The sequence below is a fragment of the Scomber scombrus genome, chromosome 1, assembly GCF_963691925.1.
Source record: "Scomber scombrus chromosome 1, fScoSco1.1, whole genome shotgun sequence".
Classification (NCBI taxonomy): Eukaryota; Metazoa; Chordata; class Actinopteri; order Scombriformes; family Scombridae; genus Scomber; species Scomber scombrus.
In genome coordinates this window covers 7,565,198-7,853,555 of record NC_084970.1, presented here as the reverse complement: position 1 = coordinate 7,853,555, position 288,358 = coordinate 7,565,198, and the positions used below count along the sequence as shown (strand labels likewise).

At 40.0% G+C, this 288,358-nt stretch overlaps 16 protein-coding genes and 1 pseudogene across 26 annotated transcripts in view; 9 read left to right on the top strand and 8 right to left on the bottom strand.

Annotated features, from left to right (window-relative positions):
* The window catches only part of kif13ba (kinesin family member 13Ba), a 40,783-nt gene extending 24,341 nt beyond the window's left edge, over positions 1-16,442 (top strand). Inside the window, exons 11-39 of one of the 3 annotated variants that reach the window (XM_062419848.1) lie at positions 1-91; positions 230-442; positions 529-639; positions 843-977; positions 1,379-1,509; positions 1,609-1,695; positions 1,894-2,084; positions 2,172-2,451; positions 2,581-2,743; positions 2,837-2,992; positions 3,079-3,228; positions 4,186-4,308; positions 4,702-4,875; positions 4,984-5,141; positions 5,285-5,417; positions 5,547-5,702; positions 5,793-5,892; positions 6,099-6,225; positions 6,368-6,423; positions 6,643-6,767; positions 6,856-7,131; positions 7,223-7,375; positions 7,514-7,591; positions 7,687-7,737; positions 7,961-8,117; positions 8,948-9,045; positions 9,238-9,297; positions 9,952-10,543; positions 11,616-16,442. The exon at positions 1-91 is cut by the window's left edge and continues 21 nt beyond it. In XM_062419848.1, coding sequence (XP_062275832.1) covers positions 1-91; positions 230-442; positions 529-639; positions 843-977; positions 1,379-1,509; positions 1,609-1,695; positions 1,894-2,084; positions 2,172-2,451; positions 2,581-2,743; positions 2,837-2,992; positions 3,079-3,228; positions 4,186-4,308; positions 4,702-4,875; positions 4,984-5,141; positions 5,285-5,417; positions 5,547-5,702; positions 5,793-5,892; positions 6,099-6,225; positions 6,368-6,423; positions 6,643-6,767; positions 6,856-7,131; positions 7,223-7,375; positions 7,514-7,591; positions 7,687-7,737; positions 7,961-8,117; positions 8,948-9,045; positions 9,238-9,297; positions 9,952-10,543; positions 11,616-11,821 — 4,531 coding nt within the window. In that variant the 3' untranslated portion in view covers positions 11,822-16,442. Of the gene's footprint in view, positions 92-229; positions 443-528; positions 640-842; positions 978-1,378; positions 1,510-1,608; positions 1,696-1,893; positions 2,085-2,171; positions 2,452-2,580; positions 2,744-2,836; positions 2,993-3,078; positions 3,229-4,185; positions 4,309-4,701; positions 4,876-4,983; positions 5,142-5,284; positions 5,418-5,546; positions 5,703-5,792; positions 5,893-6,098; positions 6,226-6,367; positions 6,424-6,642; positions 6,768-6,855; positions 7,132-7,222; positions 7,376-7,513; positions 7,592-7,686; positions 7,738-7,960; positions 8,118-8,914; positions 9,105-9,237; positions 9,298-9,951; positions 10,544-11,615 lie in introns of those variants that run through there. The other 2 variants (XM_062419840.1, XR_009925196.1) reach the window with 2 other exon arrangements.
* A 1,566-nt stretch (positions 16,443-18,008) lies between these two features.
* On the bottom strand, positions 18,009-34,646 carry LOC133981039 (homeobox-containing protein 1-like). 3 transcript variants are annotated; one of them, XM_062419930.1, is made up of 10 exons: positions 34,493-34,646; positions 28,260-28,763; positions 27,591-27,676; positions 27,350-27,460; positions 26,215-26,371; positions 26,039-26,121; positions 25,474-25,569; positions 24,902-24,996; positions 24,454-24,537; positions 18,009-24,243 (listed from the first exon to the last, which is right to left on the bottom strand). In XM_062419930.1, the coding sequence occupies exons 2-10, from the start codon at positions 28,760-28,762 to the stop codon at positions 23,920-23,922; spliced, it is 1,539 nt and encodes a 512-aa protein (XP_062275914.1). In that variant the 5' UTR covers position 28,763; positions 34,493-34,646; the 3' UTR covers positions 18,009-23,919. The 3 variants fall into 3 exon arrangements, with proteins under 3 accessions (XP_062275914.1, XP_062275920.1, XP_062275927.1); XM_062419936.1 differs by having other exon boundaries at positions 24,902-24,993; XM_062419943.1 differs by having other exon boundaries at positions 24,902-24,990.
* A 2,026-nt stretch (positions 34,647-36,672) lies between these two features.
* On the bottom strand, positions 36,673-44,675 carry tdp1 (tyrosyl-DNA phosphodiesterase 1). 2 transcript variants are annotated; one of them, XM_062419919.1, is made up of 16 exons: positions 44,568-44,675; positions 42,924-43,535; positions 42,536-42,579; positions 42,200-42,255; positions 41,550-41,646; positions 41,333-41,367; positions 40,583-40,675; positions 40,257-40,427; positions 40,097-40,175; positions 39,770-39,946; positions 39,403-39,451; positions 39,103-39,169; positions 38,725-38,832; positions 38,390-38,492; positions 38,013-38,118; positions 36,673-36,904 (listed from the first exon to the last, which is right to left on the bottom strand). In XM_062419919.1, exons 2-16 carry the CDS (start codon positions 43,528-43,530, stop codon positions 36,831-36,833), a joined length of 1,866 nt encoding a protein of 621 aa, XP_062275903.1. In that variant the 5' UTR covers positions 43,531-43,535; positions 44,568-44,675; the 3' UTR covers positions 36,673-36,830. The 2 variants fall into 2 exon arrangements, with proteins under 2 accessions (XP_062275903.1, XP_062275896.1); XM_062419912.1 differs by having other exon boundaries at positions 42,924-43,532; positions 44,568-44,669.
* A 2,063-nt stretch (positions 44,676-46,738) lies between these two features.
* On the top strand, positions 46,739-47,554 carry LOC133981085 (high choriolytic enzyme 1-like). Its single transcript, XM_062419974.1, has one exon. The coding sequence runs from the start codon at positions 46,739-46,741 to the stop codon at positions 47,552-47,554; it is 816 nt and encodes a 271-aa protein (XP_062275958.1).
* Positions 47,555-50,229: 2,675 nt separating this feature from the next.
* LOC133980931 (high choriolytic enzyme 1-like) lies at positions 50,230-51,045 on the top strand (annotated as a pseudogene).
* A 1,573-nt stretch (positions 51,046-52,618) lies between these two features.
* eprs1 (glutamyl-prolyl-tRNA synthetase 1) lies at positions 52,619-73,278 on the top strand. Its single transcript, XM_062419795.1, has 35 exons — positions 52,619-52,770; positions 54,564-54,648; positions 54,777-54,876; positions 54,962-55,118; positions 55,320-55,456; positions 55,769-55,866; positions 56,057-56,183; positions 56,299-56,491; positions 56,591-56,762; positions 56,915-57,148; positions 57,243-57,327; positions 57,633-57,692; positions 61,968-62,078; positions 62,676-62,812; positions 62,907-63,114; positions 63,219-63,331; positions 63,540-63,657; positions 64,049-64,231; positions 64,328-64,495; positions 64,773-65,018; positions 66,151-66,387; positions 66,483-66,713; positions 66,815-67,083; positions 68,588-68,639; positions 69,285-69,494; positions 69,645-69,717; positions 69,894-69,973; positions 70,137-70,238; positions 70,406-70,561; positions 70,769-70,966; positions 71,206-71,379; positions 71,507-71,667; positions 71,775-71,853; positions 71,949-72,013; positions 72,233-73,278. Exons 1-35 carry the CDS (start codon positions 52,728-52,730, stop codon positions 72,381-72,383), a joined length of 5,013 nt encoding a protein of 1,670 aa, XP_062275779.1. The 5' UTR covers positions 52,619-52,727; the 3' UTR covers positions 72,384-73,278.
* A 1,251-nt stretch (positions 73,279-74,529) lies between these two features.
* Positions 74,530-79,769, top strand: LOC133980914 (lactoylglutathione lyase-like). The gene is made up of 6 exons (XM_062419783.1): positions 74,530-74,681; positions 76,891-76,973; positions 77,240-77,380; positions 77,516-77,583; positions 77,778-77,867; positions 78,960-79,769. Exons 1-6 carry the CDS (start codon positions 74,613-74,615, stop codon positions 79,049-79,051), a joined length of 543 nt encoding a protein of 180 aa, XP_062275767.1. The 5' UTR covers positions 74,530-74,612; the 3' UTR covers positions 79,052-79,769.
* A 16,022-nt stretch (positions 79,770-95,791) lies between these two features.
* LOC133979475 (putative gonadotropin-releasing hormone II receptor) lies at positions 95,792-98,886 on the top strand. Its single transcript, XM_062418000.1, has 3 exons — positions 95,792-96,366; positions 97,978-98,182; positions 98,339-98,886. Exons 1-3 carry the CDS (start codon positions 95,818-95,820, stop codon positions 98,884-98,886), a joined length of 1,302 nt encoding a protein of 433 aa, XP_062273984.1. The 5' UTR covers positions 95,792-95,817.
* Positions 98,887-113,294: 14,408 nt separating this feature from the next.
* On the bottom strand, positions 113,295-114,080 carry LOC134001372 (high choriolytic enzyme 1-like). Its single transcript, XM_062440996.1, has one exon. It carries the CDS (start codon positions 114,078-114,080, stop codon positions 113,295-113,297), a length of 786 nt encoding a protein of 261 aa, XP_062296980.1.
* A 3,009-nt stretch (positions 114,081-117,089) lies between these two features.
* On the bottom strand, positions 117,090-117,905 carry LOC134001276 (high choriolytic enzyme 1-like). Its single transcript, XM_062440877.1, has one exon. The coding sequence runs from the start codon at positions 117,903-117,905 to the stop codon at positions 117,090-117,092; it is 816 nt and encodes a 271-aa protein (XP_062296861.1).
* Positions 117,906-120,178: 2,273 nt separating this feature from the next.
* LOC134001174 (high choriolytic enzyme 1-like) lies at positions 120,179-120,994 on the bottom strand. The gene has a single exon (XM_062440773.1). It carries the CDS (start codon positions 120,992-120,994, stop codon positions 120,179-120,181), a length of 816 nt encoding a protein of 271 aa, XP_062296757.1.
* A 4,422-nt stretch (positions 120,995-125,416) lies between these two features.
* On the bottom strand, positions 125,417-126,232 carry LOC134001077 (high choriolytic enzyme 1-like). The gene has a single exon (XM_062440667.1). The coding sequence runs from the start codon at positions 126,230-126,232 to the stop codon at positions 125,417-125,419; it is 816 nt and encodes a 271-aa protein (XP_062296651.1).
* A 4,750-nt stretch (positions 126,233-130,982) lies between these two features.
* Positions 130,983-153,892, top strand: LOC133979636 (solute carrier organic anion transporter family member 3A1-like). Its single transcript, XM_062418199.1, has 10 exons — positions 130,983-131,141; positions 135,489-135,948; positions 148,320-148,418; positions 148,654-148,923; positions 149,118-149,282; positions 150,323-150,521; positions 151,168-151,303; positions 151,629-151,801; positions 153,169-153,233; positions 153,516-153,892. The coding sequence occupies exons 1-10, from the start codon at positions 130,983-130,985 to the stop codon at positions 153,890-153,892; spliced, it is 2,103 nt and encodes a 700-aa protein (XP_062274183.1).
* Positions 153,893-170,715: 16,823 nt separating this feature from the next.
* Positions 170,716-175,874, top strand: LOC134003759 (COUP transcription factor 2-like). 3 transcript variants are annotated; one of them, XM_062443264.1, is made up of 4 exons: positions 170,716-170,888; positions 170,946-171,223; positions 172,468-173,010; positions 175,600-175,874. In XM_062443264.1, exons 1-4 carry the CDS (start codon positions 170,716-170,718, stop codon positions 175,872-175,874), a joined length of 1,269 nt encoding a protein of 422 aa, XP_062299248.1. The 3 variants fall into 3 exon arrangements, with proteins under 3 accessions (XP_062299248.1, XP_062299180.1, XP_062299108.1); XM_062443196.1 differs by having other exon boundaries at positions 170,716-171,223; positions 172,486-173,010; XM_062443124.1 differs by having other exon boundaries at positions 170,716-171,223.
* Positions 175,875-195,280: 19,406 nt separating this feature from the next.
* Positions 195,281-196,096, top strand: LOC134000997 (high choriolytic enzyme 1-like). The gene has a single exon (XM_062440565.1). The coding sequence runs from the start codon at positions 195,281-195,283 to the stop codon at positions 196,094-196,096; it is 816 nt and encodes a 271-aa protein (XP_062296549.1).
* Positions 196,097-200,258: 4,162 nt separating this feature from the next.
* Positions 200,259-238,515, bottom strand: mctp2b (multiple C2 domains, transmembrane 2b). Of its 4 annotated transcripts, XM_062419901.1 has the most exons (22): positions 238,356-238,515; positions 229,710-230,274; positions 223,316-223,433; positions 219,998-220,140; positions 219,342-219,418; positions 218,200-218,314; positions 218,003-218,035; positions 216,528-216,698; positions 215,432-215,562; positions 214,562-214,748; positions 212,244-212,337; positions 212,045-212,147; positions 211,775-211,877; positions 211,483-211,584; positions 211,319-211,393; positions 210,121-210,240; positions 207,052-207,165; positions 205,505-205,546; positions 203,320-203,429; positions 202,917-203,026; positions 202,400-202,497; positions 200,259-201,386 (listed from the first exon to the last, which is right to left on the bottom strand). In XM_062419901.1, exons 2-22 carry the CDS (start codon positions 230,226-230,228, stop codon positions 201,339-201,341), a joined length of 2,613 nt encoding a protein of 870 aa, XP_062275885.1. In that variant the 5' UTR covers positions 230,229-230,274; positions 238,356-238,515; the 3' UTR covers positions 200,259-201,338. The 4 variants fall into 4 exon arrangements, with proteins under 4 accessions (XP_062275885.1, XP_062275865.1, XP_062275870.1 ...); XM_062419881.1 differs by lacking the exon at positions 218,003-218,035; XM_062419886.1 differs by lacking the exons at positions 218,003-218,035; positions 238,356-238,515 and adding an exon at positions 238,233-238,302.
* Positions 238,516-241,672: 3,157 nt separating this feature from the next.
* LOC133981063 (myocyte-specific enhancer factor 2A-like) lies at positions 241,673-268,028 on the bottom strand. The gene is made up of 9 exons (XM_062419954.1): positions 267,975-268,028; positions 261,635-261,838; positions 252,200-252,334; positions 251,483-251,699; positions 250,829-250,882; positions 247,680-247,840; positions 244,348-244,474; positions 243,684-243,786; positions 241,673-242,697 (listed from the first exon to the last, which is right to left on the bottom strand). Exons 1-9 carry the CDS (start codon positions 268,026-268,028, stop codon positions 242,337-242,339), a joined length of 1,416 nt encoding a protein of 471 aa, XP_062275938.1. The 3' UTR covers positions 241,673-242,336.
* Positions 268,029-288,358: the final 20,330 nt, after the last annotated feature.

Sequence of the window (288,358 nt, the reverse complement as noted above, 5' to 3'; positions counted from 1 at the left end):
GGTGATCTCAGCGCTGGCTGAACAGGGAACCGCCAAGAACAAGAACAAGTTTGTTCCTTACAGAGACTCAGTCTTGACATGGCTGCTGAAGGTACACAAGAGACAAATTCATTTCCTCTTACTTAACTGTTCACAGGATGTTCTTTATTTTCTTATAAAAGAATACATTTAAATAAAAAATATATAATTTCGCCCTCCTTCCGCTGCTTGCATGCTTGCCTGGCTGCAGGACTGCCTGGGGGGAAACAGTCGCACGGCGATGGTGGCAACCGTGAGTCCTGCAGCTGATAACTTTGAGGAGACGCTTTCGACGCTGCGCTACGCCGACCGAGCAAAGAGCATCGTCAACCACGCTGTTGTTAATGAAGACCCCAATGCTCGCATCATCAGAGAGCTCCGAGAGGAAGTAGAGAAACTACGTGTGCAACTCACCCAAGCAGAGGTGAGACATGTTCAAAACTTTCCAGATCAGCCTGTAGAAATCTCCTCTGCTTTCTCCCCCTCTCATCTGTTTTTTCCCCCCACCAGTCATTGAAAGCTCCAGAGCTGAAAGATCGTCTGGAAGAGTCGGAGAAGTTGATTCAAGAGATGACCATTACTTGGGAGGATAAGCTTCGTAAAACTGAGGAGGTTGCACAGGTGGGACACACAAGACATATCAGAGTCTTCATCTAATAATTAAACCAACATTTTGGGCTACTGTAGAGTGTCACTTACTCGCCTGAAATTGCAGAATCAGTGAATGGAATTGCCCCTTTTTTTTTTCTTTTTTTTTTTACATCATCTACTGCAGCTATTGGATTATAAGGTGTATAAATAGGATGTTTGTGTTGTTTTTGTAGGAGCGTCAGAAGCAGTTGGAGAGTCTGGGTATTTCTCTCCAGTCTTCAGGGATTAAAGTTGGAGACGATAAGAGCTTTCTGGTCAACCTTAACGCCGACCCTGCTCTCAATGAACTGCTGGTGTACTACCTGAAGGTAAACACACACACACATACTTTTCCATACGTGGCCACCTCAGCATCCTTCCTCCATCCTCCATCATTTACACTTAATGCTGAATAGAATAATGCATAAGGAACTTTATTGTCATTGTAGTTACACAACGAAATTCAGTTTGGCACTCTCTCATAAGCAGCAAGGCCTGATTTTAAAACAATACAAATCAACATAAGACAAAAACTGAATAAAACAACAACAATAATGAATAAAATGATATGTAAAAAAACATAAAAATAAATAAAGGCAGCAGCAGTGTAAAGTGTATTTAAGAGTTCAACTATTGCAAATGATGCACATTTAGTCCTCCTTATCAGTGATTGTCACGTATGTGGGGGAATTATCAAAAGTGTAATTTGCCAGTTGTGTTTGTGTCTCAGGAACACACAAAGGTGGGCTCAGCAGACTCTCAGGACATCCAGCTGTGCGGGATGGGTATCCAGGCAGAGCACTGCTTCATCGACATCACGGCAGATGCTGCTGTCATGCTCAGCCCCTACCTCAACGCTCGGTAAGGAGTGACGGTGAACGTGCAGCTACTACCTTTTTATTAATACTGTTTTTTTAACAGTAAATCTTAATGTACCTACTGTCTTTATTGGTGTTACAGGACATGTGTAAATGGTTCTCCAGTAACCAGCGCTCTGCAGCTTCACCATGGTGACCGAATTCTCTGGGGAAACAACCACTTTTTTAGGTAATTTGAGTCAGACCACCATTCTTTTTAATTATAATTATTCTAACCTTTTTATAACAAACTACTACTGTCATTTTACATATACCAGAAATATACTTTAATGTACTTTGTGTTTATAAAAACCCAGTTGGTCATTTACATGAGTTATTGAAGATATATCAAATGTAACCTCGTCATTACTGACATTTTTTCCCCTAGGATCAACCTGCCTAAGCGACGTTCTCGTGCAGCAGAGGATGAAGATGGCGAGGGTGGCGTAATGAAGAACAGTGGAAGCAGTGAGCAGCTGGATGCAGACGGTGATACTGCCAGCGAAGTGTCCAGTGAAGTCAGCTTTTCCTATGAGTTCGCCCAGACGGAGGTCATGATGAAGGCTCTTGGCAACAACGGTAAGTAGGCTTCAGTAAAATGAAATGCATGTTCTGCATAAACCTAGCATCAGTTAATTTAGTTTAATCTCTGTTGTGTCCCATCAGACCCCATGCAGGCAGTCCTACAGTCTCTTGAGAGGCAACACGAAGAGGAGAAGCGCTCCGCTCTGGAGCGACAAAGGCAGATGTACGAGCAGGAGCTCCAGCAGCTGCGTCGGAAGTTGAACCCGGACCGTCTGTCTACCGGCCAGTCTGGAGCGCCGGTGTCCGGCCAGCAAGGGCCAGGACAGCAGTCTCACTACCGCAGCCTTGAGAGACTCAGTACAGGAGGCATGAGCCATTCGACCAGTGCTCAGAGCAGATTGAAGCAGTGGAATGAGGACAGGTGAGTGTATGTTTGTGTGTGTGACTGTTCCATCTATTATAGGTCAGTTTTGATTAAAATGAAAACTAAAGACTTCCTTGTTATAATCCCTCCTTCTCTCCTATGTCTCCCCTTCTCTGTCCTCTGCAGGGAGGCGGTGTTGGTGAGGAGTTTGCGGAGGTTACGGGAGCAGATAGTGAGAGCAAACCTCTTGGTCCAAGAAGCCTGTTATATCGCAGATGAACTGGAGCGACACACCGAGTACAGGGTCACCCTGCAGATCCCGTCAGACAACCTCAACGCAAACCGCAAGGTCTCAAATAGAAACATGAACACACTCACGCACAGCTCTCCCGTCTTCTGCTTTTAACACAACCCATTATCTAACCTGTTTGTATGTGTGTAGAGGGACGCTGTACTCAGTGAGCCAGCGATTCAGGTTCGACGTCGGTGTCGAGGGAAGCAGATCTGGAGTTTGGAGAAGATGGAGAACCGTCTAGTGGACATGAGGGAGCTGTACCAGGAGTGGCAGGACTACCAACTGCATGACCATGACAACCCTGTGAGTTAACTCAACATACCTGCTATGTGAAGTGAAGGGACCTTGCCATGTAACCATCTATGCATTCTTTTTCCTTCCTTGGTCAGTTGATGCGCTCATATTTCCGTCGAGCAGATCCATTCTTTGACGAGCAGGAAAACCACAGTCTGATTGGAGTTGCCAATGTCTTCCTCTCCTGTCTATTCTACGATGTTAAGCTGCAGTATGCTGTTCCCATCATCAACCAAAAGGGGGAGGTAGGGAGTCGCACACTATTAGAGTATACATATACTGTAAAAAATGATGTATAAGACTCAATCTATTTTGGGGGGTCTCATGCTGGGGATACAGCTGTATATATTTAATACAGTGTGTACCTGTGTGCTTACTCGAGTCCCAAAAACCTATTCATCAGAGCTGTCGCTGTGCTCAAATAGACTACTGCACCCGAGTCGCGCTTTTGCACATGGCGCTTCAACATCAGTTCGGTCTTTAAATACTAAACATCACAGCAACTAGTGTCTGAAATACTTCTGATCAACACACAATCATTTTTCCACACAGCATACAGCATTAACAGGTTATCAATAGTCTATTTTCATTAGCTGCAGACATAGCTGGAGTGTGCAGCGCGTGCTTGACACTGCCGTTTATACTTATAGTTCATAAGTTTGGACGCTCACATCGTTATCTTTACAGTTATAGTTATTGTTCTTAGTGTGGACGGTCTTTTACATACGTATGATCATATCCTCATCCAAACTCTCTCTGTATTTTACTGGTGAATAGGACACACCGGTGTATAAGACGCAGCCCACTTTTAAATGAAAAGATGTTGCGTTAAAGGTGCATCTATACACTGGTTTTAACGGTAATAGAAAACATTAATAATTGAATTTCTATATCCTCATATTTATAGTCCATATTTTCTCCTTCTTTTCCCATCTTCCTGTCAGATAAAGTAATGAATCTGAACTTTTTTCTGAATTTCTCTCTCAAGGTCTTCTCTATGACAATTTTTAGAGTGACTTTTAGATACATAAAGCAAAATGTGACAGAACTGATAAATGACTTAAGGAAAGAAAAAAAAAGGTAGAAAGACATTCCAGTGTGACGTTTATTCTCCACATGCCATGATTCACATACAGACATTTTTTCAGGCACGGTTGGGGTAAAGGCTGTTTTATGTTTCCCCCCCTTCTCCTTGCGATCAGGTGGCAGGGCGTCTTCATGTGGAGGTGGTGAGGGTCGGAGGGGGTTTAGAGGACAACATGGCTGGAGGAGATGAACCTGACAACAGCCAAGATGAAATCCAGGACCGTAAATTAGTCTGCATGGTAAGATGGATAGATAATCAGAGAGAAGTTGAATTTGTTCAGTTTGAAATGATAACTGGATCTTTTTTGTATAATGCTAAAATAACTACGAAGAGGCTGGACTTGACTGGACCAGGAAGAATCAGATTGTATATGCTTGATTTACACATTTCCAGCATTAATTAGAGTCCTGTGTTTAAATGCTACCTAGCAGTTTAACATAAGAACCAAAAAGGTTTTACGAGTACAGACTACACCAGGTCCTATGTCCTCTTCAGCTAAAAATGCAATGTAGTCTGGCAAAAAAATGAGTATTTATATCCAGTTTCTAATCATGTAGTCGTACCCTTTCATATCATGTCACACTTTGGTGTCATAGCGTTGATCTATCATCTCTGACGTGTGTTCCCTCAGATTAAGATCCTGCAAGCTACTGGTCTGCCACAGTACCTGTCCAACTTCGTCTTCTGTCAGTATTCATTCTGGGACCAGACTGAGCCAATCATCGTGGCTCCTGAGGTAGACCCATCGTCCTCATCGCCCAGCACCAAGGACCCACACTGCATGGTGGTGTTTGACAGCTGCAAGGTGAGCCCTTGGATGAAAAAGAGAGGGAACCTATGAATCTTATAAGGGGGGATGTTGTGTACAGTTATGAACTGTCACACTGACACTGGTCTCTCTTGGCTCCTGTAGGAGTTGGCGGTCTCCGTATCAGAGGATTTCATCGAATACTTGACCGAAGGGGCGGTCGCCATTGAGGTGTTTGGACACAGACAGGCTGATGCAGGCAGGAACCCTGCCCTGTGGGACCTCAGCATCATTCAAGCTAAAACACGCACACTACGAGACAGGTACACAGACAAAAACACACTGGACTATTACCTAATTCTTTGAAGTACATGAGCTGTTCAATACATAGCTCTTGTGATGATTAATTGAAGATCTTAAATCTGAGACTAACACTTTAGATGTGTTGATAATGTTCTTCCTGCAGGTGGAGTGAGGTCACACGTCGTCTGGAGCTGTGGATTCAAATCCTGGAGATTAACGAGAACGGAGACTTTGTCCCCGTTGAAGTGGTTCCTGCTAGAGATATCTGCACCGGAGGAATATTCCAACTTCGGCAGGTAGCGATAAACTCATGATCCACACATGTCAGTCCACCACTGGCCCACTGGCAGTCATCCCAGTCACAGCAGGACGAATTCAGCAGCTCTCAGTTGAAATTCCTCAATCCATGCTTTTTCCACCTCCAGGGTCAGTCGAGGCGGATCCAGGTGGACGTGCGTTCAGTTCAGGACTCGGGCACCATGCCTCTGATAGCAGAGATTGTGCTTGCGGTGTCGGTGGGCTGTGTGGAGATCAGGCCCACCGTAACCAACCAGGAGGAAGATGAGATGGACAGTTATCAGGTAGACCAGTCTCATTCAACTACTTTCCTCTCTCAGAAAGTCTTAAGATCAGCTTGAGGACGATGATGAAATGACCGCTTTGTTATACAGGAAGGAGATCTGGATCGATTGCGACGTCAGTGGTTAGTTGCTCTCACCAAGAGACAGGAATACCTTGACCAGCACCTGCAGAACCTGGTCAGCAAAGCAGGTAACACACACACACACACACACACACTCATATACATGCTGACTCTAACCACACCCATATGCAACACGCATCCATAATCTGTGACATTGCTCTCTGTTACTGTAACTCTCTGGGTTTTTGTGATCCTCAGTTTGTAGGCGTCTTCAGTTAAATTCCAGTGGTTTCTAGTGTAGGAGGCTTTCAATGTCTGAATGTTTTGTGCACAGAGAAAACAGAAGATGACATGGAGAGGGAGTCTCAGCTGCTGGAGTGGCGTCTAACTCTGACAGAGGAGAGAAATGCTGTCATGGTGCCCTCTGCTGGCAGCGGCATTCCTGGAGCACCTGCTGAATGGTAAGACATATCACAGAGTGTGTGTTTGTCTTGATGTGTTTTTTTCTTATTTTTCACTCTTTGACTATCTAAACTTTATTATTTAAATGATGCACAAAGCCTTTCGGAAAATACACATGATCATGAAATATGTTTGTTTCAGGGTTCCTCTGCCAGGCATGGAGACTCATATTCCTGTCCTCTTCCTCAACCTCAAACGTATGTCAGATTTTTACAAGAACACATTCAGTCTGATTCATACATCGATTCTAAAGGCTGCAATGTGGCTTAACTAGTCAATTGTGAATTATGTTGTCAAAACACAGCTGAACTTTGCAAGAATAACATTTGCATTAGTTACATGTTCATAATCAGGTGCTTCTCTACATTCAAATTACCTCACAGTTTATGACTTTTTTATATCTGTTGTTTCTCCAGCTGATGACCTCAGCTCTCAAGAACAGTTTGAGGTCCCTGAAGCTGGAGGCTGGGATGCCACCTTGAGTGGAGAGGATGAGGATGAGTTATTTGACCTACAGATCGTCAAACATTACGATGGAGAGGTGAGGATGGACCTTATTTAAGGGGGCGTTTTTTTTGTTGAGGAAACATTTCATTAGCCAGTAGTAGTAACCGTTTGTTGACTCTCAGGTGAAGGCAGAGGCGTCATGGGACTCCACCGTTCATGAGTGTCCGCAGCTCAGTCGTGGGGGAGCTTGGCCGGAGCAGCGGGTATACCTGACAATTCGAGTAGTGGTTCAACTGAGCCACCCCGCCGACATGCAGCTGGTGCTGAGGAAGAGGATCTGCGTCAACGTCAACCCCGGGCGCCAGGGTTTTGCCCAAAACTTACTCAGAAGGATGTCCACCCGCAGCACCATACCCGGCTGTGGGGTCACCTTCGAGGTGGTCTCTAACATCCCCGGGGTAAGGCAACACAAGGATAAATGTCAGACACTCACCGTCTGTTCAGGTTCAATTATTGAACACGAGTCTCTGTGATGTTTTGTCTCAACAGGACGCCCCCGGTTCAGAGGACAGAGAGATGCTGGCCCGACTCGCCGCCAGCGCTCACAACAGCCAGTCAGGCGATGATGAAGCCGCCATCGAGAAATACCTCCGCAGCGTCCTCAGTCTGGAGAACATCCTCACTCTGGATAGACTCAGACAGGTGAAGTATAGGAAATGCATTGATTTACAGGCAGGCATGAAATTGCAGGAGGCTAGAAGATGATTGACGAAGTTATGTCATCATACATTTTCAGTGCTGCCTTATTCAATACTTTGAAAATGTGTGTGTGTTTCTTAGGAGGTGGCAGTGAAGGAGCAACTGGCTTCAAGAGGGAAAAGCAACAGAAGGAGTCTAAGTTCTCCATCTGTCCACCGGGTAAATACCAATATACTGTACTATGAGATCATGTAATATAATTTAATACTATATAATATGATTTGTCTCATGATGCTCTCTCTGACCATCCGTAGCTGTCAGGAAGTAGACAGGACCTGTCCACAACCTGCCTGCTGGATGATAAGGTAACTCATAACTCCATGTTGACTGTTTTTGACAACAGGTGTTCAAGTGATGTGTTCAAATAAATTAAGATAAATTGTGGATCCAGTAGCAAACAAAAAACACCTGCCATTGAGTGTTTAGAGCAGCAAATATGACATATTTATATTAGTTATTAAATGGTGATGTGTTTTTTTTTTAATTTCACCTGATGTCCCGTCTTCTCTGTGCCTGTCTGCTTCTCAGGTTCGATGGGAGAGCCAGCAGGACATCTTCATGCCCTCTCAATATCACCGCACACTCCCCCGACCTGCCTCCTCCCCTTCCACCTACTCCACCTCCCCTTCTTCATCCCCTACTCCCTTCGCCTCGAGCCCACAGCAGAACCAGGAACCAGAGCAAGGTAAACCTCCCTCTACCTTCTCTACCTCTACCTCTACCTCTCCTCTCTACCTCCCCAAATGCCTCTCAAATCTTTCTCTCCTCTTTTTTTTCATCTGCCTCTTACATCCTGATCTAAAGTCTGATCTCACTGTGCTCCACCATTCTGTGTATCAGTTTACATTATAAAGTGCTCTCCGCTCCACTCTGTTTCCTTCTTTCCCAGCAAACATATTTCATTTCTCCTCCTAACTCCTCCTTCTGGAGTTATTTACATCCATTTCAGTAACCTGCTTTGTCTAACACAGTGTGAGCTTCTCTCTTCTCTCTTCTCTCTTCTCATCATCTATATCAAAACCTTTTAGTGTCTGCACCATATTTTCTTTGGTCTCTTTCTTTCTCATATTGATTTCTTTTCAATGATAATCTGAATTCATGCTGCTGTGACATCCTTTAGATTAATTCCGTTCACTGAATGAACAGAATTAATGATTTTTAAAAAAATTATTATTAATATGTGTTTCACAATCCAATGATTAGAGTGCTTTCTTTAATCTTGTAGTAATAGCTAAATCAATCATCTGTGTGTGTTATGGCCGGCTAATGCCTTCTTCTGTCAGTCTATCACTGTGTTTGGGTTTTTTTTTTTTTTTGGCCATTTCCTGGACTCGCTTTCAACTACCTTGTCTTAATCTTTCATACCTCCTCTACCTCCCACACCTCCTCTTGTTTCCTCGGTTCCTTTCCTCTCTTCTGCCTCCTCCTGGTCCTCCCTTCTCCTCTCTTCTCGCCTCGCCCAACCCCACCCTCCCCCCCCAGGTCGTTCAGGACTTGCTACCTCTTATCTTTCAGTTAAGGCGCTGGTTCCTCAGATGCCCAAACTGCTCAAGTCTCTGTTTCCAGCGCGAGACGAGAAGAAGGAGCTGAGACCGTCGCCACACAGCCAGCAGGTCAGCAAAGATGGTGTCGTACAGCTCAGAGCCTCCTCTCTTTATTGAACTCTCATACTGTATGTGCTCATTTTTGTATTGTTTTAAATTATTGCAAATGAATTTCAAGCTCTGGCAGAGAGGCCAGCGCAAGTTTATGCATTTATGTGCTTGTGTTTCCTCGTCATGACCTTGTTTGTTGTTATTTAACAGCACATGCCTCGTATCATGCCGCCATCAGGAGGGGACGACAACAAAGTGAAGTCTGAGACGGTGAGCATGTCCCCCTGTCCCCCCCTTTCTCACACAGTGTTTTTCTCAATGCTCATGTTGCATCATCTCCTGTCACTCTTGACTCAGATTCAGTTTTTATGTTAAGAGTTGGACATCACCAGTCTGGGATTTAGTTTTGACCCAAAACAATCTATGATTTTTGCTTATTTTCCTAAAGGAGCATTGCAGTATTTATAGATTTTATAATAAATAGCCTTATTTAAGCAGCACAACATTGACCCTAGTTTCAGTCTGGAGTGTGATATAAAAAACATTTTTTTGTACTTCTACTTCTACTTCCACTTCTTGATCTAGTTAAAGCTGAAGTTGTGATGCAGTAACATGAATGTATGTGTAGTCTATATGTATATGTGTATTGAAAGACCTTTACTCTTTTGCCCAAAGGGTGATTAAATGAAATGCAGTCAACCAACGTGGCTGTAAATGTCAAGATTAGCAGATGATGCAGCTCCTCTTATTTGTACTATGTATAACATGGTAGACTTTGTAGCACCTAATTGGTTCAAAAGGTGATTATATAATTTGTGGAATGGTGATTATTATTGCTGCTAATTGTGTTGTGTTGTTGTTTTGCCTTATCTGCATGCTCTCGTCTGCCCCTGTGTTCCTGCGGCAACCGTTGGTTTCCCATAGGCTGCTATTCTACGGCCCCCGACCAAAGACAGGCGGCCAGAGTTCCCAGAAGTCCCTCCTCTTCCTGTGCATGACCCGCATGACATCACACCCCTCAGCCCCCTCAGCCAGTCGTCAAGCGGCTACTTCTCCAGTAGCGTTTCTACGGTTACCCTGTCCGACGTCCTCCAGCCCTCCTTCTCGTCCTCCTCCCTCCTGGCTGCTGAGGCTGCATTACCCGCTAACCCCCAGCAGCAGAGCGCTGACAGGAACGATGTAATGACCTCTCCTTCTCAGTGTGGCGCCGAGACGGCCACCGCTCCTCCTCCCGCCACTTCCCACAGCTCAGCCAATCACAACAATGTGACCGCAGAAAACTCTTTCTCCAAACAGAAGCTGCTCAACTCAGGAGGAGGAGGCAGCGAAGGTTTTGAAAGGCTGGAGATCTTTGTGGACGATGAAGAGCGTAGCCATGACGACGAGCTGCCCGAGTGGCTGACAGAAGGCGTGTATGTTACAGTAGGGAGCAATAAGGCGGGGACGGTGCGCTACGTGGGAACAACGCAGTTTGCTGAGGGAGTGTGGGTGGGGGTGGAGCTAGACACTCCTGTAGGTAGGTTGGCCCGTGTGTGTGTGTGTCTGTGTTTGTGTTTGTCTGTGTTTCACCATAAACACAGTAATATAAATTAATATATAACAAACTTTAAAGGTTGGTTCAATGAAATCACAAAAACAAACATTCTCCTAAAATACCCTCACTGAAATCAAGCCATGCAGATAGTTTTGGTCCAGTCTTGTAATGATGGTTGAATTTGTCTAGCTGTTGAGGTTTTGGCCACTAACCCAGTACAATAATGGTGAGTGGAACTGAAAAATTAACAACATTAAAGAAAAAGAAAGAATCCTGGTTACACAGACGTTTGTATTGTATGTCTATTTCTTAGATGTCTATTTGTAGCAGTTAGTTCCAATGAATATTGTTCACAGCAAAATCTGCTGATTATCCAGAAAAGCCACACATTGAGACTACAGCCAGACCAATATATCGGTTAGCCGATATTATGGGCTGATATTGACCTATCACAGATATATCAGTATAGTGAATATGTTGTGTGATATGTGTTGAGATTTTTTTTTTTTGAACTTATATAGGCAGCATTTTATGTAAGTTCAAGTTTAATATATCACAAACTCCATTTTATATCTTTATCACAACCATTTGAAAACCCACTTTTTAAGCCTCACTGCAAGTGTATATTCTGTACCTACATAACACACATTTTTTCGTAATGATCCCACAAATGTGGGTTTTCAAACGCTTGTGACAAAGATATATAATGGAGGTATTATCGGCCAATATATCAATATAAGAATTTTTTCACTCCCTAATATCGGTATCAGCATTGAGACCAAAGACAAAAACCTGAACTGTCTGCATGGTTAAATACAACTAGAGAGCAAGTTAGCTAACAACAGATGCTGGTGACATTATTTAACAACATCTATATAATGCATGTTTTTCTAAGAACCACAAATAAATACCAGATTAAAATTTGAGTTTCTTAGGGATTGAGCCACCTGAACTGTTATTGACTCTCCTGTCACTATATTGATTCTTGTGTATGATATGAGGCTAAATGACTGCTTTTTGGTGGTGGTGACCTTCAGTGTTTCCTCCCTTACAGGCAAGAATGACGGTTCAGTCGCAGGCCATCGCTATTTCCACTGTAAACTGGGTTACGGGGTGCTGGTCCGCCCGGACCGGCTCTCCTGCCGCGATCGCACTAGTCGGAGGACGGGAGAGTTCTCATCTTCAGCCCACGTCCCCATCCTGCGAGGAGAAACCATCGTTTCCCGCCGGGGGGAAAACCGCAAATCCTGGAGCAGTTGAAACAGGGAAAACAAGGAGCTGGTTGGGAGAGATGAACTCCCCAAATTCCTCCTCCTCCTCCTCTCTTCTTCTTCTTCCTCCTCCCAGCTATGCAACTGGCTCACACATCAGAACTGATATACTGCCTACTGTAGTTGGAAACTACACTCACTACATCCGCTTGCGGTTAACGGATGGAAATAAAATCTTTATGATAAAGACAGTAAAGAAACTATATAGAGCGAATGCAAGCAAGTCAGTGACAGACTATGCAGAGTATATAGAAGTCCAGAGAAGGACTATTTATCATAACTACGGTAAGTGGAAAGATGCTAAATGAACAGCAGTCAGTGGGAAGACTGCTGAGAGTGAATGGAAGTCGGTGCAGACGTCATATTGGGAGTGTCGGAGCTCTCCTGGGTTGTGGATCGGATGCCTCAGGGCTGCTTCCTACACACAGGGATGCAAACTATTCCCAGTTTACCCAGACGTGGTTTTTTTCAGCATCTGTGAACCGTCTAAATTTGAAGATTATAATTTAAATGAGGAGGTTTATTATAGAGCAGCATAATAAACACGTTTATCAGCATAAAAAAAAAATCAATTTTTTTCCAATTGGATGCAGGCAGATGCTCTGATTCGTCTCCACATTTTCTTTCATAATGGAGATCATTCATTGTGAGGAACTCTACTAAAAATATCAAGAACAATGAAGCTGTGCTGAAAAAAGCTCCAACCTCAAATCACAGCAGTTAAACTGACTGTGATGTGTTTGCATCCCTGCATACGGGACACCCAATCTGTTCGCCAGATGTCCCAGAATCCCCCTGCCCGCCCCCCCCCCCCGAACTCTGCAGGTCCAGTGTGCGGACCAGCACTTCAGCTCATCTCTTGAGACTCGTCTCTCCCTCCTGGACTCCCCATTTCTTTAAAAAAAACAAAAAAGACGGATCCTCCCAGAATGTGCCTTCACCGCGGCTCGGTTTGCATTCGTTCTCTACATATTTAATTTCTATTAGCTGTGTTTGTGTTTAAGAGAATGCCTTGTGCTAAGTGTGAGGTGATCTCAGGGACTGCAGAGGGGAGGGGGGAAAGGACACGAAGGTGTGCATGTGTATGTGTATGTGTGTGTGTGTGTGTGTGTGTGTATTTGTATATGTTGTACAGTGTTGCCCTGTGTGCACAAATATGGTTTAAGTTGTGTTAATGTTAAAAAACAATGCGGAGCAGGAGAAGCCACTGTGGGAGTGAGTACTTGCTTGTACTGGGAGGCTTTAAAAAGTAAAAATGTTTGCACTGGAGACGTAGGATGAGAAGCTGTCTGTACGTGAACAGTTTGGTGTCGAAGTCAAGATGCAGTGAAAGACGGAGAGGTGTTCATAATGTGTTTACAGATTCCTCGAAACCAGCCTCGGTCATGCGAAGACAGTGCATTCGCTGCCATCTGGACGTTGGCTGATGACATTTGGACACCAGGAGGCGCCGTGAGAGAGCGGATCTGTCAGTGGGAGGAAAAAGGCAGGTGTACTAGTGAGGAGAAGAAAGTGAGACTTGATTTGCTTCTATGCAGTCGATCAGTTGTTCTTTTTAAAGAAGCTAGATTTAATCTTTAATTTCAAAATGATTGACAGGAGTGGGAGAAGGAGACGTATGGAGCCGTGTGTTGGGAAAGTATTAATCATAAAGGCATTTCTGGCTGGTTTATTCCTGTCACGTCTGGTGAGGAAAATGCAAGATGATATGGCAGACTTTGCTTTTTTTCTTTTTTTTAAATTAGATTTTTTTCACATTTCACATTCCAGATGGTCTTAAACATTTTATAGCAATATTATACCATTGTATTTATTCATGGAAAGCACGGACAGTTTCATACTGTATGAATTCTATCAGGCACTCAGTCAGCTTTACATGTACAAGTGAGGTGAGTATCTTCTGTAGCTCAGGAGGGAGAGCAATAAAGTCTAATCTCCCCTGATGATGAGTGGAGAGCTTGATAAACGTGGGCTTTTATCAGGTGGGGTAGGATCTACCAAAAGATGTGATCAAGTTGCATCATGGGAAATGTAGGATCTAGTGTTACCAGTGAGCTGGGCTCATAAGTCAGCCTCTGCTACTTTGATTCAGACTTATTTTTGTATCGGTCTCTCTGTCTATCTGTAAGTGTTGCAGCTGTGAGCTCAGAGGAAGGTGTTAGGAGTCATGCGCCGTTGTCTCACCATGTGAGCAGTAAGCGTGTTCTGATTGGTCGATTTTAATGATGGAAAATGAATATTTCAACATTATTTGGGATGCTTAAATGTTGTATCCTCATATCCTGATGATGACAAACCTGAACGTGCTAGTACACATGTTATCCATGTCGTCTAATGCAGGTCTGTATCTGTAAGCTGTTTCTATGATGACATTTAGTTTATACTGTCTAAAAATGACGACGCATAGAAATACATTATCTGGAATAGAGCGTGCATGTAAAAAGCGCTCAGTATGTCCAAACACTATCATCTTTATCAGATATGTTTTTCCATTCCTTCTTATCAACACGTCCTCTTAATCCGAGAGGCGTGAAGTTAACTATTTATATTTAAACGCTTGTACACATGCCTTTATCGCATGAAAATTGATAATTAAAAAAAAGAAAGAAAGCTTTTTTATATTTTAATAAATGTTGCACAAATGATTCTATGTAAATTGCTGCTATTAGCGCTGTAAATGAACCTGTAAACAGATCAGTCGAATCATGGAATCGTATCTTACTGTATGCTAGATTTGGAATTCAAATAGTTTGGGGGTTTTTTAAATCCCAGAAGGAGAAACTAAACTTTGGTTCGGTGACCAATGTATTTTTTATGAAGCAGTAAAATTCCTTTTTAAAAAAAGAGGCACTTTGTCATGCGAGCCTTGAAGAAGAGATGCTTCCTGCGTTGATTTATAAGGAGGAAACGACGAGAGGAGAGGAACTGATATATCACCATTAGTTTATTATGTGTGTATTTATTATTATCCAGTATCATCATGGCCTTAAAGCCCGGGGACCTTGGAGTTCTTTGATTGGTTGGTTACTGTAGGTTGTCAGTTGGCTGGTTTGTGAAGTGGCTTGTTGGTTATTTTAATATGATATTGTGGTTCATAACAGTTATGTGGTAATAAAGGAAAGGAGTAGTGTTGTTTGTGTGTGTGTTTGGGCGTGTGCATGTGAATGTTGGGTGGACCAGGTTTCGATTCAGTCGTGTCCACGCCTTTGCCAAGATGGGGGAATGACCACCAGCTGCCACGGTTACGAATTTCTAACACACAAACAAGGAGCGACACACCTCCCACACGTCCTGCTGGTGGACTTTCCCATCCTGGCGTTAGCACCCGGGCAAAGTTTCAAGGGGTTTGAGATCACTTCAGGCTTCTGGATGTTCCTTTATGTTGTTGTGCCTCAGAAACCATGTGACCATTGTAATCTCCCCACACACTGTTTTCATATCAATGCTTCACTTCATTTGCACACAAAAAAACTTGTATGTAAGATGGGGAAGGAAGAAAAAAATACAACCTTGATTTTTATAATTCAATGTTCTCAAGTTACCTGTTCTTTGAATTTCACTTAAGTTCATTTTTTTCTCTCTCTAAACATTTCAAAGCAATATTCTTCACCAATAAGCTACCTTTCAAGTTAAAATAAAAACCTGATTGAATTGTGACGTAGCAGAGCTCTCCACACAGTTTCAGCATCATAAACACATTTCTTTATTAGATGAAGTGTGATGCTGACATTAGATGGAAAAAAAAGCTTGCTTGCAAGGCTGTGTGATGCACATGATCCACAGTCATTTTCAATAAGGAACTGTAAAAAGAGGAAAACTATCATTAGTAATATAACGCTCAGAACGGACTGGATATGACCTCATTCAGTGTTTCAATGAGTGTATCAACCATCAGAACCACATTTACTTCTGTTTTTATTGATGTGATTTTGTCCGAGCATTTCCACACTGCATATTAATCTGTACAACTCTTCTGCTCCCCCCAGAATGTTGTTTTTTCTCTCTCTCTCTCTCTCTCTCTCTCTCTCTCTCTCTCTCTCTCTCTCTCTCTCTCTCTCTCTCTCTCTCTCTCTCTCTCTCTCTCTCTCTCTCTCTCTCTCTCTCTCTCTCTCTCTCTGTCTCTCTCTCTGTCTCTCTCCCTCTCTCTCTCTCTCTCTCTCTCTCTCTCTTCTTTACTGTTTTATTTCTGTCACTTTCTTTTATTGTCTTAAATGCTCCTGTTTTGCTCAGATATTTGATCCTGTATCTTTGCTCTGCTGCATTTCCTGCATCTCTGCCAACTTTGGGATCACTCTTCTGGAGCTAAATATCCTACACCACCCCCTCCTCCTCCTCCTCCGCCTGCCTTAATGTGGCCTTCCACCTGGAGCAAAACTGGTTATAGCAGCTCTCTCTAACTAAAACACATTACTGTTAAACAGTGTCGTTGTTTTAAAAAAGGAACATAAAAATAGTTCCATCTTCCAAAATATTTAGTCATGAGTCATTTGGAGCTGTCAGGTTTTATTACTGCCTTTTCAACCGGAGGGAAGGTCACCACATCGCTCCTTGGAGGCTGCTGTCGAATCTCAAGAGAGGAGGGAAAAAAAGGCCAGCTTCCACACAGGGAATTTTATATTTAAAAAAAAAAAAAAAAAAGGAGGCAGAAAATAAGTAACACCCCAGCACTGCCCAACAAGCAGCATGCCTGCCCGCTGCCAGCGAGAAATCTGAGGTGAATTAAAAAAAAAAAAAAAAAAAAGGTGGTTATTGATTCACCACTTGAGGGATGAAATCTACTTTCCTTTCTCAGTAGTGGAGTGTTTCAACCTTTTTTTACTACCTCTTTCTCTCCCTGTCCAGAGCATTTCTGCCAACTTGTTCCCTGAGGCCTTTTTCAGCTGACACCCGCTTGAAGTGGCTGCATCCGCTTCCCTTTTTTATTTTTTTATTTCTATGTTTCTCAAATCTTAAAATAAACCACACAAACAAAGCCATACGCAGCCTTTTCTGCAGTAGCTTTTCAGCGCTGGGGGATCTGCTTTCCAGGAAAAAACGACTCAGCTCCTCCCGTCGGTGCATTTATTTTAAAAAGCATTCAATGGAAGGGGTCGTGTTAAACTTGAGCTGCGTAATGATGGGAGTTTGATTAGAGAGGGGTTTGGTGCTTCGCTCGTCAGGGAGTTTTAGTAGACTTATGATACTCCTCCAGTCCCTGTAACCTATCGTTCAGCTGCAGGGAATCAAGAAACCTTTTTAATAATAAATAACGTTATTCACTACGAGTCCCTGCCTCATCCCGGACAACAGTATTATATCACCATCATGCTAACTAATCGTCGTCAATCATGTTTGTCGGTTCTGTGGAGCGGGGGTTTGTCTTGATGTGTCATTTGTATGTGTGAGTGCACCCTTGGAGTGGTTGTTCTATGTATGTATGTATGTATGTATGTGTATATATGCGCATATTAAGACTTATAAAAAGAAAATTTGAGCACAAGTGTGGGTTTTGATTAATTTAATTGTTTAATGTAATTCTATGCTGCAATCCAAAGAATAAACATGTATTATATAATACTTTTTTTTTCTTTTTTTATCATCTGAACAGTAATCTGGTAAGAAAAAATAAAAAAGAAAGATTAACAGAGTTTTTGTTCATTATTTGTACAGAAGTTAAGTGTCGAGAGTAATGTGCAGAGTTGTGAGACTGTTGCAGCGTTTAGTAAAAACTGATTTAAAAAACCTGATACCTCTGGAGGTAAGTTGTACCTGATAACTGTTTTATTGTTTAGATTGTTGAAATACACAGTTACCTTAAAGAGTTTTATTCAGCATTGAATCAAAAAGTCCAAAAACCCAAGCTAAAGATGTAAAACAGAAAAACATTCTTCACAATTGAGAAGCGTCATTAGTTGATTATCTAAAATGTTGTAGACTCATTTTGTCAACCAGTTAATTAATAGACTTATTATTCAGCTCTAAATTAATACTTATTATTCAGCTCTAAAATAAACCTGTCGTGAAAATCAATTAAATGATGACAAAATGATGTCAACTCACCTGTATGGAAGCAAAGATAATTTAACAATTTTTTTTTACACATGACATTTTTAGTCTGCTCTTCTGGCTGCTTCCCACACAGTTTTTGTGTAGATGTAAAAAGTGGAGACAAAACACTCAGACTCGCCGCATGGACTCTGATCAGCTTTTATTCCCTTGTAAATAGAATATCAATAAAAACACACCTTAAAAATAACAAATAAGGTTTATCCAACAGATGAAAAAGTAACAAAAGGCATATGTAGTTTTTCTACATAGCGATTACAGAACAGTCTACCGTCCAAAAAAGGCACTAAATCTTGAAATAGAAGAACAGGAAGGGATTAAAAATCAATTCAAACTGATACAACAAATATCCTGCTGAGGTTTATTTTTCATTTCATAGAGAATTATTGAAGAGTTTATTGCCAAAATGAAATGCTAACCACCAAAAAACGTTTAAAGAACATTTTGTACCAAATGTTCTTTTTTTTAATTTTTACTTCCAGTCATTGGTCGACTAAAGAACATCAAGACTGGAACATCTACATTTTATGTTGAATGTATGAATGATATATTTTTTTCAACTAAATAAAAACATTATTGGGAATATAACTCTTCAAATGTCATACTGCATTTCATGTGTTCATAATAATGATAAAAGGTAGGAGACAGACAGCAGCAACATTCACATCTGAGGCCTGAACTGACTGAAACCACGATGACACCGGATCTCCTGACGTTCTCTTTGTTCAGACAGCAGATCTCAGATCAGACCGAGCACCTAAGCAGCTAATTCTGTCACATGAACCATCACAGTGCCAGTGGATGCACCTCCAATCCTAACCGTGTTAATATTTAATGTCCGTGTTGAGGGACAGACGTACTGCCAGCAGAGGAGACAGTAGTGGCAGTTGGATTTGGCAGGAGAAAGATAAGCATGATTAAGACACAGTGGATGTGTGGAGGTGCATCCACCGGGTCTGAACTGAAACATCGGCTGCTTTCTTTCTGTGGAGAACCAGCAGAGGAAGCTCATCCTTTCAAATAAAAAACAGTACAACAAGGCAACAGAGGACAGAAGGCCGACAGTAAAACTGCATTTTAACCAATTAAAAAAGACACGACGCGCTGCCTTCAGGTCAGTACTGTCAGGAGCAAAGTGCACATGAGCAGCCTGACAGTGCTGAACACAACTGGAAGAACAAAGGCTTCGTCTGATAACAAGAAAATAGAACAACAGTGGAAAAAGTTGTATAATTGAGTTTCTTATTCATGATAACTTTGAGTTATTACACATTTCAGTTGATAAAACTACATTTGGAGCCAATTTAGAATTAAAGACTGACAGTGCTTTTCATTCTTTGAAAAATGATTAAAAATGACACTAAAAAAATACTTTTCCCACTTCACATCCATTCACTGCTTCAGAAGTCAGAAGTCCAACTTCATGAGGACCATGAAGGCAGCAACTGAACATAATCTCTAAACAGCACGTTGTCTTAAAGGAATCTATTGATTCACTTCAGAAAGGCTTCTGCGTAGCAGATTCAAAAGAACAAAAGCAAAAAATCATTTTCTTCCCTTAATGGGAGACAATATTTGGATATTTTGTTATAAAGAATTTAAACAGATGACAGAAAACTTCACTGACTAGTGACGCCTCAGAGTTTTATAAATGCTTAAAGCAAAGACACCCAGGACAGCTCAGCTGCCGTACAATTAAAGAGACATTCCACCACAAAACTTTAATTCTCAGATATGTAGTCTGAAGCCAACATTGACGAGTTTTATTACTATTCCACCGCAACGAGGAGAGATATTTCATAAAAGGATTTCATGGACTGGTGGAAGCAGGAGCTTATTATAATAATTCTATTTTGAAGTGGAATTTCCCTTTACTTTCTGACTTGATGTTTATTGGGTGAAGTATGAGAAGGAATTTCCCTTTTTAAACCGGACACTGACATGTCTGAAACCACTTTTTACAGTCTCATCACAGTTTACTGTCAGTCTCCTCTGAACAAATCAGCTCCACAGTTATTTTTACTGTCCACAGTTTGAACTGTGATTCACATTGAAGCAGCTGTGTAGGAACCTGCGGGTGTAGCTTATAGCTGAGGGGGGTTAACGTGAGGTATTTGTGTTGAGTTTGGAACTCTGAACTAGTAGCTTAACCTGTAAAGCACCTGGTGATGAACCATGATGATCCGCTCTGAATGAAGCCGCGTTAGTGTCGGCTGCTGCAGAAAATCATGTGTTAATCTTGCATTAGTACTGATACAGTGATGTACAGCCATTGTAGAAGTCACCGATCCTGTTGTTAGTTCACTGAAACAATACATACTAAGGCACTTCAACTTAAAACCATAACAAAACCTGAACAAAATGAAACATTACTAAAGTGGTCCTGGATATTGTAGCTTGAACTTAACATTTACTCTGTAACCAGTGAAAAACGTGTTTGGTGTCACTGTTAAAATGTTCCCTCTATACAGTAAAATCACACAGCTGACACATGAGGTGGAAACTACCATCAGTGTCTCATATGTCTTGAGTAGCAATGATCAGATATTGAACATGAATATTAAGTTAGTATTGTTAAAGCTGCACCCCTCCACTTTTTATATCAAAAATTGATCACAACTCTACAGCTGACTGTAATCACTTCCTATTTAAACTACATTGCATTTACTGTCCAACATTATATTACAGTGTCCAAATTCTGAGTGTGTAAATGTATCAACTGTACGGATCCCAGAAAATAAAAGGAGTGTCATGTAGACCACTCAGACAATTGTCACCACTCTGCACGTCCTCTCAGCTTTTTGCCTCTTCTAGCTCGTGTTGTTTTGAGCTAAACAGCTGGTCATGTAACCAAACTCAACCAGCAGACAAAGTTAGTCAGCTTGTCAATATTGCGTTAACGAGCTCGCTGCCCCCAAGTGGCCAAAAGAATAGTCACATAATACACACGTCTCTAATTTTACCCAAACACTGATATGACCAGAATCTCATATCCAGATATAGGTCATTCATATCCTGATAACCATACCTATCCCAATAAAGCACACTGCATCACGTTGTGGGCTTGTAGATCAGCTGTTTCAGGCGAGCAGCAGTGAATACACTCGAGGCTGTTTTTGATTGTTTTTGCAAAGTAAGGGACACTCGATAACGTCGACTCACTCATCATTATAACAACAATTAAAATGTAATCGTCGCACACTCCTACAAAAATAAGTGATAGAGTAGTTAATTTGTACTTTGTTAAGATATCTGTGGACTTTATAACGTTCTTCCACATTCAAACTAACTTTGGATATTTTGAGACATATTATTCTCACGTCTATCAGATGATGGATAAGTATCCTGTGTCAGAGATGCTAAAAAGGGTCAAACCTTGTGACGATGAAGCAAACAGAAAAGCAGCATCAGATGAACAGAAATGCAGGACTTCTACGATGGCTGTACTGAGACAAATATTTCTGATTTGACTAGTTTGATCAACTTAATGATCACTCGTCGTTATGTTATAGAGGATCCAACCCGCTCACTAAATGTGAACTATCAGCTTACTGAGGAAAACATCAGTTCCCCAAATATGTTTTCTTCTTCTTACTGCCTAAGCCAGTCACTTTTACTTATCAATGAAACGCTGAAACAGCAGGGACTCAAAGCACCATGATATTGATCCAATAAAGTGTCATTTAAAATGAAAATACTATTGAAACATGACAGTAGGCGATGTGTTTAGAACACATGGCATATCGAGCACAAACAGATATACCTAAAAAAGGAAAAAGATGCATTTTGCTTGCAACAATTTGACACATCTGATGTGTCTTTGATTAGCATATCTTTAATACATAGTTCCATTCGTGACTATCGCACACTCAGAAAATACACAAAACTTAAACTTAATACTTTGGCTAATGCTTCACTCACCTTTCACCACCAAATGAAGACTCGTACTGATATTTGTCTCTTTGACTCTCATTTGAAGCTAATATGGTCTACAGTCTATATACTGTATATAGAAATTAATTAGGGTACATATATATACCCTCACAGACTATATAATATACTATATGTATATGTGTGTATGCATACATACACCTGTAGTATATGTATGTATTCACTTTACTCTTATCTGTAGTATCTTGATTACACCATTTAATTCCTCCCAGCTGATTGATCTGTGCTGATTATAGATCACCACACAGATTTTCAGCAGATCAATCAGTGACAGTGATCAGCTGGTCTGGCTGATCACCCATCAGGTAACTGGGTACTGTTGAATAAAGAACAACCTGCGACCTGGACGTCCAAGTTTGTCATTTCTATACAAATCAGCCCACAGTTTTGGCTACCTTTGATAGTTAATGTTTTCAGTAACTTCTCATTGTTTTTTATATGGAGGCAATGAAAGGCTTTAAGTATTTGGATATTTTAGTCATCATTGTAAATGAGGGCCAGCCCTCAATGATTTTAATCTCTTCTGAATACATATTGTTAAACTGAAATATAGCACAGAAATATATCACTTTGAAAAACATGTGTTTAAGAGGTTTAAACTCCTCCCATAAAAGGTTATGTGCTTGTGGTTCGGACCAATGAGCACAGCTATGGGCTTGTTTTAGGTGTGACCACAGCAAAACCTTACTGATCAAATGAAGCGGCGTGTTCAACTCACAGTTTTTTGGGTGTATTGGGTGTCAATCCAAAAAAATCTAAGTAAATATTGAGATGTCAGCACTCACAAATCACTGTACATCATAACTTTAAAGGTGCATAACAGCACAAACAAACAGATGTGTATTAGCCTGAAGCTCTCCTCAGAATTCACTATTTGTTTGTTTTGGCAGCAGACGGTTCATCCAATCACCTGCCACGTTTTTTTTTTTTTTTTTAAACATGTCCGCCCTTTTCCAAGCAGTTTAAGGACTTATCAGATGGTTCAGTGTAACAAACCATCTGACACGTCAGCTTACATTCATCAAACTTGCAAAAATTAGAACAATTCTGTCTGTAGGATTCAGACACCAACATTTAATATGGAAGATTCAAAACATGATTTTATGATTGAATTCAACTTTGGACAAATCTGTTATTGTTATATTTAACATAATTTAATTGATTGATTTATCTACAATATAATACTGAGCCTCAGTCACATCAAGTGATAGTTAGTTTAGTTAATATTATTTTCTTAAAATTTTTAAAAAGACGACTTCAATAATACAAATTCAGATAGATAAAGTAAAAGTCAGTGGTAACATTAAATATTCAGTGATGATTAGATTTCATAATTCGGTATTCAGCTGATTTTCAATTATTATGGCCTTTCTTTGCCTCCATATATTGAGCTTATTTTATCAGGGAAGGGAGGGAGACGTGGATCAGTCTGTTTTTTCTCTATTGTACATTTTTTTTAAATCATGATAAGGTCACAGGTATATTACAGACGTGCTGTGGCCTCAATTTTTTGTTAAAAAAAGAGGAGGAAAAAAAACCTAAGCTTATTCTGCTGTTCTTCTCGCTGGAGCGAATCAACAGCAAAAAATAAAATTTGAAATATAATTGGCTGTGATGAAATGCGCTACATATTCTTTTTGTTTTTTAAACAATCACTTTCTAAATTCATGTATTATCTTTGAGGCTGTTCAGTTGTGTTGTGATCACAGTGCAAGACCCTGAAACTATTTGAACCCCGTGTCAAATACAGTGTTGTCCTGCTGTGTAAATGCAGTTTCTGAGGAAATCTGCACAATGCATCGTGTCCTGTTAAGACAGTCTGCTGGGGAGCACTGGAAACAAATGAAACTATCATCAATATTATTAATAGCATTATTATAATATACTAGTAATGCCTATAAGAGCGTAGCAGAGCAGGTTGGTGGTTGGAGGTAGGGTTGGGAGGTATCTCAGGGTTGGAGTTTACACGACTTTTGGTCTTTTTTTTTTTCTTTTCCACTTGTTACATTCCTATAAAATCTGCTTGCATATTAACACACCTCTGATCCTGTTCATTCATCAATCTGACAACTCCGATATCCACCGCCCTCTTCAGTCATCTTCCAGCGTTTCCGTCTTGATGTCGCTCCCCAAACTGCACCCTGCCTCGTCCACCTGATTGGCTGGGTTGGTGTGACCTTCGGCCGCCTTCTCCAAACTGATTGGATCCTGGGACTCGGACAGCGCGCTGTGAATGGTGGGTTCGTCTTGGAGAGATGGGGACGGGGGAGACCATGACACGCCTGTCAATCTGGAACCTTCAGCCTGAGGACCTGCCACCGACACCAGGGAGCGGCCGATCAGAGAAGCGCCCCGCTGTCCAGACAAGCCTCCTCTGCCCAGGGCGGAGAACCAGCTGGGGAGCAGCGTGGGGACCTGAGCCAGGAGAGGAGAAAAGAGGGGAAAGGTTGGTGGATTTTTGTTGTTTCTGGTGTAAATTTCTCTTCGTGTGTGTATGTGTGTGTATGTGTGTGTGTGTGTGTGTGTGTGTGTGTGTGTGTGTGTGTGTGTGTGTGTGTGTGTGTGTGTGTGTGTGTGTGTGTGTGTGTGTGTGTGTGTGTGTGTGTGTGTGTAATGAGGCTGTACCTGGGTTGGAGAAGACAGATCAGCTCGACTGAAACCAAACTGCCTGGCTGAAGCTCTTTTGTCAAATAAGGACACCTCACAACCCTGTGACAAACCAACAGGCAGGTTATACAACAACCAGGATCTTCTACTCTCACAGGAACATTTTCCAGCTACTGGTTAGTTGTAACGTTAGTGATTCACAAGTTTATGCTTAATCTGATGCTGACCGTATTGAAAGCCTTTCTGAAACAAAAGGGTCAAATAAATGAGCACAAGGTAAATAACACTGCTTACACAAACAGGAAAGAACAGAAAATACACTTTTGTGAGGTCTTGTGCACTTTTTAACTTTAATGACTCCATCTATATTTCTCTTTTTTAATTCTGCAATACATCTGAACACAGTTAAGATTTTGTGGGGTTTTTTCAGCAGGTAACTTTATTGATTCAAGACATCACTGGTTACCTGGTCAGGGAAGTCGTTCCCATCCACTTCGTCACTGTTGGACTGACCGCCTGGACTCTGAACCTCGATACCGTGGCTCTCCAAGATGGCTGCTTCTTCAAAAGACACAAAGCTCATCATAGCATATCGAACTCGAAAAAAGCAGCTCACAGAGTAGACAGTGAAGTGACACACTGTAAAGATGAATGTGGTTTGAAGCTCTTCTGCTGGAGTAAAACAGAATCTTATGACTGGAAGGATTATTCTTCTCATGGACTTAAAGGTAGCAAAGGGAAAGAGTTCGTTAGGTGTCATATACCCCTTTTCCACCAAGGCAGTTTGAGGGGCGGTTCAGAGCTGGCACCTAACCTCGTACCAGTTTTTAGCATTTCGCCAAAGAACCGGACTTATAGCCAGGAAAACTGGTTCCAGAGAGGCACTTTGCTGGTCTAAGAACAAAGAGCCTTTTACATCAGGGTTTAGAACACTCTGCTGTTCTACAAGGATATGTGCTGCAGACTCACCAGCTGGAAGAGCTTCAATAACTTCCACTACTGTACACACACACACACACAAACAGAGGTAGACATTACCGATGTTAGCGCGCCTCTTTATATCTTTGCGGCGGTTGGCAAACCAGTTGTAGACCTTCAGAGATGTGACCCTCTCCAAATCAGACAGCTTCTTTCCTAAAATAACAACAATAAATAATAATAATGGTTTATTTATAGAGCTCAAGAAGAATTTAAGACAGCTGTGTGAGATAAAAGTAGCAAACAATTATTCAAATGATTCAAATTCATAATAAAATGCATAATGCAATAACACACACACACACATTTAATTGGACGGGTAAGTACATAGTAACTTGGGCAAAGCAAAATTCTTATATAGTTTCTAAATGCTTTTGACATACATTAGGATACAACTTAAAAGCATATGACATTTCTAGAAATATCCATATTCTTACATTTGCACCATAATGGAGACTACACTTGTTTAATATAGATTATGTGGCTGTTTGGCTCAAGACATGATCCGATACAGAAGTGTCAGGTTTAATTTCAAAAAAAAAAAACCACACTTATTATTGAACAGCCTACAGTATACGATACATTATCATTTTATTCAGAGTGCTTCTTCCTTGCATTTTCCCACCTGGTTTCTGAATGACGGCGTTGCAGGCGGTGGCAATCTCCTCTCTCTTTGCTTCATCGGGGTATTGGTTATCACTGAAGTAGCTGTGAAACACACACGACACGTTTTAAGATCCGACTAAGCTTAAAAAACGGTATTCCTATATTTCCAGCAGCCGATCAGCGTCTCCTCCTCACCTCTCCATAACAGCCAGACACTCCTTCCTCCAGGTGAATCTGCTACCTCGTCGTAGGCGGAAACCTCCGGGGGCGGGGCCAAATTGGGGCGGGGCTTGGTGCCAGTCCATCACGTCTTCCAGAGCCAATGGGGCGGCTCGCATGGCCAGAGTGGCACCTGGAGTTAAGAACACCAGATAAATGTTTATTTGCATTTCATTATGTCACAGTTTCATAAGAGTTGATATAATTGATGTATTCACTTTATTTGGTGTTTTTCCACTTGTGAATGTTTAAATTATAATGATAATAACATACACACACACACTCTCATTTTTCCTGTTATTATATATATGTTGAAATTATTTGGTTTGTTCTATGTAGTCATATTATCTTGTGTAATTTTAACATTTTTTAGGTGGAGACTTAAATAAGCCCATTTGGGCCTCTCCCTGCTCTGTATATTATCTGTCTTTTTTTCTATGTAATTTTTGTGCAAAATAAACTAAACTAAACTAATAATAATGAATAAAGTGTTTGTATATTAAGTATGTGCCTTTACTGTAGCTACACTTCTGTTGACATCATCATCATGTTGAAAGGACAAAGAGAGAGCAGTTACATCCTATTTCCGAGCATTAAGGCAATGAACCAAACCAGCGTCAAGAGATTCCCATTAAAGCATCAGGCCGTTTCTTCTTTTCTTCAACGAGACTGCACTGATTCTTTCACACAATACATTCCACTATGTTGGTCTCAACTTAGCACAATGTAGTCATTGTCCAAACACAGGATAACTGTTTACTGTCTTTATTTCTGTTACCAGTGACATCTCAAGATGGCCATAAAAATGCAAACACATGCCTTCTTTTCTTTCAATGGACTCTTTGATTCCAACTTACTGTATGTTTTATAACCAAGAGTTTAACAGATAACTAGCTCTTCCTGTCATTATGTTGCTGTAGTGGTCGCCCTCTTTTTAGCGGAGGTCTCAATGGCCTGAGATTTGCAGAGTCCAGGTGTTACTGGAGTCCTTCATGCATTCGGGGTAGTTGACTGGTTATTGAAAAGGTTTGGTTTTTTTAATCACAGATGAAGGATTGAGAGGTAGGTTGCTGTAGTGACATGTGAGCCTGATGGAGGAGGGTGGGGTTACCAGGATTGGTCTTCTCCAGCTGGTACCAACGGAAGAAGGCTCGTTTCTTCTGCTCGCTGAGGTCCGACCCCTGTTGTAGGAGCCAGTGGGAGATCCGACTCTGACTGATCCCTGGAGGAAGAAGGCGAGGAGGAGGAGGAGGAGGAGGAGGAGGAGGAGGAGGAGGAGGAGGAGGGAGATGTTATCGTCTCTCTTTTGATGATGATTTGGTGAAGATGGTGCAGATGTGGCTGACACTCACCTGTTACCTGAGCCACCACAGCCTGGGAGATCCGCCTGTTGGCCAGGAAGGACTTAATCTCCTCTTTGATCACAGCGCTGTCTCTTCTACAGACAGAGAGGAGAGAAACTTATTTTTACCACCAAACACAATAAATGTCTGACATTTCTAACACACTAAGCACAAGACAACGGGCCTTTCACTACACTTAACCCATCTGTAATGTGCGCATCATCGGCAGTAGCTGCTGCATGTGTTCAAGGAGCAGATATCGTGCTGTAATATTCTCGCCTCTCTTGCTGCTTTGATTTTTACCTTCATGCGCCCTCGAATCAATACCGCTCTGATTGCTGCTGTCTGTCTGCAGACTACAAATGAGACGCAACAAAGGGTGTGTGTGTGTGTGTGTGTGTGTGTGTGTGTGTAAGAAGTAATCCCTCACATCATATTCAGATTCAGTGTGAGCTGCATGCAGGATTGTCGACATCGGTCCTTCTGTATTAACCCTTGTTCTCTAGTGCAGCGGTCTATATGCGACTATATGTTTGAGAAGCATGTTTATCATTTTCACGAATAAATTATAATTATTTTAATTAATAGTATTGATTTGTTTTAATTATACTTGATGAATTAGCTAAATTGACTCAATCTGCACTCATTTTGGTCTAGTCAGTTCTCATCTGGCCTTACCTCATCAAGTCCTCCACCTTGTCATCAACATCCATGTCCTCTTCACTGGTCTCAAACCCGTATCCTGGTGCCGCCACGCCACCGCTAACCACGCCGAGAGGAAACCGCGGCGGTGACAGCTTCCCATTGGCGACAGCGACCAGGCCGTTCTGAGCGACCGCTGCCATGGCGACGGGCGAGGCCACCGTGACCGGGAGCAGCGGGGAGGTGGTGTCGAAGGCGTTGCTGGGCGACAGCGTGAGTCGGTTGTTGGGGAAAGTCGTCTGAGTGGCGATGGACATCATGGAGGAAGAGGCGGCGGCGGTGCTGGAAGAAGACAAGGAAGACGTCGGAGGCAGGTAGGAAGGTTTGTGGGTCAGCTTGTGTCCATGTTGGCGGTCCAGGTGGTCCAGGGTGTCCAGGGCGTGGAGGACCTCCGCCTGGGTGATCCCCGTCCTCCTTAGCCTCTGGAGGAGGTCGATCTGCTCGATGGTGAAACGAGGCTCCTCGCACTGCTGGAACATCCTGAAGAGATCGAAACAACTCATGTCAAAAGGAAGAAACTCAAAAACTGCACTGAAGAGAGAGAGTGTACAGATCTGATGACTGATGGGCGTCACTTCACTGGCTGTACAACATCTTGTCAAAGAACTGCAGCTGAAAATGAGCCAAATGGCTAAAACTGGCACCTCTGAAGAAAGAAAGGTTTACTTGTGTGGTTTAAAATAAACTTCAATCCAGTATTGTGATATGTTGAATTCATTTAAGTGGGAAATGTTGTTCTTCTTAAACCATTTCTGTGATTTGATGGCTGTTGATAATAGTAACTTTGCAGGGCGGATTTGTTAGCGCTGATGTATTTAACACAGCTCCTAGATATAGCTGATCTTATGCAACCGTGCTACAGACTAATTCTATACACTTAAAATAAATTTGACAGTCTATAATTTTTACTTTTACACAACTAAAATGTAATTAGTATGTTAAAGTTTATGATTTAGAAGAGAATAGAAGATTTCAGTCCTTGATGAGTTATGGTTACTGGTAGTTATGTCAGGTGAGTTTTAATAATACAAATCTGCACCTTCTGTTGGAAATGATAAGTGAATTGACCACAGCTGAAAGCACAGCATAATGTTTTCATAAAGATGATTCATGATCTACAAAGTCCAATATGTGCATACATTGATGGAAAATATGCAATGGACAGATTAAAGACTACAAAAAGAGGAGAATTTTGAAAGGGGTGCAACTGTTCTTCTAGCAGATGACCTTAACACCTTTTCCTCACTATTTAACATCAACAGCCCCACTCTGCCTATTGCACCAGCACCCCAGCCCGTCCCCTTCCTCAGGATCTAGCATGGGACAGGATGCAGTGTGGCCCGGTATGAGAGCGGCTTCAAGCGGGACCGCAAAGTCCTGCAGAGAGTCGTTAAAGCTGCTCAGCGCATCTCCAGGTCTCAACTGCCGTCCATGCAGGACCGCTATTATCCAGAGGAGCACGAGGAAAGCTGGAGACTCAGAGACAGCTTCAATCTGCAAGCCTTCACACTGCTGAACTGCTGGGAGTATACATCTCTCTCTCTCTCTCTCGCTTCCTGTCCTCCTCTCTTCTAGGTACTATTTATATTATAACAGAAGTATCTCTCATATATTTATCACTTATGAGCAATAAAGCACTTGTACACCAAATATGCAAAATAATGTTCATTTATTCTCTCTTACCTTTTTTTTTATAGTTGTAAATGTTTATTTTGGACTGAATTGGTACTTCAGTACAAAGAAGCCAAATTTCACTGCCTTCAATGTTGCTGCCTGCTGTGTTTCTGTGACTATAAAAACCATTGAATCTTGAATGCCGTGTGTGTGTGTGTGTGTGTGTGTGTGTGTGTGTGTGTGTGTGTGTGTGTGTGTGTGTGTGTGTGTGTGTGTGTGTGTGTGTGTGTGTGTGTGTGTGTGTGTGCAATCTGAACCAGCCACCAGTGAGAATGAAAACTGCTATAAATGGTCGAGAGGCAATTAATGAATAAAAATACATTGAATAGTGACTGCAGAGAATAAGTGGGCCTGCTGTAAGTTGTTAAAAAAGAGGTGTGATATGATGAAAATGTGAGGGATTGTAGCTTTTAAGGATAATTTCTGATCAATCAATACATTTACGCTCATTAATGACCTCACTCTACCCGCTGAGCTTCACCTCCCAAAATAACACCACCAAGCAGACAATCACTGAGCGAAATGAAAATGTACAGTCACGTCTGTTCGCTTCCTGCCTGCAGATTTACAGCGTGCGTACACACACACACACACACACGCTCGACATCCCAGCTCAGCAGCTGCAGCTGCTATCCAGATATGAAGAGCATTCCTCCAGATTCAATAAAGCTTTTATTAAAGTGGATGTTTTTTTACACCCCAATAATAATATAATGTTACCTAAATAACGTTGTGGAGCCAGTTCATTGTGTACTATTGTATAACATGTAGTCAAGCCAAATACACTCACTTCAACATCGCTTTCAATTGTTACTTGTCATCTGTTTCTGTTTGGACACGCTGTGTAGTTTCAAACCATTTTGTGTAAATTCAAAAAAAAAATGTATGAACTGAGAGAGAGAAAGAGAGAGAGAGTAAGACAGGAAGATAAACAGAGAAGAGATAACACATCTGTCTTGATGCTTTGCTTTCTGTTGCTGAGAAGAAAAACAGGCCACAGAATCAAAGTCAGCAGACATGTCAACACTTATATAGAGAAGGCGGGGAGGGTGTATCTTGGTGTGTGTATCTGTGTGTGCGCGCGTGTGTGTGTATGTCTTGGGAACAATGCCAAGAATAATTTACATCTGAGGCAGCCAGGCTCCATACTTTTCTCCCTGTGCTGCAGAGGATGAGTCATGCTCTATAAAGTTAGACTGATACACGGGATCGATACAAAGCCGCTAAAATACAGCACAAACAATCAAACAAACACATATTCTCACTGTTGTGGTATTATACATAAAAATATAAGATGTGTAAGCTTTAGTCAAAGTCAGCGGTTGCTAACATACTAAAACTTAAAGTTAAACTTAATTAAACCCGCCCTCTTCTGCCTCATTAACTAGCTCAGCACCTCCTCTCACCCCTGCTCCAGTTTGGACACACTGTCTGCCTTTATGAAGACAAGTGACGGCTCCAAACCCCCACTTTATAACCATATAATGATTAGGTTTACTGTAGTCCTGGAAAATGTAAATGTTTAGGTCATTGCTAACTGCTGGGCTTTATGGATGGCAGTGTTGGTCTGTCAGTCCGTCATGTTGGTCCGGACTGAAACATTGAAACAACTTCTTGGATAGATTACTTTTTGTTGGGTCACTTTTCCCCCCCAGCTTCACCATGAGGGGCAGCCCTGCAAACCAGCACTCAACCTGCGCCTATTTGAAATTCACGGAAGAGTTGCAAGTGCCTGCTAGAATGGCTTTTATCTTTATGAACGTCCGATCTCAACCCCACTGAACAGATGTGGCAACATTTATAAAAAGGAAAGACATATTTACTACTAAAATGAGGTCTAATTGACAGGCAGTGGATTACCAAAACACTACAATAAATTCACTTGATTTTAAAATTACAAGCCCGTCAGTGAAAATGTATTTATTTTAAAAGAGTCATCTGACCACAAAAAAACTAGACTACCTCTTCATAATTTATGAAACAAAGTTCTGAGAATCTCTTGAGCCTCTGCCTTTATAATTGCAGTTATTTATGTAAGACAGACTGGAGCAGATAGTCCGTGTGATTGCTGCGGTTATAGACAAACACCTGTGAACATGTTAGCATGTGACGCAGCCCACCAGGTCTTAAACTAAAGCCCAGTCCACCTACTACTGAAACTTTAAAGATACAGTGCACAACTTTACACATATATGAGTGTATCATATTACAGTGTGTACGTATAGCTTTTAAATCTGGTGTCTGTGGCAACTAGTGAGGCGTTTGACTGTCGACTGGGGCGGACTGTCCTCATCAATTACAGCAGCCGGTTATAGCTGTAATTGATAGTCAGAGTGTTGGCCACCATCAGAATTGGATATTACCTATAGATAGATTAGATATTATCAATCATCATACTGTAGGAACTGGCTTCAGATCCCCGAAGGGGTGAAGACTGTTAAAAAGATGTGACATGGTCAAACCTTCCAGCTTCCTCAGTGAGAGCAGGGTGGCAGATTTCATTACAACCAGGCAAAATAAAACCTCCCAAGTTAGTCTCAACTAGCCACTTTATCAGGAAACAAACCTTCCTTTTTGTTTTCCAGGATGCACAATGACACTGTGACCAGGAGACAAACCCGACTTTTCCTTCCTGACCTGATAAAACAATCAGACTATTTATTTAACACAGGCTTACAGACCAGAATGCATCTCAACAGCAAACAGTATCAGTGTAGGAAAGCTGCTTTTATGCGCTGTGCCATAAATGTATCTGCAGGCCATAAAATATTATTAGTTTCTAATGGGTGCTGTTGCTACAGAGATCAGGTCAGCAGCTTCTATGGTAGGTAGCTCGCTGCCATCGCTGTGCAAGTGTGTGTGAATGGCTGCCCATTTAACTCAGAGGTCTCTGTTAAGGAGCGCGGCAGGACAAAGTGTTGGTAGAGTGGGCGCACATGATAACACACACACATGCACACACAAAATTTCCAACTAGTGCTTTCACAATTTCTCTCAAAAAGTAACTTCATGAACCCAGGTTAGCAAGTTAGTTTATAAGTTAAAGATTGTGGTGGTTTAACTTATACCATCATTAAGTGTCCTTTACCCCTACCAGCCTTGACAGTGTTGCTCTACCGCTGAACTTGACCTCTGACCTCCCCAATGGAGCACAGAGCTCCCCAGAGGACTCCTTAAAATATGTGTTTTTCAATCCTGATCTTGGAGCAACTCTGCGCTGCATGTTTTACAGCCAATTAAAACGATCAGCTCGTTATCAAGCCCTGCAGAAGCCTGATAAGGACCCGGTCATCTGAACAGGTGTGGTGGAGGAGGGAGACATCTGAAACATGCAGGGCAGGATTGAAAAACTCTACTATACAGGATTACATTGGAATACATCAAGAAACTGTCTCAATGTGTCTTGGTTTGTTCCTTCTGGACGATCACGCATCACGTCAGGTCAGACCACACTCTCCGTCTGTGAGTCGTGTTTTCGTTCGCTGATAATCGGCTGTTTGCTGTACAGCTCAGTTAGTTTTTGTTGAGCTGATTTCTTAGAAACCCTGTTAAAGATAAACTGTGTTACTATTACTGAACCCTGTGACCAGGAGCCTGACAGGACTCCTCACCAGACGTGGCATAAAAAAACTGAACCCTGGCGGCAGACATCAGCACCAGCTGAGCACATAAACAAAAGCCATTTTAATTACAACGAGGGCCAGTGGTTCTCAAACATTTTTCACATCCAAGACCCCCTGAACTGACTCTATTTAAAACACAGACCCCTCATATGATAAGATTGTTTTGCCTGTTAGATGTTTTATTACAGAATGAAACACACGACCACAATAGTCAATCATGCTGTCATTGTGTAACTTATGGAAGGAGTTATGGTGGAAATAAATCATGCTGGGGACCCCTGGGAGCCCCTCGAGGACCCCCACTGTGAGAACCACTGGAGCAGGCAACTTTTAACTGGCCTTTTAACCCCAAATTAAAGAAGTAAAGACCAGCTGGCTCATGACCTGAGACTTCACTATGATAGCCCCTCAATGTCAGGGACTTTCAGGCTGAACCACGTTGAAGAAGCTGTTCATTTTCAATGTGGCTGCAGGAAACACAGACATGTCCGACAGAAGGAGGCTAAACACGTTTTATGAATAATGACTGCCAACTCCTCCATTATCTCATAACCGAAGCCATTATATACACAACAAAACCGCTTCATTACAAGTAGTTCTCTTCGTATTGATCTCCTCACTACTAAAACACAGTGTGCACAGAGGGCACAGCACTGCAGACCAAGTGGAAAAAGTTGACATTGTGTTTGATTAAGTGTGTCATGCTCAACTACACAGACGCCGAATTAGAGGCTGACTCCTAATAATAGAGAAAACACCGTGAATATCAGTTTAAGGAGCGTGTATCTTTCCCGCTTTGTAAAACGCCGCAGCGCTGCCCAAATTTTGAAGGAGTTTTCACTTCTCAGCAGCACACAGAGAAGGAAATGTGTCGAGCCAGCAGCTCCGTTAACACAGCAGCACTTCACTTACCTGAATATTCCAGTCTCAGAGCCTCCACTGAGGTTTATTTTGACATATATCTGTTGCCTCGGGGCGCCGAAACACACGGACGCTGACAGTTTTCCCAAAATGTCTCCTCTGTTTCTAATTGGGTTTCAATCGTTTCTATCCACCGTCAGACAGATTCGCCTTTTGTCCGGCGCCATGTTGACACAATGACGCAAGGAACGACGGGAGTTGGAGTTTACAATCGTGTGTACAAAAGTGTACATTATCTTTTTTTTTTTTTTTTTTTTTTACCGTTATTATGTGTAGCCTTTTCTATATGTTATGTAACATGTAAGCTGTTTTCATTCATACAAAACTGGAAAAATCAGGATTGACTGCACAGTTTAGATCAATAATAAAAAAAATAATAATAATTAAAAAATAATAAGAGTTAAAGTGTGTTGGCCTTTTTTAAGAGTCTGGGGTTTGTGCTGCCCTCAGATGATAAGGAAGGCTGTTTCACAAGCGTGCAGCATAGCAGGCCACCCGCATCTTATCACATTTAATATCAATAAAATAATAAGCATAAAATAATAATAATTAAAAAATAATAAGAGTTAAGGTGTGTTGGCCTTTTTTAAGAGTCTGGGGTTTGTGCTGCCCTCAGATGATAAGGAAGGCTGTTTCACAAGCGTGCAGCATAGCAGGCCACCCGCATCTTATCACATTTAATATCAATGAAATATTGCCAATGTATATACATTTTTTTGTTGACAGTGTGAGATGTGTTGTTTCAACATGTACTATACTGTTAGAATATTTTTTCCACTCCACATTCATCTTACTTAGTTTGTTTATGTTTCAGGCTGGTTATGTTATGCAGCTCCACTAACTATTCAAGCTGTTTTGTTCCAGCCTTTCCTACACACACTCAAAAATATTCCTGTTATTTTATGCACAACGTTTTAATTACAGTGCAAACATTTAGGTTTTCTCTTTTTATCCATAAAAACTGCTCAAGTTAACCTGATCATACTCCAAAACACCTCAAGGTGTTCTCCCTTGTATCCAAACAGAGTAGAACAAGTCCTGAAAGACATGGATAAAGTAGATTTGTGATGTTTTTTCAGTAAAAGCAACCAACATGTCAGATTTCCTCATGTGCATCAGTGTCATAAAACAGCTGGAGTAACTAAAAAATATGCTGACAATCAGTGGTGTGAACGGGCTGTCTGACAGGCAAGAACAAATGAGCATTGGGGCACTTGGAGTCACTTATAGTGCAAAGATGTCTGAACAGGCCCCTCTTAGACATAATGTATACTGGTTAAATACAGGTTTGAAAAGGTATACTTCAGCACTCAGGGAAAAAAAACACAAGGGCAAGGACTGTTACCCTACTTAGATTACTAAGTTTTACTTGTTACTTGACTTCTTAAGTGTAGCCCTACAGGTGCTCATTACACCAAGACCTGCTTGTTTGTTCTAGCTGCTGAATCAGTGACTAATTTAAACCTGGGAGACCATGGGAACTTGGTGAGTAAGAAAAGCTGCTGTGCTGTGGGTACAGATGGACCCTGAAAACCACCACTTTGTGCACTTAGTGGTAACAAACTAATAAAGCATACAACAGGCTATTGTGTGTTATTCCTGCATAATAAATATGGTACTCCGCACATTTCAAACAGTTGTGAATTTAGGCCCAATAGCTGCTGATGAAAACTAACGTCATGCTGATATTAAGGAACAACTCATACTGATGAATCATCATATTCAGAGCAGCATTCAAAACCAATAAACTCTTTTCTCTGCTATGCAGTAATGATGAACTCAAAGAGCTGATGTACACTGAACTGCCACTAAAAAGTAACTTCTCTAAGTAACCTCAGTAAGATACTGTATTTGCTGCATTTAGACAAAATGTAGCCCCGCCTGACCTCTGATATGAGCTTTATCAGTGGGAATTTGAGTAAACTCATTTGCAGTTGTTTTTTTAAGATTGAGAGAAAAAGATAAGTAAAAAAAAAAATACCGCCAAATATTTTATCAAGACAAACTAATGCTCATAGTACTGATCATTTGGTGCCCTAATGTCACTTAAGTGTACTGGTATCCTAATGTGTAATAAAAATAATTCACATACAGTAATGAGGTATTTCACTTGATACTTAAATCTTGTTGGATTATTAAAAGAAGACCAGCAGTAAACGCCGGAAAATGATTAATGTTTTATTTCTTTTCTACAGGACGGTAAAAAAATATAAAAATATGATGTTAAAGACAGCTAACACAATAGAAACAGTACTGACAGTTACAACCACAGCAGTTTTAAAGTAAGACAGAGATCAGTATGTGAGTGTGAGTGTGAGTGTGTGTGCGTTCAGGAGGGAACCCAGATGTTGCCGTGTGTGTCGGGAGCCTGGTTGTACGGGATGTTCCAGATCCAAGGCTGATCTGTCAACATAAGAGAGAAGAGACGTCAGTAAAATTAGATGAATACCTTTATTTACTCTAAGAGAAAAAGACATGGCGTTACATTAAATGGAAAGGCAAAATCGGCTTGGGCTGAGAGTAGAAAAAAACTGTTGGAAACCAAATGTTCAGAGCAGTCTGAAGCCACGGGAATAACTTCTACATACATTTACCTCATTATTTAATACTTTGGCTACATTTAATATAAACATCCAACATTATAACACTATATGATTAAAATAAGGAAAAGTATAATATATATTTCCTTTAATATGAAGTGGTACCTCTTGGATCACATCATTCATTATTAGCATGCATTGATTTTAAATCATGCAAAATTATCTGATTAAAGTTTGAAAAAAAAAAATGTACTAAGGTGTGTCTCAGTGACACTCAACCATCTATTTCTTGACTTGTGTATCAAACTAAAAACAACATGACAGACACAGAAAGTGGCCATGGAATTCTCTCCCCTGACGTAAAGTCCTTCAGTGTGGCTGTATTCCAGTTTCTCTGATAACTAAACTCTGGAGAACTGCAATGAAGTATTACAGGAAAACTACTAACCCATTCAACAACTTTTCCATAATATGTGTATTTGCATGATTATTCAAAGTGAACTAAATATAAATATGGTGACGCCTGGCTTAGCTGAAGGCCAGGAGGGCCACCGCGCCCCCTATGTGTTTATTTTCAAAACAGCACTGACTGACGCTGACAGTTTAGACAGTTTTTTTTTTTTACAACCACTTTAAACTCATCGCATTGCTGATGTAGCCATGATGAGCTTGTTTCTTTGTGTTGTTATGGTCACTTAAATACCACAGGAGGTCCCTGTGACTGCACTATAGTCTTCAAAGGAGGTTTAACTGAAGTTTAAAACAACTATATATCCTGAAAAGACTACACAGATGTATGAAATCTGACATGGGAAAAAAACAGCTTCTATTTTTCTAATTGCTAATAGAAATGAGTACAAACAGCATTATAACACAGATCATGTGGTGCTTTAATCACATATATGACTTTGAAAGGCCCTGCTCTAAACTGCATCTGAGCTAGAGTCAAACACACACACGTAGTCCTGTACCTTTAGAAGAGTAGTGTGTGGGGGGGAGGTCAAAGGGCACAGGAAAACCAGAGGAGGATGAGGAGGCAGGAAATGGATTTTTGTGAACAGGAAAGGTCTTCATGTTCTGTAAGGAGATAACCATCACACTAAATGCACAAGTTCTGCAAAGTCATACACTTCAGTAACATTTAGAAACCATTAAGAACAACTTCCCTTATTTAACACACTAACACACACAGATAGTCCTTTTTCTTGCAGAAGAATATTATATGTACATTGTGTGTGTGTGTGTGTGTGTGTGTGTGTGTGTGTGTGTGTGTGTGTGTGTGTGTGTGTGTGTGTGTGTGTGTGTGTGTGTGTGTGTGTGTGTGTGTGTGTGTGTGTGTGGTTCTTACAAAGGCAGACGGCAGGTAGAGGACTCCCAGCTCATATGATCGAACCATCACCTGAGTGTTGTTCTTTTCTAGTGCACCCCATGCTGCTTTAGACAGGTTGGCACTAAACACACACACACACAGAGAGACAGAGAATGTATAATACTGTAAAACATTGCTATGGATAAGGAAAAGATCACTGTTATCAGGGTGGAGATGGAACCTGAAACACGACAACACTGGTTGGTTTTCACATAAACTTCAATGGTACCATTTCTCAAATCAGTTATCACAGCAATTAATAAAATAATGTTAGATACTGTATAAATGAACAAATATGAAGCTAGCACACACACCTCGTGATGACGATCCAGGCCAGCTGAGTGAAATCTGGCGAAGCCCTAAGGTATGTCTTGATGTGTGGCATTGCATGAGTCCTGCCTGTCGAGTTCGCCTTCCAACGGCTACACACACACACACACACACACACGTTAAGCTTGAAGAATAGAGGTTCAGTAGAATCTTTAATAAGCTAGTCATTTTGTTCATAACTATCAAATATTAGTGGTCTACCTGCAAGACACTGTAGTGGAAAATTAACCAATAACAAAAGTGTTGGTTAATCTGAAGGGACATGCGTGAAAGGATAGTAGGATCAGTTAGCCGACTGCAAATGAAGTACCACCGTACCCTTACAGTAGGGCTGAGTTTGTTATGTGTAGAAGTGGACTTACTGGAAGTAGGAGTGGAGCCAAAGTTGTTTCTGAGCTGTCTGGATGCTGTAGGGAAGAGATCCCCCCGCTGGAGGACAAAAGACGAGGTACATCACAACCAAAGACATCAATTTAAAATCAGTCAGACACTTAAAGTAGAAAATTATGAGGCTAATGGTTAAATGAATATATGATCAAGAAAACAAGCTTCCAAAGTTAACCTGCATTTATTAAAGTGCTGTTCATATATGTAAGTAACAACCAGGATACACAACATTATAACAAGTGAATATTTTAAATGTTTAAAAAAAACATACTCACCAGGATAGCCTTCCAAACTAGTCCTCACATCATCTACTGATGGATATACCTGCAAAACATCATCCCATTGGTTACTTGTTTTAGTAATTCAGAGCACTCTAATCTTATTTTATATGTTATGTTTGTATTTGACAAGAAAGATCATAAAGTGATCAGTCAGCAGAAACTATTAACACATTGTTTTTAGGCAATGAAATGTCCAGTAAAGACAGTGAGAAAGTGTAAAGATTTCTGCCATAAACCGCAGTAGTAGTATTAGAAGTAGTGGAAACCTTTATAGCATTATTTTGTATGTCTTTCCCATAATATCTGAAAGCCGCATCATACTATCAAGGGTCCACATAAGGTTTATGTTGATGGAACGTACCAAGTGAACAGGGGGGTCTGGCCTAAGAGAGTTCTTCCCCAGTGTGGTCAGGGTGCGCTGAAACTCCGCCGCCAACCACTTGGTCTTATCCAGTCCCATGGAGCCGATGCTGGAGAACTGGCCGACCACAGGCCACCGCTCCTCACCGGGAATAGGGTCTGCGTGGTCATACAACAGCTAGGAATAAAATGAGAGGGAGGGGAAAGAGACCCCAGTAAGAGAGTATCCAGATGAAATGTAATGACACATGTAATTATCTAGAATTCATGCTAAATGACAAAGAAGAAGAGGAGATGAGGAGAGCAGGAGAAAACAGGAAGAACCAACCTTCCTCAGCCTCAGGTGTCCCCAGCGCTCCATGTCTGCACCAACGTACCTCCCTGGGGTTGAGCCGACCAAATACACCCTAAAGACAGACACTAATATTAGTCTTATTTCAACAGCAGAAGTCTGTATCACATATGCGCGTATGTGTAACTTTACGTGCCTTGTCTCTGACAGGTCATGCTCTTTGATTCTTTGGATCCACTCTTCTAGCTCTGGTGCGCGGTACGATGCCAGGTATTCCAGCATGTCCCTCTTAAAGAAGGTAGGCGACTCACCCGCAGTCGCGCTGCTGCCCTTTGGTAACCGTGGGAACAGGGGGCTCATCCACATACTGAATTGGGAGGGGAAAAAACCCAACAGATTACCATAACCAGTCTTTACATCAGGTTATCATACAACAAATATCAAACTACTGTTGAACTCTTCTGTTAACACTCAGCACGTTGGAGTTGTAAAACACTTGGTTGGTTATATAAAAATTCTTACCCTTGTGTTTTCTGGTACCAGTCAGCTCTGATGAGGTTGGAGGTGAGAATGATGACTCTGAAGCCTTCCTCATACCACAGCAACATCATCTTCCTGTTCATAGACAGAGGACAATTACCTGCTGTATAGAACAGTAAGAAATAGTACACTACAAGACTTTTAATATCTACTATATAAGACAATCATGCATAATGGTACATTCTGCAGTTAACAAAACCACTGTATCTGCCAGTCAGTAACTCAATGTTTAATTTCATACAGAATGTGCAATGTTGAGTGAGTGTAAAGTCATTAAAAGTTAATACAGAGTGCAACGGTTAGCAATAAACACATTGTGACTCGTTATAGCAGGAAGCACACAGGTGTAATAAGTAACATTAATGACGGCTCAGTTCAGTAATAGGAACTGGCTCATCCACATGTAATGCACTCGTTATTAAGGTTATTAATTATACCTGTGTTTTCAAAATGTCTGCTATGAAAGGGTGATAGTGTGCTGACTAGTTTAGCCCCAATAATGCAGGTATAAAAGACAAAAAGTTTAGTCTGTAAAATGACAGACACTAGAATTATATTAGGGACAGACAACTATGGACACACCCTCTGCTGGAAATAAGGATTTCCATTTTAGACAAGTGTCCCACAAATAATTTCCGACTGAGCTCAACTAGTGTCAAGCCCATTATGTTTCAGCTAGAGACAATATCAGGAAAGCAATACCAGCAGACAGGAAACAAGAGAAACGCTTACGTGTGGTGAGTTCCAAAAGCAATATCCAGCTTGGCCTGTCAGGGAAAGTCAAACTCTTTAGTCCCATTAAAAACCATGATCCAGCATGGGTATCCTACTTTGCACTTCAGAGTTTACAATACATACTATCAGCTGTATAATAAGTAATTCACATTTTAGTGGTGGTGTTTTACAATAAAAAATATAATAAAATAAAATTGCAGTGGTGAGTTTGTACCTGGCAGAATCGAACTTGAGGGTAGGGCTGAGCCTGCTGCACCAGTCGGGCCTTGGCCTCCCTCTTATCCCCATGGACGATCAGAACTGGAAGGTCCCTGAAAACACAACGCAGAACCAAAGGGTCACATGGGGGCATATTTGACCTGATAATCCCCAGTATCATCACCTTCCTTAACTAATATGTGTAGTGTGTCACCTTGATTTAACATCTGGTTATTGTTTTTAATGTCCCATTATTGATGAAAATGTTCTTTGTAGAGCCTTTTCCAATCTGAGAATAAAATCTAAAAATCTGAGGAAACATAACTAAATGTTGGGAATAAAAATGACAAAAATAGAGCTCCATTATTTATATATATATTTATTTATCACCCTTGAACAAAATCATGTTAAAATCTTTTTACCTAGCAATGCAAACACACTCCAAAATATTAACACTGTGATTTTTTTAAATAACTAACTCATGTAAAGCAAGCTCAGGAAATGCTTACTTCAGTAAATAATACACTAGAGGTCACTGTTTACTTCAGTTACATAAAATGTCAAATTTCCTTTTGTGAAATTCTGGACATCAGCAGCATCCTGCTAATCAATATATAATAAAGGTATGTTTGTTATAATGTGATGATAGCAATGAAGAGACCTTACCTAAACTCTGGTGGGTACTGCTGAACCATCCAGGCAATATCAAAGCAGTAGTTGAACTGTGAAGGAAAAGAGTGTGTTAATGGCAGACCAGAGCACATTGATAAAATATGTAAAAAAAACCAGGACATAACAGTGTTTTATAGCAGAGGTGCAGCGCCTCTCCTGAAACCATCTCTGTCAACATCATAAAGAATACTTTAAGAAAAAATGAAATAAACCTTCAAGGAAAAAGAACAGAGGCTATATTTAGATGAATATCCATCAAGATCTGGGTGTCTTGCCACCTCAGTTTAACAATGTCCTGGGAGAGACCCTGCAGTTTGTGTGATTGCTCACCTGAACGGATTCTTTCAAGGTCCCAAATAATGGAGACAAGATGTCTAGAAGAAAACACAAGTCATTGGATTGGATTATTGGATAGAACTGTTTTAAATGACTGATGACAAGAGAGGATTGGTATCTTTTTGGCAGTGGTGGAATCCCCAAATCAGCAGCCAGGCTCAGAAATAAAGGAGGTGAGGTAACTGGGGGATTAAAAGTAGGACCTTCATTTGACTGGAGGGTCTCTAAATAGATCTCTCTGGTGCCCTTTGATAAAAATGAACTAAAAGTAACTCAAGTATTAATAGAAGGCAGTGATCTTTGCCAGTTCATCCTCTTTTTGTCCCTTAAATGTCAAACCAAACTTTCTGCACCAAACCTAATTAAACTGAACTCCTCTCACCTCTGATGTGCAGAGCTCCGCTGTTATGCTTCCTGTCCAGGCCGGTGACCTTGTTGAGGTAGAACCTGTATGTGTCATTCAGGCAAGGAACACTGGATTCAAAGAAGTCCTCGGGCTCATCGATATAGTAGAACCGGCCGTGGGGGCTGGGAGGACGCTCATTCTCCACCTTCGGTTTCTTAGCTTTGGGGCTCGGAGGCTGCCTCTTTGGTACTTTACTGACACTTTTCCCATTGGCTGCATCATCATCATTATCATCATCACTATCAGAGAGGGCCCAGCCTGATCCGTCTGACACATCTTTCTTCCGCTTTCCAGCCAACGAAGGACTGGACTCGTACTTGACTGGATTCAACTGGTTCACTGCGGCTAATTGTCTGGCCTCAGAGCCAATGAGAAGCGAGGATACAGGAGCTGGTTCTGGTTTCACCTCCACACTGGCTGTTGCTGGTTCCAGTTTGGGGGCGGGGTGAGAGTTAGAACAGTGGGAGCTGTCAGATACTCGGTGGGACTTTGACATGGTAGTCCCAGAAGGAGGAAGAACCTCATCATCGTCATCATCACTGCTGGAGATGGTCCACTTGCCGTGTTGACTATCCTGAGACATGCCTGCTAGGAGATACAGCAGGATGGTAGTGGGTTATGTTCCCTAACATGTAAAAGACCACGTACACTACATTTATGACTTTGAATTTACAAGACAAATAAGCTTTGAGCCAACTTATTCTATAGAAACAGGGTGGAAGTTTCTGGAACAGTTCCAGTGCATTCAAACCATGCTGGTGGTGTCTGTGAATACATCTGATTCAATTTGTGGTAATTCTTTTAGGAAAATGAAGAACTGAGAGCTGTCTTTAATAAAGGACCTTAAAGTGGGTAGTGGTGTAAAGTATTTAATGTGGTAGTCTACAAAAACTTGTTATTCTCTCTTTTGGTCTTCCATGGGTCTTCCAGGTGGCTGATGTGAGTTTTTGTGAATATGAAGTAGGACAAATAGGAAAACCCTCTTCAAGTAGTATTCGGAGCTCTTCGGTTGGTTCACATTTCAAATTACTGTAAAAAGATGTATTTTCAAGTTATCTGAGATTACCCGGATGAAGGCGACAAGCCAAAACACGTTGGTCTGTTAATAAAGTTATTTATAGGCTACTACAAATGTTGCTGGAGCTTTGACTTTTCAGCCAACTTATTCTACCAATCTGATGGTGATCTTAGACTGTGTATAACTACATTCCTTAATGAGATTGAAATGGCGCTGGAGGATGTTTGAGGTTGAGGAACTCAAACTGAATAGTGAGAACTTCTGTTTTAGGCATGACTGAAATACACCAATCGAAATAACATCGGGGATTCACTAAGTTTAATTTTTGTTTTTCTTTTGGTTTGTTTGTTTTTATTGGTGGTGTTCAACAGTGTAGCGCAAATGTCGAAATATTACACGTGAAAACCTGTTAACAAAGTATGCATGCAGACGTGCAAAAAACCACAATACGCAATACTAAGGAGAAACACGCGTATTTATAAATGGTCAAAATATGGAACTATGCAGCAGCAGATGCACATTTCCGATAAAAAAAAAATCCAAGTTCTGCAATGAGTAAATGACAAATGACTGATTTCATTAGAGCTTGACGTTTGCTTTACCAGCCAGAGAGGAGAGCAGCAGCAGCAGCAGCGATGATGTGAATGCAAAGTCTCTGATTTGTTTTTAATCCACCGTTCAGCAAACTCCATACAATATTCGCATGTAACAAACCAGAGTGCAGGACGTGCTCATGGTTTATACGTCCGAGTTGAAACTCCCATTTTTTTGTTCCGCCGCGAAGAAGCTACACCAGACGCTGCTCGTATGTATCAAGACAGTAAAAATGACAAACATATTTAATAATGTGATACATCCTATAAGCTCCGAATACATACAAATTATGGGAAGAAGTCTCTTAGCTCTTACGGCTAACATAACTCTCAGCAGTGTGTGTTTACAAAATGCCAGAATACTCAAGATTCAAGATTTGAAATTCAACAAACTGCACCTTTAACTGCTGGACACACGATATATCCTACTTCACTGTTGAGTCATTTTCTCAGTGTTTGTGTACTGCAGGCTTCAACTTTCCACATCACACTGTTTAAATTGCATGCTGGACCAGGATTGGATCCAAACTAGTTGTGATGTCACAAATCCTGCTGGTAGGCTCACTCCTTAAATTTAGATAATCTCCAAGCAAAAAGAAAAGCTTTCCTCCTTCAGCAGATGAAAGTGAAAACATTCTTTTAGTGTCGAACTCTGCACAGTGAAGCACAATCCTCCAAATGAATGAACAAGTACAAAGAAAACATTATTAAGTTTAATGCAACAGTTATTATTACAACACTGAAGTTTAGCCTTCCCTTAGTAATTATTCTTTAATAATATTATGTAAATATTTTGTAAATATATATTGATGAATAGAATTTCATTTAAAAAGTTAATTGTGCTGTCATTAGCCACAAGGTTGATTTTTAAAGGAAATAATGAAGACTCATATCTTCACATAGTATTTTGGCTGTATCATTTGTTTATAGATATATAGTAACAGTTACGTATTCTGATGAAATCAATATGAGACTGATTCATTGATCAAATTGAAAATTTAATTCAGGGTTTAATGTTTCCTCCGGATATTACAGATTTTTCTATATGGAGGCAGTGACCATTATAAAAGGCTTTACTTTAACTTTTATATTTGATGGTATAACTGAATAAAGGTAATACATTTGGTATTTAATTAAATATATAAATAAGTGCCACAGTAATGTAAAGATATACATTATTCAGCTTAAACTGACGACCATATAAAATGTTTAGAAAAACATGTCCCACCCATGTTCATCAATAATGGACAGACATAACAAACCTTGTTTCAGTTTAAGACACTGACACTCATTTCAAATCATTCAACATGTCACATACTGTAGGCCCTATGTGACATCCCCTATGTCATATGAACCCAAAATATGTTTGCTTTAAACCCAAGGTTGAGGATTCACTCAACTTTAACTCTGAAAATGTAATTAAGCATTTCTCTGAAATGAACTGACTCATAAGCATCCCACCAACAGAAATAATGTAATTGAAAATATTTGTCAACTGTTCAGAGCCCCCTCACTGGATATGACACTATAAAATGTAAAAAGTCACACCATAAATGTGAACTGCTCACAGCATGATGATTGTCCTTTCTACAAGTGCTGCTGTGTGCGGTGTCACACACAAATCACATCACAATGTAAAGTCTAGGGGTCGAAGGGAACCAAGACCCCAGGAAGAGCGCCAGGCTTTGAAGCTAATATGACATAGTGGCTAAACTATGTCATTACAACATCACACGATGCTATTGGGTCCAAAAGACTTTTTGCCATGGACTGACATTGTGAAAGAGACGTCTGTAAATCAGCAGATACATTTTTCTGGTAAGAAATAGGGTATTCAATTAAACATACAAATAAATATCGCAACAATGTAAAGATATACATTAGTCAGCTTAAACTGACGACCATATAAAATGTTTAGAAAAACATGTCCCACCCATGTTCATCAATAATGGACAGACATAACAAACCATGTTTAAAAAGTAGGTTTGTCTGTGGAGTCCTCCCTTCAGAGGTTTGTTTAGGACTAACAGTGTGGACCCCAACCCATAATCCTCTGCAGACACACCTGTGGAGGAGAGTATAAAGACCCTGGACTGACCTGAGTCAGACATCAAGCTTCAAGGAGTCTCTCCACAGCAGATCTCCACAGAAGCTCCACAGACACCAGACCCACGTTGAAGATGAATCCCTCTGTCAGCCTGCTGCTGCTGCTGCTGCTCGGCCTCTCTCAGGCAGATCCTATCCAGGAGGAAATCAGTGGAGAAGGTCCTCTCCAGGAGGAAGACATCGAAGATGAGGTGAATGATGACACTGTTGACATCGGCACCAGAATTCTGATTTCCAACAATGCCACCAATGAGATCCTGCTGGAAGGAGACCTGCTGCCCCCCAACACCAGAAACGCCATACGATGCAGGTCCCAGAGCTGCCTGTGGAGGAAGGCCTCTAATGGCCAGGTGGTGGTCCCCTTCACTATCAGCGGTCAGTTCGCCAACTGGGAGAGGCAGAAGATTGAGAGAGCCATGAGTGGCTTCCACAGAAGTACCTGCATCCGCTTCGTCCGCCGTAGTAACCAGCGCGACTTTCTCAGCATCGAGAGCAGAGGCGGATGCTTCTCGGCTCTGGGCAGATCAGGAGGCAGGCAGGTGCTCTCTATCAACAAGCAGGGCTGCCTCTACCACGGCATCATCCAGCACGAGATTATCCACGCTCTGGGCTTCCAGCACGAGCAGACCAGGAGCGACCGTGATGGCTACGTCAGGATCAACTGGCAGAACATGGACCGAGCGATGGCCTACAACTTCCACAAGCAGAACACCAACAACCTGAACACTCCTTACGACTACTCATCCATCATGCACTATGGAAGAACAGCCTTCTCCATCAATGGCAGGGACACCATCACCCCTTTCCCCAACCCCAGAGCCCAGATCGGTCAGAGGCGAGGCATGTCAGGCTGGGACGTCAAAAGGATCAACCTGCTCTACAGATGCTAACAACACTGCTGACCTGCTGACCCCTTCACAGCCAAAGATATTATTTAGGAAAACAAAAGCTATTATGACCTTGCAGTTCCTGTTACCAGATTCTTTCAATATATTCAGATAGTAGAGCGTAAGATGAAGTCTAAAAGTTGTCTAAAATGTCTTTAATAAAATCAGTGAAAAATGTCTAATTACTGTTGTCTCATTTTGTCACACCATATAAATAATTATGTTATTTTACCAATAATTATATAATATAGGAAAAGGATTTCCATGACACTTTCATTTTCCAACCACTAAGCTAAGTACCTTAACCCTTACATACTGTTCATATTGAAACTCATAATTAGTCTCTACACCATTCACATTCATAAATTCCCCATCAGTCATTAATAAATGTTTGATTAATATCAATTTAATTCTTTTTGATTAATCTTGTGGAAAAAAAGACATTCACAATCACTATTTTATAATCCAGGAGATCATTTTATAGAATATGATGAATACAGCAAACATGTTTGAATGCTGATTTTGGATTCTTTTAATAAACACAGATTAAACGACTACATTTGCTTCTATAAAATCAGCTGCTAAAAAAAAAAGCATTTTATTTCCATCTCTGTATACTGTGGGTCACATTAGGAAAAGTCTATCTAAATTAAATTTTAACTGCTCTCATATGGTAAAAAAGAAAAGGAAAAAAGGAGGGGGGGGGGTCAAATTTGACCCTGAACAATATGTAAGGGTTGAATGTAAATATCAATACAGCCACATTTGAATTTGTCACACAGTGCAGGATAACCTGACAAGAAAACACATGACAGGACAAGGTTCAGACTCTGGATAAATTCATCAGATTAAATAATGAAGCATCATGAATTATATTGAGCACTATACTAACATAGTTACTCTCTGACATAAACCTTGTGGTTGATGATTCAAACATTATTAACTACATTTCACATGATATCATGCCAAAGGTGACATTTTGTCAGATTGAGTTTACATTAACTGAACCAAACTGACTTGACTTGAATTGAAAATGTTAAGCATTAAGACTATTTTTACATAAATGCATTCAAGACTCTTTTAAGAGTTGTTTTATTTTAGTTTTACTAATGTCTTTTTAAAGTCTCCCTCAACTCAAAAATGAGTTTTGCTTATTGTTACTTCATATCAGGGCTGTGCAGAGACCTTTAGAGGGGCAGGTGCTCAAGGTTAAAAAGGGGCACATGGAACAAGACTTTAAAACACCATACACTGACATCATTTACAGCATAATTTACAATCTGTTGAATTATAGCAACTTATATTCAAACAGACTGTAACATGAAGTTTTGAAACAAATCGTATCATACTAATTCATTGTCCCCAACCTGGCGAAATGGGAGGGGGACTATGATATTCTCTGTACTGTGCGTGTGTGCCCTGTTGGCAGTAACATGTTCTTTCAGTTAACAAATCCCTTAATATAATCATTTTAGAATCAATTTAAAATCACAGGAGTTTTATTAAGCAGTGCAAAATCACTCAGCTGTCTCATTTCAACTATCATCAAATAGCATCTCAAATGTTTCTGTCTGTGTAACCCCATCATGAAAATGATATTTATAATCACTGCTTGTGTTACGGGTCCCAAAGATAGTACCACAGTAACAAATGATTGTTTTTTTATGCACCTTCAGTTTTTCTGAAAACAAAGATGACGTGTTCAGACACAAACCATGAGTTTCTCTTCCCAATTTTCCTTTTATTTCAAAGTGGTGTGGACATGAAATCATATTCAAAACTCTCCCTAGTGCATAGTGTTTCTTTGTTTCAATATTTGTTGTTTGGTTTACTGTCCTTGTTTTGTTGTAGTCAAGTCCAATAGTGTGGTTTCTCCCTTTTAACTCCCAGTCTGATCCACCACACTCTTTAAACAAAGTGAACATTCATATTTGTTCAAGTACAACTTCATAGCATCTGTGCTGGCTCAATAGCCATTATTACATAGTGGAATTAAATCAGGTTACACCATACATACAGTTTTTAATTATTTGGGCAACATAAATCCACAAACTTTCACTTCAACCTAATTTTAGAAGTTTAAGACACTGACACTCATTTCAAATCATTCAACATGTCACATAGGCCCTATGTGACATCCCCTATGTCATAGGGAACCAAGCCACCAGGAAGAGCGCCAGGCTTTGAAGCTAATATGAAATAGCGGCCGAACTATGTAATTACAACATAACATGATGCTATTGGGTCCAAAAGACTTTTTGCCATGGACTGACATTGTGAAAGAGACGTCTGTAAATCAGCAGATACATTTTTCTGGTAAGAAATAGGGTATTCAATTAAACATACAAATAAATATCGCAACAATGTAAAGATATACATTAGTCAGCTTAAACTGACGACCATATAAAATGTTTAGAAAAACATGTCCCACCCATGTTCATCAATAATGGACAGACATAACAAACCTTGTTTAAGAAGTAGGTTTGTCTGTGGAGTCCTCCCTTCAGAGGTTTGTTTAGGACTAACAGTGTGGACCCTAACCCATAATCCTCTGCAGACACACCTGTGGAGGAGCGTATAAAGACCCTGGACTGACCTGAGTCAGACATCAAGCTTCAAGGAGTCTCTCCACAGCAGATCTCCACAGAAGCTCCACAGACACCAGACCCACGTTGAAGATGAATCCCTCTGTCAGCCTGCTGCTGCTGCTGCTGCTCGGCCTCTCTCAGGCAGATCCTATCCAGGAGGAAATCAGTGGAGAAGGTCTTCTCCAGGAGGAAGACATTGAAGACGAGGTGAATGATGACACTGTTGACATCGGCACCAGAATTCTGATTTCCAACAATGCCACCAATGAGATCCTGCTGGAAGGAGACCTGCTGCCCCCCAACACCAGAAACGCCATACGATGCAGGTCCCAGAGCTGCCTGTAGAGGAAGGCCTCTAATGGCCAGGTGGTGGTCCCCTTCACTATCAGCGGTCAGTTCGCCAACTGGGAGAGGCAGAAGATTGAGAGAGCCATGAGTGGCTTCCACAGAAGTACCTGCATCCGCTTCGTCCGCCGTAGCAACCAGCGCGACTTTCTCAGCATCGAGAGCAGAGGCGGATGCTTCTCGGCTCTGGGCAGATCAGGAGGCAGGCAGGTGCTCTCTATCAACAAGCAGGGCTGCCTCTACCACGGCATCATCCAGCACGAGATTATCCACGCTCTGGGCTTCCAGCACGAGCAGACCAGGAGCGACCGTGATGGCTACGTCAGGATCAACTGGCAGAACATGGACCGAGCGATGGCCTACAACTTCCACAAGCAGAACACCAACAACCTGAACACTCCTTACGACTACTCATCCATCATGCACTATGGAAGAACAGCCTTCTCCATCAATGGCAGGGACACCATCACCCCTTTCCCCAACCCCAGAGCCCAGATCGGTCAGAGGCGAGGCATGTCAGGCTGGGACGTCAAAAGGATCAACCTGCTCTACAGATGCTAACAACACTGCTGACCTGCTGACCCCTTCACAGCCAAAGATATTATTTAGGAAAACAAAAGCTATTATGACCTTGCAGTTCCTGTTACCAGATTCTTTCAATATATTCAGATAGTAGGGCTTAAGATAAAACTAAAACTTGTCTAAAATGTTTAATTAAACTTTAATAAAGTCAGTGCAAAATGATTATTGTTGTGTTATTTCCATCTATGTGTGTATCTACATGTTTTTTACATGTAGTACAAACACTAACAGCCAAGCAGGGATCCACAGACCACAACAACCACACAAACCTTCGTAACAGTCTCTCAGAGTGACATCTGAGAGTGCCAGTCCCTTTTTTTTGTTTAGCTCCACAATGAAACAGGTTTTCACACCCTATAGCCTGGTGGGGGTGTGATATGAGTGGGTGGGTGAACGTGGGGGGCTTCATCTGCTGTTTTAACATGAGAGACGATAAAGCTATTAAGATTTTTTTCATCACAAAATGTTGTTTAGCGTTTTGAAGAAGTGGGGGGATTATTGCTTACTTGAGGTTTTCTTTGGTTTATGCATCTTTAATGAACTGTGGGGTTGTGTATTCGATTTCCCCCCGCCCTTTTACCCCAGTGAGATGCAGTCTTTGCATGTTCATCCCATCAGGTAACCAGGAATTTTTTACCAGGGTTTTATTCCATAGAGGGAGCCGGAGAAACGGGAATCATATCCAAGGAAGACATCAAGCGGGGAAATCACCCACTCCCATCTTGGGGAGGTAGTGATGAAAAAAACAACACAGGACTCTTTCATGGCCCTGTAATTGGTATGCGTAAACTTTAAATCTTTTAACAAAGCTCAACTGGAGGGCAAGTTTGGTGTCAGCGACCGGGGTTATCCCAGTTCCAGTAGGGTATGTTAAAATTGTTGTAGTTAAAAAGACCATGGGCCACCTGCCCCAGAGACAGTGTTAGGTGGGAAGTTTGACGGTAACGCAGGTGTCCTAAGACAAGCTCAAGGAGAACAGAAACCTCCTGTGGAGCAGAAAAAAGCTCACTTGATCTTGATTTTCTTTGTGATTTCTGACTTTGAAAACAGACCTCCCAATTCTTCTGACTTTTTGGGTTTGAAGCAGAAGGTGTCATAAAAGTTAAAACAAGAAAACTGGTCTTTGGCTCTGGAATGAAGTAGTATGGTGTGCCAGGGGTACAAGGTATATGGTGTGACAGAGGCACAAATATGGTGTACCAGGGTCACAAAGTGGTTTATGGTGTGATGCACGAAATTGGGGATTCAAAATATAGGACACACCAACTCAATACAGGGCAGAGATGTCTGCAATGGGATTGTTTCAATCATCAAACACTGTTCTACCAACTAACTAAACACACAGAACTGAACAAAACTTCATCAGATACCAACTATTATGCAAAGCAGAGTATTTTGTATACATCTTGAAAAATGTCTGGATATTTGTTGCCGTCCTCCTGTGTCAGTGCATACTCCTGTACAGCTGGTGGCAGTAGAGCAGTAGCAATAAACTGTTTGTTAGAAGTCAGTAAAGCAGAAGAAGTGATTCTTCTTGTGCACCGTGCCGCTGGTCTGTGCAGGACTGTGGAGACAAGTGTCGGCTGTTGCAGGCTTTTTATCTGGGTCTCTGAGACAGTGACAAGGCTTCACCACCTGTGTTGGAAGAGGGATTTCACAGCATGGCGTTAAACCTCATCATCAACACAAGCAATCCACCTCTAGGTGAGTTATAGCCTGAGATCCCTGAAAGAAACACTGCACTGTTAATTATGTGTCATCCTGACTAATGAGGCAAATTCAAAATGTTCCTTTAATGTTGTTTATAATAAACTATAAATAGCTGTGTGTCTGATAATGAAGAACCAGTCATTGGGTATTTTCTGGATACTGCGGCAGACACCAAGCCAACTGTAAAATGACAACAACAATAATAAAAGTTGGGTTTTTTCTGGCAGTTTTGTTTGATGTAAACCAGCCGAATTGAATAGTGGATGCTTGCAACTCCAAATATGCCAATATCTATGAGGTAGCTATGTGGTTTCTCTCACAAATGAGCAACCTCTGTAACTTGAGCTATATATACATGGAGATTGGTGTGACTGTATGGCCATATAAGAGGAGAGGAGTTCTGCCTCTATTTAGCTAACGTTAGCCGGCTTGTCGTCGTGGCATTCAAACCCACAACATGCGGACAGCTGGTTTAAATGTCCTTTTAATGACACATGCGACCTCATACTTTACACGTTTCACATGGCACTGTTGGTTCCCTATAAGCGTAGCTGCTTCACCTTTAAGCGAAAAGTCTTTGTGAACTTGGAAATGTCACATTACGGATGAGTTGACACGCTGTCATGAGCTAGCTAATAGTGAACCCGGGTTAGCTAGCGGGGCCGTGTGGGTGTTGACATATACAGCGTTGTTGTTAAAGCTAATCCATACCCGAGTTATTTATGACACATGTGTGACAGGGTGTTGCGCGTTTGCTCACCGAAGTCTGGTATAGGCTTTCTCAGGGTTATTGTGGCCATGCTTTGTAGCAAAATAAGCTAATACAATGATTGTGCTGTGACAGAGGACAAACAGCGCCCCCGTGTGTTTGTAGTTTTAACAGTCGGCTGATGCAAGCCTGCTGAAAACTGAGACGTGGATTGTTGGATGATGAGAGCACATTTGTGCACACTGATTTTTTTCATTATTACTCAAACACCTTACTACAGTTGACAGTAAAACTAGATACTGACATACTGGACGACAGGTCTTGTTCAGAGGCTGAAAGGATGTCTCTTCTGGACAGAGATAACCTGCCACCATCTATTTACATCAGACCTTTAAAGATGCAATAGTTAGATGTGAGTCGTGCATATGTGTGACAAAGGGTGAGGTGTACCTGAGAGTATGAGGAAAACAGTTCTGTGATGGTGATATGATGATTAAATGCCAAACATTAGTCAACATAAGTTGAAACTCAGTAATAACAATGGAGAGTCTTAAGTGTGGCTTGTTAACCATATGATCTTTTACTCTACTATTGATTTCAAGTGCATTATAAGAGTATTTATACCAACATTAAAAAATAATGAGTTTAGTATCATGTATGACAAAGAGCAGTTTCAAATTGTCACATTTGAGGAGCTGAAACATGAACATTTTTGTGTTTTCCTTAAAAAAAATATTGATGAAAATATTTGCAGATGGATTTTCTGTCGATCAACTAACCGCTTTATCGACTGATCCTTGCAGCTCTAGACTGAGTGCACAGCTGTTACAGCAGGCTGAGATAATTAAGACTAACATGAAACAGCGCAGTGTGCTTGTTTTGTAAGACAAGTTCAACTGGTTCTTCGACCAAAATTCTTTTAAAGATTCTCAGTTTTCCAGTTTGAGGTTGTTTTGAACTGAAGCAGCCTTTTAGGTCAAATGTGAAACTAGATTTTAGATTGAGGCTCCTCAGTCAATTTTTACAGATTCACAACAACAACAACAAACACTGAATGAATCTCTCCTCTGTTGTGCAGGAGCGCTCCTGGCAGCAGAGTATGTGAAGGGGAGTGTGCAGCTGTCAGTGGAGGAAGGCAAAGACACCCGGCTCCACGTCTCAGAGTCAGTAACACAGTTGATGTTTAACTTCATTGACATTCAGCCAGTTAAATGAACTTAAATAGTGTAACGTTTAAAATGCATGATGTAAAGGATTGATCATAACTCTTTGCTCTCCATTCTCCCCTCAGTGCAGTCCAGTTCAGTGATGCCAGTTCTATCAGTCGCTACCTGGCCCGTGTGGCTCCCGCCCTCGGCCTCTATGGAGCCAACATGATGGAGCAGACTGAGGTGTGTGTGTGTTTGTTTTTATGATATATTGTGTAACATTTTGAGGTTCTTGGTCCTCATTCAGGATGCTGTGTGGTATCTGCAGGTGGACCACTGGTTGGAGTTCAGTGCACGGCGTCTGTGTGGTCAGCCTGGTTTCACTGTGGCACTGGGTGAACTGGATAAAGCCCTTTCCCTGCGCACCTTCCTGGTCGGACATGCCCTCACACTGGCTGATCTGTCCATCTGGGCCGCCCTCAAAGGTCAGTATCATCAAGGATCAAAACTCATCTTAAAAAGTCTCCCAGCTCATGGTTTATCGTTTTTAAAATAACACAAAACTCACATCCGATCACTTTGTCCACTCTGAAGAACCGATGAAGCACTTTTGTGAAATTTCTGTGGAATTCCTGCTGTCAAACGGGTGAAATGTGGCACTACAGGTTGTGTTTGTCTCTCTGCAGGTCACGGCGAATGGCCCAGCCAGGGCAAATCCTTCTCCCACGTCAACCGCTGGTTCTCTTTCTTGAGCTCACAGGTTCCCTTCACTGCTGTGGGTGGCAAGTACGCCTCCAAGAAAGCTCCAGTAAAAAAATCCAGTGTAAGTGTAATGTTAAGCATTAGCAAGTGGATTTAACAAAAAACTGGTGTATTTGTATTTATGTTTATTCCTCTTAGTCACATGAGCAAACCACAGCAATGTTTTGGGCTGTCATAGGAAAATAATTAAATCCTGCAAGAGTTTCATCATGAGAAAAACAATGTTACCTGAAAATCAATCAATGACAATATTATCGTTTATAGCGATTATTTCTGGGACAATATATCGTCCAACGAAAGTAGTTATCGTGACAGACCTAAACAGCACAGTTATTCTGTCATATTTCTGACTGTTTGTGTGTCTTATCGGCAGTCTGAGGAGGAGAAGAAGAAGGATGTTGGCAAGTTTGTGGATTTGCCAGGAGCTGAGATGGGCAAGGTGGTGGTTCGATTCCCTCCCGAAGCCAGCGGGTAAGGCTTGCTCTTGAGTTGAGGAGAGGCTGTCTGAAATGTGTCATGTCAAGCTTCTTTTAAGCTATTTAGGATTCTGATAGTAGAGAGATAACAGGAAATTGACTTGGCAGCTCACAGTCCCCTTGGCCACATTGGTGCTCGATGGTGATTTCTAACTGGAACTATCTAACTCTCTCTGTGTTGCCAGATACCTGCATATCGGCCATGCCAAGGCTGCTCTGCTCAACCAGCACTACCAGGTCACATTTAAAGGCAAGCTCATCATGCGCTTTGATGACACCAACCCTGAGAAGGAAAAGGAGGACTTTGAGAAGGTGAGACAATCCTAGGACTTAGACATCCTGGAACAATAGAATTTTGAAACGTATGAATTAGTAAAATGTCCACTTTTGTGTTCTTATGTCTACATTCATCTGCTCTTCTTCTCAGGTGATCCTGGAAGACGTCTCTATGCTCCAGATCCATCCAGACCAGTTCACCTACACCAGCGACCATTTCCCCATCATCATGAAATTCGCAGAGCAGCTTCTCACAGAGGGCAAGGCCTACATCGACAACACGCCTCCCGAGCAGATGAAGCAGGAGAGGGAGCAGCGCACCGAGTCCAAATGCAGAAATAACAGTACGCCTGCCCAGAGACACGAGCCATTTCTGCTAGCGGCACCCCCATGATTGTTGAAGCTACGATAGAGTTACATCTTCTTTTTTTCCCCCTCTGCAGCCGTGGAACAGAACATGAAGATGTGGTCGGAGATGAAATCCGGGACAGAGTTCGGGCAGACCTGCTGCATGAGAGCCAAGATGGACATGAGCTCCAACAACGGCTGCATGAGAGACCCCACCCTCTACCGTTGCAAGAACACCCCCCACCCTCGCACAGGAAGCACATACAGGTACTTGAATTCAATAAGTTTAGGGAGGGGCAAACATTACTAATCTTTATTATTTGTACTTTAACATCTGGGGTATTTGCATCCAATATGGGCCAAATTTGAGATATTCAAGGAATAGTAATTGTGGATACCGTCCCACTCTTTGCTTTCAGAGTTTACCCAACGTATGACTTCGCCTGCCCCATCGTGGACAGTTTGGAGACTGTGACGCACGCTCTGAGGACCACAGAGTACCACGATCGCGACGAGCAGTTCTACTGGATAATCGACGCCCTTCGCCTCAGGAAGCCTTACATTTGGGAGTACGCCCGCCTCAACCTCAACAACACAGTGCTGTCCAAGAGGAAGCTCACCTGGTTTGTCGACCAAGGATACGTCGAGGGATGGTAGGTTTAGATCAGGCATAAATAAGGAGTTTATTGCCCCCAAATCCACCCTTTTATTTATCCCCGTTTTGATGTTCTTCTTCTCTTCCTCCAGGGACGACCCTCGCTTCCCCACCGTCAGAGGAGTGCTGAGGAGAGGAATGACTGTGGAGGGTCTCAAACAGTTCATAGCTGCTCAGGTGTGTTTGTCAGCCGCTCATAGTTAGAGACGGGCAAGAGATAATACGCTCAACTTTATGCCACGCCATGTTTCTGGTTAAGTCTTGGTGAAATTCTTTAGTTTATCACATTAAAAGAAAGAGTTTTTTCATTTTCAAATAAGCTTAAATTGACTTAGGCAAACCAACATTTACAAATTAAGGAATTGTAGCATCTATTCACAATAATTACATGTGAAATGTGAAGAATATTAAAAAATATTGCAAGATTTGTGTTGCCATTTACCTTTTTTTTTTTTTTTTCCCATTTCTTCCACACCTTCCAGGGTGGATCAAGGTCAGTGGTTAACATGGAGTGGGACAAGATCTGGGCCTTCAACAAGAAGGTACACTTTTTTCCTTTGTCATTGCACATCTTTAGGCCTGATTGTCTGAACCTACAGTTGCTGTAAACTCAAATGATGATTTAAAAGATGATTATAACACTATATTCAGCTCTGTTTTAAGGACTTGTAGGACTGCGGCTCATTGTTAATTAGAATTTAACATACTGAGCTAGTTTTTGCGGGATAAGAATCCTCTGTAAAACTTCAGAGGTTTAGTTTAGATCAACAGTTTATTGGTAAGAGCAGAGACCTTTAATTTATTTACCAATACAAACTCTACAGGGACCAGAATGAATATAATGAATAATTATGCTAATATACTCAGACACTGAAGCCTGTAATTGAGAGAGGTTCAGAGAATTATCTGTGGGTTCACTGCTCGCATGGCTTCTATCTGCACTACACTGTTGTCTTTAAAAAAAAAAAAAAACAACGCTTTCATTTCGTTTCCTGCCTCATTACTCTACCCTCCTTCCTACACACAATAATACTAAAAACCTTAAAATCCAAAAACAGCTGCTTCATTTCATGTCCCACATTTTTATTTTTAAATGTGTTTATTTTTCCCTATTTTCATCTGTCTGGACATCAGTGTTGCTTCCTCTGTGTGGTTTTTCCTCGCTGGCTGCTTCATCCTTAAAGTCAGGTGTAGAAGGTGTGAGGCTACAAATGCACATCAGCAGACAGGAGAAATGGTGTAAAAGTGACCAGAAACCCAGCACACATTCTTTAATATTAGGCAAATAACTAATCTAGATCTGAGTTTCACTTTAAAGGACATTTTAGACTCGTGACAGGCTGGAGTTGCATGACCTTTGAAGGTGTCAGGAACAAGTTATCAACAGCTACTAGAAGAAGTGATGTCAGTTGACTTTAAGTTAACATTTAAGATCATACAGCTGCTTCTGTTTTTTGCAAAGGGCTTCATATGCATGTTTCAACTAACCCACTCCTCCCTGTCCTCTTCAGACAGTTTCATGTCCCCAATTTACCTTCATAACAACTTAACAGGAAAGTGGAAGTGTTGCCATAACGGTAGATTGGGAGAAGTTAATGTAATACATTTGACTAAAAATATCTATAAGCCCAATCAACACAGACCTTGTATATCTATGTCATTAAATCACAGTCATAGTACAGAATACTAGAGCAGCAACAAACCAAGAGAAAATAACACACAGTGTGAATCACTCAGTGGATGCCATATCCTATGTCATCTGTACTTTCCAGCCCTGACTGGACATTATTTATAGTTTTACATGTACACAAACTATACTCCTAACTTTATACTTGTATAAATAGACTACTCTATGTGTAATTGTCAAATGTGCAACCACATGCAATACAAGTCTCTGTTTATGAAAAGTCCTCAACTTTTTTTTTTTTATTGACAGTTTGCTTATTAGTGCTTGTAATTAGTATGTTAAATAAGTATATTATCTGACATTTGTGGCTTAAATTCAAGGGAAAATATTTAAATTAGAATTTTTCACTTGAAACAAGCCTACTAAGTGAAATACAACATATTTTAGCTGTTTTCTTCTGGTTTCTGTGAAGGCGGTGTTACATGCATTCATTCCTTTTTAATATTAAATTATTATTATTTACCTCAGAAGTCTTCCAATGGCAGTGCCAAGCGTCTCTTGTCAGATTTTTCCTAGGTTTCCATTCAATTTTTTTGGACGACAGGCAATAATTACAGTTTTTGTATTTTATATATTCTACTGAGATTTATTCCTTTTGTTTGTAGTTGGAATCGGGAACTTTTAGTCTGTTGGATAATGTTGCTGCTGCTCTCCATCAGTGAAAAGCCAGGGCTTGTCCCGATGTTGAATATGTTAGATGAATAAAAACAGTAAGGTGGTTGATTTGTGCGGAGGATTCAGCAGTGACGCGAAACTCTGTAAACGGTCCATTCTGTGTAAATGTGTCTCTACCTCTTTCCTCTCTCTCTCTCTCTGCCTCCCTCCCTTGTATCTGACATTAAACAGCATCTCACTCTTCTGTCTCCAAGCTGCAAATTAGCTGTCTGAAGGTACTCCTCTCCTCCACCTCCTCCTCATCCTCACTCCCAACCCCTTCCCCCTGCTTTCATCATGTGCTGGTTTATCTGAAATAATCCACTGACAGCCTTTTCACTATTTTACCAGCCAAACAGAGAGCAGGTCCTCCATGTTACATTTGAAACAAATGGCAGTAAAAGGCGAGCGGCAGCGGAGTGGTGTAGCGGTCAGGGTGACGTACAGTAGCGCCTTCTTTAAGTGTTCTTGAAATGGCCTTGAGCAAAACGCTGCGAATAACTACCAGCTGACCTCCAATGACGTTCTTTCCCCTGCTGATTTATTTTTTTTGAGCTGTGCGCTGCTTTCATCGCTCATCATTCTCCTGACACGTGTTCAAACATGATTAATACTTGCTGTGAAGGATGTTGAGGAAAACTGGGTTGTCATTCAAGCTGTTTGGATATTGTGGACTTTTACTGCCCAAAAATCATATATAACAGTAACCTGGTTGTGTTTGTTGTGGGAGGCGTTGGGTAGAAGTATTCAGACAGTATTTGAAGGTGCAGTTTTCTGTCTTGTCTACATGCTGCTGCATATTCTCTTAAAACAACAGAATAAGGAATAATAGAAGAATAATCAGAACATTAAGTTTCAGAAATAGTTACTGTCTCCAAAATATTCTTTCCTAATCTGAACTAGAATAACCATCATTATCTTAATCACAAAGCAAAACATTACAAGATTAGGCCTGTTATGATAACTACATTAGTTGGATGATATATTGTCTCAGGAATAATCGCGATAAACAATATTATTGTCATTTGAAGACCATTTTATACCACTGATATAATGATAATATAATAGCTTAATAATTCAAGGGGGGGCAGGGGGTAGGATTGGAAAGTGGGCGCTACACTTCTGTAAAAACACAGACTGCCATTATGGGCCGGGACAAAGTTATTTACCTTTAATTCTTCTGCAGTCTCCACTCAGGACGTGCACAGTGAGGAATGGAGGACACTACTTGCTTAGCTAATGTGACATGAATAGCCTCTTAGCTGCTAATGTGAAGTGTGGCAATACTGAGGTCAAAAAATTATCAAGTTTATGTCCATGTATCATATGATAAGTCCATATATATATATAGACATGATGGTGTTGATAATGACACAGTGTGACAGACCTAAACAAGATATCATATTTGAACCAAGTCAAATCTAATGTAGTATTCCCTGTAGGAATTATACCATACATTAGTGGTATAAAATGATCTTCAAATGACAATGATATCGTTTATCGCGATTATTTCTGAGACAATATATCGTCCAACAAAAGTAGTTATCGAGACAGGTCTGGTTCCCTTTCTTCTTCATGAGTATTCAGAAATAGACAAAGCGGGTTTAATTTTGTTCTGTAGTTTGATCTTTAAGTTCCAACCAGCCTGTCCCCAAAACCAGAACAAGGACTAGTAATGGACAACAACAAACATACAGTTAAGTCAGTAGAAAACATATCAAGTCAGAGCTCTTGGAGTTCATGTTTTGTAGGCCATTAAAGCTCATAAAGTGTTAACTCCTCCTGTCTTCTTCTTGTCTTCTCCACCTGTCCCCGTCCTCCTCATCATTCAGTCCATTGCAGCTTTTGTAGCATGCTGTTGAGAAATTTTCTTTTCATATACTTGGATAGTATTTAGTATGTCAATTATAAAATAAACACATTTAAAAAAAAATTCCGTCTGAATAGCTACTTACGAGACACATTCGAAGCTTTGGTATAATGTGAGAAATGCTGGATAAATGAGCTGTAGTATTAATCTGACTGTGGCTGCAGACTTGAGGGTCATGAAAAAGCATCTCTTCTTGCTTGGATAATGTTCATGATGAAACACTTGGTTAGCTGATCATCAGGCTGGCTGGTTAAATAGTGAAAGTAGATGATAGAATGAATAAGTGGCCAGTCCCTCTAACCTGCACACAGCCGTGACTCGTGAAATACGTTTTGCTTTTTTTTTTTACACCTGTCTTTCTTTCTTTGTGTGTCTTTTTTATTGTCACTTCCCAAGTCCCGAGTATTTCACTTCAGTTTCTTTTATCTTTTGATTTGAAGAAAACCATCTTTTAATAAGGTTGCATCATTTTCTGCTTCGTCCTTTTTCATTATTCAGTATTTTGTATGTTGATGTTAATGTAATGGTGGTTTGCTGTTTTTTTTTAATGACCTGTAATCATTTTCTGTGTGTATGTTTTTGTCCGTGTTTATGTGTGTGTGTTAGGTTATCGACCCCGTCGCCCCTAGATACACAGCTCTGTCCAGCTCCTATGTGGTTCCTGTTTCTGTCCCAGAGGCTACAGAGGAGATGAAGGAAGTGGTCAAACACCCTAAGGTTAGTGCTGTCTTTCTCTCTCTCTCTCTCTTATACTGTACACACACACACACATACATACACACACATATACAAGCACATATCAGATCATGGTCACTTTGGGAACATTACATATACATACTTTAATTTCCTGGAGAGTTACCCTGACCTTAACCACTGACCCAAAAGTCAGCTTTTTCCAAATTCTTGTTCCCAATTGATCAAGCCATCCCCAATCAGCTGGTCCTAAGTCTTCTTCATGGTGACTTTTAAACTTTTTTTTTTTTTGTTACTGGTTTTAAATAGTAAATGTATGGGGTTTTTAAAACTGGAATCTAGTGAAAAATGTAACTTTGATTCCATTTTTATTTTCCATAAAGAGTTTTGACTGTTAACAGAAAATGTTATCTTTTCCTGTTTTTAACTGGGCACAGGCTCAGCATGTTTGTTCATTTGCTTGATTATTTATCTGTGGAACACTCCCCCTGTCTGTGTCAACATGTGATTTGAACAGGGATTCAGGGTAAAATAACAACGTGTTGGATTAATGGAGTTTTAAGTGCCTGCCACAGTTGTCTCTTTAGTAAAAAGTGCTGAAACTGTTCTGTCTTCATCCAGAACGCAGATGTGGGCATGAAGGAGGTTTGGTATGGACCCCGGGTTCTGGTGGAGGGAGCGGATGCTGAGACGTTCTCAGAGGGAGAGATGGTCACCTTCATCAACTGGGGCAACCTCATCATCACCAAGATAAACAAGTACGTTTGATTGTTGCTCATTTAATCCACACTGTTGTTAAGATCCACTTGGTGCAGCATTAAAATAATGACGTTTTGTTTCCTCACCATTCAGAGGCGCCAACGGTAAGGTTCTGTCCATGGAGGCTCGTCTGAACCTGGACAACAAGGACTTCAAAAAGACCACGAAGATCACTTGGCTTGCCGAAACGAGCACAGCACCCATGCTGCCCACCGTGTGCATCAACTACCAGCCCCTCATCTCTAAAGCCGTCATCACCAAAGACGACGACTTCAAAGACTTCATCAATAAAAACAGCAAGGTCTCTTCTTTGCTCTGTGTGTGTCGGGGGTGTGCGTCTGGTGATTTTTTTGCTGCGATCATTTTTTAAAAATGATCTTCTGTTTGACTGTCTCATTCTCTTAGTTGGAGGAGAAGATGCTTGGAGATCCCTGTCTGAAGACCCTGAAGAAAGGTGACATCATTCAGCTCCAGAGGCGAGGCTTCTACATCTGTGACCAGCCCTATGAGCCAGTCAGGTGAGGGGAAAATACCTCATTTGATCTAGTAGACTCTAAGCTTGAGAGGGTTAAATGCGTAATTACACTTCAAGCCATTTCTGTAAAGAGCCCAGCCTAGAATATACCTCTCTCTTTAAGGAGTATTTTCTCCTTAATGTTGGTACTTTCATGTTTTGGGATTCTTCTCTCCGTTTGAGCTCTCTTGATGGTTTTCCTGCATTTGTAGTCCCAACAGCTGTAAGGAGAGTCCCTGTATTCTGATCTACATTCCTGATGGTCACACTAAGGATATGCCAACTGCCGGATCCAAGGACAAGACCAAGAGCCAGGCCCCCAGCAAGACGGTGAGTGCTTTTAAAGAAAACGCCCCTCATGTTTCTAACTGTTATTTTGTTTGGAAACCGTCTCTTAAATGACCCGACTGCAGCGCTAGCGGCTACAGTGATTTCAGGTTGAAACATGTCCAGCTGTAGCAAAAGCTCTACCTTTCGCCTCAAGTCAACATTTTAATCATTTAGACACCGGTGCTCTCTGAAATGCTCAGTAAGAGCGATTAGTCTGTTTTGAAGCACCAACAGCATTAGCAGAAACATGAGATGGTGATCGCTAACTGGTCTTAACTAGTTGTGCAAATGTTGGCCAGCTGAAAGAGAATAACTATCATATACTCTTATTAAAAGGCAGCAGAAGTCTATTTCTTGCTCTCCTAAATCTGCCTTATACCTTTCGTCTTAGCCTGCCTCCGCTGCCAAAGCTGCCAAAGCTGCCTCAACCTCCGCCCCAGCACCTGCCTCAAACTCAGGCGGTGACGTGTTCTCAAGCATCGTAGCCCAGGGTGAAGCAGTCCGCCAGCTGAAGGTTGCCAAAGCTCCAAAAGACGAAGTGGACAAAGCGGTTCAGCAGCTGCTTTCTCTAAAGGTCCGTCAGTTGTAACTAGAAGCAGTAAAACAGTAAATAAAGAGTTAATTAATTATTCAAATGCTTATAATATCACTGTTTTTTCTCTCTCTGCAGGCTCAGTTTAAGCAGCAGACAGGTATGGACTACAAGCCAGGCATGACTCCTCCCACCTCCGCCCCAGCTCCACCCGCCCCATCATCGGATTCCGCCCCCTGTCCATACACCCGCGTAGCTGAGCAGGGCGAGCTGGTCAGGAAGCTGAAGACAGAGAAAGCACCTAAGGTACGTTTGTCTAATCATTAATCATGTCTACATCTGTTCATGTCCACGTCACCTCTCATGTCGCAAGTCAATTCTCTGTTCGTAAAGTCATTTTGTCTTTTTATCGGGTCGTCATGCATTTGACTACTAAGTCCAAAGTCACACGTCATGTCGTTTGTAGCTCGTGTCCTGAATCTATTTGTCCAGTCATTTCTCGTGTCCCCCCTCATCATCTGCATGCCAGTCAAGTTTATCTTTAACATCCTGCAACTATATCTGATTTTGTTGATGGTACCAGGACCAGATTGATGCAGCGGTGAAGCAGCTTCTCGCTCTCAAGGTGGAGTTTAAAAAGCTGACTGGTCAGGATTACAAACCAGGGATGGCCCCGGCCGCTCCCGCCTCCCCTGCTCCTGCTCCTGCTCCTTCTCCTGCAGCCACCACCACCTCCTCCTCCTCCTCCAACTCTTCTTCATGCCTGTACGAGCGCGTTTCACAGCAGGGAGAGGTTGTGAGGAAACTGAAGTCTGAAAAAGCCCCCAAGGTATTCAGATGCAACATCGTGGACAGTAGAAAGTAGTACCTTTTTAAAGCTCAGTGCAAATTCGTGAATATCAGTGTTATTCTGCAAATGACTCATCAGTTTACTCAGTAAATAGCTCATTAACCACATAGAGACCATTTAAAAATACTAATAAATACAATTCTTGGTACACCACTTAAATTAACAGTGGGCAGTGCAATGGGACAACAGTCTAAGGCTCAGGGTGATGAAATTACTCTACAACTATTTACATAATTGATTAGTCGGATCAGTCATTTTTCAATCAAAAATTGCATTCTTGTTTCCAGCGTCTCTAATGTGAGGATTTGCTGCTTATCCTGTTTTTATATCTATGTAAAGTGAATAATAACACATTTGAAAACGTCATTTTGGGCTGTGGGAAATGTTTATAGTCCAAATAATGTGGTTAGATAAGAGTAATGAGTTCTGGTCTATTCTGCCTACCACTGTGACAGGCAAATAGCAAGACTCCTCTGTGCTAAAACCAAACATTCCCCCTGGTGCTCAGCTCAAAATAACTTCATTATTACTGAATTTAGGATAACAAGTCATTTTATTGTAGCTCCTGCTGGGAAAAAGAAAAAAATCAGTTTCACAGTCAGTGTTATATCTAAGGTAGTCTCTATCAGCTGTAACACCCCACACTGGCCTTAAGCAACATGGAGAGACGTGTACATCTGGAGTCGTTTCTGTTATTGTCCAGATGTTCTCAATTTAATTGAAAAAAACAAATCTTAGTTGAGGATAGGTGACTGGGATAGCCTTGCTGCCAGGATGTTCAATGTTGGAACAGGTGTCTAAAATAACATTAATGCATATTTTATACATTAGAGTACACATTCTAAATGCTAAGATGCTAATATCTACTCTAACATTCATTTAAAAAGAGATTGACACAACAGCAGCCATAATGACAAGCTAAGGCTGTCTGGTAGTGAAAATAGAAGGGCTATGAGCTTAGAGAAAATGTATTCTACTCTATAATGTTACCATTATAACTATATAAGTCTTACATGCTGAAACAAAGCCGCTTTTATAATAAAAATTTGGATGGGATATCAATATTTTCCATCCTTGGTGAGTGACTATATCCTTGTTCTCATCTCTCCAGGACCAGGTTGACGCTGCAGTCAAACAGCTGCTCGCCCTGAAGGCAGAGTACAAACAGGCCACCGGCCAGGATTACAAACCAGGAGCGGCACCAGTTCAGAAAGCCCCTGCTCCAGCTCCTGCCAAGAGCAGCCCCAGCTCTGCCCCCAGCTCTGCCCCCGCTGCCACCAGCCTCTACGAGAAGGTTGCTGAGCAGGGAGAACTGGTCAGGAAGCTGAAGACTGAAAAAGCCCCTAAGGTAAGACTGATAAAACTTCTAACAGCATTGAATAGTCCTTCAGCTGTTATCCACACTGTGACTGAATGGTTCTCTTCTTGCTGGCTGCTCATCAGGATCAGGTAGATGCAGCAGTGAAGCAGTTGTTGGCTCTAAAGGCAGAGTACAAACAGCAGACCGGAAAGGATTACAAACCAGGGTCACAGACACCAGCTAGCCCTGCAAAGACCCAGTCCAGCTCTGCCTCAACCCAGTCTAGCTCTGTCCCTCAAGCCCAGGATCTGTTCTCCCAGGTTTCCCAACAGGGAGATCTGGTGAGAAAGTTAAAGTCTGAGAAAGCTCCCAAGGTAAGTCCATGGGAGTCCATCACAGAGAGGAATAAAATACATTTGATATTAGAGAGTAAAAAAACTCACAGCTGAACAACAACTCTTACCTTCTATTTCAGGACCAGGTGGATGGTGCAGTGAAGACTCTACTGGAACTGAAGAACAAGTACAAGTCGCTCACCGGACAGGAGTACAAACCAGTGGCTGCTGCCGGAGCCGCTGGAGGAGAGGACAAAAACCGCAAGGAGAGGGAGAATAAGTCTGAGAAACAAGGAGGGGGAGGAGGAGGAGGGAAGAAGGGGAAAGGAGACAAGGGCGGCCAGGGCAAGGAGTCTTCTGGTGGAGCAGGAGGAGCAGGAGAGGGTCAAGGACCTAAGAAACAAACACGGTGAGAGACTGAAAACAACTGAGAGGAGAGCTTTTTTTCATACTGGCAAGTTTTCCTTTAGAGCCAAACTTGAAAATTTAAGGTAAAATAATTCATTACTATGATCATCATAATAAGGATACATAGGAACAAAGTGTTATTTTTACTTTTTGCATTTTAAGTCAACTTTTGGACTTTGTTACTGTTCTACTGTTTACTGCAGTCTCTCTCCAAAAGTGCAGATTTAATCTCTCACATTTCAAAAAACAATGACTTGTTCTCACTTTCTTTGTGGTCATTTTAAGACTGGAAGTATTGCTGTGACTCTGCAAGCTGAAGAACAGTATTTATAGGCTGTTATCCAGTATGAATGCTTCCTTTGTAGTTACAAGTTGGTTGTACTGAAAATGATTAGGCGAGATTCGGAATGTCTAAGCCAATAAAAAGTCTTTATACTGAACTACCTTCTCAGAATCCTGTTTTAACAAGCACATTATAGTCACTTAAATGTGATGTTGACTTTAGATGCATAATTTAATACAGAGGTGTTGAATTGAGTACACTGAGTTGGCAGTTGGTGGAAGGTTGTATTCAAAGCACAATCCCACCTGCCGGTTAGTTATTGAGCTTCAGAGCGTTGCCGCAACAGACCCACACACATGGATTTGTTACTCGGACACACTGAAGATGGATCATCTGTAAGCAGGACCTTCTGCTACTGTAACTTAACCACTGAAGAGGGTTGTTATGTATTCAGATTTGGTGAGTTGAAATGGCTGCCGTGGTTCTCCGATCCGTTTTTTTTTTTTTTTTAAGCAGTGCTCGTTGTTTCCTGTCAGCTTCAACGAGGAAATCCGATGCCTTGTTTTACGGTAGTGCTGCACTACTACTAACTGTGTATATATTCATATTTTGGCACAATTGCACACTTGAAATTTTCATTTTGAAGGTCCTCAAAAGGTGAAAGATTTTGATATAAGATGCAAAAAGTCCAGAAAATAACTTTTTGTTCCTCAGATATGGAATCATGATTGTAATATGGTGCCAATAATTGGGGTTTTTCCTTTTTTTTGGCCTGATGGTGCAGCTCTATCTGTGTGTGTTGTCAGTTAGCAGTAGAAGGCTGGTTTGCTGTGTCTTGTGCTGTGAGTTTTGAGTTGCATGGTTGATTAGACTGGAAATGACTGTTAAGAGTTGTTTTATTGCACTCTGGAGTAATGATCATTGTGTCTGCACTTGGATTACCAGCAGAGTAGACTTACTAATCGGGCATGGATTGACATTTAAGTGTTTGTTTTGTGGTATTTCCCGGACTGCTCTGTCAATGTATTTAGGCAGTGTTTGATCACTGCTGCCTTTTAATCAAACTATCAGAGGAGACAGTGCTTTAATACAGTAAAACAGACACTTGGTTCCAAAAGAAATGCTATGAATGCAAATTTGTGCAGACTCTAACATGCATTTACACTTAATATATGTTATCTCAGTTTGCTTCATACTAACTCACTTGTCTTCCTCCTTTCAGGTTGGGACTGGAAGCCAAGAAAGAGGAAAACCTGGCTGACTGGTACTCTCAGGTAAAAATACACTTTTCTTTCACTTGAACTAAAACTCTTGATTTCCAGACAAGCCATGATTAACGTGACACTTTAAAAAACACTTTTGAAAAATGATGAAATTTCTTCATTATTTTCAGTCTTTTATATATAATTTTACAGTGTAAGATGTTCATATTAAACATGTCCATATGTTGTTGTGTCAACCTGTTTTTAGCACAACTAACACAGTTCTGCTAATTTGCAAGGAGCATGTTTCATATCCGGCAAATTCTTTATAATAACTCCTGTTAGTCCTGTTAGGTCATTTAAAAGCTTTTATTATGAAGCAGTAAAACAGGAAATGTTGGGTTTGCATCGGTGGTAACTCAACACAACTCTGATACAGCTGCCACTCCACAGGCTTCCGGAAAGCTGGCCAATCAGAACAGAGTGGGTTAATTGGAAGAGGGGCCTTAAAGAGATAGGAGCTATAGGAGCCTGTTAATAGACAGAGGCTGAACTAAGGGCCTGTATAAGATCAATAAGGAGTTTTTTTCAATTGTGAATCATGCAAAGCTACTCTCCCAGAATAAAGCTATAGTGCTGGAAATGAGCTTAATAAGTCCTTCTTTTTTTTAAAGATTTGGTCTCCCTTTCAACTTTCTGTCGCTCCTTCCCATCCAGGTCATCACTAAAGCTGAGATGATTGAGTACTACGATGTCAGCGGCTGCTACGTGCTGCGGCCCTGGTCCTTCGCTATCTGGGAAGCCATTAAAGACTTCTTCGACCGGGAGATTAAGAAACTGGGAGTGGAGAACTGCTACTTCCCCATGTTCGTCTCTCAGGCCGCTCTGGAGAAGGAAAAGTCCCATATTGAAGATTTTGCTCCAGAGGTAAACATGACCCTTCTACACAGAATCATTCTATGTTTGAACTAAAGGGGACAAAACATGAAAATCAGTGCTAAAGAGGATGATGATATTAATAATAAAAACTAACGCAACAAAATATCTATCATGTAATGGTGCTGCTTTCTTTTTCAGGTTGCCTGGGTGACTCGGTCAGGGAAGACCGAGCTGGCAGAGCCTATTGCAGTCAGACCCACCAGTGAGACAGGTGTGAAGTGCAGCTACACTCTATATATCAGCAGATACATATAGAGCATATACAGTGTTTTGACGAGTTAGTTAGTTACAGTTATAGAATATTTCTTGCTTTAGGGTGAGCTGTCTTGTGTAGTTTACTGCTCTGTGATGTTTGGTATGAACCTGCATGTTTGTGTTCTGCTCCAGTGATGTACCCAGCCTACGCCAAATGGGTGCAGTCCCACAGAGACCTGCCAATCAAACTCAACCAGTGGTGTAACGTTGTGGTCAGTACCAAAAGCCTCTCTGTTTACAGCTCCTGTTCCATACCTCTTACTTATAGGTCTTTTGTTCATGTCTTCTGTTCACCAATTTCCTTCACTGAGCTTGTTACCCTGAAGTATTTTTCTCCCTTCTTACCTCTTTTCTTCCTGCCACTCCTCCCTCTAGAGATGGGAGTTCAAACACCCGCAGCCCTTCCTGAGGACCAGAGAGTTCCTCTGGCAGGAGGGACATACAGCTTTTGCTACGAAAGAGGAAGCAACTGAGGAGGTAACGGACCCGGTGACACCTGTATCCACCATGTTAAAATGAAATACACAAGAACTAAGTGACGCAAACATAACGGAGCAGTACTTTCACTGCTAAAGTTAGCGTTATTGTTTTAACTGATAGTTTTACTAAACAGTTCGTGTGCTTTGCCCATCATGTACATGTAGGTGATTCAGATACTCGACCTGTACGCCAGAGTGTATGAAGAGCTGATGGCCATCCCCGTGGTGAAGGGAAGGAAGACGGAGAAGGAGAAGTTTGCAGGAGGAGATTACACCACCACTGTGGAGGCGTTCATCTCCGCCAGCGGCAGAGCCATTCAGGTACCGAAACACAGTACATACGATTTCTGCACTTTATATTTACATCCTCGCTGGTTTTCTCAGCTGAATAATACTTCACCAGTGATAAACTGTAGAGGAACAGACAAGGATTCATCATAGTTGTCTTCCTCATTTTTTTGAACAAAGTCAGTATTGCAATTTTAGTCACAAAAACAGGAAGTAATCACTTGCTTTGTGCTTCCACAGGGTGCTACATCCCACCATCTGGGTCAGAACTTCTCTAAGATGTTCGAGATTGTGTTTGAGGATCCAAAGAAGCCTGGCGAGAAGCAACTGGCTTACCAGAACTCCTGGGGTATCACAACCAGGACCATCGGTGTCCTCACCATGGTCCACGGAGACAACATGGGACTCGTACTGCCACCCAGAGTAGCCTGCCTGCAGGTAGATATGGAGACACAGTACATATACTTAATGAAAGACTTGTTTAAATATCATTCTACAAAGGACAATCTACAAAAATCCACCATGATCTAAAATACTCCACAAAACTTCTGCTTTTATTCTCTTCTTACATTTTCATATTAACAAAATAATTGTAAATGAACAACCAATATATGATACATTTTTATACATGTAGAAATTTTTTTTCATATAGTTAAATCTTGTTGTTTCTTTCCCAGATTGTCATCATCCCATGTGGGATCACAGCGTCTTTGCCAGAGCAGGACAAGGAGGCACTGATGGCCCAGTGCTCCAAATACCTGAGCAGGCTGCTGGAGGCTGGTGTCAGAGTGAAGACCGACCTCAGAGACAACTACTCCCCAGGATGGAAGTTCAACCACTGGGAACTCAAGGTCGGAAACAATACGATGATCGCAGTAATGATAGTTTTAAGTTGATGCATGATGTTACAATCAGTTTTATGTGAAGCAAGAAAAGATCACCTAAGAACAAACGTTTAAAAGTGGATGTCTCATTCAGGGCGTTCCCATCCGTCTGGAAGTGGGTCCCAAGGATATGCAGCAGCGTCAGTTTGTCGCAGTGAGGAGAGATACTGGTGAGAAGGTGACGATTCCAGAGGCCGAGGCAGAGAAGAGGATGCTCGCCATGTTGGAGGACATCCAGAACAGCATGTTCAATAAGTAAGATACACACTCTCAGCTTTTATTACATGATGTATGTGAATGGTGTGTATATATAAACATACAAGAAGGCTAAATAAAATGTTTTGTGTTTGTGTGTGTCTCAGAGCTTCAAATGACCTGAACACTCACATGGTGGTCGCAGACACTATGGAACAGTTCCAGAAGGATCTGGATCAGGGCAAGGTGAGGAAAATAGCCCAGACTCACTGCTAGACCTTTCATTGTTGGTTCTAACTTGAGTTAAAAATTGATTTCAACAAATTTGTCTTGCTCAATAGATCGTCCAGATCCCGTTCTGTGGAGGAATTGAGTGCGAGGATTGGATCAAGAAAATCACTGCCAAGTATGTTCCATTCACAATGATTTTTACACATTTCTGCAGCTCCATGGAATCAAAATGCCTCTATTCAGAATTTTCAGTCAGGGTCACATGTAGTATAAGTGCATCATTTTTACCATTCACAACAAAGCATTTATTTCTATCCACTTTCTTCTAATTTTGCCTTTGGTGCTTTAATTTCAACCTTTTTAAAGATTGTTTTGCTTGTTTCTATTGTATCAGGGACCAGGACCTGGAGCCTGGAGCGCCATCTATGGGAGCTAAGAGTCTCTGTATCCCCTTCTCACCCCTGAAGACTCTGCAGCCTGGTCAGAAGTGTGTCAGCGGCAAGGAGGACGCACAGTATTACACCCTGTTTGGACGCAGCTACTAAACACCTGCTTCACTGGAGCACAAGGAAGAACATCGCAGTAGAAAAGGGCTTTCCTTCCCTCTCTCATGGTTTTCTTCTTTTCTGATCTCTTGTGGGTGACTGGACTGTGGGATTTAGAATGGGGAATATGGTTATTTTGTTTTGTTTTTTAACATATGTTGTCATTATTATCATGATGCTGACAGGAAGTGGAGTTGAGATAAGATGGTATGTAGCACTGTTTCTTTCCTACATGACTGATACCTCTGTAAAAGCCATGTCAGAGAACACTCACTGTCCAGCTGCGGTTTGTGCTAGGATTGAAATAACTAACGGAAACTAGGCAAATATTAAATCTAGCCATGTCCCACAGTTGCTGACATGTAATGAATCAACTTTTAGTTCATCGAAACGTGACTGGTTAAATTGTTAAAACAGCTGCTGGATTTTGGAAACCACTTTAAGAATTTCTATATTTTTATAATTCCGTACTGACATCTCAGACCAAAAAAAAGTCACATTTTTGTTTTTAGCTTTCGCTCTACATTCATGAAATAAGCGGGTTTTATGACACGTGGGATTTTGAAATTTGGCAAAAACAAGCACTGAAGAGAATATTTACTGAGAAACATACCGTCTGCCAGTGTCTGGGGAACATTACACTCAGCCTGCCAACTGTCTCAGGTTCGCTGCGGGTATTCAGGCTTGTTGCTGTATTCGCACAGCTTTATAGACCCTCCTCCGTCTGTATAACTGGTTATGTGGCTCGTGACTCACAGCCTAATGCAATTCTCTCAGATCCACCACAGCCAAATGATGAGCAGCTGTGATGAACTGGTTGATGTAACCTTCTGTCACCCCTATTCCGTTAAACTACCCTACACCTTGTCTATAATAAAGTTATTTACATGGCAAACTGTGGAGTGTGTTATTGATCATGTGGGCTGACACTATGCACAACAATATGCTTTCACTTTCTTTGCAGATATGAAGCAAATTGGCAGAAGATGACATTTTGGCCGTTGATTACTTGTAAAGAACATTCTGCATTATTGTTTTGGCATTTTCTTGAAAATCATAATTGATTAATCAGTAATATACTTGATATATAAATCAGTAATGGAAACTAGTTAGTTGCAGCATACAGTCAGTGCTCACATATTTAGCAATGTAAGTGAATCCAGTACAACAGCCCTGCAATAAATCCTGTTTATTAGACATATTTTTAGGTCAGGTTAGGTTTTGAGAGTCCATGGAGGTATTTTAGGGGAGTTTTTCTCTGTTCTGTATAATTTACAAGCTTTACTGTATTGGAGTGCATTACTGTCAAATACTGTATCAAATAACAGGGTATAAATATAGTGAAATCTGCAGGGTTATAGAACATAGTGCACTTTGCCGCAGGTCTATTACATAATGCAGAGTCTGGTCCTGCCAACAAATAGAAAAAAACACTTCCTACCTGAATTTTCAAAATAAAAGTATCGACATGTTCGCATAATGTGCTAGAGTTTATTGCATTATCGTGTTTTAGTTCATAAATTGAACCGTCATAATTTACAGTGTGTTTTAGTGGTGCTGGACATGTTAGCTTTGTGACATGCTGCTGACGGTTACACTTTTTTAATGGTGGCAGACTGGATGAGTCCTTGTGTATTTATGTTGTCTGAGGTTTTTAATATTCCCATTTATTTTTTGGACTTATTCTTACCTGCACCTTATTCTTTACCCTTGCAGCAACTGTTAATCTAATTTTCCAAATAGATAATAAATCAATAAGGAATTGAAAGCTATGTCAGTGACATATGATTTGATAGGCCATTATGCATGCTTTGATAGTTAATTTAGAGAGACCTATCAAATGCCTTTTTAAGGTGACAAAGTCCTTGAAAGTGTTTTTTAAGTGCCAAAATAAGTCTAGTTGATTGTTATCAACGTGCTTTTTACTTTGAAAGGTTATACAGGAAAATCTTGTAGTTAAAGTTCCCTCACAGTATAGACCCGCCCTACTCGGCATCTGATTGGCTCTGACCATGATATTCTTACCCTAAACCAACCATCTTAGTCCTCATACCTAAAGCTAACCAATGAAGACAACGAAAACTAGCAAATCAGAGGTAGCGTAGGGCGGTTCTTCACGGAATGCGGGTGGGAAAAGTAAGGCGAGTACCTGCCCCTCTCCTTCCCTGTCAGTGTCTGTCCGCCCCGCAGAGCTGCGGCACAACTTAGCAACGTATTATTTTAGCAAAAATGAGCGACAAAGGTCTGTCAGACGAGGCAGCGGTAGCAGCTTGCAAAGATGGAGACGCCGTAACAAAGGTAAGCTGGTTCATTATCCCCTATGGAAGCTCAAATCTACTTGTACCGGGCACTGTCAAAACCTCAAATCCAGAAATCCAGCCAAACCAGCAACAGGCCAACAGCGGCTGCCAGATAGGCTGGCCAGCTATTTGCATTGCGTCCTTTATCGGACAGGGACAGGTTTCTCCACAAACTGTGAACTGGTCGCCTGCTGACAAGTGACTCGGTTATGTTATACAAGATTACTAATGCTTACCGCGAGTGTGTGTATTAACACACACGTCTGGACTACAAACACTGACGAACCACTAAAGTTACGCTAACTTGCAGCATTAAGTTAAGCTAACTTAGCGATACAGCTCAAGTTTTTGCCGGTGCTCACTCGTGTGGAGACAAATTGTGTCCAAAGTTGGCGGAAAAGTAGAGACGTCATATATCAAAAGCATGCGTTGAAGAAGTCTGTGCTTAACTCAGGAGTTGAACTAGAAAGTATGTTATGTAGGCGCGGTCACCCCCAACAGACTCTATATGCTGTAGTAAAAAGCAGGTGAGACTGGGGGTAGCTGATGATGTGGGCTGAGTTGTGAGCAATAGCTGCTGGATCTAACTTGTTTTCAGCTGGCTAATAAAAACAAGTACAAGTTGAAGATGACATACATTTTATATAGTTCATTTTAATTGTCCTCAAACAAAACTTTCTTAAAAACAGGTCTGGCTGAACATTTCTCTTTACTCTGTGGTCCATTGCTCAAAAAAAGTTGAACTTCTGTTGACCTGTTGACAGTTTCTGTGAATATTTGCTCCAGCCGTCACTCAACTTCAATTGCACTCCATGGCGAAGACTTTGAAGAATGTGGTCACAGTTCATGTGTGAGCTGGATTCTTTCTGCTGCAGCAGACTGGCAGGTCAAAGTTCACATTTTATCTGAGAAAATGAAATGAATAAAATAATATAAAGAAACCACTCAAACAAAACCACAAAGTTGGCAAAACATGACTGTTTGAAAAGTTTGGATGTAGTGGAGAAATGGTTTCACGTTGCAGCGGTGTTTAAGAAATTTGCATGGATACAGTATGTTGATATATTTTGCCACTGTGAAAACGTTGTCGGAGGAAGTGCACAGGAAAGGGGAAGAGTCACAGAGATAACACTCAACTGTGAAACAACACACACACACAGTAAAAGTTAAACGCTTAAGAATAAAAAATAGCACTATCAGGTTAAATTTAAGGGCATCATCATCATCATTAAAAAACAGTATCATGCCTGATCTTAAAGGCTACAGACCACAGGAGAATAAAGACACCATTAAGTTATTGTGAGATGCTGTCAGTGCTCCAAGGCAGAATATGTTGCAAGAGTGACATTTTCAATTTGTCAAAAAACTCAGCTGAGACACAACCTCACATGTGTTATTAATAACTGCAGAGGCTCCACTTGAAAATATGCTATTCACAGCACCGTGTAGATTAGATATTATAAAAGTCTAAACGACATCTTCATTGGGATTGTGCAGGAAATAATTTAGACCATAGAAATTAAAAGAAGAAAAAAGTGGTATGACCTTAATGTCAAAGTCAGAGCTGGCATGGAAAACTTCATGCATGGAAATAAAACAAGTAAGTAAATGTGAACTAATGGGAGCAGGCCTAATCTGTTCAGTATGGTAATATTGACTGAAGCGTAGCTCACACAGATGTGCCGATCATTCGGAGTTAGGTGCGCTCGGTCACACAGAGGTGCAGTTTGGCTGAAAACCTTTTTTCACCCATGAGTGTGAGATAGCCAAACAGACAAATCTTGTGAGGTCGTCTCCGAGCTACCTTACATCTCTAATATTCAGGGGGTTTTGCATTTATTGAACTCAGTGTTGCTGTTTTCTAATGTGGTAGCAAAGGGATATGCACAGGGGAGATATGAACATGGACATGGAATATATTTGGATTTTTGACTGTTGGTCAAACAAAACAAGACATCTTAATAAGCATTTATCTCTATTTTCTGATATTTTATAGACAAAAGCAAGTAATTGAGGAAAATATTTGTTAGTTTCAGCCTCAATTGACACTTACAAACCTTGCTTTTCAGAAGACCTGTTTGAATAATGCAGTGGGGTGGGGAACTTAAATTTTTTATAAAATGTTTGGATAATTATAACGTATTTCTTGTGTTATGTATTTAAAACCTCAGTGACTGTGTTTGTGTGTCTTGTTTTTGCTGCTTTAGGACTTCATGATGCAGCAGACGATGCTGCGGGTTAAAGATCCGGTTAAATCCTTGGATTTCTACACCAGAATCCTCGGCATGACGTAAGTATTTTAGTGTGGGCTTTAGTTAAAGTAATAAAAGAAAAAAAAAAACATGCTTTTGAACTGTTTTTGACAGGTGTGTGTGTGTGTGTGTGTGTGTGTGTGTGTGTGTGTGTGTGTGTGTGTGTGTGTGTGTGTGTGTGTGTGTGTGTGTGTGTGTGTGTGTGTGTGTGTGTGTGTGTGTGTGTGTGTTGTTTCTTACCTACACATTACCTGCCCTTTATGGATGAAGTGACCTTTTCTCTCCCGTGTGCCAAATCTTCCAGGCTCCTGCAAAAGTTCGACTTCCCCTCCATGCGTTTCTCTCTCTTCTTTTTGGGCTACGAGGACAAGAAGGAGATTCCCACAGATGTGAAGGAAAAGACGGCCTGGACCTTCTCCAGAAGAGCCACCATCGAGCTGACACAGTAAGAGGCAACAAAATGACTTCACTGCTCATTTGACCACTTTTAAAGGACACAGTTAGCAAAAATGATTCAGTGCTCATCCACTCTTCTTCTTTTGTATCCGTTTTCCCTCCTCCCATCCCACCTGTCCTTCAGTAACTGGGGCTCTGAGTCTGATGAAAGCCAGTCTTATCATAATGGAAACTCTGATCCACGTGGCTTCGGTAAGTTAGTTTCCCCCGTTTCACAAACTGACTTCTTTTTAGTACATACTTTTGCATTTTACTATCACGTTTCTCTCTGTTGCTATTGTAAGAAACATACATTTATTGGCTCACAGTGGCAGATTGTGGATATGTGCAACCCCAGTGCAGATTTAAAGCAAACAGTCTCTGTCTGTCCCCCTGACTTTTGACAGGACACATTGGAATCGCAGTACCAGACGTCTACGCAGCCTGCAAATTGTTTGAAGAGCAGGGAGTCACATTTGTCAAGAAGCCTGACGATGGTAAGTTGTGAAGTGTCACAGACATGTTAAAACTAATCAATCTTGACAGTCCATTTCAGTATTTTTCTCACCCTTCTCCTTTTTTGTTTGGTTATGTAAAACAAATTAAGAATCAAGGTGTTACTCAAGAAACTGAAGGGGGGGGGGGGGGGGGACGACTATGAAAATTACTGCTAAAATTATAATGAGCTGTTGTTCAACTGACTGCACAAAAAGGTTTATTAAAAAAAAAAGGCATAAGCTTTTACAGGCTGTGAAGGTTAAAGAGAGACAACGTATCAACAGACAACCAGAATGCCTTTTGAAGTCAGGTTGAACCAGGCCTCTGTGTCATCAGGCTTTGCTATATAATACAAATACTGAATGTCAGTCTGACTGTAATGGAAACAAGGAGAAGGGTGCTCTTTAGAAACACACCATTCACCCTCCTCTCTTTAAGCCACTCTGTTTCTCTCTTGCATTTCCGCTTCCTTTACTGCCCTCCAGTGTGCTCACCACACACTCATACTGCTGTCAGGAGCCATGCAGGAGAGGCACTTCATACTGCATTAGCATTTTATTACTCATCACAGGGGTGGAAGTCTGGAAGGCACCTCGTGGAGTTTTCATGAGGCCTAACAAATATGTTGAGTGCCTTTTTTCTTCCTCATAAAATGTTTGCAGAGCAGATTTTTAACAGTTTTTGTATATATTTGCACACCTTCGTGTGTCTGTGTATGTGTACGGTGGCAGAGTTTTGTGTCGTTGGATTATTTCATCTAGTATCATTATTATTAAGTATTTGTTTAAATGATTAACTTTGATGTTTTGTACCTGAGGACCCCCTTGAAAAACCAGATGGTGCATCTCATGGGGTCACCACTGACTGCATGCAGCCTACAGCAGGATGTGAATGGCTCCACTCTCATCTAGGCACAAAACAAACACAAAGGAGACTTATTCATAAAAATATGACATTGTAGGGTGACGAGTGCTCAAAAACAACAGGAAACCTTTTAACTTCTTACATCTTTTTCTACCTGTATATTGTACATCATGTGTATTCATATTTACAGTTATGCTTCTGTCCCCTCTCTTCTTATTTTCCCTCAGGTAAAATGAAAGGCCTGGCCTTCATTCAGGATCCAGATGGTTACTGGATTGAGATCTTGAGTCCCAACAACATGGTGTCCATTACCTCCTAAAGCCTACGATCCAACGCGCTACCTGCTGCAGTGTATACAAGCCAGGCCTGCTGTGGCCTCACTGGGAGAGCAGAACACTGGGGATTAGCGAAGAATTAAGCAACACGTGCTGAAGAGCTGAGGGAAAACGGAGCGGGATCACTTGCACAATGGCAATCAGTGTGCCCTGCGTGGGCTGGACTAACATTGGACAGTTGATAAACAACTAGATTAAATATGGGAGTTATTGCTCTAAATAGCAAATCCTTTGTGTGGCTGTTGGGTTTGTTTACCATCATCAGTTTGTATGTGTCTTCAGATAGTATTGCTAAAATGATGTGGCATTAATGTGTAATAAATGTGAAAGCGACCGTTCAAATAAAATGGATTTGTAATTTCTTCTAGTTTTGAGAGACAAAGCAGAAAGTAACAGCTTTTTTTAGTCATAACACTTAAGTTCAAGGAATAGTCAGCAAACTCAGTCAAAGTGGTAATTATAGCAAGACACAAGAAGGTGACATCATCCCTCTCTCACAGATTCACATAGTTGCTGTACCACTACCATCAAGAAACTCCCACATGTGGTATCATGTTGAAGAGACGAATACAAGCTTTGATGATCATTAAAAAGTAATGATTCTAATACTTCCATTTGAATTTTTTAATGTATTTTTTAAAAGACCTCTCATATATCAGTATGAACATTTTCCCAAAATTTGAATTAAATGGAAAACATTTACTATAAGCTTCCATTTGTTGTCTTACATGAGAAGAAAATGTTTACTTTTATAGTCATACACGTTTGTGTATGGGTAGAAATTGAAATTACTTCAAATATAATTAATAAAATGATTTGATCTTAATTTGAATAGTAATATATGTTAAACTTGAACAAAACAAAAATACGTTAAGTTTAAATGTATAATTATAATTAAGGTTGACATGAATGCAAGCTTCTCATTCAGGCTAAGAAAATGAAACATTCAAAACTATTTGACTGAATTTTAATGTATTTTTAAAAGTTTGCATTTTGAAGAGGTTAGGTCAAATCCCATTTTTGCCTTCAGTGTATTACCATGTCTCACTGTTGTTGCCTCGTATGCAAAGTAAAGGCCTGTATGTGTTCTCAGCATTGTTACCAACACTGAAGTCATGGTTTATCATGTTATTTGATTGATTTGCAAGATGAACTCACACATAAGGTTGCATCTTTCTTCATCTTAAAGTCAAACTGCAGTATTTGCAGATGACACATCATTCCCGATGACCTCCTGAACCCTAGAACCCCAAGGTTCAATGTTAAGAGGTTGTTGGTTTGAGTCCACCCAGCTCTGTGTGTCTCCTGTAAACATACCGGTACTCGTGGTCTTTGCAGCACTGTCTGTTCTCTACCTAAATTCTGCAGACATATTTGCAAATTCACCAAAGCAAGGCTACACTAACAGCTTTTTGAACCTGCACTGTTGCGGTGCTTTAAGCGAAACGCTAAGGTCAGCACACTAACATACAATTCCCTACTAGGTATTGCCCTCTCAGCAACTTAATTTAAATGCGGTACAAAAGTTGTTGTTAGGGAATATTACATATTTAGTGTTGCCTTTACTGTGACCTCGAGGCCCAGCATGGACAACAGCTGTCAAATCAATTAAAGAAGGTAAAACATGAGGAGAACTGTGGCTTAGTCAGTCAAAGCTGCCTGTCTAGTATAGAGAAGAACCTGGGCTCAAATCTTAGTAGTGCCAGGCTGATCTTTACTGCATTTCTTAATAGCAACAAAAAAACATCACATTACACGTCAGGTCAAGTTGTTGCAGCAACCTCTGCAGTAACTGTAGTCATGAATCTTTATGTTGTGTTAGTTCAGTTAATATATTCTTTTAAACAAGTGAAACTACACAATCTGAATGCCTTTGCATTAGAGGTCAGGACTATGACTGCCTCTGTAATTTAAGACCCCACTTTTAGCATGTTAAGCAATTTTCAGCATCTTGTAAAAGAAATATGCTAATCTAGACTTAATGTAAAAGGCAAATCCAACATGGTGCTTATATTTGTTTGTTGATGATGAACTGTGAACACGAGGATGCTCCCTGGTCTCACCCCGCATGCTTTGCATCATCAAATACATTTGACTAGTGAAGATAAAGACAATTAAAGATTTAGTTTGAATGTGTGCTTGTGGGCTGGTGAGCTTCTTTGCATTCAAACCACATCTCAGTGGAATGACTCAGACTGTTGAGATCTTAGGTGTATTTACACACTGCTCTGATTGGTCAGTTTAATATAATGGCTGTCACTGATAATGTATAGGGAACCTGTAACCAAAGATCCCATTTAACAAACAGTCAGCACATCTGTCGGCTTTGTCTTTGTCAGCGCTGTCATTACTGGTGAGTGCCAACATACCTCGAATTACCCCTCGAATTAAGTGTTTTGAATTGAAATGTGGTAACACATTTAGTTATGGTTGAAGTTCCCTTCATAGTCATCATAACTAAACTTTAGCATATTGCAAAAAGTGTTGAAAAAAACTGTAAATGAAGTGTGTAGTTTTATTTTTCAAGTTGTTTAATTTTTGCACTTTAAAATGAAGGCTTGTGTTCCTCAGTCTTTTAAGTGTAAATTAAGATTGTATGAATGAGCTCTGTACCCACATTTTTACTATATGGTGCTATATAACCTGTTTCAAAAATATTAATTTCAATCAATATTCATCTTATCAAATGTTCAAAGCCCTAATTTTTAAATGTTCCATTGTGTGAATACTGAAAACCTCAGTTATTAATAAAATGTGTTGAGAGAGTTCATTCTCAGCTATTGTTAAGCAGAATAAAGATGAAAAACTGACCTGGCACCTCACACTGCCAGTCTGGTATAAAGCTACTATATTATGAGTCACTACATTTTGACTCTGCAGTTATCTTTAAAGTGGTTTTGACTGTGTTTTAGGAAATGGCTCAGTTTGTTTATTGTGATGCTGCTACTGACTGATAGTAGGCCTGTATGAATGAATGAATGGATGGATGGATGAATACATATACGATGTAAATAAAATGTGTGATAAATGCAATGATATACCCCCCCCCCTTATTTGAAAGCTCCTCTGAAGGAATCATGGAGAGAATTTTCCACTGTTTTCTCCTCATCCACCTCTTCTTCTCCGTCATCCCTGAGTGTGCGACAGCTTCAATAGTCATCAGTTCAGTGCCTGTCCATGTCACTTCTAAAGTGGACTGGTGGTTTGCTCTGAAACACTGCAGAACTCACTACAGTGACCTGATCACCATCAGAAATGAAACCGAATCTGAGGAGCTTGGCGGGTATAAAGGCTGGATTGGTTTGCATCGACAGGCTTCAGATGGTGTGTGGAAGTGGTCCGGAGGAGACGAGAATGCGAGCAATATCATTTGGGCTAATGGTGAGCACAGCTGCACTCAAGTCAAGTGTCAGTCTGCACACTAATTGAAGTGATTTAATCATTTAATAACAATATAAATGAACACTCTTTATCTTCAATAAATTCCCCTCTTGATGCAATTTAAATTCATGTATGTGGCTTTTTAGCCACACTGGTTGCATTTGAATGGCAATGTCTTACTGTAGTTGTCAGACTGCTTTAAGACAACAACTCATTAGTGGATTGACGTGAAAACTCTTATTCCCCCAGAGAATGAATCCCACTGACTTTTCCTCTAGTGCTGTTTTAGTGTTCTTTCCCATTCACTTGAATGAGAAATTGTGTTCACACTTTCAACCTGTACTATACTATATAACTACAGCCCCAGACGATGAATCCTTATCATTTTGGTAATCCCTTTGTATCCCTTAACTATCCATTTTCCCATCAACTGTAACTGAACTTTCTATTTAGTTGTAATTTTCAAATGCCTATTGCTTTATTTTTTTTACAGCAACATGATAATTAATGAGTGTTCTCTAGTGCTGCATAGTGGACACAGGAGAAAGTGACTTTTAAAGAACTTTTTGGTTAGAATATATATGAGCATGCAGCACATTTATATGGGTAAGATATATCCCAACATTCAATTTTATTTCATATCAATGTGTTATCGGTCAGCAGTTTACATCTTCCAAGGTATTTTTATGGGTGTTTACTGAAACCAATGTTTAAACCTAGTATGTCTACAAACTGCGACCACTTGTTAAGATACAGAGCTACAAATATGCCCCAATACTCTATTCTTTACCGTACGAGCTGTGTGCTGTGTGAAATAATGGGTTTAAACATTGGTTTTACCTCAGGCTAACATGTTCTCATCCCTGGGCAGACACTGAACACCTACTGGACTGTGCCGTGTGACAAGGTCTGAGAAAAAGACAATAAAAAACAAGACAACCAGATAGAAACAAGACACACACAGTCACAGCAGTCAAAGCTTGTAACAAATACTGTTGGATTAGTATGTTTGATAGAATAAATTAAATGATTATTACGTTTTAGAGTGCTGTCTGTGTAAAGGCCATGTCAATCTCTCCCCTTGTTATTTTAGGTGAACCACACAGTGGTGAGGACTGTGTTTACAAGTCATACATCAGACTGAAAAGTGGTAACTGCTCTCATCTCAAGTACATGCTGTGTACTGAAGAAAACCTGATTCTTGTCCAGGAGATGAAGACATGGGAGGAGGCCTATGAACACTGTGAAGAGCTGAGTGCTGAGGGCTCCATGAGAAAGTATACCCTTCCCAACTCTTTTGCATCACCTGCTTCGAACAGGAAGAAAATAAGAGAGAGTACAACAACTAACGAGGTTTGATGGCTTTCTACAGACTGTGTGTGTGTGTGTGTGTGTGTGTGTGTGTGTGTGTGTGTGTGTGTGTGTGTGTGTGTGTGTGTGTGTGTGTGTGTGTGTGTGTGTGTGTGTGTGTGTGTGTGTGTGTGTGTACGTAATTTCCCCAAAAGTGCCCATGAGCTGAGCATGAGCTACCATAATTCTAGTGTAACCTGCAAGTCTGTGAAAATGGAAGAGGCTGTGTACAAATGACTTAAACAAAAGCATATGCAGATAAACTTTAAACTTAAACTGTGTATATTATACAGGAGCAATTATGACTCTTGTTTCCTTTAGGTGTGGATCGGACTGCGTTTTCTGGCTGACAAGTGGTTTTGGTTGAACGGCAAGCCGGTGAGCATCTCCCACCTTCCTAACTGTCCTCCCCCGATGCAGCACTGCGGTGCCCTGGATACCAATGACAACAAGGTGAAGATAATGGACTGCAGTGAGAAAAGGAACTTCTTGTGCTCCATGAAACCGTGAACACTGGGAGGGGAATCAATGTTTAATTTAGAGCTCTTGAGGAGGAGGTAAAGAGGGAAATATTATGGTTGGGAGGAAATAAAAGACCAACTTTACTGTTTGCTTTTGTTTTGATAAAATTTTACATTGTCCCGTTTGCTTTATCTGAAAAAATATTTAATGTGGATGAAAGTTCTTCCAGGCAATTTTTTATTTTATTTTATATACATTGTAGTTGTAGTTGTTGTTGCTTTGCCTTTAGCATAGAGCCTATGTAGTTCATTCAAAAAAAAGGACTGACAAATGACCCATTTTGCTGTGCTTTTATCATAAATTCTACAATTCAATACTTGATGTAGGCTTAAAATGACAAGTGTAATTTTACTTGCTAAACCAAGCTCCAAACACTGATTTGATACCTTTGTAATCTGATCTCCAGATAAAGCTGTGTGAACCAGTACATTTCTCAGAGACAGGACAATGTGCTTTAATGTTAAACTTTTAAATAATGCCATTTTTTGAGAGAATGTAAAACTTAATAGATGTTAGGAATATTTCATTATTTCATTCATTGTCATTATTTTACATTGACCTCACAGAAACATAAGAACATCACTACCATTCTCCTTGCTTTGCTTGCTTGGTAAAGCAAGACAAAGAGTGTTTCAACTTTATTGGCTTTTTAGAACTAATTTGTTTGATAGAGAGAATTATAAGTTACTATACTTCAACAGTGACTCTCAAGTTATTGGGCTTGTTTGCAGTTTCTCAGATCCATTTCAATTGTATTCCATTTTCAGAGCAACTGATCTAATGCTTAACAGTGTGTCAATATGTTTAAATTAGTATCTATTTGTGCTGCAGATTTTTTCTATTTATGCTATTTTTTGTGGCATACCCATTGACTGTATTCATACAATAATAATATAATAAAGTATAGTAATTTACATGCAAAAATTAATCATCTGATCTTATTGACATAGAACATATTTCTCCCAAATTTTGGTCTGTAGGTGAGAGAAAGTCTCCAAACACTCTCCCTTTCATTACAGTGACTCTAATTGGATTGTTATTATGATCTATGTGTACAATAAATAAGAGACATGTATGCTTCTGTTTTGTATTCAAATATCCCCTGTGTAATTTTGTTTGCCACTAGAGGGTACTGCTAACCAAATCACAGAGGCTACATGCTGTGGTTTAACTGAGGGCCTGCAGTGCCTGAATATTAACTTGACTGATTTGATTATTTTACTCGAATAAACATGTAATCATGGTGAAATAGGCAACAATGGGGTTAGGGTAGAGTTGTGTTATTGTAATCTGAAAACACACCACAGGGAATATACTTTCCAAGAGTCTGTTTTACTCATCTCATTTTCATTTTAGATGATTTTGGATTATAATCTGTAAGTATAAAAACAATCAAATAAAACATTTTCACATCGTTCTCAATTTAAGAGCTTTCTTTGAAGATTTAATGATTTCAAGTACACACTGGAGTTGGCAAAATGGCATTCCTTATAGCTAAGGATACACAGTTGTACAGACATTTTTTTTCCTCTCATATTGCCTCACAGTTCCGTTATAAGATCAACCACCTGCCCAACACTTCTCGTTTAACCCCTGTCAGAAAAACGTCTCATCAGAGAGGCTTCATCAGTTCTGCCAATCAGTTTCTTAGATTAATATCCTCATGTCCTTTTGCAGGCGACTTTACAACAATTCACACTTAAGTTAATGTGACATCATCTCTCATGGAGCAAGATGCAAGATGTTCACAATATACATGTCTGGAATGTCTATACTGGTTGGATGCTGGTATCCAACCAGTATAATGGTATGTGACATCATCTCTCATGGAGAGAGATGCAAGATGTTCACAATATACATGTCTGGAATGTCTATACTGGTTGGATGCTGGTATCCAACCAGTATAGGTTATAAAAATGGTTTGGATAGGTGGTGAAATGTCATCAATTAATCATAAGCTGTGTGAATAAAGACTGAAATAAAAACAAAGACAGACTTACTAATGAAGGAAACTTAATATCATGCCAGACAGTCTTTTAGAGAACTCAAATCAGCTTTCTTTATGCAATCCAGTCCTAAAATAACAAGGAGAAAATGCTGAGTTCTTTGGTAGAATGGAGGAGAATAGCAATTAAGGGACACAGAGCCATTGCAACAGAAAACTTAACACGCTCAATAACTATAAAGACAAACTGGAATCAACATGACACACAGTGAACACAGGGACCCAAAAGAACAAAAACAAAGGGGTTGGATTTTGCCTCGAAATACTACAACACCATGTTTGTGTCCATACTGGTGCCATGGCTCTATAAGGAAATGTTGATATGTTGGTCTGTTGGTTGGTCCACCACTTTGATCCAGACTGAAGTATCTCAACAACTTTTGGATGGATTGCCATTCATGGCAGACAGAGAATGAAGCCTGGTGACCCACTGTCTTTTCAACCAGCACCACCATGATTCTTTTAGTTTTCTGTCCCTACAACTGTTGGATATGAAGTAAATTCACAAAATGTGACATATGAATTTAATAACTTTGTCTGGTCAAAAGATGAATTTGTCCAACACCTTGAATGATGATATTCTTGCCCAAATCCTGCCAGTACTTTGTGTTTGGTGAAAATAAGTTAGCATGCTAAGATGCTAACATGCTTAGCATGCTAAGCATTGTTGACCAATTTTATTTCCTTGCCCAGTATTAGATAGCACATCACTGTTTATGTATTGTAATATTATAATGGTCATAAGAAAACTTTTTTTGTTTGTATTTTTACTACATAAACACAAATGTTCTTAAAATTAATACATCCCCTTAATGATAAAAAGACTACATCATGTTACTTTTCATGTGTTGAAATAATGAGTGAAATAAGCAGTGTTGTCTTGTGACTTCTGAGGATAACACATTTCACCACATTACCTGTAGCTGTGCTCAGGTGAGCAGAACTAAAAGTTAAATGAGAAACCTCCTTTTTTTGGAAACCATTAACCATGCCTGCTGTGTGCCTATATGGGCTCTAGCTTATGGCTTCAGACAGGTGAAAATTGAAGTTAGGTATGATTCATAGAGGCACATAACAAATCTTGCTTGGTAGCTCACAATAATTGCACTTGAGACTAAATTTAACCGACATTATAGTAATAAAAACGGACTTGAATCCAGCGAGAATCCCGAAACAGCCACATCATTATTATTTCAGTCCATCATTCCCCCTCATCTGCCTGATAATTGGATCCTCCTCAACCTAAAACGCCACAACATTTCTCAGTCATGTAAATTGAGGCTAACTTGAACTTAACTTGCATGTTTTACAGTGTGACTAAATGAGTGAGTGACGGAATTGGCCAGTGGTCCACAATAGTGATTTAATTGTCTCTGGACAAGCTAACATCTCATTGAGCTTTTTGTTTTCTGTCTCAGTGAACCTGAGAAGACACAGCCTCTAGTCTGTCTTCTATATTCCCAGAGAGAGAAGACAGCAGCGGACAAGCTTTGGCACTTTAAAGGAAGTGAGATGGAGCTAAAAATATTTTGCCTGGGTTTTCTAATTCATAAACCTCAACCGCCCTTTACTGCTCCGCCTACGGCTGAACCAAAACTGGAGAGGTTCAGGGCTAATTTGTAATTTAAAAAACACATCTATTTACAAGTATAATGACATGTAATTATATAACAGCCAAATACACAGCACATTACAATACATACAATTAGTACATTAAAACAATGTATAATGTATCCTACCAGACCAGCTTTTCAGCTATCATATAATTTATTGCTTACATAAATTATTGTGATGAAATCCCTGAGACTTCCATCTGTCTGCCTCTTTCTTATTCAGTGGCTATTTTAAATAGGGCCTTTTCAACAGTAATATGTTTGCATAATCTCTCGCTAATTCTGTCACAGCCTGGTTCCAGACCTCTGACTGACCCCCCCTAGACTTTCAAATTGAAGGGAAAACAAAATGGTAATTCAATCTGATATGATTACAGCGACAATCTATTATTCTCATCCCACTTTCAAACCTATTAGTTCAACCTATTATTTCATTATACGAGTGATGATTTGGTGGATATAAAAGAAACATCAGTGGTCCAAGGCAGCCCCCTTGTGGAATACCGAGATTGTCCTTACAAGAAAAATGACACAATAGTTTGAAATGTCAGTTTGGTTGTATAATTTGGAACACTTTTTGCGAATTAAATAGGTAAACTGTCATGAATCCTCTGTGACTCCAGCCTTCCTGTTGTGTGAGTGCGTTTTCTCCTCACACCTGCTCTGTATCCTGAGACAACACCTGACTGTCATCAAGCAATCACCACAACTCCATAAGAAGCCAGCACAGACAGCCGGTCACTGCCAGATCATCATAGTAGTAGCTGCCAGTTACGCCGTCAAAGTGCCTTTTCCTTTCTGTTAAATGATCCTGCCTACCAGCCAGCCAGCCAGCCAGCCAGCCAGCCACCCCTTCAAGATAGTCTCCACACCCTGAGTTCTCCTCCTGCCCGTACCTGTGTTCAGCCAAAAATAGTGACACAACCTTTGAGTTCTGCAGGGTTTACTATCATTAATTAATGACTTCAACTACCTGACAGAGTTTGTAGTGAGTTAGTCAACATCTGGGAGCCCAATATTTAACTGATGATCCAAGAGAAACTGAATACGAAATCAATGAATTATTAGTAGTAGTATTATTATTAGTAGTAGTATTATTATTAGTATTATTATTACCCACATGTATAACAAAACCAACAAATATGATTCATTTTAAAAAGATCAGTTTTCAGAGGAATGAAGCAAAGCAAAACAGAATGTACTTTAAATCACATTTAGATGGATATTTGGAAATACATCAATAAATAAATGTGGAAAATAGATTAATATAAAATTGAGTTCAAACAAGGAACAGTACGATGCCCCCCTCCAACGCCTCCTGACCCCAAACAACTATACAGCACATATAAACACATATAAAACACAGAGGGCTGAAAATTAAATAACAATAAAAAAAAATAAAAAAAATCGGAGAATTAAATCTAAGCAGGCATCTAACAAGTCTGAAATTAAATAAAATATTGTTTCCAGTCCACTCTATGTATATGTGAGTTCAGTCATTAGAAGCCATATCATGTTGTGTGTCCCATAATTGGGATTATGAGAGGGGTTTTCCACTCAGAAAAAATCTTACCCCTAGCCCTCAGAAGTGGAGACCAAACAGTTCATCTGTTCCTTTAAGAAAGAATCTCTCTGCACCTGAGGGTGACAATTGGTGGGAAGTCCTTGATCCAATTGTGCAAGATGAACTTTCAAGCAATTAAAAAGATCCCCTCAAGAAGTTTGTAATGTGATGAAATTCCATGGAGGGACACACCAGGGTCCTTTTTAAAAAAAATGTAATATCCCCCTTATTACCCTGGAAATACATGCCCAGAATCTGGAAATGTATCTACACTCAGCAATGGGAATACATCCTCCTATAAATCCCTCAACTGTGAAGGAGGAGTTGGTCCCTACGGTTCTTGGTGAGTGTTTTTTCTTTGTGCCAGGTTGGTGACTCCCTGCTGTTGCCATTTCAGAAAAACCACCTTTCTGTGTGGAAAAGATTAAATTGGCATTGTTGAATAGGGAAATGACCACACTCCCCATGGTTTAATTCCTTATCCTGTGATAGGGTGGAACAAATCATGAGCACTGGAAAAGGTAGAGATGCATTTGAGCCTACAAAACATGTTATGTTATGTTATAGATTGAATATAGCATAACCCCCCAACATGTTTCCTTCATCTTTATATAGTGAAGGATTTAGCTAGAAAATAATAGGGTGACACATATTATACAAACATTGAAAATGAATAAGACAAAAGAGGACACACATGCCTCAGACTACACAAGAATATGAAATACAGTTTGTGTGTATTTACTAGCTTCTGAGTTTTGCCTGTGTGAGTCACTCAGGGTCACTTGCACTATTGTTCTGAGCCGTCTGGATGAGACCAAAATATTTACTGAAGCATGTGCCCATATGACTGTCTGTGAGTAAGACACAGAGTTTGGTAGTAAGCCAAACAGTAAAATGTTGAAGTGCAGTATTGGCCTTTTGAGTACTGACCATTCTGCAATATGTTAGAGCTACAATAACTAAGAAGGTAAGCTAAGGTATACTAGTGACCTACTTTAAACGAGGGTATATCTGGGTAGCGTGCAGTCCATTCACCATGCTCTTTACCCTTCACTGCCCATCAGAGATGACCAACAGCTTAGACTGCTGGCAGGCAGACCTCTTTACCTGTGTTGTCCTATTTAGAAGACCAAGAAATGGAATATACAATAATGCACTGTTAGGACCCTAACCCTAACCCTTACCCAGGATAGACTTTCAAATCACGTGTCAACTTTAAATATTTGTAAGCATACTCTTACAGTGTAATGATACATATTTTATATATCATTCAACTGTAAGTTCATGTCTTTCCTATTTTCTTTGTTTTCATTTGTTTCCCCCTGCTCTTTATTTTACACTACATACATTGAATTGCCAGTTTATTCACACCTACAGTAGTTCTATATCTAATGCCATCAAATGCAACAGCCTCCCTATAAATCCCAATGTTATCAAATTCAGTTCATTTATGTCAGTGGAGCAAGGCAAAATATGAGACACCTTTCATATAAAGCAAACAATTCAACAGCAACACATTATCTTCAAAATGACTGCAGAGTTTTAATAAATATTCAACAAAACTGAACATAATAAACCTCAAACAGTTATCACAGGGCTGTTTTATTAGATTACAGATGTAGAAACTGATGCATTACTGCACTGAGTACTGAGATGATTAGGAGATTCTATTTTTATTATTCATAATTAGTGTTTAGTCTTAATTAACACTCAGGGCCTGTAAATCAACCCCGCTTCCAGCAACTAGTAGTTGTTAAAAGTCACAGGTCACGGCATTGTAACTGATGATAGGGGAAACAAACACTCTGTTGGTAGACTAACACACCTTGGCTTGTCCTGGCCAGTCATCGCTTCACTGTGATTACACTGCAGCCTAAAGCAAGCCCGTTTACACTGAGTACGCTTTCAGTATCTCAGCACATGTCAGCACAGCTTTTAGTTAAGGTTGACTTTGATTCAGTTGACCTTGATTCTGGGACTGCCTGCCCACAGATAATGAACTGCTCAGTCAATGAAATGTTTATTTATTGGATCAGGGCAGGTTTTTTAGCATTTATGAAGGTGAGTGAGCGAGCTCAATTTACTACTGTCAGATTTAGCGGCACCACCAGCTAATATCTATTAGAAGAATTCACAGCACATTACCTCTGGTTGCATATATGGTAGCTGTTCAAATTATTTGATCAGCATACTGAATAATAAAAAGGGGTAACAATTGCAAGATTTAATTTCCTATGCCATTTACTTTTCATTTTTCTCTAATAACTGCAATTAATCAAGGCTCATTCACATGTAATTGTTTAGTGGTTATTCCCCCTCATACATGCATCAAGTTAAGTGACCAAATATTGTAGATGGAGGGAATATTTTTATTGAAATCATGATGTCTGCACACAGAAAATACATATGGCAGATATGCATCTTCACATTAGATCATTTATTTTTTTTAAAACCTTTTTTTACAATCTGTAGTGGGATTTGCTTCTCACGTGATGGTCAGGTTAACACTAGACTCCACACTAATACTCTTACAACTGGACATCGACTGCAATCATCCTGATCCTTCGGCTGTGATACGAGCTGACTTTCTTGTCAGCTCCTTTTAACCTGATAACTTACATCTGATCCACATTGAGGCCATTATTACAGAAGCTTGTTGTGTGTCGTGTATTGTTTAAATCTTTATCTTCTATTTTAGATTGCAAAGTTATCAAACACTGAAAAAAATCATGCTAAAATACAGGACATGTAAATTAAACCATATATAAACTTTTGATTTTGGTGTAATGATGCAGTCATAAAATATGATTCTGTAATGACGTATTTATCTGCCATGTGGTAAAAAAATATGTAATGTAACTTCACAAATTAGCTACTTAATTAGTTACATAGGAAATTATGTTAATTTGACAGGTTTTCAGTCAAAACAACACCTGTGTGTGTATATATATGGTCAACATGTTGATTTTATGAGTCAAGGAAACAAACTGACTGTCTCCGGCTTGTGAATCAGCAGGTGCAGTAGGGTTGGTTTTGGAGTTGGGGGGGATTGTGGTTGAATTACAGTAAAGCAATGAACAATCATAATACTTCGCCTCGATGCAACCACTACAATTACTGTGGATTAACTGGGAAGGTCGTGGCCTGTTTGGATAACAGCCCGGACTATGACATCTGCATGAACCAACAGGCAGTACATATCGGCCTCTCCATCACTTTGAACAGCTGATAATCCACAGATGTAGACTGAATAGATGAGAGAGTGTGCGGCAATGGCAAATGGTAGTCACAGAATTAGTCTGTGTACTCATCAATAGTTATTTTACTGATAAAAAGACACAATTCAGTATCCAAATTAGCACAATAATTAAAATGTAACCTGATTTATCTAATTTATTATGGATTTTGTCCACCCTGTTTCTTGTGATCGTATCAAATAATTGATTTCAACTACATGAAAGATAGCATGACTTATCACATGGAAACCAAAGATGCTGACATGGGTTGACATTGACTTTGACTGATTAGCAATCTGCTTCCTTTTTGAGTTTGAGGAGAAATAAATATATGAATCATATAATTTAGTCAGATCATTTTTAATAAAGGTTGTATGTGCTGTATGGGTGTTTTTCCTCTCTTGTGGGTTGTGAGAATGATGAGGAATATGCTGAATGATTTGAATGAATGAAGTGGTCAAGGTCCTCTTATTAAACCAAAGTGAGTCTCGCATGTATCGTGACCTTATTTGTCTTACTGTTTGAGTGCTTTCATTGGCCGGAGGGAGACAAGCAGGTGCATTTCTCTCTTCTGCTAAAACCCAGTGCTGCATCATGATGATAGCTTAGTAGTCTGTCATGGCTTCCCTGGTTTGAATTCAGATTGTAATCTTCCTAAAAACTGTCTCAGCATAATTTCTGTTGTTTGCCACCAATGTGTGGAGAGGATATAGGCCTATAAAATGATTCATTCATTGAGTTGATGTCATGTTTTTCATTATTGCAGGTTTTTAATTAACTTACTTTAAACAAGGGGGAAAAGGGGCTGTGTGTTTATATTTGGATAAGCTTTTCAGCTTGTGATCAAATGAAAAGTTGTTTTTTTCAGGAATTCTCCTGATGTAAAGTCTTTAACTCCTGACTTGTTTTTATCAGTAATGACTTCCTCTCAGCATGCTGCTGTATTTCTGTAATTTTGCTCTCTCTGTCTATTCTGTACACACATCCATTGCATGTCTCTCCGTCCTGGGAAAGGGATCCCTCCTTTCTTGCTCTTCCTGAGGTGTCTTCCATTTTTTCCACTGTTATATAAGGGTGTTTTTTTTAGGAAGTGTTTCCTGATTTGAATAGAGGATTTAAGGATAGAGGATGATGTATTGTTGCACAGACTGCAGAGCCCCCTGAGGCAAGTTTGTGGTTTATGATATTGGGCCATACAAATAAGAAATTGTCCTGACAGGACTCTTGTACTCAATGTGTGAAAGCACCACTGTATGAGAGTGAGGTCAAAGTCAGGGTGTGCACTCATGATACTGTGGTGTATAGTTCACACAGATTAATAAAAATCAAAGTAATTCTTCATGTTTCGAGCACCACAATGAGATTCCATTTACATCCAAGGGTTAGAAATAAAGTTAAAGCTCCAAAAATAACTGTGGAGAGGTAGGAAAATGTGTATTTATTTATTTATTGTAGGTAAGCATGCATTAATAGGCTTATGGGTAACAAAGGGCTGTTGTTAGTACTTTTAACAACAGGGGAATTTTACAGATGTTTCTTTACACTTTGCCTAAATTAGGCTAGGGAACAGATGCTGGAGGAGGACCCTTTTCTCTGTTTAAGCTCACCGCTGATGTAAGACTGGAGGAGGTAAAAGAGTTGCTCCTGCCTAGACAAGGAAAACAATATTACAAGCCTATATTAGAGAAAATTACTGATTGACTCTGTCAATATTGACTAAATAATACAGATGTGGGCAATATAGGAAATTTTCATAATGAGCTGAATTACTGTCAACAACAACAACAACAAAAAACAGGACCGTATTAGTTTATTTTGTATAGATGTATCCACTAATATATCATTACCAGACATAATTAATAAGTACAGTTAATCCGAGCAGGTTTTGTGTGGTGAATATCATGATGCTAATAGGGGCTGCTTTGTCTTATTATACTTACTCTGGCGGGGTTAAAATTAGAAACTTTGTCAGAGCTTCAGAGTTCATTGGATTGACGCTCCTGGGATGCAGAGGTGCCCGTAGCCGCGCCCACGGAGCGCCTGACGCACAGCGCGGATGGAGAACAAAACGCGTCTGAGAAACTCTCGAAGGGACATTTGAATAGAACTGCGAGAGAAGACTGGAGACTCCCCACTCCAGCCACTGGACTACTCAGAAACTCAGTGTTGCACTCATCTTGAGGGCTGCACCTGGGGGATGGAGCCGCAGCGGGGTCTGGGACTTCCATAAAGGAGGACTGCTTTCTTTTTTCACTAAAAATAGACTTGGACAAACACACAAATGTGAGTTTATTGTTGTTATTTTCTCTATTTATGTATTAATGCGCTTAAAGCCTATTTACACACCGAGCAGCCTTCAGTACAAATACGTAGATTAAACCACATGGCCTTATGTGCAGTGTAGTGTTGTTCTTGTTTATTTTTTATTGTTTGTACTTCCTTGAATTTTAAGCAGAAACACCAAATATATATAGTATAAGATAGTGACATTGACCAATTGATTCAATTTGTTAACTGTTGATTTACATTTTTACACGATTGGGAAAATATTATATGAATTAAAAGCAGCTTTTATTTATTGCATGTTAAACTGGGATTTTTAGTATGATGTTGCTAAATTGAAAACGTTTAAAAAATAGCTAAGATGAGGTGCCCCTCAGGAAAATAAAAACTACTAAAGCACTTGTCAAAACATTTGAGTCATTTCCATATTAACCACATAGTAGAGTCATTGGAATGGCATTAGTCATTAGGGTGTAATTAACTTGATTGGTTGTCAGGTGGTGCTGCAAACCCAGTTGCCTTGAGACCCCCTATGCACATAATGTGCTTTGTTAGAGCGAATAAATGCTGTTTTCCATTTCAGTGAGCATCAGAGAGATGTGTCCTATGCAGCAGACTGCTCCCTCTCTGTCAGCTGCTGTATTACTCCATATTACTGCAAATCCATGCAAATGAATCTTTGCGCCATGTTCATGCATAAGTCTCATGATGTGTATATTTTTGTCCTATCTCCTTTTGGTTTCACCAGCTTTCATGTAGCTGAACAAAATGCTGACTCTTTGGTGAGGGTCAGAAAATGAACGCCTCCTCCTGCTGTGAACCTCCAGTCACTATGTATCAGCAGAACTCGGGATACAACCTCAATGACAGCTGCGATTGGCTGGCTCCTCACTGTAACTGGACGTCAGTGGACAGAGCGCCACAGCTTCCTACCTTTTCCACCGCAGCAAAAGTCAGAGTGATCATCACCTTCATTCTGTGTGGTATATCCACTTTTTGCAACTTAGCTGTGCTGTGGGCAGCCAATGGCCACAAGCGTAAATCCCACGTCCGAGTGCTGATCATCAACTTGACCGCAGCCGATCTCTTGGTTACCTTCATCGTGATGCCAGTGGATGCAGTGTGGAACATCACAGTTCAGTGGCTGGCCGGCGACCTGGCCTGCAGATTCCTGATGTTCCTGAAGCTGCAGGCCATGTACTCCTGTGCCTTTGTCACAGTGGTGATTAGTCTTGACAGACAGTCAGCGATCCTCAACCCTCTGGCTATCAGCATGGCCCGGAAAAGGAACAGGGTCATGCTGATGGTGGCGTGGACTATGAGTGCGTTGTTCTCGATCCCTCAGGTAAGTCCGAGTGAGACTGGTTTGACAAGACAGGTGATTACAGCTTGTTTGGTTCTATTAAACATAGAGACTGATGATGCTGAAGAAAGAGACATGATGGGTTACTAGACAGACTATGAACTGATCACTCTTATATGTGAGGCATTTCTGTGTATGACTGAAACATCTACTCCATAATCTGCACAGTGGACCACTGGATCTGAATACATTATCTCATAGAATTATTAAACTGCAGGCAAACCACACACGCTAAGAAAATCAGGGTTTGTATTTACATTAAAATATTTATTTTACAATGGTTATTATCCTTCTATTTACATATCTGCAGTTGCATATATTGTGGCATTCAGAAGAGGCTTAGGTGCAAGAAAACCTTATGCACGATTTAGGGGCCCAGAATGTCTCAGTGTCAGGGATTAGTGGCTCTATCATTGAGTCCCACATGGACTTGTGAGATAAAAGCACAAGTGTCCAACCTGCACTCTCCAAACAAGATGTGCAAAGTATTCTGTAAAACTTTCATTGTATTACTTTCAATGAAAACTATTTTGATCATCAATTAATAATAAGTTTTTTAAGCAAAAATGCCAAATATTTTATGGTTCCACCATTTCAAATACTCCCTTCTCTTGTCACATATGATAGTAAACTGAAAATCTTTTGCTAAAACAAGCTATGAAAAAAAAGATCAGTTATTTGTGAAAATAACTGATTAAAAAATAACATTTTTATTAGTTTCAGACCTAATCATGATTAAAACACAAATTAGACATTTTGGGAAATTTGCCTATTAATTTTTTCTTGCAGATATATAAGAAGATTGATACCACTCTCATGTTTCTATGCTAAAAGTGAAGTTACAGTCATGAGACAGTTAGCTTAGCTTAGCATAAAGACTGGAAGCAGGGGGAAACAGCCAGCCTGGCTCAGTCCAAAGATAAAACCCCCCCCCCAAAAAACAAGTTGTGGTTCTACAGGGAGTTATGTGCTGGACTACATCTAGGCCAGGCAAAGAGATTTATTGAGGTCTAGCTTGCTTGCCTGCAACTTCATGACAAGAAGTCAAGTAGTCAATCAATAGACAAGGAAGTCAATAGTCAAAACATCACTCCTCATAAAACCAGAAAAAAACTTCACTTTTACACCTTAGTTGTTGTATGATCGAGATTTAAAGTTACTTTTTGAGCTTTACAATTGCTTGGAGGCAAAAAAAAAAAAAAAAAGTAAACCTTTGGACAGAGCCAGGTAAGCTGTTTCCCACTGATTTTAGTATTTATGTAAAGCTAAGCTAACCATCTCCTAGCTGTAGAAACTGAAACTACTTGGTTAAGGTTGGAGAAAAAAAACTGTTAATTGTTAAATATTTAAAGAAGCCAACATGAATTGTTTGTCTGAGATGGGATGCAACCTCAGATCTCAAGCATCAAAGTCAAACGTGTCAAACACCCAACAACCACCTTGACCTCCATTTTTCCATTTCAGATTTTACCATTAAACAAAAAGGACACATTATTAATTGGCATTGAAGATTACCATTGGACATGGGAGGTTTGGTCAAAACATTGGCCAAACCAAAACATTAACATTTTTATTTTATTTTTAAATCCACAGATGTTCATTTTCCATAATGTGACCATCACCTACCCTGCAAACTTCACTCAGTGCACCACTAGGGGGAGCTTCGTCACTCACTGGCAAGAAACAGCTTACAACATGTTCACCTTCTCCTGTCTCTTCCTGCTGCCGCTGGTCATAATGATTGTCTGCTACACTAGGATCTTCATCCAGATCTCCAAGCGGATGACAAAAAAGAGCTGTAAGTTTGAAGATGAGTCTGGTATTAAGGTGTTTGTTCAGAACATAACCAGACATGACTCAGTGTAGAAATAACATACAGTCAATTTGGTGCATTTGTTTTAATCACAAAGGTACCCAGCTGCCCATTAATTCTAGCTCTCTTTCTTCTCTCCAGTGCCCCCCAATGAGCTACATCTACGCTGCTCGAAGAACAACATTCCCAAAGCGCGAATGAGAACTCTCAAAATGAGCATAGTCATAGTGATCTGCTTCATAGTCTGCTGGACCCCATACTATCTGCTGGGTTTGTGGTACTGGTTCTTTCCAGACGACCTGGAAGGGAAAGTATCTCACTCCCTCACTCACATCCTATTCATCTTTGGACTTTTCAATGCCTGCCTGGACCCCATCATCTACGGCCTGTTCACCATACGCTTCCGCAAGGGGCTGAAGAGCTGCTATCACAAAACTGCAGTAATGTCGGACAAGGAAACCAGTAACGTGGTCATAACTGCATCTTTGAAATGTACTGCCACTGCTTCACCTTCTAAAAGAGGGATGACTCCTGGTGCAAAGGACAGCAACTGTGCACAGTCTGAGGCGAAATCCACTGACAGGAGGTCTCTGACTGTGTCAGTGGAGGAGGAGGAGGAGGGCGGTCATGCCATGTCAGCGCTGAGAGCTAAATATGATGAGAAAAATGGAGTAGAACCAGAAATCTAACACTGGTTGAATTATTTCATAACCAGTAACATGCATGTGTAGAATAAGTCTGGACACATAAAACATCCATCTCTATGTAGACCTACCCATGTCTGTCTCTGGATGTGTGTGTGTGTGTGTGTGTGTGTGTGTGTGTGTGTGTGTGTGTGTGTGTGTGTGTGTGTGTGTGGTGTGTGTGTGTGTGTGTGTGTGTGTGTGTGTGTGTGTGTGTGTGTGTGTGTGTAGCTAGGGTTATACAACATCTGTAATCATACGACAACAGCTGTCTGATGGTTTGTGAATTGTGGAACTGGCTCCCACTTTGAGATAAATCTGTTGTATATGGCAGAGTTTCAGCACTAAATGGGAAATAGAGGGTGATTGTCAGGTTACACAACAGTATTTTGGAGACATATGCACTTAGATACAGTTCTAGGAAGGAGTCTTAAATGGCTGCTAAGGTTACTGAGGTTGAGAATTTTCATTTGCAGTGACAACACCACAAGGGTTTTTATAAATGTATTTATTCAGTCCATTCCTTCTGGAAAAAATAATAACCATCATGTCGTTGATCGGTGTGCATTGACCTTAGTATGCTATAAACCATAACATTGTTTGTATAATTCAGACAACTGTTATGCAGAGATAAAAACGATATAATAAAAGGAATTCAATCAGCAGCCCACAAACTTTGTGCATAAAACTATCAAGGTCACAGACATAAACAAAATCCCCAGATTAAATCTAATCCGTTAAACTGTCACTGCAACTTTTTATTATGTGTGGAGTCCTACATGGATAAATACCTGTAATAGATGACAGTTGTGACTACATTCGCACTTCCACATTTAACTGCACTCATGTAAAACTAATTCTGAAAGATGAGGTTGATGGGTTTTTCAGAGTAGTTATATAGAACACTTTTTAAAAGTCATAAACTACAGTTGCATTTACTGTATGTTGTGGATTTGATTGGTTGGATTATGCAAATTAGCTGCTGCAAGTGTTTTGGGTGAAATATGCAGATTGGGTGAAAAAAAATGGGTGTTGTTACAAAAGTACATGCTCATAAATTGTACCAAATAAAGGAGAAGGAATGGAGATTGCGGATATGGTTGGGATTATTTTAATACTATAAACCTCAAGGTTTGACAACTTGGATATTTGATATGTTTATATAATGGATGACAACTCTTCATTTTTCTTTTTTCATGAAAATTCTCAGCATAGTTAAAAACTTAACTATAAGCTGCTGAATTGGATGACTTGAAAGTTATCAGTCAAATTTTGGCTTCTGCTCAGTGTTTGGCTTTTGACATGGCCCTACCAAAACTATCCTGTAAGTAAGGGCAGTTTGTCTTTCCTGTTCACCGCTACCTAATGACGGCAAACACAACTATATCCAGGATAATTTCACCTCTGACTGGGCTCCGATCAAAGTGACTATCAATAATATATACAGTAGCCTTGTATAACGCAATGGATGGAAAAGATCACAGTGCAGCCAACAACCACAGTTTACTGCACTAATCTACATCTACAGTATATCTGGCTGGTTAGTATAAAGCATTATATTATATCAATGATAGGGTGAGTGACCTGCAGAGTACACATCGTAATGGATTACAGCGCTGCTCACTCTTTGCCTGTAGCCATGAGTGTAGTAGAGAGAGCAGTGACTGAAGAACAATGAGATTGCAGATTTTATCTGCCAAAATTAAACGTCTCGGGAAATTTCTGGAGAGTTTAGAAATCCAAGAAAAGCAGAGCCAGTAGAGATGGAACCAGTATCTCAGCACAATGCCATCTGGATGCCTCATTATGGGTGTGCGCTAGATACATTTACATCTCCCAGCTTTCCAGGGAGGGTTTGGAGTTTACCAGGGCAGAGCTGCAGAGGAAGACTAATGGATAGTATGCAACAATATAACCTAATATGTAACTAATCTGTATGTGAGATTAGTACCCACTCGTTATGTAACAAAAAGCCTAAAACAATATATTCGGTTGAGCAACAACGTGGAAGAACATGGATTACAAAACCTAGTATAACCTTCTGGTTTGTCAGTTTGCTTTGAAAACAAATCTGATTATATTTGATGCAGATAATATTTTTTTTCATCTGGTTGTTATAGTCTGGGTCAGATACAAACAATTAGAAAAGGAGTAACACATTAACCACTTCTTCATGTCTGTATGCTAAATGTGGAGCTGGGGATGATTGGCTTAGCTTGACGTAACTTTTGCTAAAGAATGGAAGTAGAGCAAACCAGCTAGTTAAGCTAGTTTAAGTTAAAAACTGTCTACCATCACATCTAAAGTCCAAGTCATTTAACCATTGTATCTAATTCCTTTCAATAAAAGAAACGTAAAAATGACTGTTTGTGGTAAAAGAGTTACACAGTCACAATTTCTTGACAAATAGGCTAGTTTATCCCTCTGTTACATGCTCTCTGCTCCATGTAAAAAGTGAAAAATCTTTGTTTTTAAATTTCTGTTAGTGTACCCATTAAACAAATCATATGCAACATGTTATTTACTGAGGTTCAGAGATGGTAAACAGAGCCAGGCTAGCTGCTTTCTGTTGCTTTCAGACTGCCTAATGGCTCTAGGTTATATACACACACGAGTATTTCCAAGAATGTCATACTAGTCCTTTAAAATAATCCTTTAAATAAGCATTTCTAACCATATTTCATAAATCATGATATACAATAACCCAAAATGTGTGATTATCAACAACTTACAAGAGCTTTTTAAATGTTGTTGTAGTGACACCCCATTTTACATCTTTTGTGAAGACAATGGTAAAGGCGATTCTCTGGGATTTTCTGTCTAGACTGGCTGCTGTCTCAAACATGATGAAATGGATGATCCACGTCACTGTCAGAGTCTCTGAGGAGAATTGTAAAACCCAGATCATTTTATCACAGATGTTGTCATCTCGCAGCCAGTCCCACTGAATCCTCTGGAGCCCCTGAAGCTAGGTTCCTGTTACCAGAGCAGTCAGCACATGTGGTCAAGGGCGATGATATGACTCTGTCCTGACAAACTAAATAACTGAATAGCCATTGGCTTGATGTGAGAGTAAAACATTACACACAGCCATAGGAGCCTGTGACAACAGTGTTGTTTTAATCTTTCTGGGCACCTGTCAGAATCCATATAACTGATAGTGGAGCTGTTTTCAGTCTAATATTATTTTCAGCTGATATTGAAAGGTAGAGCATTCCTGTTGTCTGTTTATTGTTACGGTAGAATAGGTTTTTGCTTATATTGTCTTGAACTTGGCCACATTACCTTCTCTTTTGTTCTCAGCTGGATAATGCCAACTTATTCACTGTTCACTGATCCTTCCCAGGCCTGTCCACTCCTATTACGTGTCTTATAGTGAGAGGAGAGAATATCGTCTGATGGGTGCATCATCACGCAGGCCTCCCTTCAACATTTATTCCAGTCGTACCGCTCACAAAACAGATGTACATACCTGTAGCTCTCTAAAGGACAGCTGCTGAAGACAAGCAAAACATGCTTTGTGTTTTCCTCATTGCAACCGTCATGTCAATGTGCTGATCAGCATGAAACCCGTACAGATGTATTCAACATATACAGTATACAGCCAGTCTTGGACTGTAGAGTCAGTGATAGAAACCAGTTGAGTTTGTTTAAAATTGTGCAGGCTCTAACCGCTGAATCACCCAGCTGCTCAGGTTGTACCTTTCAGTCTCTGGTGGAATCACCACTGCTTATTCACTTCTTCCACATAATGTCAGAAGATGTGACTGACTGAGACATTCTCAGCCTGAATACATTTTCTGGCCTACAGTAGCTAAAATCTTTTAAGGCTCAATGACTCTCTTGGTCAGTAGAGATTGGTCATTAGTCTTGGGAGGTTTGTTTCTCCAAATGGATTCAAATTATGGCTGTCATTGTTACTCTCTCTGAAACAGCGGCATCACATGCACATCTAACTTCTCTTTACTGTCCTCTAGGGTTTGATTCAGGTGAAGACAGCTTTTCACACTGTTCACTGCATGACATTTCTACTCTGTAGTAACTATGGCATGTCAATTGGAGTTTTATTTGAACAGCAGGTAAATATCTAAGCTATCACTATGATTTTCTGTGCAGTTTTTATATGGCTCTGTGGTTCTATTTTAGGGAAAGGCATTGCCTTAAATTACCTTTCAATTGCTTTAAATTCTAAGGAAGGACGCACAAAATGGGATACCTCACTTTGGAGGCAACTCTCAAAGGTCAGTTTCAGGTAATGGTAGATTTGTCAGGTTGAAGACTTGGATGTTCTCACTGCAGCTCATCCACTATTCATACCAGCTAATGCAATTTTCTCTGTCAAACAGTGTAGATAAAGTGCTGAGATAGTCGACAGTCATTAATGGCTCACTTAGCTCAGCCCTGGTTTTCAAGATACAGGAAGCTACAGTCATTGGTAAATGGGTTTGGCATGTCAAAGTGGCATTTAACGTGTTTATAGTGACCTTTTCAAATATGTCAACACACAATCAGAACTTAAACAACGCTGCAACAAAGTAAACCTGGAGACGTTCAGAGCACTCTACACTTAATGTGAATTCACTCTTGTGAATTAAAGTTGATTTAGTCAAGTCAGATTAGCTGTGATTAAATATATTTTTCTTAATTACATTCAGATGTCAGACTTTCCTTAACCCTCCTGTTGTCCTCAGGTCAAGAAAGGACAGGAGGAAAGGAGGAAAGAAGGAAGGAAAGGAGTAAGGAGGGATGGAGGAAAAGAGGAAGGAAGGAAAGAAGGAAAGGAGTAAGGAGGGAGGAAGAGAGAAAGGAAGTAATGAGAGAAGGAATGAAGGAGGGAGCAAAGAAAGAGGGGAGGGGGAGAACGAAGGAAAAATTAAAAGGGAGGAAAGAACAGTCAAAAGATATGGGGTCAATTTGACCCGGGAGGAAAACAGGAGGGTTAAAGTTAAATGCTTCCATTAAATTATTATTAACGTTACTATAAGATTTTGCATAATTTTCATTCACAAGGGTGGAGATTTATTGATGGAGAAAGTTTAACGGAGAGCAGTGGCAGGACCCAATTGGAGCACAGTGAGCAGTTTGAAAAAGTCTTTATTACAGTTCACAAGGTAACTAAAAATGTACAGTATATGCAGAATGTGTAGGGCAACAGGCAGGGCTCAGGGTCACTGATGACACAGAGTAGGCAGCAGGTACGATCATGCCAGTATATATAGGCTTGATTACAGATAGGGTGCAGCTGAGAGTTCAGGTGATTACTGATGAAGCCCAGGTGAACAGAGTTAACTGATGAGGTGGGTGTAGCTGATTAGCAGGAGTAGAGCAGGGGTGTGGTGAATGGAAATTTACCAGCAGCAAGAGAAGAGCAGAACAGACTGTGACAGCAAGACCATCAGAGCATCTTCTTTTAACATTTGACTTCATGCAGCTCATCCTCCCACATAACCCCTTTCGCATTTCCTAAGTATAAAGGAAAGGGAAGAATCAAACCAGCCCACCTACAGAAAAACTAAGATCAAGTGGAGAGTTTTGGTGTGTGCTTCATCTTTACATCCATAGTCAGATACACCTGGGACAGCATCAGCATCAGCTCAGTAGTAACCCTCAACATGAGAGTTATTGCTGGTTGATTACTTCCTGAATGATGATGCATGAACAGACACGTGTGTCCCAGTGATTGCCTTTTCGGTCCAAACCAGGTCAGAGATAAAACATTTGGGGTAAAAGTTAATGAGAAGTTGAATCCACTCTCATGTCTGTACCATAAATATGATGTGACAGTCAGCAGCTGGTTTGCTTAATGTGGCTGTAAAAAAAGAAAAAAGGAGAGAATGTAGACTGGCACTGTAAAAAGATTACAAAATCCACCTGCCAGCATTTTTTAAATCAAAGTGTAGGAATAGCAGGTTGAGGTTTTACTTGGAGTTATGTGCAGGACTGTTTCTTGGCTGGGAGCAGTGACCTCCTGGAGTCTTAACTGACTGTCTGGCAGTCTCACTGTGTAGTGTCTATTTTACCATGTTTCAAATTTCTATAGGCCACTTAGTCTGTAATCTATTTTAGTTTCACTGAATTAAATCCAACTTTCTTGCAAGAAACTCAGATTACCCTACCTGTCCAGGAAGCAGGGAAAAGGATTTTTATCCATTTATATGTCCAAGCCCAGTCCATTAAGCATTTGATGTTTGATTCCTACATGACACAGTACAACACACTTACATCACACATTATCACAGAGTCAAAAGCTTGTTACTATAAAACATTTTGCAGACTTCACAACATCTTAGCACGACATTGTTGCTAAACTTAAAAAAAAAATCATCTGTCATGAATAACATATATGTAGTTCTATTCTAGCACTTTAAAAAAGCATAGCTTTAGTGTAGTCCACCCATATTACACTAAGGGTTTGTCATTTTTGTAAGAATTTAAATAATAATACAACATATAAAACATATGGAAACAATATAAATAATTTACCAGATACAGTTAATGTGCTTGACTGGCTCTTACACACAATGATGACAAGATTCAAGGTATTTACTCCAGGAAGTCTGTCACATAATCCCCTGTAAAACTGCAATTTGTTGTTTTTATATGTCGGGTTTGGCACAGATTAAACAAACAAGATATAACTTTTTAATTACTGCGCAAAAGGGGTTTCATTACCTTTGGTCAGAGACAGACTTGCTGTTTCCCCCAGTTTTCATTCGTTGTGCTAAGCTAACCTACTGTTTGCAGAAGCTTCTTATTTAAACAACACAACACAACATTGGTATGAATTTTCTCATCAAACTCTCAACCAGAAAGCAAATAAATGTTTTTTTTAAATGTCAAACTATTCCTTTAATTTAGCATTAGATTCAATCCTTAAATGACTGTGATCATTTGTTCCAAGTGTTGCTTCTGATTGTTTCAGCAATTTGAAATGGAAGTAATGCAAAGACTGCGACCCCAATTTATCCTCTGCACAAGAAAGTCTTCCTTTTCATGGAGGTGTGAATGTTTTTCTAATATCAGAGTTGCAATCTGACTGACGGAAAAGAATACTTTGCATTTAATCTATTCTCTCTGTTTCTTTGAAGCTTCTTCTGTAGTGGTAATGTCGGAAGGATCTTTGTGTTGCAGGACAGGAGGATGGACTTTAAGAGCGCTCTCATCTCAGTGTCCTGATTATTCATTTCATCAGGGCCGGTGTTCTGAAAATTTAACCTACCTCTCAGAATGACCTACCTACACGATGTGATACTGTCAGGTAGGAAATATCTATCAGAATGACATGTTACCCATTATATTGTGCTTTAACCATGGGTAGCACATACTGTCAGGCAGGAAATATCTATCGGAATGACCTATATATACAAAATAGTTTTGGTTTTACTGGTGTTCATTTGACTTTACTTATAGACCTTGTGATGGGCAGGAGTGTTGCTTTTATTGTGTAAATATCTTGACATTAATATTTATCATTTTGAATACTTTTCATTTTTTCTTAACTGCTCATATTTTAATATATTGTTAATAGATTATAACTGGGGTTTAGCACCTCCATGTCCTCCACAAGCAGCCCAAATAATGCCCTTAAGTGATAGGTGTAAACTACACTAAGATGCTGGCAAAAAAGAGTGTTCAGTGTTGGGAGAAACTGATAACCAATCATAATTTAACCAGCTTTCATTGTGGGATTACTGAAGATGTGGACTTTAGCTTAAAGGAAGTATCTGAAAACTAAATGTTTAAAAGGGACCTTTAAAGACCTTTAAGAGATTTAGAGGTAAAAACAAAGATTGTCTTACAGCTTATTGCATCCTCAAAATTGCAGAATATGCATACGTTTTCAGGAGCTCAAGGACTTATACGTCACACTTTTGTTATACAGTAAGTGGAATTAAATTTACTAAAAAAAATTAAAAACATGAAATGATACCAGAGAATGAAACATTAAACATTTTAAAAATGAAGATGGATGAGCCGAAGGCTGTCCCATCCAATATAGTTCACCACTGCTTAGCTGGAACAATGTTGTCTGTTTTTTTTTACTGCATATTTGCACATATCTTGTTACAGTGGCTCCAATTTGGAAGCAAAAAATTTTTTTAGATATCATATAATTAAGCTAGTAAGTTAAAAGAGGTTTAATGGAGGTAAATGGGAACCGCTCATGTGACTGACTTTTACTTTACATTTGGTAATCTATTGATGTAGTATTTAGTTAACTTACAGTCTGAGGCTGAGCAATCATGTAATAGATTAGTTTAGCATTAGGTAAAATGGTTGTGTTCTTTTTTTTAGCTTTCTGAACAGATTTTGTGTAATGATATAAATTATTTGATACCTTCCACTGTATGTGTTAAAAGTGAAGCTAATACTTCATACTATTGAGAATATTAAAAAATGCTCACAATATATGGTTCACATATATTATTTGTAGCATTGTATTGGTATCTTTCTGGTTCAGATTCATTCTTCAGGCACTTGCTTGACCCTCTTATCCAGAGCAACAATGTGAGCCAGCATGGTTCAACGCTTCGAACATAGACAATTTCACACATGGGTTGACTTGATCAGATTTCCATTATGAGATGTCCTCTTTAAAACAAATATTCACCCTTGGACTTTTATTATGTTCAGTTACTCAAAGGAGTTATTATCATTTAACTTAGGGTACCTTTGTTGTGCCTTATTCTGCTCAAGTGGCCTCATATACCTCAGAAAGTGATTTCTCACATATGTGACACACTTAGACATGCTTTCAGATGGGAAAATGATGAAGTCAGGGCCCCCAAAAACTTGTTTTATGGGTGTAATCACTAAACATTCTGGTGTTTGACTGAACCTAGACAAAAGCTCTATGCTTCTGAAAAGTTCAGACTAAAAACTCATGTTCAGGCTGACACAGATTGCCCTGCCAGGTAGCTGGATTTGTGAGATCATGACATCACGTAAGAATCCATCTGGTGCGTCAGGTTATGACATTGATGTTTCCAATGAAAAAAAGTCCTTTCATAATCAATTACCTCATATAAAAATACAAATCAGTAAGCCCAGTGGAGTACTTTGCTGGCCTGTGCTTTACAGAAATAAGAAAAATACTCAATACATTGCAAAATCATCTTTTTTGGGTGGAAAAATATGGTTTAATCACAGTTTCACTCATAAAATGACAGTGTGCTTCAACATAAATCCAACTCTAAACACGTGTTTTCTCTGTCTATACATGGATGGCTTCAGATGAATTTTCACTGTGCTCTTGGCCTCTCGGAAAATGACATTTCCCCTAAAGTAAAGGATTATGATTTTTGAGTGTGTTTAGCTAAACGATGGTGACAAAACTGAAGCATAATGAGAATCAGCCTTGTAGAAAGAAGAAAAAAAACAAGTGAGTCAAACATTACTTGGGGTAACATTAAATTCTGATATTGGCAGTCTATAGCCAAATGTATCCCTTACACTGTATATCAGTCATCTGTTTTGTCACATCTACTGTTTGTCGTGAATGACAGACAGGGAAATAAACCTCTACTGGCACACAGTGTTGCTATGATGGTTATTAGACGTTAAAATAGCACAAATAAGACAATGATGCTAAAATGTCTCTCTATGGCTGTCAGCTATATATACATTCATCTGATGTCTTCACATTCCTCAGAACAATCATACTAATTATACATTATGCAACAAAGCATATTCAACTGGAACAACCCACCATTTGATTAGCAACAAGCCTAATAAAGGTTTTAAATAGACATGAACTGAGCGCTCATGTGATTTTGATCTTCTTACTGTGATCTGCTGCTAAGATCAAAAATGTTCAGTGTTCAATCGAAGCTTGTGAAGCACAGTTTCAGGAGCGGGAACACACCCCAATTACACCCCTTCCGGCTCCTATATAAACTAGCCTAACCCTCTTCCCCCTCTTTCGCTCTCGTATTTGAGTTCCTTATCAACGCCCCTTTCATACGTTTAACGTATCCTACACGTCGTCCTATCTCGTCACTTCGACAATTTCCTTATCAACGTCCCTTTCATACGTTCAACGTAAGCTACATGTCATCCTATCTCGTCACTTCGACCAGTTCATTAGCAACGCCCTTTCACAAGTTCAACGTAACACAATTTGTCCTAGTTCGTCACCATAACTATTTCATTATCGATGCCTGTTAGAGCCTCTCTTCATTGCCGAAATCAGAAAAGCGCCTAATCATTCCCGGTCACACCAGCACTTTCTCCACGTATCATCGTCGCACCATTCTGAAGATCCCCTCAGTGTTGGTGGAGGCTTTTGGGGGTCCTCGCTGCCCGCACACCGCATCAAGAGCACAAACGATTCATTCAAATCTTGTTAATAAATTTGTCAAACGTATCTCATTGGTAGTGTGGTCCTTGCTCGTGAATCGAAGCTTGTGAAGCACACTTTCAGGAACGGGAACACACCCTAATTACACCCCTTCCGGCTCCTGTATAAACCAGCCTAACCCTCTTCCCCCTCTTTCGCTCTCGTATTGGAGTTCCCCCACCCCCCCGCCCTCTCTTTCTGTTCTTCTCTCCTTTCTCATAGGTTCCAAGGGGGTCCTCGCTGCCCGGGAGCAGCAGCGGATCCTTCATACGGCCTCCCCACACCGCATCAAGAGCACAAACGATTCATTCAAATCTTGTTAATAAATTTGTCAAATGTATCTCATTGGTGGCGTGGTCCTTGCTCGTGAATATTTTTTGCTTACGTCAACTACATGTTTGATGTCAGTGCAGCTTGACACTAGAAATGTGTTTTCATATTCATCTACTGAAAGTGGAAAGAAAATTATAGGTGTTTACTTATGAGCTTGATTTGTGACATCACAACTGGTTTGGAGTCAATCACAATCCAGTATGCAACTTATACAAGTGTGATGTGGACAAAACACAGAAAATGGACTTTACAGTGAAGTAAGACACGTCTTATGCCCAGCACATAAAGTTTTGAAATGAACAACATTTACATAATCAGAGTTGTAAGCTGAGGAAGGCACGAATAAAATAAGGATGTAGTGGTAGTAGTATGCTTATGATTTATTGTGAAAGGAGGAGTTAAAATCAAAAGATCAGAAATATCAGGATAAATCTTCAGATGGGGGAAGGAATGTATGCATGTTTGTATGCCAGAAGAAAGTGTTATAAGTCCTTTGTTGTTTTCAATTGATGGTGTGTGTGATGATATTGGGCAAGTTATAGGGAAATCTTTGTTGGCAGATGTTGGAGATAATTGGAGCAGAGGTCCAAATGTGTAATAACAGAGTGGGGAGATGGCAGGTCTGCTTTGAAAGCTATATGTATATAAATATATGTTAAATAAGATTAACTCTAGATTATAGGTGTGTGGCATATGTGTCTAAAACCTTGTTGGGAAACCTTGAGGTAGAACAAGCACAAGCATTAAGGATATGTAGATTGGCTTTTAAAACAACATTTGTGTCAATGTTGCAGAGAGATATGGGGGAAATGCTGTTGGAGTTAAGAAGACAGCCATTGTACAAGGTGCTATCGAGTCATGCAAAGATCTTTGGTTAGGACATTAAAAAGAAGGCTAGTGAAGTGTGCAGCCTTCTTTGAATGGGTAAGAGATGAACTTGGGGGAAATTGTAAGATCATTAATTCATACATCAGAAAGATTTACTGTGGTTACTTACAGATAAATACAGTTGGCTCTAAAGATTCAACAACAGGTAGATCGGGCGGCAGCAGTAATAATCCCTGAGTTTAATATTAAGTGTGTGAAGAGACTTACTGATGTCTGTTTTTGCATGTGAAATGATGGCTGTGGTATATTGACAGAGTGGTAATTGCATCAGATTCATGGGCAGCATTTAATGAGTTTAACATTTTACAACTCCAGATGCAGAGAGAACTTATTGTTTGAAATACTGCAGTCGTTATTCAGAATTCATCAGATGCGTTAGTTTAAGTTTTGTGTAGGTTATGTTGGAATTGATGGGAATAAGGAGGCGGACAAAGCAGCAAAAATGGGCTTTGAAGAGTACGTGTGTCACATTAATGTAAATATCACAAAGGTAGGACTTTATGTGACGATTAAGGGACAAATAAAAAAAGATTGGACCAGAATGAATGGAACAAAGAAAGTAAATGGAGGTATATTTTAAAAAAAGGAATGGTTGTTATAAGTCAAAAATAAATGGAAAGCTTTTACTAACTTCCCCCCCTCTCTGTGTGTGTCTAACAACTTTTTAACTGAGTGACCACAGTTGTGATTGACAGTGTAGTTTCATATAAAGTTGTTTATTTTTAATTTCTAAAGGCATTTATCTTTGTTGTAGTTTTTTATACCGTGTGTGCATGCTGGATCATTCTTTTTTCCACATGTGAAAAGGTTGTTTTTTGTTGGTTTCTTTTTCTTTTTTTTGTAATATGAAGAAAGCTTCAAAGCTGACACCAAGCAGAATACTATATAGCAGTGTGTAATATACACTGAAAGAACTGGAAAATAGGACATACAGGGCTTAGGATGCTGAATAAATATGCAGTGACTTGAGAACATCTCGATATAAGAGAAATTTAAATGTCCATGTCAGAAAAAGCGAGTCAACATATGGCAGTTTGCTGGTTGGATTACTTCCTTATTCAATATGCTAAGTCCATATTGTTTGTGAACAATAGAGTGTTATTAGAGTGGATGGTTTGTTGTTGATAATAAATGGTAAGACCAAAATATACTGTTCAGGCCCTCTATGTGTGTGTGTGTGTGTGTGTGTGTGTGTGTGTGTGTGTGTGTGTGTGTGTGTGTGTGTGTGTGTGTGTGTGTGTGTGTGTGTGTGTGTGTGTGTGTGTGTGTGTGTGTGTGTGTGTGTGTGTTGTTCCTGACATACTATATAGGTAAGTGGATGGGATAGAAGCTGCACCTTGAATTTTCCTTATCAGTGTTTCAATTCTGTCTATAAAAGAGTTTCTCATTTCCTTCCCCAGTCTCTCAGGGGGCTTGAATCTGTGACCTCCTGTCATCACTAAACCAGACAAAATGAAACATTCATGATCTCAGTGGGGGAACTGTGCCAAAGCAGATACAGGGAACTATAGACTCAGGGGAGGACAAATAAATAATGAGTACAATGCAGACACTAAAAGTAAAAAACGATAGTTTTGAAACTACATCAGTTGACAGTATGCACACTCTACATTATATTGGGACATATTAGAGTAACATAATTATAGATGCTCTTATGCCATCTAGTGGCACTGACAAATCCATGAATATGTGTACTGGAGGTATCACGTCGCCTGTAAGCTGCATAGTGGACTATGATCGGCTCCCAAAATTGTGATGTCATAGATCATGCTGGCAGGTAAACACCTTTAACTCAGAACTAAGTAGATTTGAAAAAAAATAAACTTTCTCTCTTCCACAGATGAATGTGGAAACAGTCTTGTAGTGTCAAACTCTGCACATGTATCAGTCTGCACATTGAAGCTCAAACATACATATGAATTACAGAAGTACAGAACACTATAAAATTCAAATATGGCTGTGTTGATATTGATATTTACATTTAAGGCACTTAGCTTATCAGATCCAGAGATGGAAGTGTAACAATGAAAGTGTCATGGAAATAAGTTTTCCTATATTATGTAATCATTGGTAAAGTCTTATGATGACAGCAGTTTTGCCATTTCGATGCTTCAGTACATCATTGAAAAGAAAAAATGATTAATTGTCTTTATAGTGTGATAAAAATAGCACAACAAAAATCATTTTGCACTGACTTTTATTTTTTTTTACTGACATTTTAGACGACTTTTAGACTTTATCTTACACGCTATTGTCTGGACATATTGAAAAAATTTGGTAACAAGAACTGGAAGATCATATTAGCTTTTGTTTTCCTAAATAATATCTTTGTCAACTTGTGCGATATGTATACAGTTTGTTTTTTTTGTTTTGTTCATTTAAATGAACCTAATTTTTACTGATCTGACCTGAGTTGACTTGAATTAGATTTAATACTTGCTAGCATTACTTTCAACAACCTCTAAAGGGCAGTACAGAAAATTATATAATTCAAATACAGCTGTGTTGATATTGATATTGATATTTAAGGCACTTAGCTTATCAGACCAGAGATGGGACTACAAAAGTGAAAGTGTCATGGAAATCCTATTCCTTTAGTATATAATCAGTGCCAAGGATGTATGATCACAGCGATTTGCCATTTGTCTTTATAGTGTGATAAAAATAACACAACAATAATCATTTTTTACTGACTTTATTAAAGACATTTTAGACAACTTTTAGACTTCATCTTACGCTCTACTATCTGAATATATTGAAAGAATCTGGTAACAAGAACTGCAAGGTCATAATAGCTTTTGTTTTCCTAAATAACATCTTTGGCTGTGAAGGGGTCAGCAGGTCAGCAGTGTTGTTAGCATCTGTAGAGCAGGTTGATCCTTTTGACGTCCCAGCCTGACATGCCTCGCCTCTGACCGATCTGGGCTCTGGGGTTGGGGAAAGGGGTGATGGTGTCCCTGCCATTGATGGAGAAGGCTGTTCTTCCATAGTGCATGATGGAGGAGTAGTCGTAAGGAGTGTTCAGGTTGTTGGTGTTCTGCTTGTGGAAGTTGTAGGCCATCGCTCGGTCCATGTTCTGCCAGTTGATCCTGACGTAGCCATCACGGTCGCTCCTGGTCTGCTCGTGCTGGAAGCCCAGAGCGTGGTTAATCTCGTGCTGGATGATGCCGTGGTAGAGGCAGCCCTGCTTGTTGATAGAGAGCACCTGCCTGCCTCCTGATCTGCCCAGAGCCGAGAAGCATCCGCCTCTGCTCTCGATGCTGAGAAAGTCGCGCTGGTTACTACGGCGGACGAAGCGGATGCAGGTACTTCTGTGGAAGCCACTCATGGCTCTCTCAATCTTCTGCCTCTCCCAGTTGGCGAACTGACCGCTGATAGTGAAGGGGACCACCACCTGGCCATTAGAGGCCTTCCTCCACAGGCAGCTCTGGGACCTGCATCGTATGGCGTTTCTGGTGTTGGGGGGCAGCAGGTCTCCTTCCAGCAGGATCTCATTGGTGGCATTGTTGGAAATCAGAATTCTGGTGCCGATGTCAACAGTGTCATCATTCACCTCGTCTTCGATGTCTTCCTCCTGGATAGGATCTGCCTGACAGAGGCCGAGCAGCAGCAGCAGCAGCAGGCTGACAGAGGGATTCATCTTCAACGTGGGTCTGGTGTCTGTGGAGCTTCTGTGGAGACCTGCTGTGGAAAGACTCCTTGAAGCTTGATGTCTGACTCAGGTCAGTCCAGGGTCTTTATACTCTCCTCCACAGGTGTGTCTGCAGAAGATTATGGGTTAGGGTCCACACTGTTAGGCCTAAACAAACATCTGAAGGGAGGACTCCACAGACAAACCTACTTTTTAAACAATGTTTGTTATGTCTGTCCATTATTGATGAACATGGGTGGGACATGTTTTCTAAACATTTTATATGGTCGTCAGTTTAAGCTAAATAATGAACATCTTTACTGCTGTATTTATTTGTATATTTAATTAAATACCCTATTTCTTACCTTCATTCAGTTATACCATCAAACATAAATGTTACATAAAAGGCCACTGAATACATTTTTGGGTCATAGCAGATGTAAGAATATAAGGCTTTAATCAACATGCTGAATAATCTCGTATAATGGGCACTGCCTCTTTGAATCAACATTAACGCTGTTTTTTTTTTTTTTAAAGAAAGATTTATTTTGGACATTTTATGCCTTTATTGAGACAGTAACTGGCACAGAGGCCGACAAGAAACAGGAGAGAGAGAGAGGGGAATAACCTGCAGCATAGGTCCCTGGCCAGATTCAAACCAGGGACAGTACAATTATGTGGCATGCGCTCTAACCACTCGACCACCAGGGTGCTCTGTGCTAATGCTAGTTGGCAGCTAATTTAGTTCATCCTACTTGATGGTGTTGACTATTTACTAGGGATGCTCGATATTGACTTTTCTGCCGATTTCCGATATTCCGATATTCCCCAACTATTAGTTTCCGATACCGATATCACCCGATACCGATATTTGCAGGCTTTTTACACCAAAACTATTAGGTAACAATATAACATATCTCCTATTGTTGAATTAACACATTATGCCTAATTTTATTGTGAAGCCCCACTGGATGCATACATTAATGCAACATGGCTTTCCAAATGTAAACACTGTCTGTGCAAAATAAGACAACAACTTCAATTTAAGTTATGGAAAAAAGTGCCAATATGGCACCGCCATATTTATTATGCTGCTTTGCAGTAATTGCAAATTACAAACTTACTATCCGTAGGGAACACTTGGAAATAGTTCCAAACCACAGACATAAACCCGTTTCTGGAGGCGGGACCTTTTATAGGAACGTCCTCTCACTCGGTCCTCTCAGCTGTTGTGTTTACATAGCAGAGTAGGACCCAGATAGGACCCCACAGAGGTGACTCGCCGAAAGCATAACAGAGAAAATGACAACGAGGCGGTAAACCTTGTTTCTGGATTGTGTGTTCGTGTAAATGGCGGTGGACGCTATTATCTTGTTAGCCACGGTTAGCCACGGTTAGCCACGGTTAGAGACCCATGAGTTTAGCGTGTTGTTGTTCTTATACGTCATCAAGCGCACGCCGGTAAACGTCCCATGCTGCGTTCGGAGGGCCGATAATATCGGACATCCCTACTATTTACTGGTGTCAAACCAAACTACCTGTTGGCAGTTATACACAGGTACTGGACCAAAAATGCCGCCCCTTCAGTCCAATAAAAATTTCTCAGCTGGCGCATATGCTAAAAAAAAAGTGCCTATCTTCTGGGTTTACTTCCACACGATGTGGCCTGCTGATTAGCAGCAGTAGTGTTTCCCATGCTGGCCCTGCCTACGAGGTCCTGCCATTGATGTATAAAGAGAACTGGATAAAGCATCAGAGGCAGGGCCCTGTTTAGTCCTACAAAAGCGGTGGTGCTTGAAGCTAAAAAATGTTTTTCCAGGTTCTTCCTCTTCAGCTTTGCTTCCACACCACTGAGTCCATGGAGCAAGCGCACAAGTGACTTCAGCTAACATTTCACATATATAGTATGATATGATTTGTTTAAAGATTCTCTTTTACATTCTGTTTGAATATGAGTTGCTATAATTCAACAAATTATGCTGTAAATGATGCCAGTGTATGGTGTTTTAAAGTATTGTTCCATGTGCCTCTTTTTAACCTCAAGAACTTCACCCTCTAAAGGTCTCTGTACTGCTTAATGCTTAATATTTTCAATTAAAGTCAAGTCAGCTTGGTTCAGTTAATGTTAACTCAGTCTGACAAAATGTAAATTGTGACATGATAACATGTGATATGTAGTTTGTTTGAATTATCAAGCACAAGGTTTATGTCATAGAGTAACTATGTTAGTATAGTGCTCAATATAATTCATGATGCTTCATTATTTAATCTGATTAATTTATCCAGAGTCTCAGCCTCATCCCATCATGTGTTTTCTTGTCAGGTTATCCTGCACTGTGTGATTAATTAAAGTACAACAAAAACAACACAAAACATGATTGAAGTGTCCTACTTCACAGGTTACAGTAATACAAATGTTTGGCTGGTGGAAATCTGTTATATTGGTACAACTTGTGTGATATGGGTACAGTTTGTTTGTTTTGTTTTGTTTTGTTCATTTAAATTACCCCAATTTTTACTGATCTGACCTGAGTTGAGTTGAATTGGATTTAATCCTTGCTAGCATTATTTTCACCAACCTCCAGAGGGCAGTACAGAAAATTATACAATTAAAATGCAGCTGTGTTGATATTGATATTGATATTTAAGGCACTTAGCTTATCAGACCAGAGATGGGACTGTAAAAGTGAAAGTGTCATGGAAATCCTTTTGCTTTAGTATATAATCAGTGCCACGGATGTATGATCACAGTGATTTGCCATTTTGGTGCTTCAGTACATCATTGAAAAGAGAAAATGAGACATTATCGTCTGTATAGTGTGATAAAAATAACACAACAATAATCATTTTTCACTGACTTTATTAAAGACATTTTAGACAACTTTTAGACTTCATCTTACGCTCTACTATCTGAATATATTGAAAGAATCTGGTAACAAGAACTGAAAGGTCATAATAGCTTTTGTTTTCCTAAATAATATCTTTGGCTGTGAAGAGGTCAACAGGTCAGCAGTGTAGTTAGCATCTGTAGAGCAGGTTGATTCTTTTGACGTCCCAGCCTGACATGCCTCGCCTCTGACCGATCTGGGCTCTGGGGTTGGGGAAAGGGGTGATGGTGTCCCTGCCGTTGATGGAGAAGGCTGTTCTTCCATAGTGCATGATGGATGAGTAGTCGTAAGGAGTGTTCAGGTTGTTGGTGTTCTGCTTGTGGAAGTTGTAGGCCATCGCTCGGTCCATGTTCTGCCAGTTGATCCTGACGTAGCCATCACGGTCGCTCCTGGTCTGCTCGTGCTGGAAGCCCAGAGCGTGGTTAATCTCGTGCTGGATGATGCCGTGGTAGAGGCAGCCCTGCTTGTTGATAGAGAGCACCTGCCTGCCTCCTGATCTGCCCAGAGCCGAGAAGCATCCGCCTCTGCTCTCAATGCTGAGAAAGTCACGCTGGTTACTACGGCGGACGAAGCGGATGCAGGTACTTCTGTGGAAGCCACTCATGGCTCTCTCAATCTTCTGCCTCTCCCAGTTGGCGAACTGACCGCTGATAGTGAAGGGGACCACCACCTGGCCATTAGAGGCCTTCCTCCACAGGCAGCTCTGGGACCTGCATCGTATGGCGTTTCTGGTGTTGGGGGGCAGCAGGTCTCCTTCCAGCAGGATCTCATTGGTGGCATTGTTGGAAATCAGAATTCTGGTGCCGATGTCAACAGTGTCATCATTCACCTCGTCTTCGATGTCTTCCTCCTGGAGAGGACCTTCTCCACTGATTTCCTCCTGGATAGGATCTGCCTGAGAGAGGCCGAGCAGCAGCAGCAGCAGCAGGCTGACAGAGGGAGTCATCTTCAACGTGGGTCTGGTGTCTGTGGAGCTTCTGTGGAGACCTGCTGTGGAGAGACTCCTTGAAGCTTGATGTCTGACTCAGGTCAGTCCAGGGTCTTTATACTCTCCTCCACAGGTGTGTCTGCAGAGGATTATGGGTTAGGGTCCACACTGTTAGGCCTAAACAAACATCTGAAGGGAGGACTCCACAGACAAACCTACTTTTTAAACAATGTTTGTTATGTCTGTCCATTATTGATGACCATGGGTGGGACATGTTTTTCTAAACATTTTATATGGTCGTCAGTTTAAGCTAAATAATGAACATCTTTACTGCTGTATTTATTTGTATATTTAATTAAATACCCTATTTCTTACCTTCATTCAGTTATACCATCAAACATAAATGTTACATAAAAGGCCACTGAATACATTGTTGGGTCATAGCAGATGTAAGAATATAAGGCTTTAATCAACATGCTGTATAATTTCGTATAATGGGCACTGCCTCTTTGAATCAGCGTTAATGCTAGTTGTTTTTTTTTAAAGAAAGATTTATTTTGGACATTTTATGCCTTTATTGAGACAGTAACTGGCACAGAGGCCGACAAGAAACAGGAGAGAGAGAGAGGGGAATAACCTGCAGCATAGGTCCCTGGCCAGATTCAAACCAGGGACAGTACAATTATGTGGCATGCGCTCTAACCACTCGACCACCATGGTGCTCTGTGCTAATGCTAGTTGGCAGCTAATTTAGTTCATCCTACTTGATGGTGTTGACTATTTACTGGTGTCAAACCTAACTACCTGTTGGCAGTTAGACACAGGTATTGGACCACAAATGGCGCCCCTTCAGTCCAATAAAAATTTCTCAGCTGGCGCATATGCTAAAAAAAAACAATGCCTATCTTCTGGGTTTACTTCCACACGATGTGGCCTGCTGATTAGCAGCAGTAGTGTTTCCCATGCTGGCCCTGCCTACGAGGTCCTGCCATTGATGTATAAAGAGAACTGGATATAGCATCAGAGGCAGGGCCCTGTTTAGTCCTACAAAAGCGGTGGTGCTTGAAGCTAAAAAATGTTTTTCCAGGTTCTTCCTCTGCAGCTTTGCTTCCACACCACTGAGTCCATGGAGCAAGCGCACAAGTGACTTCAGCTAACATTTCACATATATAGTATGATATGATTTGTTTAAAGATTCTCTTTTACATTCTGTTTGAATATGAGTTGCTATAATTCAACAAATTATGCTGTAAATGATGCCAGTGTATGGTGTTTTAAAGTATTGTTCCATGTGCCTCTTTTTAACCTCAAGAACTTCACCCTCTAAAGGTCTCTGTACTGCTTAATGCTTAATATTTTCAATTAAAGTCAAGTCAGCTTGGTTCAGTTAATGTTAACTCAGTCTGACAAAATGTAAATTGTGACATGATAACATGTGATATGTAGTTTGTTTGAATTATCAAGCACAAGGTTTATGTCAGAGAGTAACTATGTTAGTATAGTGCTCAATATAATTCATGATGCTTCATTATTTAATCTGATGAATTTATCCAGAGTCTCAGCCTCATCCCATAATGTGTTTTCTTGCCAGGTTATCCTGCACTGTGTGATTAATTAAAGTACAACAAAAACAACACAAAACATGATTGAAGTGTCCTACTTCACAGGTTACAGTAATACAAATATTTGGCTGGTGGAAATCTGTTATATTGGTACAACTTGTGTGATATGGGTACAGTTTGTTTGTTTTGTTTTGTTTTGTTTTGTTCATTTAAATTACCCCAATTTTTACTGATCTGACCTGAGTTGAGTTGAATTGGATTTAATCCTTGCTAGCATTATTTTCACCAACCTCCAGAGGGCAGTACAGAAAATTATACAATTAAAATGCAGCTGTGTTGATATTGATATTGATATTTAAGGCACTTAGCTTATCAGACCAGAGATGGGACTGTAAAAGTGAAAGTGTCATGGAAATCCTTTTGCTTTAGTATATAATCAGTGCCACGGATGTATGATCACAGTGATTTGCCATTTTGGTGCTTCAGTACATCATTGAAAAGAGAAAATGAGACATTATCGTATGTATAGTGTGATAAAAATTACACAACAATAATCATTTTTCACTGACTTTATTAAAGACATTTTAGACAACTTTTAGACTTCATCTTACGCTGTATTGTCTGAACATATTGAAAGAATTTGGTAACAAGAACTGAAAGGTCATAATAGCTTTTGTTTTCTTAAATAATATCTTTGGCTGTGAAGGGGTCAGCAGGTCAGCAGTGTTGTTAGCATCTGTAGAGCAGGTTGATCCTTTTGACGTCCCAGCCTGACATGCCTCGCCTCTGACCGATCTGGGCTCTGGGGTTGGGGAAAGGGGTGATGGTTTCCCTGCCGTTGATGGAGAAGGCTGTTCTTCCATAGTGCATGATGGATGAGTAGTCGTAAGGAGTGTTCAGGTTGTTGGTGTTCTGCTTGTGGAAGTTGTAGGCCATCGCTCGGTCCATGTTCTGCCAGTTGATCCTGACGTAGCCGTCACGGTCGCTCCTGGTCTGCTCGTGCTGGAAGCCCAGAGCGTGGTTAATCTCGTGCTGGATGATGCCGTGGTAGAGGCAGCCCTGCTTGTTGATAGAGAGCACCTGCCTGCCTCCTGATCTGCCCAGAGCCGAGAAGCATCCGCCTCTGCTCTCGATGCTGAGAAAGTCGCGCTGGTTGCTACGGCGGACGAAGCGGATGCAGGTACTTCTGTGGAAGCCACTCATGGCTCTCTCAATCTTCTGCCTCTCCCAGTTGGCGAACTGACCGCTGATAGTGAAGGGGACCACCACCTGGCCATTAGAGGCCTTCCTCCACAGGCAGCTCTGGGACCTGCATCGTATGGCGTTTCTGGTGTTGGGGGGCAGCAGGTCTCCTTCCAGCAGGATCTCATTGGTGGCATTGTTGGAAATCAGAATTCTGGTGCCGATGTCAACAGTGTCATCATTCACCTCGTCTTCGATGTCTTCCTCCTGGAGAGGACCTTCTCCACTGATTTCCTCCTGGATAGGATCTGCCTGAGAGAGGCTGAGCAGCAGCAGCAGCAGCAGGCTGACAGAGGGATTCATCTTCAACGTGGGTCTGGTGTCTGTGGAGCTTCTGTGGAGACCTGCTGTGGAGAGACTCCTTGAAGCTTGATGTCTGACTCAGGTCAGTCCAGGGTCTTTATACTCTCCTCCACAGGTGTGTCTGCAGAGGATTATGGGTTAGGGTCCACACTGTTAGGCCTAAACAAACATCTGAAGGGAGGACTCCACAGACAAACCTACTTTTTAAACAAGGTTTGTTATGTCTGTCCATTATTGATGAACATGGGTGGGACATGTTTTTCTAAACATTTTATATGGTCGTCAGTTTAAGCTAAATAATGAACATCTTTACTGCTGTATTTATTTGTATATTTAATTAAATACCCTATTTCTTACCTTCATTCAGTTATACCATCAAACATAAATGTTACATAAAAGGCCACTGAATACATTTTTGGGTCATAGCAGATGTAAAAATATAAGGCTTTAATCAACATGCTGTATATTCTCGTATAATGGGCACTGCCTCTTTGAATCAGCGTTAACGTCAGTTGTTTTTTTTTAAAGAAAGATTTATTTTGGACATTTTATGCCTTTATTGAGACAGTAATTGGCACAGAGGCCGACAAGAAACAGGAGAGAGAGAGAGGGGAATAACCTGCAGCATAGGTCCCTGGCCAGATTCAAACCAGGGACAGTACAATTATGTGGCATGCGCTCTAACCACTCGACCACCAGGGTGCTCTGTGCTAATGCTAGTTGGCAGCTAATTTAGTTCATCCTACTTGATGGTGTTGACTATTTACTAGGGATGCTCGATATTGACTTTTCTGCCGATATCCGATATTCCGATAATCCCCAACTATTAATTTCCGATACCGATATCACCCGATACCGATATTTGCAGGCTTTTTACACCAAAACTATTAAGTAACAACATAGCATATCTCCTATTGTTGAATTAACACATTATGCCTAATTTTATTGTGAAGCCCCACTGGATGCATACATAAATGCAACATGGCTTTCCAAATGTAAACACTGTCTGTGCAAAATAAGACAACAACTTCAATTTAAGTTATGGAAAAAAGTGCCAATATGGCACCGCCATATTTATTATGCTGCTTTGCAGTAATTGCAAATTACAAACTTACTATCCATAGGGAACACTTGGAAATAGTTCCAAACCACAGACATAAACCCGTTTCTGGAGGCGGGACCTTTTATAGGAACGTCCTCTCACTCGGTCCTCTCAGCTGTTGTGTTTACATAGCAGAGTAGGACCCAGATAGGACCCCACAGAGGCGACTCGCCGAAAGCATAACAGAGAAAATGACAACGAGGCGGTAAACCTTGTTTCTGGATTGTGTGTTCGTGTAAATGGCGGTGGACGCTATTATCTTGTTAGCCACGGTTAGCCACGGTTAGCCATGGTTAGAGACCCATGAGTTTAGCGTGTTGTTGTTGTTATACGTCATCAAGCGCACGCCGGTAAACGTCCCATGCTGCGTTCGGAGGGCCGATAATATCGGACACCCCTACTATTTACTGGTGTCAAACCAAACTACCTGTTGGCAGTTAGACACAGGTACTGGACCACAAATGGCGCCCCTTCAGTCCAATAAAAATTTCTCAGCTGGCGCATATGCTAAAAAAAAACAATGCCTATCTTCTGGGTTTACTTCCACACGATGTGGCCTGCTGATTAGCAGCAGTAGTGTTTCCCATGCTGGCCCTGCCTACGAGGTCCTGCCATTGATGTATAAAGAGAACTGGATATAGCATCAGAGGCAGGGCCCTGTTTAGTCCTACAAAAGCGGTGGTGCTTGAAGCTAAAAAATGTTTTTCCAGGTTCTTCCTCTGCAGCTTTGCTTCCACACCACTGAGTCCATGGAGCAAGCGCACAAGTGACTTCAGCTAACATTTCACATATATAGTATGATATGATTTGTTTAAAGATTCTCTTTTACATTCTGTTTGAATATGAGTTGCTATAATTCAACAAATTATGCTGTAAATGATGCCAGTGTATGGTGTTTTAAAGTATTGTTCCATGTGCCTCTTTTTAACCTCAAGAACTTCACCCTCTAAAGGTCTCTGTACTGCTTAATGCTTAATATTTTCAATTAAAGTCAAGTCAGCTTGGTTCAGTTAATGTTAACTCAGTCTGACAAAATGTAAATTGTGACATGATAACATGTGATATGTAGTTTGTTTGAATTATCAAGCACAAGGTTTATGTCAGAGAGTAACTATGTTAGTATAGTGCTCAATATAATTCATGATGCTTCATTATTTAATCTGATTAATTTATCCAGAGTCTCAGCCTCATCCCATCATGTGTTTTCTTGCCAGGTTATCCTGCACTGTGTGATTAATTAAAGTACAACAGTAACAACACAAAACATGATTGAAGTGTCCTACTTCACAGGTTACAGTAATACAAATATTTGGCTGGTGGAAATCTGTTATATTGGTACAACTTGTGTGATATGTGTACAGTTTGTTTGTTTTGTTTTGTTTTGTTCATTTAAATTACCCCAATTTTTACTGATCTGACCTGACCTGAGTTGAATTGGATTTAATCCTTGCTAGCATTATTTTCACCAACCTCTAGAGGTCAGTACAGAACATTATACAATTAAAATGCAGCTGTGTTGATATTGATATTTAAGGCACTTAGCTTATCAGACCAGAGATGGGACTGTAAAAGTGAAAGTGTCATGGAAATCCTTCTCCAATAGTATGTAATCATTGGTAAAGATGTCTGATGACAGAACATTTTCCATTTTGGTCCTTCAGTACATCACAGGAAAGAGAAAATAACACATAATTGTCTGTATAGTGTGTCCCATTGTATAACACTTAGTCAATATCTATTTAATTTCATAAAGCACATGATTTTTTAGCTCCATGTTATACTGCCTGATCAGACATCACTTGAGGAGTTTTCCTTAATCTGAAATGTGGTCCTGCAATGATGGAAGATTAAAGTCCCCCTTGATTAAAATGTGTTGTTGTTGTTGTTGTTTTTTTGTTTTTGTTTTTTTTTAACTTCACTTGAAGTGTTGAACTTTACTTTGCAGAAATACATGTGCAATATTTGATTCTACAAGGCTGTTTTCAAAGCTATCTGCTGAAAGTTGAACATTTCTCTGTATTTTCTAAAAAAAAAACCAGAGTTTAAGGTATGGGCCTACCAACAGGATTTGTGACATCACAATTAGTGTGGAGCCAATTATAATCCAGTTAGCAGTTTACACAAGTGTGATGTTGAAGCCTTGAGCCTCCAGTGCACATACAATGATAAAGGCCTTAACAATGAAGCAGGAGACATTCTGTGTCTAGCAGATGTTTAAATGACAAATATTTGCATGTTCTTAGATTCTATAGAGATTCCTTCAGTGAGGGAGAAGGGGTAGAATAATGAAAATTATTAAGTAGACAGTTTCAGTTTTTAATGGAAAAAACATTATTGTCTGGTCATATATATCTAAAGATGATCTTTAATTTAAACAATTATTTCAGATTGTGCATTTTGCTGTTACGCATTGGTGTAGTTGTGAAAGTGCTACTAAATTACTACTGATATACAGATCTTTTATATGAAGGGCTTTGATTTACAGCAGAGTACAGAGTTAGAAGCAGCATTCTGCCTGTCTGCTATGTGTTGGAGGAGGGTCCTCCATATGCACGGCAGAGCCTGTAGGAAAAGGCTTCTCTTCATGGCAGAGAATTTTGGCAGGCAGGCAGCCGAGGCGAGAGATACCACGGGAAGATGAAAACAGATGGGACGAACATGCAAAGGCTGCCTCTCACTGGGGTAAAGGGCAAAAAAAGTCTAATACAACCCCACAGTTCATCAAAGGTGCATGAACTAAAGAAAACCCCAAGCAAGCAATAATTCCCCCACTTCTTCAAAACTCTAAACCATGTTTTGTGATGAAAAACATCTTAATAGCTCTATCGTAACTCGTGTTAAAACAGCAGATGAAGCCCCCCATGTCACCCACCCACTCATATCACACCCCTACCAGGCTATAGGGTGTGAACACCTGTTTCATTATGGAGCTAAAGAAAAAAAAGGGACTAGCTCTCTCAGATGTCACTCTGAGAGACTGTTAGTGTCTCTGTTTCTTTACAGTAGTTTCCACCATTAGATAAGGTGCCAGCAGGAAGGTTTGTGTGGTTGTTGTGGTCTGTGGATCCCTGCTTGGCTGTTAGTGTTTGTGCTACGTGTAACAAACATGTGAATACACAAATAGATGGAAATAACACAACAATAATCATTTTTCACTGACTTTATTAAAGACATTTTAGACAACTTTTAGACTTTATCTTACGCTCTACTATCTGAACATATTAAACGAATTTGGTAACAAGAACTGAAAGGTCTTAATAGCTTTTGTTTTCCTAAATAATATCTTTGGCTGTGAAGAGGTCAGCAGGTCAGCAGTGTTGTTAGCATCTGTAGAGCAGGTTGATCCTTTTGACGTCCCAGCCTGACATGCCTCGCCTCTGACCGATCTGGGCTCTGGGGTTGGGGAAGGGGGTGATGGTGTCCCTGCCGTTGATGGAGAAGGCTGTTCTTCCATAGTGCATGATGGATGAGTAGTCGTAAGGAGTGTTCAGGTTGTTGGTGTTCTGCTTGTGGAAGTTGTAGGCCATCGCTCGGTCCATGTTCTGCCAGTTGATCCTGACGTAGCCGTCACGGTCGCTCCTGGTCTGCTCGTGCTGGAAGCCCAGAGCGTGGTTAATCTCGTGCTGGATGATGCCGTGGTAGAGGCAGCCCTGCTTGTTGATAGAGAGCACCTGCCTGCCTCCTGATCTGCCCAGAGCCGAGAAGCATCCGCCTCTGCTCTCGATGCTGAGAAAGTCGCGCTGGTTGCTACGGCGGACGAAGCGGATGCAGGTACTTCTGTGGAAGCCACTCATGGCTCTCTCAATCTTCTGCCTCTCCCAGTTGGCGAACTGACCGCTGATAGTGAAGGGGACCACCACCTGGCCATTAGAGGCCTTCCTCCACAGGCAGCTCTGGGACCTGCATCGTATGGCGTTTCTGGTGTTGGGGGGCAGCAGGTCTCCTTCCAGCAGGATCTCATTGGTGGCATTGTTGGAAATCAGAATTCTGGTGCCGATGTCAACAGTGTCATCATTCACCTCGTCTTCGATGTCTTCCTCCTGGAGAGGACCTTCTCCACTGATTTCCTCCTGGATAGGATCTGCCTGACAGAGGCTGAGCAGCAGCAGCAGCAGCAGGCTGACAGAGGGATTCATCTTCAACGTGGGTCTGGTGTCTGTGGAGCTTCTGTGGAGACCTGCTGTGGAGAGACTCCTTGAAGCATGATGTCTGACTCAGGTCAGTCCAGGGTCTTTATACTCTCCTCCACAGGTGTATCTGCAGAGGATTATGGGTTGGGGTCAACACTGTTAGTCCTAAACAAACCTCTGAAGGGAGGACTCCACAGACAAACCTACTTTTTAAACATGGTTTGTTATCTCTGAACAAGCAATATCATGGCACTGGGCTTCAGGAAATTGTGATTGGCATGTTCAATTATTTTCTGTCTATCTATAAACTAAATGATTCATTGAGAAAATAACTGTCCGATTTAGCGATTATGAGAGTAATAATTAGTTTCAGTCTTAAATCAGTTTTTCATGTTTTATTTGCAGGGCTCCCTGTTCCTGCATTGATCTGAGGTTTGGACAAATTACTAGGTTCTGTTTACAACTACTGGGACTTGTTTTGCAGCTCACTGCTGTCTTTGACCATCCTCAGCTGTTTGTAGTATCTCAGCGAGACGGTTATTTACACTCTATTGTAAATGGACAGTGAAATTCATTTAGGTCTACCTGGGGTCATGAGGTCACATAAGTCATTTTAATGGTGCTCTTAATTACTGAAATGTCCAGTGAGGTCAAGAGTAGAATGACCTCAAGTCACCATATCACCAACCTGACAAGCAGCCAACATTAAGAAGGTCACAGTTCTGTTATTAGTTAGTTATATGCTTCACATTTCTCTGTGTAGTTTTGTTTTGAGAAGTGAAAGTAAAAATGTGCTTTTTTAGACAAATGGTTTCTAAACAAGAATACTTAATAAATCATATTTTATCCCAACATCCCAGAATTTATTAGAGATGGGATGATTTGATCTGAATAATAATGTGTGCCTTCATTTCACGTGTGCTTTCATATCTGATTCAATTTTCTAATAAACACGTGAAGATCTGATGCTTGCAGAGTCAGTGACATCTTTAAAATAACTTATTAAAACATAACTTTAAAGAGTTAGACCAACATGTTATGTGTTCCAGTTTATGTGTTTTGTTTATTTTACTGTTTTCTTGTTATTTGCATTTTATTCATTATAACTTTATTAGCTGGATTTTATTGAATTGTGGTTGCTCTTTTAAGATTTTAAGATTTATCTACTATTATGATTGAGAAATTCTGAGTGTATCTGTTTATTTGGTGCATTTTTATAATTTCTTTAGATAATTTGGCACTGAGAAAACAATAACAACCAAAAAAAGGTCAGATATTTTCATCTTATCTACATAAAGGTGTTTGTGTCTGTCAGCCATATCCAGTATTAGATATTAAGAAATCAGATCAGACATACAGTATATACATTTTATATATTGTATATCTTATTGCATAAACAGAAAGGAAACAACAAAGCATATCAAAGGTTTTTTTCTAATTGAAAATACGCTCTGACATAATATGCATCTGTGCTCTGATCATTTATTTGTTTGGTGTTGCATAAATGCATTAATGCATTCTTCTTTCTGTGGACCTTGTGATTAAGAGGCATCCTAAAATAATGTCTTCAGTTGGCTTGCACTGCATCAGCAGGCACTGTGGTTGATCTTAAATCACCTCGGGTACTCTGAGTGACTCCATGAGAAATGGACGGTCTGTCTGCTGAGTCCACAGTTTGGCTGATAGATTGTGCTGCTTCAGATGCTATTGAATTGGTCCTGATGGAGCATCTGAATGGTCCAAGGATTATTGTGAGCCAAAAGCTGTAGGGTGAGTGGTAAGTGACCTTGGCACTCAGTGCTCTCTTATTTCACGGTTATGATGGAGGATTTTCGTCCTGTGTTTTACTGCTGCCTGTGTGGCACTCCGTCCCACCACTCCGTTGTCACTTTCATTTATACTGCATGACGAACCTCAGCACAGATGAATTCCTTTTGTCTGATCCTGGATCCTCATCCAACAATTGAAAATAGGTGCTAGTATTCAAAGTGTTAATTTACATCTTTTACTACATTTTTGAAGCTGAAACATTTGTAAATTCATTTCAAAACAGTGTACTATTAATAGCTGATGGGAGCCCTCTGGAGGTGCTGCTGGTCTAATTCAACAATGACATCCATACTACATTTCCAGGAGGCATTAACTTTAAATAGCACAATGGAGAGTTATATTACATCCGGCTGGCTGGTAGTTGCATAGTTTGCTCCGCACCACCAATACCAGCCCTGTGATTGAATTCAAACATTACAAGAGTTCAGATGTTTTACATGCATTGATGGGAAATAACATATGTTACCTGTTAACGTTCACAGTTTCACCTCTCATTACAGCTCTATTGTATAAACATTCCCTTTAACCAGACGCACACCGCCTTCTTATCAAGTTACTCTAAGGAGTAAGATTGTACCACCAAAAGTGTCAAAATATAACAGCTTAACGTTTAAAGTGCACATTAAGAATCATAAAATAAATATGTTTGTATTTGTCCCTGGACATTTGTACACACTGATACGATCGCACTTCATAGTGAATGTTTTCATGTAGAACATCTACAGCGGTACAATACAGTGGGTTGCTGATGTGTGTAATAGAGTTCTTCTGTGGCAAGTGTTGAATTTTTAACCACCCTGAAGCCAGCTGAGTATACTTCAGTCAAGCATGAAGCTAGATTACCTAAGCCAAAGCTGCTATTACAGTAATATGACATAACATCAGCTGCACATTCCCTTTAGAAATGTGCCCTGTTTTGAGACTCTTTACTTGACCAGGGTTATACCTTACAAAACACTTCCATGCGTTACTGTATGTTTTCCCCAGAGATGAGACTTGAGAGGCCCAGATATTCCTCTGGTTGGCCCAAGTGATCCTGTGGTTAGGATTGTGTCACACTGTGGTGACCCTTGGGCAAAAATGAACCAAAAACTATAACTCTGTCTGTATATACTGCACTCAGAGGGTCTATGAATGTAATATATTTATGTGTCCTTCCTATAAATTAAACTGTGCTGCACAGTATCAGTTCTGGTAAAATTATTTAGATTTTGCACTTCTTTCAGTGTGTCCTACTTCATCAGACTTGGTATTTGATGAAAATGTATTGACTGAAATTGTATACATGAAACAAAATTGCTTAATGTAAAAAAAAAAAAATGTAACGACAGATTTAAAAAAGAAAAAAAAAATAATATTCAAAAATACTGAAAACTAGAAAAATAAAAACTAGCTATACTTTTAGGTTTTTACAGATGTTTAGGTGAACAATGTGTAAAAAATTAGATCCTCACAACCGGTTATAAATGTTGGAATTTAAATAACAATAACAGCTGCATGTGGTGAAAAAAGAACTGACAGTGAAGCAGAAATAAAGTCATTATAGGCATTAATAGTGTTAATGAATGAGAAATATAATGGTTACATGTCGTGTAGTAATGGAGAAGAGGTATTAGAGGGATAACTGCAGTCTCCTATCTTTATCTCCCTCTTATTTTCTTCTTGGTCTGATCTTCAGATCTTGATCATGTTAAGAACATTTTTCCTCATAGTTCTGAACACTTCTATGCAACAGAAATATTGCCAACGCACCCCAATAAGACCAAACAGCAAATCCAGTCACCTCTGACTTAATACATTTAGATATATGCCTGCAATTGAGCATCTTCATCCACACCTTCCAGCTCCACATTCATTTTGTTCCATATATTCACTTTGTTAAGTGGCTTAATATAACCCAATTTTCTAACACCGAGGCTTAGGTCCACTACAGAAGCTGTGGGGTCCAATATCTATAACTGCACCTCATCAAAAGGTGATAAGGAGAGACAGAGAGGACAGTGGTGGCCTTGTCAAAGTGAGAGGTCTAGTGAAAAAAATAGTAAACTGCAGAGCAATAAGAGGTTGGATATTTGTGAGGAAACAATAAGTGTCATAACACAATATAGTATGAATTTAGTAGCTTGAGGGTCTCATTCTGAAAGCTGGATCTAAATTCTTTAAGGTCCTTGTTTGGTCAGGTTCTACTGAGACCATGTGTGATGGATTATAAATGTGAAATCTGCTGTGTAGCCTTATTAAAAAATACACACATGGAAATATTAGAACTCATTTGTTAATAGCCAGGAAAGATGTGCTGTCTCATTGTGTGTGTCAGTGTGTGGTAATGGTCCACTGATGAAATGTTGCATTTTTGTGGAAATGATTGAGCTGAAAGTCTGTGGAGGTAAACTGATGTGATGATGGTGTGGGGAGGGGATGGGGGGGGGGGGGGGGGGGGGGCGGGGGGCACAGTGAGACATCACCTCTCTCGTCGTGCTTTGGTCTATGGATGGGAGGAGCATCATAACATTACACCGCCTGTAGGACGCAGAGCTGCAGCTCGGAACCGGGCTGAGAAACCTAAACCAGTCGGTACCGGTCCTGGGTGGAGATAAAACATCCCGGATGTGGGGAAGCGGCGTCTTGTAGTTCTACGTCGGGTATTAGAAGCCGTCTTACATATACATGCGTAACCTACGTATTTAAATATGATGTAGCGGATACGCACTGGCTGGACAGGCGGTGGAGAGAGGTCGCTGACGGACTGTGCGTAATGCTGAGTGGACAGCAGTGTTTCTAGCTGTGTTTTCCTGCCTAAACGGGCTACAGACAAAGATTCGCACTTCTCCTGCAGTGCAGCTCGTCATCATAACCAGATGCTCTCCTCCGGACCGGACCCGTTTAGTTTCATGACGTCCAACCCGACCGGAGCCTGAGCCGAAGGATGCAGGTTAAAAACCAAATCTGCACCGAGCGGAGCAGCACCGACGACCCGGAGCAAGATGACAACCAGAAGAAGACCTCGTGTTTTTCCAACATCAAGATTTTCCTGGTGTCGGAATGTGCGCTCATGTTGGCACAGGGTACCGTGGGCGCTTATTTGGTGAGTTTCATCCAAAAAACACAATGTTGCTGTGAAGGGATTGTCGTATCTCTTGTGTATCTCAGGTAACATCGGGTTAACGCAGCGTCCTTCAAAAGCAACACCGACACCGGTACAGGCACAGGCAGTGAGTAACGATGCGCCGCCGCAGCTGATGCGGTTAATAATCATATCATTCTGATCACATTACAATGATCACATCCTCCAGTAACCATGGGACGCGCTGCTTTCACTGATTGATGAGTTGCTGCGTATTATCCATCAGGCCTATGCACCATCTGCATGACACAAAACGCGTCACAGCAACCGTAGGCTCCACGTTGTTTGGAGGATGTTATATGCGTATATATATGGATGGTCTGCTGGAGAGCAGGAGCAGGTTACGAAACACCGGCCACTAGGTCGATATAACCTGCCGGCTTTGCTATATTCTGCACCCATATGCCTCAATAATGCAGGAGGCCTCTGACACTGGAGGATATAGGCCTGCAGGATAACGTGAAATAGAAAGGAGATGACGTGATCTCCAGCACAACAGAAATATATTGGATTTTCACAAAAGCTCAATTTTAATGCCTTTCCCTATACATGCTTGTACACAGCCTGTATTGCCAGTGCAGTTTATATCCTGTGTTATTTACTGCGTTGCTATCATCAGATTAATTTCACGCTAAAAGAGAGTGAGCTCTATCCCGTTCATCAACATATAAAACTGATTTTATGTCTGGAAGATTCAACTTTCATTTCGTGCATGCAGGGGTGAGATTGATGCATCTCCTCTGTAACAGTAAACCTCTGTGAAATGCAACGGGAGTAATGACTGCTGTTTGTGCCTCAACAACAGCAGCTGTTAATGTGTTTCTGTGGTGATGTCTACCTACATTAGTCAGAGTTAGCACAACCAAGTTATTATTATGACGTGTGCTGTTGTAATCAGGAGTATTATGTGTGTGATCAAAGCCAATTCCCCCGATAGGTGTCAGCACCTTGATTCTATAAATAAATGTAGATTAAAAGCAGATGATGAAGGACAGAACACTTTTACTTTAGACCTTTTTCTGGATATACCACTGTTTGTAATGTGAAGCTAATTAGAAATGTTTTCTTTCTAGCTGAACCAAAAACAACATGGATAAGGAAGGTATTTTATGAGAGGCAAGGTCAAAGGTCAAGAGGCTTCACTCTCTCTAGATCCACCCCTCATATGGGTTCAGCTTTTGGCAATTTATTAGGACGAGAACAACAACCAAAGGCCTGAATTGTGTAGAAATACAATTGGGCTGGTCTTCAGGAACCAGTCATACTGTGCATCATCACAGTTCCTTTTGTAGGAAAAAGACATTCGTCAAGCAAAAACCCAACATGTTCTTCCATTTTGTTTGCCGTGCTGTTGTTTGATAAGGATCACTGCTTGGCAGAAACACCACAGAGTCAGATTTAATTTTTTTCTTTTTTTTTGCATGAGCCACAGATTTAAAGTGCCATAATATTTTGCTTTAAGACTGCAGTAGAACTTCCTCCTTGAAAACAGCATCCAAAACCAAAAAATGCACCTTTAGCAAATCTCTCAGCAGACAAAAGCACCTTAGAAGCACTGCCTATCCTCTCTTCTATTAAATACTTTCTTGTTGTCACCCTTTTTTTCCCCTTCTGTTTCGAGGTCATCTGCTTTCTTGGTTTCTCTTTCTTTTTTCCTCATCAACAGTGTGCATTTATTTTCAATGGCGCAAGTCATATTTCACTTAAAACTAAACATTTGGAACAGGACAGAGGTATAATAGCTGAAGGTCATCACTCTAAGTACAGCAGGACCTGAAATGACTGTTGTCTGTAAACATTGGAGCGGACTAAGATGTCTAAATCTGAAATATAAAAGGAAAAAGCATCTATTCTTCATCAGCGCTCAGTGTCAGCCAACATACATACATATCATCATACGTAGTTAAATATTCAGGAAATGTAAACTAAATGTCACTAATTGTCAGGCTGTATCATCTTGTGTGTCAGTTCCACCATGTGTGAGCTGACAGATATGGGTTAGTGTTCCACACTTGAAACAATAAACCTGTGAAAGTCATCTTCTAATTTTAGAGGTGAATTACAGATGGTTTGTCCTTTTATGGACAGCGGTTGGCTGCCGGTTGTATATCCGTTTTGACTGCTGTCCTGATATGTCTGGTGGTGGTTCACAAAGGACAGACTAGGGAATGATTAGGCTGCAGGAATGGTGAATATGATGACCCACTGATGATACATGATACACGTCTTTTTGACACTTTTCACATACTGTACAGTGTATACTGTATATAGCAAAGAACACTTATCTGGACCACAGTCCATCATTTCAGTCTGGTTATGTTCAAAGCTTTTTCCTTGAGGATAAACATAATCCATGTCTTTTTGATAAACATAGAACTTGCAGTACTGGTTTATCCAGAAGCAGCTCTCTCCTACCACAACACCTTTAGGACGTGCGTTTCTGAAAGCTGAATTTTTATTCAAGAAAGAGCAGCTTTTTCTGTCATCTTTGTGTTTAATTTTTTTTTATTTAAAGGGGGAGTCAGTCATTCTGGAGAAAGATTGCTGATATTGATATTGAAATAAAGACCCAAACAAATACACCTTCATGCTCCTTCAGAAGCTCTGCCCCCCAAATTCATGAATGCGCATTGCCAAGGTAACGACCAAAAGAGAAATATGGTCAAATCAAGAGCATTGCATCAGCTGTAGAGTCACTTTTGTTCGTCTTATACATTATCGTAAGTGGGGAAGAAAATTGTCTTATGTGAGCACAGCAATCAAAACTCACCGCTTCTTCGCGGCCTCTACATCTCTCATTCAACCTGCGTTCAGCTACAGCTGAAATAACAGCGACCGGACCAACTAGCTTCACTGGGCTGACTGACAGCACAAATTTACTGAACCAAAATAGTTTGAATGACAGTTTACAAGTTCAAAACATATATAGCTGGATATCCGTGCAATTTAAGCAGCTGCCTGCTCAGATTTAGCTTTATAAATGAACAGAAACAGACTCTGAATGTAAAAAAGCACAAAGGTTCTCTGTTAGACTGTCTTAGATCCAGTGTGGATTGATACAGTTGATAAAATAGAAGTGTATCTGTTCCATGAGAAAACACTTTGTATGTTTGTTTTCCATTGAAAGAGCCAGAGATGTGTTTGAACAATGGACATTGTTTCAGCACACACGCAGAACAGACAGCTAACAGACTGTGAGGAGATGTTTGCTGAATTTGACAAAACATGTATTGAACCATCTTTGTCCAGAATCACTGACTCTACCTTTAATTTAAACATTTTAGACATTCAGTCTTATTTAACAAGGATTATAATCGTACTGTAAACAACACAACACTAAATCAAGATTGAGATTTCACAATGTGACAGTGTGATATACACAACAGCTCTGTGTTCTTTATTTTAGGTTTCACAACAGCTATGCATTCATACATATTGTATGACGGATTAGAACAATAAAAAACTAGAATGTGCAACTTTTTCTCCTATATCACACTTTATGCCCAATTTATGCTTTGATAGGTTTAGTCACAATTACCATAAGTGGTGCATTGATAAGATGAATGGATATTATAAGCCATTTTTTGTTTCTACAACCTTACACAGTCTTTGCTAAAAAAAATGTTTTCATCTGGAATTGCTTCAGGACATCTTGGTTGCTTATAGTATTGTGTACCATTTGCTTTGGATGAGTATTTAATGAAACTTTAAAATAAAACCTGAGCAACACATGTAGGAGATCTACCGCACATTCAATTCAAGAAGCCATCACTTACAGAGAGCTGAAAAACACAGCTGGTACGACGTGTTTGTGTCCGCTGCGTAATTAGAACAGCTGCATGAGCTTTCTTGCCTCAAGCCACACACGTGCACATATCTCAGTCTCTCAGGCTGGCAGCAGGCTAGCCTCGGGGATGCTTTGAAAGGAGGAGGAGTATGAGGATGAAGATGTTGGAAGCAGCTCACCGTGCAGATCGGCTCAGCTACTATGTGTCTCCAACAGGTTGCTGTCTCTGGTTTGAGCTCTGAGGTAGTGCCAAACCGTGGCATTTCATTAGTAAATAACAACTGACCCAGTGTCCGGCCTATGAAATAGGAAATATATTAAATCTATAGTTCTGACAGGTTAAAACAGGTTAGAATCATTACAGCAATGAACAGTGTTAAAGCTACATGAAATCAAGTGTGTAAACCTGCTTTAAAAGGTTAGCAGGTGGGTCTGATGTCATTGGCAGTTTTAAATGGCTGCTAGTTGTAAAAGCCCTTTATAACACTTGCTTTCTCTGTTTCGCTCTCTCTCTTCGGTAGGTAAGTGTTCTTACCACTCTGGAGAGACGCTTCAACCTCCAGAGTGCCGATGTGGGCGTCATTGCCAGCAGCTTCGAAATCGGCAACCTGGCCCTCATCCTGTTCGTCAGCTACTTTGGCGCCAAGGCCCACCGGCCCCGCCTGATTGGCTGCGGTGGGATCGTCATGGCGTTGGGGGCATTGCTGTCAGCACTGCCTGAGTTCCTAACTCATCAGTACGAATATGATGCCGGGGACTCGTGGCACGCCGAGGAGGGCAGGGACGTCTGCTCCAACACCTCCAGGTCAGAAAACCGAGACTCTGGGTTTAAATGTGGCAACCGAGCCAACACCAACATGATGTACCTTCTGCTGATCGGAGCCCAGGTTCTGCTGGGCATCGGAGCCACACCTGTACAGCCTCTGGGAGTGTCCTACATCGACGACCACGTCCACAGGAAGGACTCCTCACTGTATATAGGTGAGTAGCACTGAGCTACACATGGTGCACCAAAGCAGATTGTATTTTTGACTGTAAACCAATTTTTAACACATAATCTTCAAGCTGAAACACCACCATAGCTGACTTAAACAACAGCTTTTTACATTTTAGCTCCCGTCACTGATAATGAAAGCTCAGCAATGACATAGTTTACAGTACGTTAAGCTTACTAGAAGACCTCAAAGCCACACAAAAAACCACAAAGCATAAAAAATGTGTTGTAAATGGATGGTTGCTGAGCTGTTCACCTTTTCAATAATATATAGATCTAGTTTTGTACTAAACATATTCAGAAAGAGAGACTGAACATCACAAACAGCAAAGTACAACAGCACAAAGAGTGATGCAATCGCTTACTGATGTGCTTACTGGAACTGTTTGACATCATAGGAAAAACACTTATTTGCTTCCTTGCTGACAGTTAGAGGATGAGATCGATCTCTCATGTCTGTAAACTAAATATGAAGCCAGAGCCAGCATGCAATTAGCATTTAATGAGCTGTTTCCCCCCCCCCTGCTTCCAGTCTTTGTGCTAAGCTAAGCTAATCACCTGCCAGCTCTAGCTTCGTATTTCATAAATATGAGAGTCTTCATCTAGCTATCAGCAAGAAAATGAAAAACTGTATTTCCTGAAATGTCAAACTATTTCTTTCTTGATGTGTGTTGGACGGAGACGCAAATGCTTATCTTAAATCATCTGAAACCTTTAAACCTGACAGTGGTATTGGCTCACTCTACGTAGGTCATATTGTCGTCTTTTTGTGGTCTTTGAAAGGACACATGACTACTGATGTGTCAGGAATGATCTCTTTAATACTCTAATACACTGTTATTGAAATCAAATTTGCGTCTTCTGAAAGGCAGTTGAATATGGTGCTGGGTGCAAATAGCAGCACATTCAATGACACCAGATGTCCGTCGTTCCACACCAGCAGATGGAGTGTACGGATGGGGGTGGAAGAAATGATGCAGTAAATAATATTGACTGCAACATCCAAAACAACGCTGGCTCTGGTTAAACTAAAATGCTAAACTACACTGCTAATATTCGAGGAAGAATTTGATTTAGAACCAGTCCTATAGACAAAAACACTGATCCCTGGTTGCTTCTTTAAGGTTCCAGTAAACAGGAAGTAACACTAAAGCTAATATAGCATAATAAAAAAAAGTCTCTACAATCATAGTATCTATCAAAACAAATGGGATGATTATGTTGCCATTATTGAATGATTGTAATAATAATCATTCACGTGTGCACTAAATGATCAACACAGTTATATTAAACTAAAGCTCATTTATGTTACATTAGTACCGTGTACCCCTTTTTTGTACACAAGAAAAATAAGAAGGTCACTGTTCTTAAACCCTTTTGATTACATTCGTAACCTTGGGCTCATTAAAAGTGGAATTCTTTGCGTTTTACAACCAAAAGAATCAGAATTGAGTATAAGTGATTCTGAAAATAATGACACCAAGGCTCAAAAATCTCACGGGGGAGACAGTGTCGCTTAAGGTTAATGGAGTTTCTCATTATGACACTATTTTCTTGATCATTTTTTAATCATGTTGTTTCCTACCGCTCACCCACCTGTTTTTCTTTTTATGTCAAACATACCAGAGATAAAAAACACTTTACTCCTGGTGTCCCAAAGAGAGCAACCTGATACTGGTGTCAGCACAAGTGGAAGTCTTATTTGGTCAATAGAGTTACTATTATTATACTGGAGTCTAATGCCAGTGTTATGGTGTGTATGTGTGTGTCTCTGTTCATACTAAATCTGATTTTCCCTGTTTTCCATCTACATCTAAATACTATAATTAATAGGTAGGATAAAACATCTGTCCTGGTGTCATTGTGGTGCACATGAACACCTCACATTACACATAATGCAGTAATTCTTTTGCTGTTTCCAACTACAAGCACACCAAATGTTATGCCTTGATTTTGTTCATGATTATTAAGATACTCTTTTCATTTTGTAATGCTCAGATAATGAGTTTGGCTTTTGGATGGAAATATGTCCTAAAAGGGGGAAAGGCCACCAAGGCCCAAAAGGCATGAATCCATCAATACTTAGGCTATTGTTCTTCCTTTTTTGCTGAATAGTGTCATGCACTACACTGTTTCTAGCATTACAGTGACGAATCCGTGCCATGGATATACGGATATAGATAGATTGACCCACATTTTGTCGTGGCCCCATATCTGCAAAATAAATTCCCCCCTGGCTCACTGCTGAGTTTATAGATAATGGGTGCTATGGCAAATGAGAGTGTGAGGTTAGAGAAGCAGTCCTGTGTCTTCACGCATTTCCCTGATTGAATCAAAAGTTTCAGCTTTGCTAGGTGCCCTTGAGTAAAGCATTTTATTCCCAACTTCTGGAAATGCTCAGTGACCAGCGGCAGAAGTCTGTGCTTACGCTTACAACAGAAACCAAGAGGTCAACACAACACGCATTACAGCCCGTCTGCCAAAGTTGCCAAGGCAACAGTGCAGAGAGCGACACTGAGGCTGTGTGCCATTTCTGTTCCTCACACAGCGCAGCGACCTGCGAGCAGCAGAGCTCCATCTGGGGAGATGGAGAGGCAGAGAGAAAGAGAGAGAGACACTTGTTAATACCAAAGAAAAAAAGTATAGAAAATGATTAAACCTTTTATTTTTAAAGGTGCAGAATATATTAGTAGCAATATATTATCTTCTGATTAATGAGACATTTTAGTTATTGTATCTGCAGTTCTTCTGTGACTGTGAATGGAGACAACATGTAGGTGCGCAAGATTGCAGTACATGCTGGACACTATACTGTATGTTTAATGTATTAATGTCTAATAACGTATACGTCATATTTAACCTTAAAGTGCTGATACATCAGGAATTTAAAGCACAACTACAGTTTTTGTCTATATCAAATATTATGCTGTCCTTCTAGCTCTTCTGCTGGTGGATTCATTGATTTACCTTTATGGAATAAACAATGGCACTTAAAGATTTAAAAAAAATAAATAAATAAAATACTGCTAGTTGCTGTCTGCCATGTGGCTAGTTGTACCCCCTCACAGGCTTCTCTCTTAGTCCTTGGTGAGTTGCATTGTCCCTGCTAGTGTCTCAGCGCAGACCTCTTGCAGTGTGAGGAGGCCTGTGGCTGTTCTGTACATGTTTGGATCTGTACAGTCTCTGCCAGCAGCACTCAGAGTGGATGAGAGCAGAGTAGTGAGGGAGGGAGGGAGGGAGAGAGGGGGAGGGAAGAAGGGATGGAGGAGAGGAAGGAGAGCAAATGAGGCTAGCACAACACCCAACAACCCACCCTACCCTCTGCTTGGCAGGACACCAACTTGTACCAGATGCCTGATGTTATATAAATTGTAGAAAATCCAAAAGGAATACACAGCATGGATCCATAAAGTAAAAAAAAAAAAACTTTAGGAAACCAAATTCCCTGTATGTATAAATGTGATTGTGTTTGTCTGTTCCTCTTAGTGCCGTAATGGACTGGATCTGACAGTCAAATCAGTCAACCAAGGACATTTTCTAAATATAGTCCTTTAAAAAGTAGCACAAATTGTTCCATGTTTAACAATCTTAAGCTATTTAGTTTGGAAATATGCACACATTGCATTTTTGACAGATATCTCCTGTCTGAGTGGGTACCTCGGCCACTGTTGTATGTCCTATTCAGCACAGCCTTTGCCAGCCCCCTAAGGAACTGCTTCTTTCATAACATCCCCCAAAGCTTCTTCCTTTGACACTTACAGATAGTCTATTATTCTCCTCTCCTCCACCCCCTCTCTGTTCTCTGTTTTTTTTGACAATAGAGGCTTGTTGATTGTCATGGTTACCTCCTACAATGTGACTGCTGGGCCGTCTGTTGTGGCTCGGTAATTGCACGGAGCCCGCTCTTTATACAGTATGTACGTGTGCGTGTGTGTTATGTGTTTGTAGCGTTTCTTAGTATTTCTGCTGCTTCCTTTTTCACAGTCTCTAGGCGGTGGCGTCGTTTTGATGAGCTTGGCGTGTAAAGACAGTCGCATTGTAAGAAAACCCCCCTGAATAATGCAATGTGACAGAGAAGCAGTTAGGAGTTGTTTAGCAAACATCTAACCGAATGATTAAATATTAAAACAGCAGCTCTCTACAGGCTCGCTAACAAACCAGATGATAGGAGGGAGAGGCTTCTCTGTTGTGGCCACATCTTCACCCCCGAACAGATCAATACTGCCTGAATGAGAGATTGAAGATGCTTGGAATACTCAAGAGTGAAAAGCAGGAAACACTTACCAGTTGTCATGGCAGAGGTCCGCCAGCATGCACCTGCTACAGTACTGCAACCTGCTCTTTCTCAAATGTTGCGCAGGCTTTCACTTAGTGTGTGTGTGTGTGTGTGTGTGTGTGTGTGTGTGTGTGTGTGTGTCTTAATCAGTGTGAACAGCAGAGAAGGCAGCAAGCTGGTAAAAAGAAACAGAGACTTTTTTTCCCCCAGTCAGCTGGCCATCAGATCATTTGTGCTTGTGCCTCCTGGCAGTTGAGAGGAAAACAAAAATAGATGTAAAATTTGTAGTAATGCAGCAGTGATACACTGCAGCACAAGCAATAAAGAGTCAAGCTATAAGAGTCCAGAGCTTGAGACTGTATGATAAACTAGGAAATAGTCTTGGAAACTAGACTGAGCGTCTGCCAGCAGCAGCGCTTTGAGCTAAATGCTAACATCAGCAAATTCACAGTGACAGTGCTAGCATGCCGAGGTTAAGCAGGTATGTTGTTTACCTGGTCCACTATATTATACATTGTTTAATTAGCACTTAACATAAAGTTCAGCTGAGGTTGATTTGCAGTGTTTTTTTGACCTGATGATGACACTAGATGGAAAGTGAAGGGATCAGCAAAACATTCAATTGAATTCTTATGGGAATATGAACATCTGCATCAAATTTAATGGCAATTTATTCATCCTATTTATGGTGATAAACCCAGCATGTCAACATTATAGTGTCAGACAAAATAGTCAGGGGATCATCTGTAGGCTCCACCATGAATGTGAGCACAAAATTTCATGTGAATCCATCCAGCAGCTGTTGAGAAATATCACTCTGGACCAAAGCGATCGACCGACTAACAGACCGACCCACATTCGCATCCACAGAGCCATGGCGCTAAAAACAGCAGCTACAGTTCATGTACAGTGTGTTCTGTGTGTGTGTATGTGTGCACACTGCATCCCTCCACATTAAAGTTAAAATGTGTCACTTTCTATTTGATACTGAAAGTCTTGACCCACGGTAGATGATCTCATATGCTGTGATACTTCCCCGACTGAAGTTAAAAAATGGCTTCCTACAGAAAGACAAACCTGCTCCTGAACTGGATTGTAATTGGATTATTGATTGCTGTCTACTGCTTGACTGATACGCCACGCTAAGGCAACTAACCTTCTATTGTGTTGCTCACCGAGCCCCTTAACAGTGAAGCAGCTATTCAATCAGAGCATTCATGCATTGTGCCTTCTTTTTTTTTTTTTTTTTTTTTTTTACAGTAAAGTAGCCTCAAATAGTTTCTTCTTTAACCCTTAATGGGGTACAGTATGCGATGCTGTGTAAATGTTTGTGTCCTGCTAATGGAAGATGTAAATCTTGTTTTTCTACACAGTCTACAGACGGGTCTTTTGTGAGCACCATAGCAACACTCCTGTGTATTGACTCAGGAAACACTTCCAGCTTTACTCACATTTGTTTGCTACATCTCAAAAGTAAAGTTCCCTGATCCCTGGAGGATGACACCTGAAGACTTTTCTACTAGCACCAGCAGCAATTCAAAGTTTTCACGTATCCACTGCAATATCTCAACATCTACAATGGATGGGCACACAATTTAGTACAGACATGGATCCTAAACAGTGCATCTTAATGGCTTTGGCCCAGTTTGGGCTGTGGCACCACTGTGAGTTTGAAATTTAGGGTTTTAAGTGAAATGCCTCAACAAATACTGAAAGAATGACCATGACATTTGATACAGACATTAACATTAATACATTACACTCTGTTTTATGATCAAATACCTACAAAACCTGTTAGAATTTTTTTTATGGTCATGTTAATTGTATGTTAAATGTTTATTACCATTTAGCTCAACAACACTGCTTTTATGTTCATACAGCCACAGATTCACTAACATGGCAGTAAGCGCTTAGTCTTGTTGTTAGTGTGTAGTTTTACTTTACATTTACAGTACCTCAGACAGAGCTGGACAACAACAGGAATGTTTAAGAGCTGCAGCACTGTGCTAAATGATATTAATGTTATTTTGCTTGAACAATACAGCAAAAATAACAGTACCCTGCAGTACAGGAGAGTAAAGGAAAAGAGCAGTCCATGGACCCTGAGGAGTCCAGCTCTGTAGCCGTTGGGTCAGCATCTCTCTTCTTTCCTCATATCTTAGCCTCTGTTCATCGCTGTAATGCGTGTAATGAAGCGCTGTGAGGCTGCATGTATAGTCCACTGCAGCAAAATGTTTTTACTCCAGTGGAGTTATTACTCTTCCTCTGTAGGACAGCAGTGGAAGGAATGGACGCTGACTCAGCGCACACTGTCCGTTCAGACCGGCCCAGGTTGTTTTATATGTGCGCCTTTTATGAGCACCTTTGCCGGGATACAAAGTGCCAGTGATTGAACTGTGCCATAATGTGAGTCTGAGTGAGAAATTATTCACGCACTGGCCTTGTGAGCAGGTAGGGTACAGTGTGACCTTGCCTCTGCTGCATACAGAACACTGAAGAACAGATAGCATTAGCTTCATGTTAGACCATCGTCACCTCCGAAAATGCCATTGTTTATTATAGACATTTTTCATTAAACAAAATATAACAGTACTAAACATTACATGACTGGTATCATAAACACTGACTACATTTTATACTGGTTTATGTTGTTATTTGGGGGTCTAGGCTACCCTCCACTACATTCCGGGTTTTAACTACACACTAAGGAATGATAAAAATAGAACAGCTGTACATTGTGATAAGGTCTGTAGCCAGAATTGATTTACATTAGTACAGTACGGTTCATTCTCCAGTCAACCACATATACATTTGCTGTCCTTTTAGACTTGACTAGTAGATTAGTATATTTTAATGGAACTTTAAGGCCAAAACATGAATTAGGTAAGATGAAAATAAAAATAAAGAAAGAATTGATCAAAATTAATTTCAGCTGGTGTGAAGGAGGCTTTGAAACTGCATTACAGCATTTAAACCTTCACACGGGGAAATACAATTTACAGAAAATATAGTGCATCAGTTTAAATGAAATGAATATCAACTAAAATATGCAAAATGAAACAAAAAAATGTGGAGACCATATTTTTGTTCCTAGCTAAAGCCCTGATTCTCATGCAAATAAAAGTGTCCTGTGATAAATTGTAAATTTGTTGGTAGTGTGTCCAAGATGTGCTAATTTAACCATGATATACCTGAGGCTGTAGTTTTGTATATGAGTGTCAATATGAGACAATAAAAGTCACAACAGCCAAATCTCCAAATAACAGAACTTCTTCAATTTGACAAATTACAGCAACATTTGTAATAAACCTTATCTTCAATAGTAACATTTTTCATTTAGGAACAAACCCCAGCCACACTGTAGACTCAAAACTAGTCCAGAATTGCGTCTCATTATGTCAAAACTCTCAGACACCAACTTGCAGACCTATATATATATATATATGTGTGTGTGTGTGTATATATATATATATATATATATATATATATACAGCATTAAACCTGCCTCCGTCTACAGTCTTAGTACTGTAAGGAGGAGCTGTCAAATCCTCTGCTAGCTCTCGGCTTAAGTGGAGTGTCTCTACCTGCCATTTCCAAATGGCTGGGTCAGACAGACAGAGACCGAGCTGCCAGAGTTATACGTGGCTCTCTACGTTATCTCTCAAGCTCTTAAGTCTTCTCAGAGCATTTGTACTTTAAAGATGATCCTGTGAATTAAACATTTCTCGTATAATTAGTTTCAGTCACCCAGCTTCATGTCACACAAAGTCACTTTGGCAAAGCCTTGTGTCAAATGAATGGATGAATTAATTAATAGAATACCAGCACTTGTCAAAAAATAAATGAATCTATTAAATGTTTGTTGTTCAGCAGGACTGTGCAACCTTGAGCGTTATCTATTACAAGTCTTATGTTCATTACCAGCACTTAGACACAGCCAGAACATTCAGAGATTAAATACTGTCAAAAGGGAACAACAAAAGCCTGTTTCTTGGACGGAAACATTTTATAGCACACAGCATGTGCTTTTAAAACATTGTGGGCTGAGATCTTTAACTTAGATGTCAGATTTCATTCCGCTGAGAGTTTTTCTACCTTTTTTTCCCCGGTGATGTTCTTTTACTAGTGTTACACTGGATGTGATGTTTTTAATCTAAAATAAGGAAAATTTAATTAGCACCTGCCCGTACAGTACAAACATCTGAGGTGTTCAGTTCATCATAAGTAGTTCAAACATAAAACTGATTTTGTTTGAGGAAACTAAAAATGCCTAAAATTAGATGTAGTGTTTTATAGGATCATTTGATAAACAAGAAAGTCTATTTTTGTAGATGAGACTGTGTTGTTCAATAAATAACAGTTATGTAATGGTAGATTTTATGTAGTTTTATATTTTTCAAAGAATGCATATACTGCATGTTATACTGTTTTAGAAAGGGATGTCTTCAAATATTTCCCTGCATGGCTACAGGCGTCCTTCTTCTAATCCAGTCCAGCTTGCGAGAGTGTTGTGCTCTACTGAAGACACTGAAAACATCCACAGCTTTCATCTACGCTGAGGCAGAACTGCAATCATTGCAAAGTCAATAGGTCCACAGAGATTTATATTCTACCTCTAATGAGTAATAAAAAGTCCAGTGCTGTCCAAATCAATTTAAACAATCTTTTTTAATTTGTGCATTTTAAGACGTACATCACATACACACCGGGATTCTTATGAAACTATAAAAAAATCCTCTGGACATCACTGTTATCTGCTTGATAAATTATGAGTAAGAAGTAGTAAGAAGTTTTTTGTTTTATATTACACATTTTTAATAAGATTGAGTTAAATTATATTTTTCAGGATATGGATTATCTTATCTTATCTATAAAAAATTGAAAACTCCAGCAGCCAAGTCAAGCTTTGTTAAGTAAATATTATAGCTTTCATATTTGTAAAATAGATATTACATGAAGTTTCTGAAAAGGAATAATACAAATCACATTAACTGCCTTAAAATACAGTGTTTAAATGTTATAAATGACCATAAATACGGTGCTATAATATTTTTTCTTATCACAATAGAAAATTAATTCTTGTAAATATAATCCTATACAATTGGTAAATTTAAAGACAAAACATTGTGTGAAATGATAACTATTATACTATTATACTTACACATAATAATATTTTACTACTTTCAGCAGAAAAACCCTATGCATGTTTACTTATAAATACAGTAGTCAATTAAATACAATAATCAACACAGCGTGTATCTTTTTAACTATAATGTAGTTTTACTATATGGTTACCTCACTACATATATTCATCTAACACTGCCAAGAGCCTGCAGTCTTACGCAGTCGTGTTTCCAAGGAAATGGCTTCAAAATGTACCAACTGTTGAGTCCAAACAACAGACTGGCATCAGTCCTGAATGCTTCTCCTGATGGGTGTCTAGCAGCTGTTGCTATAGGATTATGAGCTTTCTGTCTTTTCTCACGGCACCACAAAGCTCACTGGTGACTCTCCATCATCATGCTTACTGCTGCTATTGTCATCAACTGTTTCACTTTGAAGGCTACTCCAAGCTCTTAACCAACACAGTAAAGCTAAGAGAGTATTGAGTCTTTGGTTTATTGTAGATTAGACTTGCCTTGACCTGACATTTTCAGCTGGTTCACAGCCATGTTTTGTGTGTGTGTGTGTGTGTGTGTGTGTGTGTGTGTGTGTGTGTGTGTGTGTGTGTGTGTGTGTGTGTGTGTATGTGTGTGTGTGTGTGTGTGTGTGTGTGTGTGTGTGTGTGTGTGTGTGTGTGTGCCAGCCCTTTCCTGTGTCACATACATTATGGATTAGTTGTGTTGTCCCATGTTTGTCAATGATTTGACCCCAACAGAAGGCAGAGTTAGATATAGGGGGGTGTAGATTGGTTGGTGTTTGAGTTGTCCCGGCTGTAACCTCAGACCTCCTCTGTCACCTGACTTCAGCCCCGCCGGCACCAGTGACTCTGCTGAAATGAACATAATGCATCTAGTTGACAGAGAAAGTCAGAGAGAGTGAGGCTGACTGTTGGTCAGAGAGCACTCGAGTCTTACTGAGCTGTCACAGTCTAATGTATCTTAGTGCAAGAAGAATAATGTCTGTGAGTATGTACTGTATTACTGTTAGAGGACTATTGTCCTATACTCTCTGTCTGTGCTACAGTACGTCTTAAGTTGTTCATTATGTTCAGTCTGCTCTTGAACATTGTGTGACTATGTTTGCCGACCTTCCACTTCCCAAGGATTGAGATATATTTATAGAACACACGCACACCCACACACACACACCCACACACACATATACACATACACACACACACACACACACACACACAGACACACACACACACACACACACACACACACACACACACACACACACACAGACACAAACATTATATATGTGTGTATATACTATAATTTCCTAATTTAGCAAAAACGATCACACCCCAATGTAAGGACACAAACATTAAAGGTTCCCTGTGGACTTGTTGACCACTAGTATCACTATGGAGCAACGTTTACAAGACCGGGTCATGTTTTGTTTGCATTATGCACACGCGTGAGTGTGATGCTGAAAAGTGTGCAAAGACGAGTAACAGTGTGCCAACAATGGCAGCGAGGAAAAAGATGGCAAGCTAGAAAACATTAATGTGCAATCCATGATTTAAAAATATTTGAAAGATCAATGAGATAAATCAATAATTCAATGAGAAGGAAGTGATTTTAACAAAGATGTATAGTCGACCTTTAAGCAAATGAAACCAACTTATTGGTGTTTTTCTGTTGAGGAGAATCTGAAAGCCTTAATCACTGTTCTATAAAAAGTACTCGTCCAGCCCAGACGTACATTAACTAAACTAAGAACTAAAAAAATATCATGTTGTGTAGTTGGGTTAGGGCTTTTGAGTGATTAGGGTCACTAATTATATATGTTTACTCCTGTCAGATCTAAAATGCGCACAAAAAAAGTTTAATTAAAAAAAAAGAAACAGAACTGGTTTTCCAATAGTGACTGAACTGAAACAATGCTGCTTTCTGGCTTATGAATGCATTATGGAGTCTTTATCTGTAGAAATGCATCGATAACACCATGAAAAATGACATCTCCATTCTGTTGTCCAATCACCACAGTTCCGATCACTGCATCTCTCAGAGAATAATTGACTGGCCAACTCATTCTGTCAGTAGGGAGTAGCCCTCTCTGCTCTGGGCTCCGTTATTAACAGTGAGCCTACTGGAGCTTGCTCCTATTGTTCCACCTACCACCAGCATGGATAACTGAGTTTCACATCCACACACACACACACACACACACACACACACACACACACACACACACACACACACACACACACCCACACACACACACACACACACACACACACACACACACACACACACTCACTCACACAGTCCTGCACAGTCCACTGCTGCTTATTGGAAACCTCTCAGCCTCTGGGCCAAAGCACGGCAGCTTTCCTCACAAGAGTAAGTCAACAGGAGCTGCTGTATCAGTGGTTCCTCGCTGCTCTTACATTGAGAACCCATTTCCTGCTTGATTATTTATGATCCTGCTGGTCTTAGATCAATTACGTTGTGCAACCTATGAGCTGCATATTACAGTGACAGTGAATAAATCTGTCAGTGGGAGACATCTGACGAGATTTAAAGTCCCTTGGCATGGGTCAAATACTTAATCTTTTCTTGAATAGAATACATTTGGTCCCCAATCATACAGTGGATTTAACAACAGAGAAGGGCACTCTTTGGTGTGAAGCTCCATCTTACCATATATTTGATAAAAGCGCAAGGAAATGAACTCTTTACATTATCGATACAATGCTGCCCTCTGCTGACAGATGAGGTGAAATGCACTTTGTTTGCTTATATCCAGGTATGTAGTTGTCTTATCACCTAACAACCAAGCTAAGGAAACTAAACTAATAGTTTAAAAATAAAATGCAGGTTTTATGACACTGGCCTTAGAAGATTGTCAAATTTTTGCTTTTTTTTTCAAACTGACTCTTTTATCTATGTTTATCTCTCTGTCTTGCAGGTATTTTATTTTCAACATTAGTGTTTGGGCCAGCCTGTGGCTTCATCTTAGGTTCTGTCTGTACCAAAGTCTATGTTGATGCTGTCTTCATCGACACCAGTGAGTATGAATTTGAATTTTGATTTTGTTCAATGTTTTTTCAATAGTTTTATGTGTATTGACTGTATTGGGATAAATACGAATAAACTATAAAAAGAGATACCATGCAGAAACATGTTCAATGTTGCCCTTGTTGTCCTTGTGCACATGACTTGTGATGTTTTTCTTTTAAAATGATGATAGTAGTCTTCATCTCCATTAACGACCGTGAAATCTTCCCACATCTCCTTTCCAGGTACGCTGGACATCACCCCAGATGACCCTCGCTGGATCGGGGCCTGGTGGGGCGGCTTCCTACTCTGTGGTGCCTTACTCTTCCTGTCGGCCCTCTTCATGTTCGGCTTCCCCCAGTCGCTGGACGAGCAGGACATGGACGGTGGAGGGGAGAGTGAGCAGGCCATGCTGCCTTCTTCCCTGACCTTGGAGTACCAGGGTTCTAAACCTAACGGGGCCATTCATGGCTTTGATATGAACAGTGGACTCTCAGTATGTGAACATCTGAGAGGTAAGGAGATGCAGAGAAGGGAGGGGATGGGGAGGAGTGGGGGATAATTCATTTAAGACGGTTGATGAATAAATAAGATTTGGTCAGTGAAATAACTAAAAATCTCAAAAAATATAATTTTTCTTGTCTTTCCCTCTCACCATTTATCCTTATTTTTCTGTTTTTCTCTCTCTGTACTTTCTCCTTTGGCACAGTAATCCCCCGGGTAACCAGGCACCTACTCTCTAATCCGGTGTTCAGCTGCATCACGCTGGCAGCCTGCATGGAGATTGCTGTGGTTGCTGGCTTTGCCGCCTTCCTGGGCAAATATTTGGAGCAGCAGTTCAACCTTACCACTTCCTCAGCCAATCAGCTGCTAGGTAGGCGGGTCATTACCTTGTCGGAGGTTGAGAATTGGGTTTTGATTTATGTACAGACAAGTGAAAAATTAAAGGAGAAACCAACCCAAAGTGTCTTAGGAAGGTGTTTGACCAAGTCTCTGAATGCTACTGGAGGGATGAACATCATTCTTCCAAAAGATATTCCCTCATTTAGTGTTTTGATGATGGTGGTAGAGACCGCTGTCTAACATGTCGGTCCAAAATCTCCCATAGATCTTCCGCTGTTCCGCTGAAATCTGGTGTCTGCGAAGGCCATAGCATATGATTCACATCATTTCAATACTCATAAAACCATTCAGTGACCCCTAGTGACTTATGGATGGAGGTACTGTCATCCTGGAAGAGACCACTCCAATCATCATAGGATAAAGGTCATTCAGAACAACTGTGTATTGATTTGCAGTGACTCTTCCCTCTAAGGGGACAAGTGGACCAAAATCATGTCATGGGTCAAGCATTCATACCTGTACTGTTTTCTGACAATGTCATTTAGGACCTCTTTCCCATTTATCTAAATGCAGATGCCACCTTAGTCACTGTTATCATTGAAACAGCAGCCAGTTGAGCAGTCTTTGTGACTGAAGCTCCTGCCATCTGTGCTCCAACAATGAATCCTGTTTCAAAGTCAATTATATCTTTTCATCTTGCCACCCTGATGTAAATTCAGAATCAACAGGGCCTGCTCAGCATGTTTATACATGCCACAGAGCATGATTGAATGTTAATTGCTTAATTATACCAGCATTTGCATCGGTTATGTTTGTCCACTCATTTACTCAGGTTTTTCTTTTAATTTGTCACGTGCCTGTAGTTAAAATTAAATATTTTTGGTAAATGTTTTATATTGTATTTTATATTTTGCCTTCTCTCTTTATCTTCCTAATTTAAAGTAATTGAGCTATACAAACTAACCAGTTAAGAACTGTAATGACTATATTTAAGCTGTATAAAAGACTCCTCTGCCAGTAAAAATTCCAGCGGACAGGAAACAGTAGACATCCTTGTCTTTCCCTCTCCAGGTATGACGGCCATCCCCTGTGCCTGTCTCGGTATCTTTCTCGGGGGGCTGCTGGTAAAGAAGCTGAACCTGTCAGCTCTGGGCGCTGTCCGCATGGCCATGCTGGTCAACTTGGTGTCCACTGCGTGCTACGTCTCTTTTCTCTTCTTGGGCTGTGACACCGGACCTGTCGCTGGGGTTACAGTCGCCTACGGCAACGAGTAAGATTTTTTTTCAAGAATTTCTACCAAAGAGCCACATTGGCCTTAGTGCTACTGTTATTTTTCATAAGTCACTGAATATCTTGTATGCACTTTCATTTCAAATATGCCAAAAATGTGCTGTTGTTCTTAAAATGTGATCTGTGAGATATTTCTTGAACAATGCAATGTATTGAAACTTGTTTCTTGTTAAGATATAGCTTATTATCATTTGTGTATTTCTACTGTTTCTCTGTACTTAAATACCCTGCTCCACAGTCAAATCTGGTTTATGTGTCATCAGATATGCTTTATATCTCTAATATAGTCCCAAATGATGCAAAACAGATCTAATCAATTTAAGTGTTTTACCTCTGTTGTTATGCAATCGACCCCTGTCAGAAAACACTTGCTTTGACATAACAACTGATGACAGTTTGTCATTAGTGAATCACGGTTGAAAAAAAGCTCACAGTGCCTTATGTAATTTAGTAATTATGTAATTTAATGCTGATTTACTTTCCAAAAACAAATTAATCTGGTCAAATTATCTACAGAAAAACATAAACCAATTTTTTCATCTGGTTATTTACATATGATATGAATAGAACATAATACATATAAACTGTCCCCTTTTTACTAAAATGACCTTTGACCTTTTCCGCAGGACGTTGAAGTCCTGGCAGCGACCTGAGTCACCGTGCATCAATAACTGTAACTGCTACACAGCATCAGTGAGCCCTGTCTGTGGTTCCAATGGAATCACCTACCTCTCAGCCTGCTTTGCTGGCTGCACCAAACCAGTGAGTTGAGATGACTGCAATGACTTGAATAAAAGGCACCATGCCAACCTTGGACACTGGAGAGTTCACACTCAATGACAGGGACAAAAAAACATATGTACACATACTTACAGTACCAGTCAAAAGTTTAGACACACCCTTGGATAAGAAAGTGTGTTCAAACACAAAGTTTACAAGATTTTTAAAGTTAAGTAAGAAGACATTTGTTACATTCTGTTCTCATTCCCATGTTTTATTAAATTTTTCCTCCTCACAAAAATTACTTTGTGTTTCAGTGACTCTGTACCCGCAGTAGGATAACTAATATCTCCTGTCTTTCTGTCAGAACCTGACCGGCTGTACCTGTATATCCAGCACCAGTGAAGAGGCGGTAGCTTTACCAGGGAAGTGTCCTAGTCCAGGCTGTCAGCAGGCCTTCCTCACCTTCCTATGTGTCATCTGTGTGTGCAGCATGATCGGAGCGATGGCCCAGACTCCCTCTGTCATCATCCTCATCAGGTAAGGACCCTCGTGTATTATACATGGACTGCCCACAAGAGGGAGCTGTTGACATGGCTGATCAATGGCAAAATGACTTCAGTCTGTAGCAGACCAGCGATTTGCCCTGGGGACACTGGTACAGATATAAAGGGAAACACGTGGCAACATGTTATAATAAATAATAAACAGAATATATGGATATTACCCAACATTAAGGCAGTAGACTGCTCGTATTTGCAATCTGGGTCATATTGTGATAGCTCATTCCTGATTGCAAATTAACATACCACTGAGGGACTGCATGAAAGTAATTGGGGTGAGGAAGGGGGCTGATTCTTTATATTTCAATTTATAAAAGAGCAGGACCCCAACCCACTCCACCCCCCATTCACTCTATTTTTGTTATTACAGACAGTTATTACAGCCACTGAATTTATTAACGCCCCCCCACCTCCCTCCATCTCAGATTCCAAGTAATAAAGATACATTTTAAATTATTAGATTAGATTATGTGTTATGTTGTGTAAGAGATCTGAATGTTCATCAGAAACCAATTACATGATGTCTGAATCTCATAACTAAGCATTTTAGAGACTGAAATTTCCAAAAAAGTAACAACATTGCTAAAAAGAAGTGCAAGAAAGTAGCAAAAGATAAATGGGTGAATGTTAGTGACTCGCAACCATTCTTAATTGGCAGGCGCGTGCCCGCTATCGGTAATTAGCATACTACCTCATCCCCCATTTCTCTTTATGAGGAAGGCTCTGTTGGAGCGGTGCAGCAGTAGAGAGAGTCGTCACTCATGCAAAGAGGACTGTGATGGTAAAAATGTAGAAAAACTTGTGAACAATTGTTTCAGAAGTAGAAGCCAGAAAAGGCAGATTTGGCTGGTAAACATGTCATTGGCACAACAGTTTGGAGCACCACTATCATACAGTATGTCTGTAACAAAATAAAAAGTTGGTAAACGTGTGGAACTGGTCTAAATAAATCTCTACTGCTGCACCAGGTGAGCATCGTCTTTCATCTCTGTCCACAACAGGCTGTGATGTAGTGAAAGCAGAATGCTCCTCCCTGTAATTTCATCACATTCATGACGATGATTGATGGATTACAACATCTTACCTATTAATTTATAATTAGTAAATAAATTAGTAGTTAATCACAGCCTAATCACTTTTTAAACATACTGCTTACACTGAATAATTATTGACTATATCAGTTTCTAAGATAATGGGATGTATATGATTTGTGCGTATGCATGGACTAAGGCAGTTCTAAATTATTCACAGAGTAAGAACATATTAATGAATCCTGGATTTGTGCTTAAAACATTCATACACACTGTTTGTGAATGAGACCCATTGTTGTTTCTCTGTTTTCAGAACTGTAAGTCCAGAGCTTAAATCTTACGCCCTTGGAGTTCTGTTCCTGCTCCTGAGGCTGATCGGTAAGAAACTTTCCTTTGGTATATTTCACATTCTGACATTTATCTATATATTTAGAGAAACAATCCTTTGTTCTTTATTTGTAGTTGTATACATTTTGTAAAAAAGTCCGTCTTCTGCTTTGTTCTGTTGCTCTGTGACGTAAATGTCAGAGCAATTTTTCCTTTTGGTTTAAGTGGATTTCCACAGTCTGTCTGTATGGATATAAAGGCAAGCTGAATTCAAACTGTTACTCTTTTTGACCCTTTGACCTGCTGTCTGTCCACAATCCCATCCTGCCCCAGGCTTCATCCCTCCCCCTCTGATCTTCGGCATGGGCATCGACTCCACCTGCCTGTTCTGGAGCTCCGTCTGCGGCGAGAAGGGAGCCTGCATGCTGTACGACAATGTGGCCTACAGGCATCTGTATGTCAGCATCGCCATCGCCCTCAAGTCGTCAGCTTTCATCCTCTACACCACCACGTGGCAGTGCTTGAGAAAGAACTACAGGAAATACATCAAGAACAGCGAGGGTTACCTCACACCAACTGAGCTCTTCGCCTCCAATGTGACTCTGGACAATTTGGGCAAAGAGATCACCCAGAACCCAGTCAACAGGACAAAGTTCATATACAACCTGGAAGACCACGAGATGTGTGACAACATGGAGTCCGTTTTATAGTGGCGGCCTGCACTGGGACTGCAGACTGGAGCTGAGGCTCTTCATGTGCAACTGACCTGATGTGCGATGTTTCTTTGGTGTCGTATCGATTCAGAAGATTGTCCTCAGTAAGGGTCTTATCTTCCTCTCACCCAAAGTATAACGGATATAAAAAACTGAAGAGATCTTTTCCAAAATGCTCTATATCCACATTACACTAAATGATTTAGTTTTATTTTTTATTAAAAATATAGATTATCTGGTCCATTTTGTCACACAAATCTACAACCTCACTTAACTTATTCCTTTGTTTTGACAGCAGACTACAGATTGACAGCAAACATGGGGAGGGAAAGGGAAGAATGACATCTTAAACCAGGGAGGTTACAGTTATGTGTTATGTTGCAGATCAGCAATCCATCAGTATGGAATATGGTCCTGGAATAGCTTTTGTTCATCTAAAGCTTTGCTAAAATTTGGGTCATATTAGGTTTATATTTAATGTAAGAGCAAATGTGAAAAGCTGAGATCTGAAATTTACTTTATGTATCAGCTTTATCAGTTTGTTTTACTTTTGAAGGAAGCTTTTCTGAGGTCCAGTTGACAGATAGAATAAAGCATTCTTACAGTTTATGGTTGGAGTACTTTTACAGACATAAAGACAAACAGCTATATTGCAATCGGAGCCTTTATTATCATTATTATCACTATTAGATGACCATATTGAAGACTTATTAGCAGACTAATGTTTTTCCTTGCTCCAGCTTGTTTGTAGTTCAGGTTTGTTTAATTCTGTCCAAAAAACTACAATTTCTAAATGTAGTGACCCAGACAAGTGGCAGAAAAGTTGATACCTGTCTAGTTTCCTGAATAAATCATTTAAGTTTTTTCATGTAATATCTTGTAAGGCTTGTCCAGAGATTAGATTAAAAACAATAGTTTAGGTCTGCAACTAATGATTATTTTTATTATTGATTATTTGCAGATTATTTTCTTGATTCATCAATTAATTGCTTTTTCAGTAAAATGTCAGAAATTGTCACAGAGCTGAAGGTGACATTCAAATAACTTGTTTTGTATGATCAATTGTCCAAAACCCAAAGATTATTATTATTTAGATTATTAGAAAAAGATTATTATAATTATTTAAGATATAAAAGCATTAAATCTTCACATTTTAGAAGCTGGAACCAGAGAATGCATTTATCAGCTGTCAAAATAGATGCACATTAAACTAACTGGTTAATTGACTAAACATTGCACATTGACTAAACATTGCAAAAACTAAACAGTGACTTAATTTATCTTTGATTTTTCACGACTACCCATTCAGTAAGAGAAGATTTCTTTTTTTCCCTCTAAGGGTGGATATTCCATTTTGGAACTAAACTCTTCAGTTTGAGTTGAAGACGTTGCGCATTCAGATTTCAGACCAACAAGTAACAAAGTCTTTTCTCAATAGCTTTCAGTGTAATTTGCCCATTCTTGTTCTAGAGAGCGTTTTGGGATGTTTGTTCAAGGTAGAGGAGTGTTGAGCCAACATGTAATAATTTTCCCTTTAATGTGTCATGGTGTGGAGTTTTGCTATGAGACCAATTTGCTGTTTCAGAGCCACAGAACAGTTTTTTTTTGTTTGTTTGGTTTTGGTTATTTTCAGACTATTTTGTTGATATTCAGTATTTTTCTCTAAAATGTATAGAAATCAGACAAATAATTAGCAACTTTCAGCAGCAAAATGTTTTAAAAAGTCGTCTCTTTAGCTGATCCAATCCAAAGCAACTATAAATGAGGAAGTTCAGTGTCTTACACAGCTGTACTTGGACCAGACACACATGAGCTGATCACTTCAGTTACACAAGTGTCTCTCTAACTCCTGATTTGACTGTACCACCATTATAATTCTGCCAGGAACACTCATGTCAATGGCAAATGGGGATGGAAATAGACTTTGACTTGGTGGTGTAATTCTACTCTTGGGGATGCCCCCTGCAGCAGTAATGCATGGAATACAAAGCAACATGATAAATAACAAGCAGGGAGCACTTGCAAATAAGACTCTCCAGGGTACATGTATGAAAGGAGTAGTGCCAATGCAGGTGGGGGCTGTGGGGGAGGAGGCCTTCACCAATAGCATCAGTAACAACAGCAAAGCTCACATCACACATACAGGCTGAGGGTGTGAAGGCGTTTTGTCGGGGAACGTATTTAAGTAGAAGCGCCAAGTCAATGCAGTGAGACATGATGATTGTGGTGGGCTAGCTGTCAGCAGACACAGCATAGCATGACGCACAGTGTCCAGCCAGAATTAGCTCATTTAAAAGCATGCTGGTAATGCATGCAATTATAAAAAAGAAATATTCCGTATGTCACTAGGTTGCACAGATTCTGTGGTTTGGAGGCTGTTATAATGGTTAGAACACACATTTAACTCAAATGGCCTCCAGATTCTATTTCTGACCATGGAAAAGCTTTATAATGCATACTGCATTGTGATGTTGACAATTTTTTAAAATCCTCAGCCGACTCATAATCACTCACACTGCAGTGATTGTCTAAATACGGATTAATTTTTTCTTTCTTTTTTTTTGTCAAAGGAATTCAATAGGATTCTGATTTCTGACATATCCAGTTTATATAGAGTATATGGTTTTTCCTGGCTTACTTTGTAAGTATTTAAAATGTTTTGCATCAAAAATATGGGCATTTGTCCAGCTACTCACCATCACAATAGATTTCATTTCCAAATGTTGTTATCCCTTTGAGGTTGAGGGGTGGGGTGGGGTGGGGTGGGGGGGTTAAAGGAGTAGTTTGACATCAAGGGAAATAAATGTATTCACTGCCTTGCTGAGACTTAGTTAAGAAGTCTGTCCGTTAGTATTTAGCTGGAGCTTGGAGACACTTATTATTACGATCAGTCAAGAAATACTCTCAGCTTATAACACCATTGTAAAACAACAACTTACCATTTTACGCTTTGGTTTTTGTACTAAACCACAAAGTTAAATACACTGTCTTAATTTGTAAGCTTTACAAGTGTTGGTTGTCATATTTTAATACCTCCGCGCAGAGCCATTATAATTGTCAGGTTAATTTGTAGGCTTAATGCTGAACTAAGTTAACCATCTACTGGCTGGACAGCTGCAAGAGTGTTATCCAATTTCTCATCTAACTCTCAGCAAAAAAGTGATTAAATCAATTTCCCAAAATATCAAACTATTTAATTATAGTAAACTAAAGCATCCTTTGAAAAGTTCCATGATTGTTTCATTTTATGCTCCTATACTCATGTTTTCTTGTCTTGTTTTTTTGTGTGCAAATAGTGGATGCTATTTTGGGTCCACACTACTCATATGATGTGTTTAGTTTAGCAACTCAATGAACCAATAGTATAAGATTTAAACTCTACACTGATGCTTCTTCAGTATAGTAAATAATAAAAAGAATATTATATCAAAGGGGGAAAACAGACAGTAGTTAGAGAATGTTTTGAGATCAACTCTTAATGGACCTATATTTACTACAGAGCCATGCCAAACCAGACCAGACTAGACTGGTGTTTGCTTGGTTTGCAGTAAACTAAAAGTATAAATATCGATTTTTAGTGAGACTTCAACTCTTTTTGGGGCACTGATGAGAGATTCAAGCTCAAAACGTGACTGTCCCTGATGGGTAGATACAGTCAGAACAGTCGGACCTGATGTCTAGATGTACAAACAAGTGAGAAAGGAAACTTCCAGCTTTCTATAAGGAGGAGGAGGGTGATAACTACCTTTACCAGCTGGCCACCATCTCCTCCCGTGCAACCCACAACAGTTGGCGTTGTCTTTGATATCTGTAATGTCCAGTGTGTCATAGTGCTGGCTCGTTCTCCTCTGTACATAATAGTGCCATACAAGTGCCAAAGTGACACCATAGAAGTGTTCTGTAACGTCCTGCGGAGAACTTTGTCTCAACACGCTGGAGCTCAGAGCAGATCCTCCAGCTGTATGTAGCCTCTCTGTGATATCCCTCCACTTACTTTCACCATATCATACAAAGTGTCCCAAAAACATATTGCCTATAAAATATTGTATATTGGTCTAGAAAACAGTATTATTTAGGATGTAATAACTGTTAATATGTAGGACTTTTTCTACTAGTGAAGGTATTGTCTAATTTAGATTAATCTCTCTTTCCATCAGTGGCAAAGCTGATAACTGTTTGTTGCTTTGGTCCAAATAAAAACAATACTTTGCTTACAACAAGTGGCACCAATGTTAAGCCTGACATTGTACAGTAGATAAGGGTGACTGTAAAAAAAAAAAAAAAAAAAAAAAAAGAAGAAGAAAAAAGATCAGCCAAACTTCACCGATAGCAGTCCTGCACCTGTGCCTGGATGAGCTCTACTCTGAGACTTTCTGTCGGGAGCCTACGTCGTGCCATATCAACCTGTGCACTGTAACATTCAACACTCGCGAAGAAGAAGCCAACATATTCTAGGTCTGTCTAATGCGCTGGCAAGTGTGACAGCGCGTGCTTGACCTTGTATTCACCTGCGGCGACAGGACTGTTTCTTTTGGCACCTAAATGTGCTTGAGATGTTTTTGCCTTGTGATGAGAAAATAACTTTTGAGCATAAATGTTTTTTTTTACATCCTATTTTTCTCATTATTCTCTTTCAATGACCTTGCCTTGTTGTAACAGCAGGTTGACTTTTATAGAGGATCTATTATAGTGACAGAAGTATTGACATATGAAGAGTTTACTGCCAAAATACTACATTTGTGGGCAAAAAAGTCCTGAGGTTTATCATTCAAGAGACAACAAAGGACAGTTATCCTGTAAATAAATCCTTCATTTGTTTGACCTATCTGTTGTGATTAATCATTTCTTTTGGATAGTCACTTTTTGTAAATGAAAGACGTTATTTTGGGAGGAAACTCTTCATATGCAGATAGATAATTCTTTGGTTCGGGCCTTTAGGCAGCATGTTGCCTTTGACTAAAGTGAAACCATGTGCTAACCATGTTAGTGACGGTTTTAAAGTGATGTGTTATGTTGTTGGTGGTATTCGGTGTGTGAATTTCATGGTTCTTTGCAGGGGACCTTTCAAAAGGAAAAGGACGATGAAATATGAAAATATCACCTATATTTTCAAAGCATCACTAAAGATATTTAGATATGCTCTATTGCTTCTTTGGTTTTTTTTTCTTTTTTGTTTCTTTAAAGTACATGAATTTATATTTAAAAGCTTTATGTTCTGTATATTTCTTGGAAAAGATTACATGATTGTATGTTTATTGTAAATACATTAAATATACTATTTTTTTTTTAATATGACCCCTTTCGCCTGATTATTATCAACCAAATAGCCCAAAAAACCTAAGATGATTTCCCCTGATAGTCAACATAAGGTGGTTTGCAAACCATTGAGACATCATCTGAATCACATCAACTGTTCATCCACCAAACATCTGCGCACTTAAACCAACCAGAAATATTTGTTGCCAGATTATGTTTACAAATTTAAATAGTGTGAGTGGAACAAGGCCAAAGGTCTAAAGATATGCCAGCAGCTGTGTGGGGCTCTACATGAGCTAAATGCTGACGTCATGCTCACAATTACAAAAACTAAAATGCTGATGTTTAGCAGGTATAATGTTTAACATGTTCACCATGCATGTTAATATTTGATAATTTGCACTAACCACAAAGTACGGCTCAGGCTGATGGGAATGTGATTAGTTTTGCAGGAATTTGGTCATGAACCAAAGGACTGGACAGATTAAACATTTGACCTGATGACAGCACTGGATGAAAGGCTGAGGTCACCGAAGTCGTTGTAATTCATCCTGAGGGGATGCAACATATTTTTATGGTAATCCATCCAGTAGCTAAGTTGTTGAGACATTTCACTTTAAAGCGTCAATGTGAACCATATAGTGGCACTAGAGTAATATTCAGGTGATTATTAAAGTCATTAGGACACATCCTAGGGACCATGAGCCTTGCACAAAATGGCACAAGACCTATTTCACAGGATAATTAAGAGTTTTAACCTACTGGTGGCACTAGAGGAAATGGCAGAATCACCAAAGTCATCTGGGGACCATGAACCAAAAAAATAATAATTGTTGGCAGTTTGTTTAAAGGTGCAGTGTGTAAACTTTAGTGCCATCTAGCAGAATGGACTTGGCAGAAATGTAATATAATATTTTTATATATACATTTTTTAACAACTACATAATCACCTGGAGGTAAGAATCAATGTGTTTTCGTTACCTTAGAATGAGCCCTTTATATCTATACAGGGAGCGGGTCCTTTTCCACGGAAGCCGCCATGATGCACCTCCATGTTTCTACAATAGCCCAGAATGGACAAACTTAACAATGTTTTGTTTCATGGCCACTAGCATGACTGAAAACATGCTAGACACACAGTTAGATCAGCGACCCCATAGATATGATGGCTTGATAGGAAAACAAGATAGGAAAGAAGAAGAAAAAACATTTCTGGCAAATTTCTTGGAAATGTTCTGTTACATACCTGAGTAGCAGATTTAGTTAGAAAGTATTATATTTAGGAAATTATTGAGAAAATGACCTGAATGTTAGCAGGAAACAAAGGGGCCCATTTATGCTACATTATACACATTTTTCAGACTCCAATCTTTATTTTTATCTTGTAAAATGTCAGATAATTTACTTCAAACTTGTTTACATAAAATACATATGCAGTGTGTGACCACTTATACTACTTATAGTAACTGGTTGGATACAAAGGATCAAAGTCAAACAGGTTGGAAAAACCTGACCTAAATGATATGAAGGATACAAGATAATCCATCTCTTTCTGTTTCGACATTTTCACTACACAGAGTATGATGTAGTTTGCTATATGACATGTAGAGCCATGCTTGTGATAAAAGGCTCTATTCACTTGGTCAGTGCTTGGTCAGATAGGTCGAAGGGTCACAATTTCTCTTGCTGCCTAAACAGCACTGACAGAAGGAGATAAATCCTGACATTACTTTAATCGAAATGCGCTTGTGCTTTGCCATGATCTAATTTCCTGTCATACAAAGCCCCTTGGTTGTCCTATGGTCTCCCCGAAGTGCTCCAACAGCCAGTAGGGATAATAGCCGGGGTTATGGATTGACCGGTGAATCACCTTGTACTGCTGCTTTGAGGGAGCGATGTACATGTTTGGGGCCAGGTTGCGGCGCTGCTTTATGCGAGAGCCTGGGCTGAGAGCTCTCCTGTTTCTCGAGTGCAGACGGGGTCTTGTCGGGGCCACGGTGCAGTGAAATGGAAAGCATGCCATTCCCTGTTCCGCTTGATGCCGAGTGACTCTGAGAGGTTGTGTCATGTTCCTTGGCTATTGACTCAATGACTTGGGACCTCACGACAAAAGCCTGAACCCGTGCGGGCTCTCTGCGTGCTGACAGAGAAATGTGTCTTCCACTTGTCTTCACATTGACCCGAGGACTCTGCTGGACTGACGTGTCCACATCCTCAAAGTCTCACCTCCTGAACCCCGAGATAACCTTTCCGCGACCTCGCCTGTCTCTCCCGCTCTGTTGGCCGTGGGTCTGGCTGCTATCGAAACAATTCACTGAACTTGTGTTTTTTTAACTGATAGCTATGGATTACCTGTCTGTGGCAGTCAACCCATTCAGCTTCCGCTACATGGATGACATGGCTGAGAATCCATCCTTATGTGCCGAATATTATTCACTGTCAGAGTGGGTTGAAAAGTCAAGGCACAGAGTAAGCACAGGACATTAGCTGGTACTAAAATGACAGCACAAAGAGCCAGACCATCAAGGCTGCCTCTGCACTCAGCCTGATCCAAAAGACAAAATCACCATATGCCCTTCATTTGCTGAGAAAATTAGGATATCTAGACTTGCCACAGTGCAAATAAATGATGATGTATTCCTCTTTACATTGTATGCAAAAGGATCATTCTGCATGTATGACTAATGCCTTGTCTTGTGATGTGGCTCAGACAGCTGACCTGATTTATTGCAAGGTTCCCCACATTGTTAAAAAACAATCTCTGACTCAGTGACAACGGCCCAATTATCCCTTTCATGCAGAAAAGGTCCATATACAAAAGAGACTGTGAATTGCAAATTCAGTTGCAGTCTGTCCTCGCTCTCCTCTAATCTAATAATGTGATCCATCATTTCAGCAGCGACGCCTCAACACCCCAGGCATGGAAAAAGAATCCCACAGAGGATTAGTATCAAGATGTTTGCATATCCAGTCCTAAGAGGCTATGTGGTAGGAAAAAAAAAATCACAAACACATATTTTTAATAATGTGTCGCTTCATTCCTTTCAACTTCCTGTGGTCAAGCCTAAAAAAATAAAGATCTTTGCAGGATTTTTTTCATGAATGTGCTGTGACCTGTCTGTACATACCCTGTTATTGATCAGCTCTAACCTTCCAAACATGCACTTGACATCCATAACCAGCTGAACCCTTCAAGAAAGCTACAGCAGCACTGTTTTCAGACAGGATAAAAAAACCTGTAAAACTCTGTTTCCTGCTCGGCAGCGGCGCTGTTGGTTGAGGGATGGTCCTGTTACAGAATCATCCATTACCCTGATGAGCCCGCAGCCCCTGAGCTATGACAGCACAGCCACACGATGAGCGAGACAGCCGACTGCCACTATTTGTTCCGCTAAAGCATTCATCACACTAATTACCCATGGTGCCAAGCAGTTCCTGTAGCCCGGTGAAGCTTTGGCTGCTCGTTTGGAGCAGAGGTGAGGTAGGGAAACCTCAGATGAGTCTAAACAGGAGGCTGTCCTCTTTTTCTGGCTTTCCTGCACATAATTAACTCAGCACACCAGCAACTTGACAAATTGGAATGATGAATCTGGCCTCTATGAATAGATACAAATACATGATCAATCAAAATACCGGACAGTGTTCTCAGTCTGAGGAAATGTGCTGCTGTGAAGGACAAAAGAAATGTCTTTGCTTTGAATGACATTTGGTCCTCTGGTAGAAAATTGAGAGGGAGGGTTTTTGTCTTTGTTGTGTTTTTGCTGCAAAGATGTAGAAGCAAGTCAGTGCTAAGAAGGTGGTGCAGAGAAAAGAATTTGCAAAATCTCACAATGTCATCATTTAAATATCAAATTGAAATCATTTATTGGCGTCTTCAATATTTGCTTGTCTAAAGGACTACGTCCAACACCTGCCTCTCCCCCTGTTGGAAAACTTTAACCATTTCCTAACTGCAGACAGATGCAAAGAGACAGTCCCTCTGAATCACAGTCTTTTAGGCCCCCTGACCTTGAAAAGCGCCAAGAGAGTATGTTTTTTGAATCCTTGTGTCATTCACACAAGCCCTCCAACTGTCTGTGTCCCTCCTGGCCTTTGCACGGCCGTCTGAACCAATGTAACACTCAGTACATCACAACATCCCAGCATCACTTCCCTGCAGTGGCCATGGATCAAAAGACCAAGGACAAGGAAAACTTTCTGGTGACACCAAATCCTGGCTGCTCAGTCCCCTTCACACTCACATTTAGAGTTTCACTACCAAGCAGGACAGCAGACATACTGGAGTAGCCTAAAGGTAAAACACACCATTCACCCGTAGATGCATATGTCATTGCTCAAATGATTAACACTGTATAATAAGGGAACATACATATACTTAAATATGCTTGATTTATGTATGAATAAATGCAGGATGTACTTTGAATTCCTGTGGCTCACCTCTAATAAATTAAGTCACGACTTGACTTAATCAAATGTCTGTGGGTATAAGCATGACGCAGCCTGATCGTGTTGCTAACACTAATAACTGGGATGATGGAAAACACTACCAGCTATTTCTTTGCAATAAACTGTGTGTCATTTTGGAAAAAAAAGGTGTTTTATTTTGATGATAGTTCACTGCACAGTCAAATGTCATCCAAATAAAACACATGACTCATGCATTAGTTAAGCATTACCAAAATATAGGCCTATGATGCATACTTTTATATAAGTCTTAAAATTATTATTTGAATTCCTCATGGGAATTATTTAAAGTGTGTAATGCTCATTTGTTATTTTCACCACCAAAACATCAAACTTGTAAAAATGAGGAGTTTATCTCAAAGCTACCCTACTTAGCTAATAAGCTATGAAGCTGCTTAGTTATGGCAACAGTTCATCTCCATCTACAGTAATATTAGCTGGTTGGCTAAAATTAGCAAGCAACAAAGCAGGGTAATTTGATTAGAACAGCAGATGAAGATACACAAATATAAATAATACTTACATATCAGATATAAAATTGTCTTTTTGTGTGAAGTCCACAGCAAATACTGTATATACCTAACAAGGAAAAAAATAATCTTATATATTTCCACAGGAAATGCATGTGACTCATTTTAGGCCTAATGATTACACATTGGGGTAATATTACAAAAACTTATTTTAATAAAAATGGGAAAGAAAAAGAATGGAAAACAGACTAGGGAGATATCGAAAAAAACATGACTTTGGGGAATACCTGGAATAGCAAATATACAATACACAATAACATTGTGCATGTTTAGCAATATCACTGCCACCTATGCAGCTATGGATTCAAATAAGTAAATTTCACTCACTTAACGCTGGTGAGTCTGTCATAGAGCAATCACGACTTTCCCCACTTTATAATAGCAATTATTGTATTTATGCATAACAACTCCATGACAATGTGCTGATATCTCTGTATCTGAAACTGTAAGAAGAACTGCCATAGCATGAGGAAGACATTTGAAGTGCTGATGGTGCTTTATTAGTGACAGAAAGCAGCAACAGTTTATTTCACTGTAAAGCTTGTGTCTCACTTTAAAGTTGAGTTGTATGTAGTTTGATCATTTACTAAGCTATGTGGGTTAATCTCATACCAGATAATGAGTTCTAGTCTGTTTGAGGTCAAAGGTTAAGTAGGACTTTGTACAAGTCCTAATGAGGATTCCAACATTTTGCCAGGTTGGCTCCATTCACAACTGGGAAGACCGTTGGCAGTGCGTTATCATTGCACACTGACCTGTAGCACAATGTGTCTCTCAAGCATGAAATTCACTGCATGAAGAATGTTGCAGAGCCCCTGAAGGAGTCAGAGATCAGCGGTCTGGGGTTAATAAAAGGTGAGAGACGCTCCAGCGGTCACAGTTGAAGCAGTGGTTGAGGTGCGCTAATCTAACTGACAAGCTATTGTTACTCTCTGCCCAGGATTTGACCCTGCTTAGCAGCCTAAGAGATCCCAGCTTTGTTTCAATGGCTGCCAAGGTTAACAGCAAGGAGACAATCCACCTGCTCTGTTTACTGTCATTGTCTGATTGTGTAACATGAGATGATGACGGTCACTAATGACTTTAATAGTATACAGTGTACATTTAAATTACATCTTGGGTACAGGTAACTTTTTTGTATTACTGTATACAAGGACTTCATAGCAGTTCTTTTGTATTAATTATGAATAAATACAAAATTCTGTGAAATATAAAATCTATAAATATGTATAATATAAATCTCTGTGAAAATGAACTTTTTCAAAACTAGTTGTAATCTTTAAACTATAATAATCCATATTTTTATATCAAAAATGGATCACATGACTACTTGTCGGGAAGGGGTCACTCGCACTGAAAACCCCGAAAAAAATTGTCACCCAGATCAGCTCTGTGGAGCATTTTAACATCTTTTCACTTGCAGTTCTGGTTTTCGGGCCTTCAGCATTACTGTTGTGATTATACTCTTGACGCTCAGGGTCATTCTCAGCCAAAGAAGGCTGCTTTTTTCAGCAAAATTGCTCTTAAAACCCCACTGTACAGTACTTACCCAGCAGCACCAGACAGCAGACAGCAGGCAAACAAAGTTAGCGGCTAGCTGATGAACATAGTGGAGCATTCAGCAGCTAAGAAGCCAGATATTTCCCTCAGGATTTGATGGAGGCCAAACACAGAGCTAAAAGTAGAAGACTCAATATTGGACTTAAATTTGCCAGATGGACACAAGCATAACTCCAAATGAATGCGTATGTTGCTCTATATCTATCTGGATGTGTTAATCACTAACTGTTTCCTAACCAATTTGATCAACTTAAAAGGTGATAATATGTCATATTGTCTCCCAAGTGGCCAATAAAAGTTACTACAGGCTTCCAGCCCCTTTACACACCCATACATTAACTTATGTTGCCTGATTAGGCCTCTTAGGACTGTGTGGATGTGTAAAACAGCAAATGACTGACATCCTCCTCCTACACCTGTTAGAGAGTGACACTTTACACTGCTATCATTCTTATTAGTCCACACAGATTGGTCACATCATTTAATTTCCAATATAACTCCACCCAACTTCAAACCAACTAGAGGTCTAATTAGCCTAAATGATTGAACTTTGGGTTTGGGTTTGGGTGTGTAGTCACATTTACATCCTCTTAAACATAAAGAGGATCGCGACCCTGTTCGACAGGGTGCCCAAAATGTAGGAAGGTAAAGGTATTAAAGGTATTTCTCATCTTTCTTTGCCTTATTCCCCTTTCCCCCTGATTTACTGCCAAATGTATTGTGAATCTTTAACTTATTTTGCCATCAACAGTGGAAAAAACATGCACATTGCACACTGAAGCCAAAACACTGGCAGGAAACGTCCACGGGGGGATGTGAGTCAGACTGCAGTGTACTTTTAGATCACAACCATTAATCTCATTAACATAATGAGCTTACATGACATCCATTTACAGTAAATACCAAGAATACTATGCATATTCCTAGAAGACGCCAATGTAGACAGGTCTAAGAACACGTAAGAGGAAATTTACAGCATTCTGTTCTCCTTTTTCAACCTTTGTGTATGCGTCCTCTACAGGCCCTCGTCGTCTTATCATTCGCCCTGACCAGTCTTGTCATACTTAATCACTATTAGTGGATTAACAGTTAACCTTATAGTGCCACTTAGTAGATGTAATGACACTATATGTTTGTGGAACCACCTTGAAGCCCAAAAAACTGCCAAAGATCTATGAGCAGCAAGCCACTGCTGTCTCCCACTGTGCTGTAAACAGTCACATCCTGGTGGTTTTGCACACACAGCAGGTCTCCTCTGGCCAAACTCTCTCTCACTTTGTCTCCAATTAGCTCGCTTTCAGCTCCCCACTGGTGTTAAGTCTTAAAGGGCACCAGATCACTGAAAAAAAACAGGGGATTTATCATTTTTAAACTCCCAAATGTGTGATTAATGTTAACTGGGTTTGTCACAAAATAGAGCAGAGTTCATGTTGAATTAAACTATAGTGGAGAAATGCATCATCCCTATCCAGTGTAGTAAACACGTTAGCCTCGACCTTCCACCTTGATCTTGGACGTCAGCTGTGTGTGTTGTTATGGCAAGCAGGGCATAGCTTGCCTGTGTGAGCGGCTGCTTGATAACGGCAGAGCTGGAAGTCATGACGTCACATTCAGCCTTGGGACTCATGGTGAATGACTCAACGGTCAGATGGACATGTAGACATATTCACATGGTGATGACTTGCTATGAAGGGGCAACATAGATGTCACAATTATTGCATCTCCGACACTGTGTAGTGTTGTGTGACTGTGTAGTATTGCAATATGTGGAGATGAACATGGCAACAGGACGACTCTGAACGTATCATCTTACTGTAGGTATTTGCAAAACGGTGCTCGGTTTCTCTGTGTGAATAGTCTGACACGTGCAGAAGTTTGCAGCTCTGTGTGTGTGAATTAGAAAACAACACATTGGGGGCATATATGAAAAATCACCATACACCTACACAAAGAGAGAGAGAGAGAGAGAGAGAGAGAGAGAGAGAGAGAGAGAGAGAGAGAGAGAGAGAGAGAGAGAGAGCAGTATATGTACATGTTGAAACAGCCCATGCATGAATATAATGTCTGCCATTGGTTTGTGATGCATATATATATATATTTTTTTTATTTTATTATAATATTTGTGTATTTTTGATAATCTAGTATTTAGATTTCACACTGATTTTAAACCAGTGTCATGCTGCCATAAACACTTTAATACCTTGGTTATAGGAAGGACATTTTGAAGTACACTTGGGACAAGAATGAAAAATACTAACATTGGAAGAACATGCCACAACAAAATGTGATAAAGGGAGATATGGGGAGGAGGGTGGGATAATGTCACTTAAGTTGGTCTGGGTCAAATGTAGTATGTAATGAAGGCCAGACAAAGGGAGACTCAGTGTTGGGTTCACTCTGTGTTAGGTGTGGTTTCACCTGAGCCGATCACGGGCCCTGGGCATTAATGAAGTATGTGAGGGGTAAGCACAGGACTGAATGCGAAGGGATGAGAGGAATAAAGAGATGATGGAGCAATGTAGGGATTGATGGACAGAGGGAGGGATGAGGTAGGGATGAGGTAGGAAGATGAATGGATAAGGGGAAGGGAAAGGTTGGGTGGGTCAAGCAACCTGAGATAAACAGGGCAAGATGGGTTAACCAGGTTTGAAAAGAGATTAGAGGTTTGGTTGAGGTCATGGCCAAGGTTTGAACCCAAGTCAACTAATTCACTTAAGGATTATCCTCAAAAATGTATCTTGTTGGTAACCTTGCATCATCACAATAAGTAGAGGTAACATTAATGGCATAACAATCAATTTAAGTCAAACTGATAACTAGCTAATTCAAAATTAAGATCCACCAGTTTCTGATGAAGGTATTAAGGAAACAATATTTAAAAAAATATTTGTTTTATCTGAAAAACATATTCAAGTGCAGTCACAGTTGATATCATACGAAAGGGAGATGAGGGGAGAAGTGAATGAAACTCATTTTCCATTTATTTGTGATGAAAACTTTAAAGAAGGTTGCTCAGGGTGTTTAAATGTTGGGGGTAAAGTTGCACTGTGAATGTAGAAGATTTATTTCTTCAAGTCAAACATGTAAGTTAAGTGCAGCTCATACTTTTAGGTTTTCTGTGTAATTTAATAATGACACTAGGTGGCATCAAATTACTGCAGTTAGGATCTTCATGTTTTATGTCTGGTTTCCTCATGTGAGACAAACACAGTGCAAGCTGCATAATGTTTTAAACTATATGACAATCAATCAGAGACCACTGTCCGACAGAATGACAAAGCGCTGAAGTCAAGTAGTCAGTGCAAAACACACTTACACAGGCACACAGGTGGAGAGGAAGAGACGTTACATTATACATCACATTAAACACAAGGAGGGTAAGAAATCATAGCACCCTCAGCAGTGTGTATCAACAGAAATCCAACTGGAGTCCCACGCTGTATGGCGAGTGTGTAGTGCCACGATAATCTACTGAAGGAGACTGTCGTGTCACAATTAACGTGAGAGGAGAGGATCTGTGTGCCGACATCTGATAATAGAGCACGTCTGTGCACATGGTAAATAAAACATAAGTAATATAACAAGTACATTTATGCATGCAAACTTTACACACGTGGAAGACACTGTATTGGGGTCACTTACAATTAGCATTAACTTGATAGTTGATGATAGCTGACTTGATAGTTATTGCATTAAGACTATATTTGGGTTGTGGGTAAGTGAAATAATGCATAAAACATATAAAAAAGCAACAACAGTATCATATAGTCTACACCCAAAATCTGGAACAGTTCACTAGCAGAAACTAAGGAGTGGACCTTAGTTAGGACTTTTTTAAAAGTCAAGTAAAAACTTGCCTCTAAAAACTGGCCTTAAATGAACTTCCTCCCAAACATCTACCTGTGTTTATTGTCCTTTGTACACTTTATTGTCTATTTTTGTATTTTCTTATTTTTATTCTCTTATCTTGTTTAATGTATTTCTTATGTGTACAGCAGTTGGACTTACAACTACTGTATGAAAAGTGTTAACGATAACCAGGCAACATTCATATAGGCGATGTGAGTATGACATAGTTTTATCCAGAATGCACATTTTTAAATAGCACATTACGCTATAAGCCGCTGGTAGACATTCCTTCCCTGCACTCGCTTTATTGTCACTGCTGGTCCTTCATCTGCATTCCCAATCAATTTCATTCAAATCTCCAAACAGTCTGGCGATGACAGACGGGTAGACTACCCCTTCTCCTCCTCCTGGTAATCCCTAAATTGGCACTTTCCACTCTCCATACACACGCTGCTACTCCCAGAAGAGTTTCTCCTGGCGTTAACCACGCCCCCAAACACAGACGTCACTGTGTCACAGCCCGTGACGTGTGGACGCACCACTCTCCTCCTCCGTCCCGGAGCAAAGCATCATCAAAATCATCATCCATCACCGTCTATCTCTCTCTCTCTCTCTCTCTCTCTCCCTCTCTCTCTTCTCTCCGTTTTCTTTTTAATGTAACTTCTGACTGATCGGGAGAGCAGGGAGCGTCTGGAAAGCCTGGCTCATATCTGAGGAAGGATCTGCTCACACTGCAGCCCCTTAAAGCTCGGCGCACAGGACAGAGAGGATCAGATTATATTTATACTTTTTGGATAACGTTGCCTCCCTCTGTGTGGATTTTTCCTCAGTGTTGTCTGTCTTTATTTTACCCTCTGTGGATGCTATAGCGCATGATCTCGGTCTGAATGAAGCTTTCTTTTTGGATTGCCACCGCGCCGAAGCAGTTTCTGGGTGACTGGCCATTCTTGACTTGTGAAGTCACGCGTTACAATTATATTGCAGTTATCTTTATGAGCTCTATCCACATTTGAAGCATCTTATTTGTATTGTTATCTTGTCAGGCAATGTCGTGTTTTCCCTGAAAGTGCAATTAGTAATTCATGCAGACAAAATCGCGTGCGTTAGTTTTCGCGTAAAAAGAGGAAAGTTGGGCGCGCAAAGTTTTTGGAGACGGTAGAAATGGCTATGGTGGCGTGGAGAAACACCGAGGGCGTCGGGGACACTCAGGGGACCCTCTCCTCCCCGGTGTCCCAGATCGCACCTCTGTCTCTACCCGGGGAGCTGACTGGACACATGAACCAGGCGTCCTCTCTGGAAATACCCCCGCCGTCAGCAGCACCCCAGGGTGCACCGCCACCCAACCCGTCCAGCTCCACCACCGCGTCCACCACCACTAACAACAACAACAGCAACAACACCTCCTCTTCCTCCTCCTCCTCCACCTCGTCCATGGACAAACAGCAGAGCCAGCAGATCGAGTGCATCGTGTGCGGGGATAAATCCAGCGGGAAGCACTACGGACAGTTCACATGTGAAGGATGTAAGAGCTTCTTTAAACGCAGCGTCAGGAGGAACCTGAGCTACTCCTGCAGAGCCAACAGGAACTGTCCCGTAGACCAACACCACCGCAACCAGTGCCAGTACTGTCGCCTCAAGAAATGCCTCAAAGTCGGCATGAGGAGGGAAGGTACGGGCTGGCATCCCCCTGTTGTCGCTTTCGGTATTATTACATCATATTATCCAGCACTACTGGACTTCATATTGAGACGGGCCTAATGCTCTCTATTCACCAACATTCTTCACTCTGATGTCTGTCCCATTAACTCATTTTGCATGCTACATTTGAATGCTAGCTAGTGTGTGTGTATATATAATTTATTGGTGGACACAGTGATGTTTTGCCTGTGTCTGCTCATATATTCTCTTCCTCCTCATATTTCTGTAATCTGTTATTCGCCTACTAACCTCCATATAATCTGCAGGGTCCATCCTGATATTTCAGAGATTACTGTGTGGTGACTAGCATCTTGTAGCATGTGTAGTTGGTATTATTGTTGCTGCTCGGCCGCTTTGTGTCCGTCACACACGGCTGCTGTGAGGCTGAAAGAGCCCACAGCTTGCTTTCGGTGTCACATTATTAAAATTCCACTTCAAGCTTTGCAACATTTTAGTTTATTTTCGATGTTTATTCGTTTAAATTGTAGCATTTGAGTGTGTGGCGTTTTTGGTAGATTATGTGTGTGTGTGAGCGCGGGTGTATGTGTATATAGCCTCAGTGTGTGTGTGTGTGTGTGTGTGTGTGTGTGTGTGTGTGTGTGTGTGTGTGTGTGTGTGTGTGTGTTTATTTGTTAGGCAATTTTTTCAACCTATTAGCTTACAATAAATAACTGAGTGACATTTTAGAGTGTAAATAACACCTTTGTTGCAAATTGTTAAAGGCCAATTTCACCACCAAAAAAATAGTAAATAAATAAATAAACAGGCGTAGCGGGCTATTCTCAAAACGGTTACAGAAGTTACTTGCCACAAAGTCGCTAGCAAAATATTAGAGGAAAATAGTTCAAGACGCTAACGGGACAGTTTAGGATCATTTGAAATGAAACAATAAGACACACACTGACATGCTGAATAACCTCGCACACCATTACCAGCAGGTTGTGGCCTAGAAACGGATTTCCGAGCAGTGAGTTGAATGTGACATTTCTTACCAGGAGCTGTCTGAAACAGTTAGCTTACCGTCCGTCCATTTCAGAGAGCCAGACTAGCATGAAAACATCAGCGTAGCCTCAGAAATGAACCCTGGTGTGGGAGGGTTTGAGTGGGTTTTAAATGACGTCTGTAGTAGGCTATTGTCATTATTTGTTCTATAAATATTCATTCGTGTTAATTTGCCTTCTAGCTTGTTTTTTTACATTGCTGTTGTTTTTTTTTCTTCTTGTGTTGTCGCAGCTGTACAGAGAGGCAGGATTCCCACGCAGTCCTATCACGGTCAGTTTGCTCTGACCAACGGAGACCCTCTTCAGTGTCATTCCTATCTGTCTGGTTACATCTCTCTGCTGCTGCGGGCCGAGCCATACCCGACCTCCAGGTTCGGCTCTCAGTGCCTCCAGAACAACAACATCATGGGTATAGAGAACATCTGTGAGCTGGCGGCCAGGATGCTCTTCAGCGCCGTGGAGTGGGCCCGCAACATCCCTTTCTTCCCGGACCTGCAGGTACCCGACCAGGTAGCTCTGCTCCGCCTCACCTGGAGCGAACTATTCGTCCTGAACGCCGCTCAGTGCTCCATGCCCGTACACGTCGCCCCGCTGCTGGCTGCCGCAGGCCTCCACGCCTCCCCGATGTCCGCCGACCGTGTTGTTGCCTTCATGGACCACATCCGGGTCTTCCAGGAGCAGGTGGAGAAACTGAAGGTGCTGCACGTGGATTCGGCGGAGTACAGCTGCATCAAGGCCATCGTGCTGTTCACCACAGGTACATCTGGGTACATCTGGGTCTCCACACCAGAGCATGGATGCCTCGGCGGCGTTACATGGTCGCAATGTGTTTTTCTTCTTAGTAAAAATCGTTCACTTTATTACAGGCTGCAGTGTACTCAGCGATGTGAAGTAGTAATAATTAATATTATGAAATGAATTAATCAGGAATATGAACACACACACAAAATAGATAGGCTAAAAGAATGATAGAACAACACAAACACACCAGTCTTTCGTAGACTGCATTTTGCATGTTGTGGGAAATAAAATGTGAGTGAACTATGATCTAGCTGATTTAAAAAATAAATTAAATAAATATTTTAGTATACCAATTTGATGATAATGGTGGCGCCTGGGAATAAAAAGCTGGTTAATTCCATAAATACACTCACAGAAATGTGTTGATTTTCAGGGTCCAGTGAAAATGAAATGCGAAAATAACACAATTGATCTTTTTCTCTCTCGGGACAAAGTTATTTTCTGTTAAAGTTAAAATCCTAGGGTTAAGATTTATAGGGGATGTATTGCGGTGGAAAGTAAAATAAAGAGGCTAAATAAAAAAATTGAGTGTGTAATGTTAACCTCCAATAAAATAAATAAATAAAATAAAGCAAAAAAAAATGAAATAAGAAATACGTTTAAAAAGTTTGCTTTTAAAAAGTCTTGTAACTTTTATAACTTATATAATCCCTTTACTACTGACTGTGTCCTTTAGTGAACTTATATTACATAATATAGTCTGTGTCAGCCATTAAAAGAACATAATTAAATTAAACAGTATTATAGAATGTTTTTTTTAAATTATTATTATAACTTTGCCTTGAGTGAGTTTGAATGATTTTGCAAACTGCATCCAATCTCTGCAACCCCTAAAATATAAACCAGTTTACATTCATACAGTGTCTAAAAGATACAACATAATGTTTTATTCGCTGCTTCACATCAGAGACAAAAAAGTGGAAAGTGCTTCATTAAATCCAATAATTGATACATTTGTTATATCATTATATAAACTCCAAATTGCAGGAAATTTGTACAATTTATTTATAAATTTAAATAATAAAAAAGAAGAAAGGCATTATCTCATCTATGTGATATTGTGTTAATTCACAATTTGCAGAACATATGAATGAAAAACACTAAATGTATTTAATTGTTAATTATGTTTAAAAATGACACTACACCTTTGGTTATTGGCGTACATATGATTCTTTTATAAAAGACCTTTTTGACTATCATTATTGAATTTAGGGAAACTGTGGGTCGCCACTGCATAATAAAATGTACCCTGGTTATTTCAGAGCCTCTTATTAACAGTCAGAATTATATTTGACATGCGGATGACAAGCAGCATCAAAAGGATGAGTAGCAGTGGAGTAAAAGACACAAACAAAGTCTCCTATGTTGATCTATTTTAGTTCCCATTAGCACATCTGAACACGTGTCTTTAAAGTAGGACACAGTAACCGCTCTTTAATCCCTGCTGCCATCCGGCCTGCAGCACTGTGGTTCAAACAGAGGCCAGTGCTGTATGTAGAAATACTATCAAACAGTAAGTAAAGGTCTTTTACAGTAGAGCAGTCCATACACATCTGTGCTGCTTCTTTTTTTTTTTTTTTTTTTTTTTTAAAGATTTTTTTCAGGCATAGACACCTTTATTTGATAGTTGCCAGACAGGAAACATGGGAGAGAGAGGGGGGGGTGTGACATGCAGTAAAGGTCCGCCAGCCGGGATTCGAACCGGGGTCCACTGCGTACGTGGCATGCGCTCTAACCACTCAACCACCTGCGCGCCCTGTGCTGCTTCTTTATTCCTCTGCTTTGAATATCATTTTGTGGATTTGAAAGAAGCAATAGCGCCATCTTTGATTTCTTGAGATTTCAAATGGCTAGTTTATATACACTATTTCAATGTATCCATTAGTCTAAATGACAGGGAAACTATGCTGAGTCATTATCCTCTATTCAGCACAGCACCCATCCAATTTTACTCATTTATTACATTTTGACAACTATTCTCTTCTCCTGTATGCTACTATCTAACCATACCTGATATTGTATATTATTGTACACAGGGGAGTTGTATCTGTGCCTGATATACTGCTCTGTTGTCTCAATCAGAATCATTTACATGTGCTATAAGATAAGATAACTACTTGAATCCAGCGACAGGTCCACAGTAGTCTGCAGTCCAGTCCAGTCTGCTCCTTTAATGCGTTGATCAAAGATGTAGAGAGGGAATGGCATCAAATCAAAAACTGTAACTTTTTAGGAGAAAAACCTTAATTTTTTTGTTTTAAATCATAATAGATTTTTGCTTCTGGTGTTTGTTTGTGTTAATGGGGGGGGGGGGGGGGAGGTTCTGGCTGTTGGATGAACACAATTCACCCATTTTTTGTATAATATAACATCAGCCACTAAATGTAATGTCTTTCCTGTGCTTCTGCTGTGTTGTAGACCCTCTAAGATAAATCTATGAGTGAAACTATTTTTCATTTTGCTGCTGTTCTCCACTTCTCCAGGTTGAATCAATGTCTTTGACCACTTCTCTCTACCTCTCGCCTGCTTTTCCTGTTGTCTCTAGATGCTTGCGGTCTGTCAGACCTGGCCCACGTGGAGGGCCTGCAGGAGAAATCCCAGTGTGCTTTAGAGGAGTACGTGAGGAGCCAGTATCCCAACCAGCCGAACAGGTTTGGGAAGCTGTTGCTCCGCTTGCCTTCCCTACGCACCGTCTCTTCCTCTGTCATAGAGCAGCTTTTCTTCATCCGTCTGGTGGGGAAAACCCCCATAGAGACTCTGATAAGAGACATGCTGCTGTCCGGGAGCAGCTTCAACTGGCCTTACATGCCTATTCAATAGAGGGAGAAACTCTACAATGATACTAAGGTCAGGAAATGGTCCCACATCTCAACTGAAGTCATTTCATCTACTGCGAGCTAAAAATGTCGAGCAAGGAAAAAACTACCAGTGGAATGAGATAATTACAACCGTTTCCAAGGTAAAAAAAAAAAAAAAATCATCATCATTTTTCATGTATAAACCGCCATTTTCTTGATACCAGAGGAGTGATCTGCCTTATTCTGCACCCTGAAATAAATGAACTGAAGATGTAATATAATCTGACTCCACTGGCAGGTTTTTTTCCACTTGTTTAAGTTTATTGAGAGAATTTGAGATGAAATGACTGGTTACAGTGGACAATTTTTTTGCAGTGTGGTGACCACTCACAGTCTATGTTTTTTTTGTGTTTTCTTCCGTTGGGATAACAAACAATATTTATTGGACCCTGTGTGTATATTTATCGTGCTTGTAAATTATGTTTTTGCTCCTTTTTTAATGTTTTACGTAATTTTTTTTTGTTGCCCGGGCTAGTGAGAAAACTGCAGGGATTGTCTTGTGTCAATCTTTTATTTTATTTTATTTAGTTTTGTTTGTTTTGTTTTATACCTTCCAGACATGGCACTTTGGACTAAAGGAACATTTCAGAAAGATCTAATACAAGTGTTTGAAACCCAAACATCTACTGATTTCCAGCAGGTTCATTTGACTTTAAGCTATTTGCTCAACAGCGTACAGACGGAGACGTGAGATTAATGCTCTGCTTGAGTTTCGTCGAATTCTATTTGAATTATGGACATACCAAGAAAAAGAAAAAAAAAGGCAAAAGATATTTGGAAACTGCACTTGTCATGGTCAGTGTTATGCCAAATAATGCATTATTTATTAACCATTCCATAAGTAATATCCTTACTTTTTTTTACATAAAATGTTTTTGAATATTTTTGTTTAATAATTCCGGGCAGCAGTAATGATTTCCTTTAAATTTCCATTAATTTTGCTTTCTAAAAACAAGTTAAAACATTTTTATTATTCCTGAATAATCACAACCCAACACAGCAACGATGTCTGTTTTTTGTCCTGATTCTTCATGATTACATGTTATAAAATTTTAACATGGAGAAAATCATGTTCATTTCACATTAAATAGTGTTTTTTGTTAATGTTTCTATCATTTCTCCTCTAAACTAGTAGAGATGATGACAATGCTACGACCTTAGTCTAATATCTTTATATATAAAGGGACAGAAAGTTGAATACTCTTTTGACTAGTTACATATAAAAGTAATGACATTACTTTCATGTGGATTAATGATTAATGCATTACCAAGCACTTCTTATTCATTTATGTTTCCAGGTCTTTTACACTGACTGTCTCAGAGAGATTAAAAGAAAAATTGTATTGCTACATTTTCTTAATGAGATAAACCAACTGTACACAACTTCCCAGGTCATTTAACAAATCTATTCCATTATGAGTCATGCATTTATGAGCCCATGCCGCTTTTTGGCACAATAGACCACTGCAGGGTATTGCTGAACTGAACGTGTGTATGTATATTTGCGTACGTGTGCATGCATATGTGCGTGCGTGTGTGTGTGCGTGTATGAGTGTGTATTTGTGTTTACTTCTTTCTGACAACCACTCTGATGTACTGTGAAAGCATATTGGTTAACATATTGGTACCGTATTAAATTATAACTCAAGATTTATAAATAAAGTGTATTTGGTTTATTTTGTCATTTTAATTCTATGTGGTGCATGACACTCCCAACAGGAAATATATACACATATCTACTATATATATGTGTGTGTGTGCGTGTGTGTGTGTGTGTGTGTGTGTGTGTGTGTGTGTGTGTGTGTGTGTGTGAGAGAGAGAGAGAGAGAGAGAATGAGTGAGCACAAGAGTTTAAGTCAATGAAAACCAATCACAGCCTGCTTGATGTTCTGTTTCCGCCTGTAATATTGTCACTAATCAGATATTCCGATATTTTAATCAAACTAATTGCTTGGCTGAATGTATACGTACGTCACGATTTATTTGAGTTTCCCCTGTTTGAAGACCCCCTGCAATAAGACAACATTTTTCCAGCGCTGGGCTTGATCACACAGTCAACCAACTGGAAAATAACTGAGAAAACACAACAAACAGAACACAAACCGTTCACCCAGCATGCATGATAGGTTTAATTTAATCGTCCAGTAGGTGCAAGTTTTTTTAAAGACATCTCACTCTGTTAACAATTATTAGATCAAATTAAATCCTTTAATTATTCTTTTCCAGTTAATCACTATTTGCACAGTACATAAAAGGAGTGAGCATCACTCAATCAAAACACACAAAGGGAGTGGACCAAATGTGTGTATGTGAGTATGTGAAACCTCAGTATAACCTCTAGTTAGACACTGCCAAAATAACAGGATTCATTTCTGCTGATTTCTTCCTCTAAAATCAGATTTTTCCACATAAATCACATCCGTTTTTACACCTCATCACTTAACACTGCTTAACAAGCATGTTTATTTGGTTATTAAGGGTTCTATCAATTCATAAAGGTGGTTAAACTGTGCACAAGTTAAGAGAGCAGAATGAAAATGGAATTATAATCAAGTCTGTGTTGCCAGACTGAGCAGGACAGAGAGGATTAAAGCAGCTTCTTTGCTTCTTAGTTGAGAGAGAGCTAATGAGGGGCCCCTGAGTGCTCTGTCACTACAGTTTACCCTGAGGAGGGTGAAGCTGGGCGCTCGACGGCCCCTGGGTGTTCTGGGCCAAAGGGCCAACATAAAACAATGGAGCATTTTCCCACACACGTACAGGTCCAAAAGAAGAAAATGCCAAGGAGTGCGGCTGCTGTGGTGGAGGAGGATCAGTGGAGTTCAGGCTGGGATCTTAGCAGGAGAAATACCAGCAGCTCTGCTGCTCAAATGAATTCTCATCTGTCTCTTCTAACAGTGATCCAGGACATAAATGAGACAGCGAGGCGTCTCTGCTGTGTTTGCGGGGAACTGCGGCTGGATCAGTCATTACGCAGCACGGTTTGGATTTAGCCAATCAGCTTCCAGGAGTGAAAATGTGTAGCCAATCAGATCACTCTTATGATGTTTTCCTTTTTAAAAATATTAATATTCATCATGTGCAGTAGAGGTTAACCAGAGTCCAAACCCACGAAGCTGCGTGCGTGCGTGTGTGTGTGTGTGTGTTTGTCGATGATGATATTATTGCTCTTGTTTACGATGCAAATCAACATTTCGTGCTGATTTGATTAAATATAATAGGTAGTGTATCTTTTAAATATATATTTCTAAATCATTTCAGAAAAAGAAAAAAGTGAAGTTTTGTTTTTTGTTTTTTGTTTTTTTAAACAAAACTTTTTGTTAGAAAAAAATTAAATCTCTACTGAAAAACAAATGACGTGACGTCTATATTGTACAATATTATATCATTGTATTTTGGAAAGAGGGAAATGGTGTAATGTAATGACTATTTGTCATTAATGTAATGTAATAGTCATTACATTACAATGTAATAGTCATTACATTACGAGTTGTTTTCTTTCTCTTTTTTAGCAGCTGTATGTGTTAATGCAGGCTGGTGTTTCTGCAGCTGGAGAAAAAAGTTGAAACCACGTTGTTGTTTTAGTTTGATCTTTTTTTTTTTCAATTTCATTTATTTTGAAGTTTTAGCTTCCGCAGTTGAGTGATGAAATAAAATCCGTCAATCAATATAATAATTACAGTTGAACGTTAATAGATGAAATGCTGTGTAGTTATTATTCCTGTTTATACGTGATGTGAAATAAAAACTGACTGCAGCTTCTGAAGTCACTTCAATGACTTTTCTTCAAACCAATAATTAACTTTATAATAATTGTGGCGACTCCAACCCTCCATAAAATCTCATTTCCACACGGCTGTGTAGTTTGTATGATTTTTTTTTTTATATTTGGGAGGTGCAGATTTGGGCCTCGGCACTCTAAAACAGTGTGAAAGAAAAGTTAAAAAGCAGCAGAATAAGATTTCTTCCTGAAACAGCTTGAATCACGTCGTCATTGCAACAAAGGAGCCGCACCAAGATTTTTCTTTTTTCTTTTTTTTTTGTTTTGTTACACAAAGCTTTCCTGCATCGCCTCTTGTGTATAACGACAACACAGCTTTACAGTCTAGAGACCCGGGTTTAGTTTACTTTGAAAAACACAATCCGCGCCTGGTCGGTGTTTTTTTCCCCACTTTGTGTTCCAGTAAGTTTTTCATTACGTGTCACTGGTTAGATTGGGAGTTATTGTGGGGTACGTGTGAGTTAATATATTTAACGAGAAAGATAAAACAAACAGTAGGTGATGAATGATCACAGACTAACTGTTAAAAGTTCTGGTTAAAATATGTCACAATAAACATTTAGCCTTCTTCATATTCTGTAACTGTGATTTTATGACCGAATGTATTAATATTAATTTTACACTACTGAGTTCCCTGAAATCCAGCTCTGATATATTAAACAGCTTCAACAGCACTTTGCCGACACTTCTGCAATCATTTATCACACAGAAAGCCGCATTTTTATTCTTTTACATTCTGCTTTTAACTACGTGTTGATATCTTTATTTTTATAGATTAAAATATACATGTTTAATAACATGTTTTAGTCAAATATATAGAGTGGAAAAACAAACCTGAATAAAAAACATATATTTCCCCAATAACGAAAAACGTCACAATTGAATTAAAAAAAATAAAAGTCATTTTGAGTAGATATAATTCCGCCAATTAAGCAAAAAAAAGCGCAATTATGAACAGTATTCAAAGAGTGAGAAAACAACAAGCCAATACAAAGAATGACTGTTTGAATGTAAATATTCCTGCAGTGAATCAGAGTGAGTTTGAGTGATCGGGACAGAAAAAAAAGTTCTTCATAATTTGCGTTAGTTTATTTGATCTCAAATAAATTATTTGAGGTTCATAATAAAGCGAAATTCTACGTGATTACACGTCATGTGTCACGTAGGTTACCGTAGTGTTTCTCAGCATGTCCGCCTCAATCTCTACATATTGATTTATTATTGATTCGTGATTTGACGTTTTTCTGGTGAGGAATGTGAAGGACAGAACTTTGTGCCAGTGAATAGTTGCATATAATGATACATACTGTACACTGGCTTAACTCAATGCCTTTAATCCCAGTCTCCTTTAATCAGACTTACCTTAGACTGAAGCGCAAACAGCCAGAATCCTCTTTTCTCAAAAAAACTCATCACTCATATTCGGTTGGTTTTTTTTTTCACTACCAAAAAAAAAAATCATAGCTAGGGTCTCAACACTGTCTAACAACTACATTCAATATTGCAAACTCTGGGGGAAAAAAAGTCCCTGAGCGGCTTCATGGATTTGGACGCGTTGATATTGTGAGATATGTTCAGGAAAATTAAAAGCGCTTTCACTGCTGAAATGATGAAATGATGAAATGATGCTCCATCCATTTGGAAGCTGCGGGCCAAAACATCTGAAAGGTATGTACATTTTCATCACATTATTTCTCTGGGATACAATTAAAACGGAAGATCAAATGGGAGGAGAAATCCTCTTTAATCTTTTACAGGTCATCAATATCTGCACTTTCCAACCACTGCGTGCATTTAATCACATATTGGAAATACATTGAACTGTCCAGACTACCCATGATGTCTTTTTAATTAGGTGAAACTCATACAGTAATTCTGACATCCATCTATCACTCTATCTAGCTCTCTATCTGTCAATGAATAGAGAATAAAGTCTTTCCTTATTCCTCTATTTCTCTTCCTTGTCCCCAAATTGCCCTTATAATCAATGTGTCAGACTGACATCACGCCACTATGGCTCCCTGCTCTGATGTCTTCAAGCTGACGGTGTGAATCAAGAGGTTCCCCTGGCTCCTTCCACTGACCTTTGACCTCAGCCTGCCCCTTTCCCCTGACACTGGCTAAAGAGAAGAGGGGGATATGATAGCATTGAGTTGTTCAGGGGACGATGAGCCGCGTAACATCAAGTCCCAAACTCACACAGTCACTTCATTTAAAGTCAATGAACAAAATTTCATGACAGGAAAGGTCAGCGTGATAAATGATTAATCTCAGATCTTAGTGTAAAAGGAGCAGTGATGTCAAATGCTCACTGACATGATTTTTGTTTCATTTGTTTTGGGTTTTTTTTAAATTTGGCTTTCAAACACATTTTTTTTCTATCATTTCTTTTCTTCCACACTTGAATGATGCAAATCTACACTCAGGAAAGGCGAAGCTACAGCGGAGTGCCACGCCTCAGGGAGCCCATCTGACGCTAAGGAAACAAAATCTTAAAAGCAGTTGAATATGGGAGAGGAAGCCTGTCTGCTGAGGAGCCCCCTCGCAAAAAAAACATTTCAACCACCAAGGAGGGGGAAAGAGAGAGAGTGAGAGAGGAGAAAAAAAACAAAAACGCACCAATCAACTCAAGGACTGTACAAAGAGCTGTCTGTCGTTGCTAAGAGACAGATGCAGAATAACCTCCATGAGAAACCTGACCATGACCCTTCCTCCTCCTCTTCCTCCTCCCAAACAGTCTCTCCCTCTCCTACACAATTACTACCGAACATTAAAGCCCACCTCTGTCACATTAAAGCTGAAAGGCAGGGTGGTGGAGGGGGTGGGGTGGGGTAGGGTGGGGGTTTGTTTTAGAAGCAACGAGAACCTTCACAGAAGATTTTGGATTATTTCTTTTTTTTTAACTAACTGGTTTTCCTTTTTTTTTTTTTACACATACGCAAGAGAAAAGATGTGGTTTGGGTGCAGCAGGCATGAAGGGTTGGTGTGTTTTATGCAGGCTGGTGGATGGGCGGAGTGTGACGTACTGTGGGATGGAATAAGAAGAGGGTGGAGGGCGGGTTGGAGGGGGGTGGGCAGAGGGAATCTGTCAGACGAATGAGAAGATGAAGATTTGTCAGAGAGATGACAGAGAGTTCAGTTTATATGAGGCCTGTCGATTAGTGCGTTTGTGGCTGACAGGTGGAATCCCAGGGGAGCGTCTGTCACTGTGTCTGCTGCCAGGCCCGGCCACAGCACCACCACAGGAGACGGGGATACGCTACAGACTCCAAGGCACCTCATTGGCCCGGTCCAGCAGCACGGCCTCCCGGAGCCCAGATTAAAGCTTTATTGTGCACAGAAAGCAGGGCGAAAGTCATGTTAATCCCCCACTAATACATTGCTATCAGTGATCTGCTTTTACAACACGATCCAAACAAGCTTTCAGGAATGGGCATTAATCTAAAAGAGGGCACAATAGATTTTGGATCCATGAGAAATAGTTTTTTGTTTTGTTTGTTTGTTTGTAATATGAACTGTTGCATCAGTGTTGGTGACTCTGAAAAGCACAGTGTTGAGAGGGCCTCTGCTGTTGCTAAGATCCATTAAGATGCAAATCTTTCTTTTTGGAAAGTTTCTTCCACTGAAAAGGCAACCGGGGCAAAAGGAAAAATCATACTGGGAAGAAGTATATGCCAGCATTTTAATCAAATGTTAGGGCAAAGTTAGATGTGGATTCACGGAGCATCTAATAAATATCAAAAGTCAACTAGAACATTCAAGATGCAGTGTGAGCGTCAAAGAGTTACATATTGAACAATCAGTGTTGTATGCAAGTAACTTTTATGTAACAACTTATACATTAAAAAAGAAGTATCTGGTATATGAGTATTGTTTCCTCTGACTGAAGCTGCTGTACAGTGAATTAATTGCATGTATAGATTTATAGATAACTATGGGTGTGTGAGTGCGTGTACATCTGCATGCATTTATATTTGTGTAGATATTGGGAGGAAACACATACCAATATACAGTATATACCCAGTGACTGAACACTCAAAACAAAATGGGCAAATAAACAGAGAAGTGTGTTTTGGGCAGCCATTTTGACAAAATACTATCAGCGTCACTACAAACAGTTGCAGTTCAAATTAATTAAAAAACAACAAAAAACAATCAAAATCAATACAGTGGAACCAGAGATATCTATTTTATTCTCCCTTCATATCAAAACCTGACTCCTTCATGACCATGTTCATGACTCACAACACAACTGGACCGCTGACAGTTTGGTCAGAGATTCACATGTATTATGCTAGTAGCGGATAATGTAGCCTGGAGCTGCTAGCCTCAAGCAGAGATGAGGAGTGGGCTGCAGAGATCTGAAAACCTCACTGTGCTCTGATGTTGTCATTTTTTAAACTTGTCGTCCTCAGCCCCTACTGATTCTGTCTCAAGCGATTTATCAGACTTCAGCTCCCTCTGGAGCCACAAAAAGCTTTTTACAACGTTTTCCACATATGCAGTAGTTCACCCGAAGACCTGTAATTAGACTTTGATGTATAAAATCTGTGGAATTCCCCTTTAAAAATGCCATAAACATTAACATCTAAATGCCCATTAATTTATACTGTAAAAAAAAAAACACACACACAGTGAGGATGGGCTAAATTTTAGAAACACCTATACAGGGGTGTCTTAAAATTATTACAGGTCCTGGGGCTGTAGATGTTTTGGAGCCCCCCCCCCCCCTTATTCCAAGTGCAGGCCTCCCTTCACAATATGCCAAGGCAACATTTATTCAGCATGCTGAGTCAATGGACAGCAACAAATAGTAAATGGAGTATCCTCCTAATCAGTCAACAGGACATGACAGACAAAGCTAGGCTATATCAGGTGTTTCAGATCTACTAGTGACCGTGTTAACTGGCAACTTTCAGCCAAGCGTGTCATGGTTGTTCATACTGACAGCAGCTGTTGAAAACACCCAGAGAACACGTAGGTGTCCTTCATTTTTCTTTAATGACATTTCAAAACATACTTATCTGTATTTTCTTAACAATTGAGTGAATTGAGTGAAATTGTGTGCTGAGTAAAAAGCATTCACCTCCAAATGTATGGATTAGCAGTGCAGCAGAGTTTATACTATTATATTCAGTCAGAAAAGTGACCCATATTCACATTAAACTTGACCTGCTGTGTCACTATGGACTCACACTGTGCAGGAACCGTATGGCGGTTGCATTTCCAGTCTTGTCTGTTTAACCTGTGACCATCGGTGTGGGAGATCGTAACGAGACGCAGCTTTTCCTCTCTAACGAGCAAATATTTACTGAGATTCATTTCAGAAGAAAAAATAAATGATGCTGCCTTAATGCAACATATAAAAAACAACATGACAATAACACAGTTTGACAAATTGTGTAATTGTGATAAAAGTAAAAGCAATAAGGAATGTGTGAAGACACCTATATATTCTCTTGGTGTTTTCTACAGCTGTCGCCACTACAAGCAACAATAAGACACTTGGCTGAAAGTTGCCAGTTAAGACGGTCAGTTCAAGCTTCTGATGTCTTCATCTCATTGCGCACAAACTCACGAAACCTAATCACTTTTGCAACATGGTCCTCCTCCAAATCCATGTGATATTTTTGTTGATTTTTTCATCGTCTTTACTTTGACAAACAAACACAGCTAGCCATTAAGCTGCATGGAAACTGCTGCACCGCGCCGCCATGTTCAAACCGACGTAATGACGTAAATCGTGTTTTTACAAAGAGTGTATGAGCTGTGTAAGAGCTTATTCTCCTACATCATATTTACTTTGGGGTTTTTTAGCTTAGGTCTCGTGAGGCCTCTGGAGGCTCCAGGCCCGGGGCTTAAGCTCTGCTAAGCCCTTGTATTAAGGCGCCACTGCACCTATAGCATTAACTACATGCAGCACCCAAAGCGACCATAAAGGTGAGCCTCTCTAAAATAGTTTAATATATGATAAATGTACTGACTTTAATATCAGACTGCAGTAGTTTCAGCTAAATTGAGTGTTGTGTCGCACAACTGTAAGATGTATCTTTATCTATAAAGTTTTGCAATCTTTAGAAATAAATCTAAACATAAATGCTTTAATCAGAATATTGCTATTACTTGAAATATATTTTTTATTTTCTCACAGTTTTAATGACACCCATTTTATATACTCTCAGTATTATATTTAAATATTTCAAAAACTCAATAAAAATGTAATTTCTGGGAACAGTGAAGACAGACAGAGGTTGTTATATTTAAAAAAGCTTAATTTTGGACATCTGAGAAGAATATCGAGCACGACACTAAACTATCAGATAAACATCTCAGTGACTGTTGGTGGTGATGTGTGTGGACATTTTTTGGGTAATGATATAAAGTAACATCGCCCAAAGAAGTGTCAATGCAGGGATAACATGGGATAATTCTAGTATATTGTTGTTGTCTATAGCGTAGCATTGTTCCAAACATAGACTGAAAGACTTTGATTTCCATTTGAGAACTTCCTAATTATCCATGATCACTCGTGGGTCACCGGAATATTGTCCGTGTGCTGTGACCTTTGACCTCTTGATCTCTTGGCTACTGGTTATTTGTAATCTCACTGATCTAGGAAATTGGATGAGTGAATTGTTGAAATTCCTCATATTTAACTTGTTTGAATTCAGAAGGGATTTTTTTCCATCCCTCATTTTTAAGGACTGTATGTTTATAATGTTGAGGTGTGGGGTGGGGGTGGGGCTCTGGGTGCATGGGGGCGCTAGCAGCAAGCCAAAACTTGTTCAATTTAGAGCAGTAAGTAATAAAACACAATGTACCAAAAAACAGGGACTGCTTAAATTTTAACCTAACGCAACACAATCACATCAGCTGATAGAAACATCTAACTGAAGCAGACTGCAGTCAAAGTCACGATAACAACAGCACCAACATGTGTATATGATCAAAAATGATATATGAAAATCTTCACTTTTTAACTTTTGAAAAGCCACAGAGGTCAAGATTACCATTTGTCTGTCTACAAATATGTCTTTTTGTAAATAGCCTAGTTTTGATCAATTAATCTGGATTTAAATCTGTAAGAAATAATACATACATACAATTGTTTCAGAAATCCCTTCAACAGTGTAAAAACAATATATTCATTATATTGTCCCAAAAAAGTCCATGGTGTCACACAAAAAGAGGAAATTAATCTTAATCTAATCTGTTTTGCATTTGGCTGCATACAGGGAGATTCTCCCTATTTAGAATTGTTATGTAATAGGAGGCTGTAATCTGTTATATAATAACAGAGTAAGTGAAATGTACTGTGTTTAAATTAATGGGATCCGGGATTTGTTTTCATCCGACAGCCACAATTATTTGTTCTATTTAACATTTGTAACACACCAGAAATGAAAGGAAAACATGTAATATTGCATAGAGTACACAATTAACCTCTTTCAGTCCAGTTCTGGCTTCCTGACCTATGACATAACACATGATGTGAGATATAGGTTACACTGTTCACAGTTCATTTTTACAGTAAACATTGATGTATTTTGTTGTACTGCTGAATATTAGCTTATTGATTATAGGTATTAGCTCACATTCTGTTCACTGCTCTTTATATTATGATATCCGACACCATCTGTGAAATACTTTTGGGGTTAGAAAAAGTTCAGGCAGACAAAATCTCAGATCTTCAGATGTACTGAGATGTTGGCTCTCAGCCATATATGGAAGTTATCGTGCTGTGTATCATAGCCTGACATACCTCGTTCTTCCTCAGAGGAAACAGCATGCTTAAATAACAGATTACAATATGTTTGGGTTGAAAATTGTGTGCTTTGAAATGAAACAGTGGAATGTGGGTTGGTTTGAGCACGCTTCAGCACTATGTTTATCCTTTTAACTTAACTTGACACTAACATACTAACACACTGACACACTGCACAGGATATACAGGACCACCAGCCTAATGGACCACACATACAGGACTATAGAGGGGTCAAAGCTCATTGAATAGTGGAGTATTGAAAATGTATCTACAGCGTCTGAACTACTACTTGTTGATGTTGAGTCTTTGGTCACATGGTCACGCATCTTAAATGTTAGATTATCTAAACTCTTTATGTTTTTATTTTAAAAAATATAATTATTATAAGATTATAAGATTTCTTGGTAAGTATATGTTGAAGTGAAAACAGAAGAAAGAAAGAAAGAAAGAAAGAAAGAAAGCACTGCAAAACTGCAGCACTGCGTTAGACGTAACTTTTGGGGATAAATGAACATAAATCTAACTCTGATGCCACACATGAACTAGAAGAGCAAAATGAAAAGCTGTCATAAAATGTACACATATTTACTCCATGACTGTAAACAACAGCTACAGATTAGCAAACATGTTGCTTGATTTAAGATTAAATGAAAATGTTGCCATCATTACTTAAATGAATGTATTTTAATAACTGTTATATGTGTGAAACTCGTTACTAAAGGGTTAAAAAGAGATGCTTTTGGAACGATGCTCAGTTAGAGAAGATGAAGTGAGCTGAAAAAAACAAGAGGAGGTGTGAGGAGAAGGAAGATCCAGAAGAGATCACACTGCAGATGGTCTGTCAGCTCGATTCAAACAGCAGAACACAAACCGGTGCTTTTCTGGTACCTGCATGTTTTCATCTAATAATGAAATTTTCAGATTCATCATCAACAGAAACTTCATAAATAAATATTCCTTTTCACACTGAGTCAACGGGGAGAAGTCATTTTATCGCATTCTGTCAGAAAATGGTTTGAACTGTTTGGTGTACTGGCCGTTTCTTTCTGCTGAGGATATTTTTGGCTCTCCAATGTGGCAAGCACACAGACACACTGAGAAAAAAGGGAGAGAGATAGGGGGGAGAGAGTGATGGCTGTCAGAGGGTGAGAGAGGCTCACAGAACTCCCCCGGCAGGCAGTGTGTGAGATCTGGGGCCCTGGGGCCCTTTGGATGGCTCACAGTGAATGGGTGCCCTGGTGAGGTGACCAGGCTCATTGAGAACAGGTTACGAGGGGAAGGGAATGCTTTTGCTCTGTGTTTGGCCCCGTGACCCACTGTCCAACGTCTGCCTTGGCAGTTTTGAAACCCAACATATTTATTTGCAACGCTCTGAAGAGAGAGGGTGGAGCGGCTGTCAGAATAAAGTCATCGTCCTGCTGACAGCTTCATCTGCTGTTGAAGGGCAGCTATGACAGGCACACAATGTCGCTGCGTCGGCCAACCCTGAGAGAAGGACTGTCATATGTGGACGCGCTGGGAATCTGGCAACCTCTCTCCCCCTTCCCAAAATCCCTCTATGCACCAGAATTATGTCTTTGGCCAAGTTAGAAATGTTATTCATCCCAGTGTACAAGGACGTCAACTGGGTAACATCTGGAAACTCTCCTGCTCAGTGTCAATGTGCCCACGTGTGCTTTTGTTATTTTTATCATTGTGAAAGAAAACATTGGAAAGAATGTGTTTGGAAGCCATATCTGTACACATATACATATAAAACTATATAGATGTGATATTTGCTTTGTAGGCTTTAATTAAATTCTAATTCTTAATAAATAATAATAAAATAAATGAATCTATCAAACTGACAAATAATAACATCTTGTCTGGCTAGAGTCTGTGTGAGATGAAATAAGCAGGTTTTTGAATTTTGATTGGCTACACACTGAGGAAGCACTGGCCAAAACGTCACACAGTATATCCACAAAACAGTATAATATAAGTGATACTATGAGTTTATAAGATAAGATAAGATGCACTTTGCTTTCCCCCCCCCATCATTTAAATAATTGATGCCTCTGAAAAAATACAAACAATTACTGGCTGCATTGATGCTTGGCTAGACCAACCCAACCACTTCATGACATGATTAAGATGTATACACAGAGATGCAGAATAATAGCAGACCGACCTCTCTGCATGGGCCATCTACAGGTAATTGCATTAGCAGTGCTCTGAGTGGTGAGCCGGCGGTACTGCGACCAGCTGGCGTCACTCTAATATACACGGGGCACCCAGCATCCTCTGCTATCAATAAGTCATTATCTGAGCCGTGCCACTGATGGGCATCCTGCAGCCATCTCTGCGGCTCAGACAAAGAGGACAGAGAGGGCAGAGGAGGAGGCAGAAGCAGGTTTCAGCACTGGAATGTTGCCCATGTATGAAGTGTTATTAATGCCATAGTCCACGAATAAATCCAGTTTGAGTGATATATCTATTAGTTTGAAGGGTTATCAGACATTAAAACCTTGCACAGTGGTTTATAACACTAGAAGGATTTTGCAACTCTTGCTGATTATAATTTAATCTTCCACCTAAGATCAATAGGAATTAAAATGATCTCATTCATGGTAAAAAGTTATCAAGAAGAAATATGTGTTGTACATACTTGATTGGCCAGTGCCATTAAATTAAAGCTGGATTACCAACCAGGCAAATAGAGCCACATCCATGACATGGAGACTCCAAAAGGCCCTGGTACGCCTAGTTAGTTTGTGATGAGTTGATTGCTAATTTGTTTGATAGTACACACCACCAGAGTACAATATGAATGGAAATGGGAAGGGCTTTAAGTGGTGCCTGAATTCTTTATCTTGAGTCCCTCTCAAGTAGAGGGGTATTGTGTCAAAATGTAATTTTAAGATTTTTATTTTTTCAGTTGGTATGTAATTGTAAAATAAACACATGACCAACCTGAGGAGCGGTAGTATTCCAGCAAAGAACCCCGATGTACAGTACAGGGGTCTTATCGGGGCCCACAGCTCCAGCCCTGAAGATGACACTACACTGCTTTGTGGCTAAAGGTGAGCCAGGTGGAACTTCTTTGCCGGTCAACACTTTGACTTGTTGTTGGTGTCAGGCTTCATTTGTTTTACACTGCATGTCTGAACTTGGACTAGAAGAGCAAGAAAATACAGAGGAACATTACTGCAATCCACAAGCTGCCACAAAAAAGATGAACAAAAAAAGCAAAAAGCAAAAAGAAAGACAAGAACCAGCTCTCCTTCTTTGTGGCATTAATCTCCACCCATACCCTCCACACAACATCACCACTACATCTCTCAGCACCGTCTCCACCATCAGCTCAAATTACTGTCCTCTTCTAATTGATATGAACAATAACAGAGGAAAGCTTGTTAATGGTGAACATAATTGTCCCAGACAAAAGGCCAAACACCGCAAATCACACTTTACAGCAGGGGCAAGCAGAAGGCGACGTCTGGGCTGCGGGCGGGGAGAGATATTTCACTGCAGATATCCATCTACCAACTGAATCACATTTCATTAGTGGGTCACCCATTAAACAGTACACCCGACTCCAAAAAACTCCACTTTTACAGCCAAATACACGACATGGCATTGTTTTTATGGCCAGGTTAAATGTTTATGACATACAGTGTGTATCAGCATGTGTAGAGGAATGCTTTATAAATACTATTCACAGTATGAAATATAATTAAATCCCATATATAAATAATATATATTAAGCAAATCAGAAGTCACACAGACAGAAAAAAAGGTGTGTAACAAGTCTAAAATGCAGCATTTTTCTTATTTTTAAGGCTTCCAGTGGAATGAGTGTGTGTTTCTCATTAGGTACATTTTGCACTGCAGTAAATACCTCCAGCATGTTGGAGATGTTAAATGAGGTAGACATGGCTTAAATCCTCCACTGCGTTGATAACTGGCTCACCACTTTCACTCTCTCTCTCTTTCTAACACACTGCTAAGAGGAGGAGGGTTAACTATCAGCTATAATGTGTAACTGAAGATCAGCACTCCCCCCCGGCTTCACTCCTCACACACCCCATACCACCCTCCTCCTCCCCCAATCCCATCCCAGGCCTCCCTCCCCTCCCAGCATCCCCCTGCTGCTGTTGTTGGGGTGGTCTCTGCTTCTGCTGTCACCAAGCCGCTGGTCTTTCAGCCGTCCTGCTCCCTCCTTTTTTTTTCTTTTTTCTTTTCTTTTTTTTTGTTGCCGCAGCTCTCTTGGGCGTCACAAGATTACTGAAGCACTGCTGACATCTCTATCAGCCTGACCTAACACTCTGCCCTTTTCCTCCCTCCCTCCATCTCCCCTGCTCCTCCCGCACTCCGGGATCCATCACACTCTGGCCTGAGCATCTCGCACACGAAAATAAAAATGAAGTGAGGAAACAAAAACACAGAAAATAGAGGAAGAAAAATACGACTACGTTTTTTTAATCTGTCCAGCTAGGATATGAAATAAACACTTTAGTGCCGCAGGACTTCACAGTAATTTAGATAAGACTGCTCTTATAGTCTCCATTTCTCAACCCAGAGACATTTCCAGGAGATATTTCCAAGGCATCCCAGTGTGTTAGATCACCAAAATATTATCTGCCATGTAGCTCTGGTGGGTTTCATCCATTTTTTATTTGTTTTTACTGTCAGTTGTGCAATAAAAAATAAATTAATGACAGGTCAACAAAAATATATTTGTGCCTGAGTGTTTTACTGGAAAACATAGACACATTTAATTAGAATTAAACAACTTTGAGATATGATGCGACTGATGTATTGAGATATGATCAGTGATTACAGAAAAATATTCAGAGAATGAATTTCCATTTTACCTTTTCAGAGAGGTTTTTTATCCACTTTCATCTATGAGAAAAATGTATTCTAACATTAATATTATTAATATTTACAGTATGTAGGCATTAAATGTGAAGATTTTAGCAGTTACTTTTATTTCTGAAAATAAATTCATACAATTGCTGAGTAAGTACAAACATTAATGGTTGTTATCTTTCAACATTACAACTCATGCTTAAAGCAGTAAATCTAAAGAAACAGGTGGAGTCTGGCTATGTTTTCTGTTTTATTGGGATTTTGGCCACATACATTGGAAACGATGCCACATATTTGTCCTTCAGACTTGTTATGTGTCCTTTTCGGTTTGCAGCCCCTCAGTGTTAATGATGAAACTGACTGAAACCAGCCAACGAAGGACAACAACACTTTCCAACCAGTATGCATGCATTGGTATCTCTCACAGTGCCTTTAATAGCACTAAAAGCGTACTTGAGCAAATAAGTTGGAAAAACCCCCAGCATGACATGGACATAAAATATGTATATAATTGTAAAAAGTGAACAGACTGGGATTGCATGTTCTTCATCCTTTCCGGGAAACTAGAGACCAGCTGTTCCTATATCTCGAACACTAATCTGACTCAGGCTAAAGCACATACAGCCTTTACAAATGCTGCATGTGCTGAAAGTGTCATTGTGGAGTGATACGTGTAGTCTTTTCTTCTAGACTTCTTGCATTGTCCTGCACCTTGTGCGTCAGCATGTTCGGCACTATTATTAGTTGTCCGAATGTCTCTGCTCGGATTCCAGAAAAACAAATGCCTATAATTTCATTGTTCCTGCTGAATGAAGTGATTTTAATTCTGGTCTTTGTTCACATATGACCAGTTTCTCTTTTTTTATAAGTTATATTGAATTTCCCCTCGCTGAATGCTGCCTTTGCTCACTGACTGCATTCATCCAATCACCCCCCAGTGTTAGCTTTTGAGATTTGTGAGGGGAATGATTTTCATCTGCAAACAAACTGCTGTTCTTGATAGAATTCCTCCGTCGGTCCGGCCTGAGTGTTGTTATTAAGAAACCTAAAATGACACAGTCTGCAGGGGGGCCTGCCAGTGGAAAGATGCTGTCCATTAGCTGTCAACAATGACCACTGGGTCTACCCTCCCATGGGACTGGCAAGCAAGGCATCGTCTCATCCTGAGTCTGGCTGAGAGATCACACAGGCCCCATTGTCTCAACCAGCCTGGAGTCTTATTGTAGAAGCGCCTCTGGGAATGGACGAGCCTTCACTACCGTGGTCTGTTAAAGAATGGGCTTTCTCCAGGCTAAGGCCATGAAAACTGTAAGGGATGAATCTAGGGGAACACAGAGAGGCTACGGAGTAGATTTGGAATAGGGGCACCCCTCCTTAGACAAGTTTGGAGTCCCCATCCAGACCTCCCTCTCCCTCTCCCAGTGCTGACCTCCCTTCTCCACCTCTGTTTAATAATGCCTGGGCCTTGGTCATTATTTTGGGCAGATGGAGACGGGGGCAGGCAGTGAAAGGAGCTGGTGTCACTCCTGAGGAGAGGATGGTAGGGATGACAGAGAAGAAAAAGCGAATCAGAGAAAAGATCAAAAGCAGAAGCTCGCCTTTCACTCGTCTGAAAGCGCTAAAGAGGATAAGGAACGATCGGGCCTGGGGTCTCCTGTCCTCTCTGGCAATTAGACTCAGCTGATGGAGAGAAAGGCGTGAATGGCAGGGTTCAAGGCCCTCTCTAGGACTCACACAACGGGAAGGAGTTTTTTCCCCAACGCCTCCTTTATCTTCCTCTCCTTTCAGAGTGTCAGAAATGCAGCTGAAATATCTCTCCAAAGAGACAGCACAATCCCCAATGCCAAACCTTAATCACGGTGGCTGATGAGATTGAGGGAGGAGGGGGGGGGCGCATTTGAGAGAAAACACACATTCTTTTCACAATTCATCTTTACACTTTATATGAGGCCAGGATTCAAGGGAGGTGTAGTAGGTTTATGTGTGTTAATTAAATTGAACAAATTAGAGTCCATATTTTCACAAGACAAGAAGACGTATTTCATCCTGGGTACATAGTTAAATAACAATAAACAACTATATATCATTGAATGAAGAGGTTTTCAAGGGCTGAAATCTGAACTGAAATGAAAACCACTTTTTTAATTAATTTTTAAATGAAAAAACATAAGGGAAAGTAGAAAATTAGAGGAAACACTAAAGTACTAAAGTAAAGTTAACTCAGATGCATCAAACTGACAGACAATGAATTCAGTCAAAACACATAATAAATAAGCCGGCATGAATCAGTAAACTGGCATACCCTCTGAGTGTCCCTGATGGAGGGGCAGCCATGATGGTTTTGTACAATGGGTTGGACTGTTTCATGCAATTTAATATTCTTTTTTTTTTTTTTTTGACTATGGAGCCGTCTTGGGCACGGCCACAGCAACATGTCCCATAGGAACCTATTACCATCCTCTACATATGCAAGAGTTTCAATAGGCCGTCTATCATCCCCACAGAGGGACACGCAGCTTTTGCTACAACTTTAACAGCTTGTCATAAAAAGCGCACGGGGGATTTCAATTACACAGGTCATCAGAAAGTGAAGAAACAGTATGTGGGTCACACAAATTTAATTTTAACATGTATACTTTGATAAAGGTTGTGTAAAAGACACTTGTAATACAAGGACAAAATAAAACCAGCAGGTCTTAGTGTGGCTAACACACGAAGAGGACAATGTGGGGTAAGGAAACTTGAAGGGATTAGATCTTATGTTTAAAAAGTAGGTTTGTCTGTGGAGTCCTCCCTTCAGAGGTTTGTTTAGGCCTAACATTGTAGACCCCAACCCATAATCCTCTTCAGACACACCTGTGGAGGAGAGTATAAAGACCCTGGACTGACCTGAGTCAGACATCAATCTTCAAGGAGTCTCTCCACAGCAGATCTCCACAGAAGCTCCACAGACACCAGACCCACGTTGAAGATGAATCCCTCTGTCAGCCTGCTGCTGCTGCTGCTGCTTGGCCTCTCTCAGGCAGATCCTATCCAGGAGGAAATCAGTGGAGAAGGTCCTCTCCAGGAGGAAGACATCGAAGACGAGGTGAATGATGACACTGTTGACATCGGCACCAGAATTCTGATTTCCAACAATGCCACCAATGAGATCCTGCTGGAAGGAGACCTGCTGCCCCCCAACACCAGAAACGCCATACGATGCAGGTCCCAGAGCTGCCTGTGGAGGAAGGCCTCTAATGGCCAGGTGGTGGTCCCCTTCACTATCAGCGGTCAGTTCGCCAACTGGGAGAGGCAGAAGATTGAGAGAGCCATGAGTGGCTTCCACAGAAGTACCTGCATCCGCTTCGTCCGCCGTAGCAACCAGCGCGACTTTCTCAGCATCGAGAGCAGAGGCGGATGCTTCTCGGCTCTGGGCAGATCAGGAGGCAGGCAGGTGCTCTCTATCAACAAGCAGGGCTGCCTCTACCACGGCATCATCCAGCACGAGATTAACCACGCTCTGGGCTTCCAGCACGAGCAGACCAGGAGCGACCGTGATGGCTACGTCAGGATCAACTGGCAGAACATGGACCGAGCGATGGCCTACAACTTCCACAAGCAGAACACCAACAACCTGAACACTCCTTACGACTACTCCTCCATCATGCACTATGGAAGAACAGCCTTCTCCATCAACGGCAGGGACACCATCACCCCCTTCCCCAACCCCAGAGCCCAGATCGGTCAGAGGCGAGGCATGTCAGGCTGGGACGTCAAAAGGATCAACCTGCTCTACAGATGCTAACAACACTGCTGACCTGCTGACCCCTTCACAGCCAAAGATATTATTTAGGAAATAGATGAGCTCAGTGCCAAATGCAAGTTTCAGTTATATTGTAAAATCTAGGATTAAATCAATGAATCTGTGAAACCTGTGATGTGTAATTTGACTCAGAACTTTAATAAAAGTAAAGCAAAATATTTTTTGTTTCTGTGGCTATTTTATATATTTTTGGTTATAGAACTTACATTACTTATGTAATTCAGCTCACACATACACAAACAAATGCGACCAGGTTATTTCTCTAAACTTTAAAGCAGGAGTGTTGGACTTTTGTCTCCCCCTTCTGGCCGTGTGAGTAAGTACAAAAACACTGTCAACACCTGCTAACATTATAGGGTCCGCATTAGCCTACTCAGTGGATAAATTAAATTGTTTTGAGCCTCACACAACCCCCCCCCCCCTATCACTATCACTATCCATTTTGTCCAGTAACATTTTGGAAAGTCTAGAAGAGCCACCATTTCATTGCCATCCAAGGTAGCAGAGGGCTAATGGGAAGATTTATCTGGCGGTGATAGGCTTAATCAGTATTGTGTGAACTTGTCTTGTAAGGGATTGAATATAACGGATGTTCATTGATTTTTAAAAGTTCTGCACTGCAGGTTTAAGTCTGGTGATAATCTTTATTTTCTTGATGTCAACAAAGTCCACAAAAAGACCAAAACCAACAAAGATTTGATCCTACAAGCACGTATTGTCTGTACATCCAAAGCCTGATATATCTTATTCCTATGTGCCGTAGACCTTCATTGTTGTCCAAAAACTACAAATAACACAACATGTTCCTTCATTACCATGAACACACGCAGTCATTTATTTTGACTTTATCCCACACACACCCTTCTTCTGCTGGAAATACCCATTAGCGCACCAAATATGGACTAATCCACAGCTAAATATTGTTCCTGACAAATGCACTTTTTACTTCTGTTTGAGGAACATTTACAACAAACTACAGATCTTACCTGTTTTTCTGAGTCTGAGAAAATAAGACTTTATACTTGTGACCCACGGTTAAAGATTTAAACCTTCAGTAGGACTGAAAGGGCTTTGTGCCACAGTCTGCAAGTATTGAGATTAATGCATCGTTGGTTTTGGTTTTTTCACAGGATTTGATGAGAGTAACGAAGATCTAATTTTATGCCATCCTTATCCTTTAAATCTTGATGCCATGATCAGGAATTTAGCTTTTGTGTATGTTTATTTTCACAACTCAGGACAGGCGTACGTTTTCAAGTGGTTTGTTGTAATTGAATAACATCGCACACATCTCGAGGATCAATGGAGCTTGCAAGTTGCAAAGAGTGAAAGCTATAGACAAATATGAACACTACAAAAGATTTAAATATGGCAACAAACTAAAATATTGCAGTGATTGTTCCCTTTTTATGTATGGAAGCGCTCTGCTGTCCTGTAAAGCTATTCAGTACGTATGGAAGTATGTACTGTGTATCGCCCTGAACGTTTTATATATTTACACCAAATCCTGTGTGATTTTAAGTGAATATATAGATATTCGGGATTTACTGATCGAGAAGTCTGAAACAAGAAATGTAGTAAAGCAAACCACCAACAAAAGGCCACCTTAATATCAGTGTGTCTGTCTTTCTCATGAAATCATTTTGCATCTCCTCTGTCAATTAGAGCTCTTGGCTGTTCGTCGCCTCGGGCTCTTCTGGATCAAGGGCTTTGATGTAGGCCTGCTCCGGGACAACATGGTGGCCCCACAGCCTCTGGGCAGCGGCAAAGCCAGTACACAGGGTCTGTGATTTACCTGGACCCAGACTCCCTGAAGGATTGTTAGCTCTGTTGGGAGTTGTGGGGTGTCCACATGGTCAAAATCAAGCTCATTACTGAGCCTAGATAATACTAATGAATATGGTTGAATACTGAATGAAGATAAATGAACTGTAGGAAATGAAACATTTTCAAAAATTGACACTTATTATGGCAAAATGGTTGCCTGTAGATAAGCTGGTGCTTTAGGACTGTAATGACAGCTCTATAGACTGGTCTTTAAACTAGAAGATAGCACGCTCTGTTCTTGGCAGGGAGCACTGGACTTCCCAGAATCTCCTCTTATTGCTTGGCTTGGTCACTTCACACTGACAACAATACTTTTTACACTTGAAATGTAATATAGCAAGCTAATTAGTGAGTTAGTGCTGCTGGTAGGCATATATTTAGAGGCAGGTGATAAGCTAAGCTAACTAGCTGCTAGTTGCATTTAGCATACAGACATCAGAGTGGTATCAATCTTAGCCTAACTCTCAACAAGAGAACAAGTAAGTGTTTCTCCCCAAAACCTGACCTTATCTTGGACTTTTTGCTTTATTTTATAAGCAGTTTGACAGTACGAGGTCAACAGGAACTGACAATGGTTCTCATTACGAGAACAATTTTGTGATAGCTAGAAAATATACAATATATATATATACACATTTTATGATGATTGATGATTGGAAACAGAAAGACATGGCGGGAAGACTGAACGGATGTGATCTGCAACCAAATGAATATCTGAACACATTGCACTGGATGATAATGACATCATCCGAAGTGTTTTGATGGGAACCAATCAGCCAACAGTGTCAACATTAGCTATTTTTGTGCTTTTGTGCTATCTTTTGTACACTTAATTTTCCAGGATAATGAGCATCAAAAATAGAAAGAAAATACAGGAAGAAGAGTCACAGAAATAGAGACAAATTGAGCCGTCTTTGAAACCAGCCAGTTGAACTCGCAGTCAGTGTGGAATCAGCTTCATGCTGTTATGTTGGGAACCAGTGAAACATTAAGTCGCCTTTTAGACCTCACCATCCCATTTCCACACACGTACAATGTAGTTATTAATGAGTTAATAAAGACTGTTAATAGATAATAATGAGCATACATACACACCCTCTACAGAGCTTCATATGCAGTGCCTCTCTCTGCACGCACGCGCGCGCGCACACACACACACACACTGAGGCACAGCTCGTTGTTCTCAGGTCCAATACTGAGTTCTAACAAGTCTTTTGAGACCGATCAGCCGCTGTATTTGTGGCTCATCAAAATGCATGTGCCACATCACATTAGTCCCCGCGTGTGAACCGTGATTTTACTTGGTAATTCTGACGCGTCTAGCTGCCTATACATATTCATGCTAAGCCTATAAGTGTCAAATTGAGATGTCCTTCCAGTGTCCTTGACAGCGGGTTATTAATATTGAATACCTAAGTCAATATTATAACTAGATGAAGAGGTACACAGGTCATCATCTGCCACATTCTCCACACCGTCTGTCCTTCAGACAATTGGACAAATCATCAAATGGTTTTATATGGTGTAGGATATAATGTGTACATTATATACAGCAGTTCAAGGATTTTCAGTTTATTCTCTAAAGGAGGCATTATTTCATATAATTCTCAAAGATCCAATATTAATAGAGTTAATAGACATTTATTGTAGGGTTATCATATGCTCAGAATGCGAACATCTTAAATATCTATTAAGTTCAATCATTTAATTTTTCATATATAACATTTGACATAAAATTAGGGGATTCTTATTGTATTTCATGAGAGCAGCTTTCCTCTAATTTCACTCATTTCTCATTTAAGAGTCTGCTGACTGTGAGCCCACGCGCTCTGACTTAAAAGCCATAAATCCCAGGGTATTACTCTGAACGCCAACATCTTAACTATTCCAATTCTCCAATCCCTAAATTGGTGCGGTTGTTGTTGCTTGTGCTCGTGGCTGGTTTTAAAATCCTCCTCTCGCTCCTGAGCAGTGTGCAGCCCGGTACAGGAGGTTTGTCTGGCTGCTGCGCTTGATAGGATGCTGGCTGCAGGCGTCTCGTCACAGCAGCTGAGGGGAGGTCGCCGAGGTCCTGCTGCTCGTGGCGACGCCCAAGGGCCATCAACACAGCGGAGAGCCTGGGTGCCGGCGAGGTCTCATGCAGCCTCGCCTCGCTTCATGAAAGCCTAATGAAGAGAGGGGCTTGGAAAACTGCGCTGTTAGACGCCCACAATACTGCAGCACGGGAGCACGGAGAGGATGAGTGCACCGTGCAGGGGAATTCAAAGAGACGCAGCACAGAGCTGAGACAGAGAGGCAGATAAAAGATGCTACACTGTGAGATTGTGTGCATTTATTGCCATTACAAGTGAGAGACAGAAAGTCTTCATCAGTGATTGTCATTAATAAATAAAGTTCAGTGTGTACAGATCTGGCCCCATCCCACTCACAAGCAAAAGATAAAATACAACATAAAGGAAACTGCATCTTCTATGTGGGATGAATGAACATCTAAGATTAAATACAGGCACTCATCTTTACATATAAAAGTAAATCCATATTTTCATGACAAATTAAAATAAGTCAGTATTATATGCACATAGCTCTTGAAAACTTGAATATGATGCATAATATTTGCAACTCACTTTGGAATTTTGCTGTTTATATGAAAGACTCGATCCAAAACACACTTTATGTGCATTATGGAAAAGTAGTTGTTACCTGAAAATCATTAAAACCATAAAAGACATTCATCTGAAAACATGTTTTTTTTTTTTTAAGGAAACACTTCATGATGACTCCTCATTTTATCAGACACCCATAATTGTTGTGTTATTTCCCTCCAATGGAAGATAGTTAAGGTTAGGATAAAAGTCTTCAAAATCACCATTGTTAATTATGTTAAAGTATGCACACAAATGTTACATTCTGGACATGTACATTCAACAAAATATAAACTGCTGCTTTCAATTGTAAAACACTTTCAGCAGGAAACAACTTGGGGTCTGGGGTATAAAATAAGCAGCTTTTAAATGTATAATCTGAGAGAATAAACTGTACATACAACAAAACACATATGAACATTAGAAATATTATTACAAATTGGTCCAGAAATGCATAAACGTAGACACATCATTAAAAACATGTTACAAAATGTGGTAAAGTAACTGCATGATCCTCAGTGTGGACCTCTTTGGTTGGAAAGTCTTTAGGTGCAGGTGGATAAGAGCGGGGCCGAGCTGCGTATCACCACAGTGGATTAAGATTCACACCTACCGCGCGCCCCACTACCGACAAAAAGTGAGACTCTGCAGTCTTCCAAGCAGTGTCCACGTCATCTGGAAACAGCTCTCGGGTTGAAAGCGCACAAACAGCAGCATCGGGTTCCCATTTCTGTACTGTCCTCCCTCTCTGGTCCCTACGAGATCTTCTTCTTCTTGCTGCCTCTCATCTCACTGTGCTGAACCTGCAGAAAAAAAAGAGTCGCTTTATTCACCAAGCACCAAAAATATGTTTATTCCCTTCATCTTGTGGTGCTTTTATTTGATTACTTTTCATCAGCTGATATTATAACTGAGGCAGTGCAGGATGAAGTATTATGACTACTGTGCAGGACGACTATAGTTGTTGGTAAGACAGAAAAAAGAAATAGTCAGCAGAGAAACTGGAAAGAGAGACGCTGTTGCCGAAGACAGAGGCCCAAGGGCATCGGAGAAGGGGAAGGGGAGTGGGAGGGGGCAAATGGGGTCAAACAGCTTAGAGAGAGAGAAGGACAGAGACAGAGAGGGCGAGGAGGAGAGGGGACAGGGGTAAAAAAGAGAGAAGACAGAGGAGAGTGGAAATAAAGGAAGAAGAGAGGTCAGCACAGAGAGCAGATGGAGGAGGAGAAAAGAAAGAGGAGAGAAGTCTATAGATTTCTTGTGAATAGTTTGTACTTACAAGACATTTAAAAAAAAGTGCCTGATTTATGGGCATGAAGCATTTTTGAAGTCGCTGAATATTATTTTCAACCATCCACACAAAATCCTGCAACTCTCATGAAAACTTCTATAGGTTAACTGATGATTTTTCGCATTGAAATGATTATTTTTAACATTTCAGTCATATTAATTAGCCTAGAAAGCCCGAAACACTTAATAAATTCGTCTCTTTCTTTCGGGTTGAGGTGAGTTGGAGTAGATGCAGTGTGGTGACTAATATTTTGCTCATGTGGAGGTGGCTGGGTTCATAAAAGGAGACAACAACAGCAGTGTCTCCTGTCTCAGCCTGGGAACAGCCAAAAAACGAAACAGCAGACCTCCACCGGGGATGTATCATGACCAAAACACAACAGAAATTATACGGGGCTACATAATTATACAGATGAAGCTAATTATACAGACAACAGTGAAGAATGCCTGGGAGTTGTTTTAGTAAAATGCAAAGCTAGCCGGCTCTGGGATTTCGGGCTTCCTGGCCGGCTGATCCAGCGGGGCTTACCTTCTGCACATCTGAAGGCACCCTCGTCAGGAAATCAAGCACTTCATTGTTGTCAATGCTGTACGGGTTCCGTAATTTCTTGGTGAATTTATTGATGCCTAAAACAGAAATTCACACCAACATATCATTAACACTAGTCTCTTGTGGCTGCTCTCTTTGTTTCCACACAAACAAATACCTGCACAAGAGACTCCTGCTGTCCAAGAATTATTGCTCCCGACTTCTCCATGTTTTACTTTCACTTTTTAGACTTGGGAGAGCCACAACGTTTTAAAGTCGAGCATTTCGACCAAAATTCTCCGGGAAAGGCGTTTAACGATGGAACACACTTCAATGAATGCATGAATATTGTTATGAGCTGCTAATAGTAAAGAACTTTAAGGAGCCGCACAATATTGGGAGAAAATATACCTGTGACCTTGTGAGTCTCCTTGTAAATGGAAAATAGAAAGATGCAAAGTCGGCTATAATAAAATGGAGGCAAATAGACACATAAACACCGTGCTGATCAACTTACCCCATATTAAAACTATGTAGCGTGTTGGTATGTAGTATGTGAGGATTGTTGCTATGACAAAGACCAGGAAAGCCAGGCCAGACAGGAACGGCACAGACCAGTTAAAAGTGCTGACAAATTAAAATAACACACGTCAGTAAGTGCACACTTCAATTTTTTTTCCATTAATTGATTATTAAGAAAAATATATTGCTTTTACAAGTCCTAATGAAATCTAAACAAAGAACTAATTACAGAACAGGATAATTAAAATGATATGTTAAAATATTCAGTATGTAGTGGATTTCATAATTACTACCAATTTCACACTGCAATCAGAAACATTTGAGGTTCCTCCACATGAAATAAAAAGGAAATATTCAACAGTGCGAGCTGTAAATGAGAGAGCATCTTTCTTTCTTACTTTTTAATCCTCTCCCCAAAGCAGGCGATCTCATCCAGCAGGTTTTGAAGGGTGATGATGGTTTCTTGCACCATGTGGATTTTCTCCATCAGCCCTCTCCTCTCCGACTCCTACAGAAAACAACACATAGAAACAACTGTTGGCAGACAAAAGGTATTCATACGGTCTTCGACAGAAAGGTCAGGTATGAAATTGTATTATTGAACTGTTATTGTTGCTATAATACTGAGTGAGAGTTTGCAGCTTGTTAAATTAAATGATATATATATGTTTAAGTACTATTACTACCAAACAATATTGAGTAAAGTATTATTAAAAAGAGGTGTAGGTTTAATAGAAGTACAAACATTCTGATGTTTGTAACACTGCACATTACATTTAAGTTATCAAATTGTTTTAAATGATACAATGTTGTTTTGCTTTTGCCTTTCAGGTCATATTTTACTGTGAACATTTTGGTCAGCTATTGCTCATAAAAATAGAGTGTAAATCTCTAAAGAGTTTCTGGTTAAAGAAAAAACTATTTCAAGAGTAAAGTGTGAATAAAAAAAGTTTGTTTATAATATGTATTATTATTAATATTTATAAGAGTAGTTTGGTGTATACATAATAAATACATATATATGTATATATATATATATATACATATATGTGTGTGTGTGTGTGTATGTATACATATATACATACACACTACCACACATATATATACACACACATACAAACATACATATTGATTATAATAAATGTATATATAATATATATTTAATAACTTAATTGAATTTAGTTTGGTTTGTACCCTAAAATAAATTCAAATATTTCAAAAGCATGGAAGTTATTTGTCAGTATATAAAATAGATATAAAATAACTAAGCTTTTACACTTATTATCTGATTAGAGACATTTTCAAGGCCACAGGTTTGATCTCTGCAACACTTCCTAACAATGCCTCTCCAAGTGTCTCTGAGCAAGGAACCAAAAGACTGAAACAAACTCATTCACTGCTGCTCTAGATGAGAGTGTCTGCAAAATGTGAATGTAAAGACAGATACTTTTAAGAGCAAGTTTGAAAATATCTTTTTTTTCTTTTTTTTTTAAGTGAAGGCTCTTCAGAATAGGGCTGGACTTCACATTATGAAAGAGTTGAGATACCGTTCTCAGGCTTGTCCAGATCCCAGGAGGGAAAGACGGCTCTTTAAAGTAAACAGAGGAAAGCAGAGACTCTAAAGATCTTCGCGGTGAGAGCCAGACTTCAGACAGAGACACAGCCTCATGTCCACATCAAACACAGGGAGAATGAAGGAGGGTTATGGGGCTAAGCAGAGGAGCTGGGCTCTGTGGTGAAAGCGGGATTGCAACGGTGCTTGTTGGGAGACTGTTTACTGGCCAAAGCCATGGTCTTCGTCACTGTGTGATCTCGGTGATATATGTTTGCTTCTGCTCAGAAATACTGAATGATTGCTGGCTAAATGTCATCCAGACTTTGGGGGAGAGCCTGGGAAAAGGGCTGCAGAGGGGCTTGGACCTGTGATATTCCAGATGCACAATAACTATCAGTCTCAAAAAACACATGTAAGACAATTTAGTTCCACATCAGTCAAGTACCCATCAAACCCACTTACTGCGCTAAACCGCTTCAGCTTTTCTGGGGTCGTGTTCTCACTAGGAACCAGTATGAGAGGCGCTTTACATCAGGCCGACGGAGGCCATTCAAACCCTCTACAATAAACTGCTGTCAGTCTGAAGAAATATTCCATTGCCTAAAAGCATTGTAACACTTTGAACAAGAACTTTCAAAAAGCATGTCTAAGTGCTGTCATTAGTTCTATATTGATGGTATTATATGGCGTGTTAAGCTCAGGGACTTTCCCAAATGCGGCAGAACCTTTTTTTCCCGCCCCCTTATTAGCATATGAATGTGTTGTGACATGTGGAAACGGGTTGGTGAAGTCTTCATTGGGCCGAAATGTCTTTTGGTAACCACAAGTTTACAAAAACTACAACAAGTGGCTGGCAGGAATCAAAATACATCAGAAGATTTAATACTGAATTAACACTGTAGAGCCACACAGATACCTTTGTCAACATGTTAAAATAAACATTTATCTTCTATTCAGCTGCATATAGAAATGCAAATACTGAGTCAAACAAAGGATTGCAAAGATAAACAGCTGGCACAGGTAAATACCTTCTCGTCATCCTCGTCTTCCTCTCCAAAATCCATATTGTCCTGAAAAAGAGAATTTGAATGCATTATTTACATAGTAAACTTTGTCTCATTGTGACACTGGTACTCTGCATTAACTCCAATCTGCTCATTGAGCCGCCGTCTGACACAGTGCAGGATTCAGCAGTGACCCTGAGGTCAGGCCTGTGGAACATTTAGTGCTGCAGGACAACTGACTGACAGTGATGGGATATATTGACTTTCTCTACAACTGGAGGTGAGACAACTCACACTTCTACAGCAGCATACAACGAAGGATGATTTTGATGTCTTATAAATCTGTTTTGCTGTGTCCTGTTGTGGCTGTATGTATGTAACACAATGAATTGTAATTTTTAAAATTAAACCTGAACTAAAACAAGATGTAAACAAACACTTCTAATAATAATAACTTATAAAGTTGATATGATTGATACTATAAATGTATTTGGAGGTTGTGAATCAACATTAGCACTCAGTCATTTTTCTGACCAAATGCTGAATGCAAGTACATTCTCTTTAGCTGCTAAATGTTCTACCAACTAGTTGCTAACTTTCTGATGTGTTGATTAGAGCTTTTTTTTTGCTGCAGCTGAAAAAACTGAAGAAAGTGGTGCAAGTGCCAAAACAATGAGCTAAAAGACACTAAAAGGCAGAAACTTTAAGAGCTGGGTGATAATTCTCTGTAATTTAGGTTTCACATAAAAGTAGTCATGTGATCCACTGTGATCCAAAAATATTGATTATAGACACTTTAATTGTATAAATCTTCACACCTTAGCTTAAGGGTTTGTCTCCAATTATCTGACATGCATGTAAATGATATTAGTGTCACATAATGTGATAAATTACATCTGTATTCATCATTTTAAACAAACTGCAAATACTATAATAATGCCTTATCACTTATTTCATTCATTTCACATCAAAATCACACTGAAGTACATTCTTGTATGAACATTTCTCTGTGTATATAATTTGCTATAACCCACATTTCAGTCTGTGGGTTTCAGCCATGTGGACTACCTTTACTGTATTCTGTAAATACAGCTGCTACTCCACACTGGGTACAGACAAGATACAACACCCTTAATGGTGTTTTTTTTTTTTTTTTTTAAGTGTAACTGAGAGTGGAAGAAAAAAAGCAAAACGCACACAAGAAGAGGGCAACAGCCCAATTACAGTGAAGAAGAGGCAGGATTCAGGACAATAACTGTGGGCGGATTGAAAAAAAAAAAAAAGAAGAAAGGAGTGTTAGTAAGAGACAAGCACTGCAAATTAGCTTAGGCTATAATGATATGTTGCATTAGTCTATTCAGTGACTTGTCTATGCTTACATATTATGTGTTATTTTCTTATCATGTAGCTGGGTGCAGCTAGTTGCTATGGAAACAAACCAGCTATTAATTGAACAAAATGTGCTTGATGTAGTTGATTTGCTACAAAATAAAGAAAAGCTGGAGTGTGAACTGGGGGCCGCCGGGTCATTTGGCTCGAGGGAGAACGAGGTCAAGCTGCTCTGGACTCACCACGTCCTGACTGACCCGACCGGAGCGGATCTGGAGGTAGTTCCACGAGATGAGCAGGACCAGGAAGAGGGGCAGCATGTAAAACTCCCAGTACCACACTGTCACAACAAACACCTGCAGGTAGAAGGTCACAGAGATCACATGATCAGTGGGGTCAGACACAAGGGGGATTGTGCAGATAAAACAAGCTGCTCTTCATTAAGTCACATCCAAAGACATTTTCAATAGTTGAATCCCCGCTAGCTAAAGGTTGATCCGATTGGCTATTGATTACACACTGCAAGCAAGCACTGGTCAAGCTGATGAAGGCTACCCCGCCACTATCAAAGCCTCTCTTCTTATGCACAGTTATTGTGCGTGTGCTGTGCGGGGCGAGCCCTCCGCTCAGCTGGACAGATTCTTCCCCTCCACCCCCTGCATATGCATTGACATTAACCACGTACGTCTAATTGCCCTCGCTCTCTCATCTTGTGTACATTAAAGACGACCGCGTGTTTGGCTGCAGCCACGGGGAGCCGCGTGTCCAGCGTGAATATGTCATTACTATCCACAATGCCACTTGAGATGCACATTCCACCTGTGCCGCGGCTCAGGTAAAAAAAAAAGGATAAGCGGATAAAGAAATATGGCTGGTGATGTCTCAATTGCACGGCTAAATGGAGCTATAAAATAATCCTGTCAGAGAGGCATTGCTGGCCAAAATGGCAGTGGGCCAAAAGGCGTGGGGAAGGGTTTACAGGTTTTTATATTCTAATAAAAATAGAAGTGAACATCTGGTAAGGACATCACTCTCCTCTGAGGCACCAACTGACATAAAAGATGGCAGATCCCCCCCCTCCCCCTTGCACCCCACCCATCCACCCACCCACCACTACCGCCACCACATCGGCTTTAATGTGCAAAAAGCCAAGCACGCTCTTGTCTGTGTTATCACAAGCCAAAACAGGGCCTGGGAGAGGAGATGAAACCAGTTCCTCACTGAAAGGGTTATGTTTTATTAGTGAGGACTTTGTGACCGGGAGAGCCGGGATAGGAGGAAAGCCAAGTCACGCTTAGGTGGAAATGTATACACAGCCCATAAAGATTGTGATAATTGCAGCCCATTTCAGCTTAAAAGGCATTACACAGTCTTCAGCAGTAAAAAAAAGAAAAAAAAGAAAAGGGGGTCTGGAAATACAATCCAGATCAGAGGATCTCTTTTTTTTTTGTTTTTTTTATTTTAGAAATTGAAAGGCTACCTAATGTTGGGAGAGCTACTGAACTTGGAGGGTAGCACATTTTTAGAATGCAAGCAGGATTTCCACACTAATGCTTGAGGAAGGGTTCGCATGGCTCGCCGGTAATCTGGGGGCACGAAAAAAAATCACGACATCATCCAAACCATTTATTGTTTTAACGCCGGCTGAGGTACACGTCTATTAAAAAAAACACATACTGGCCAGTGTGAGCGGTGCGCTTAATGAACAGATCATATTAACTCTTAAGTAAATGCAGGACTTCCAGCTTCTGATGAGTCGGAAAGTCTCATCACCTTTTTTATAAGACAGTAAAAGTAAAGCAGGGTAGCAGCATGTTACAATAAGATACACAGCTGTGACTCATTGTCTAGGAGCTGGATCTAAAATGTATTGACTAAACTACTCTGCACAAAGGTCTCTGGCAGTTGGCAGATGTTTGGAGGTAGCTCATCGCCGTCTCCCGTCACGCCGAGTGAAGATATATATTAGGCAGACATTTATTTCTTCTCACTGAGCCTTAAAAAGGCAGGGAGCGTTAGTGTGAAAACATGAGTACAGATGGTGCTGTCTTTCAAACGCTGCATCAGGACGTGTGGGAGGACGTGTGTGTGCACGCACGTGTGTGTATGGATAACGTTTCTTCATGCTTGTGTGATTCGCGCTCATGGTGTGCGTCTGAGCTGTCAGGCAAAACAACAATATTATCCTGTATAATTAACACCACATATAAAAGATCCAATCAAATATTTTGCATTAATACAAATTACTGTCAAAAGCAAAGCTGAGCCAGTTTGCTCTCCGGTTGGTTGGTTAAACGAGAGGGGTTCATCTTTAAAATTAAATTACTTCGACTCTTTTGCCATAAAAAAGTAGTCATCCATTGTGAGTACCTGTATGTTTAAAAAGTATTTTTAATATTTCAGTAGCAAAGCAGTTTCTATTCAAAGTGCGTTGACCCCTGACTCCTTTCTGGATGACACAGATTTCTAGAGCTCCAAGTGACCCCAACTTTAAAAGAGAAGATGCACAACTCCAAGCTGAAACACAAAGTGGCTTCTGTTCAGATAACAGCTCTGTGCTGCAGCCTGCATTTTTCACAGCAGATTGAACAAACTGTACTACTGGCCGGTGTACAGTATCTCTTTACCAGGCTTCGAGGAAATCATTGAGACGCTCGGCAAAACTTTAGTGCCATCTACAGGACGCCGGCTGCAAAAACAAAAGGAACTCTCTCTGACCTTGATTGTCTGCATAGTTAATTCACAACTTGCTGTATGCCGTTTTCGATCGGAGCTGGATCTGTGCGAGAATAATGTCAAATAAGATCAGCGCCCACTTCACTTTGCGGTTTTAAAGACAAGGGCTGAAAGGCTACTCGTCCGTTCCTGTCTTACACACTTGCTTAACACTTGTTTCTAACAATGGCAGGATGGAGAATCAGCCTTATCTCTGAAGAGCTTTTTAATTGGACTTCTGTCCGCATAATGGGGTCTAAATCAAACCGAGCGCAGATTGGATGGAGGGTTAATGAGTTGTCAGGGAAGTAGAACAAAAATAGACTCTATTTCGACTCCACTGGGACTCTACTCTCTCCAGCTGAGGCTTAACTCGGCGTCCACAAGACACACACACACACACAGAGAACGCGTCCACTCCTACACAGAGCCGGGCCGTGCCTGCGTTTCTGCTGAGCCCAACACTGCATTGATTAAGATTCTCACAGGGAGAGTTCAAGCAGGGGTTGGCCAGACTGCGGTTGTCTTCCGTAGCTCGGAGGGGAAAACAGAGGGAAATGCAGATAGTGTGTTGATAAGCAGTTAAACCACTTCACCAGGAAGGCTAGCAGGCTCCTCTGAACGCTCTCCCACTGGAAGCAGCTTTTGATGTACTGCAGAGTGGACCTGATGGCCCTGTAGATCGTCTGAACACGCAGCACGTTCCTGGCCAGAACCTGAGAGAAACACATTATAAACACGCAAAACAGATGAATATAAAAGATATGTTTGTGGAGTATGTATAAAAAGGGCTCAATTGATTTTTCATTATGTATAGGTTCATTCTGGGAGCTCTACTTATACAAAAAAGGAAAATTAGCAGTCAGTAAGTTATCAAGCATGAGCTGGAATTCTATTATTTTCTGAAAAATCCAGTAGCTGGTATGTTTTGGCATACGTGAGCCATTGCGGTCAGGTGGTATAAAATGTCAGTAATCTGACCTGATTTCATCAACCAAGACTTTCAACGTCGAAACAAAAAAGGGAAAAAGCTACACGTCACGATCCGGGTCCTCAGTGTGTAAGCCAATTTTGGCGTTAATGAGCAACGTATTGTCTGACAACAATGAGTCTTTGTGGGAAGCGCAGACAGTCAGGCACCCTGTCTCGCACCCTGTCTTGCACACTGTATATCAAACTAATGTAGCAGAACAGTGGACAAGAACTCAGTCACAGTTGGGGGCAATTAAAGCTCAATTCGACTCATTCAGCCACATGAAAGTCTTTGATTTTACTCGGCAAAGCAAAAAGGCTGCAGAGTCAACGCAAAAATGTCTTTATTTTTAGTTCATAAAGAGCTAATTGATCATAAATGAGGTAAGATTTGGTACTACTGGTCTTCTATCTCTCCTCCTGCCTCACTCATATTTTTTATTTCAAATTTCAATCATTTAAGCGTCACAGGAATGTAGTCAGAGTGCGGTGACCTCTGACCCATGACCCCATTAATGCTGGTTCCTTGTATAGTTTCATGTTATGGAGTTTGAGGCACATCATCATTGTCGTTAGTCTGATTTTCTCAAATATCAGAATGTTCTAAAACCCAACATGATCTCTTCAATAGCTTGTTGTGTCTGAAACCAACAGATATTCTAATTTATTATATTTTAACTAAAATCTAAATTAAAATCTAATTTAACATGTTTTGCAAGATTCTTTTTTATTGTTCATCTTTGTAAATGCAAAATGATGATTCCCCAACCTGGGATTATAGATTATATCATACATTATACATTTATCAGAACTGTAGCAAACCTTTTTGGAGAATTTGGGATTATCCTCCTGGAATCTTCTCTCTCTAGGCTGAAAGGTTCGTATACTTGCTCTGACCTGAAAGAAAAAGTAAACGAGACAGAATCAGGCCCGTTTTTCATCAATCACCCTCTCGTGTCCTCACCGCAGGCCGGACCTTTACTTACAGGGTTAAAAATAACCTCCAGCTCCAGAGTGATGCTCCCCTTCGACAGCCCGCCTAAGTCCTCTTTTTTCAGCGGGAAGACGATCTGTTGTCCCCTGCGGATCTGCGGGACAGAGAAGGGTGTCAGGTGCTGAACCCGAACATGAACCTGACCATCAGTCACGCTGGATTACATCTTAGCAAGTCCTCAACCTGCTGGAGTGTTATTTGCCTCTTCACTTTAATTTAGAGCAAGAGTGTAAATAGATTAGTCCATTGTGTTCATGATGAACTCTTAGTGAGGTAGTATGTACCGAGAGCAGGGAAATGGCAACTTTGCCCAGGAAGTCTGGCGCCTTGTCTCCGTCGTCATCAAAGATGGTCACCACCAGAACATCGTGAATGTCTTTGACAGGTCTGCGGAGAGACACGAGGAGGTCAGATACACTGTACATTAACAGTACAATGCCCTAGTTTTGCCCCATTTGTTCTGAACCTACACATCATGTAGTATTAACAACAAAATGGGATTGGAACAAGATTTTTTCTTATCATCTAAAGAAAGGAGTCTGACTCAAACTGACAATGTGAAGACTTGATTCCACTCTGGGTTGAGGCTCTTGTAGACCGTGTGGGTCTGCAGCCTGTCGTTCCCCAGTTCCAGCACGCAGAAGGGATCGCTCTTTCCTACAGAACACAACACAAAACACTTTCACACTGGGTTCACGTGATCCATTTTTACTTCTATTTTTAAAGATTCAACTAAAAAAATGGGTGAGGTACCATTTAAATCAGCAGCCAGCAGATCTGTAGCCTTGATCACTTTGACTTGAAGGAAACCAACGTCATGGAGGCTTTTCAGGGACTTTTTCAGGCTCTGTAAGGACAGTAAGCAGACAGGAAACATGAAGGTTTTGGGGCATTTTAAATGAGAAAACACTCTACCTAATCCCCAACATCTGCTGTTAATTTAAAGCACAAATATTTAATCTGGATCTGGACGTATGTCAAAATACACAAATTCAAAGACAATCATGGGACATGTGCCAGATGTTCTTTTCATTTAAATGCAGCTGTGAGTAAATGGGAAAAAAATGGTAAAAACATCCTTTATCACTGTGCAAGAAATCTTCCAAAAAGTCTAGGTTCAGATCCAAATATCTGCACCCAAAAACGAATCACTTTACCTGGGCCAAGTTTCATTAAATATCACATTCACAGCATAAAGACAATGTGTTCATACTGTCTATATGCAGTATTGTAAACGTCTACAGACTAGTCAGGCCATGCACATCCATTTGCACATTAGAAAATGAGTAATAAATCAATAGGATATATAACAGACTAGGGCTAATCTGTATGCAGATGTTTTCCCTACTTAAGTGCCAGACAGACTGAGCACTTTGACATTTGACACTGAAAACAAAACAAGTTCCAACCTTTATCTAGTGAGGAAAGAATTATTGCAAACTGTCTCCTTTGTGTAATAGTTTCTTTATTTGCTAAATGGCATTTTTGACTGGGCCGCGACAGGAGAGCCATCCCTATAACTGCAACTGACTCGCAGTATAAACACAACACATCCACTTTACTACACCCACTTGGTTAGGTTTAGGCATGAGCAGTGAGTCGGTTAGGGTGAGGGTTAGGGGTTAGGGGGTTGTGTCATGTAGCATGCACTTATGGTGACAACAACAGGGTGGGGGGTTGAAATTGGCCAGCCAGTCATCTCAGCTGAGACTCCAGAGATGACAGGTCGGTCAATATCCCTTGTCCTTCTGAGGCAGTGTTGGACCTGCTATCGAGAGAGGGGGCCGGTCATGTGAGCCGCTTGAGCAGCCCATTATACAAAAAACAAGACACTCTTGTGTATATATTATTTAAAAAAGGGAGGTTATGTGTACATTTTGGATTTTTTGAATACTGGTTTAACAACATTTTGCTGTTGAACCATGAAGATTTTACAGAGAAATATAGTGTTCCTATCTCCCAAAGTGAGCATAGTAGTGTAATTAATACACTGTCAACTGGCGCTACAGGCTTTTAACATGATTTGTTATCAGTATTAAAAAATCCTAATTTCTCCAATAATGAACAATAAGTCATTCATTTGCTCATTCTTTTAGCCCAATTTTACATTTATAAAATTCAACTATTTTGGAAGTTACCATCTGATATTAAATTTAAACTAACAGATATAAGTATATGTCTTCAAGCATTTCATACACAGTCCATCCATACGCCAGGTTTTGACCTAGTCTTGGACTTCTTAGACCAGATACCTGTAGGTCTATGAACATGAAAGAGATCTGCTGAGTTTGGTACTCCTCTGCATTAAAAAAGGTTGCAGTTCAGCAGTATTACTTGTCAGCATTTTCCACAGGCACTTAAACAAGCTTTTAAACCTGCTCACAAGTATACTGGCACACAATAATAATGTCACTTTGACAGTAAATCTGAATAAATATGCACAGTAATAGCACGTTAAAGTCACTAAAGGTTTCTGTTTATAGTGCCGCATAACAGGTTTGATAGGATGGAATATACCTTCTAAAAAGTTAATGTTTAGGACTTGTTTCATAACACTGTGCATATTTTCTCCCAGGCAAATCTTGTTCATGATCATTGTACTGCATTGTTGTCATAGTTAAGCCAATGGTACCCAGTTGTATCTTTAGGTATCACTTACAGATCGTAGTATTGTATTCTGAGCTTATTACATGTTTGCTTAGCTGATGTTAAAACTGGATGTCAGAAAACATAATCTGTCTTAAGCTCCACACTGAAACTGCAAAAATCCTTGTAACTGGCTCTCTGCACATTATCAGACAGACACTGCCATCTCTTGGCCCTTCAACACAGAGCACAGAAAGAGCTGAAAGGATCCTGGGAAGATTTGAGGAGCTCTTCTTGGAGATGTGCTGGATTTGAATGCATATGGTAGGGCTTGACTGGTGAACAGTCAAGGCTAAGGTATTAATTCCATGCGTCTCTTGCTGTAAGTGGTGGAGGATGACACAAATGTGGTTGTTTTGTTGTTCCAGGAGAACATGTACGTGGTGAAGTATAGCAACAAGATACACAGCAGTACAGGTACTGACATAGTTGTCCAGCTGGTTCTTTCGTTCCTGTGGTTCATCAAGCGGTGCGGCGAAGAGGTCAGAGATGGAGACGCCACTGCATGTGGTGATGGTAACCAGGAAGACTAGGAGTCCTCTGCCCTGGTCCAGGGTGAGTGTGAACAGATGCCTCTTACTGATAGAGATCCTGGACAGGTCCACCTCACACCTGTACACACAAACACAGTCATTTACATACTGTGTGCTCATGCTCATATAAAAATGTTTGTATATCACACATATGTACAATACTATGCACATGTGCTGGCATAACAGCAGCTGTACACATGTGCAAACAACCACATTCACAAAATAAATGTCATAGCCCAAATTTTCACATTGGTCATTGCTGTGTGGTAAAGTCCAGGAGGCATTTGTTTGGGACCAACACCATGCAGGCAAGTAGGCCTCACAGTAGAAAAGGGACACTTATGTACTGTTACACTCTTAAAGGAAACCTTTCATCACCTGACTGACTATACACACTCACTGAGCTGATATTGGCCTTTCCTTCTGATTTATCATGTGGGATAAAATGTCAGCTGTTCTGGAAACATGTCATCTCATAACTATCCAACAAAATCACTTTCTGAGTAATCTAGATGAGTAATTGGTAATGCATTTGCAGAGTCATGCTTTATTTGATCATTTGATTTGATCATTTGATCATTTTGATTATTTATCTATAACTCATGACACGTTGCTCATGAAGATACAGTGTTTCATTTCACTGTGAGTCACATTATGATCTAAACACTCCCCATAGTTTTCAGATACTGTAGGCCCAGCAGTGAATGTTCTTAAATGGACTGTCATTGTGTTTAAATTGAACTTATAAGAATGGAGACTCACTTTCCCAAAGAATCCTCGCTCCTTCTTCCCTCCTTGGAAAAGAGCTCCACCTCCATGATGCTAGGACTGTCTAGGAACTGGCTAAAGGTGAACCTCTCTCTCCACTGAGGGTTGGCCACTTTGCATTGATTCTGTGTCAGACAGGAGGTAAGAACATGAAAGACCAGAAAATCATTTACAAGTGGTCTATCTATCCATCTATCTAGTTTCAGTGCATCCGTTTTTTTTGTTTCCAGGTGTGATTTTCCAGCAGACTTGTGTGTCTGCCGTGTTGTTGAGCAGCTTCTATCAGACATTCCCCCATCACCACATGAGGCGATAGTAAGTAATTACTGTCACTTTGAAACCTGAGAGTAAGAAAAGAAAAGCTGCTCATTAGCATGCAGCTTTGATGGTGTGATGGATAATGTTGCAGAATACCGCAAGAATAATAAGATAATGATCAGTGACATTAACCGCAGAGCCAGTTTAGCATCACCTCACACAAACATCCAGTTAATCTCCTTGCTTGGCTCTCATTCACTTTACATGATCTGTGCTCACCAGAATTATACAAGATTATAACGGCACTGAGGCTCTAACATTAACACTTTTAAACAGATTATTAAACTTCTATGTTACTTAACTCTCTTAAATATGGAGATATAGCTGTATGCAGCAATAATAAAATAATCCCAAAGAGACCATATCATTTTAACAGACGCAGAAGCTAAAATTGACCTTTAGTGATGATTTTTTTTCTTTTTTTTAAATAACTAAGTTAAGAAACTAACCTGTTGTACAGCATCTGTCAGAAGAGGACAGGTGAAGGTTCAAATCCACAGCTATTGACTGACTCTTTTTTTTTTTGTACAGGTTTTAAGCATGTAGGTGAGATTCTGACATATCCAGAATAACTTGGATCGGATGGCTAAAATTGTATTAATTCCCCGGTCATAATTAAAAGCAAGAAAGATGAGTGGAAGCAAATGGAGCAACAAGTTAAACAAATAAGAGTAGAGTGGGGTGGTTAAAAAAAAGTGGCTTTGTAAAAAAAACAGTCCAAGAGGAGGAGGGGAGTGGAGGAGATGAAAAGTATCAGTCCTCCATGCAGTACCTTGCTTTTGTATCTCTGCTCTCCCAGTCTGAAGCGAACAAAGAGCTGACCACCCTGAGAGTCCAGCGGCACCTCCCGACCTTCCACCAGAGCCACTGACACAACAGAGGTCCACAATTGACTCTTCCTCAATGTCTGCGACAGACGTAAGCTCTGAGGAGAACCTCCCGCCTGAGAAGAGGAGAGATATCAGGAAATGTATTACTCTAATCTGATTCTTTTACATTTTGAGTCATAATACCAATAGCAAGAGAGAAAATAACCAAAACACAAACCAGTGCAGAAACCAGAAATGGGATTCTACTTTAAAACTGTCACCTACACTATACAAAATTTCAAATCAGATAGATACATTCTCAAAATCAGTGTTTTGGACATCAGACAGACACAGTGTAATGAGATTATATCCTTTTTCTGGTGAAAAGAGAATGAAAATGATGTTTCATTTCACTGAGAGATTAAGTAAAGCTTGCAGCAGCTGCAGTGCGGAGCGACATCGTTCTCTTCCATACATAACAGGGAACCATATCCTGAGATAATTAGCCGATCTCACATGAAGACACGGAGCTGTAGGAAGATAAATTTACCCCTGATTCAATTAACGCACGTCGAGCTGACACCGCTGCACTGTGTAACTCTGCTCCGCCTCCGTGCATAGGCAGAAAAACATGTTTCAATTAATGAGTCAGGCAGAGGTCAGTCAGTATCTTCAGTTGAGAGGGAACGTGCAGTTAGTGGCCACTTTATTAGGAAAACCTTTTCGGTAATGCAAACAACAAGCCACTCAAAACACTTGACGTATACTGCAAAGCATGCAGGCATTGTCACTGTTTGACTAATCCTTTGAAGGAGCACAGATGGTTGATGTATGGGATTGTGATTTAGGCTGTCGGTGCAAAGCCGGGAGAGAACTGTTAGAGGAGTAAACAGAAAATTAAGTTTAGCTGTTGTGTGCTTAGGGCGGTTCCTAAACATGCTAATCTGTTGAATTGCAGCAAACAAAAAGCTAGTGGGATGTCACCTTTGCTTTGTTGGATCCATAACTTTGGAGAGTAGTCCCACTGAGTCAGTACTAGACAGGTGTACCTCATAAACTGATTTGAAAACAGCACATTCATTTAGATTTAACATGCTATAAAAGACACACTGTTGTTTGTATTCTAAAAAAATGTCTGACAGTGAAATATGGAGATTTGCTGCTGTTGCACAAATAGACACAAATAATCAGCTTTCAGTACAGGTAGCTGCCAAAATAAAGGAGGCACCAACAGAAAATGTCTTGATATGTTGAAGACGCCAAATAAAGGCTTTACTTTGACTTGTGGTCCAAATGGCATGATGGATGTTGCACTGATGCATTGTTTTAGAGAACGAACTTTCTACCTCTCACTTTTACAGTGAAGTTTATATTTGGCAGATATCTGTAGGTCACATATGAACATCTTCTCCAGTGTGTTCCCTCCATCATGCCTTACCCTAATACTTCGTTTTCTTTTTTGGGGCCACCGCTGCCGGCCGGAGCATGCGTGTTAGGTGCAAAACAGAAAAGTGACACTGTGGTTAGTAGAGAGCAGCAGGTACAAACATGCAAGTATGAGTAATACAATGTGCACAACAAATAATCCCTCCCGCTAGAGGACATGCAGAAAATACAGATGGGAGCCCGCCGTACGTTGCTTCTTTTGCTGTCTCCGTCTCTGAGTGACAGACTCATGTCCACCAGCACGACGCCCATGTCGTCCTCCAGGCTGTTCGGGTCGTCTAAAGGCAAAGACAGCTCATTGACCCTGAAAAAAGAAAGAAAGAAGAGTTTTAGCTTCAGTTAATCAGATCCAGATAAGAGATGGAGTGTATGCTGCAGTGTTTTATATAGAACAAAAACAACATTGTGTGGGTTCACTCAGCAGCATGATGTCACCCCAAGAGAGGAAGAAAACCAGCAGTCTTCTACTGATGGAGCAGTTGCACTGGTGCCGATGTGTAATGTGTCGTTAATGAAGGCCGTAGAAGCAAGCACCAAAATACACACCGAGTGACAAGTTTGTTTTTAGGTACACATCTATAGTCTTTGAGGTGTAGTTTCAACCTCATGGTCAGTTTTACGGCCATACTCAGGAATGACGTTCTGTTACCTTGCAATAAAATAAGCTGTCTAAGATTTCTTCCACATTAAGTAATGCAACCCAGTTAATGGCATTAAGTATATTTGTGGGTAGACTGTGATTAAATTCACTGGGAAGAAGTTTGTGCCAGATTTTGAGGTAGAGAGCACTAGTGTCTTTGTATATTTTTTAAATGACATTATTATAATTAGGCTGTAAAGACAAGTTTCTAAATATAAAACTGTGAATACTACAGCCCCTAATAGTTTATGCATTACTCACTAACAGCATGCTCTATACTGTATATGCTGAAAATGATCATTAATATTAAACAGCATTGATAGTAAATGCTGTGAACACTACAATTAAATGCTACAGTAACAGCAGTACCCAATTGAAACTGCCACCACTCTCTTCACAATCAATGAGCGCACTTTCCTCCAGAACTACTCTAATTTTAACCATTCATAGTCTAAGTGTGCAGGTACATTAGATACACAGAGCTGATATATAGCCTGAAGATATAATATCAGCAAGTCTGCTGCAAAGTGATGACCTCATTTACAAACAGTGTCTCTATTCCATAGTTTGTCCACCAGAGAGCACTGACAAGTTTACAATTCAACTGCAACATATTGTGCATGCAGTCCTTTAACCCCACTCACACTCACACACACACAAAACAGTGACATACCCTCACTGGGATACTCACTTGTCAGTCCCCAGATCACTCAGGGTGACGCTGGCAGAGCCCATGAAGTCATCAGTAGTCAAATCACGGTCGTACACCTGAGTCACGTGAAGGAACGAAAGATAAAAGGATAACACAGAGCATCATGGAGACAAGTGTTATGTTAGTATACTGTCATCTGTAGAATCCAACATGTGGTGTGATCACATGTGTGTTGTGGTGAGCAGAAGCTGAGCAAGCTCGTGTATTTCTATTAGCACTACAATTCAGAAAACACGCACTAACATGCTCTGAGGTTTCAGCTCTGGGGTTGGGAGGCTGAACTACAGTTGACTTGTATTGCTTAATTAAACATTTCACTCATGTGTTGACTTATCCCACACAGCTGAAAAAATCACTCTAATCCTGCTATGTTGATATAGAGCCTCCTGCTGGTTCATGCTCATTTGTGAGTACAAATGACACTTTCCTTCTGCAGGCCTGTGGGGCTGCACCTGAGGTACAATCATGGTAATCCCCCCCCACCCCCAACCCCGCCCCCGAACACTGTACATTGCACAAAAATGTCACAAGCCGGTGAAAAACATAGAGCGTTACAGAGAAGCTCTGACTGACCACATACTAAATATAACACATTTCACACACTTCCTTCAGCTTCAGCAATGTTGAGCCGTTACCTTGATGTACAGTTTCTGGGTCAGATCCTTCACGGGTAAAGAGAAGCTCTCATTCCACGTGGGGTTGAGGTTTTTATAAATCACTTTGCTTTTGTAGAAGGTTTTACCGTCCATTTTGAATTTCACGTAAGGGTCGCTGGTACCTGAAAGTGAACATAACAAAAGAAATGCAGGGTTATTCATTCTTTGGGGATGGAGGTTCAGCATCTTGTTTAATGAAACTTCATAGAGACGCATGGTTGCTATGGAGATATGTTCTGCTCTCAGACTCCACTAATAAAGCCACTGATTTGATATCTGAATTAATGGTGTGAGAGACATCTGACACATTTAAAAGCAGCTGACTGTTTCTACTTGATGATTTGAGCGAACCAAACCATCCGACCATCCAAACTACGCGTGCGTCTATGAAGCCGTTCACTTTTGTTATTTAACTTCCATTTGACATTTACAACATTTCTCTGGTTTACAAGAAAAGGAGGGACCAGTGTGTGCAGTTTCACCTCTCATGTGTGTGTGGAGGATGTGGTTTTTTCCCCCTCCCCAACCGATGTGCCACAACTTCCTGAATCAATAGCCAAACAGACTTTGTCCTCCACTGATAAAAGCGAGATATTTTTATGTGTGTATTTATTAATGTTTTATGACCAGTGATTGTATGAGGATTTATCAATAACATTATTTAAATGTTTTTACAGTTAGATATTTCATATTCGTTGCTGCTCTGACAAATTGTTTTCACTACATGGTGAAATATCTGCAACTTTAAGCAATTCCATCAATTAACCAGCTGAGGGCAGCATGCTATCAAACACAGTGTGGGCCACATGTATCCATTTACTATAAGCTATGATCATGTGTGGTTCTGTGTGAAAAAACCTACTATGACTCAAACCAGTGTTATGAAGCTTAGCGAAAGTTCAGACAGGAAGACCACTTTGTATGCTCACATCATATTTTTATTTCTCATTCTTTAGTCATCCTGATCCTTCTTACAGCTCATACTGATGTCTGTCAAAGCTCATTTCCCTTGCTATTATTTCTGGAGCATCAATTGACACATCACCTGTTCAAGTCTAACCAATAGCACAGTGACACACCTTCATTGTCAGCCTATCATATTGCAGCTGTCTATTTAAATGTTCTCCCTCTCTGCTCAGGTGCTCGCTTGATGCTGTTTTGCGCCACCCACCACCTCCCCATCACCACCCAGTCTTCATATTCCTCAAAGCAACACTTCAACTTCATCAGCCCAATCAGTTTCAGCCTTAAGATGACTTGTTGTGATCTGGCCCGAGAAGATTGATCGAAGTCATCAGCCACCACCACCAGTGTCTGGACTCCATGGGGGGATCTATCATGCTGATGCTCAGGACTTACGTTCTTCGATTCAAATATTCTCCCTGCAAAGTCCAAGCGCCAAAGACTATGACAATACCTGATCATTAATATCATCTGTATAATAAACATATTTTACTTCATCTCTGGTCTCTCCTGATTGAAATATTATATGTTCTGCATGCATCGCTGTGAACATTTTGGGGGGCAGGTGCTCAAGTGAAAAAAAGTGGGCACTGATAAATGAATACATGAATTCAAATTACAATGAATTATCAGTCTCATCCTGCTTCAGTTTGCCCAGAGAGGAGACTGCAGACAAGAGATGAGATGAAAAGAGGAGGAAGGAGGTGTGCTTAGGGGTTTAATAGAGCCTGCAACTCTCCCCTAAAAGCCCCTGGAGCCTGAATACTGCTGCACAAGAAGAGAGGAGAGGAGAGGAGATGAGAGGAGAGGAGAGGAGAGGAGAGGAGAGGAGAGGAGAGGAGAGGAGAGGAGAGGAGAGGAGAGGAGAGGAGAGGAGAGGAGAGGAGAGGAGAGGAGAGGAGAAAGGAGGAGAGGAAGGGGAGAGGAAAGAGGAGGAGAGGAGAGATATCCAAATATGCTTTCATAGACTATTAACCTTGTAATGTATATTTATTTGTTTCAGTTGCCTGACAAAGGAACTAACCAGCTTCCCACAGTTCACTCATTTTCACTGATACATATTGTTCCTCCAGACTTACTTGCTTGTTATTAAGCTTAATGGTGCGTAAATTGTGTTGGCTGAACACTATCGTTACCTGGCTGTCACTAATGATGGCAGGTCAGGGAGATGTGGATCACGCTGCTCCCTTTTGCAGGGGCTTACGCAGTCCCGCAGAATTAGAACTCAAATGCATTTGTGGGGCATTACAGCATGCTTTTAATGGAGAATTGATGCCACAGGCTTAATTTAAAAAGTAAAATCATAAATTTGAAAAAAAAAGTCTTGCAAAAAGGGCACATCATGTTCATGTTCCGCTTTTTAAAAGAACCCCCCCACAGTTATCCAAAAACACGCTCCTAATGAACGGCCCGGTGTAATGAATGCTGGGTGTGGCTCAGACAGGTTCTAATATGCTGTGAGGAATCCTGCCCTGGCATTCAGCAGTCCGTAGTGTCTCTGGAGTCAATAACACCGTGTGTAACCAAACATACATTCCTGGCCGTCATTAACGAGTCAGGGCTAAACACACAAACGGAGGCGCGGCACAGGCAGAAGGGCACGCGGCAGCAGAAGACGGCAGTGACGTCAGAGCGCTCCTTTTTTTTCTGAGCACGTGTGACTTTAGGGAAACTAAATTGAGGTATGCCATGGGAAATGACATACAACACATTCAAGCACCAGTTGCAACATGAGAAAACACGTGAATAACAATAGTAGCACTTGCTGACTGAAACAGAAACACAAGCGAAGTACGTGATGCACAATGATGTGTGGGACTAACTGTGAAACCATGTGTTAAACGTTCCACAAATGAGATTGTTGTGTAAAAACACTGCATACAGTTTATAATACACCTGTTGAGTAAAATTGCCAACAAATGACATTGTGCCTAATTGTCAGATTAAAATACTGAAACATTTTTCTCAACGTGTTAACATTGCTCATGTGATGACTCCCTTTTCTAACCACTGAGGTTTCATTTAGTTAAAGGATGCTGTGCAACCTGTTAATTCAGTGTTGTTTGTATAGCATCAGGCTCACATACCTAACCATCCAAACAGCCATCTACATCATGTTGGATCATTGTCCAGCTCAACGAATGCATGCATTACTACAGTACATGCACAGAGACAGATCTGCTATTTATATTCTATTAAGCAGATGTGAAATGACACATGATACTGTACATCATCACCACACACATAAGTGATAAAGATAATACAGCACAGTCATATCATCACCACAGTGATACTATTAACATTGGCACAGCAGTGTTAACATGATGTTCTTACCACAGCGGTCCCTGATCACCAGGTTGCGTCCTTCCTTCAGGTTGATGGTGAGCAGGTAGGACCTGGGAGGATCCTTGACGCTCTCCGACACACTCAGAGTCTCGTTGCCCATGTCAGACTGGACACACACACACACACACACACACACACACACACACACACACACACACACACACACACACACACACACACACACACACACACACACACACACACACACACACACACACACACACAACTATTATTTTTTGTATCACTAGTAGCAGCAGTAGTATATATGATGACACCTAGACTTTCTGAGCACATCAACAGCTGCATCTGAATATGAACACATATAACATATACAGTATAATAAAATAAAAAAAATAATAAAAATAAAATAAAAAAACAACAAAGTTACAAAGTGCTATACAGTAAAAACAAATGGTGATAAATCTCTATGATAAAAAGTTAAAGTAGTTACACAAATACCAGCCATATGATCAAAATGAGTCTTAAGAAGAGATTTAAAAGACGATACTGGGATTTCCTGCCTAGTGTATAAATAGAGTTTCAGTGCCAACACCAAAATTATACTTTTTGGTACCTCGCAGGTACCTCAATACAAATCTGCTTTTCTACAAAAACATTCAATTAAAGAATATGTCCAAGATTATGAATGTGAGCTTTCAGTACTTGTGAGTTTTGGTTAATCAGTGCAACAGGCACATTTCCTTTAGTACAAATCAAGTATTCGGGTGTCACACCACAAGTGCCCATATCTTCCTTTATGTTCTTCACTTTGGTATGTTCAGATGTTGATGTCATTAGAATGTTTCACACACTTTGTTTAATACTGAATATAGAGTATGATCATTTTTGCTATATTTTCATGTTGTTTTTCCCTTTTTTTCTCATTTTGTTCTGCTATGAATTAGCACATTTACCAAATGCTGCTGACGTACACTAAGGCACAGTTTTGTTTGCGTGCTCGTTCCTTATTCTTTGATAATGATAATGATAAAAAATGCATGATTAATTGTGGCTTCTGCATCATCACAGGCCTATCCCGAACATGTTAGCTGTTATAGTCTGAAGCTTTTCCTTTTTCACATACTTACACATCATTTTGTTCATTTTTGGATGCGTTATCTCACCTATAATTTCATTTTTAATAAACACAAAAAAGCAAAGCCTGCTGTTGTTCACCATCTATGCTTTTTGTTCATGCATTGGATTATTTAAATCATTATTAAGCCTCTCCAGCAAAGCAAACATCTTTTAGTGAATAAACCCCGCTCGCCTGGAATCACTCGGCTCAGCGTCCCGACCCTGACCGTCCACAACCTCCAGTGTGACACACGCTGAACACTGAAACACACACACACACACACACACACACCGCCTACTGTCCCATCATGTCCTGATCATGTAACAATAATCTGGAATTAAATTTTGCCATGAGTGTGTATCAAGCAAAGCACAATGCAAAAAAAAAAAAAACACACTATCACAGCCACTTGACAGAACAGTCCAACAGAGATAGATAGATGCAGCTCAGGATAAACCCACCTAAACTCATCATAGATGTTAGTATTTGTAAGATAAATCCTTAGCAGACAACATACTTAAATAGTATTAAAATGAGATCGACTCCCAACTCAACAAACTGAACAGCAGCACTTACATTCATGTGAGCCACGTCTTTTAAAACATGACTGTCCAGATCATGATTGTCATACTGCAGAGACAAACCCACTTCAACAATCTATCATTTGACTTCCTATTGATGAGGCTTTTGAAGAAGTGTGAAGTCCCGGATGATGAAAAAGGGACTTTTTTTTTTTTTGGTCTGCTGACCAGCTCAGAGCCATGCCAGCTCTCTCTGGCATTTCTACCACAGGGGGGCAAATCCTCAGTGCGTTTATTAAAAATTCCTGTATCCTGGGGACTGAACACAGCTAAACAGAGAGAACATAGTAATGAAAAAAAAAGGGGGGGGTTTGCTCTTTTAGCTTGTTTACTGTTAGTTCGGTTCAGACTCAAAAAAACAACTCTGAGGTTTTGTCTCTCTGTGGACTTTAAAGTATGAAGGACCATTGGGAAAATTTGGCCCTCAAGCACATTGAAGAAGACTATTCATAAACAAAAAAAAAAAAAATTCCGTCCTTCTTCCTATAATTAAAGAAAAACATCTTTCTGGACCCTAATGGATAACACAGACTGCTCACTTAGTTAGGAGAAAGTGCATCTGTTGTTTACCAAATAAAAAGCATCTGCATGAAGTCAATGATTGAAGAATGAGGACAAGAATGGAGATTTTCCTGTTTCTTGCATTACAGCATTAAATTCTTTGATGTAGTCTTCAGAATATGTCAACATTACAGCTTGGTTGAACCTGCTCTAAGGCTGCCGTTAAGCCGCCCTCATACTCACACAGTGTACAGTACATGGTACTTTGTATGCTGGGCTAGTTTCTGGCCTCGCAGCAGCAGCAGCAACGTGCAGATGACCTTAAAGGTGACACCTCATGATTGTGAAAAAGTTTTTGAAAATAAAATTAAAAAAGCTTCTCTAAAAATGACTTGATAGAGTCTTCCAGATGCCGAGTGATTGCGTTTAAGATCATTAAGGGTGTGGTGGCAAAGTCATCAAACAACATTTCCTATTTGCTCATTGAGGTGCAGCGATGGGTTCGGTTCAGTAATTTGAATTGGTGGAGAACTAAAGCGATCGTGAGAGAGACCGAAAGAATAATAAAAAAAATACACAGTTACTATTAAGAACTATTACTACACTTACAAACACTCTTTCACCACTTTTACCAGGGCTGCAAGCTTCTGATTTTTTTCCCCAGCAGTATTTATTTTTGTTCATAATGAAACAAAATGTTATTGGTGGTATGAGGTCGACCTCTCTTTAGAAGGTTATTTTTAATAATTTTTTTATCATAGTAACAAATAAGTAGGGCATAAGTAAAGCACATGCCAGCTCCACCTCAGCAGCTTTCCTCTAAAGACAAAGCAATCAGTCTGACAGCTACTGGGTGGATGCTAATATAGGATTAATTGTTGTGCTTTGTTCAGTATTGTTCACTGAACAAGAAATTTACTGAACCGTGAGCTTCATAATAACTGGCAGGCTATGATTTCACCGGCATCTCTAGGTTTTGTTCTCCAAAAAATAACATTAAAAGAAAAAATGTGACATCACATTATCTTTTTATAATCATATATTCACTCATTAAAAACAGCTGAAGCTACCACTTGTAGAATATGGTGACTTTTGCAGTGCTTGTGTCCAGTTTTGCCTTGTGACTAGTCTAATACAGCTCATCTTAACATGTACATTATATATTACATAGAACAACAGTGTGACTGTACAATAAGATTTAATAACAATAATGATGATGATAATAATAATAGTGCACTTAGTTTCTATTAAATGCCTTGTTTTTACTTTAATTCTTGTCTGTTTTCTTATTGCACTTTTTGTACTGTAGTAGTACCTCAGTGACACTGTTTCATTGTGTGTCGCTCTGCTCTGTATGATGACAATTAACAGAATTTAATAAAATGGAATTTAAAATAATAATGACGATAGAAATAAATTATTCATAGGTAAAGCTACAGGATATGTGTTACATCATTTTTAAAAAACAACATTATTCTTAGCATGAAATTGCTGGGAAGTTACCAAATCTACATCTACAGCAGCACAGCCTGTTGCAAAACGTAGTCATGAAAATCCTCTCTTCATTTAAACAGAAGCTGTGGGACTTCTACTGGATTAGTATGTCTAAAGTTCTGAGGCATGCACTGCCCAAAACGTTAGGCAAACACAACCAAATGATGTTGAACCATAAAATCTTGTCCAATTGACAGTAAATAACAAAGACCAACCATTTGTTGACTAATCGAGCAGTCGATTAACAGAAAGCTAACTGCCAGTTTTACTATAGAGGGGAAAAAATGACCAAATTCTCTTGCTCCAGCTTCTTAAATGAAATATTTTACCTCTCTGACAGTAAACTGGATATCTTTAGGCTGTGGACTCTTGTCGGGACATTTTAGGTTGCATCTTGGACTTTGGGAAATGGTCCCAAAATCCAAACCAAACAACTAATCTGGAAAATAATTCACAGATTAATTGATAAATTGATTAATTGTAGCCCTAAAAAAGTTCAAAGTTTTAAAAAAAGAGTGTCAGAGGAGTTCCTGTTTGTCAGTATACTGTGGTGTACCTGCTTTAAAGGATGTTGCACTTGCCGTGTTCAACATAAGATCATTTTCTTCACATATTATTAACATCTCAGTGAAATGACAGTCACTGGAACTAGAATAATTGAACTGGGATTCGCTGGCCTCATTGCATGTGGCAGTGCAAACATTTAGACTTGCTTTTTTGTCCTCTTAATGAATATGAAGAGCAGCTGATAACATGACCTGCAAAAAAATCTGAATGATAATTTCAATATTGACCAAGGATGATACACAGATGAAGACATCATATATAATCCTACACAAACACACACACACACACACACATACACATACACACACGCACTGTCAAAAGCAATCGTCCACTAAACCCAAAGTATAAAGATCCACGAGGGAATAAAAATGGTTTCTAGCTGCCCAGCAAGTCAACCCGTTTGGAATAAAAGCTTGTTTAATTCAGAGAGATATCATATCTGTTAGCTGCTGTATTCACCCATCTAGAAAAACATATTCAGTGTTTATAAAAGGACTACTGAAAACTGTGGCTATAACAATGGAGATGCATGAGTGGCAGGTGTGCTGTATCTACCTGACACCGGGTGTGGTTTGTAAACTATCAAAGAGAGATAACAAACAGCAGGAGCTCACCATCAGAAAGACTATTAAGCCTTTTTCTTTTCCTTTTAAAATGAAACTATTTATGAATGAAGTTCATTCTTATAGGTTACAAGTTAAAGGATGATTAGTTTCACTGTGATCAGAAGCACCACATCAAGACAGAGTCAATTATTCATCCATTTGCACACTTAGTACAATCATAATGAGCTTTTCTCACCCTATAGTGTCCATTATCAGGCAAAGCAATGTCTACAGATAAGAGAAATGTGATCCAGAAATCCAGAAATCAGTCAAATGTAAAGTGGAAGCTACGTTTTGTTACAAAGCAACATTATAATCAATCATTGCAGGCTGACATTCCAAAAGGTACAACAAGCAGGTAAAATACTAATATTAGAAATAAACAAAGTGTTTCAAGAGCTGCTGTTTTCATTTCAAGACATTTCTTGTAAAATCTAATAAAACAATGTTGTGATAGATGCTTGTTTTTGTAAATGTATACAGGTATGCACAAATCAAATATATTCTTAAGGTGAGACAGCGCTACAGTATGTGCACTTGTTTTGAATGTGTATTTGTCAAAGATAACATCACAGCCCACTGTAAAACATATTTTCAATGTCACTTTCAATGTTCATTTGTGGATTTTTAATTATTTTTTTTCAATTATCAACAAACGGAAAAAAAACTGTTTGCAGAATCTTCATGTTTTTTTAAGGTTAATTTCTGGTATGAAGTAAGATTTAAATACATATTTGGACAGGAGAAAGGCTTCTCTCTGTACATGCCAAAACTTCTGGAACAAAATTAGTTGGTTTGTAGACCATGCAGGGACCCTGTCAACACCTGACCTGTTCATAGTCAATGATTTTACATCTCAAAGCTGAAGGGTCACCACACAATCATCTTGGAAATGTTGGTCCTAAAAGTTGCCTTGAAGGGACTTTTAAAGTTCCTAATGATTTGTGATTGATATCAACTCTTATATTTAAAACTAAAAGATCAATTCAATCAAGAGTAAGGTGCAAGGAGCGCCTAAATGTGACCACGCCAGTTCGGCACACACGCTGAAATCCACATCCTTGTCATCGCTGAAAGTATCACATTGTTTGGAAGGCGCGAGCCATTAAATCACCTGACTTGGCAGCGTAAAGACAAACACAGCCACAGTTTACCCAGGAGACTATTGATTTTGGAAGAACCTCCGATTTCAGCTTTGTCCAGTTCCTCCAAGTGCACTTTGTACGTCGTGTGCAAATACACCTGACACCCGACACATGACACCCGCCAATGGACAACAAACCACCCACTTCATTTTAAACACGTTATCTGATTTCCCATGTAACAGGAATGCAACATGCACTACTGTACAGGCTCATTCTACTGTCACACTCACTGTTACCATTCCTACTATTAACATCAATATGAAATAAGATATCCAGTATATCTCTCTGAGTAATGCAGCTCAAGCAGTTGAAACCTTTACATCATCTAAAGAGCTTTGCTTACACTATTTGACAACTGATCTGCATTTTTTAAACTTTGATACAATACTTAATAACATGTAGCTTCTTTACCTGTGAGCTGTCCTGGGAGACCTCCAAAGAGGGAACGTCTGGGCTGTAGACGGTCATCATCTCTGGCAGGTCCAGCTCCTCAGGCTCCATGCCTCTAGCAGGTCTGTAGATTGACTCTGGAGAACCCTGCTCCTCCTGACAGAAGCTGCTGAAAGATTCCTGGGAGGAAGCCCAGTCTGTACAATCTGCTGGCACATTTAATGTCAGTTCACTCCTCCCAGCTGCTCCACCTGCTACTCCCATCTTCAGGCCACTCCCACTTCCTCCCAATCCTCTAGCAGGCCTGAGAAGAGGTGTGGAAGGGTTGCTGTAGCTGGGAGTGTTGTACTGCTGGTGCACCGAGCCGGAGGGGATTCGCAAGCATTCCTGCCTGATGTCAGGGACGGAGGAGCTCATCCGCTGGTCCAGGATGTGTTCCATATGGACGCCCGCCTTGCTTGTGTTTGTCTTGCCCCTCAAGAGTTTTGGCAGCATCTTCTGGCGGAGATGCCGAAGCATGCCCGGCTTTTTGGAGTCCATGATGGGAGGGGGGGTTCAGTACGTGCTTAACACTGGGACATCACTGCTGTAGTTAAAAGACACACATGAAAAGAATTATGACTAATGTTTCGTCCATTTTTTGTCTCATGTTCTTACAAGTCCAGACATTCACTCAGTAATTAACAGCATGAATTCTTAAAAACATGCAATGAAACTTAATTTAGTCATGAGCAGCCATCAAATTACAGCCTTTAGAAAAGATGACTGTATTCACACGGGAATAAAAGATTTACATTCATAATACAAGGTTGGGGGTAGGGGCAGCCTGTCACATAATTACATTATCGACTTATTGTACAATTACGTAATTATCAACACCATCATGTCTATATGGACTTATCGTATGATTCGTGGACCTCGATCCATTTTTTTGACCTCAATATTGCCACACTTCACATTAGCAGCTAAGAGGCTATTCATGTTACATTGGCTATATGTTATAAAATGATCTTCAAACGACAATAATATTTTTTATCGCGATTATTTCTGAGACAATATATCATCCAACAAAAGTAGTTATGGAGAAAGGCTTGAGAGGTAGGGGGGGTAAAACGGCTCAAAAGTGACTTAATGGTTGCTGAATGTGTAACTGATATCACCCTTACTAAATATTATTCGGTGGCGAGTTTTACTCTGACATCAGCTATCGTGTGTTTACAGAAAACACTGTGACACAGCTGAGCAGTCATCACCTTTTCTCAATCCAGGTACAGAGATGTCTACATTAATGTCAGTCATTACTGTACATTTACAGTACAGTAGATAGTGTATGATAAAGAAAGAGAAGGTAAACAGGAAATCTGTAGCAAAGCTTGATGTACAGCATCCTGGTGGAGGGTAATAATTAACACATTTTACAAGACAATCATAAATGAATAAACCATTCTTCTGTCAGATGTCTTATCGAACAGATCTTTACAACTTTTGTTTATATAGATATGTAAAATTATTTAAAAATAAACATTGTAACTGACTTTTTACTTTTGCTGCTGCTCTCCCTCAGCAGGTGCCTTAGTACTGTTTTTCTATGTTCTATTTATTTTACTCTTTTCTATTTTTATTTATCTTATTTATGCACTCTTGGAATGCTGAGAGTGAATGTTGGTGTATTTGTGGGACCCAATGAAACAAATTCCAATCGACTATGTCGACATGGCAATAAATCTTGAATCATGAATCTTATATCTCTCGTATACTGTAGCTGATATTTTGACTGCTAAATGTGATTCATTGGATTATTTACACTGTGTTTTTACCACTGTGACAAGTCAACATGTTTTCATTGAAGAAAACAGCTCTTGGTAAAAGTACACAGAAAAATGACTACAAATTGCTGTCTTTTCAAACACAATTTTAAATTCCCGGTCTGTTTTTTAGCTTTTTGCCTGTCATGACACACATTATACTGTGCAACATGGAGGCTAAAGGATGGTCTTTTTTAGAGGGTTCTATATTTTATTTTGTGATTTTAAAGGTGCATTGTGTAGAATTTAATGGTGTCTACTGGAACAGACATGGCAGAAATGAAATATAATATTTGTAAGTTTGTCTAGTTAGTGTATAATCACCTGAAAGAAAAAAAATGTTGTGTTTTCATTACCTTAAAATGAGCTCTTTATATCCACATAGGGAGCGGGTCCTCTTCCACAGAGGCCGCCATGTTTCAAAGACATGTTTCTACAGTAGCCCAGAACGGACACACCAAAGACTGGCTCTAGAGAGGACCTTTTCCAAGTTTCGCAGTCACTGTAGTTTGTCCTTCATATTTGGAATGGGTGGAGTATTCATTTGGCTGCAATCTGCAACCTCACCTATAGATGTAACTAAACCCTACACACTGCACCTTTAACATGTTCAAAATAAGTAAGACATAGGGCCATGCATATTATTTAGAGTTATATGCAGATGCACATACTGTTGTATCAAGAGTACAGAGTAAGTCACATAATTATTATTTATTTTAATGAATCCAACGTATGTTTTTATCCAGTCCTGATGGAGCGTCATTAAATAACAAATACAGCACTTAGCAAGCAACACAAACACAATATAATCTACAAATCCATAATATCTTTAGAGCAAACAGCTGCATTGTTCACGTGACTCTAAAAGCTTTTGTTTGTCGCCTCATCAAATACTTTCCCTTCAATACTGAGAGCAGCTCAGATATCATGTATTGTATTGTGCAGACCAATACGCAGACAGGCCACTACACCTGCCTCACCCACAATCAACATAAATGAAATGACACCAACCACAACAACCATAACAATCTAAACACCTTAAAACAACAAGCTGAGCATGTAGTGCAAGTACTGTATGTGCAGTACTCATAGGTTATAATTATAAGATCAACTGTAATTATGCAGAAACTGAAGGCAGCTCTGAATGGGATGAATCATACAAGAACGCTGCTGCTCATGTACAGTCTATTAAAAAGGGATTTACATTCACGCTTTCTACTGCGCTCCATGCTGACTTATTGCTCAGTGGAGCCAAAAGTTGCACTGCTTGCAAAACGATTAAACATTTAGAAGAAGAAAAAGCAACATTCTTCCTCTTCATCATGTATCACTGAGGACAGGATGTGAGCAACACAACCAAATTACAACAGATATGAGAAGCATACGGACTCTGTTAAAATCTTTCAATTTAAAAGCTGCCTCAGCCGGCAAACACTTTGTATCCGTGAGTGTCGTGGATAAAAATAAATCCAGTAAAAAATAAAAAGTACAAGCTATCAACCTGGAATTTGTAAATGCAAATAATTAGCATACATTTGAATCCACACCTCCGTGACCGAGTGTGACAAAGGAAGTATTTTAGGTAGTACCATTTAACTGCTTTGCATTACACTGTGCATGTGTTCTGCTGTTTGTCACCACGGTGTTGTAATGGCTTGTTCTTGAGGCTTTGTGTGAGGGTGTGTGTGTGTTTTTTTTTTTAGCCGAGTCATCTATCATTGGTTCACTCTGTCTCTGTAAAACAAGACCTGTATAAATGAAATGAGCAAACAGCAGCAGGAGAAAGCAGTCAGAGAAGCTTTAAGCTGTCATGTCTATAAACTATCTGTGCAACACAAATAGCTGCTGCTGCTGCTTCTGCTGCTGACAAAACCTGATTTGGAAAAAAGCAACAAGGCCCATAAGCCTCTTACCGGCTTCATACTTTGTGTTGTCATTAACTGCGACTGATGACCTGCCGTGTTATCAGCTGGTAAGGGGAAGTGGAGGAAGACTGGTGGGGGAGGGAAGGGGAAGGGGAAGGGGAAGGAGGTGGAGGAGGGTGAAAGCTGAAAGAACGAGACAAGAATCAAGGTTTACACACCCACAGAGATGATGACAGACGTTAATGAGCGAAATTGAAAAAAAAAGGCACCTCGATAGAAACGGTGGCGACGGGGCAATCCTGTTGTTTCACCGACAACATGACAGGACGTGTGGTGATTTTTTTTATTTTTACATGAACTCATCCAATGCGCCGCTGTGTATGCACTTCCAAGTCTACAACTACTCATCTGTGTGTCTAGTCTGGAGAAAAAACGGGTAAACTAGTGACTCAGATATCTGTAGCCTAGTTGCAGCGTTCTCTGGCCTGACCCAAATATAAGGATTAGATGGATCACTGGAATAGTTGGAGAGAGAAAGTGAGACAGCAGGCAGAGCAAAAAATGGCGATGGCCACTGATCATCAGACTGCCTGCAGATCTGGCTGGAGTGATGAACATAAAACTGCACTGATTAGTTAACTGAAAGAAAATGAATCATCAGCTATTTTGGTCACTTATTAATCATTTAAGTCGTGTTTTTCAAAGAAGAAACAGCAAACATGTAATGGCTCCAGGTTCTCAAAAGTGAGAACATTCTGCTTTTATTAATACTTTTATTATAGTAAATGTCATATTTAGGGGTTTTGAACTGTCAGACATAACAAGACATTTAAAGACATCACTTACTGCTCTAGGAAGCTGTCATGGACATTTGTTTTGCCGTTGTCTGATATTTTATAGACCATAAAATTAAACTAGACAATACTGAATCTGTCCATAACTGATGTTAAATGGAATAGATCATGTTCATCTGCAGTGTTTAGGTTTGAATGAACTAAACTTTAAAACCACTTGGTGAGAGTTTTCATCGTGATTATCATCTATCTATCATAATCTGTTTTTTATCTGATATCATTGCTGGAAAATGAGTCAGTTTCAATTTGAGTCACAGATGATTGTAACACTGCTGGCTGCTACTTGCTCATTTCTGATACTACCAATGGATCAAATGAAATCAAACTGTATGTGTAGGGTGAAAAGGATCGCTCCACCTCACAGAATTATCACCTGAATCTGCAGTTCCTCTCAGCTCTGCAGAGCTTTTTTATTCACTGTCACATGTTTGCACAGCATCATTTTCAGTAGAGCAGCTGGCAGCAGTTTGTCAGAGAAATTATCTCTCAAAATCAGCTGTACGCTACCAGCTGACCACCTAACCGCAGATGGCGAGTAACTGGTGAACACAGTGGAATATTTAGCGGCTTGAAAAATCTAGATATCTCCATTAGGAGCTGACTGAGCTCAAGCGCAGAGCCAAAATGAGGATATTGGTGGAGGGGAACATGACTCTGAATTTATGTTAATGTTGTTCTCTGTCTGATGGAAGAGTGAAGTCGCCACTGTTAATGAACACTCTCACAATCTTCATGAAGTGACAACATGTCGCCAAAAACGCAAGACAGGAAACTTGCTTAACTTTTGATAGTTAACACGATAAAATGGTAGAAGAGAAAATTTAGGCAGGGACGAGGGCAACTGGGAGCTCAAACAGTACATGAGACGGATCTGTTGAGATGTGAGGTCTGGAGCAAAAAGTTGTTGTTAAAGCTTTTTTATTTATTTAAAAAATCTCACTTTTAATCACTGAAAGAGATTATAAGAGAATATTGAATATATAAACTTTTTAATTATAGGAATTAAATTCACGACAGGCTTACATGAAATCACCCTATTACACAGTGACCAGGCCATGCAGAGAGAGCAGCAGTCAGTGCTGTAGTTCAGGTCTAAACAGGAAACTGGAATGTTGACTATTACTGATGGACTGGTAACAGCAGACAAACCAGTGAACCTGCATGACTGCATAAAGGCAACAGCCTGCATCCCTCTCTCTAGTGACTGCATTTTATTGTTGGGGGATGAAACACCTTCACAACGCACTTATATTTAAGGATCAACAACATTATAAGCAGCCAATAATAGAGGGGTTAACATTAAACAGTGATGAGGGCGTGCTGTTTAGTCAGTTTTATATAATATCTGCATTATAGAGCAAAATAAGGTTGAGAGTCATTGTTGTAAAAGCTGTCGTTCCTGGCTGGACGTTCACTGTGCTCTTTGTGTTGCAGGCTGCAGCTTCTAAACAAAGACCCTGAGTGTTAATTATTAACTTTGATTATCCCCCAATAACCATAACAGTGCTGTCCACAACCATTATGATAGCCACAATGATTTACAGGGAGCGTCGCAATTATAAGTACCGCGTGGACCACTGACGCCATGTCACTGAACACTCGATTTGACTATGAAATGAGTTAAGGTGTAAAGTGTGTAGTATTAGTTTCGGTTCATAGAGATTTCAGTTACAGTCCATTGCTTCCAAACGAGGCCTTGGTGTAATCATGTCACTGAGATAAACAACCGCAGATGAGTGGGTCTTTACGTTCACTTGACTTCACCTGGCCTAAAAGGACTTCACATAAACACACAGACTGCTGCTGGCTACAGAAGGTGCAGTCAAACCAATGAGGAGAACACATGAAATAAGTTTAATGGCAACTTATATTACATCCATTGACCTTTCCCGCTTTTTTAGAGTATGCTCACGCTGCCGGCCCATGCAGCAGAGAAGTGAAGGCTGCAGCACTTGACAGCTCAAGGAGATCCTGTGGACGCTCATCCTTCCTGCATACAACCTTGACCATGAATCCACTAACCTCACTTGCATCACATTTGAGTGATTTATCTAACTCTCTGACGTAAAGAGGCCTCCAGTGAGGTAAAACAAACTTCAACTCTTCAATCAACCGTATTCTGTGCGACAAGTTGGGCAGAGGGCAAAGGTGACAGGTTAAAACAAACATGAAGCGAAGATAATGTAAGAATCGATACTGAAAGGCCAGTGATGAGTGCTGTGATTAACCTGAAAAGAGAAGATTTTAAAAGAGAGATTCATATTGAAAAACGAGTAGATGAGGAAATTTGTAGTGGATTTGAAGGGGTGAAGGGGTGAAGGGAACGCTCAGCATCAAGGACTGAAAGAAAACAGAAGAAAGGGACATCTGTGATGTATTAAAAAGAAAACAAGCAAATATTATTCCTCAGGGTGACTGACAGGAATCTAACTGATATAAGATGATATCAGACACACATTAAGATGGATTTAAAAAAAGAAAGGGTAAAACCAGAATAAGAAGAAAAGAGAAGACTATAAAAGTGCTGCAAACTGAACTGAAATTCTGTATGGCTAAGATAACAAGGCATATACTAGGCTATAATCACTGTGCTAATATATGTTAAATGCCTGTTTTATTAGTGCTAATAAATGCATTAGGGAAAGTTTGACTTCTCGTTATGTTTTTTCTCCTTTTCATTAATTTGCAAAAGAGGAAAGTCTTTGAACGGACAGTTGAGTTACATCACAGTCAGAATAATGTTAATGTAAAAGCCTCAGTCTGTGTTTAGACTGACACATGTACCATTAACTGTAGCTGCACATACTGTATTTTTTACATCAGGTCACCACCATTTGAAAAAACAACAACAAAAGAACACAAAGACACTGACTTTTCAAAATGCCTGAAAAAAAAGCAGATGATAGTTTTAAAATGATACTGGGTTAATCCCTTGTTAAAAATGAAAGCACTTTCATTTGGGAGACCTGGATGATGAACAAGCACTGATTTCCTCTGTCCAACATGGATAAATCATAAAAGGGTGAATGTTCATGTTGACAGCAGATATATCATGCAAGAACATGCTGGATAGTCACATCTGTCTTATCATATTAAAGAGTGTTAAAAGAAAGCTATTTGAATATCTGATCTGCAGCCTTTTTGTAGCTTTTCTGTGTTCTTCTCAGTCAGTGGGCTGCACTGAACGATTGCATCAAAGCTCCGTCTTGTCAGAACAAGACAAGAAGCTATTTCCTGAAACTGTTGTACTTGTCTGTGGTTCCCTCTCTTTCATATGGGGCAAGCTCAGTGCACAGAGCGTGCCATCAAAAAAGAAAAAAGTCGTGCACGAGAGAAAAATCTGCCCTATCAGTAGATGCAGAGTATTTGCTTATTGATGTTAACAAGCTGGAATGTCTTTGGGGGAAAACTCTTATAAGACCCCAAAGTTTCAACATTCAATAAAGAGTTGGAGAGCAACACAGCTTATTTTAAGATTTCCTCATACATGACTACAGCAGAGAGATTACTGTCCATGAAAAGGCTTCTTACTACAGAGGTGACCCCCTTTTTTGTAAGAAAACACCACACCAAACTCCATTTAAAAAACTGCAAATTTTAGTATCCTAACTGTTGTAAAAGTTGTATTCCAATATTGTGTATCAGAACATGAAGTGAGTCGATAGGAGCTTTGTTCGGCATGTAGCATACATTCAGACACAGATGATAAAATCCAGAAATTCAAGTCCAGCAAGCATCTGTTGGCGTCCAAGAACCGACTACACGTATATGAAAAGTGTAGTGTGACTAATATTAATATCGAGCTGACTCATTAATTCGGTATGGACAAACTTATCGACATGGAAACTGTTTTAAATCGTGTTACAGACAACAATATGTGTAAAACATCCTTTAAATTGCCAAATATTTGAACCGAGTTTGGTCTCAGCCTCCTTCCACACAGATGTTAGCAGCATTCGTGTTTTTTTTTCTCCCAATGAGTTAATAACAAGTTAAACAGGAGCAGTCGTTACTTCTCACCTGTCCACCAGCGGAAACGGAAGGCAGCTCACCTGTGCAGCCCCACCTCAAAGACCTCCACAGGTGTAACTTTAAAACTTGCTCCTTCTACACCTCGACAATAAATAATGTTTGAACTTTTACCTTGTTTTTCCACCGGTGCTAGGAAGATCGAAACCACGCCTGAATCTCATTCACCTCATTCCTGCTGAGAGCTGCAGTTAGACAGACGACCACAGGAGAGACTGAGCGGCTCTCGGACAGACTTCCTCCTCCTCCTCTTCATCTGAGCGTCAGACGTCAATCGACGCTAAACACACAGCCACTACTGGAGTAAAGCTTTCACTATTAAAGTCCCGCCGCAGCTGTTACACTGTGTTTGGGGACAAAATAGATCTGTATTCCACGGAAACGCCAGGGGAAAAAAAGCTTCATTATCACGTTATAGCGTGATTATTTTCAGGTTATAACATAAAACGTATAAGCAGAGGATTAGAGTCATTCATTCTTCTATATACAGCAGGATGAATGAGTGACCCTCTGTATACAGCCCCGTGCATTTTAAAATCCTTCACCGTGTAAGCATATTTATTTACTGTGCTCAATAACAACAGAATCTCGCCTTGTCTCAACTTCAGCAAATCGTGAAATGAGCAATATTTCTCTCATTTCTCCGCACAACGTTTCTTCATTCAAATATGAGTTTCACTTATAACGTGATAGTGAAACTTTTCAGGTGAAACTAATCACGTTACACGTTATAAGGTTTTAAGTTAAAGTTCAAGTTAAAATCCTGCATTTAAAATCCTATTTATTAAGAGTGTACAAGTGTAACCAGCTATATTTACTTAACCCTCTGTAGGTCACACCAAGAAAGTACTATTAAACTTTTTTTTTTTTTTTGCCTTTCCTACGTCTTTTAGGCCATGACAACATAAAACATGGATTTTTTTTTTCATTGACCCTATTGTATGTTTTACAGACCTCTACAGACCTCATTTGTTCAAAATTGCAGCTACATGCATCTTTGCCAAATCTCACAAAAAATCAAACCCATATGTTGTTTTTTTAGTCATTTCATTCCTCTCACTAATTCAGTGTTTGTTTGCTGTTTGTTTTCTCTTTTCTCTTCTGATTTCATTTCAGTTTAGATGGAAAACCGCTTGCCTTATAGGTATTTCACACAACCAAAAAGTTTTGTGAGAGGTACAGTTGCCCTTTAAAGGCAAACTTGTGTTGCACTTTTATCTGAAGTCACCTCGAGCAGCAGCAATCTATTAGATAGGGCTCCACATAATAGAGCATCATTTTTAAACAAATCGTGTAATCATGCAAATCTATTCTGTGGTTATTCAGATTAATAATAATGACCAAGTTAAGCTGAATCATAAATTAATTTGTCCTTCTAATGTGTCCACCATGAGTATAAAAGAATTAATGAAATTGAACTCCTTTGCTAGACTAATTTCCAGAGGAGTCGCATCAACTTAACCCTTTTCTCAACAGCTGTTTGCTCTTACCCTTCCCATTAACCTTCGTCTATTTAATCAGTCCAATTCTCCACCTCATAGAGCACTCAGTGAGCCCTTTGCCCATCTGCTTTTCTCTGTCTAAACTCCTATAATCTGCTTTCTCCTCTCTTCCTCAAATGAATATATCCTCTCCGTTACTACCGACTTCAGATTAAGCAATGTTAGATTAATGTATTTTGTTGATTTTATCGACACAGGTTGTTTACAGCCACATTACCTTCAACAACTGTGACTAAATCAGACAACATTATCAAATCAACAAATTAACCTTGATTTAGTTTATTTTACTATTTAAGTAATTGACCAAATGTCCTAATTCATAACTAACATGAGATAACCTCCACAAATCATCTTTACCCACATGGATCCTCATTTACGTGGCAGCGAGTATCAGTCCTCATTCTACCAACCAGAGCTGTTACATATTAAACCTCTCACATCAAACAACTGCCTACTGGGACTCCTCAACTTCCTTCACTTCATTCATATCTTTTCACCTCTTTATGGGTTATGGTAAGTCAATACCAGTTCTACTTCTCCATCATATAGTTTAAGGCAGGCCTGTTTTACACACACAGTTGTATTACAGAGTACATCCTCAGAAGACTGTGTAGTTCCTGTCTCATTACAACAGGCTATTATAGCAGTCTAATGGCCATAATTCCATCATCCAGTACAGTTCTACTGATAATATCAATGTTGGCACTTCCTGTCATTTCAACAGCCAAACTGCTTCTTAACAGGAAACTGTATTTCTGCTCTTGAGAAAGTCTTGTCTCATTCTTGCATTCCAATGATCCATGACTTTCTTAACAGTTTTGTAATTTCCACTTTGTCAAAAAAAAGTCTATTTATGGTCACCTCTGCATCTGGCACATCCAGAAACCAGACACCTGGTTCTGTTAAAAGGTACACTACATAGGGATGCACTACAAACACTTTTCTGCAGCTCTCTCTGTGGCTGATGTGCTTACCATTCAAGATAACACAATATACTTCAGTTTAACCACTGTGGTTGTTTTTTTAACTTTTGCACCCCTCACCACATGCTATCTTACCCACAAGCTCCATTTGCCCTACTTTAATCGTTTGTTTTTGAGTCACACAAACATTTTGATAGCCTACATTTACATCTTTCAGGACAAGAGCAGATTTGATCTGTTCAATCCTTCCCTCAGCAAACACACTCACTGTACCACTGATGCACATGAATCGGAAACTACCGGCGATGTGTGTGTAGATACATTTCATCATGAAATTTCATCTGTGTGGTTCATTCAAGGCTTCTGCAACATTAGATGTGCAACATTAACCTTTTATAACAAAACTCATGTAACTATAACCCTGTAAATATTCATCAAAGTATGAATTACTGCTCTAATTCCAGTCTGTCTGGCTCTTAAAAGTTTAATTCCTTCTTTATACCTTTAAATGCAAACTAGAGGAAGTTACCACACACACACACACACACACACACACACACACACACACACACACACACACACACACACACACACACACACACACACACACACACACACACACACACAAAGTACAACTTTTGCTGTGTGGTTTTGAAGGTGTTAGGTGTATTTTTGTATGTGATAAAGCAGTTATCAGCCCAACCTTGCCAATTTTGGCTCTCCTGAAGCCATCAGGCAACATCACAGAGTTTCTTCCTTTCTTTCTATAGTGCATTCATTTTTCAATATAAGGAACTGTGTGTGTATGTAAAGACCTGGTTTTAAGAGAGTGCAGCATGACATACTTCACAAAACAGATTTATCTGACAGACACTTGATGACAAAGAACGCCTCGCAAATATGACGGCGATCCACAAAAATATACTTTTGTCAAATCTGGTGGAGGTGTCATATTTCACTCAGGCAGATGCAACAGACAGATCAACATTATGTAGTTACACCAAAAGTGATATATATTAAAGATACTATATACAAAAACAATAAAGAAATATTTTGGTAGCACGTACAGAACAAAGTGTCCATGGCTTTCAGTTTTAAATCTGTATCTGAAGGAAATATTGTCTGTGCACATTATAAAAACACGCTCACACAACATTAAAAAAACAAAAACAAAACAGCATACTGCTTTGGCTGATATAAATAAGAGTTTTTTTTTTAAAAGAGGAGCAACAGGGATGATGTGGAGGGACTATTGCTTTCACGTTGGACTCAGGTGTTTTAAACCCTGAGAAAGATCAGCAATGAATAAGTGACACCCAGAAACACTTCACTGCTGTAATCTTGCACTTGTTTCATTCTTCTGTGTGCTGCGTCCCACTGATTAAGAAAATGACAGAGTGCACTGAAATTGGACCCATAATTTGAAAATGATTCATATTGATAAAGTACCACTGAAGATTTTCTGAAATGATTCTGACAGACACAGAATATTCAGACCAATGTTGCTCCACCCTTCTCAAATATCTGACTCCCTAAAAAAAACCCCAAAAAAACAAAGATAATTTAAAGAAAACTAACAGAACACGTCAATAAAATCCACATTTCATTTGCATAACAGTGTCCATCCTTGTGTTTGCCTTGATGCTGTGTTGTCATGTGACTGCAGGGCTCTATGTCACCCAGCTGTCCATTCTCATTCGTTTGACTGTGGGACTCTCCCTGCCCTCTGACCGGCTCACAGGGAGTAAGTGGAAGTCCGGCCGCTGCTGTTGCTGCTGCTGTTGCTGCTGCTGCTCGTCCCGGTCGCTGCCGCCCTCGTGGGAGCTGCAGGAGGAGCTGACGCTGTCTGCGGGAGATCTCCCCATCTCTGCTCTGGTGGATGAGGAGGAAGAGGAGTGATGATGAGGAGCAGAGCCATGAGGCTGGGTCATGTAACCTGAGTGGCTGAGGTGGTCGCGGGGTGGGGAGATTGGCTCGGCTTTAATGTTGATGTTGTGGTTGGTGTTGATGCAGAGGTTGGAGCTTGCAGACCTTAAGGTGAGCAGAAAGAGGGGATTGTTTCAGGCTATTAATTTGGAAAGAAGGCGCCATCTAGTGATGAAACTACTGTAATTGCTATGTGGACAGAAACTTTCCTCTGGTTGATTAATACTGAAACTTTTCCTGTGGTAGAAAATAACAAAGAACATTTAACTAAGTCCTGTGCTTAGGTATAGTTTTGAGGTATTTGTCTTTGACTACTTTTTACTGCACTGCACAAAAATTAGCAACTGAAGTTTCAAGTAACGAATTTTATACACGAAACAGACAATGAGCTTTCAAAATATGTTGGATTTTAATAGTTTTGACTACACAGTGGTACATAAATTAGTCAAAATTAGCTCCACTTTGACCAACTACAACAGTAAAATTCTTCTTAGGCACTGAGGCATTAGTAATAATAAGTATTTTTACTTTTAATACTTTTAAGTACATTTTTCTAAAGGCAACAAATCTCATTTGCAGAGCCAAACAAAGAGTACTTTGATCCCATTTACAAGTATACTGTGAGCTTCTCTAAAATGTTGTGCTACATATCACAACTTTGTACTTAAGTTCTTCAGAGTTCGAGAATTTAACAATGTAGTACAAACTGACATGCTTTTAGGTCATTAGAGATCCACAGCAGAGATGAATAAAATATATTAGTGGAATATTTTGTGGGACATTGTGGTATTGTTGGTGGTACTTATAACTTAAGTAAAGGATCTGAATACTTCCTCGTCCGCTGTCAGTGTGTAGTCTCCATAAATCGTCAATAACATGCTAATCCTGCTATATGTCCAGTTTATTAGTCATTAACATTTGTCTTCATCACCAAGTCACATCTCAAAAAACAAACTCTTCTGAAAAACTTCTTTGAGGTCTTGTCCTCTCCTATAATTATATGACTATATGACTTACAAATTGATTTGGAATCAACTTTAACAAACTGTGAGGGGTTCAAATTGTATTCATCAGCTGTGTCAGGAACTTACCCCAGTGAGCCCAGCTGGTGTTGCTGCCATGCTGCCATGGAGCCTAAAGAGGGACCTGTAGGGGAGCTGAAGCCTGACAACTCAGCACTGTTCAGGGAGTAATCTGATGAGGTATGAAACAAACATCATTAGATTGATACATCAAGTTAAAACAGACTTTTGATTTAAAAAGATGTCATCCACCTTAAATCTGACAGGGGTTCATCAGTTTGTAAAACCAGCACTGAAACCGGGCTTAAACTGTCAGGTCCTTGATGAGCTGCTAAACCAGCACAAACCCAACATTCACCGGAGAGTTTTAGTGTCCTATCATGGTCTGAACTGGGATACTTAAAAGTTAGGATTTTGTTGATGATTTAGGATAAAACACATCTTATTCAAAGATACTGATTTTCATTATAAAATACTGATATAATCAGTGTAACAATGTCTTTCCATTTGTGGTTTAATCCTAAGAATGTCTGAACTCACACTACCGTAGAGGTATTTCAGTTATATGGTGGATATTTTATACGTGTTATTGTGATTGTGTTGTTATGTAATTTGAAATTTAACAACACATAAATAATAATGATAAGCACATTAAATTGAGCAATAAGAAGCTATATAATGGTTAGTTATATATAGTTGTATAATGTGTATAATGTGTATAATGTTCAGGTACCATTGTTGTAGATAGAGCTGACACCGGTGTAGACCAGACTCTGATGAGGCAGACTGGGTGTGTTGATGGAGACCACTGGAGTGGACAGAGGCTGGTTGGACTGACTGCTGCTCAGCCTCTGGTTACTCTGAAAGCAAATCATAAAAAATAATGACAGTCACTAAAATGATCCATTAGATTTAATGTAAAAAGAGTCTTCACTTGGTGAGCTGCAAGGCCCCTTTTCAGCCACATGGTGTCAGTATGAACTGAGAAATATTACACATGAACCCGGAGTCTTTCTACAGCCAGTAGGAGCTGATTCTGTGAAAGCTCAACTTCATATATGGTTATTTACTGCACTCTGCCATCTGTGAATTTAAATGTAACTTGTCCGTTTACTTTTCCTCAGCCTGCCTCATGTACGACTCATGCATTATTACTAATATATATACATATCCCTTATTTCCTAGAATGCTAGGCAGTGCACCTGAACATGCTGGAATTCAGCATTCTGTCCAGGAAAATGTGACTCTTTAGTAATACCAAAAATCATTTCCAAAACCCTGCAAATCCATTTTTAAGACAATGAGCTCAGCGTGTCAAGTTTGTGAAACATTTATTGTTTGATGAAATGAAAAAACTTTTTATTATCCAAAAGCAATCTTACCCTCTAATCAACTTGCTTTAATTTTGTTCTGTTTTGCAAGATTAGGTGTTGTGCATTTCAACAACCTAAATGTACATTTACCTGTTTGAACAATTAAAGCAATTAACAAACCATCAAATGCCAGCAGGTGAACAATTCTTTACCAGTCACTCTCAAATTCAGACGGAAACCAAAGTGGTCTGGAACGATTCTCACAAACTGCCAGGCTGGCAAAACTACTAGTAATCAAACTGGTTGGCTAAATAACTTGACACATTTCTAAGAGTAATTAAAAGTTTGAGGCTGCTGGCGTTCCAGTCTGATAATGTCAGCAATGACATCACCCTGAATGAGGTCATCCACTGCTGAGTGCACACGCATACACACACATGCAAACATGCAAACATAAACACATACATATTGTAGGTGGGCTAACCAAGCGATACATATCTACAACTAACCTGTTCTGTAAACTTGCACAGTGTTATGTGTAGTTCCTCCGTCACTATGAGTAACAAGAACCAAGGTAACATGCTAGTGCTGGTAAACACATATATGCATGTCACACAATGCAGACCTGTTCAGTTTTTTTCTGGGTCTTCCTTTAAAGAAATTCAATGAACACATTTAAAAGATTAGCAAATGAAAAAAACACACACACAGTACACAAAGCATACTGCACAAAAGTTTGCATGCCTACATATGCAATAAAGGAGGAAGTGAACGGCAGTTTCAAAATGATCTAAGCAAGGAGTTGCTGACTGACCACAACTTATCATGTTTGACTGCAGAGTAAGGAAAGCAGAAATAAACACATGTCGTCATCTGAGTAGCTACAATCCTCCTCTGCTTGGTTTGAACATGGTGGAAACATTGACACGCTATTGTTTCTGTTTTGTTGAATGTTACAGCTTCATACCAAATGTCACCTCATAAAAGCTGGAATTTAACACTCTCAGACCACTGAAAAGGACCTTTTTTTCTGCTCTTGCACACATGTCAGACACCCAAATCTCAACCCATTTAACCCTAAACTAGTACGGTGTGTGGTATAAAATATGTTATCACAAAAATGTCCGAACCTGATGATATCCTGACTAAGATATGATGCAGGATCATGCATTATTTGTCACCAAATGATCATATGAGAAGAAACATTGGTCCAAAAAATTAGAGATTATAATGATTAGCAAATAAATCATCAAATTTGGATTCATTTCTGCTGAGGCAATGTTAACTGTCATGTGTGGGATGAAGGCTGTGTGTTCATCTTTAATTTCGCCACCTGATATCTAGTCACACAGCATTTAATTGATATTAATGACATTTCTTTTAACTTTTCTTTCATGCGGGTGACATTTCTTTCGGTTGGAATGTATACACTTCCAAATAATTATACAGTGTGTCCCTAAAGGCTGAACGCACACATTATTAATGTTTACAACACAAATCAGAAATTCTGTCCTTTTACCGATGGATCATTGTGAGCTGTAAAAATCCCCTGGATCCAACTGCCAGCAGAATAATGGAGCCGCCTGGTCACCATGAAAAAAAGAGCGTCTCCACTTCCATTGTTTGCTAATCGTTACATCATGTTTGAGCATAGTGTGGGAGGGAAGGGCAACAGTAAGAGAGTAAAGGGCGAATCAATAACTTCAATAACCCGGCACAGCTGCTGAACGTAGAACCTGAAGAAAGAGAAACTGGCACAGGAAGCTCCGTGCCAGCAGTGTGGATGAGCTGTCAGCCTGCTTGAAATATCAGCTGGAAAAACAAAAGTCCTTTTGCGTGATGATGTTTCCAAAACAAGATTTCTGCAACTGTCACAGAAATACATTTTATCACTTGTACTTTCTTAAGCTAGAGGCAAATTTAAAGGAACAATTTTGACATTCTGTGAAACACACTTATTTCATGCTGACTATCTTAGATAATGACATCGATACCACTCTCATGCCTGTACAAAATTAGAGACTCCGCTGAAAGAGACCATTATCTGGTTACAATAATGCCAACTCCACACATTTCAAACAGCAATTAGAAGTGATAACGTGTAAATTCTCTAAATAAGGCAAACAAGTCCTTGCGGAGATCGATCGGCTCTTGTCCTCGTTTATGAGGAACAATGATTTCATTTGCGAAACCCACCAACCATCTGGTCCAGATGGTGTCACACCAATTGTTCTGAAAACTTGCAGACCAACTCTGTGGTAATTCGCATCATCTATTTACCCTGCTCTTGTCCAACATCCCTCAGGCTTGGAACATATCATGTATTTGTCTGGCTCCTAATAAACCTCCGACTCTGAAAGCACTGAAAAACTTAAAGCTTGTGTATTTTTTTTTTTTTTTACAGTTATCCTTGAGCAGCTGAGAACTGCAACACTTGCTAAGTCAGCTAGAATATGCTAAAGTCACAGATGTTTTTATTGCATTGTAATATATTATAATAATATGCATTTTAATGCTTAGACATGGACGACTGCCTAAGAACAACTTGTGTGTGATAAAGTGGTAGCTGTGTGTCCGACAGCTTGTTTGGATGAATATCTGCCCTCTAGTGGCCACCAACCAAGTACCCCACCTTCCACATTGCATGTCTAAGAGGAGAATGTTAAATAATGCAGGATCTTCCTCACTGTAATTAACCTTTTAAAGATAACCTTTGTAAGCAACTTAACACTCACCACACACTCTCACTCACCAGTGTTTGCATCATTCCTTTGGACTGGGGTATGACCACTCGGAGGTCAGTTTTGCGGCTGGTGGGGGCCAGGCTGTTGCCTAGAGGTGGGAGAGGAGGAGATTTGGACGGTAAGATCTTCCCCAGGCTGTTTCCACCAGATGAGCCCACAAAGCCGTTCACTAAACACAGAAATTGAGGAACACAAGGAGAATTTAAGAGAGATGGTGACAAAATCACAACAAGAACTGAATGACAAGTTAATTGACTGATTGGATTGAGGGTATAAGCACATGTCCATGGTCAAGGAGGTCTGTATTTGTCATTTGCTTTTCAAATGACGCCATCTTGACAAAGAATGTTCGCAAGAGATATTTCCAGAACCTCTCAGAAGTCTTTTATTTTAGTAAAAAGCACAGTGTACCTAGCACAAGTTTTGAAATATTTGGAAAGTGCTTTAAAAACAGTTGCATGTATCAGATCCATTAAACCAACCTGTCCACTACCAGGCTCCGACTGGAGAATAGAAGCTATATATTATACAAGAGATAACTATGAATAATTGATATTTTCTTGCTCTTGACATTACATAATGGGTGTGTTCATAGGAGACACGCTGTTCTGGGAGGGAGCGCACGAAGATGACAGGGAGGATAGGCTACAGGACGGACAGTTTGTTGCAAAGGTTGAAGACCAGAGAAAAAGCAGTTGAATTGTAAAAAAAAAAAAAAAGTTTAAAAAAACAAAACATGACAGTGAGGTGCATCCAGAAACAGTGGATTTGTCCCCTGTCCCTCCAATTTTACTTTTTTAGTTGAAAGTGTTCAAACATGATGTAAAGTAGTCACTTTCAATCCAAAATTCATTATCATCAAACAGCAACTCAAAGCCATTTTAGTGGATGAGTGAGTGAGTAACACATTGTGACTAATTTCAGGTTTGTTGTTTTTAACCTTGAAATGAATATGATCCAATTATTCACACTGTAATACACAGACTGCATAAAAGCACACACAGTTAAGTCCAGAGTTTTAGGTAATGAAAACCTGCAGTGTTCCTAACTAAAAAGCATGATTTACATTTATTCAAATGCATTTGCATGATTCCTTCTTTGAAATGTTTAAATCCACATGTCAATTTATTATTTTCACATGATTAATAATGATTAATGATTAAAAAATAACCAGCTGTTTTGTCAGGATGGAAAGGTCTGCTTGACTGTGAGTGATAGAGTAATAAAAAAGTTCATTTCAATGCCTTACATCCACCTGCACGCATCAGGTCCTCTGTCATCTGAGATGTAGATTTCATGTCATCGGCAAAGCGTGACTATTTCGTAATAAGTTATAATGGTTCTGTGTGGTTGACTGCCTTTACTTCCTTTTATTTACTTTAAGGCCCCCACCACTCAAACACGCTTTTCCTCTTGTTCCTACAGTTGGATATTTAAGCTTCACTGAAAAGAATGGTGTTCTAATGAAGTGGACAAAATTTGTGTAAAACATACTCTGCCTATATAAACAAATGCAAAGTAGAGCAGAAGGTTGATGTTGAGAAGAGCCAGACAGAGGTGAGCAAACCTCAGAAAGTGAAGAGGACAGCTGCATTTCATTAGTCCAAAACAAACAGTAGTGACCTCTTATAGACATAAAAAAAACCCTACCACAATATCTGATCACTTTGCAAGACCAAAAAATGAGCGGACAGGAACATATATCTGTCAACTTGAAGCACACTGCAGTGGCTTTTTATACTTATATTTTCATTCATCTTTTTATGTCATTCCACCTATTTTTTAATTTCCTCAAACACCAGCTTTACCACTCCAACTGCATCGCTTTTATAAACTTTCAATATATAAAAAGTGCTATTAAGATTTTATTAGTAATAAATGCTCAGATAATCTTTCTTCCATCTGGAGTTGACCTACAGGCTTAGAAATACGTTGGAATCATTTCTTTCTGCTTCATGATCTCACCATGAATCCCACCGCTGAATTTATTTAAAGCTTATATTTTAAATAAAAGTATGAAACAATTGTATAACAATATGTATATGAATCATTTTTTACTTATATGCTCATAACTGTCAGGCCTGCGACCGGGACGAGGCCAGTCTTTAAGCAGATTTCCGAATAGTAGTAGACTTCCTGGCCTGAACTGTTTCCAATATGGAGAATGAACATGACCGTAGACTTGCAGCCACAGACAGAGAGAGAGAGGGAAAGAAAGAAAGAAAGAGAGAGGGAGAGGGAGAGGGGGAGAGAGAGAGAGAGAGAGAGAGAGAGAGAGAGAGAGAGAGAGAGAGAGAGAGAGAGAGAGAGAGAGAGAGAAAGAGAGAGAGAGAGAGGTTATGGCAGGTAAACCCCCATCAGGGAGGATGCTGGGTACAGAGCTTGTGTAGTCCAGAGCCTTGGAGCGATGTGAAGTTTGTAGTGAAGAAGCGTGATGTGTGTAGGCAGACAGGATGTTCAAGAGACTGTCAGCTTTCATCCTTTTTTGTGTACATCAGCCTGGGCAGAGGAGTGGAGCCTTAATTCTCCACCCAGTCCTACTTTTAAAGAGAATGAGAGGAGAGGAGCTGATGTGATTGGCGGTTATTTAAGCCAGCTCCAACTCCAAATGCTGGTAGTCTATCCTCCTGTTAATGATGCATCCTGCTCCAACGTTAACATCAACGTACTAAGGCTGACCTCGCCAAACCAGCCGTCTATTATAATATAGTCAGCTAAATAATACACTGAAATTTCTAGATGACCAAGATATGAATCAAGCAATAGCTGAGAGGTCAAAAGTCAGATTATTTGCTGTGCAAACAGAATCACCACAAGAGGAGAAGTGGTAAAAATATTTTTTTAGCCACTAGATCAGCCCTCTGAACCAACGCTGAATAATTTAATATAGCTGCTGCAAGTTCATTTTACAATTTCTCTCTTAATAAAAATGTTATTGTTGGAGGTTTGTAAGTGCACGATAACTTAAACTGCATACTGAAGTATATTTGGCTTAAAGTTTTGGTTTTTAGACCAGGGGAAGTGGTGGTTTACCTCCTGTGCTTCTACAGTGTGATAGAAGTGGCAGACATGTGCATTAGTCTGCATGACATAAATCACTGTACAGTGTGTGTACATGTGTCAGTGTGTGTCAGTATGACTCCTAAGAGATACATACCAACTGCTCCTGATCCATTTTGCAGAGCAAGATCTGAAGTGCCCTGCAGGCCACCTGAGGATAAACACACACAAACACATACAGCTTGTTACCTGAGATGTCTTTTTTGTTTTTTACAAGTTTGTGTTCTGTAATAATTTGCTCATCTCATTTCTATCATCATCTGCTTTTTCTGCTATATCTCTGGACATTGACTGAACATAATATGCTATCACTCAGTACATGGCAGAATATTCACAGAGAAAGCTAAAAACAGACACTAAACGCTGATATGTCTCATTAAAATAGGAGGTTGGTGATTTTAAAATTGCATGTGCTTGTCAGTGACTTTATTCTTGTGCATTAGTGCGCATGACATGTACATGTGTGACTTTTCTCCTCAGCTTTGGATCATAAGTATTACAGTCCAAATGTCCTGCAGAACTTTTGTTTCTCCTATAATTTCAGTCTGATTAAGTCAAACACGGTATATTAAAAGCAGAACTTTTACATGTTCAAAGCATTGTGTTTCTTATGAGTGAGTTTAATTTCCTTAGCGCTCAGTTTGACGATTTGTTTAAATAAAGAAAAAGCAAGGGAAATATCATATTGCATGCCTTGACCCTGCAATATTAATCATGTCTGACACATACACACTCACATACACATACAGACCTGTGTTTCCAGTGCTGGGAGATCTTTGTGGAGAGTTTATGTTTCTGTGGAGGTGTGTGTGAGGAGAGGAGAGGATCCCACTGTCAGCAAGAGCTGCTGTGGCTGCAGCCAGAGCCTGGGAGGTCGCACCTCCACCTCCCCCTCCTCCTGCACCGGGGCTGTATGCCATGCTACCAGGAGCTACGTGCATGAAGTTCTGTTGTGGGGGGACTGTGGACTGGATGGAGAGTGGAAGACAAAGGCACCTTAACATGAGCTCTTGGAACACTACCAGAATCAGCAACGCTGTGGTTTTTGATCTTTTATTTTGTCTCCAGCTTTATTTCTATGTTTGTTTGAGCAGTTACCTCACCGAGGGGGTCATGTTTATGATAACCGACTGACTGACTGACTGATTGGCTGGCTCAAGATTTTTTTGCCAAAAAAACAAAAAGAGACAGATGAAAAGATCCCATCACAACCAGTAAAAATTCAAGAGTCTCTCATGAGAATTTAAAAAGTAATAATGATAATGAGACATGTGATTTAATTAAGAGAGGCTTTGTTCTATGTCTGCTGAGTTGCTCAGTGCTGTCCTTGGTGCAACGTGATGTGTGTAACTGTATAAGTATAAAACATAGAGAAGCTGACATTTTTAAGACAATCGTGGCCTGTCATCTTCCACAGATTAATAAAAGATGAGAAGTGACAACATTCAACTACATGAACGCGACTTACAATTTTATGACTCCTCATCATATGGTCAAACTCCTCATTAATCTTCTTGTATTTCTCCTCAGTACTGGGGGTGAGAACGTAGGAGGAATCGGCGTCGGGGCTGTCGCAGCCTCTGTGCTCCTTCTTGTTGAGTGCCTGTGGATGAAATAACCACAACGAGGAGGCGTAAAGTTTAGAAAGACTGATTAAAAAGTAGAAATTAAAACTGCAGAAACAGTCTTACAGTGGTCTGTAGTTGACATTCATTAGAAAACCACATTTTCCCAGAGAGAGTGCTAAAGTGACTACACAGAGCAGAGATTTAAACAGAAATTGAACTTGCGTGTTTTTACTTTATAGCACGTTATAAATCACAATATATGAGTTGTAATACAGTAGAGAGCACATACAGCACAGCTTTAACACACATCAGTCAAATGTATTTTCACAGAGGTTTGTTACAAAGTAAAAACAGAACAGAACAAGGTCTCCACTAAGAGTCAAGCTGTTTGAGTTTGAAACACAGTAAGAATAATTCATTAGTGCCAGATAATACCATTTGTCCATGTCACAAGCTGAGGTATTGCAGAACACAGGATGTGTATGGCTCTGGCTGCTCCCTATCTAATATGTGGTTGAAGAGCAGGAAGGACAAACAACCACTGACAAGACTAGAAACCACTTTCTGATTCTCAAGAGGTTAAATATCCCACAACACTACAGGCCTGTGAATGAAATCCAAGAAAGCTCTTTGCTGTGATTCTCAAACCAGTATGGAGGTAAAAACTTGTTTACTCCACCTTAAATGTATAGTCTCTTTACAACAACAATATGAAACATTACAGAGAGAGTGAATATCGGACTTACATTAATCTGAACACAAAATGGACCAAAAATGGGCCTGTCACTATAAGTACGATATATTGTCTCAGGAATAATCACGATAAACAATATTATTGTCATTTGAAGATCATTTTATACTACTGATATATTGATAATATAATAGCCTCTTAGCTGCTAATGTGAAGTGTGGCAATATTGAGTTAAAAAAAATGATCAAGGTCATGTCCATGTATCATACGATATGTCCATATATAGACATGATGATGATGTTGATAATTACGTTATTGTACGATAAGTCAGTGTAATTATTGTGACAGGCCTAACTAAAAATGAAGACTCATCTTGCTCTGTATCTGCTTGATCCCTCCCTGCTCTAAGTGCTCAATCATTCATCTACTGCACAAGGAACCAGACCATCAGGATGATACTGGATGGGGAGAAATGGTCAAAGTGCTCTTGAGCAAGACATTAAACCACTTGCCTTATAATTCTATATACATGTGTTATGTACTTTGAGAAATTAAGGAATGTTTTACATTTGATGAGACATGTGATAAATGTGTTTTAATCAAATATCTGGCTTTACTATTCTTAATTTTCTTAAGTGACAATCTGTTTGCCTGGATAGTCATTAAAGCAGCTTGACAGACAAAAAGCTGGTCTGAGAAATACACACATTAACAAGGGAGTTCTTCTCGAGAGGTTGCTGCCCTACATCCCACACTAACTCATCCATATTCACAGCAGCCTTTTAAACATAATGGATTGAAGTAAGTAGATATTTTATAGCTAGCCTGAAACAATGCCGGGTTTGGTTGGGTGTTTATAGAGGTGCAGGGTGCATAGACAGGGAAATAAAAGGCAAAAGAGCTGGCTGGTAATGTATCCCTGAGCACCACAGAGAATAAGCCGTCAAATGAGATTCATTAGCACAAACTCCTCTGTCTGTTGAGGATCATGTTACTGTCAGCGGCGTGGCTCTGCAGAAAAGTGGTCGTGGTAAAGAAAACCCTGCTTTGAAGGAGAGAAAGCCAGAACTTAACCATACAGTGTGGGATTGTAAGCCTCCAGCTACACACAACAGATATAACTACCACTGACCCACAAAAGTGTGTTGGAAATTTGACATCCAGGAATTGAAACAGAAAAAAAGACAAACTGAAAGCATGTCAGGGTGCCAAGTCTGGATCTTAAGATGAGATTTCATGAAGTGTGTTTAGCTTCACAGTTAAAAAAAGGGGGGGGAAATAGACTACAGTGAATGAGGGAGATGTTTGTTCATGAGTTTTTGTGTGTGAATGTCTACATGTTTCTAAAAGAGTGTTAATAGGAACACAATTTAGACCTAAAGGTTTAATACAAGACTTGTTGGCCTGGTCTCACTACAGTACATTAAAATCAGGGTAAAGTTTGTGGTTATGCATTTAGTTGTGGAGATGGAAATGGGTGGGGCTCTGAAATCTATCCAAAAGTTATTGAGATATTTCAGTCTGGATGAAAGCCACAAGTCAATCAACACTGTCTTCTAAAAATATTATTACAAAACATAATGGTTCACTTCAAACATTCAAATTCAAAATGTCTAATACACCATATTAACTTTTTAATGTATATATGTATGTATAGTTCAGAAAGATTGAGTGGTTTAGAAATGGATGAATAGATTGATTGATGGATGTTAATTTACAACACCTGGACCTTTATAGAGGATATAGTTAAAAAAAAAAAAAAATCAAATCATACCAACATCCACACAAGCCTGCACTATGACATCACTCCTCTGGTATCCATCATCTCATCTCTGCTCCTCATTACATTACACATCATAGCGTGAAAAAGACAGACTGACAGACCGACGCACCAGCCAGCTGACTGTCTGTCCACCACATGTCCTCCACATTCCCAGACACTTGTACTTATTAGAAGCTTTAAACACACAGTCGCAAGTCTATTTTCACCACCAGCCTAAAAGTCTACTTTACTGTAACAACTGGTGACCACTTAAAGAAGTCACACCCTTGATTCCTGCTTGATTCAATGGCTGCTTATTTCAACACCATGATAAAAGTTGAGCAGGACAGTTTAAAATGCCAAAGGATACTCGCGCTGTGGGCTCAGTCTGCTTGTTTTTGAACAATTATGCCAATTAGTTTAATTATGGAAGGGCACATTATGGTACGTTATGTGATAAACCATGTAGCAGTGCCAACAATTATTCATTATTAGTCAAAATAACAGGTGGGAAATGGAGTTATTAAAATATGGAAAAATCTGAGTAGAGTACGTGGTGACACACATTGTACTCATAAAAAAGACTCCTACGTTTCTTACGTAGTGAAAAGTAGAGTGAAAACACAGTTGTGCAAGTCGTATGTTTACGACATTCTTGCAGAACACCTGCAAAAGCTTTGGCTCCATTAGCAGCAACAGTTGCTTGGAAAAATATTAGTCATATCATTCAAGAGAAAAGACGTTAGAGCGACGAGTTTGGGGTTACAAAAGTTACTGTTTAACATTCATTACTTGCATGCTCTGCAGTATCAAGTATCTGTTTTATGACAATAAGCTTACTGCAGGAAAGTAAGGTGATGTATAACCTGCTGCAGAGACACCACATAAAAGTCTGCTAACACTGGTATGTGTCTGTGTAAACAGTGAGCACTGTAGAGCTGTTTAAAAATTCATCACTGCTTTCAAGTGGCACAATTTATGTCTGTTATGTGAAAATAAACTCAGGCATAGAGCCTCCACTCATATTAGGTTTAAATGACTGTGCCAGTGTCCAGTCTGCGCCAATTGCTACATCTCTAGCAGAAAAAGATGTAGGATTGATCACAAACCTGCTGTCTGATTACAATCATAACCTGCAAAATACATCGTGGTGAATGTACATGCGAGACCTGGGAGTACATCGTAAATATGAGGGTAAGTTGACACAAGTCCAAACGCCGCTCTCAAGCAAGACTTTCAGCGTATAATGACTCAGCAATCATTATTAATGATGTGGGGAGAAATGAGCTAAACTATGGCAGATGGAAAGTGCTCCGTTGCTCACTGTCAGGAGTTTGTTACTCTTCAATCATTCTCTGATTCAGGTGTGAACTTTGCTCGACCTTACAAATGAAGGGGAGGGAGGAGGACAGCTGTTATATATCATGTGTGATCACTTCAGTTTCTTTAAATGTTTTGCACAATCTCCAGGTAGTTTATCTTCAATTTCAGCCCATTTGATCCATGTGATTTGTTTGAATGTGCACTCCCTTTCAGATGTTGTCATACATCAGTTTGAGGGCAGAGCGGGACACAGAGTAGAGGGTCTAGTGGGATTTGATCCAAGGCCCACAGGGCTATAAGTGGCTCCACAGATGCTGGTTTAAACCACTACATCATGTCTGGGCACTGACAACTATCTTTAAATGTCTGTTAGAGGATCTGAGAGTGTGTGCCTTCTTATCATCTCAAATGTCAAAGTCGGCTTTAGTGGATCTCCGAAGGCATCTGGATCATTGCCACCACGAGGCACGAGCTGCAACGTTAAGCATCTTAACATGTGAGGGTGATGTCTTGTTGCTGTTGGGACTGAATCAAAGCTAAAATAAGGCGACCTCTTTCCCCCGGAGTGAGTCTTTTCCAGTCGGGTGGTGGCCCCGCAGGCTAAGAATAGGGCAGGCACGGGAGGGGCATCGATGTGATTTGAAACATCTCAGCTCACACACTTTCAAAGGTCTGTTCAGACACAGTTTCCATAGATTGTTTCTTTTTTTTTTTAAGAAGCATCCAATCATACATGACTTGAACTACTAAACCAAATCAACCCCTTGTTCTGTAAGCCACAGTGTCAGGTTTCACTGTATTGTAGTTTTCGCTCTCTGTTATGGTTCTCATTCATCTCTGGGCTCCGCAGGCTGAAATGACTGCACTGCATATCTTGGACGGCTGCTCTGTTGTTGTTGAAACTCAACTCTGCTGCACACAAACCTGTCTCATTATTATGACAAAAGTAATCTGTCAGTTAGATTAGCTGACCAGTTAGGACTTTGTAGTTGTTTAAGCTGGCAGATCCAGGCAGCTATCGGTTTTTTTGTTGTTTAAAAAAAAAAAAGTCTATCTGGCTTTCACCTTCATCTCAGGTTGACATTAAAATGTTATCTTGTCCACAAGGAGTTAGATTAAAAAAGCACTGTTTTTGCTTAAAATTAAATCTATTATAGATTTAAATAATTGTTTTTGACAGCACCCTGTACATGAGGGTTCTCTGGGGGTGTAGACTTTTAGTGCTGACTGATAATGATTCAACAGTATCACAGATAGTTAAATAGCTTGGAGGCCAACATTATTAGCCATTGCTCAGCCCCATATCTGCAATTTGAGCACTACCTTGGTATCTTGTTGCCTCCATATGTTACTCCATGTCTCTGTAATGCTACTCTGCACTGTGATATGAATCTCAGGGTAATGTACAGAGTGCTGAGGTTAAAGGACTATGTGTTGCCACACCTCCCTCTATTCTATAATGCAAGACACAAAACTCTAAATGTGCGGTAGCTGCTGATGAATGACCAGGGGTTAAACATGAATGAAAAGTAACATGAAGTGGGAATCTGTGCTGCTAACAGTGGCGAGCTAAGCCACGCTTTCACTTTCAAAGTGACAAGCTATGTATTCCATGTGGAAGATAAATGTAACAGCTCGATGGGTTCTCCCACGTTGAATGTTGTAATGGGACAAGAAGATTAAAACAGCTCAAAACCCACTCAGATTGATACTACTCTTTCGTCTATGCTGTGAACATGAAGCTACCGCTAGGTGCCAGAAGCTGCTTAGCTTAGCACAAAGATTGGAAAACAGGAAAACAGCTAGCCTGGCCAAAGTTAACAATATCTTCCTACCAGTACCACTAACACTCACTAATAAACATGTTATAGCATGTTTTTTTCATCTATACAAAAAACCTAAATGGAAAAACAGCATATTTTGCTTTTGTGGTGGGTTATGTGTTTATATGTATTTCTTGGCTGCTACCACACAGATATGACACTGATAACAACAATCCTCTCATCTAACCCTCAGCAGGAAAGCACATGAGGGTATTTCCCAAAACACTGGGCTAGTCCTTAGAACCTTTAATGATTAACAGCTAACGCTATGTGGGCTTGTTGACAAAAAGGGAAAATAAATGTAGTATCAATGTTCTTCAGCTATACAGTATGATGTTACCCAGTCAATAGGGCAACGGGGCAGTTAAAAGCATGTCTCCCTGTATTGCCGGCTCTCAGATGTCAGTCAATTGCTGCCATGGAAAACACCCACCCAGGGGACTGAAAGTGAAAAAAAAAACTATGCACAATAGCCGCAGTATCATTATGGTTTATATTTCCTGTCCACAAAAAGTGAGAAGAATTCTCATTTCAGTAAGACTTATTTAAACAGTCTACTACCAAATACAGCAAAAAGACAGTCAGTATTCTGGGTGAGGTCAACTACATGTTCAGATGGCCTGTGTGTGACAAAGAAACTTGTGAGCTGTTTGTGCCAGACAGAGATAATCATCAGCAAACATCATGTTCCATGAAACAAAGACAATGATTCCAAAGAAGCTTTCCGCCGATCCCCACCAGACCCCTCCCGACATGGGAAGTCTGTTGCAGCCGACAGGGTATTACTTTACACATAGTCAAATATCATGTCTAAATGTTGCAAATAGCCTGACCGATATGTAAAAGAGCAACCTCTCACTTTCCAAGCTTTGTTTTAACCCCGGATTGTCTGTCGGCGTGACATTTGCGGGGAAAAACAAATTAGGCCTAAAAGCAGGCAAATCAAGCCCAGCTAATAGCTTGCAGAGCTGAGACAGGTGTGTTTGTGATTTACAGCAGAAAAATACACAGGATTATGCTATTTAGAATCGTAATGGGCAATACTGATGATGCATATAACAACCAACACTATCACTGCATCTAAGAGGATGTTGTGGTATTCAGAGACTTTACCGTTTGCCATGCGTGTTCCTGTTTATCTCTAAGGTTGTGCTCGCTTTAGGTTTTTTTTTTTTTCTTGTCGGTCCTGCAACGGTCTGATTCCCCCCGCTGACAAACAAAGTTAACTGTACTTGTGGAGGTCAGACTGTAATTTTTACTCTTAAGATAAATGATACTGAGTTAAGAAAGAAAGCAGCTAGAAAACATGCCAGGACTCTGCTGACACAAACTTTAACACTAAAGCTGCTCTTTTTTACAGTGAGGGGGAAGAGGTATTTTGAAAATAAACACAGAGTAAGTTTGGGAAGTTTAGCTTCCTTTATATTCGACAGTTTGCAGTCGTTATAGCGCTGTTGGCTGTCTGTGTGTGTAGTGGGGTGGGTGGGTGCAGTAAATTCAGCTCTCAGCAAGACAAACACGCATTAGAGGCTTACATAAACAGCCAGAACGTGAGTCACGATGACCATTCATTTTTAATGGCAGCAGCAATGAGTACGTGCTATGGGAGACAGGACAGGGCTGCTCAGGGACCATGATGCAACACTGCTGGCTTCACACTGATGACGCCGTAGGACCCAACAGAACGGGTGGACAGCTGAAACTGATTCTGATAAAAACATAAAATATTGTTTTATGATGTTCAGCAAAACGAACAGGCCACAATTTGGTCACATTACTCTTTCTGACTAGAAAATTATCACCCAAACCATCTTTGTCACCAACAGACCAGCTATGACTGGTATGTGTTAAAGCTTAATAAACAGCTTCATACATTCTTAGTATTATCTAAAGCTGGACGACCAACCTTTAAATAGTTGTTACAAAATGTTTTTGCTATTGCCTGCAAATTCTTGAAGTCCATTTTTGTATGAGCTGTGCTAAATATCACTGTGTGTCACTTTCTGAGTAAACAAAACAAGAAACGCTTAAAGTCTGACGAGGCAGAAACACTTCACCATTATGTAAGTGTTCGTCTATTCACCCACTCAACAAACACGTCTGGCACATTTAGACATTAAGCCATCAAGCATTAAAGCTTGTTCTTTTTTTTTCTCCTCACTTTTTGCCTGTTGTAAAAATAACTCAATACACTTTAACTAGACAATAGTGTAAGCCTGCATACCAAGACACAGCTACTTACCAGGGAACCATAATTGTTTTACCAAACCTCTTGCCACATATTGGGTAAGTTGGCCAACTCGCAAAATTCAGTCATGATTAAAACCCCAAAAAATCCATAGTATGTCGCACAATCATTTATATCCTATTTTTGCCATTTTTAATTGTGTAATCTGTCTTTTACTGCTTTGGATCTTCTCCTTTCAATTATTAGTTACTTTTTTATCTAATTTTATGATCCTATTGTTCTTTACCAAGGATGTCCAAACTATTCCATAAAGGGCCATGTGGCTGCAGGTTTTCATTCCAACCAGGCAGGAGCACACCAGGCTCGACTCATTTAATCAACTGACCTCAGTCTTCAAACAGTTGATTGGTTGAATCGTGTGCTCCTGATTTGGATATGCCTGTTCTATACCATGTCAGTCAGCATGCACTGCCACTGCCTTAATTAGTACACAACCAGTATCACCTACTGTACATTGGTCCTTGTGCAAGGGTATTTATTCTATTCTTTTCAATATCAACAGTGAACGACAACCTTCATACAGGATGTGCTAATTTAAAGCCATAATGGAAAACAGCAACATCTCTGTTCATCTGCCTCTGCTACATTACAGCTGCTCTTGACAGACAGTGATACAGGTACTGCTGGTTTTCAGTTGCATTTGTGTTGTAAATCGAGTTTAGTATTATTGTGTTTCCACTGATAGAACAAAACATCTGACAAGTTTTGAATATTTCATATATTCTATTGTAAAACAAGAAAAAAAGAAAAAAGAAAGTAGGACAGTAGTGAAGGCAGCTGAAGTTCTGCTGAATCCTCTGCTGCTACTCTTTCTAGGAATTAATCTTTCTAAAAACATGAACTGCAATCAATTCCTTTCTCAATCCTCTGGCAGCGTCAGAGCCTTCAAAACCAATACTGCAAGATTTTCATCGATGATGAAAAAAGAGAAGAATCCAAGAGTGCATCCTCCATAATACAGTGTTTATTACAGTGTTGAGATCTCTATCACTCTTGTGCCTTCTTGCTGATTATTTCCTCTCGTTCATTGTCTGCTTCTCCTCCTCTGTTTCCATTTCCATTTCTGTCTTTTCTGCAAGCTGTCAATGTCCAAAATGAAGTGTTCACTTACAAATTCACGAGGCATAAACACAATCTTTTGAACTATCAAATGACAAAAACAACCAAATATTATATCTTTTCTATTTCATGAGAATTGATGCCAAACAGGCAGTTAGATGTAATGCATATATGAATTTAACTACCCTGTTTAAACTAAGTGTAACTGTAGAATAAGCTTCAAAAGGACGACCCACCACAAGAAAGAAGATGAAAGAAGTTCATGTTTTCTCTGCACAAACAGGCTCCTGCATAAGTCTGTGCCGACGACCATATTTGGTCATGTCAAAACTTTCCAACGTCAACACTAGCACTGATATGATGGCCTGATAAGAGACTAGCGTTTGTCTCCACTGGACAAAATCCCACCGACTTGACGCCACCACTCACCTCGACAATGTCCGAGTTGGTTCTGCTCTCGTGCGGTTCATTGTACTCAGTGTATTTCAGTAGGACTTTGTCCATGTCGGTGCTGGCATACTGAAACAGCTTGTTGGAGCTGTTGAAGATGATGAGGGCGATTTCACAGTCACACAGAACGCTGAGCTCGTAGGCCTTCTTCATTAGACCAAACTTCCTCTTCATGAAAGTCACCTGGAAAAACAGAAACCAAAGATCAGTCTAGTTTACCATCTGCTCTGGTCCCCTGATATCAATAGATGAGGGAAAAACAACATGGAGAGCATGACTAAGATAAACTGAGAGTCGTCATACAACTCAGTCCCTGTTCAGAGCCACTTTTTGGACAGAACAACAAGCAGCAGGGAGTTAAAAAACAGATGAGGCAATTCTTTCTTTTTGGGATTTGCCAGTGTTCTGCTTTTACAAAATCCCTTTGGCAGTGCTAAAGCTGTATAGTTTCACATGTGGCCGCATCTTTAAATTATTGTGACAGTACAATCAGCTGCTCATTAGCATATTATTCCCATTTTCTCATCATTTTCTATTTCTCAAAGCATAATCTGAGCTGGAGGCAAAGAAGGCAAAATCCTCCCCAATTCAACAAAAAACATTTGCTGTGAACTAAGGTGAGGAGCTGCTTCTTCCATCATTACAGGCTTTTAAGCTGCAGACTGTACGGAGAGCTACTGACAGTGAGCAAATGAACACAACACATAGCAGTAGTATGAGCTAGTGACAGGATCACCTGACACTGAAATACACAAAGTCAGGAGTCTAGAGAGATAAAAGATGATGATACAACATGTGTTTCTGTCACACAGAATAGGAGAAGGACGGAGGGGAGGCAAAGAGGCAGGTTCCTGTGGGGTACCTAACATTTAACTCGCTAAAGAGGGTTGCATAACCTGGAAATTGGCTTCAACTGGAATTCCACTGATTTAGAGGATGGGAATTGTGTGAGAGGGAAAGAGGGAACATAAGTCATGTTTTCCACTCCCTTAAAGGTCACATATTATGCAAAATGCACTTTTTCATGTCTTTTCAACATAAATATGTGTTCCTGGTGTGTCTAGACACCCCCAAATTATGAGAAAAGACTATCTTCTCTCTTTTTCTCCTGATCCATCTTTCAGTATGTGTGCAAACAAACTGCTTAAATTTGGTTCCATTTATAATGCCAAGGAATCTGTTGGACATAAAACCTTCTTTAGCAGGCTTACGGTTCCCACCCAGTGAAAATGTATTGAATGAAATGTTGGAACTGAATCAAAGTTCTGTTGTTTACTGCACCAACACAACAGTCTTTCCTCCTATCATTTGAGAAAGTGACGACCTCTTGAATTCACTTTATTTTTGATAGAAATGTCTCAAGTTTGAAGCTCTAAGTTTTAATGTTTATTTAGCAGTTTAGCCTGTTGAACCTGGCGTTAGCATGTCATGCGGATAATACAGCTAGCGATGTTGGACTAATGTCATATTCAAAGATAGTGAAGAGAAACTGTGTGAACATTAAGTCTCATTTGAAGCCAACTAAATAATGACAGTAATTGGTATGGATGGTGGTAACTGTTTTTCATATTGCTTTTTGTAGAACTTTGAACTGTAGCGTTAGCTCTGCTAGCTTACTTGTTGTACGTTAGCCTATTTTGCTCCGTGGCCCTCACTGCTAACATTATGTGCGTGTTGCTGCAGTAACATTATGTAAATGTACTTGATAGACATGCGAAAAATAAATGGTCACACTGCAGTAATTCCTTTGCTTGGCAACGTTGTGTGACTTTGATTAGCACCCAGCAGCTAACTAAATATAAAGCTGTAGTGGCCTGCTGTGGCAGTGTGTGTAAAGTCAAGAGGAGGCTAATACATCCATTTAATCCACCAATACACTTAGCATTACCGCTGCGCTAATAGTGATACTACTGCAGCTCCATTGCAGTCCCAGTGTGAATATGAATACTGTCAACAGCCCCGGTCTCTCCTGTTGTGGTCAGATAATCTTACATTGTATCATAGCTGGAAAGTGACCCAGAGAGGGCTTGGAAACACATTTGCATAGACACAAAAACAGTCCATCCAGAACAGGACTGAAACAGAGTGGTATAGAAACCTGTTAGAATACATAATCTCAAAGGTATTTTCAGCAAAAAACTTAAAAGACATGTTTTGGGGGACATCAGAGACCTATAATAACTTGTTCAAAAGGAAAATATGCAACCTTTAATTATTACAATGAAAGATTTCAGACTTTAGCAATCATATTTCCAGAATATTCACTGTAAACTCACACATAACTCACAGATCACACGTTAATCATACTCTCTCATCCCATTTTTGGTGTGTAGTTAACTGCAAGTGAGTCATCTGTTTTCATGTGGCTACGTCTTTCTTCCATGACTTCTGGGATCCTGAATCTTTCATCACATATCTAGAAGCTTCCTTTGACTCTCACACTGTAGTCCTCCCAGATTTCCAGCAATCTGGAGTATCAGGTGTATTTCTTGTAGTCCTGCTTCATGTTCTTACATTTCCACATGTTCACAGTTACTGTAGCTCCGCAGCTCAGCCGCTATCCTACTGTTGGCCACTGAGCAGTTTCTCATTCTTCTTGCTTACTGTTACTAACATGAAATATAATTGTAACAGGGATGATAACTGCTTCTAAAAACAGTCCAGCGAGGCACAGTAATTTGCATTCTGAGTAGATATGTATTCAATCCACAGTTGATTGACAAATGTTTTTTCCATTCTCTGTGTTTCCAAAGGTTGGAGTTGGTACTCTGCCAAATCTTGCATTTCACTGAGGGAAGTCTAAATTATCCTGTAAACATGAGCTTGAACAGGGGTTGGGAAGAGCTGGAATCTCCTCATGAGTCTGTACAGTGGTGTTTTAAGCAACACTGTCTGTATTTAAGAAGAAAAACACCCACTCGTCTCCCACATTTTTCCACTCTTCTTTCTCTTAAATTCCTTTGTACCTTGGTTCTGTGCATTTCATTCATTTCCATGGCACTATCCCCACTATCACTTGTTATTCACTGGTCACAGGAATAACCCCTTAAATCAAGTAAACAGTAACCACACTGACTTAGCCAATTGTACTTACTCCAGCTTTGGAATCACTAGAAAACAGATGACAGGCTTATCATTGATATCCAATAAAAACATGTGTCTTTGTGGATTATGGGGCTTTGATAAAGTGGAGGATTCATTCTCATACATTGTATGACATACGCATAAGCAAGGGTGTAGGTTTGGTTTTAACTTTGATATTTTTGTCAGATAGCCCAAATAATTATGTATGTATAAATGCTCTCTATCACTCGTCTCTCTTTCAAAGGTACACATACACACACATAAAGAGCCTGACTCTGCAAAATGTTTACTTTACTGAATATGCACTTGCTGACTTGCCCCAAGCTGGACCCGTATCATGATTTTTTTCCTGATTTTTACATTTTATTCTATTGATAGACTACTAAAACTATAAATCTGAGACCAAAATGAATGTTTAAAAATACATATCATAGACTCTCAATAAATGTTACAATAAAATACAGTGTAGAAACCTGTAGGTAATGTGCTGCTCTGTGCCTCGCTGCTGTAAAGTTTTTAAAGCTCACCTGAGATTCTGTCTTTCTTTCAGTCTGTGGATTTGGGCGACACAACTCAAGAGTTTCATGAGCTTTAAATCATCTGAAAAACTTCTGTTTGTATCACTTTTCATTCAACTCCTGAACTTACAGCTAGATCTTTCACTATGACATAAGAGCTCACCTGAGAGGATTTTTGTAATAAAATTATGTCTGACAGTCAGACAGTAGAGTCAGTTGGACAATCTGTGGCTAGTTTATTTTCTAAATAATGTTCATGTCTAAATAACACAAATGCAAAAAAGGACCAGATGCCTCAATTGCTTTTGGGAGGAATTTTCGGCAACAGAAATAAAGTTGTTAAAGTTGTGTAATTAGACAGCTTTTCTTCAATGCGTAGTTTTTATGGTAAGGGATGCCAGATCATCAAGTTGAGTATCCCCCATATCCTGCTCTTTCACTCTTTATCATAATAGCGCACTTTTTTGCAGACCACACACAAACCTGGCAACTCTGAAGAGATCTTACTGTTAATATTACATGGAATTTAAGCATCTAGATTGTTTGAGATCAGTAAAAATATTAGTAGGAACCATCCAGCAACACCTTGATATACCGTCCATAGCCATATCTACGCCACGCACACAAGGGATTCATTGTTTATATAGAAGCAGTCACAGATTGCAACAGAGCAATGGAGCAAGAAGGAGCTGTTGTTGCTGTTACCACAAGTAATTACTGGGGTTGCCAAATCAACCAGGATGGAAATCTTATGGATTATATATATATATATATATATATATATATATATATATATATATATATATATATATATATATATTTATTTATTTTTTTTTTTTTTTTTTGGTTGGCCATATTTCCTGGAAAGCTGACATGTTGGAGAAACATTGGACAATACACAGTACAAAAATGTAGGCTATACAAGCCAAAGTATTTCAGATGTTGGTTTAAATGTGTGGAACCTGGTGACTTCCAGCTGCTCCCTACTTGGAGGCTTTTACCAATGAAACTGTAGAGAGCACCATTACATGCATGAAAGCACTGCGGCTTTTTTATAGTTTATAGCACAGAAAGCCAGATAGGGACACATAAGATCTTTAACAAGTCATTTAGTGTCCTATTTGGTCATGAAGCTATATTTTACTTGAAGCATTTTTACATTTTACTGATGGTGCTGATATGATGTCACTCGCTTTCAGTGCAGTTTAATTTTTCTTTTTTTCAGACGTGTCTGAGGAGCCAAGATGTTCCTGTAACATCACATGTTCCAGTGAGGGAGCAAAGGCTGCTTCTGACTGCCAACCAAGTTCATGTTTTTGCATTAAATGCCTGCATCTCATTAACAAGATGAGATGAAAGTGAAAAGAGGAGGTGGCAGTTGCCGTTTTCACAGTTAGCAAAGAGGTTGTTGTTGTTTTTTCTTTGCAGTTGCCACTTGATACATGATATTTGTCACAAATAGTCTTCTGGGCAAAGAGATAACAAAGAACTACCTTGTTCCTCTTTGACAATTTATGTGCTACTAACTGGGATATCACTTGTATCTTTCCACTACATTATTGTCAGTTGTATAGCATATAGTGCTTAATAGTGTGATCGTTTGAAAAATAGGAATACCAGCTTAAACGTTTGATATGCATGATGCGCTTGGCAGACAAAGTGAGAACACAAACCAACTTCTCAAAATAGCGTACAAGAACCTAAATATACAGCTGGCTCCAGTGATAGTGCACACCCCGACAGCCGAGGTAGTGTCTATCTAAAAATGCTTCAGCCAAGACAACCAAACATCAAATATAAACATCATCCCAGATATTTATTTTCCAGCCACATCCCTATTTCCAGCGCCTGCGTCTTCCTTCCAGACAGGCTGGTATTTGTTGTGCCGTTGGGGGTGATATATATAGAGGAGACAGACAGAGAGGGATTCCAGTGGGCAGCGGTGTGGCTGCGCGAGGAGACGGCGAGGAGAGAAGGCCACTGTGTGTCCCTAACACTGACCCGCCCTGCTAATGACAGGGTGCCGTCCGGACCCAACTAACCCCAAATTACTGCCCTCACCACCAGCTGTGACCACTGCACTCTCAAATGTAAAGCGACAGAGGAATCTTTGGGAGTTATTCGGATCGCAAACATAGAGGATGCATAGACGGTTCCTAGAGGGACTCCTTCACAAAGTGTTCTTAAACCTATCGATATCAAATATTTAGTCTATAAGGAACTAACTTTGCTTGTTAGACCTTTTGGATTTTGAAATAAACAGTGTATTCCTCATTGTTGGAGCAGATTCCAAACATCAACGCTTAGATGATCATGAAACTTAAAACATAAGAAAATATGAAAACGCAGCTAAACGTTGGGTCCCACAGCAGAAATATACAGTATGTTTGGGAATGGAAGTATGTTGTGATACACATAAGAAACATTCATCATTACAATTACCTGGAGTCACATCATATTCAGCATTGTATGCCCACAGGCAGTCTTTAACCCATATGTTGTCTACAGAGAACATACAAAGCTTCATCTATAGGGGATGTACTCCTTATATGGCTCATAACAATCTTTAATTGCTAGACCGACCTTGAATCCCGATGCCTCTTTCCTCTCCCAGTATTGACAGCGCCCATAATAGAATTAGTACAGCAAGCTAATAGGCTGCATGGGTTATATTACTGTACTGTAAATGGCTTTAATAGAACTAAACAGACACTGACCTGTCGATTCCTCTCATCGACAATCCGAGTGATCTGTATCTTCTTCCTCCCCATTGCCAAAACAACGTCCACTAACGGCTGAAAGGAGAATATCAGTGGGGTCCAGGTGGTTGAGAGTTCAAGAGACAATCCTTAACGCATAGTCCCACTGGCAGCTCTGTTATTCCAGCATCAGCTTGGCATGGCTTCCTGAAAGAGAGCAAGAAAGAGAGTCAGTTTCTGCTGGATAGAGGAACATTTGACCAAAGCACTTCAGCAGATGAACAATTTCTCAACAGAAATCATTTAATAAAATTGTCATAGATTGCTTACATTTTGGTTGCCAAAGTGAGGTTGTTAACAAGATACAAGGTGATATTAAGTAATTCAAGTCAGTATTTGGACACAACATCTTTCGACTTAGAGATGGATAGTAACTGATAAAAAGAGAACATTTATACAGTTTGATCTGGGCTGTAAACTGGAGACATATACTTATTATCCTAATCATTTCAAATAGTTATGTGCCAAAGATTACTGCACTAAAGACTATAACACTCCCTTCTATGTATGCACAGTTATACCTGAGGGGTCATTCCTGTAATCAGTCTTTGGTCTTCCCTTTCTTATTTGCTCTTTTCTTGCACGTTTGGTATTTGCAAGTTCTCCTACCCCGCATTCTTTGTCAATACTAATCACACTATTCTGGTCAGGAAACAGCTGCTTTTCCCTTTCAGGTTCTTCCAAATGACTTTTTGGCCTCAGAACTCTTTTGTTTGGAAATTGACCAATGGATCGGCATCAAACACATCAAGACACAAGAGTGCACAAAGTGAGAAAGAACATGAGTCTTAAATCTAGTTAAATCCTTGTTCCCCCTCTTATTTTCCCACGCACCTTGTCTAGCCGGCTCCAAACTCTATTCCACAACAGCTCTCCTTCATGTGCACCAACATGAAAATTCAGCCCCTGCAGGTCCTGAGTGAACTCGCTTCTCTTCTCTCCCGTTTCTCTCCTCCTGCAGGAGTGCCCACCTGCTTTGCTGCGTCCCTCCTTGCCTCAGCCTCGGTGTTTCTGAGCCCTGCCTTTCCCCAGAGCTTCTTAGCTCTTTCCTAATCTCATCTGATCAGGGAGGAGGCAGAGAGTGAGGCGAAGCCAGGCTTTATCCTAACCCTCCCTGGATTACTGCAGCATGTGGAGCCCAGAGCTGAGCCACCAAACCCCCACTGCAGACCCAGTTCAGGGTTGGGAGATGGCACAAATGCATTTGTCATTCAGCAGTGAAAATTCATCGCTGATATTTCCTGATTTGAATGACCTCTATAGTTGATAAAAGATTATACAAGTGAAGCTATTCATCTAAATGCCCCTTACAGCAAATAAATGAAGAGAAAATTAAATTAAATACAAAATCCCTTCTCCTATTTGAGTGATTGAAGAGCTTCCAATTGAAAATACACTGCCTCCTCATGTTTCATACTTTCCATTTTTCATCCCTGATCATTTAAAAGCTACGTTACATGTAATACCAATTGATTGCACACTATCATCTAACCCTTCTAGTTCACAACCAGCCCAGATCCCAGCTGGCCATGCCAAGTCAGCTCAGGATACTCACTGTAACAGACAAAGACTCCTTGCATTTTTGGGATTTAAAGGGCAAAAGGATTTATCTGTTTTACAATCTGGATGATTTGATGGCAAGACACAAATATTTTTGAAAAGAAAAGGGGGGGAAAAATCCTTTTCATCACTCTCCCGTGCGGTTATTCTAATAAAAAAATAAAAAAAAGATGACAGACTCTTATCTTTGTTGTCTGTGTTTTGAGCGGTAGTTTATTTTCAATGCTAAGTGCTTTGGATTAGTTAGAAAAGCCCTTAAAAAAAACACACTTCCCTTTAAAAAAAAACACATTTCTAATATGCATGATTAGGGTATTTAATCGTTGCATTGATGGATTGATAATAATGTATAAAAACGTCTTTAAAAATCTCTCTGACTACAGCAGCAATTGAGTTTAATGACAATAACTGAAGTGAATCAAAACTACCTCCACTTATGCCAGGATGGAAAAACTGATCCAGCCTCAACTGCTACAATTATTTATAATATTAAGAATATTATATTATGGTTATATCATTAAGATCTGATGCACCCAACATGTTTTACTGCTGCTGAGAGATCTTTATATCATAAGGTTTTTAACAGTAGTCTTTCTGTTAGGTAACACTTGTTTGGTATCACGTTACAATATTTATTGAAATACTTTAATAGAAATATTAGTTTCTGTCGCTAATTTTATGTTGAAATGGTAATTCTGCTGTTTTTTTCACTTTGTGGAGGAAGACTTGTTTACTTAGCAATATACAGTTTTGGCTCATTGTGATTAGATTGAATAAACATTTCCAATATGTATATGTATAACTGAAAAGGGAAATCACTGTTAAGCCAACACAGTAGTACTTTGTTCTGATTATTTTAGGATTATATATGAAATACAGACATTACAAATAAAATATTTATATGTTTATTTACTACATCTCTTCTGTAGACTGCAACAGTCTGTGGAGCAACAATGGAGCCTGCTCTTCATCTCTTGTTCGTGTGCCTCCCAGACAAGTTGTCCTGATCAATGCAGATGTAATATGTTACTATGGCAGAAACTCTAACTGCCTGACGTGAAAATCAATTCAACTCGGGCTGCAGCAGCCAGCGCTCACACACAAACATCTACACTGCTGAGCTACGTGTAAACTGTAATTTCATTCAGAAATGAGACATTCAAAATCAAAAAGTCACACCTAATACATCATACAATATGAAAACAATCTGATTCAATCAAATTATCACAGATTGAGTCTCTTTATATTTTTGCATGATTAATATTTGTCTTTTAGTTTGTAAAGTAATAACCGTTTTTAAGATTGGATTCAGGTTTTTACACAATATTAATTTGATACATTTCCTGCTCATATATCATTTCAGAAACAGACTTTCTATGATTGTTTTGTTTCCAAAGCCTGAAAATGTATCACACATCTAAGAAACAGCTTGTTTTTCTAATCTATACTTCCTCTGACTTCTCATGCTTCACTTTAACTTCAAAATACACCCCCTCTCTGGATGTATCCTTAACAAGAAGTGCTAAGCCCCCAGAGCGAACCTCGCAGCCAAATGCTCTCCTCTTTATCTCACCCATGAAATCCAATTCCTGTGGATCTTTAGAAGCGTGACCATGCTTTGTGAGAGTGTGAAACACACTTTTCCAAGGTTGGATTGTACAGGACTTTATATCTGTTATGCTTATATAATTGCAGAATGTCACTTAGTGTTGTTTTGGTGAATGGAGCCTAATGTGAGTTTTTCTGCACAAAAACTATATATTTTATATACAACTGCATGGGGAGCATGTTTTTTTTTCTCTGTTCACTAAAAACACTATTTCTGATGACTTTATATAAGTCAAAAGTATATGTCAATAATGTTTTACCTCCACTTATGATTTAGGGGGATCTATTGGCAGAAGTGGAATATCAAATTCATGAGTACGTGTTAATTAGTGTATAATCCCCTGAAAATAAGAAGTGTTTTTGTTACTTTAAAATGAGCCCTTTATCTACTATCTATATCTACACAGGGTGGGTCCTTTTCCATGGAGCCAGTCATGTTTCACCACCATTTCTCTACAGTAGCCCAGAAGGGACACACCAAACAGTGGTTCTAGAAATTCACATTATCTGTGAGTTTCACAGCTACCCTAGGTTCTCCTTCATGTTTGGAAGGGGAGTGGGAGGAGTATTCAGGTGGTTGCAACCTGCAACTTCACCATTAGATGGCACTAAATCCTACACACTGCTCCTTTAAAGATATTTACAATTTTTAAAAAATGAATTTTCTGACATAAACATTGTTTTTGGTAAGCTTAACGGAGGAGTACATAATATGCATATTCATTTTCTTGTAAAGAGTTAGTTGAGAAAAGCCAGGAGGTGGTTAGTTTGGCTTAGCATAACGACTGTAAATAGACGTCTAAAGGTAACAATATCCATCTGTTTCCTCCTTTTTCCAGTCTTTATTCCAAGCTTAGCTAACCAGCTGCAGGCTGAAACTTCATTTTTAAGGAAAATGTGTTATAGTGACAGAACACCTAATAATCAACACTGATCCATCTGACAAAAGGATATAACACTACTACTACAGAAATGGTTAGTCAATGACCTTTGATTCCATTGTGCAGTTCTGAGGAAATGTTCTGAGGAGTATGAAGTGGGAGTATGAAAAGGGAATTGCTGTTTAACTGCACAGTGTTCAGAAAAGCCATGAATACCATGAATATGAACATTTGTAAATACCACCAGTTATTAAGCTGTCAATGTAAGCTATTAAATCATTAATCCAAAATCCAGTATTTGAGATGACCCAGTTCTTCTTCATACAGTACATTGTTAGTAATGATTTTTTTTCAAATACATGAGACTTGGAAGTGTTTGATGCAGGGGATTTGACTTGAGGATAAAATCAGCATGTGGTCAAGCCACAGAGAGTATTCATTACCACAGGACAATTGCAGCGGCATTAGACATGGTTAAAAAACAAAGTAAAACTTCTCCACAATGCCTGCTTCCTGTTCACTATAACAATGACACCACTTCCTGTTTCGTGACCTGTCTGTTTGGTGGTGAAAGAGGGAGTGTAAGATGAATTCCCCCTCCCAACCACCACCATCACCGCCCACACACATCAGCATGGACATTTTTCTCATTCAGCTAAACACAAATTTAATGTCTTAACTGACTTATAGAAACCAACATTTATACATTTGTAATATAACTAAATATCGTTTCTAGAGCAGTAACAGCGAAGTTGCAACAATATCTCACTGGAAAGAAATCTGAAAATGTCAATAAACTAAATTACATCCCTGACATCATTCAGTCACATCAGTCATTATCAGTCATTCATCCTGTCCTCCTCCCTCTGCTGCTGATGTGATTCACTGCCTGCAATTAATTCTGATGGAGAAGTAAGTAAGTTCATAAGAATTTGACAAGTTTTAATACACTGTATGTGGCAAACTAAGCTAAAGAGTCAAGCTCTTGCTCAGAGGCAATACAGAATACAGACTGAAGTTGTCCTAATTAGCTTTTCAGCACTTGAACATATAGTGAGGTTTGTTCAATTTGCTCTAATTGTTACCTCTAACCCTGCAAACACTCAGGCAATTATTCTTCGGATAAGGGTTTTGACACTCTTAAACCTACCCTTCAAATCTATGCACACCCTTTTTTAGGATCCATAGAATAGGCAGAGTGCCTCTGACAGTGGCCTGCTGACCCCAATAAACGGGGTCAACAATAAAACTACAAAAAATAGCAGATTCTAAAAGGATGCTACAACATCATGAGCACTAATTAACAGCCCTTTTAACATCTTCTCATGTAAAGAATAAACAAAGTCAAAGCTGCTGAAGGTTAATCATGCTGGGTCTTAATAGCACTAGGTTGTCTTTAGTACAAAGCAGCACAGAGTAATTGGCAACCCTTTCATCCCTCATCCTCACTAATGACCATGGGTTCATCTCTAATTGTGTTGACCCCATTGTGACCTCTGCTCTAGTCACTCCAACAGTGGATCAATGAGGCCTCAAGCTGATTCTACCCAGCATGCACCTCAAATCTTCTGCTACCAGTAGAATAAAGAAACCACTGTCTCCAGTACATGCAACACTGAACATCATTTTGGTTTTGGTAGATTATGGAGCTGATGCTGGTTGTCAGTGCGGAGAGAATTGCGGTGAGATTTATGGTCAGTTGCTGGGAGATGAAAGAGTTTTTGTTTCTACGCCGTTTGCAAAAGTGTTGAGGACTGATGACACAGATTACAGATTCCTTCTTCGTATCTTTACCTGCCCTGCAGCTTTGCTCATCTCCTTACTCTCCTCCACTTCCTTCATCCTCTAGCAGCTTATTTGCATCGTATCCATCAGCAGAGAGAAAGAGGCTCTCTTGCTCAAGGCTAAAGGAGGCGAACTGATAGAAGATTCTTCTCCCCCCCCCCGCCGGCAAGCACGGACATGCTTTGAAGTTCTCATAAATGGGAGTTTTTATAAAAGTTCTTAGGGGAACTTATATATGGTAAACAGGCAGGCTATGTGGTGGACCTGCTCCCCGAGGGAGGCGGAGTAACATCAGGCTTGTTTACTGGCTGTAGTGTTTAACACTTCCCTGTTTACAGTAGCACTTAATGCGCTGACCCTCCCCACATGCCAAGTTCTGAATGTGAGTTTTCTTTGATGTAGGGGAAGCGAATGACAATTTATGTAAAAACATAATGCAGTTGCAGCTACTTATAAAGAACCAGCAATGAAATTAGCATTTCCTTATGCAAATGATGCTCTGGCACAATGCACAATCTTTGAATAAGCAGAAGTTAATACGCAAAGGACTCTCCTTGTAAATCTGCCCAATGACAAAAGCTTTCAGTGAAACCGATCTGAAACATGTTCCACTTCACCCTTCTCCTCTTCAGTCTTAGTTTAGTGAGACAGGAACACAGGTTTCATAGCAAGACAGGAGCAAGGGAACCGAGTGCTGCCGTCGTCTGCTGCCGGGCACAGCAGGAGCACGAACTGTGATTAATTCATCAGCCAGAGTCAGACAGGCTAGCCTCTGGTATCATGCAGCCTGAATATCGACGCTGGCCTCTGCTGCTCTGCAGGTCACTGAGCTAATGAGTTTTTTCCCGAAACGTAATAATTAAACTCATCTCCCTCTACCAGCAGCCCGGCCATTTAATGCCAGGCTGAAGAGCACGGAGATTAGATGGCTTAAACTGTCATCTGACATACAAACCAACACCCTGAACACTCAGAAAACTGTGTTACTGTGTTAAGTATAAACCTGGAATGGAGAGTAGAAAAGGCTATGAGTGTGTGGATATGTTTATGTCAAGTCACGATGACAAGAGAAGAAATAAATCATCACAACACAATCACAAATGTGTGAATTTTACACTCAAATAACCACCTCCTGACATCTGTGGATGTGCGTTCACCGACACCCTGTTCTCCTGCGTGCTGCATGGTTATTCACAATCTCCCAGCCTAGTAAAAACTCCAAGACAGCAGTCTGTTCATTTAATTACCGGCCCACTGTGATGTCATTTCATTATTGTGTTGCTTTTATGACAGTGGCAGTGGGATAAGATTTTCCTGTCTCAACACAGAGACACTGATGTCATGCCTGCAACACAGATTGAAACCCAAGCTGCCCTGTAAAATATGGTTCCCCCTTCCACACTCTGTTCTTTTCATAAAAACACTAATTGGTCTTCAGCTAAACCTTCAATACTGACACAATCTGTAGTTTTTTGCGCTCTGCTATTGTGATGTGTCTTTGCCAAGCTTCAATGTCAGCTGTGGTACTGAGGTGAAGTGACCTAAGACTGAAGTGACATAGTCTTGGTTAAACGTCATATTCTAAACTGTAATCATGCAACATGAACAGTATATTAGTAATATATCTGCTGGGCCAATACAATGAAGAAACTATAACTGGTCCTGTACAATTCAATGTCAAATACCCCCACAGTCTTTTATACGTATGACTACCAAGGTACATATATATAGATATATAAATGAGTGTCATATATATTGTGCTTAGTCCAAGGGTGTGTGGGTGTGTGTGTGTGTGTGTGTGTGTGTGTGTGTGTGTGTGTGTGTGTGTGTGTGTGTGTGTGTGTGTGTGTGTGTGTGTGTGTGTGTGTGTGTGTGTGTGTGTGTGTGTGTGTGTGTGTGTGTGTGAGCCATCTGCTATGCTAAACCAATGGGAAAAAAAATCTCAGAAACAATGTTAAAATAATTCAAACTGGTGGCCATAACATAAACTTATAGCTATTTGTAATTGCGCCCTTACCGGAAATGACAAATAGCTAGTTAGCAAGCTACCGTTAGCATTCGCTTTATCGTTCGCTGTACCAACTCATTACAGACTGCTAAATTAACCCAATAAACCTAATGATGGATTATATCTGACAACAGTATAAGTTAGTGGTGCTTATAATGTATAATAATGTATAATGTATCTGTATAATGCAGCGATCTTCACTGTAGTCACAGCGTCCTCCGCCACCATTTACAGTTGCTACGTAGCCAAGATGTCCACCGTTGAGGGCGAGAAGTGTCCGTAGATACACACTCAACTTTTTGCACCATCGGACTGCATTTTCCCATACTTCTCAGTGTGAACGCCTTTAAGCATTCATAATATTAAGTGTAAGTACAGAAGCACGTGATTTATAGTCAAAGCATTCGAAATGGGGACACAGAATGAGTGAAAACACATAATACTTAACAAGTTGTATCTAGCATGAAAGCACTCTTGTTTGTTTACTGCTCAGACATAAAAAAGATTCATTTGACTTTAGTTCTACACATTTTTCACCCCGGTCATGTGCAGTGCCCTCTAGCACTCCAGGGAGGCCCTCCCAACAGATTGAGAACCATGACTGTACTGGACCCCGGGGAGGAGGGGGCCCAACACCCCGCATTGATACCATTTATCCCCAGAACTGAAGTGTCTTGACACTCTTCTCCTCTCTCTTCTCTCCTCTGCTCAGTGCAGATACATTTGCAGAACCACCACATTCCATTGCTGAGAAGTATCTGCAGCCTGAGCCCAATCTTTTGATCTACTAAATGATATTATAATGAATTCTTTAACATTTGTGTTTGTTCCTGCTCTCATTGAAATTCTGTGCTTTCAGCAAAGTAATATCTTCCTTTTAATGTTGTGAAGCGATGGTAAGTAGATCTGAGGCCTCTATCCTCAGGGTCCTCTAGGCAATCTCCTACCCCCCTTATACACACACACACTCCACTACCAATCTCTCTCTCCCCGAGATTACTGGGTAAACAGTGGACTCTTTTTCAAGTTGGTATATGTACAGGACAAGTAGAGTTCACTAGGAGCCATTATAAATGTCCTTTCACATGCGTTCCTCCTGTATCAGTGTCACACTTCTTGTAAAAGGCATTTCAGACAAAGCAGACAATGATCTGTATTTAAGTTGGTAGTGTATTAGTAGGTGTACGAGGATGACTAACACAATTATGATTCCAGAGCTTCAGCAATCCTAGTGGCTTGGTGCTACTTTAACTGTAGATCAGAAATCCATGTGTAGCATTTGAGACAATGACTTCTCCAGCTCAAGGGAAGCGTAAGAAGCAGACAGACACGCCAACTTGCATACCAACATGCGTGATGATTTAAGCAACACTTTGTTTGGATTTGTCACTGTGAAAAATGGTTGCCATTGTAACAGACAGGAGCTCAAACCGACCGCAGCTGCGAGGAAACTTTTAACAGCTACTATTGGAGACTACTGGGATGAAATAGTCTGAAATTCAACAGATAGAATTCCACTTTATTTAAACTCATACATAAACACAACTTTTTGAATCACAGGATAACTGGATTATAAACTTCCTTTCCTGTGTGAAATGTTTGTATAACCTCTGAATTTGTTAGCATTTTCACAGCTGGTAGTTCACACATGGTGTCTGTACTCATTTATCTTTAAGTATGTTACTTTTATTCATGCGTCCAATAAGTCACAAATTTACTTCCTCTTATTATCAAGACCTTATTATTATTATTATTATTATTATCAATAACCTTAATTGACTCATTAAGATTTTTAACAAATAAACACGAGTTTCTTATAAAAGAACTGTAAAGAGCAACAACAACCAACGACATTTAATCAGAGGTTTATCATGCATTTATGTGTGTACTCTATCAGGAATGTCCAAACTATTCCATAAAGGGCCATGTGGTTTTTCATTCCAACCAAGCAGGAGCACACCAGACTGGACTCATTTAATCGATTGATATCAGTCTCCAGACTGTTGATAGGTCGAATCGTGTGGTCTTGATTGGTTGGAACAAAAATCTCCAGGCACACGGCCCTTTATGGAATAGTTTGGACATGCCTGTACTGTACTTAAAATGAGTTATTGTTTCATTCATTGTTACTGAGGTAAAACTGAAGCAATGTTTTGGTCAAACATTGCTTACTACTATTTCTATTTTTCAATTGGCGTATTCTACATGACTTCATTTATCTACATAGTGTGAATTAAATAATGGTAGTTATGCTAAAGTAAATATCCCAGTTTATCCTGATATAGATTCTCACCCTAATCAGTGGTAAACTCTAATAATACATCTATTGTACACTTTATATTAACTATAAAAATCAGAAAAGAAAAATGAACCTGAATTGTCTTTTTTTTGCAGTTGTCCTAAAAGTCAAATTTTTTATAACAGTTTAAAATTAGTTTACAGACTTAAACGTACCAGTTAAACATACCATTAAATACAGTGTGTGGAAGTTACAGTCCTGGTTTAACCTAGTCCTCAACTCAGCGTCTTCATGTACAAGCCAGCATTAACAGAGTTGGCACCATTAAGAACAGTGTCAGGTCTCTGAGCAGACCCAAACCCCCCTCTGGTCTGGACCCTGTTTCTGCAAATCAACACTGACTTTAATTAAGCCAAGCCACGCCGCCATTGACCCAACACACTGTTTAAGTTGGCAGGGCAGAGGGAAACCTATTTACTGTGAGCAACAAAGGCAGTTTTATGTGAGTGCAGGAAAGTAGATTGCAGGGCTAATATTTGGAAATTGTTTTATTTGATTCCCGTATTTATTGAGTGTAATTTCTGAGCTGCTCTGCGGCATATTTAGCATCAAAGGTGCGGGTGTGTGTGGCCCGGCGGTCAGGCAGCAGGCAGCCAGAGGTTTGGCTGGTTTGGAAAGAGCAACTCAGGCCTGATTACTGAGGCGACCCCAGGAAGAGTTCACAAGTCCAACAGATTAGGAGCTCTTCCAGAAACCATAGTGAGAGGAGGGGACAGGAGAGGAGAGGAGAGGAGAGGAGAGGAGAGGAGAGGAGAGAGGAAAAGAAAAGAGGATAGTAACCAAAGTCATCGCTAGAAGGTATTGCTCAAGACAATAAACATGATTTCAATCTTACTTCCATATTAAGATGCACATAAAAACATATTTTATATTTCCCCTGACCCCTTAACACTGTCTGCAAGTAATTTAAACCAGGAGAACCGCAGTTGCAAAGCGGTTTTATAACATTAAAAATCAACGGCTTCATATCATTAAAACCCATATAAATAGTTGTGATTATTAGACAAAAACAAAGGATATGACCCAAGTACAGCCAGAAACCCTTTAATAAAACTGTTTTGGCGTTAAATGACTAACAGAACGGTTGGGTTGAAGTGTGTAAGAAATACAAAAATAGCATTCTGTGATTTAATAAAGCTGTTTCATGCATTACCTGAAAACGTTTAGTGTGTCCTCAGGCTGAGGAGGAAACTCCTCTTGAACTTTTAATTTGAAAGATGGGTCCAGATGACAGCAGTTCCTCTTGTAGCTGTAAGATTCTGAAAGGAAAAAAGTTTATTCATATTTATATTTTTATTTATTTATTTTAAAATAGTGAAACTGGCCAGTGAAAAGAGGAGGAAAGTGACTATGGAGACGACATTAGATCAGTAATTCAACTCTTACTAGAGCACTTCTACTGTCAAGAATAGACTCAGTTTGTGTGAAGAGCATCTGTAATGAATGAAGCCGTCAAATCGGCGAGAAAACAAGAATGATTTTTCCATAACAAATATGATGTCTGTATAATATCAGATCAGATGGGAGAAAGATATTCCATGTGGGTGATAAAAACTTCTAACGTTAAGATCTAAGCGCAACAGATGGGACCAAAATGAGCCTGCGCTGTTCCATAATCACATCAGTCTGGCATCTGTATAGGCAGGTAACAAGCACACAACGGGCCTCCACAGCACCAAGAGTCTGCTAAAACCCTCATCTGCTCTGCTGTGTGTGATACAGCATGTCATTGGCTTAGCCAGGCATCGCCACAGCTAATCAAAGCGGATAAGAAATGCATTAGTCCACACAGGAGCAGCCTGCATTAGCTGCTAAAGCGGGCCATGTAATTGACTAGAAAAAATGAAGTAAGTCAGTCAGTCAGTCAGTCAGTCATGGAGGACTCAAAATAGCCTCTCAATAAAACACACACACACACACACACACACACAGTACGGCCTCTATTTCTTCAGCATGTGTGGTGCAAAAAGAGAAGTCTGTCCTTCAGAAGTGTTGCTATTTCTGTTTACCACAAGGCTCCAAATATTCTATCATTAGGGAAACTAGGAGGGGAAGGAAATACCACTGGGGAACACATGGACTCCGCACAACCACACAAAGGAAACTAACTGACAGTGTGCACAAGTGGTTAAAGACCGTCATGTAACTGGTCAAAGCTTTTTTTTTTACCTATATTCCACAATATCCATGTGTCAGAAAATACCAAAAATGTGATATTTTCTCACTTCTTTTCCTAGCCTTCTTCCAAGGTTTTCACATTTACAGTTGTAAAACACCAATGTTTAATTAATCATGCTTCTTTGTTGTTTTTTTTATAACTGAACAAGGTATGTAGTGAGCAGGGGGTAATGGATAGTGAGCATGAACAGCAAACGTCAGAATAATTGCTGAATGAAGCAGCGCCGCAGTGGCTGAAAGCTGAAGCCACTATGTTAGATGCAGTGCCATTAATGGCTGCTACATACTGGATTCACATATTTATTTTCAGTCTGCATAAGGTTACATTTAAAAAGTATATTCCTGGATGTATTTTTTTTCCATAATACATCATGGTCTCAATAGTTAATTTACTGCTGATGTGTTTTAGCATGGTGTGATATCCAACATATAACACATGTATTTACTGTGTTTGTTCTTACTTGCTGCTTTTCTTGGTGACAATGCAAATAAAACCTGTTCAAACCAGAGACATAGCCATGAGGCGCTTCCTACCATTTGTTTAGTTGTAAATATTAAAAAAGCAACGCCAGTAATGAATAATGTGCTTGTTTGGTAGCTGGTTTGTATTCCAACTTTTGCAGTGGCAGATTAAAACACAAGACAGGATCTAGACACAATCATCCAGACCAGATGTAAAAAAGAAGCATCTATCTGTGGTGAGCCAAAAGAGAGAGAGGCAGCAATCTAACACTGATGATAAATGTTGGTTTACAAACCTTGAAGACAAATGAAAAGAGGGATTCAAACCATAGACTTTATATAAAGATGAACGTAGCTAGGTACGACATCATCCAATGGTTTGTGTTGGAGCAAGACTGAAGCCAAAGCTGCTGCTTATTGTTGGATCTTATCTGTTTGGATCCAGGAAATAAGAACTGCAAGTGTTGCCTTTCTTGCTCCGCAAATACGCCTAGCTACCTCAGAACCAAGCTAATCCTAGCTTACTGGAAAAACCAAGTGCTGCAAATTGTGCTACAGTAACAGAGCAGGTATCATAATCAAGTAACATTAAACTTAGAGAGATACTGCGCCAGTAGTGCGAGTCCCAGTTGACACTTTTTAAATGCAAGTCAGTTGGAGCCAGGGATTTTTTTGGAGCCAGCATCTAGCGGTACTTCCGCATTGGCTTCAGCCTCAAGTCGTGGTAGTTAGTGCTTGATTCAAACACCATGTAAGCTGGCGGTTATTCTTTTGGATAGGCACTAAACTTTTACCATTTCTACACAGATGTTGCTGAGGTGTATTTTTCTACTCTTCATTTTCTTATCCTGTGGTGTCTGAACTTCTTTCTCTTTTCAGTTTTTATAGATTTCAAAATCCAAGTCATTAAATAAATATAAACCTTTATCACGCTCTAGCCAAAATGACATTTACTGACATTAATCAGTAAACACTGAAGTGATCTGCTAAACTCAGGTCTTGAGAGGGATGTTGTAAAGCTCTCAGCCCTACCAGTAACACCAATGCCAAGAAACAAACCTCACATAATCACCACCACCAAATAGCATGCATCGAATTCATATTCATGTAATCACATTTCTCTTGAGAAAAGAATAAATATATTTAATGAAATGGGCAGAGATCACAGAAATGTTTCCAGTCAAATAAAATGAGGTACAAGTGATTTTTGATTGTCATTCTCATAATGACATCCAACTGACTATTAAAGAGTACAATAAACAGTTTCTTGAGGGTGACCTGGTTCATTTCAGCAGGCTGAATCAGACATCTGTTGATGCATGTTAAATATGTTCTGGTATTCACATGCTCAAAATCTTGTTTTTACATGCAGTATTATAGTCTGATATTACTGTAATCTAATTAGGTGAGCATTATAACTACAATGAAAACCATCTGACACAGTATGTTCCTCTATATTTTACCCGATACAAATACAACCAAATTTCTTCTCTGAATAGGCTGACCTAACTATCAAGGGATGTCTTGTTCCATTAAATGTAAATGTCTACAACATACATCTAATCTGATTTACAGTAATCAGAACACTATGTGCATGTGTCTTACCATGCAATATGTAACAAAATCTGACATGTACCTTAAATCGCTTACAGTACCTTCAACATCCCAATTTGATTATGTGTGTCAAGAGTTCAGTGAATTTTTCTAATTTTAAAGCTTTCTGGGTTTTACTCTTAATCCAGAATTACTCAACTATCTGGATAGCTATTAAACATATCCTAAAACGTATGAATTGCAAATATTGGTTTGATTTTTAAATAAAAAATGACACATTTTTGGCCACTTGGTGGCAGCAAAAACAAGCAAACACAACACTGACAAATGATATCTTCTTTAAATGATTTTTGGTTATTTATAAACTGTAACGATGTGGGATATCTAATGTTAAACAATGTTGTTTAATGAAATACAAGTCACAGGTCCAGGCTTCAACCCTGGCTTTAAATGCTTTGTTAGCAATGTTTTTGGCTACCCTGCCCACATCAAGCATGCCCATAAACAACCATTCTTTCCTATGCCTTGGTTGCTAAGGTTGTTGCTAAAATTCTTCCATGTGTTCTGATATGTAAGATCAGATCAGATGTCAGATCCAGCTTGAACATGTACGGATGTATTTGAGAAGTTTATATTTTGTGTAAATTATGAGAAAAAGTAGTGAAATCCTACTACTGTAGTTTGTTTGGTCGTCTGAGACACTGGAAGACGGCCAAGACACAAATTCCAGAAGCTGGCCAATCAGAATACAGTGGGCTCAATGGGAGGGGGAGCTTAAAGGGACAGGAAATAGTGTGGCCTGCAAGTCCTACAAAGATATTCCAGTAGAGCACCAGATGAAAACTACAGATCTTGAAATGTGCATAATGTCCTCTTTAAATGTGATACGGCAAACTTGTTGGGCTTATAATTACCTATTTAATGCATCAAAGATATGGACCAACATTCATTTGGAGTAGTTTTTCTGCTCACAAGACAAATGTCTAATTATCCTTCTTTTAGCTCTGTTTTTCATCTCTACCAACTCCTGATGGAAATATCTAGCAGTTCACCCACTAACTTTGTCTGCCCATTGGTAGGCATGTAGTAGATTGGATTTTTAGGGTCTTTCCACTACAAACAGCTTTGGCTGAAAACAGCGCTGATAAGAGCAGTGAGACCAAATCAACCACATCAGTAAAGCTGCGAGCCGGAAAACCAAAACAATGGGCTGAAAAATGTTCTATAGAGCTTTCAGGGAGAAGCAGGCTCATGATAATGACAGGTACGTTTATCACCACAAGTGAGTACTTTTACATACAAGTAGGCGTGTGATTTATTGTTAATATATCAAGACACTGTAAGTATGTGTGTAGCCCACTGTTGCACTGTATCACAACATAAAATGAATAATATGGCCTGCTCTCACATTGGGTAGGTCATATCAACAGGTGGAATCCAGCACTCAATTACACATTAAGACCTACACACCACAGGTATCTACAGTGGGACTCCTGATAAGCCCTTGTGTCAACTAGAAAATGCAACTCAAGAGTCTACAGTAGTGCTGTGAGGCTGTACATGTAAACAGCGGTGCCTTAAGCTAAGTGCTAATGTCAGCATGGTACTGTAACATGCTTACAATAACAATGTTAAGTTCATAATTGCAGGCTGGCAGAGAAATTGAAATATGTTGCACTGTGCTATTAAGAGGATCATTTCAACCAAAGTATTTCAGAGTTAACAAACATGGGCAACAACAAAGGGCCCATACAGTATGTAATGTAGTGAGCTAATAACACAGCCGGTGTTATTAGCTCACTACACAAACACATTATCCTCACTGTCACTGCATGATTTGTCTGGAGTAGAGCGTAAAAGAAAAGGACTGTGAACACATTACATTACACTGCAACACATTTAAGTAAATTTGCTCCAGACTAGACCAGTAGATCTAAGCCTAGTAACAGATAACTGACTGGAGATGGGCAAACTCTTTCATCCCATATGCTCCCTGTGGTCTCAGCAGTCTGACAGGGTGACAGTGTAACCATGACCTGATTACCTGTCCCCTGAAGCCTGTAATCACTAAAGCCAGCAGACAGCCACTGTCGGTCCGCTGACAGGGAGGATAATTGAAGGTGATGCTACATGCTGCTAGCCCTGCTAATGAAATATGAAAACAAAGAGCAGGGACAAGGCAGCGGGGCACCAAAGAGGCCTGAACTACAGAGCAGGACATTTTCTGTCTCCTCTGCAAGCCCACTTTACCATTTGGAGACCACATCATTTTAACATCTGATTGCAGGGTAGACTTATTCACTTCCATGATATTTGGAATGGACTCCCATACACGCCTATAAAATGACCTGTTCAGTGGTCATTTCCACATAATTTTTTGTCAATTCAAGGTTTTCCCACTGATTCATATTCATCAAAGAGTGTTGCTGTAATATTAGTTTAATGATACAATCTTAAAAGTACTGTGCTTGGCTCAGTTTAGGCTGTAAAATAAACCCTGCATCAGTGATGTCACCCATGACGCTCTGATGGGACTTGGTTCTGGATGGAAACCTGGATTTGAGCTCAACTGCAACAGGCAAAGACACCTGTCATACAATAAATATCTCTTTTAACTTAATTGTGTTTTTAACAGATCAATATTTGGAGCACCTTATTTAAAAAAAAAAAGAATTGAAAGGATGCTTCACAATATAAAATTGTCCTAACTAAGAATTGTGTTTAAAGCTCAGAAAGAATATTTCAGGAAGAATGGCCATGAAATGATAATGGTGAATGATTTATTTCAAAACTGACTCACTTATTTGAGAAATTCCTCAGATCCTGCTGGTTATAATTAAGCAAATTAAACTTTCGTCATGCTTCCTTCTACAACATTCACAAATGTGAATCCATATCTGCCTTGAGGCAGGACTTGTACGGGAACCTCTGCCCACCTCACCTGCCCTAACACTGCTGTCACTCATCTGGAAGAACTGCCTGCTTCATGAATGCACCTTTGTGAAGTCAATACAAGCACTGACAAGACAAACAGCAAAAAGCACATTGATTTTGAACATTTAACTTTGCCGTTCTTTGTCTTTATGATGCCATTTTTGTTTCATAAAACTTAATGATCTTTGCCAAGATACATTTTAACAGCTTAACAGAAATTTCTAAAAAAATCCCAAATTAGTCATATAAAACATTGAAAACCTTAATTATCTTTAAACAATAATCTAAAAGATAACTGTTGAAACATTTGCTGAGGACCTGCCTACAGAAAAAAACCTGTGTTTGTGGTTAATGGTTGTTATATCAGAAAAGGAATTACAAAAATATTATATATTACTCACTGAAATAAGGGAGAAAATGGGGGATGCATCATAGGCTCTCTTCTCTAGAGCAGTGGTTCTCAAAGTGAGGTCCAGGGACCCCCAGGGGTCCTTTAGGGGATGCCTGGCGATCCCCAGTAAAAAGGGGAATAATTTATTTTCACTATAATTCCATCTATAAGCAACACAGTGCCAAAATGTATAACTATTTTGGATACAAAACATCTAAAAGCAAAAACCCTGGGGGACCGTGGTGTAATTTGTGTCAGTTTAGGGATCCTGGATGTGAAAAGATTTTGAGAACCACTGGTCTAACTTTAATAGTCACATCACAAGGTAACACTTACCTACTGACAGTATTTACAATTCAAAAAATAAAACTCAGGAGTGGTTTTAAATGAAGCTTAAAGCGTGAGGAGAGGTGAGTGACGTCTGTGTTTCATGTTGTTGGTTCTTCTAAAGTCAAAACGTTTTACTATCTGTTACTGTATATATTCTACATAACACAGCTTGACCTCTGACTTCTCCACTTTGTTTTTAAAACGGTAATATACCATTTAAATTGTATGAGCAGTGTGTCAGGTAGATATGAGGAGATTAGCTGCAGTTTGTAGGGGCCAGTCATTGCAGAGTTAATCAAAGTTTTATAAAGCTCTCCATCACGGCACTCATCACAACATGTCCACGTACTGTACACACACGCGACGCTTTCCACGACAGCAAACTCACAACACAAACCACAAGTGGAGCGTCTTTTTAAACACCTAAATACATCAAAACAGCTTCTTATATAGCGTGCTGTAATTATACAGTCTAACGGTCCAATTTACAGTGTTAGCAGGATACAGCGGCTCCCTCCCTGCCTCCCTGCCTGCCTGTCAGCCTCCACAGCACACACACTAAATACACTTTATCACGTAGAAAGACAGATGATGTGTTTGCTCCACTTACCCCTCTGCCCTCCCGATGCCTCCGCAGATAAAGATAGTTTTTGTCAAAGTGTCTCAGGCAGGCAGACACACAGACATATACTCGCCCGCTATATTTAGGAAACTGACAAACTCCGAGCAAGCGAGAGGCTTAGCTCCGCCCTTCACCAAGAGAGAGTGTGTATGTGTGTGTTTGTATTTATATCCTTATGAGGACCCTGACTCACATAATGCATTCCCTAGACCCTTTACCCTAATCTTAATTATCACAACTAAATGCCTAAACCCAATCCTGACCCTAAACTGAACCTAAACCCAATTCTAACCTTAATCTTAAAACCAAGTCTTAACTCTCAAATTGCCCTCTGAAGTTGTGAGGACCGACCAAAAAATGTCCTCACAACACAGAAATGTCCTCACAATGCTGTTTTTTTTAAATTGGTTCCCTCAAAAATAGAAATACATCAGTTGTATTAAATTACGTGTGTAACTGTGTTTCCAAACAAAACATCTCACATACTGTATTGCTGTATTCATATTGTAATAAAAACAAAATAAAACTGAGATATAATCATATAAAGCCTTGGATTATCATCGTTAAAAATGGTGATAACAGATTGTTTTGCTGGGCAAATGCAGCGCAACATGTGAGTTGCCCTCAACCCAAACACAAGCCCAGTATAATAACTGGTCCATTGATTATTTTTATTTAGCTTTTGCCTGAAGGAAGGGAAGAAAGAAAGCTTGTGACTGCAAGGCCACAAGTTCAACTTCTAAACCAGCTGAGAAGATCTGCTCGGAGCAAGTCAAGCAGTGTCCCTTTGAGAAAGTCACTTTATCGCCTTGTAACAAATACATATTATACACACGTGAACATTTTATATTAAGCAGAGTGACTGTGTTGGAATCTAGAGCATGTTTCAATGGATCAATTCATTGGCTTTAAAAACTAAAACATAACTGAGCTTTCTGATAGATGAATGGTGCTCACTTGACTTCAACATCCTTGGTATAATCCAGCTGAGGACCTTTGTTGAATGTTCTTCCTCTTCTTCCTCTCTCCTCATATTTCCAGCCTGCCTCTACATGACCTGCTATCTTATAAAAGGAAAAGTGCCAAAAGCATGTCATGGTGCAGTAAATCTTGTCATTTTTGTTTACATTATGCATGGTAACATGCTGCTACAAAAACATGTGTAACATCAGCACTTGTTGAATTAATAACAGCATTCCGAATTTAATCAGTTCATCAAAATGTTAAAAAGGCCTTAAATATGTCAAACAGACAAAGAACCTCCTCTCTCTTTCTCCTCCTCACAAAGGTCAGACCAGGGTCTGCAGAGGAAGTGCCTTACTTAACCATATAAACACAACTTATGGTTTAGATCTGGAGAATAGAGTATGTGACCATTTTCTACTTTTCTGCTCTTATTTCATTGAGTATTATGTAATATTTCTGGAATTTTTTTTCACATAACAACCATTTACTACTAATCTTACCTTTTTTTCCTGGCAGGCCTGCCTCAAATGTTTCAACAGTAGTATTATTCTAAAGATTATTGCTTAAAATTGCAAACGTTTTACTCTGGACCTTTGCACTAATTTCGGTGTTACAGTTCATTATTACCATTGGAGATTGACGTGTTCGTCTAATATATCTTTCAAATGTGACATAATAATCCTACTCTGAGGTCTCCAACTAATGGTACACAGTGGTCAAATAAAGATTTTTTACCCCCGGTTTGGTTATTCTTTCACTTTTAT

Bases quoted from the DNA above. Each gene is read 5' to 3' on its own strand.
- LOC133981039 (XM_062419930.1), bottom strand. From the start codon at position 28,762: ATGTTCCAGCAGTGCGAGGAGCCTCGTTTCACCATCGAGCAGATCGAC. The intron at 26,372-27,349 runs GTAACCCCACCC...TCTTAACTCCAG, and splicing joins GCTGGAGAAGACCAATCCTG to GTGCCACTCTGGCCATGCGA. The intron at 24,538-24,901 runs GTAACCAGTGAT...GGTTTGTCACAG, and splicing joins GGAACGACTTCCCTGACCAG to GGTTGTGAGGTGTCCTTATT.
- tdp1 (XM_062419919.1), bottom strand. From the start codon at position 43,530: ATGTCTCAGGATAGTCAACACGGCAAGTGGACCATCTCCAGCAGTGAT. The intron at 42,256-42,535 runs GTGAGCAATCAC...TTTCCTTCACAG, and splicing joins CCTTGAAAGAATCCGTTCAG to TTCAACTACTGCTTTGATAT. The intron at 36,905-38,012 runs GTACAGGACTAC...TTATGTTGACAG, and splicing joins CACACACTACTCTTCTAAAG to ATCAGCCTTGGATCTGGAAC.
- LOC133981085 (XM_062419974.1), top strand. From the start codon at position 46,739: ATGAATCCCTCTGTCAGCCTGCTGCTGCTGCTGCTGCTCGGCCTCTCT.
- eprs1 (XM_062419795.1), top strand. From the start codon at position 52,728: ATGGCGTTAAACCTCATCATCAACACAAGCAATCCACCTCTAG. The intron at 57,693-61,967 runs GTACACTTTTTT...TGTGTGTGTTAG, and splicing joins TCTGGGCCTTCAACAAGAAG to GTTATCGACCCCGTCGCCCC. The intron at 70,967-71,205 runs GTAGATATGGAG...TTTCTTTCCCAG, and splicing joins CCAGAGTAGCCTGCCTGCAG to ATTGTCATCATCCCATGTGG.
- LOC133980914 (XM_062419783.1), top strand. From the start codon at position 74,613: ATGAGCGACAAAGGTCTGTCAGACGAGGCAGCGGTAGCAGCTTGCAAA. The intron at 76,974-77,239 runs GTAAGTATTTTA...CAAATCTTCCAG, and splicing joins ACCAGAATCCTCGGCATGAC to GCTCCTGCAAAAGTTCGACT. The intron at 77,381-77,515 runs GTAAGAGGCAAC...CCTGTCCTTCAG, and splicing joins GCCACCATCGAGCTGACACA to TAACTGGGGCTCTGAGTCTG.
- LOC133979475 (XM_062418000.1), top strand. From the start codon at position 95,818: ATGAACGCCTCCTCCTGCTGTGAACCTCCAGTCACTATGTATCAGCAG. The intron at 96,367-97,977 runs GTAAGTCCGAGT...TTAAATCCACAG, and splicing joins CGTTGTTCTCGATCCCTCAG to ATGTTCATTTTCCATAATGT. The intron at 98,183-98,338 runs GTAAGTTTGAAG...TCTTCTCTCCAG, and splicing joins GCGGATGACAAAAAAGAGCT to TGCCCCCCAATGAGCTACAT.
- LOC134001372 (XM_062440996.1), bottom strand. From the start codon at position 114,080: ATGAATCCCTCTGTCAGCCTGCTGCTGCTGCTGCTGCTCGGCCTCTGT.
- LOC134001276 (XM_062440877.1), bottom strand. From the start codon at position 117,905: ATGACTCCCTCTGTCAGCCTGCTGCTGCTGCTGCTGCTCGGCCTCTCT.
- LOC134001174 (XM_062440773.1), bottom strand. From the start codon at position 120,994: ATGAATCCCTCTGTCAGCCTGCTGCTGCTGCTGCTGCTCAGCCTCTCT.
- LOC134001077 (XM_062440667.1), bottom strand. From the start codon at position 126,232: ATGAATCCCTCTGTCAGCCTGCTGCTGCTGCTGCTGCTCAGCCTCTGT.
- LOC133979636 (XM_062418199.1), top strand. From the start codon at position 130,983: ATGCAGGTTAAAAACCAAATCTGCACCGAGCGGAGCAGCACCGACGAC. The intron at 135,949-148,319 runs GTGAGTAGCACT...TCTGTCTTGCAG, and splicing joins GGACTCCTCACTGTATATAG to GTATTTTATTTTCAACATTA. The intron at 149,283-150,322 runs GTAGGCGGGTCA...TTCCCTCTCCAG, and splicing joins CTCAGCCAATCAGCTGCTAG to GTATGACGGCCATCCCCTGT.
- LOC134003759 (XM_062443124.1), top strand. From the start codon at position 170,716: ATGGCTATGGTGGCGTGGAGAAACACCGAGGGCGTCGGGGACACTCAG. The intron at 171,224-172,467 runs GTACGGGCTGGC...TTGTTTTTTTTT, and splicing joins AGTCGGCATGAGGAGGGAAG to CTTCTTGTGTTGTCGCAGCT. The intron at 173,011-175,599 runs GTACATCTGGGT...TGTTGTCTCTAG, and splicing joins CATCGTGCTGTTCACCACAG to ATGCTTGCGGTCTGTCAGAC.
- LOC134000997 (XM_062440565.1), top strand. From the start codon at position 195,281: ATGAATCCCTCTGTCAGCCTGCTGCTGCTGCTGCTGCTTGGCCTCTCT.
- mctp2b (XM_062419901.1), bottom strand. From the start codon at position 230,228: ATGGACTCCAAAAAGCCGGGCATGCTTCGGCATCTCCGCCAGAAGATG. The intron at 223,434-229,709 runs GTAAAGAAGCTA...GTGTGTGTCCAG, and splicing joins TCTCCCAGGACAGCTCACAG to TCTGACATGGGCAACGAGAC. The intron at 201,387-202,399 runs GTAAGCCCCGCT...TTTTTTCTGCAG, and splicing joins TGCCTTCAGATGTGCAGAAG to GTTCAGCACAGTGAGATGAG.
- LOC133981063 (XM_062419954.1), bottom strand. From the start codon at position 268,028: ATGGGGAGGAAGAAGATACAGATCACTCGGATTGTCGATGAGAGGAAT. The intron at 251,700-252,199 runs GTAAGTCGCGTT...CTCTCCATCCAG, and splicing joins TGATGAGGAGTCATAAAATT to TCCACAGTCCCCCCACAACA. The intron at 250,883-251,482 runs GTCTGTATGTGT...GTTTATCCTCAG, and splicing joins TCCCAGCACTGGAAACACAG to GTGGCCTGCAGGGCACTTCA.